Source organism: Rhinoderma darwinii, chromosome 3, assembly GCF_050947455.1.
Source record: "Rhinoderma darwinii isolate aRhiDar2 chromosome 3, aRhiDar2.hap1, whole genome shotgun sequence".
Taxonomy (NCBI): domain Eukaryota; kingdom Metazoa; phylum Chordata; class Amphibia; order Anura; family Rhinodermatidae; genus Rhinoderma; species Rhinoderma darwinii.
The window spans coordinates 384,194,347-384,460,777 of NC_134689.1; the positions used below are offsets into that span (position 1 = coordinate 384,194,347).

General features: G+C 43.4%; 3 protein-coding genes and 1 long non-coding RNA gene across 4 annotated transcripts; 2 read left to right on the top strand and 2 right to left on the bottom strand.

Annotated features, from left to right (window-relative positions):
- Positions 1-67,224: 67,224 nt before the first annotated feature.
- Positions 67,225-79,833, top strand: C3H8orf58 (chromosome 3 C8orf58 homolog). The gene is made up of 7 exons (XM_075855420.1): positions 67,225-67,329; positions 75,042-75,700; positions 76,028-76,174; positions 77,904-78,072; positions 78,176-78,273; positions 79,169-79,281; positions 79,365-79,833. The coding sequence occupies exons 1-7, from the start codon at positions 67,281-67,283 to the stop codon at positions 79,462-79,464; spliced, it is 1,335 nt and encodes a 444-aa protein (XP_075711535.1). The 5' UTR covers positions 67,225-67,280; the 3' UTR covers positions 79,465-79,833.
- A 46,216-nt stretch (positions 79,834-126,049) lies between these two features.
- Positions 126,050-184,363, bottom strand: BIN3 (bridging integrator 3). Its single transcript, XM_075858875.1, has 9 exons — positions 184,247-184,363; positions 149,138-149,183; positions 136,022-136,062; positions 135,774-135,835; positions 135,528-135,664; positions 133,251-133,291; positions 131,800-131,941; positions 130,004-130,138; positions 126,050-129,861 (listed from the first exon to the last, which is right to left on the bottom strand). The coding sequence occupies exons 1-9, from the start codon at positions 184,252-184,254 to the stop codon at positions 129,715-129,717; spliced, it is 759 nt and encodes a 252-aa protein (XP_075714990.1). The 5' UTR covers positions 184,255-184,363; the 3' UTR covers positions 126,050-129,714.
- Positions 184,364-184,461: 98 nt separating this feature from the next.
- Positions 184,462-243,568, top strand: LOC142750096 (uncharacterized). The gene is made up of 3 exons (XR_012882565.1): positions 184,462-184,502; positions 232,222-232,433; positions 243,168-243,568. It is a non-coding gene; the product is annotated as an uncharacterized LOC142750096 (long non-coding RNA).
- Positions 243,569-245,317: 1,749 nt separating this feature from the next.
- On the bottom strand, positions 245,318-252,204 carry EGR3 (early growth response 3). Its single transcript, XM_075858877.1, has 2 exons — positions 251,398-252,204; positions 245,318-246,588 (listed from the first exon to the last, which is right to left on the bottom strand). Exons 1-2 carry the CDS (start codon positions 251,537-251,539, stop codon positions 245,603-245,605), a joined length of 1,128 nt encoding a protein of 375 aa, XP_075714992.1. The 5' UTR covers positions 251,540-252,204; the 3' UTR covers positions 245,318-245,602.
- Between the last annotated feature and the right edge of the window lie 14,227 nt (positions 252,205-266,431).

Here is a 266,431-nt window from a genome sequence, read left to right on the forward strand (position 1 = left end):
AGCAACAAAAAAATAGCGTAATAAATATATAATAAAAAGTGACACATCAGAATTAAACATATAGTGTCAAAGTAAGATGGATAAGCAACAGTTAATGTGCATATAACTCACAATACAGTTAAAGTATCCAATTAAGAGTAGTGTTCACATGTGTGTGAATCATGTGTGAAACATAAAAACAAATTAAAATTGAAAATCACCTCAAAGGACGTGCTATCACGACGCCGCCATAGCGGTAAGCGAAAAAACGCTATTGCGCATGCGTTGGAATATTGCCATGTTCTAAATATTGCGGATATCCGGTATGCATTCGCGCATGCGCAATGAAGCGCAGACGCGATGCGGACATCTTTAAATAGGGAAAAGTCCCATTTGTTTAGGGTTATATCAAAAGGTATGTGTATATATATCTTAAATAACCGAATTATACCATAATGGGGACTATATAGCTCCCAATCTAAGATAAAGCTTTATCAATGGAGAGTGTGAATACATTCAAATGAATGTCCCAACAGGGCATCCAAAGAGGAGAGAGGCATAAGCGCAGCGGTACAGCCCTGTTCACACCAGAGTTTTAAGTATTGTTGTTAGAAATGGAGTTCAAGGTGTGGCCGGTGGCCATTCTATAAATGCCCATCCCCACCTCACTAGTGGGTAAAACAAATGCAATGCAGACATGTCATATGTCCCCTTGCCGTATTGTTTCCCGTAACTCCTATATTTGTTCTTTGAGAAGTCAAAAATAAATACCGCATCTACGTCCAAACCTCTCAATCCTATAGGTTCTATCGATATGTATATAATACACCCTCTAGAGATATAATGGCATACTACATATACTGATATATATTTTTTTATAGATTATTATAATATGATATCCGCAAAAAATAAAAATTGCAAAAATTCCATGAAAAATATAATAATTTTTAATAATATTGGATAATAATTATACACAGAAAAATCCGTGATATTCTTCGTCTGTCGAGGTAATCTTCAAACAGGTTCAAAAGAACGCTCTAAAGAAAAATAGAGAAAAATAAATATCAATATTTCAAACAGGTAATAAAACCAATAAGTATACATGTTAATAATTACTGATAATAACATCAAGTGTATCAACATAATGGGGCATGACGGAAAGAGGAAGGAAAATCTCTCACATTACTCCACTTACCGCATAATCGACATTGAGCCCATTTGGTTTCAGGGTGTTGAGCCTATTGATCCATTGCAACTCCCTAGTTTTTAATAGTCTAGTCCTGTTGCCACCTCGTCTCAGGGGGGGTATGTGATCCAAGATCCAAAATTTTAGTTGCTGTTCTGTATGGCCCATCTCCGAAAAATGTTTCGAAACAGGTAAATCCAAACGCTTTTTTCTAATCGTATACCTATGTTGGTTTAATCTGATTTTTAACTCAAGTGTGGTTTCACCCACATATAGTAGATGACAGGGGCATTGTAGAACATAAACAACAAAATCTGTGTTGCACTTTAGAAAATGTCTAATCTGGAAGATTCTTTGCGTGATGGGGTGTGTAAAAGTGGGGCCTTTTTGTATAAACTTACAATTTATACAATTTAAGCAGGGGAAACAGCCAACCCTGGGTTTAGCCAGATAGGTCTGTCCAGTGGATTTAAGGGACCCAACATCGGTTTTCACCAATCTGTCCCTAAGGCTTTTGGATCTGCGATAAGAGAGCAGCGGATATTTCGAGAATTCAGGAATATGTGTCAAACAATTTTTGCAATTTTTGCAATTTTTATTTTTTGCGGATATCATATTATAATAATCTATAAAAAAAATATATATCAGTATATGTAGTATGCCATTATATCTCTAGAGGGTGTATTATATACATATCGATAGAACCTATAGGATTGAGAGGTTTGGACGTAGATGCGGTATTTATTTTTGACTTCTCAAAGAACAAACATAGGAGTTACGGAAAACAATACGGCAAGGGGACATATGACATGTCTGCATTGCATTTGTTTTACCCACTAGTGAGGTGGGGATGGGCATTTATAGAATGGCCACCGGCCACACCTTGAACTCCATTTCTAACAACAATACTTAAAACTCTGGTGTGAACAGGGCTGTACCGCTGCGCTTATGCCTCTCTCCTCTTTGGATGCCCTGTTGGGACATTCATTTGAATGTATTCACACTCTCCATTGATAAAGCTTTATCTTAGATTGGGAGCTATATAGTCCCCATTATGGTATAATTCGGTTATTTAAGATATATATACACATACCTTTTGATATAACCCTAAACAAATGGGACTTTTCCCTATTTAAAGATGTCCGCATCGCGTCTGCGCTTCATTGCGCATGCGCGAATGCATACCGGATATCCGGAATATTTAGAACATGGCAATATTCCAACGCATGCGCAATAGCGTTTTTTCGCTTACCGCTATGGCGGCGTCGTGATAGCACGTCCTTTGAGGTGATTTTCAATTTTAATTTGGTTTTATGTTTCACACATGATTCACACACATGTGAACACTACTCTTAATTGGATACTTTAACTGTATTGTGAGTTATATGCACATTAACTGTTGCTTATCCATCTTACTTTGACACTATATGTTTAATTCTGATGTGTCACTTTTTATTATATATTTATTACGCTATTTTTTTGTTGCTGTTATACACTTTTTCTTTGATTATGTTTGATTCACACACTTGATTGTCACTATGTTATATACTTGGAATGTATCACATGTTATTTGCTTGAGAAAGGCTCTAGAGGACAGAGCTGAAACGTTGCACAGGGGGCAATAAAAGTACCCTATTTTCACATTTACTGCGGAGTGCTGCCTATTTTTTGAATATTACAGAGGTGGGCTAGATATGGAGCACTATCTATAGGGGGAGATATTTATAGGGCACTATCTACAGGGGTAGGCTATATGTGGGACACTATATACAGGGGTGGGTTACCTGTGGGGCACTATCTACAGGGGGCTATATGTAGGCCACTGTCTACAGGGGTGGGCTATATGTAGGCCACTATCTACAGAGGTGGGCTATGTTGAGCACTATCTATAGGGGAAGCTATATGTAGGGCACCACGGTGGCTCAGTGGTTATCACTATTGCCTTGCAGCTTTGGAGTCCATATGTGGGCACTATCTACAGAGGACTGTATGTGGGGCACTATCTACAGGGGCTTCTATGTAGGGCACTATCTACAGAGGGCACGGTGTGTGTGGGACACAGTGTATGATACTATTATAATCAGAGTCAGAGTGTATGGCGCTATTATAGTTAGTGGTGCAGTGTATGGCGCTTTATTATAGTTAGAGGTGTTGAGAATTTTAACTTCGTTTATAGGTGCAGAAATGTTTTAAAAGTGAGAAGCGGAAGACATCTGAGCGGAAAACTGCAGAAATGGGTGGTGGCCGGGAGAAATCTATCATAGAGGTCTGGACCAGCGGTAGAAGAAAATAACTAGAATATGAGCCGTCACCAGTGAGTCACTTAATATAAATGTTTATTCTGCCTCTAATCAGTACTGTAGCCACTGTATGATCTGCAGCGAGATGATGGGTGGTATGAGTTATTTTATCCTTACTATTGTTCGGGCCATGCTGGGAGCTGTAGTTTTACCCCGTACAAACCTATACGACAGGGGTTGCACTATATTTAGCTGTATTTGTTCTGGTGCTGCATATATGTACTGAGCTTGGTTCTGGGGATGTATATATGCATGTATGCGCTCGGTTCTGGTGCTCTATATATGGACTGAGCTTGGTTCTGGGGATGTATATATGTACTGAGCTTGGTTCTGGTGCTGTATTTATATACTGAGCTTGGTTCTTGGGATGTATATATGTACTGAGCTGGGTTCGGGTGCTGTACTTATGTACTGAGCTTGGTTCTGGGGCTGTATTTATGTACTGATCTTTCTTCTGGTATTGTATATATGTATGAGCTTGGGTCTAGTTCTGTATTTATGTACTGAGGTTGGTTCTGGTGCTGTATATATGTATGAGCTTGGTTCTAATGCTGTATTTATGTACTGAGCTTTGTTCTGGTGCTGTATATATGTACTGAGCTTTGTTCTGGTTCTGTATATATGTCAGAGCTTGGTTCTAGTGCCGTATTTATGTGCGGAGCTTGGTTGTGGTACTGTATGTATGTACTGATCTTGGTTGTGGTACTGTATATATGTATGAGCTTGGTTCTGTAGCTGTAATTATATAGAATATATTTATAATAACAAAATTGCAAGGCAGATGGAATTGTTCTCAATTCATTGTATATTTCATGGGAACCTGTCTGGTAGTTTTAACCCCTTGAACCGCCACCATGCGGTAATACATGACCTGACAATATTTCCAAATGTATTTTTTTTTCAGATCCAGCAAAATCTTTACAATTCAACTTTTAAGACGGCGCACACTATATGCTAATTACTCATTAAAGGATCATGGGGTGGTGCCACTTACCTGAAGAGTCACATAGTCCTGCGTCCAAACCCACCTTTCCTTGTTTATATCCCCCTGGCTGATACAACTTTCTCGGATGCACCATTGCCTTGTGGCACTATATACAGGGGGGGGGGCTGTGTGCCACTATACACAAGGGGGGCTGTGTTGCACTATACACAAGGGGGGCTGCGTTGCACTATACACAGGGGGGGGGGCTGTGTGGCACTATACACAAGGGGGGGCTGTGTGGGAGGAGCTGTGTGGCACTATACACAAGGGGGAGCTGTGTGGCACTATAACACATGGGGGAGCTGTTTGGCATTATTTACAAGGGGGCTGTGGCTCTATCTACAGCGGTCTGTGTGTGGCACAATCTACTAAGGGGGGCTGTGCGGCACTATCTACTAAGGGGGGCTGTGGCACTATAAACAAGAGAGGGTGGCTGTGTGGCACTATATACAGTGGGAGCTGTATAGCGCTGTATGCAAGGGGGCTTTATGGCGATATCTACAGGGGGCTGTATGGCACTATCTACAAGGGGGAGGTGGGGGCGCTATCTACAAGTGGGGTGTGACACGGTCTATAGGGGGCACTATCTAAAAGGGGGGCTGCTTGTGGCACCTGGGGGGGCTCAGTCAAGCGTTTGCTGTGGGGCCCAGTCTTTCCTAGTTATGCGCCTGGTGAGGGGAGCTGTGTGGCAGAGGGCACTAAATTTATGGGGGTACAAACTCAGGGCCTAACTTCTATATGGAGGCGTAAACAGGGCCTAACATCTATATGGGGTCACAGAGTGATGTTTTTTTGCCATTTTACTGCCGCCGTGAGTTGCCCCGCAAAGGGGCCCACTAAGTCTGTGTCGCCCAAGGGCCCACATAAACCTGGAGACGGCCCTGTATCTGTCTATCTATCTATCTATCTATCTATCTATCTATCTATCTATCTATCTATCTATCTATCTATCTGTAAAGGATCTGCCAGACACAGCTTCTATGTCGACGCCCGTGGTTAATCAGTCTGCACCTGCTCCTAAGTCTGATAGAGTGACTCGATCAACTACCACTCGGGCTGGGAGGCTGAGAAGTGGGAGAGCCTATCACAGCCTGGCCAGACGGAGCTAGCTCCCGCCCTCTGTCTATTTATACCTTCATTTCCTGCTCCTCCTTTGCCTGTGATTCTGCCTGTTTCCTGGCTCTGCTGCTGCTGCTTGCACTATTGACCTCTGCTTCATATTGACCCTGGCTTTACTGACTACTCTCCTGCTCTGCGTTTGGTACCTCGTACACTCCTGGTTTGACTCGGCTCGTTCACTACTCTTGTTGCTCACGGTGTTGCCGTGGGCAACTGCCCCATTTCCCTTAGCTTCTGTGTACCCTTGTCTGTTTGTCTGTCGTACACATATTGGGCGTAGGGACCGTCGCCCAGTTGTATGCCGTCGCCTAGGACGGGCCGTGCAAGTAGGCAGGGACTGAGTGGCGGGTAGATTAGGGCTCACCTGTCTGTCTCCCTACCCCGTCATTACACTATCTATCTCAAACTCAGGTTGTGTGAGGTGGTTAGTATCGTAAGGCTTGCAGCCCCTTTTATTTAAGCATGTGCTGCTGGATTCTATCTATCTATCTATCTATCTATCTATCTATCTCATATCTATCTATCCATCCAGGGCCAACGTCAGCACCCGGCGAACCCGGGACCCACTACACTTGGGGGTGGGGGCCCACTTGGCCGCCAGGTGCTGATGCTGCTGTCGTCACGGTATCACTGTCCATATATGGACAGTGATGTAAGGAGGAGAGGAGTCCAAGGCAGAGCGCTAGCGGCTTTGCTCTGGGACTTCGTCTCTGGGGAAGCCCGTGACATCACTGTCCATATATGGACAGTGTTGTCAGGAGCTCAGCAGTGTCCCAAGCAGTGTCGTAACAATATTGGTCGCAACTGCGACCGGGCCCCTATGCCTGGGGGGCTTGGGGCCCGTTGCCACACAGCACCTACCGCGCTGGTCCCGATTCCAACTGAATCTGCGTCCGCAGGATGCACATTCAGTTGGGCTCAATGCTGGAGCCTTGCTCCAGCATTCACTTTGCAGCGAGCGGCTCGGCACAGGAAGGCGCGATGTAGTGAGTCACTCACAGGACAGTGCAGAGGAGGAGAAGGATCCTCCACCCGTCATGGCAATGGGGATAGGTAAGTAATTATGTTATTATTTTTCTATTAGGTCCGTACATATAGGGGCATTATACCGGGTATGGGAGGGGGACTCATATGGTAGCTACTGAGGGGCCATTATACTGTATGGGGGCATTATCTATCTATCTCATATCTATCAGTAACTTTTTACCCCTTTATGACTACTACCTACTTAACTTTCGGAGCCAATCACTTCTTAGGGTATGTTCACACGCAGTAGCAAAATACGTTTGAAATTATGGAGCTGTTTTCGGCCGAAAACAGCTCCTGATTTTCAGACGTTTTTGTAACTACTCGCATTTTTCACTGCGTATTTTATGTTAATTGGAGTCAATGGAGTCAATGAAAAACGGCTCCAAAGTGACATGCACTTCTTTGACGCGGGCGTCTCTTTACGCGCCGTCTTTTGACAGCGACTCGTAAAATGACACCTCGTGGGAACAGAACACCCTAAAACCCATTGAAAGGGCAGATGTTTGTAGGAGTAATGGAGCCGTTTTTTCAGGCATAATTAGATGCGTAAAATGCCCGAATTACGACTGAAAACAGTGCGTGTGAACACACCCTTAGGCCGGATTCACACATCAAAATGCTTTTTTTTTTTTGCAAAATGCATTTTGACTGCGATGTAAAAATTCACCCTTAGGATCCCCTTTTGCTACTTAACTAATTATAATGCCCTTGCGCCACACACCGTCATAATCCGAATAATTGAGAACATATTGTCATAAAGAGGCAGAAAAAGGAATAACTCCAAGAAAACATGACCTGACCAAAAACATTGCAGCATTTCGAATTCAGCTGCAAGTCGGAAAAAAAAGGAAAACAATATGCAAATATCTGCAATTGTCACAGAGCACCTAGTCAAAAATGGAAAAGAAGATAAAAAAGCCTGGTTTAGAAAAATAAATAATGTTCTCTCTCATACATGTGTTCTAGAACAGTTGACATACTAGGGAAGATTTTTCCCTACGAAGTGGGAAAAAAAAAGTGCGGGAATAAGTGGTACGCTACTTATTTCAGACGGAAACGCAGAGGGTTAGCCCCATTGAATGACAACAGCGTTATTACTCATGTGGCTCTGCTGCACACACAACAGGATATCCGCAACAGAGTTTTTTTTAATTTTAAACCGACGTGTGAAAAGAGCCTAATGGGGTTGTTCACGACCGGACAACTGATGACCTATCCACCGGATAGATCATCAATATATGATCGGTGCGGGTCTGGCCACTGAATAGCGGCCGTTCTGCAGAACTGCAGGTCTGCTCCTATTCAATTGCAGCTCGGCCGCTATTCCGTAACCGGAGCCATCTGCTTCTGGCATGGACGTCCAGTGCCCGGGGGCCGCCAGAGCAGCTGATCGGTGCGTGGTCCGGGTGTCGGACCCCCACGATCATATACTGATGACCTAGCCAGTCGTGGACAACCCCCTTTAAGGTTCCAGATTGGAGCCAGTGTAAGAACAAAAGTTCCTGAATATGAAATTATTATAGTAATATCTGTCTTTAGTATACAAATAAACTTGAAATTTAAGGGGTATATGCGCTTTTGTCATGTAAAATTAGCCTTTTTAATTATACATGGTTCTCTGTTGGATGACTTTTTTGTATTGCTGCTTACATTTTCCAGAACCGATTTCTCTGACATGCCTGCTTGCGGAGCTGCAAGTTCAGAACTCAGTGGGCATTCCCTCTCCTACTCTTCTCTCAATGTTATAGCCTTCTGTCCGAAACTCAAAGAAGCCTGTCTGCTTCTGCTATCATTGTCACATTTGCACCAGACTGACTCAATGAAGACTGCAAGGACCCATTATCCACTTTACCTGCCCAGGACCTTAACCATCCTTCTTTGAATTAACACACCAACACCTTCTTTATGCAAATGTGGAAGTGGCCACAGCTTTATTATTATTTACAACCATCGGCATGAAGACATATATATATTTATTTATTTTCTCTCCTCCTGAAATGCCGATGCTCCCTGTCTCCATCAGGCATGTAGGGTGCTACCTCCGTCTTCCTCTGCCGTACTTTCCGCCAGCTGTGACATCTACGAAAAAACCAGAAAAACGCCAGAACAAGAATATAACCGTAGAAAATTTTTAAAACAAAACCAAAACCACCAGGGGAGGGAGGGCGGGTGTTTCTTCCACTGCAGCTTGAAGGTAAGAGGGCTTCCTGCTCCAAACCTCTGCCTTATATCTTCTTAACCACGCCCCTCTTACCCCTTGTTGACCAATCCTGATCCTGGGCATTATTTTAAACCGTTCCATCCTTTCTTAACCCCTTGCAGTCCCTGACACTCTCCCTAGGCGCTTCAGTGTCTACAAGACTGCATGGACCCATTATCCACTTTACCTGCCCAGGACCTTAACCATCCTTCTTTGAATTAACACACCAACACCTTCTTTATGCAAATGTGGAAGTGGCCACAGCTTTATTATTATTTACAACCATCGGCATGAAGACATATATATATTTATTTATTTTCTCTCCTCCTGAAATGCCGATGCTCCCTGTCTCCATCAGGCATGTAGGGTGCTACCTCCGTCTTCCTCTGCCGTACTTTCCGCCAAGAAGGGGGAACTGAGAAACCTACTCAGTCCCCCGACCACCCCCACCAAGCAACGCCAGCCCTCTCTCGGCACCATCCAAGAGATCCAATAAAAAGATATCGAGCCCGATATCATTCAGATGCACTCCATCCGGCGCCAGCAGATCAGCATTATCCCCCTCCAGGGATTGGTGTCGCAACCCGATCCCCCCTATAGAGCGAATGAACCGCGACACCCGCACATTAATTAACCTGCGCACTCTCTCCAAAGCTGCCATATTCCTCGCTCCTCGCCACACCGTGCGCGCCACTATTTCGGACCAAACTATCACGCAACGGGCGAACAGATCCCGAAAACGCGCCAAATCAGTTCGTATTATTGACAATAACTCAGCCATTTTCACTTGGCCGATATCATTTCCACCCGCATGGATGATTAGGACAACAGGTCCGTACGTGTGCCTTGTAACTGCCACTACTTCTGGCAGTAACTGCACCCACCGTAATCCCCGGACACCTCTCCAATGGACGTCGGCCTGTGCGAGGCCCAAATTCGGACCTAATGGCCTTCGACCCGCTCGAACCGCTGCCCAATGCACATACGAATGCCCCAAGATCCACACTTGGGGGCGCCGCAACCCTAACAAAGAAATTAAGCTACATTCCGGTCAAATGAAAATTACAGGCAGGGTTAACATAACACTCCATATAACAGGAAGGAAAGCAGGGGGGGGAGGGGAGGGGGCGACCTTTCTTATGAAAACTTCCAGCTTACACCATCTTTAAGACCAGATCAGGTCGCACATATGACTTATAACTATTAGAGCGCCATCTACCCAGACTCATGATAGCCTCTGAATCCAAGCCCAAGGCATCCGCCTCAGTTGCCGCACCTATCCTAAATGAATGTGTACCAAACTCGCCCGGCGGCAAACCTAGATACTTCAAGCCGGCCTTAAAAATCGCCTCAAATTGAAAACGCGACATCGCGGATCCATCCTGATGGATCAAGAATTGAGTCCCGGGCACTCGGACCAACACGAATTCCTGGACCCATTTTACCGGGCAATACTGCCCCCCAATCCTCCCAATCGACAGCCAAGCCCCCTTTCCTACCACATCAGTCTTTGACCTCCGCACACAGACCCTGAGAGAATCTCCCAACGTTACTACATCCGATCCGAGAAGACCACCGCTCGCACTTACTCTGTGCGGAACCAACTCACTAACCCGTAAAGCGGCAAAGAAAGCCAAAGAAAACGCCGCGCCGAACAAGGACACTTCATATTCATCCCGACACACAAAACATAAAACGGCTAGCAGCCGACCCAAAAGTGAAAAAGATACTGGCCGCCTCGTGTCCCTTGAACACGCCTCTTTTTTCCACCCTTTTAACGACTGCCGAACTACAAATTCTTTTGTAACATCTCTGCATCCCCACAATTTTAACATAAAGGCCACTCCTGCTAAAAACTTGCTCGCCGTGGCCGCACTACCCCCTTCCTGACGTATTTGTACCAAACTTGCTAACGTGACGTCCAGGTGACACCCATCCAGAAGAGGCTGGACGCAGCTGCAGGCTTAAGGGAAGCCGACATGACCGTCCTGGTAGGGAAAGGGTTAATGTTACGAGGTCAGGGAAAGTTGAAGGAGCTGAAGGAGGGACGGGGAGGAGTTAAGGGGGGCGGGGGGGCCGTTACTGCGCTTCCCGCTGTTTCTCGGCATTGAGCCGGAAGCAGCGGGAGGAGTAACACACAGTAAGCAAAGCTCCCCGTTGCCCGGTTTTTTAGTAATGGCAGAGGCCTTGATTTTAGAGCGGCTGCGCGCCGCTGCTGTGCACCACGGTCCCGGATGGCTGGAGGAGACCGTGGCTGCATTAACGCGGATCCCGGACGCCGTTTCGCCACGTCGGGCACGGCGTTCGGGGTCTGTTGTAAGGGACAGGCTCCCCTCCCCCGGCCCCCCTACGAGCATGGCTATGGCGGCGGGGGGGGAGTCGGCAACAACCGCTCCTGCGCTGGGCAGGCAGAGAGCGGTGGCAGGGGTGACGGCGATGCAGGCTGTGTCGACCCGTCCCTCTCGGCGGTCCCGACCTCCAGAGCGCCTTAGTCCGGAGGTAGTCCCGCGGACACGGCGTCGCAGAGGGAGCCCGATCCCGGACGCTGCAGGCCAGGCAGCTGGGAGGACCGCCCCTTCCCAGGCCCTGCGTCCTGGCAGGAATCCCAGGCCGCGACGGGGTCCGGCGGTAAGCAGGGAGTCGCAGGCCGGGCTCCCTGTCACCCCTCCCCCATCAGATGGAAGATGTCGAGAGCAAGGTACGGCCGCCCCGCATGGTGATGTTCCGGCCAGGGGGCAGGCTTCGTCAGGATCGTCTAGACGGACGACTAGATCTGCAGCGACGTCGAGGCAACAGGTCTGGTCGGAAGTCTGGGTCCCGGCGGTCGGGCGGCAGGTTGCCGGCCCATCGGTCAGCGCGTCCTCATCCCCTTTCCGAAGATGTCGTTGGGAGGGACAGTCGTCGGCGAGAGAAGAACTGGAGGAAGGTGAACTGGACGTCTATCGTCGAGGTCAGGATGGTCCGGCTGACGGGAACACAGCGCCTGTGCAGCCCGGTGAGTGTATAACTCCATTATTGTCTTATCCAGCGATTTTTATGTCGGGTGTCGGCGGGGGGGCTGCTAGCATAGCATCGGGGGCAGGTAGTGGCGCGGGCGGACGCGACGGAGCGGGTTTGGCAGATTTAGTGGGTTGCTTACGGGAGCTGGTGGGGCGCCTTGATAGGGCCGCGGCGCCGGTAGTAACGGAAGTGTCCCCTGCGGTAGTTTGGGAAGGCCCCAGGGACGTGGGATCGTTGCAGGCACGTCCTGTGGTGGCGGTTAGAGAGGCGGTCGCGGTGTCGGTGCAGGCTAAACAGGCAGGGGGGCTGAGATCTGGGGAGGTGAGCCTTTTTGCAGATCAGTTGGAGGTATGGTTGCGTAGATCAAAAACTGACCAATTAGGGAAGGGAAAACTGATAGTTTTGTTCGCTCTCCCGGGGTCGGTCATGTGCCCAGTAGAGTGCATGCGGGGTTTTACAAAAAACAGGGGGTCTCCAGATTTGCCTTTGTTACGTCATGTGGACGGGTCGTTCTTGTCCAGGTTTCAGTTTGGAGCTGTTTTTAAAAAATGTTTGACGGCGGTTGGGGTTGCGGCAGGCTCATATTCATCTCATTCCTTCCGGATTGGCGCAGCAACGGAAGCAGGGCGCTGGGGGTTGGATGATGAGGGGGTGAGGCGTATTGGTCGTTGGGAGTCTAAAAGGTTTAAGTCTTATGTCCGCCCCCATATGTTGTAATTTTGTTGTTATGCTTGCAAATGTTATATGGTGGTGCCTAACTGTGTTTTCCGTTTCAGATTCGCCTCCTTGTCTGGTGTGGTTGATGGGTCATTCGTACGTGCACTGGGGGGCTTTGAGGGCGGACGTCCGCCCGGATGGTCGCCAGTTGCGCATTCCGCGACAGGATGCGGTTGTGCATTGGCTGGGGTTTAGAGGTATGTCGTGGAACAGGGTGTTGGCGGAATTCCAGACATATGTGCGGCTCGATAGGGTTCCGGAGGTTTTAGTGTTGCACGTGGGTGGGAATGACTTAGGAGTCCGCCCTTTTCGTGAGTTGGTGCGGGATATCAAACATGATTTGTTGTGTTTGTGGGTATCTTATCCCAAGTTGGTGGTAGTGTGGTCGGACATAGTCCCAAGGAAGCATTGGCGGTTAGCTAGATCGGTGGAGAGAGTCAATAAGGCTCGGATAAAAGTTAACCGGGCGGTGTCCCGTTTTGTGGCGAAGAACGGGGGCATTTGCGTGAGGCATAGGGATTTGGAGTCAGGATTGGGGAATTTCTGGAGGAGTGACGGGGTTCATCTGACCGAGGTTGGCATTGATATTTGGAGCTTGGCTATAGCAGAAGGCATAGAAAGGGCGGTGGTGGTGTGGAGGAACTCACAGGCTTAAGGTGGTCAAGGCCTGTTTCGCGGTGGCGGGGGGAGTCCTTGAGGCCAGTCAGTACAAAATGGTGGGGGGGTCGCATCGGGGGTATGCGTCCCCCAAAAAAGGTACATGGTTGAAGACTTCATCGGGTGTTATCCCTTTGAAGTGGTCTTCTGGTAGAAGGTATGTCACTTGAAGGCTTCATCGGGTGTTATCCCTTTGAAGTGGACTTCTAGTGGTCGGTATATCACTTGAGGGCTTCATCGGGTGTTATCCCCTTGAAGTGGACTTCTAGTGGTTGGAGCCATCTGCAGAGGTGAACGGTGCTTCCGAGCTGGTTTACGGCTGGAGGTAATTAGTGGTTTGCAGATGGCTAATTCGGTGTGTTCTTGAAAGGAACATCTGAAGGGGCTTCAAGGACTTCCTCTGCTCGGGTTAATGTTAACGTTTAATTGTTATTTATGATTCTGACCCATGTTGGGTCATGTGAATTATTAGGAGGAATTCTCTGGTGGATTCCTAACTAGTTATCCGAATGTTTCGGATTTAAATTGTTTTTATAAAACTGTGAAATTAATAAACGGCTGCTGTGGCCATTTCACATCCAACCTCGGTGTCATGTGTCGTTACTAAATGGGGATGGGGGATAGTATGGTTTAAGGTTAACACACGACTCTACCTAGGCAGGTCAAGAAGAGGCTGGACGCAGCTGCAGGCTTAAGGGAAGCCGACATGACCGTCCTGGTAGGGAAAGGGTTAATGTTACGAGGTCAGGGAAAGTTGAAGGAGCTGAAGGAGGGACGGGGAGGAGTTAAGGGGGGCGGGGGGGCCGTTACTGCGCTTCCCGCTGTTTCTCGGCATTGAGCCGGAAGCAGCGGGAGGAGTAACACACAGTAAGCAAAGCTCCCACCCTCCCACCCTTGTTTTGTTACTCCTTAGGTCTTATGTACGTCTGGCTATGAGCGTTGTGTTTTATTTTGTGTGCTTATTTAACATGTTTTTCTTTTTTCCGGAGTAGGTTCTGTTGTCATGGCAGCTGGCGGGGGGAGTCCTTGAGGCCAGTCAGTACAAAATGGTGGGGGGGTCGCATCGGGGGTATGCGTCCCCCAAAAAAGGTACATGGTTGAAGACTTCATCGGGTGTTATCCCTTTGAAGTGGTCTTCTGGTAGAAGGTATGTCACTTGAAGGCTTCATCGGGTGTTATCCCTTTGAAGTGGACTTCTAGTGGTCGGTATATCACTTGAGGGCTTCATCGGGTGTTATCCCCTTGAAGTGGACTTCTAGTGGTTGGAGCCATCTGCAGAGGTGAACGGTGCTTCCGAGCTGGTTTACGGCTGGAGGTAATTAGTGGTTTGCAGATGGCTAATTCGGTGTGTTCTTGAAAGGAACATCTGAAGGGGCTTCAAGGACTTCCTCTGCTCGGGTTAATGTTAACGTTTAATTGTTATTTATGATTCTGACCCATGTTGGGTCATGTGAATTATTAGGAGGAATTCTCTGGTGGATTCCTAACTAGTTATCCGAATGTTTCGGATTTAAATTGTTTTTATAAAACTGTGAAATTAATAAACGGCTGCTGTGGCCATTTCACATCCAACCTCGGTGTCATGTGTCGTTACTAAATGGGGATGGGGGATAGTATGGTTTAAGGTTAACACACGACTCTACCTAGGCAGGTCATGTGATGGGAAGTCATTCCCCGCAATCTCCAACCACCGATCCCACGCTCTGCAATGACTCTTCCAAGTCGCCGGTACCACCGAACCCCTCAACAGTCTCATAAGTTGTCCTCGACCAGGGCCCATAAGTGAAGGGGGGGGGACACCCCTTCTGCCAAAGCTGCCGGGTGCAATTCCCGAAACCGGGACATCTGTGAACGAGACAAAGCATCAGCCATCACATTACTGACACCCGGAACATGTTTTGCACGAAACCACACATTCAAACGCAAACACTTCAAAACCAACCGTCTTAATAAAGCTAATACCGGCAACGAACTAGACGACAACCCGTTCACCGCATGCACCACCGCCATGTTGTCTGTCCAAAATACAATCCTCTTATTCACCATCACGCTACCCCATAACTCTATTGCAACTATAATAGGAAACAATTCCAATAGCGTTAAATTACGTAAGACTCCCAAATTACTCCAATGCAAGGGCCAAGGGGATCTACACCAACTTCGGCCCAAAATTGCTCCAAAACCATCACTTCCGGCTGCATCCGTAAATAATTCCAAATCTACATTAGACAACTCAGCGTCCTGACACACCGACCTCCCGTTAAACGAACTCAAAAAAGAATGCCAGACAAACAAATCCTTCCTCATACAAGAGGTTACCCTGATAAAATGATTTGGCTTCGAGATACCTCTAGTGGCTAAAGACAAACGCCTAGAAAAAACACGACCCATTGGAATTATACGACAAGCAAACACCAGCAATCCCATTAACGACTGTAACTGTTTTAACGTCACTTTTTTCGACCCCATGACCTGGTCAACCTGCGTCACTAGCCTAGCCAATTTATCCTCCGGCAAGCGAAAAATCATCCGCTCGCTATCTATTTCGATACCCAAAAATGACAAAACCGTTACAGGACCTTCCGTCTTATCCTCGGAAATAGGTACCCCGAAACGCGACATCACCTGTCGAAACACTCTCAGCAACGTGCTGCACAACCCCGAGCCCCCCGGGCCCACAAAAAGAAAATCATCCAGATAATGAATGACCGAGTCACAACCAGACTCCAAACGAACTACCCACTCTAAAAATGACGCAAACATCTCAAAGTAACTGCATGATATTGAACAACCCATAGGAAGGCACATATCCACGTAAAACCCTTTGTCTAAACAACAACCCAGCAGGTGAAAACACTCCGGATGAACCGGCAGCAAACGAAAGGCCGCTTCAATATCAGATTTGGCTAACAACGCCCCCTGTCCAGCCGCCTGTACCAACCTTACTGCAACATCAAAAGACGTATACGAAACCGCCGCCTCCGCCCTAGAAATACCGTCATTAACAGAACCACCGCGAGGAAAAGAAAGGTGATGAATCAGCCTAAACTTTCCTCGTTCCTTCTTTGGAACTAAACCAAGGGGGGAAACTCGCAGATTCGTATACGGCGGCTTGCTGAATGGACCTGCCATTCTTCCTAATTCCACTTCTTTAGCTAATTTTAGCCGCGCAATGCCCACATTCTCATTGATCGACTTCAAATTGTCAGCCAATGACAATGTCGCAGAATATTCAAAAGGAATCTCAAAACCAAACGAAAACCCGTTAGTGAGCACCTCTGCTTCCCGCCTCCTGTGGTACCGCTCTAACCATGGGCCCATCTCGAGCACGTTCACCGGCGTTCTCCGCTGCGCCGGAAGGAGGTGCCTTGACCGGCTGCTTACCTCTCCGGAAACACCGGAGCGCCGAATGAGCGCCCCCACAGATGGAGCATTCATGTCGAAATTTGCACGTGGCAAAGAAACGACAGTGGCCCTCATTGTAGAGCCAACAGGCACCTGTGGGCCTAGCGGCCGCAACTCCAGGGGCGGGGCCCGGCGCTGCGGCCGCACTGGGAAAGGGGCGTTGTTGTCTACTCCCTTGCGCTAAAATAAGCTGCAACCACACGTCCGTTGCCTTCGTCGCCCAACTAATCTCAGGCGACAAAGCCAAACGTCGCCGAAATTCTTCATCATATCGCCACCAGGCCGCACCACCGTGCAGCCTGTGGGCGCTGAAAATTGTGTCAAAATAGACAAACAACTCGGCCCCTTTTCCAGGATAGCGTTGGCAAATAACATGAGCCAGTGTAGCGTAACACTGTACCCAGTTGCCAAATGTTTTCGCTACTTTTGCTTTCCTATCCGAACCTCTCTCAAAGCCCCGCTCCTTGTCGACAGTCACCTGCTCCACCGAGACCAAGGACCAAATATCCACAAATTCATTCCTCCAAATCTTGTCCTTGACCTCAGCTGACAAATGAGTCCCGAGAGGAGCGACTCCACAAAACAATGAATCTCTAAACGTCAAACTAGCTAAAGCATTCTCTTTCTCAGACGGGGGCATAGCTCCCTCTGGTGGCACAGAGGGACACGACGTTCCCTCATTCACTTTCAACCCAGCCACCACGGCTTTTAAAACAGACATCAAATCCGCACCCGCTGCATTAGATTTATTAAGCCATGCGTCACCGCAGGCCGACTCACCGCTCCCAGAGGTCCCACCGACTCCAGAGGGTCCTTCAGCCACTTGCCGCGGCACTGGAACCACGGCCTGCACCTCCTCCACCGGCCCGGCGGGAGGTACAACCTGGGACAGCTGCTCCTGATCCACCGACAAGCGCTGCACCTCCCGGCGTCGACTGCGTCTCTGCGGCCGTGAGGATCTCCTCGACGACCTCCTCCGTGATCCGGATGATGCGGACGTCGTCGCCGACGAGGAGGAGAAACCATCGCTGGAAGACGAGGAATAACGTCGACCACGCCTCTTCCCGTCACCTGACCTGCGACGTCCATGATGGCCGTGCCGGCGATGTCCACCAGCCCGGCGTTTCCTCCCTCGCCTGGAACGCTCCCTTCTTGGACCTGGAGGAGAGAAAGATGACAAGGCAGGAGAAGGGCAAATAACATCCAAAACACCCTCACTCCTATCTTTCCTAGCACACTCCCCCCCTGCCCCTGACCCGTGCTGACAGGGGCCCGGGGGGGGACCGGGGTGGAGAAGCGACAGGCACCGCAGAAGCCCCCGCCCCCTGGCTGGGCTGCTTGCTCACCGTCCGCCTCCCCGCACCCGCCGCCATCTTCTTTTTTCGTGCGCCGCCATCTTGTGTCCTGGCTGCACTGCGCCTGCCAGGACGTCCCGCCCCTGTTCCCCCCGCCGCCAATTCTGGCTGCGTAGAGAACAGCACGGGGAAAGATGGCGCCGACCCCGGCTGCACACAGGCCCCAGAAGCAAGTCCCAGCTCCTGTGAACATGCCGCATGGTAAGCGACCATGTCGGACCAGTCGCCTGAGTCCGCCATATTCACCCCACTGTCACGATAGTCGGCCGCTGCCTCCGCGCCCGCATCAGCAGCTCGAGGCGGGTTGTACCGTGCCCGTGCCGGTTTAACAGCCGCCCTCTTACCGCCATGGGGAAGGACGCCAGCGCGACGAGTGGACGGGGGGGAGGGGGGCACTATGTCGACCGACGAAGCACCCGTCGACATAGGCCTAGGGGACCTGCTGGGACCACCGCATGACTGTGCAGCAGTCACAGCACCCCTCATAGCAACAGGGCTAGGGCTTAGTCTAACCGGAGGGCGTGTAACGCGCTGCGGCCTACCTCGGGTAGCCGCTCCCGACTGTTCCGTGCCCCGCTCAGCTCCTCGCCTCTCTCCTTCCTCCAACAGGGATTCCAGCCAGGCAGGCCCCTCTGCCGCTACCCGCTGTGCCACCTTCCGCAACAGTTCTTCTGCCATCTTCTTAACGACCACGCTCTGAATCTCCACAGCAGCAGCAAAGGTGTTTCTTCCACTGCAGCTTGAAGGTAAGAGGGCTTCCTGCTCCAAACCTCTGCCTTATATCTTCTTAACCACGCCCCTCTTACCCCTTGTTGACCAATCCTGATCCTGGGCATTATTTTAAACCGTTCCATCCTTTCTTAACCCCTTGCAGTCCCTGACACTCTCCCTAGGCGCTTCAGTGTCTACAATTACTTGCTAGAAGTAATTTGTAATTTTGGTTCTTCATCATTGGTACTAAATAAACATCTCTGGCTGCCAGGGGGGAGGCGAGGGGTCAGCTTGGTTTACATACACCTAGTCAGGGTCTGTCACTATGTACAGGGGTCTGGCTAATGTGGCTTCCTCCACACCTCATGTGCCTGAGGTCAGGAAGACAGGGACAGCAGTCAGAGATATGTTATTGATGGCTGGGCAGAGTAAACACCCTGCAGGTAGGATAAATGTTGGGCCCTAAAGCCAACCTCAAACTCCCAATAACACCCAAGTCTTCTTCATCCAACATAAACATCAGGACCTACCAGAGGCGTCATGTACACCAGGTCATGAGGTAGGTTACATCCGAACTTGTGACTGATGGAATGAGGAACTGAAAAGCCAGTGTCCATGATTTTATCATGCCATAACATTAAAACCACTGACAGGTGAAGTGAATAACATTGTTTGTATCGTTACAATGGCGCCGGTCAAGGGGTCGGATATATCAGGCAGCAAGTGAACAGTCAGTTCTTAGGGTATGTGCACATGTTAGCAGGCTTTTACGGCTGAAATTACAGACTGTTTTCAGGAGAAAACAGCTGCCTCGTTTCAGCCGTAATTGCTCCTCCTCGCTTTTTGCGAGGCTTCTCTATCAGCCGTAAATTTTGAGATGTGCTTCATTGAGTTCAATGAAGAACGGCTCAAATTACGTCTGAAAGAAGTGTCCTGCACTTCTTTTGACGAGGCTGTATTTTTACGCGTCTTCGTTTGACAGCTGTCAAACGACGACGCGTAAATGACAGGTTGTCTGCACAGTACGTCGGCAAACCCATTCAAATGAATGGGCAGATGTTTGCCAACGTATTGTAGCCCTATTTTCAGACGTAAAACGAGGCATAATACGCCTCGTTTACGTCTGAAAATAGGTCGTGTGAACCCAGCCTTAAAGTTGATGAGTTGGAAGCAGGAAAAATGGACAAGTGTAAGAATCTGTGCGACTTTGATAAGCGCCAAATTGTGATGACTAGACGACTGGGTCAGAGCATCTCCAAAACAGCAGATCTTTGTGGGGTGTTCCCGGTATACAGTGGTTAGTACCTACCAAAAATGGTCCAAGGAAGAACAACGGATGAAATTCATTCAGTCCCAAAATAAATCAGACCCCAGACCAGACACTTAAATTAATTCAGATCCTTGACCCCTAAATTAATTCAGACCCAGATCCCTAAATAAATGAGACACCAGACCAGACCCCTAAATCAAACCCCAAATTTAATCACACAACAGATCGTGCAAAAAAATTAACTCAGGAATTTACTTACGTCTCCTTGATCCCAGTTTCTCTTCACGGCCCAGCACACACACAGGGTCCTGAGGCCAGCCATTGTCAAACAGGACCTCTATGTAATTGTCACTCCACTGCCACATTCCGCTGCTGTCACCCGCTGCATGTTCATAACTTCATAACTTTGAGTAAAGCCCCAGTGGGAATGGGCCCCTGTACTATAATGGGGCCTGTTCCTTGCTCCAAGAGGAATACTGCTGGGACCTTGGTCACATGGTCCTGACATTGGCAGAGAATGCATAATAATTTGTTTCCACACGAGATAAGCCACTGCGAGAGTCACCCGGCAAACAGCTGGGATAGATGTGGCCGCCTGCTCATTTCTTTTTAAATACATAGATAGCTTGAGTCCACCAGAGCAAGAGTCGCTAATTGCTAGCAGTTCTCCACTGTGGCTCATAGAGGGGTCTCTTGAACGTGGGAGCCCCTTCCTCTATGATAACTATATGCCATAATTGGGCATATAGCCAGGTGTTGTCGAGATGGTACAAGCCCTTAAAGGATGTCTATGGTCTCATGCACACGACCGTAATAGTTTTTACTGTCCGCAAATACGGATCCAACGGCTAAGGATACATATCCATAGCCGATTGCGGAAGCGCCCATAGACTTCTATGGGCGAGTCCGTGCAGCAATTTCGGACAAGAATAGGTCATGTTCTATATTTTGCTGATCATTTCTACGGCCCGGACACACATCCGTAAAAATACGGAAAGGTGTCTGTGGCCTATAGAAATGAATGGGTCCGCAATTTCATCTGTAATTACGGATCGTGTGCATGGGGCCTTAGAAAAGAGCAATATTTTTTCTTGCTTTTCAATTTTTCTATTTTCTTTTTTTGCGCAAAGAATTGTTAATTACAAAACGAAATCCAAAGACAATGACAAAATCACACGTGTATATTATATATATATAGATGAAAGAAATGAAAATGCGGCACTCACCCGTTTGCAAATCTTCATAACTTTATTGTGTCACCTTGGCGAGGGTAAAAGCATTACAGGGAGGACAGCTAGTTGTAGGTTACAGCCTGTTTCGCGCTGGAGATCGCGCTTATATATATATATACCCTGGCCTTAACCACCGCCCTCCTCCACCTCCCATTTACCCACATCGGAATGAGATAAGAGAGCAAAGAAAGGAGAACCAAAGTAAGAAAAGAGAAAAGGGCAATGTTACAAGACGAGCTGCTAATTTCATGAACAAATATTTATGTAAATATTTCTCGAGGTCTATGAACTGGAGATATGTGACACAAAGTAGAAATCAGGGGGCATGGATTTTTTTGGGGACTTCTTGTCAGTAATCCCAAAGAAAAACAGAGCACTCAACCTCTCCCCAGCCTGAAATGGTCGATAACAGCGAACAATAGATCTTATTTAACAGGGCAGCGAATGACCATTATACGGACTTTGTATAATTCAGCTCAACAGGCTTAGGGTACGTTCACACGGCTTATTTTCGGCCGTTTTCCGGCCATAAACGGGTGAAAAATCGGAAGCAGAACGCCTTCAAACATCAGCTCATTTATTTAAATGGGAAAAAACAGCTTTCTGTTCCGACGGGCCGTGCATGTCACTTCTTGAGCCGTTTTTGGAGCCATTTTTCATTCTCTATAGAAAAACAGCTACAAAAACGTCCGTAAACAACGCCGCGAAAAACGCGAGTAGCTAAAAATAACGGCTGAAAACTGCGTCTTTTCAGACGTTTTTTGCTAAGCATGTGAACATACCCTTAGGAGGCCCACACCACGTTCCTCCTTCCTATTTTTTGAATGAAACGATCATGACAGTAGGAAACTTTAGTGCCACAAAAGGGTGAAATCCGGGCCGACGCTAATGTTGCCCATTATATAAGGAAGTCAATGTACACGATGCGTATTACGTGCGGTTTTCCCGCGCGTATTTGTGTGCAGCAAAACCGCAGCGTAATACAGTACCAGCATAGACAATAAGAAAATAACTTGCTGCTGGAAATGCGATAAAATAACAAACCAAACATAACTTATTAAATCTCCAGCCAATCCAGCGCTGATGCTCCGGTGGCCCCTGCCGCGATTTGTTGACTTCTCTGCAGTGATCCTCTTGACCACTGCAGCCAATCACTGGCCTCAGGTGTGATGCTAGCAAGAGCGGCATGTCCCTGCTGAGACCAGTGATTGGCTGCAGCGGTCAGACAGCAAATCATCACTACAGGACAAGTCAATAGAGACCAGTGGGGACCAACGGAGCATTGCCGCTGGAGCAGCAGGGGATTTATAGGGAACCGGTCAGGTGGTATATACTGTTCAATCTGTAGGCAGATTGTTATAGAGCAGGAGGTGCTAAGCAGATCGATATATCGTTTAGTGGGTAAAGATTCTGGGTAACCTGTATTTTGTTTATATAGATCCCTACTTATTCTGGGCTTAGGAGTCCAGAGGCCAGTCCTACTTGTGATTGACACTTATTAATGTATGCACTAATACAGAAAAGGCTGTCAATCACTGAGCAGGACCGCCCACTGGACTCTGATGCCCAGAATATGCAAGGAATTATTTTAATAAAATATGTTATCTTGAATTTTTCCCCACAAAGCTTTATATCGATCATCTCAGCTCCTCTTGATCTATAACATGCTGTCTACAGATTGGACAGCATATACCACCAGTTCCTTTTAGTAGGTGAGTTATGTTTGGTTTGTTATTTTACAATTCCTGCAGCCAGCTTGTCTCGGAAAACCCTTTATAGTTCTCCAACTCCAGCGCCACTCTTATCTATGGGCTGTGTCTGGTACTGCACTTCACCCCCATATAACTGAGTATGTACCATACCAGACATTGAATAGACACAAGCGGCACCGCGAAGAATAATTAGACATTTTGTTTTTACTAATCTCATGCAACCCTTTTAAGAAAAAAAAAATTAAAGAAAAATACTACAGATTACACTGTATAATTAACGCTCCTTTTAGTCTGAGTTGGAATTTTTTTGTAATTTACCAGAGAAGGCCAGAAAACATCTCATATTGGATAGTATGTAATTATAGGTTTAGAGGTCACATGGTAACTCTCTAGTAGTCCAGTTCATCACACACGTATACATATCGCTGATAAAACAGGTTTTCTAGTGAAGAGAAGTGACTGATCGCATGGGGCAGATCGAAATGACCAATGATGTCCTGTGGGCCTGTTTACTGAATGACAAGTGTAAAGATTATTACATCGTGTCTTCATGGGGGTCAGGAAATTCAGAATGTGTGGATGTGCACCACCAACCCTCATAGACCGTAAAGGACAATCTATCTATTATCTACAATCTATGGGTTGTGACACCTTCATGTCCAAAAAGGATCAAAGAACATTAAGGAGGATATCCAGTAAAAAATGCATTGATGCCCTATCCTTTGGACAGGCCATCAATGTGTGATCAGTTGGTTCCCAACCGCCAGGGCCCCCATCAACAGAATAAAAGGGTCTGTAGAACTCACTGGAGCACTAAGGCCCCTTCATTTTTAAGTCAGGCACATAAGTTAAGAACGACTTTATTGATCCCTGAAGGGAAATTAATAGTAGTTATACAGTTTGCTCCATAACAACAAAACCAACAACAAGTATACAGGACAGTCTTCACAAAAAGGTTCACAAACATGTGGCTGTGCCTGGCACAGCAGCTGAGTCCCATTAAAGGGGGTTTCCACTTTCTGACAACTGATGACCTATCCAATGGATAGGTCATCAGTATATGATCAGTGCGTGTCCGACACCCGGACCCGGCACCGATCCTTTACTCCGGCTGCCTCCGGGCACCGGACGATATTGCCAGAAGCAGATGGCTCCGGTCAAAGAATAGTAGCCAAGCTGAAGTACTGCAGTTCTGCTCTTATTCATGTACGAGCGCTGCGGCCCCTTCAAAACAGCTGATCGGCGGGGGTCCCGGGAGTCGGACCCCAACCCATCAATTTTTATTGGCTGGAAAACCACTTTAATTTAGTAAACACATTAATGAAGTCTATTGTCAAAGATGGAGAATTTAAGTCACAAAATGCTAGCCTACCCAGCAAAATAGTGATATGTCCTATAACACAATTTGTCACAAAATGATAGTCTATGTTACAAATTGTCATTCTATGTCACAAAATAGTATTTTGTGCTAAAAAAAAAAAGACATTTTGTTAGGCAGGATGGTATGTTGTGTCATTTAGTCATACTGTGTATAATATGGCCTTGTGAATGACTTTAATCTACTAGTTAACCAAATATAAACTTACAAAATCATTAAAGAATGGTGTATTATGGGTGAAGTAAAAAAATATTATATATATATAATATACTATCCTGAAAAGTTTTGATTATTATTTTCAATTACTTTTTCAGCCAAAGTCCACATGAATAACCTATATGATGAATAGCCTACAGGTATGTAGATGCAAATACTTCCAGGGAAGAAGGAACTAGAAATGTAGATTTACATAATTGATGGGATTTATTTTATTATTCTTAAGAGGCATTATAGAATATAATGTGCAGGGGGCACTATGGGACCTTATACTGTATGGAGATGTGCTATGGGGACATTATACTGTGTGTGGGGCATTATGGGGTCAATATACTGTGAGGTCACTATGGTGGTATTATACTGTGTGTGTGCACTATGGGGCAATATACTATATGTGGAAGAACTATGTGGCATTATACTGTGTGGGGGCACAATTGGGCATGATAATGTGTGGGGGCACTACGGGGGCATTATACTGTGTGTGGAGAACTATGGGGCTTTATATTGTGGGTAGAGGAACTATGTGGACATTATACTGTGTGGGGGCACTATTGGGACATGATACTGTTTAGGGGGGCATTATTCTGTGTGAGGGACACTATTGGGGAATTATACTGTGTGGGGAGCACTATGGAGCATAATACTGTGGGTGGGTGGCACTATGATGCATGACATTGTGTGGGAGACACTATGGAGGCACGATCTTGTGTATTGGGGCACGATGAAGGCATGATATTGTATGTGGGGAACTATGGGGCATGATATTGTGTGGGGGCACTATGCAGCATGATATAGTTTGAGGGCACTATGGGGCATTAAGTTGTGTTGGGTGTACTATAGGGACATGGTACTGTGTGCGGGCACTATGGGGCATGATTTTGTGTGGGGGCACTATGAAGGCAGGATACTGTGTGGGGCACTATTGGGGCATAAAACTGTGTGGGAGCAAAAAGGGAACTAGGTGTGTATAGACAGGGATTGGTCGGGGTTAGAGGCGTGGCTTAATGTTAAAAAAATTCAGTGACGCACTTAGTTCGCCACATGAGTTGTCCATCTTTTTGTTTGAATTCCTTTCAGTTTTCAAGATCTGTTTGCTTTCAATAAATGGGAACTTTTCTTATTTATTTCCAGAGGCTGAAAACTTGTCTCAGACATGTGATGATCACACAGGTGCACAACTCAATACAAGACAGGGCCTTGCATGACCAGGACAAATTTTCAGCCTCTGGATGTAAGCAAGAATTTTTCCATTTACGGACTGCAAGCTGAGATCTTAAAAACTATGAAGAATTGATACACAAAGTATATTAGAAAATTTCAGAACTTTACATTAAAAAATAAATAAAAGGAAAAAAGTTTTCCATGTTCTCCCTTTTGTGACAAAATCCCGTTTTAGTAAAAAAAAAAAGTAGGGAACAGAGAAACTGTTGTGACTACGCTCCATTGTGGTGAATCACTTGTTTTCACTTTGTCGCTGTGTTTCATTCACATCATTCAATTCACTTTCAAAATCTTTCATTACCATCCATTCTATTTGACCAATAATTGCCTGTTCTGGCTTTTCTCCAAATTCTCACCCCTATTCATTCCTTGCTGTCACTTTACGGGCGCCAGCCACGCTGTTTGTAAATGTGTGTCCATGCCAGCCATTGTTACATGACTACACTCCCAATGAGGGTACACACAGAGACCACTGTGGATCCCAGGCCTTGTATGTGATACAAGTTCACACTCTGTGTGTGATACCTCTCACATATCCACCAGTCCCTCGCAGAAGATCCAGATAATCTGGTTGCTGCAAACAACAAATACTGAACTCTCAGCGAAGCAGTAAATCATACTAATTCTGCAAAGCAGTCTAATACAACTATGCCATGCATGTCAGACATGTCTTGAAGACAAGGTTTCAGGAAGCAAAAGGACCTGGATAGTGACTTGTCACATACAACCAATGGAGCTGTACTATCTACACAATAGATCAGATGTACCATGGCCTGTGCCTATTAAGCAGATATGATAATGGATACGGGAAGACAATAGAACATGTCCTCAGTGGCGGATTAAGTAGACCATGGGCCCTGGGCTGTTACCCAAACTTGGGCCCCCCTTCCTCACCGCCGCCCTGCCGCGCCGTAACTATTTTTAACACTACCTTTTTGGGCAAGCATTAACAGTGTAAGGCTGGGTTCACACAAGCACATTAACGTCCGTAATAGACGGACGTATTTCGGCCGGAAGTCCCGGACCGAACTCAGTGCAAGGAGCCGGGCTCCTAGCATCATAGTAATGTACGATGCTAGGAGTCCCTGCCTCTCCGTGGAACTACTGCCCCGTACTGAAAACATGATTACAGTACGGGACAGTTGTCCTGCAGAGAGGCAGGGACTCCTAGCATCGTACATTACTATGATGCTAGGAGCCCGGCTCCCTGCACTGAGTTCGGTCCGGGACTTCCGGCCGAAATATGTCCGTCCATTACGGACGTTAATGTGCTCGTGTGAACCCAGCCTTACGATTTCCCTTGTCACAGGGCTGTGTCCATACATACTGAGAGTATCACACTGTGCAGGGACACAACCTCCTGACAAGGGGAATTGTCTATCAGTCCTGGACTGCAGAAAGACTTTTTGTGAAATACAAGGATTCCTATAATAAACATGTCAGGAGAGGTGACAGATTCTCTATAAATCTAGTGACTCACAGGTGACAACGTCTCAGATTCTAGTAGTTTTCTTCCTCTTTTCTTCTCCATCCGGTCCAGCGCTCATGACGACTTCTCCCGGCCATGACTGATTTCTGCAGAATTTGCCACTCAGACGTCTCCTCACTTTTCCAACATTTCCACACCTATAAACGAAAATAAAGTTATCATGGTGCCACATACTGTGCCCCTAAATATAATAGCACCAAACACTGCGCGCCTGAATATAATACCACACACTGTAAAACGCCACATACACACAGCCCCCTGTACATAGTGCCACACACAACCCCTGTAGGTATTACACACCCCCATAGATATCGCCATACACAGCCCCCTCTATATATCACATCCCCCCCGTAGAGAGCGTTACACACAGCCCCATATAGATAGTGCCATACAGCCCCCTGTAGAGAGCGCCACACAGCCCTCCCCCTCTTGTAAATAGCACCAAAAAGCCCCCCCCTATAAAGAGCGCCACACACATACCACTGTGGATAGCACTACACAGCCCCCCCTTGTATATAGTGCCACACAGCGCTCCCCCTTGTATATAGTGCCACACAGCGCCCCCCTTGTATATAGTGCCACAAGGTTATGTACACATTTAAAAACTTTATATCATAATTTTATATATATATATATATATATATATATATATATATATATATATTAGTATGTGTGTGATTGATTGATTTTATTAAAAAATATTTTCACTTTTTGAGATACAGCTGCTTTGTATCCTGTATCCGTCAGGTCAGCAGGACTGACAGGATCAGTGACACGCAGGATCCACCTCAAATCTATCACATCTAAGATTATAATTTAGCGCAGGGCCCATTTCACTGATCCCGTCAGTCCTGCTGACCTGACGGATACAGGATACAAAGCAGCTGTATCTCAAAAAGTGAAAATATTTTTTAATAAAACGTAATTACAAAGTTGCACCAAACACACATTTTTATAAAAAATAAAATAAAACAACGGGATTTTTGCGATGTTTTTTCCGTAGACAATGCAGGTTTCGTTTTTTATCGTTTTTATGCACACCTTTTTTGCTATTTTAGAATTTTTATTCATAAAGTTTGAAAATAATAGTAAAAAAATAAGCTTTTTTACGTTTCAGCTATTTTTTTTGGTAATAACATAGTTTTACCCTAAAATAGACCTTTTATTTGTGATCGTCATTGTCTACCGTAAATTTTTATATATTACATGTCTATATTAGGGTAATTGGGTCAGCGCTAGCGTTACAACAATGATTGGCGGGGGGAAAGTTTTTTTTGGGGTGGGTATTTTATGTGTATTTATTATTTAATTTTTTTTTGCACTTTACTTTATTATTTTTTTATTACTGTGGTCTGATCCTCAAAGGTCAAAAAAGACCTTTGGGGAACTTTATATATACTTTTTCTTTCTTTTACACCATGTTTTTCCACTGTAACTGGAGCTGCACAGCAGCCCCAGTTACAGGGGAAATCAGCCCTCTCATAGTGACGATTGTCGCTAATAGGGCTGTGCTGGGTCTAGTTAGACCCAGCAACGGTCTGCCACTAACGGCACCCGGCGATCATGTGACCAGTCACATGATCACCGGGAGGAATAGAGACAGCGCCGCTGCTGCTGTCTCTATTCCTATACACAGCGTTCATTGAACGCTGTGTAAGACATCGGAGAAGACAGAAGCAGAATAGCTGCTTCTATCTTCTCCTCAGGGTCCCCGGCAGTCACTGACAGCCGGAGACCCGACATTCAGCTGCCCGATCGCGCGGGCAGCAAGTTAAAACCCGAGCCGTAGAAAGTCTATGGCTCGGGTTTTAAGGACCCGTCCCTGACCGCTGGCCGTAAAAATACAGCCAGCGGTCGGGAACCAGTTGGGCAGGAGGATAAGCCAACTAACCTCAGCGCCGGTGACCGCCCGCCCGGCTCTTCTTGCAGCTTTGGAGTAACAGAACAGCCGTCCGTCGCTGTTCTGTTACTCAATGGCGGCGCCCGCACTTGTCAGGGAGGCGTGTCCTACCCCTGGATCCCGGCCAATTCTCTGCTCCTCCCCTCCTCATCTTCGGCTTGTAGCAGCGCTAACGCGCTGAATAGGTTTGTAAAATGATGTGCGGTTCGGGCTGCCATGGGCCCCCTGGGAGCCTCGGGCCCCGGGCGGCCGCCCGAATCGCCCATATGATAATCCGCCACTGCATGTCCTGCACAATGGAAATTAACCGATGGGTCATATTTGACTAAAGTTGGCACATGAGTTAGGCTTCGTTCACATCTGCGTTGGGATCCCGTTCGGACGTTCCGTCGAAGGTTTCCGTCAGAACGGGACCCTGAGCAGACACAAACTGACACCGACGGAGACCAGAGGTTTCCGTCTCCATCACCATTGATTTCAATGGTGACGGATCCGGTGCTCATGGTTCCCGTTTGTGTTTGTTGTGCACCGGACCCCTCGTTTTGCCGGAAGCAATAGCGTAGTCGACTACGCTATTGCTTCTCTATTGCTTCCGACAAAACAACGGGTCCGATGCACAACAGAAACAGATGGAAATCACGGGCGCTGGCACCGTCACTATTGAAATCAATGGTGATGGAATGGAAACCTCTGGTTTCTGTCTGTGTCAGTTAGTGTCTGCTCAGGGTCCTGTTGTGATGGAAACCTCCGATGGAACATCAGAACAGGACCCCAACGGAGATGTGAACGAAGCCTACATCTGCGCTAGGGTCCCGTTCTGTCGAAGCTTTCATTTGGAACGGGACCCTGACTGACACAAACGCAAACCAAAGGTTTCCGTTTCCTTCAGCATTGATTTTAATGGTGACGGATCCGCTGCCAATGGTTTCCGTTTGTCTCAGTTGTGCAAGGGTTCCGTCGTTTTGACAGAATCAATACCGTAGTCGACTGCGCTATTGGTTCCGTCCGAAATTGAGTTAATTGAGTTCAATGATGAGGGAAACGGAAGCTGAGGTTTCCGTTTGCCTTTCCGCTGAGGGGTTAACCTGACGGAAACCTCCGATGGAACTCCTCAGCGGAAAGGAACGCTGATGTGAACAATTTACTTAAAATTTTCAAAGTTAAAAAAACTTCAGACAATCTAAATTGCTTAATGTCTATTCCAGTTGTAGCTAAGATTCTGCTATTCCTGTATCTAAATACTGGCCCAAGGCAGGCTGATTTGTGGGTGCTCCTCCTTGCACCCAGATGAAATGCCCCACAACCCTGTCCTTAGTATGGCCCTGGTTTCTTCCTGGAGAAGCCACATTCAATTTCATACAGTAAATAAATCAAGGCAGCCAACTGGAACCAAACTATGAGCAGTCCAAGCTCTTCCCATTATCGTATAAAGGATTATTGATGTATTGGGACTAGTTTTAAATAATGCTGCCCCATACACGGAAGATGTCTCGCTTATACAGACAATTGTGAAAGATGTTCCTGATCTTGAACCCCTATTGCACCACTGGAACCACAATGTCTGTTCTGTCACAAAAAAAAACCAAAGGATTGCTGCACGGTAAATAGATTTAACAATATATAAATCCCAAGTATCTTCCCAATTCTCAAGTCGTACAAGGTATAGCCACCTTACACCCCCACAGATCAGTCATTTTGGAATCTCAGAAAAGGCTCTCACTAAAGAAGAGTTAAAATCGTTGGTGCATGAAAAAAAAATTCTGAGCCATCGGGTACTTATTGTAAGAATGCTGCAAGAGACACATCTTGAGGAATGCTCACAAAGTGTACAAGTCATTTATTTATAACCACAAGAATCTTTGCAGTTTTTACTCTTTTAGGGGTTAGATGAGAATTCTGCGGAGGTTTGGAAGACGATGTCACCAAGTTCTTAGTACAATGGAGTGACAGGCAATGTCACAGGAATGTATTGAGGGTTAAGCCATTGTCACGAGGAAATAATTTAATGAATGTCCTTTACCCCAAAAACTCCCTCCCCTCTACTCTCCTAGTTTTGTCAGGCTCTAGGTGAATGACCTATAGACCCTTTCCCAACACAAAACATTTTTGGCTTTTTCACAGAGCTCCTTGTTTTTTCATGAAGCTCTACATAACATAAAGGAAATTGTGGCACATAATGCAACAGTATTGGTGCCCTTCTATCATGTAGTCATGTCTTCAGAAGGTAAACATTAGTCAGAAAAGATGTTATTCCAGATACATTTATTAAAAAAATCTCATTAATAAGACACAAAAATCTGAGAATGTGAGGTTTGAAGACTGTTAAGACTCCTTTCCCGGTTTCTGCCCTCAGCTCAGTGCCAATTTGTTCTTAAGTTAAAAACTTGAGTAATAAGAGACAGACTGGCTATTAGGTAAAGATAAAAGTTGTCCGAACCCACTGATTTGGGTAGAATCAATCAATAACCTAATTTGTATGGCGGCTTCCCAACTCTCCCCCGATGGCAGATTCATTCCCCTAGATAAGCTGCTACCAGCCCTGTCACTCCTCTCTCCACAGGAAAAAACATGGGCACTCAGCATATATATGGTGGACCCTGTCGGCTAAAAAGGCGTTTGGCCAAAAGTTATTTCATGCCTTTAGGCAGTGTACCCAAAGCAACCATTCTGTCTCAAGTGACTCAGGTCTTCAGCTCAAGAACAAACTGGCACTGTGTTGGCAACAGAGAAGGGAGCAGCAGTCAAGTTATGCCATTCCCAGTCTAAGTTTGCATTAGTAATCAGATTTTTTTCTTTTTCGAAAGTTTTATATACAACCTGTTTAACACCAGACTTATTATGACCAGTCCCACAAAGATGAAAGGAGCTTCAGCAGAGTTATTGGGTACATACTAACATTCAATAGTATGGTGATATAACATTATTACCTTTTGTACCCAATTTATAACCACATACAAGTTACATAGTTACATAGTTTGTACGGTTGAAAAAAGACACATGTCCATCAAGTTCAACCAAGGGATGGGAAAGGGGAAGTAAAAAATTTCTACACATAGCAGTTAATATTTTTTTGTTCTAGGAAATTATCTAAGCCTTTTTTAAAGCCATCTACTGTCCCTGCTGCGACCAGCTCCTGCGGTAGGCTATTCCATAGATTCACAGTTCTCACAGTAAAGAAACCTTGTCGCCTCTGCAGGTTGAACCTTTTTTTCTCCAGACGGAGGGAGTGCCCCCTTGTTTTTTGAGGGAGTTTTACATGGAACAGGATTTCACCATATTTTTTGTATGCGCCATTCATATATTTATATAAGTTAATCATGTCCCCCCTTAGTCGTCTTTTCTCAAGGCTAAATAGGTTTAGTTCTTTTAATCTTTCCTCATAACTTAGATTCTCCATGCCCCTTATTAGCTTCGTTGCTCTTCTTTGTATTTTTTCCAACTCCAGGGCATCCTTTCTATGAACTGGAGCCCAGAACTGGACTGCATATTCTAGATGAGGCCTCACTAATGCTTTGTAAAGTGGTAATATTACATCCCTGTCCCGCGAGTCCATGCCTCTTTTTATACACGCCAATATTTTGCTGGCCTTTGAAGCAGCTGATTGACACTGCATGCTGAAATTTAGTTTATGATTTACAAGTACACCCAGATCCTTCTCAACAATTGACTCCCCCAGTGTAGCTCCCCCTAGGACATATGATGCTTGCAGGTTTTTCGTACCCAGATGCATAACTTTACATTTATCTACATTAAACTTCATTTGCCAAGTGGACGCCCAAACACTTAGTTTGTTTAAATCTGCCTGCAATTCACAAACATCTTCCATAGTCTGAACTATATTGCATAGCTTGGTGTCATCTGCAAAAATAGAAATAGTGCTATTAATCCCATCCTCTATATCATTAATAAATAAGTTGAATAATAGTGGTCCCAGCACTGAACCCTGGGGTACACCACTTATAACCGGGGACCATTCAGAGTAGGAATCATTGACCACAACTCTCTGGATACGGTCCTTGAGCCAATTCTCAATCCAATTACAAACTATACTTTCTAAACCTATAGTCCTTAATTTACCCATTAGATGTCTATGGGGGACAGTGTCAAATGCCTTTGCAAAGTCTAAAAACACAATATCCACAGCGGCCCCTCTGTCTAGGCTTCTGCTTACCTCTTCATAAAAACAAATCAGGTTGGTTTGACAGCTTCTGTCCTTTGTAAAACCATGCTGGCTGTCACTTATAATACTATTTATTGTCACATAATTCTGTATATAGTCCCTCAATAGCCCCTCAAACATTTTCCCCACAATTGATGTTAAGCTTACTGGTCTATAATTACCCGGCGAAGACCTAGAGCCCTTTTTGAAAATAGGCACCACATTTGCCCTGCGCCAGTACCTTGGCACTATACCACTCATGAGAGACTCTCTAAATATTATGAAGAGGGGGACAGAAATAACTGAACTAAGCTCTTTAAGAACTCTAGGGTGTAACCCATCTGGTCCCGGGGCCTTGTGTACATTTATTTTATTTAATTTAGCTTGGACCATATCTACATTCATCCAATTCAGTATATCAACTGATATATTAACAGCACCGGCAGCGGCTACATCAGCTGCTCCTTCTTCTGTTGTATATACAGAGCGGAAGAACCCATTTAGTAACTCTGCCTTCTCTTGATCCCCTGTGACCAACTCCCCATTACCACTATCTAAGGGTCCTATATGTTCAGACCTGTGCTTTTTTGCATTTATATGCTTGAAGAATTTTTTAGGATTTGTTTTACTATCCTTGGCCACCTGCCTTTCATTTTGTATTTTTGCTTGTTTTTATTACATTTTTACAGATTTTATTAAGCTCTTTATATTTTACAAAGGCTGCAGATGTACCCTCAGATTTGTATTTTTTAAATGCCCTTTTTTTGTCATGTATTGCCCCTTTCACAGAAGGTGTAAGCCATGTGGGGTTTAATTTTAGTCGTTTATACTTGTTACCTGTAGGAATACATTTTGCACTATAATTACCCAAAGTAGATTTGAAAATCTCCCATTTATCATTTGTTCCATTATTTGACATTAGTTCTTCCCAGTCTATATCCTGAATTGCAGCCCTCATCCTGGGGAAATTGGCTTTCTTAAAATTAAATGTTTTTGCCCTCCCAGCCTGCGTTTGTTTTTTACAGTATAGGTAAAATGTAACTATATTATGATCACTGTTACCAAGGTTTTTACGAACATTGACATTCCCAACAAGCTCTGCATTATTAGAAATGACCAGATCCAACAGAGCTTCACCTCTAGTCGGGTCTGCCATAGTAGTACCCACACAGAAGTGCCACTCTCCATGGTACAACAACATAGTGTAAATACAATAATGGTGACATAGCAGAGTAGAACAGTTGTTCCATTTACTTAGTAAAAGTGTCAACCACATAGTTCCATACAGTACAAGTAACTACATAGTGATGCCAGTGATACAGAATCGCCCCTATATAAATGTAGTGTATATTCATAATTGCCAACCACAAAATAATTCCAAAACATTAAAATATTTCCTCTCCTTACTAATAATGCCATGTGAATGTCCACCATTAAAGGGTAACTAAATGTTTAACAAACTTCTGACATGTCATAGTGACACGTCAGAAGTTTTGATTGGTGGGGGGTCTGAGCACTAAGAACCCCACCAATCGCTAAAACAAAGCAGCAGAAGTGCTCGTGTGAGCGCTCAGCCGCTTCGTTTCTGTTTGTTTTTTTCTGGAAATCAATGTATCGGAGTACGGGCTCAATGGAAAGTCTGAGCGCTTACACGAGCACTTCTGCCGCTTTGTTTTAGCGATTGGTGGGGTCTCAGTGCTCGAACCCCCACCAATCAAAACTTCTGACATGTCACAATGACATGTCAGAAGTTTTTTAAACGTTTAGTAACCCTAGAAATAAAAAGAATATATATATTTATCTAAATAAGTTGAATATTCTGTGCTAAATAATTTCTTTATATATCTTTATAGTGGTTGGAATTCTGTTTTTCTGATACAGAGCTCCAATTCCCCTGCATAGCTACAGATTTGAAAAAATAAATTCTGGCAGCCACCACTAGAGGGAGCTTAGGCGTTCACTGCATACTGTTATACATTGAACTCAATAAAAGTCAGCAAGTGAACAGTCAGTTCTTGAAGATGATGTGTTGCAAGCAGAAAAGATGGGCAAGTGTAAAGATCTAAGCGAGTTTGTCAATGGGCGTATTTTGATGGTTAGAATACTGGGTTAGTGCATCTCCAAAAAGGGCAGATCGTATGGGGTGTTCCTGGCTTAAATGCACCTGGTCAGGGTCTGTCACTATGTACAGGGGTCTGGCTGATGCGACTACCTCACGTGCCTGAGGTCAGGAAGACAGGGACAGCAGTCAGAGATATGTTATTGATGGCTGGGCAGAGTAAACACCCTGCAGGTAGGATAAATGTTGGGCCCTAAAGCCAACCTCAAACTCCCAGCAACACCCAAGTCTTCTTCATCCAACATAAACATCAGGACCTACCAGAGGCGTCATGTACACCAGGTCATGAGGTAGGTTACATCCGAACTTGTGACTGATGGAATGAGGAACTGAAATGCCGGTGTTCATGATTTTATCATGCCATAACATTAAACCACTGACAGGTGAAGTGAATAACATTGTTTGTATCGTTACAATGGCGCCGGTCAAGGGGTCGGATATATCAGGCAGCAAGTGAACATTCAGTTCTTGAAGCTGGTGAGTTGGAAGCAGGAAAAATGGACAAGTGTAAGAATCGGAGAATTCTTAGAACCCTATAAAATGATCATACGGACGCCGGGCTTCTGTACATATAAGAAATTGGATTAAGCATTGCACACACTGGTTTTTTTTCAAATGTTTTTATTGTGATTTTCACCATAAACAATTCTTTTACAATGAAACAGAAACATCAAAGCGACAAGGGCATTGTGATAATAACAACGATTGATATTATAGCAGAAGATACAGCTAATCCTGTGCATAAAAATCAGAAATATATGGGTGTCCACCATGTCAGTAGCTAGGTAAGGAACAATGCCCCTATCAGTACAGTAAATCATAAGAAATAAAATAACAGCAAATCAAAAATAAATCAGCACTTTGCTCAAGTGCAAACAAAAGTTCCTATGTGGAACTTAGAACCAGCCATGCTCCCCACATTCCCCAAAACACCGCCACCCAGCAAATATTGTATACCCTATTCCCTTGCGGTAGGCACAGGCATAAATGCCCCAGAGTGTATTAATGGGAAACCTGCGGTCCCGCCTAACAGGTTCCAAAACGTAGGTCCGGGTTTCACATATATTGTTATTATGACATCGGTGGTGATCCCATCAATACCCTTTCCTGGTACCACACAGTGCTCTGAAAATTGGTCTTTATAGCCTCCCTAACTCGTTGTGGAAGAACAGAGATAAAACTTCCCCAAGTGTCAAAAAAAGATTCTATGAGCGCCGTCTTACGTATTGAGGTTTCCGTCCAGTCCATCCTGAACAAAAATGTGAATTTATCCAAAAACAATTGGAACGGCGGCGCTCGTTTTTGCAACCAAGTGTGCAAAATAGATTTTACACCCGCTGCCGCTATCATATGCAATAATTTACCTGCTCCCCATGTATAGTTATAACATCTTTTGTCCAGATATCCAAAAATAGCCCACAAGGCATCATTAGGAACGAAGTTAGTCAGGTGTGTTAAAGTAAAAGTTCTTATTCTATTCCAAAATTGTTGTATCACCGGGCATGTCCACAGGCAGTGATATAGATTTGCCTCAGCCTTGCCACATTTAAAGCAATTAGAGTTAGTATATATACCCATCAGATAACCCCTTGAGGGAGTAAGGTATGCTCTGTGACATATCTTTATTCTCATCTCCAAATACCTGGCAGATGGTAAATATTTATAGGCTTGCTCTAACGCTAACAGTATATTCCCATAAGTTAGAGTGGAGTCATCTAATACCCATTTGGAGAGGGAAACTTCAGTTTCCGCATAATCTATAAGTGTGTGTAGAGCTTGATAGTTTTGAGATATCGCTCCCCTAATACTCAGGAGTTTGTTGAATTTTGCATGTACGGGGGTTCCAATCCCTATCAGTCAGTTTATGTAGCAGAGTGTTAATATAACTTCTCGCCTGAAAATACATGAAGTGAGGGAACGGTACATCCGGATAATTGTGCAGAAGTTCTGTTCTCGTGTACATCCTTTTTTCCGCAGCATGCAACAGACAATGTACTTTCTTGATACCTGCCCTGAACCAGTTACCAAATATCGCATGGGACCCACCATCCTGAAAGCCAGGATTCTGGACTAAGGTCAGATAAGGGGAGATCAGCAGAGAAACTCCCAATATGTGTCTGATTTTATTCCACCCCTTCCATGTAGATAGCAAGAGAGGGTTATCTTTCATTTCTTCCGACAGCATATGATGCTGTAAATGAAGCATGGTGGGTAGTGCACAGTCCGGGAGAAGCTTTTGCTCCAATCCTGTATCTGAAAAGTGTGATGTATTATTTATCCAATCCCTTATTACCCGATCACGCTGGTTAATCTGGTTAGTAGAAGTCTGGAAAACAGTTGTATGTAGGGAGTATTTCAATAAAGAGGTACAAAAGGTATATGTGTGCGGTGAACCTTGTAATGGGGGCACGGGAAAGACAGTTCTCCGGAAAAAGGGCAGAATGTGCTGGACCACAGTAATCCTCACTATGCCTTCATTATTACCCGCTGCATCCCCCTCCTCCTAAAAACTAGTCACTAAAGCTGATTATTCTCCTTGAGAAGCTATTGCTCAATTGTAGGTACCATAGTCTAACAATGATGGAGTCATCACCATCTTCACTAATGGCATCTAATATAAAAAAATAAATCCCTCTACTATACGGCATGATATAAAAGCATAGAATATATATGACATATCACACTGAACTACTGTGATCTCTTTTCATCAGACTATCTCCAGACACTACAAAGAGGATGTAGCTGGGGTGGACATTGCCACATTCACAAGCACGAGAAAAGATTTGGCACAGGGATAACAGCCAAGAGTTGATGCAATGTAGAAACCATAGTGTGGACACAGGGAGCACAAAGCCTTCACATGCAGGTATTCCCAAAAGTGTGAAAAGGGGATTTGTCATTTTGGCTGGGTATTCTCCTTTATAACCAACGGTGTATGTAGATGAGAGGGGCCCTTCTAGGAAATATAAAAAATGGGGCAATTTTCCGATGCTGGTTAACACCATCACACCATCACACCAATAATCACACCGGACAAGAGGTCTTGCGGCAAACATAAGATGGGTCCGCTGCACTCGAGGCCCGATAGCAGTGACATCTGTTGCCTTTATGGTATGTACCTTGCTTATAGCGTATATTCATCTTTGAACACCACATTTAGATATCTAGATATAATCTGAATAAAATGTAGGTGATTGTGCAAATACATTGCTCTACTTATCTTGTTCTCATTCTACATTACTGTAATCCTATACTATACTAAATTCACTATTCTGTAGGTTTGTTGAGCTCACATCTCCCAGCACCCCCTGCTGGCTCCATTGCTGCACAAGGTTTAAGGTCCTCTTACACGGCCTGACGTGGGCCATATAAACGAGTGCCGATCAACGACAGCTCATTGACCGGCGCTCGTTTGCTCCTTTCACAAGGAGCTATGTATGGGGACAAGCGATCGCTCGTCCCCATTCATTTCTATCATGTCCACAGCAAGTATACCTGTTTACACAGGGAGATGTGCTGCTGACAACGATAATATTTTTGGCATTTTAAATGATACAATCAGCTGATGATCGAGCGTTTGCTCGTTCATTGGCTGATCGTTACCTTGTTTACACTGGGAATTATCGGGAACGACAGTTCTGTGAACGTCGGTGTAAAAGGGCCCTTATAGTGATTTGCATGCTATGAAGTGTACAACAGTCACTGCACAGTATATAGCTCGAACGAAATCAGAATTGAGTGCAACAGCTAACATGTTAGGCATACATCTGTCAACAAACTGTTGACTGTTACCAGCAGCAGCAGAAGAATTCTGAAAATTGCTCTAATACAGGTTCTAACTAAGGATCAGTGCAAGGTCAGTAATGTAATGTATTTATGAAGTCAGGTACATAACTAGAAAGCGCTGGGAAGGGCCCCATACCAAACTTTTGAATTCCCCCATTTAACATACACACTATTAGCCACATAGCAGGATGGGGCAGATCAGACTAAAAAAAAATAATATAATAACCCCTAAATTAATTCAGACCCCGGCTTCTCTTTAGGACCTCCCACACAAAGGGTCCTGAGGCCAGACTTAGGGATCTCAGGCTGTCTAAGCATGGGAGCCACTGACTGGATGTCGGGTCTCCTTTAAGTATCCCATAAAGCACACTGAGTGGGTTCCTAATATGAGTGGCCGAGGGGATCACATGGGGGGAGGGTTTAAGCTTATATAATAGAGGTTACTTCCTGTAGTAAGCCTCTTTCCCGCTTTCCAGGCAGAGTTCAGGAACCTCTATAGCACGTGAAGCTTAACAGAGGAGTCGACACTGTAACATGGCGGAGCAAGCGCTGCTAGCGCTATTGAAAGAGAAAATAGAAAAGGAAGGATCAGCCTGGCTTACCCCGCTCCTACGAGGTGGGTCTGAACAAATGGATGGCGCGGTGTCTGAGCCGTTAGCCAGCGGCAGGCGGCCCACAAGGAGGTGCCGTCCGCCTACTCGGCTGAGTCCTTCCCCCACTAGAGCTAGAAAGCGGGGGAGGGCGCCTTCTCGTCACCCGGCCCAGCAGCGTGGCGAGGTGAGCGAGCAACGTAGTGTAGGAGAGACACTGCCGGCTCGCGATGAACGAGTGCTGGCTGGCAGCCAGGCCTCCCTTCCCCCAGGGCATCATAGCAGAGAGGCAGGGGTAGTGAGGCAACGCACACCCCCGCGCGTAGATGGCATGGTGGGGCATAGCAGCGGCAAGGAGCAGGAGGCAGTGCAGCAGCAGGCTGCTCCAAAACCGGCCGTGGATCGGACACATGCTCCGAGTTGGGATCTGAAAGGTCGGGGAGGCTAAAACGGAGAAGGTTTGGCTCCCACAGACGCACGACTTATAGGGATAGAAGGAGTAGGCATAGGCAACAGTCACGCAGTAGGGGATCTAGACATCAATCCCAAGGCGCACGAAGGAGTAGGTCAGCATATCGCACGTCCTCGGCTTCCTCTAAGGAGTCCGTGGATAGACACAGTAGAAGGTCACGCGCGAGCAGACTATGTGGGCGGAGAAGCAGATCGTTCGACCGAAGGAGACATGGGAAGAATGAACCTGTTGAGGCGACAACGGTTGTTTCTCCGCCGCCCACAACGCATGCAGAATTTCAGCCAGCGGTTCAACAGAGTGGTGAGTTATCATGCGAACAAGCATGGAATAAAAATGCTAATAATGGTGATGAGTTATTTGGTATGTTGAGACATGTTTTGGAAAAAATGGGCGGGACAGAGGTCCCGGTTAAGGTACCAGGGGCGGTGGAGCCGCAGCCTGTGCAGGCGGTGGATAACACAGGCATGTTGCTCAGGGACTCGTATTTTTGTGGAGTTGCTCCTCTGGGGACACATATAACCAATGAAGTGAGAGAAAAAATTATAAAATGTGAATACGTGGATATATGGTCTTTAGTGTCCCCAGAGCAGCTGACAGTAGATAAAGAGAGAAAGTTTGATAAAAATGATGATAAAAAGCCCAAAGTGGCAAAAACGTTTGGTAATTGGTTGCAGGCTTTCGCAGTGTTGTCTAGCATAGCGAGTCACAGTAAACCAGAAAAAGCCTTTGAATTATTTACGTATCTGGATACAATTTATTCTGCGCATAAGTTGCACGGTGGAACGGCATGGTGGAGGTACGACGAGGAATTCAGGCGCCGTTTGGCTATTCGGCCAGACATAGGGTGGTCCTCTAAGGCCACGGATGTATGGATACAAATAATGATGACGCAAAGGCCCCAGAATTCCTTTCTTGCCTCCTCCGCCGCCCCCACTCAGGCGGCAGTTGCTGGTCGCAGACCAGGGGCATGTTGGCTCTTCAATGAAGGGCATTGTCGGTTTTTCGCTTCATGTAAATTCAAGCATGAATGCTCCATATGCGGGGGATCCCACTCGGCGTTGCGTTGCTTCAAGAGAGGTAAGAACCCCGCGAGACCAGCTGCTGCAGGTAAGCCAGAGGACGCCGGTGAACGTCCAAAGGATGCGCCCCTGGTTAGACAGGTACCCCAGGAGGCAGGAAGCAGAAATGCTCATTAGGGGTTTTACACAAGGTTTTCATATACCACATGTTTACCAACCGGCTGCTACGTTTGCGTCAAATTTAAAATCCGTTTTAGCTCAACCAGAAATTGCTCAGGAGAAAATAGACAAAGAAGTTAGCATGGGGCGCATGGCGGGCCCTTTCACTGAACCGCCATTAGATAATCTCAGAATTTCCCCTCTGGGGATCGTGCCAAAGAAAGAGCCGGGAAAATTTCATCTCATACACCACTTGTCTTTCCCTCCAGGTGAATCAGTCAATGATGGTATACCTAAGGAAGAGGCGGCTGTGTCGTACATTTCTTTTGACAGAGCTATGCATTTAGTTTCAAAAGCTGGTCCGTTTTCTCTGTTGGCTAAGTCTGACATTGAATCAGCTTTCCGCCTCCTCCCTGTTCATCCTGACTGCTTTCACCTGTTGGGGTGTCAATTGAATGGTCTATATTACGTGGACATGTGTTTGCCGATGGGTTGCTCTATTTCATGCCGCTATTTCGAAATGTTTCGTTCCTTTTTAGAGTGGGTCGTGCGGTCTGAGACAGGCAACACATCGGTAATACACTACTTGGATGATTTTTTGTTCATTGGTCCACGGGACGAATCATTATGTTTATACACTTTGAATTCTTTCAGGTTTTTTATGGCCATGTTTGGCGTCCCTTTAGCGGAGGATAAAACGGAAGGCCCATGTTGGTGCCTCTCCTTCCTGGGGATAAAAATCGATACGAGCAAGATGGTCCTCAGCTTCCCGGAAGACAAGATTACAAAATTGAGACAGGATATTAACAGAAGTATATGCGCAAAAAAGGTCACGTTGCATGACTTACAGTCGTTGTTAGGTCAATTGGCCTTTGCCTGCAGAATATTCCCTATGGGAAGGGTTTTCTCTAGGAGGTTGGCCATGGCAACCGCAGGGGCAAAACAGCCGCATCATTTTATAAGATTACCCAGTTTGTTAAAAGATGATTTAAGGATGTGGCAATCTTTCCTGGAGAATTATGAAGGCATATCGTGTCTCATGGAGGAGGAAATGGGCAATGCGGACCTGCAGTTGTACACAGACGCAGCAGGTGCTCATGGTTATGGGGCGGTTTTTGAGCATAAGTGGTCGGCTGGTGCATGGCCGTCGGATTGGTACGAAAAGGGTTTTAATAAGAATCTGACGTTATTGGAACTGTTCCCCATCGTAGTAGCAGTGGAACTCTGGGGTGCAGAGATGGCGAACAGACGTATTCTTTTTTGGTCCGATAACGAGAGCACAGTAGGGGTTATAAATAAATTAACATCTAGTTCTCTCCCAGTGTTAGCTTTAATCAGACGTTTAGTGTTGAAATGTTTATCGTTTAATGTGGTGTTCAGGGCATGTCATGTACCGGGTGTTGTTAACGACGTTGCTGATGCACTGTCTCGTTTTCAGTGGCTTAGTTTCAGGACATTCCATCCTCGGGCGGATCAGGAGGGGTACGACTGCCCGCCATTTCTTTGGGACCTGCCGGAGAACAGCTGACACCTCTGCTGCAGAATTCTTTGGCAGCAACAACATGGAACTGCCATGGTAAGGCGTGGTCTGAATGGCTGTCACATGCTAACGCGACTGATATAATTTCACCTGAATCATGTTATGAGATCACGTTGCGTTATTTAGGTTCTTTAAGGAAAAAAGGCATGTCGGCAGCGGTGGTGCAAAAGCGCTTATCCGGGGTTGCATTTGCGCTAAAAATGTTGGGTGTGGAGGACGTTACAAAACGTTTTGTTTTTGCGCAAATGTTAAAAGGCTGGAGGAAGGAAAAGAGTACATCGGACGGCCGTCGTCCAGTGTCTTTTATTTTGCTACGGCGATTAGCTGATGCGGCGGCATCAATTTGTCCCTCCGATTTTGAAGCATGCTTATTTTCATGCTCATTTGCGCTAGCCTTTTTCGCGGCACTGCGCGTTAGTGAATTAGTATCTAGCTCTCGGTCACGCCCGTCGGGTTTGTTGGCGGACGACGTGGTAGCGCTGTCGGATTCAATAAAAGTTCGGGTGCGTCGGTCAAAAACGGATGTGATGGGGGAAGGGGTGTGGTTAACCATCTTTGCCTTAGAATCAAAATTTTGCCCGGTAAAGATGGTAAAGAGTTACATGGCTTTGCGCCCACAAGGGGGTAGTTTCTTGTCACATAAGGATGGCTCTCCTTTATCAAAATTTCAATTCTCCTCCATTTTTAAAAAATGCTTGGTCTCAGTTGGTTTGCCTCCTTCTGAGTTCGGTACCCATTCTTTCCGTATCGGGGCCGCTACAATGGCAGATGCGGCGGGTTTGACGGAGTTGGAAATAAAAAATTTGGGCAGATGGAAGTCGGGTTGTTTTAAGAGATACATTCGTCCTCACTTATTAACCTGTTGATTTTACATGTTTTTCTGCAGATGTTCGTAGACCGGTGGTTTGGTTTATCGGTCATTCGTATATTTATTGTGCGGCCCAGAGGGCGTCTTGTCGCCCTGGAGGGCTGGATCTTGGCTTCATACATGCTGATGTGTACTGGAGGGGTATTAGAGGCCTAAAATGGCTACAAGTCCTTCCGGAGGTGGTGGCAGTGAGCAGAATGTCCCAATCACCAACAGTTGTGGTGATACACGCAGGTGGCAATGACCTTTGCTCAACAAGGGTAGCGGAGCTGATTTCTATTATACGTTCGGACTTTGATCGCTTCGCGGCCTTTTTTACGGATCTGGTGGTAGTGTGGTCCGAAATAGTTATGCGGGTTTTATGGAAAGGAGCAAGGAACAACACATCCCTGGAAAGGACCCGGCGGCTCTTGAACGTTAGGGTATCGAGGCATGTTAGGGGACAAGGGGGTGTAGTCATCAGGCATAGGCAGTTGAAGGGTGACAACAGGGGCTTAATGCTGCAAGACGGGGTTCACCTGAACGACATTGGCTTGGATATTTTCCTTTCAGGTTTGCAGGACGTCGTCGATAGTGCCTTGTTTTTGCTTAGGGGGGTGGGACGGAGCGCGGTGTAGTAAATACACCCGTCTCTGCTTGGCGTGTTCGGAGGCTCTTGTTCCGTTCGTTGAAGGGGATGTGTAAGACGGGTCACCTGGCAAAACAACAAAGACATGCCCACCGCGGGGGGCGGTGGCACGGCATGCGAGGTGATAGTGATCCGAAACATCAAGTTAATGAATGTCAATGAACGGACAAGGTTTCCCTTTGTTATATTGTTAATAAAAGCTGTGGCCACCCCCACTTTATTCCACAAAGATGACTATGTGTTTATTTCTATAGTAAGTTTCGTTAAGTAGCACTCAGAAGCACGTAAAAGGTATATACAGTCAGTGTCACACAGGACCTTGTATGCCGGGACCTGAAGGGGGTCCTGTGCGCCCCCTGGGCTATGAAGCCTGATTGCCACTGCGACCCATATAGTTTCACCACTGTGGGAAGTGAACTATTATGCAGATTACATCCAGGGATGTCGCTAGAATTCATAGGTCCCCATAGCAGAGGTGTAAATCAATGCAAGACACAATGCAAAATCTGTAATAGGGCCCGCACCTTCATGTGCCATTTGTAATATTTGTGTCTTCTTATGTGTCAGAGTGGTATTTGAGCTCCCTTAGGCATTAGGGCCCAAGTGCAACTGCTCTCTCTGCAACCCCTAAAACTATGCCTATAGTAGCTGCTATGGCTGTAGTTGTGCCTATGATTTTATATATCTATCTATGATGGTTGAAAGCGTGACTACACTGAAGAATATAATGTGAAAAAGCATAGCCCAGTAACCAAACGCAGTATGTTGCAGATCACAAGTCAGATCTGGCGTTTCATGTCATGAGCTTAGACGTTAAAACGAATATCCCTGAAAAGAACAATAAAGATTAGGCTGCTGTATAATAAAAGACACTGGTAAGAAAGTGGATTTACCCTATCAGCGCTTCAGGCACTAGAAAATTCTAATACAAGTAATTCTACTTGGAGCTGGAAGACTATTGATAAAACTGGTTCGTCCAGGTACAATTCACTGTTTTAAGCAATAAACCACACGAGTGAAGTCCCTTATTTTTTTTTTTTAAGTGAAACAGAAATATAAGGTCCTTATTCACACATTGCAGTTTTGGTGCAGTTTTTTAAGCCACAACCAGGAGTGGATCGTAAAGCGAGGGGAAGTTTATAGGAGAGATTCTACTTCTTTTTTTTTTTAATCCACTCCTGGTTGTGGTTTCAAAAACTGCACCAAAAAACGGCACTGTGTGAATATACCCATACAGAAGCGTTATAATGTGATCATGGAATATATGGCAGATACAACAGATTCTCACATCCTCGTTCTGTGCTGAAGTATGTTAGATATCTCGACAGCATGGGCATAATTACCACGGTAGTAGGCATAGCAAATGCTTAAGGGGACCACCTCCACCCAGAGGTGAGGCGCAGTTAGTGATAAGTCTGGATGAAGAATGGGAAAAATAATGCAGATAACAGAGCGACCAAGGATAGGAGGTGGAGGAGGAAACGACCCAGTGAACGGAGTCAAGACCAAAATAATCATAAGCCTTTCATGTTCTGATGGAGAAGAAGCACATTCCAAGTTTTGTTAGGGTGTCCCAGATAGAGTATAGATTGTATGGATAGTAAACATTTCAACAAAGGTCTCTAAGGTAAAACCTGGTGATTTTGGCAGGATTGGCTGACTATCTAATGTGCATGGGGGCCCTCCAATTTTTCCCCAACGGTAGATGTCGGGGGACAGAAGGATCAGGGAGTTGGATTTCAACATGCTCGATCCTTTTGTTCTCAGGGCAGATAAGCCGCCGCAAGAGGTGTGTAGCAGCGGCTTACAACCTGAGCGTGCATGTGTATGGGAAGAGCCGGAGGAATCGCATGTTTGGCCGACAGCTATCTAATGTGTATAGCAAGTGTAAGACTTCTACAAACCTTCAGGTCCCTTATGCATTGCCGATTAGGTCACACAGATCTGACCGGTACATGTCAAATTCATCAACATTACAAATATATGATATATAGCCTCTATCAGTGTGGACAGGCTCATGGTCTTCCAACCTGTACATGTGAGTGTCCCTTTAAGAAGGGGAAAGAAAAGGACTTTTATTCTGGTTACCTTTTAGACGTTATGTATGTTTATAGAACATGTTATGAACTATTAAATATATTGTGATACTATATAAAACATTATTGTATTCAGCCGCGTAATTTGGAGCTCCTGAGACCCAATGCAAAATCTCTAACAAGGCCCCCCCATACCTATTATGCGCCATTTAGAATACTGGTGGAAGAGGTGGCTTTGGGTTCCCTTAGGCAACAGGGCTAGGGTGTGACTGCTAACTCTGCACCCCCGATAGAGAAGACCCTGGTTGTGTTCGATTATTTATTTTTTTGTACCTTAAAAAAGTAGTCCCACAAAGACAATCTCTTTTCTCCAACCCCTGGCGATCAATGTTCTCACCAGGGAAAGTCATGTCTGGTTATACAAAAAGAAACATGTCGTCCATGTAATGTATGGTCGTACCGGTTCTCCCAGAGCAGAAGCCAATCATAAGACCCTTTTACATGGGCCAATGATCGAGCGAACAAGCACTCGTATGAACACTCAATTCTGAGCATTGCCCTGTGTAAACAGGGCAGCGATCAGCCGATAAACAAGCAAAACCGCGTTAGTTATCTGATTGCATCGCTTATGTGGCCAAAAAATGGTCGAAATGGTTGCAAAAGATGCAAGTCTTTGGGGATGAACGATCATATTAACAATCGTTCGTCCCCATACATTTTGATCATTGCTCGATGTAAATGGAGCTAAGCGAGCGCCAATCGATGTGCTATATCGTTGATCAGCGTTCGTTACCAGCCAGGAACTTTGCCAGTGTAAAACCACCCATACAGAGAGGCTCTCTGTTCTGGCTCATAAAGGAGGGTCCCTTAAGAGAACCCCTGTCTATAATGTCCATATATGCCCTAAAAGGGCAATGAACAGGGGTTGACGTTACATAGTACGGTTAAAAGAAAACATGTGTCGTTTATGTTCAACCAAGGGATGGCAGAAAGGAAGGAATAAGGGTAAATAAAGAACTTTGTTTCACCCCTATTGATCCAGAGGAAGGTAAAAAAGAAATACCCATAAGGCATTAACCAGTGTTCCCTAAAAAGGAAAAATATCCCTCCCGACCCCGAGTGGCGTTTAGACTGGATCAACATTCAAACAAGAATTCTACACATTGACATAGGCGCTGATATTTTTTTGTTGTAAGAAATTATCTTGTCCTGCTGTGACCAGCTCCTGAGGTGACTATTCCACAGATTCACAGTTCTTATGGTAAAGAAAGCATGTCGCCTCTGGAGATTGAAACTTTTTTTTTCTCCTGACTTTTTTTTGTACTGGCCATTTATATACATATACAAGTTCATCATGTCCCCCCTTAGATATTTCTTTTTAAGACTAAATAAATTAAATTCTTTGAATTTTTCCTCATAACTAAGATTCTCCATCCCCCTTATTAGTTTCGTTGCTCTTCTTTGTATTTTTTCCAACTCCAGGGCATCCTTTCTATGAACTGGAGCCCAGAACTGAACTGCATATTCTAGATGAGGCCTCACTAGTGCTTTGTAAAGTGGTAATATTACATCCCTGTCCCGCGAATCCATGCCTCTTTTAATACACAACAATATCTCGCTGGCCTTTGAAGCAGCTGATTGACATTGCATGCTGTCATTTAGTTTATGATCTACAAGAACACCAAGATTCTTCTCAACAAGTGACTCCCCCAGTGTAGCTCCCCCTAGGACATATGATGCCTGCAGGTTGTTGGTACCCAGATGCATAACTTTACATTTATCTATATTAAACTTCATTTGCCAAGTGGACGCCCAAACACTTAGTGTGTTCAAATCAGCTTGTAATTTATGAACATTTTCCAAAGACTGAACAATACTACATAGCTTGGTCTCATCTGCAAAAACAGATTAAAGGGGAGTTCACACAGAGTTTTTTGACGTGGAAAATGCCTCAGAAAACATGCCATAAAGCGGCCAAATATTCATCCCATTGATTTCAATGTGAGGCAGAGTCGTTTTTTCCCACGAGTGGTAAAAAACGCTCGTAGAAAAAGAAGCGACATGCCCTATCTTTGGGCGTTTACTTCTCTGACCTCCCTTTGACATCAATGGGAGGCAGAGAAAGCCTTTTTTCGCTGCGTTTTTTACCCGCGGCGCTTAATGGCTGCTGCGAAAAATGGCGTGCAGGCAGGTCAAAATCTGCCTTAAAGTTCCAGTTAGAATTTTGAGGCAGATTTTTCTGACTGCAAAAAAACTATGTGTGAACAGGGCCTAACAATTAAACAATCCCATCCTCTATTTTACTTACAAATAAGTTGAATAATAGTGGTCCCAGCACTGATCCCTGGGGTACACCACTTGTAACCGGGGACCATTCAGAGTAGGAATCATTGACCACAACTCTCTGAATACGGTCCTTGAGCAAATTCTCAATCCAATTACAAACTATATTTTCTAAACCTAAAGTCCTTAATTTACCCATTAGACGTCTATTAGGGACAGTGTCAAATCCCTATGCAAAGTCCAAAAATACTATATCCACAGCGGCCCCTCTGTCTAGGCTTCTGCTCACCTCTTCATAAAAACAGATCAAGTTAGTTTGACAACTTTTGCCGACATGCTCGATCCTTCTTTCTCAGACATCTGCATTCAGGGGGAAAGTCAGGTGGTCCCCACACAGTTTAGACAGTCATCCAATCCCACCATAATCATTGGGTTCAGCCAAGTTTTGCCAAATGTGTTTGGGCACCTTATGAATGTGGAATATATGCATAGAGAGCTACGACTATGGACAAGACATATGTTAACATATAATCCCCCATTCCTCCATCAAAACTACAGCCATGATCAAAGCTTGGTTATTGAAAAATGAAACTACTAATGCTTTGTTATATGAGCCGACTTTACTAAACGTTGTACTCTATAAGACGTGTTTGTCCTAAATTATTTTAGAATAGAAGTCCGACTACTTTAACCCCCTGCCAAGGGAAGCATCGTCTGGCCAAACATTTCCCCTCCACTGCAAAGGAGGTGTAGCATTACATGGTGGCCATTTAAATAGCTATCCATCCATATAATGCATGGCGGGTTTGGGTCCAGGAGAGAGGGAGCTGCTTGGACCGATGATCTCCCCATTCTGGCTCATAGATAAGGGTCACAAGCGGGAGACCCTCCTCTATGGCGTCCATATGCTCTAATAAGCGCTCTTCTTTCAAGTTTATAAACATTTTGTAATGATATCTGTTCCTGTGATAACTGGGTGACAACCATTATATCTGCCATGATAGCTCCTACAATGGTTGTCACCTTGCTCTCCTGGACTTCTAGAAAGAAATTCTGCCAAGTTACACAGCCATATATCCTCAGCTCCATATTGCTATATAAGGCTGGATTCACACGAGCATGTTCGGTCCGTAAAGGACGGAACGTATTTCGGCCACAAGTCCCGGACCGAACACACTGCAGGGAGCCGGGCTCCTAGCATCATAGTTATGTACGACGCTAAGAGTCCCTGCCTCTCCGTGGAACTACTGTCCCGTACTTTAATCATGTTTTCAGTACGGGACAGTAGTTCCACGGAGAGGCAGGGACTCCTAGCGTCGTACATAACTATGATGCTAGGAGCCCGGCTCCCTGCAGTGTGTTCAGTCCGGGACTTGCGGCTGAAATATGTTCTGTCCTTTACGGACCCAACATGCTCGTGGGAATCCAGCCTAACTAGGCTACATTTCCCCTGTAGCTACCTCCAGAACGGCAACGATCAAATGATCGCTGTGTCGGCTGTTTTTTGGAGAAGGATGTATCCCCATATTCTACACCAGATTGCCTCGGTTTTGATGTAAATTGACTCATTTATCCTGATCGTACCACCTTCAGCTGCTCAATACTGATGTCTGTGGACATTTGTGCTTAGAGTGGGATTAGGATAATGCTATTTAGAGGGTAATCTGAGGATTGTGACTAGCTGCACATCCTCCAGTACAGAGAGCGGTGGGAGGAGCAGACGGGCTCCTGGTCATTGTAGTGGTCCTATCTTATGATAATGGTTCTCTTCCTAACCCCTCCTGGGGGCATCATTAATATTCTATGAGGAAGGGCTTTCAAGACCCCTGGGGTAAGGGGAGAATAAGAGAGCAGGTTTCACTAAATGATATATACCCTCTGTATTGTGCCCCGTACACAATGATACAGAATGTGAACAATATTGGAACACCCTGATTTATAAAGCTGTACATTGGTTTGTGTACAGTGCTGGCTGGAGTACACTATAGTCAGGGCTAGTATGTGTCATAAGGAAACCACAAAGAAATACACAGTGCTGTTTACAGGAAGCTGAACAATAAGGGTATGTTCACACATAGCGGATACGCTGCTTAAGGGCATGGCCCCACGTGGCGTATTTCTTCCGCAACTGTCCGCATCAATGCCGCACAGAATCTGCGTTGCAGATTCTGTGGCGGATCTGCCCAAAATGTGCAGTAAATTGATGCGGACTAGCCGCTGCGTATTGAGGGGAAAGTACTTCCCTTCTCTCTATCAGTGCAGGATAGAGAGAAGGGACAGCACTTTCCCTAGTGAAAGTAAACGAATTTCATACTTACCGGCCGTTGTCTTGGTGACGCGTCCCTCTTTCGGCATCCAGCCCGACCTCCCTGGATGACGCGGCAGTCCATGTGACCGCTGCAGCATGTGATTGGCTGCAGCCATCACTTATACTGAAACGTCATCCTGGGAAGCCGGACTGGAGAAAGAAGCAGGGAGTTCTCGGTAAGTATGAACGTCTATTTTTTTTACAGGTTGATGTATATTGTGATAGGTAGTCACTGTCCAGGGTGCTGAAACAGTTACTGCCGATCGCTTAACTCTTTCAGCACCCTGGACAGTGACTATTTACTGACGTCGCCTAGCAACGCTCCCATAATTACAGGTGCACACATGTAGTCACCCGTAATTATGGGTGCACACACGTAGTCATCCGTAATTATGGGTGCACACACGTAGTCACCCGTAATTACGGGAGCCCCATTGACTTCCTCAGTCTGGCTGTAGACCTAGAAATACATAGGTCCAGCCAGAATTAAGAAATGTCATGTTAAAAAACCAATACGCTCCGCAGCACACATAACATAAACAACCAATATGTACACCAGCAGGAATCGTGTGAACTCCAAAAATTATATATATATCTTTATATGTCTGTAAAGGTCAAAGTAACACACATAACTATGGGAGAACACACATATAACCCAATATGACCTGGTACTCTGACCATAGCATTACTACGAAACCTATAGAGGAAAGAGGTCAAAGTACACACAAGATATTGCAATAGAAAAAATTCTTTATTAACAAATACAAGAGACAGGACAATTTTAAAAAATGAGTCATACAATGTAAGTTGGCATCAGCCCATGTTGTATATATATTAATGGTAACGTAACACAATGTCACAAATGAGTAACAAGACCCAGGATCAGTACTGTTGTGTATCAAACAGTCTTAAAATGCATATGGCTATATGTAACATATCATGAATAGGTGGTGCAGATAGTGCAGATCCTCAGGTTGAAACCACTATTTACCTGTTGTATAAAGATTATAAATATATGTGGCCAGTATACATGGATGAAATCATTCATATATAAGGTATACAGTTTACAATTGTTGAGGAATGTAAGTCATGAGTGTGATTGGTAGCACTAAAACAGATACAGGTGAAAATTGAAGATCTATGTAATGGCAGGAAGGAGGTGAAGGGAAAGTGAGCCCTAATCTACCCACCGCCCTGTCCCTGCCTACTTGCAACGACCCGCCCTAGGCGACGAGGTACAACTGGGCGGCGGTCCCTACGCTGGCTAAGTGCACAGGAAGACAAACAGGGAACACGCAAGGGAAGGGGCAGTAGCCACGGAACGCCACGAGGAAACGGGGCGGCGAACGAACAGTCAGGACCAGGACGAAGTGAGTACACCCGAGCGGGCACGGAGACAGAAGCAAGCCAGGGCAAGCAAAGCAGGTCAAGCAGAACTGCAGCAAGGCAGAAGCACGGCAGAAGCAGGCTGGAGCAAGCAGCAGTGGGGCCAGGAATCCAAAAGAATTACAAGCACTGAGGGAGAGCACAGGGCAGGTAATAAAGGGCAGGGGGCGGAGCTAACTCCGAGAGACCAGGCCGTGATAGGCTCTCCCACTCCTGAGCCTGCCACCCTGGTTGGTGGGAGATGGTGTCAGTCGAACAGGTCTGGCCTCAGGTGTGGATTGATTAATCCCAGGAGTATAGCTAGATGAAGTACCTGGCAGATCCCTAACAGTACTCCCCCTTTTATGAGGGGCCACCGGACCCTTAGTAAGGGGACCCGGTTTAGTGGGGAAGAGGAGGTGGAACCTCCTGATCAATACCCCAGCGTGAACATCACGGGCAGGTACCCAAGTCCTCTCCTCCGGCCCGTATCCTCTCCAATGGACCAGGTACTGGAGGGAGCCCTGGACCATCCTACTGTCCATAATCTTGGCCACCTCGAATTCCACCCCCTCAGGGGTGAGAACGGGAACAGGAGGTATCCTCGAGGGGGACCAGGACGGGGAGCAGCGTTTAAGGAGGGAGGCATGGAAGACGTCATGTATGCGAAAGGATGGGGGGAGCTCCAGACGGAAGGATACAGGGTTGAGGACTTCAATGATCTTATAAGGTCCAATAAATCGGGGAGCAAACTTCCTGGACGGGACCTTAAGGCGCAAGTTCCTGGACGACAACCAGACCAAATCCCCGACGACAAACCGGGGGTTAGCAGAACGTCTACTATCCGCCTGAATCTTTTGTGCGCTCTGGGACGCCTCTAGGTTCTTCTGAACCTGGGCCCAGACAGTGCACAGTTCCCGATGAACCTCCTCTACCTCAGGATTATTGGAACAACCAGGGGAGATGGAGGAGAACCTTGGGTTAAACCCGAAATTACAGAAAAACGGGGAGACCCCTGACGAGTTACTGACCCGGTTATTCAGGGAAAATTCAGCAAGGGAAAGGAATGAGACCCAATCGAATTGACAGTCAGAGATGAAACACCTTAAATATTGTTCCAGGGATTGGTTGGTCCTTTCCGTTTGGCCATTAGTTTCGGGATGGAAGGCGGAGGAGAAGGACAGATCAATCTCCAACTTTTTACAAAAAGCTCTCCAAAATAAGGAAACAAATTGTACCCCTCTGTCAGAAACGATATTGACTGGGGCCCCATGGAGACGCAGGATGTGTTTCACAAACAAAGAAGCTAACGTCTTGGCGTTAGGTAGCTTCTTAAGGGGCACAAAGTGGCACATCTTGCTGAAGCGGTCGACTACCACCCACACCACCGACTTGCCCTGAGATGGAGGCAAATCGGTGATAAAATCCATGGAGATATGGGTCCAAGGTCTCTGGGGAATGGGCAAGGAACGTAGTAGGCCCGCAGGTCGGGACCTAGGGGTTTTGGACCTAGCGCAAACCTCACAAGCGGCGACGTAAGCCCTAACATCTTTAGGCAACCCAGGCCACCAATAGTTTCTGGTAATGAGGTGTTTGGTGCCCAAGATGCCAGGATGACCAGATAGAGCGGAGTCATGGTTTTCCCTGAGTACCCTCAGCCGGTATTGCAGGGGAACAAACAGTTTGTCCCCAGGGACGTTCCCGGGAGCTGCACCCTGATCAGCCGCGATATCAGAAGCTAAATCAGAATCCGTGGCAGAGACGATTATACCAGGGGGTAAAATACAAGCGGGTTCCTTCTCGGAAGGAGGATTGGCCATGAAACTACGTGACAGAGCGTCAGCCTTAATATTCTTGGACCCAGCCCTATAGGTAACCAAGAAATTAAATCTGGTAAAGAATAGTGCCCACCGAGCTTGTCTAGGATTAAGCCTCCGGGCCGATTCTAGGAAAACCAGATTCTTGTGATCCGTAAGGACCGTTACCTGGTGTCTGGCCCCCTCCAGGAAGTGCCGCCACTCCTCAAAAGCCCATTTAATGGCTAGAAGTTCGCGGTTGCCAATATCATAGTTACTCTCCGTGGGCGAAAACTTCCTAGAGAAGTAAGCACAGGGGCGGAGATGGGTGAGGGAGCTGGTACCCTGGGACAAGACGGCCCCCACTCCCACCTCGGAAGCGTCAACCTCCACAATAAATGGCTCCTCTTGGTTGGGCTGAATCAGCACGGGGGCCGAGATAAAGCACTTCTTGAGAGTCTCAAAGGCCTGGACGGCCTCAGGGGGCCAATGGAGGACATCGGCACCCTTGCGGGTAAGATCCGTAAGAGGCTTAGCGACGACCGAGAAGTTGGCAATAAATCTCCTGTAATAGTTGGCGAACCCTAAAAAACACTGTAACGCCTTAAGGGAGGCAGGTTGGACCCATTCCGCCACAGCTTGAACCTTGGCAGGGTCCATGCGGAATTCATGAGGAGTGAGGATTTGCCCTAAAAATGGTATCTCCTGTACCCCAAAGACACATTTTTCAGTCTTAGCAAACAGATTATTCTCCCGAAGGACCTGGAGCACCTTCCTGACATGCTCCACGTGGGAGGACCAGTCCTTGGAAAACACCAGTATGTCATCAAGGTACACAACAAGAAAATTACCCAGGTACTCTCTCAGGATTTCATTAATAAAATTCTGGAAGACAGCAGGGGCATTACACAACCCAAAGGGCATGACCAGGTATTCGAAATGACCCTCGGGTGTGTTGAACGCAGTTTTCCACTCATCCCCCTCTTTGATGCGGATAAGGTTATATGCCCCCCGTAGATCGAACTTGGAAAACCATTGGGCTCCCTGAACCTGATTAAAAAGATCCGGAATCAAAGGAAGTGGGTACTGGTTCCTTACGGTGACCTTATTCAGGTTACGATAATCAATGCACGGCCTAAGACCACCATCCTTCTTCCCCACGAAGAAGAAGCCAGCACCTACAGGAGAAGTCGAGGGGCGAATGAAACCCTTGGCCAGGCATTCTTGGATATACACCCTCATCGCTTCACGTTCAGGACATGAAAGATTAAATATCCTACCCTTAGGAAGCTTGGCACCAGGCACCAAATCGATAGCGCAATCGTAATCTCTATGGGGGGGCAACACCTCGGAGGCCTCCTTAGAAAACACATCGGCGAAGTCCTGAACAAACTCAGGAAGCGTGTTTACCTCCTCCCGGGGAGAAATAGAGTTAACAGAAAGACATGACATAAGACATTCATTACCCCATTTGGTGAGATCCCCAGTATTCCAATCAAATGTGGGATTATGCAACTGCAACCAGGGAAGGCCTAAAACCAGATCAGACGATAATCCCTGCATCACCAGTACAGAGCACTGCTCCAAATGCATGGAGCCAACCAGGAGTTCAAAAACAGGAGTATGCTGAGTAAAATAACCATTAGCAAGGGGGGTTGAGTCGATTCCTACTACAGGGATAGGATAAGGTAAATCAATACAAGGCATCTTTAGAGACATAGCAAATTCCACAGACATGATATTAGCAGATGAGCCAGAATCCACGAAAGCACTGCCCGTGGCAGACCGGCCAGCAAACGAGACCTGAAAGGGAAGCAAAATTTTATTGCGTTTCACATTAACGGGAAATACCTGTGCGCCCAAGTGACCTCCCCGATGATCACTTAGGCGCGGAAGTTTTCCGGCTTCTTATTCTTGCGCCTGGGACAGGTGTTCAGTAGATGCTTGTCGTCCCCACAGTAGAAGCAGAGACCATTCTTCCTGCGAAACTCCCTACGTTGTCGAGGGGACATGGAGGCCCCGAGTTGCATAGGTACCTCCGAGTCCTCCGTGGAGGGGCGAGGAGACGGGACCTCGGGGGGAATCGCAGAAAAGTCAGAGGGGAGCACACTGAAGCGTTCTAGCTGACGTTCCCTGAGACGTCGGTCAAGTCGTACTGCTAGGGCCATAACCTGGTCAAGGGAGTCAGGCGAGGGGTAGCTAACCAGCAGATCCTTCAGGGCGTCAGATAATCCTAACCTAAACTGGCACCTTAGGGCCGGATCGTTCCACTGAGAAGCTACGCACCACTTCCTAAAATCAGAACAGTATTCCTCAACCGGTCTCCTACCCTGACGTAAGGTCACCAGCTGACTCTCGGCTAAAGCAGTCCTGTCAGTCTCGTCGTAAATGAGTCCGAGGGCAGAGAAAAAACGATCAACAGAGGAAAGTTCAGGGGCGTCAGGAGCCAAGGAGAAGGCCCACTCTTGGGGCCCTTCCTGGAGTCGGGATATGATGATACCCACCCGCTGGTTCTCGGAACCTGAGGAGTGGGGCTTTAGGCGGAAATACAGTCTGCAACTCTCCCGGAAGGAGAGAAACGTCTTACGGTCCCCTGAAAACCGGTCAGGTAACTTGAGGTCGGGTTCTAGAGGTGAGGTGAGGGGTACTACTAAAGCAGCGTCACCCTGATTGACCCTTTGGGCCAGGGCCTGGACCTGTAGGGAGAGGCCCTGCATCTGCTGGGTCAGGGTCTCAAGGGGGTCCATGATAGCGTCAGCGTAGGAGAAATGGTAGACTAGGTAAGGGCTTGTAATTATGTAATGGCAGGAAGGAGGTGAAGGGAAAGTGAGCCCTAATCTACCCACCGCCCTGTCCCTGCCTACTTGCAACGACCCGCCCTAGGCGACGAGGTACAACTGGGCGGCGGTCCCTACGCTGGCTAAGTGCACAGGAAGACAAACAGGGAACACGCAAGGGAAGGGGCAGTAGCCACGGAACGCCACGAGGAAACGGGGCGGCGAATGAACAGTCAGGACCAGGACGAAGTGAGTACACCCGAGCGGGCACGGAGACAGAAGCAAGCCAGGGCAAGCAAAGCAGGTCAAGCAGAACTGCAGCAAGGCAGAAGCACGGCAGAAGCAGGCTGGAGCAAGCAGCAGTGGGGCCAGGAATCCAAAAGAATTACAAGCACTGAGGGAGAGCACAGGGCAGGTAATAAAGGGCAGGGGGCGGAGCTAACTCCGAGAGACCAGGCCGCGATAGGCTCTCCCACTCCTGAGCCTGCCACCCTGGTTGGTGGGAGATGGTGTCAGTCGAACAGGTCTGGCCTCAGGTGTGGATTGATTAATCCCAGGAGTATAGCTAGATGAAGTACCTGGCAGATCCCTAACAATCTAAGTCAAAATACCAGCAGATAGCCAGATGCATAGGAAGAGAGTAGTATTACGTACCCGGATTCATATAGCAAACATGGGGGAGACGCCAGTCCCGACGCGCGTTTCGGCTGATGCCTTCGTCCGGGGATCACGTTGTTTCCAATAAAATGGAATAAAAAGTGATCAAAAAGTCGCATGTACCCAAACTTGGTACCAATAAAAACTACAGTGTGTCACGCAAAAAACAAGCCCTCACAAAGCTCCGTCGACATAAAAATAAAAAAGTTATGGCTCTCAGGATATGGTGACACTAAAACATTTTATTTATAAAAAGGGTTTTTATTGTGTAAAAGTAGTAAAACATATAAAAACTATATAAATTTGGTATTGCCATAATCGTATCAAACCGCAGAATAAAGTAAACATGTTGTTTATACTGCACAGAGAACGCCGGTAAAAATTGATTTAAAAAAAACAGCGAGAGAATTTCTGTTTTTTGGTCTCCAAAAAATTGAATAAAAACTGATCACATTATCACATTTACCCCAAAATGATACTAATAAAAACGACAGCTCGTCACATGAAAATCAAGCACTCACAAAGCTCGTCAACGGAAAAATAAAAAGTTATGACTCTTGGAACGCAATAATGCAAAACGACGACCCAAACTAATTTATATGTGCAGCAGTTCTTCACCTAAAACCCCACGTCATCATTTGCAGCCCCCATTTGTAGACCCTGTAAATGCAGCGAAAACTATGACATTTTGGCCTCTGTGCTACATATGGGGCTAGTGAAGTCAAAGATTAGACAATGCTGGAGTGCGGATATTTTGTACAACACCACAGACACCCTTTAGAAGTGCGACTCCTACACCCAAAATATTACATCATCCTATTATGACCTGTTGCACTCAGCACGGCTTACATATACCCTGATGTACTCCACATAGCTTACATATACCCTGATGTACTCCACATAGCTTACATATACCCTGATGTACTCCACATAGCTTACATATACCCTGATGTACTCCGCACAGCTTACATATACCCTGATGTACTCCGCCCAGTTTACATATACCCTGATGTACTCCGCACAGCTTACATATACCCTGATGTACCCCTCACATATTGCATATACCCTGATGTACTCCGCCCAGCTTACATATACCCTGATACACTCCACCCAGCTAACATATACCCTGATGCACTCCGCCCAGTTTACATATACCCTGATGTACTCCGCCCAGCTTACATATACCCTGATGTACTCCGCACAGCTTACATATACCCTGATGTACCCCTCACATATTGCATATACCCTGATGTACTCCGCCCAGCTTACATATACCCTAATGTACTCCTCACATATTACATATACCCTGATGTACTCCGCCCAGCTTACATATACCCTGATACACTCCACCCAGCTAACATATACCCTGATGCACTCCGCCCAGTTTACATATGCCCCCATATTATAAGCTGAAACACCAGTAAAACACTAAACAAAACTACTACCAAGCAAAATCTGCGCTCCAAAAGCCAAATGGAGCTCCTTCTGGGCCTGGCAGTGTGCCCAAACAGCAGTTAATGACCACATATGGGGTATTACTGTACTCTGGAGAACCCCTTAACAATAATTTATGGGGTGTGTGTCTACGGTGGTACAAGCTGGGCACAACACAATGGGCACTGAAATAGCATATATGTGGAAAATGGCAATTTTAAATCTGCAACATCCACTGTGCACTAATTTCTACAAAACCTTTGGGGTTAAAATGCTCACTACACTTCTAGATGAATTCCTTGAGGGGTGTAGTTTCCCAAATGGGGTCACTTTTCGGGGGTTTTCACTGTACTGGTACCTCAGCGCAATGCAACATGGAGTAAAAAAGAAATTTTGTAAAATCTCCACTCCAAAAACGAAATTGCGCTTTTTCCCTTTAGACTCTTGCTGTATGTCCAAATAGCAGTTTACAACCACATATGGGGTACTTCCCTATTCAGGAGAAATTGTGTAACACATTTTGGGGTGTCTTTTCTCCTGTATTGCTTGTGTAAATGAAAAATTATGTGCTAAATCTATAGGTTATTGGAAAAAAAAAATTTTTCATTTTCACGGCCCAATTCTAATAAAATCTATAAAACACCTGAGGGCTCAAAGTGCTCACTACACCTCTAATTTAATTCTTTGATAGGTATAGTCTCCAAAATGGGATCACACCTGGGGAATTTCTACTATACTGGTACTTCAGGGGCTCTGCAAATGCGACATGGCCCCCGGAAACCAATTCAGCAAAATCTGAGCTGCAAAATCCAAATGGTGCTCCGTCCCCTCTGAGCCCTGCCGTGGGTCCAAACAGCAGTTTATTACCACATATGGGGTATTGCCGTAATCAGGAGAAATTGCTTTACAAATGTTGGGGTGCTTTTTCTCCTTTATTCCTTATAAAAATTAGAAAATTCTATGTTTTTTCAGAAAAAAAGTCTATTTTCATCTTCACAGACTAATTCTAATAAATTCAGCAAAAAACCTGTGGGGTCAAAATGCCAACTATACCACTAGAAAAATTCCTTGAGGGGCATAGTTTCCAAAATTGAGTCATTTTTGGGGGGTTTCCCCTGTTTAGGTCCCTCCAGGGCATTGCAAACACGACACTGCACCGAAAAATATTCCAGTAAAATCAGTGCTCCAAAATCCAAATGGCGCTCCTTCCCTTCTGAGCACTGCCGTGGGTCCAAGCAGCAGTTTATTACCACATGTGGGGTATTTCCGTAATCGGGAGAAGTAGCTTTACAAGTTTTGGGGTGCTTTTTCTCCTTTATTCCTTGCAAAAATTCGAAAATTCTAAGTTTTTCCACAATAAAAGTAGATTTTCATTTTCACAGACTAATTCGAATAAATTTAGCAGAAAATCTGTGGGGTCAAAATTCTAACTATACCCCTAGATAAATTCCCTGACGGGTGTAGTTTCAAAAATGGGGTCACTTTTGGGGGTTTCCACTGTTTTGGCACCACAAGACCTCTTCAAACCTGACATGGTGCCTAAAATATATTCTAAAAAATGGAGGCCCCAAAATCCTCTAGGTGCTCCTTTGCTTCTGAGGCCTGTGTTTCAGTCCATTAGCGCACTAGGGCCACATGCGGGACATTTCTAAAAACTGCAGAATCTGGGCAATAAATATTGAGTTGCATTTCTCAGGTAAAACCTTCTGTGTTACAGAAATTTTTTTGTTACAAATGAATTTTGTAAAAAAATATGAAATTTGTACATTTCACCTCTACTTTCCTTCAATTCCTGTGAAACGCCTAAAGGGTTGAAACACTTTCTGAATGCTGTTTTGAATACTTTGAGGGGTGAAGTTTTCAAAATGGGGTGTTTTATGGGGGTTTCTAATATATAATGCCCTCAAAACCACTTCAGAACTGAACACGTCCCTGAAAAAAATAGCCTTTTGAAATGTTCTTAAAAATATGAGAAATTGCTGCTAAAGTTCTAAGTCTTGTAACGTCCTAGAAAAATAAAAGAATGTTCAAAAAATGATGCAAACATAAAGTAGACATATGGGAAATGTTAATTAGTAACTATTTTGTGTGGTATTACTATCTGTTTTACAAGCAGATACATTTAAAATTAGAAAAATCATAATTTCTTCAAATTTTCTCAAAATTTTGGTGTTTTTCAAAAATAAGCAATAAATTTATCGACCAAATTTTTTCACTAACCTAAAGTACAATATGTCACGAGAAAACAATCTCATAATCGCTTGGATAGGTAAAAGCATTCCAGAGTTATTACCACATAAAGTGACACGTCAGATTTGAAAAAATGGGTCTGGTCCTGAAGGCCAAAAATAGCTTGGTCTTGAAGGGGTTAAAGCAGCCAAACAAATGGTCGGTGGTCGGCAACACATCTCCCCGTGTAAACAGGTGATGTGATACTGACATTAAGTAAATTGTATGGGGAACGAACGCTTGTATTAATGATCTTTCGTCGCAATGCAGTTTACATTGGCTGATCGACCTGCAATTATTAGCAACCGCCACTTATGGTACCCGGGCGAAGATAGAGCATGTCCTATTTTTTGACGGCCGGTTTTTCCGGCCGTCCAAAAATCGGTCGTGTGAATAGCCCCATTAGGGGTCTATTATTCCTGATGCAGCCGGGTGCCGGCCGATTTATGAACGGCCGGCACCCGGCCGGGAAACCCTGCCGTGTGAATGAGGCCTCAGAACTTCCAGGACAGAAGGCAGTAAGTACTGTCATATTGAGAGAACTGCTGGAAGTTAATGTGCCGCTTGACCAGCCCCAAATATATTCTTGTAGGCATAAAAAGAATACAAAACCTCCACTGTGTTCTATGTTTGTGTGTATTGAAAATCAATAAAAAATTTGAATATGAAAAAAAAAAAGAATATAAAACCATAAAAAATAAATGAATGCCTCTCTGATCATCGCATCCATATTATGTGGTAAAAACAGTGGGTTTTTAGAGCATGTTATTTCCACCCACAACATGCCTTATCCAATCTGTGATGGTTTTTCTTTTTTTTTTTCCACTGTTGACAGGGGTAAAGGCCCTATTACACCAGCCGATTTTGGCCCGTGCAGCAAGCGCCGATCAACGAGATGGCTCCCTGATCGGCACTGGATTTCTCCTGTCACAAGAAGCAATGCATGTGAACGAACGGTCGTTACTCTGATCACTCGTCCCCAAAAGTTATTATCATGTCGGCATCGCGTCTCCCTGCCGACAACAATAATATTTTTTTCAAAACTATAGGATCACCAAATGAACGAGCGTTTGCTTGTTCATCTGCTGATCGCTGCCCTGTTTTCTCAGGGCCAGTCGCGCAGCTGTAGGGGTTGCGACCGAGCCCCTAAACCTGGGGGGGCCCATAGGGCCCCCATTGCCACACAGTGCTGACCGCACTGGTGCCGCTTCCAATTGTATCAGGACGCATATACAGTTCAATTCAATGCTGGAGCAAGGCTCGGCGCAGGCAGGCGTGATGTAGTTTACGTCATCGCGCCTGTCTGCGCCGAGTCACTCACAGCACAGTGCAGAGGAGGAGAAGGATCTCCTACACCTGTCGTGGAAACGGGGATAGGTATGTAATTATGTTATTATCTATTAGGTACATATGGGGGCATTATACTGGGTATGGGAAGGGGGATAGTATGGTAGCTGCTGAGGGAGCATTATACTGTATGGGGGCATTATACTTTATGGGACAGCTATGGGGGCATTATACTGTATGTGGCAGCTATGCGGGCATTACACTGTATGGGGGCATTATATTGTATGGAGTGCATTAAACTGTATAGAGCAGCTATGGCTGACAATATACTGTGGAGCATATATGGGGGGCATTATACTGTGTGGGGACAGCTATGGGGGCATTATACTGTAGAGGTAGCTATGAGGGGCATTATACTGTGGGGGTATCCATTCGGGCTGTTGGGCAAGGCGACTGGGCATAGGCGTGTGAAGGAGTCTAGTAGTGTTGGGGAGAGGAAGGGGGGCCCAAGCGGAATTCTTGCACCAGGGCCTATGAGCTTTTAGCTACACCCTTGCACAGGGCAATTATCAGCAACAAGCGTTCTATGAACGGTCTTTCGCCCGATAATTGCCCAGTGTAAACCCCCCTTAAAAATGCAAGCTGGGTGATTCACATGAAAAGATCAAGACTGCAGATGTTACATATGGTTCTGGTGTAAAGTTTTCCATATGCATTGCTAAGAAAATTTACTAGCATTGCTTCTTTAAAAAAATAAAATAAAGCCACCAATCATAGTGTTGCCCCTACCACCTCCCACCCAAATGAGCCAAACCCAACATTTCTCTTTGAGCATGTATATTGTGTACAAAAGTAATAATTCAATGATAAAGAGCTATTTCGTAATCTATGCCTAGATAAATAGCCTGTATTACTGAGATTATTTGGGTGAAATTTTATTTTTGGATTTATGGAATTATGGAAGGTTTTTTTTAATCAATGTTTCTTTAATTTTACCAGTAATTTTATAAAGGATTATAAAAATGCTGTAAAATAAAATTATATCTGGCATGAAATGAGTAAAGTAACTAGTGAGAATGTATAACATTTTATCCATCCCCTCCCGGAAACTGACAATACAAGCTGAATGTCTACGGTGACTATTTGTATATGAATGAAAATGTATACATTTTATGATATTTTTGTCTTTATTAATGCTAGGGCTTATGGAAGAGGGGGACAAAATAAGAAAGAATTATTTACAGAGCACTCTAAGGCCTAAACTACCACAGAGATTACGGAGTTCAGAGAATTAGTAATTGATGTTTTACCCTTTTTTTTAATGTTACAGCCATAATTACTTCAAAACACTTTGGAAAATGTCACTGCACAGTACAGAGCCGCATGCACTGAGCCTTTACGGCAGTACAAAGCGGCTGTATGCAGAGAAGTAACAAGTTCGGGCCGGGCCCCATCCCCCCTTCCTGATTGTACATGAAAAAGAAAAAAAAAAAGATTATATTCACCTCTTTTCTTGTCTGCAGGGGTCCTCTTAGACTACCAAATAAACCCACTGTGCATACAAAGTCCTGACGCTGGGCAGTGCCAGGACGTTATTTGTGACGCAGCACACATCTGTGTTGTGTGATGTATCACATAGATGTCCTGATGTTGCCCGGCGTCAGGTTCCTGTATGTGCCATGGCACAGACCTTTGGCGGGGCAGTCTGAGGGGATCCAAGGTGGGACCCTTTTTCCGGTCACGTTTGCACCCTCTGCGACTGATTGTTACACCACTGGCAGTACCTAGTACGAAGCTAAGCGGCCCTCGTGTGGATACAGTTGCCATACAGTTATACTCCCCAATTTTTTTTAGGTGAGAATACCTCCACACATGAAATCTGATGGGGCATGTCACAATATTTTTCCATTAGATTCATACGGAATCTGACAAGAAAAAGCCTGTGTCTGTTTCTGTATGAAACTGGAGGCAAACAGAGGAACAGTAGAGATGTAAACGGAGCCGTAATACAGCAGTGTGCATAAGCCCTAACTCTAGCAATCCACCCATGTGTAGCCATGTTAATATGGTTACTTGTATCGAGAGAGACTCCACTAGTAGACAAGTAGACCACCAAACAAGATGTCGACCTATGCTCTGCACCTTTGTATAGTCCTAATTTTCTAATGAACTGACAGATTGTTTCATCATAAATATTTGATTACAAAACGGCTACCTCAGATAAAGGAGTTGTCGAATTTTGACAATCCCTTTATGTTAGAAGGGTTCCTCGTATATAAGCTGATCACAGGGTCTCCCTCTGCTGGTACCTTCAGCAATCAGATGTAATCTGTGAGAGAACATGGTAGCAAGTGTTCAATTCCCGTGCAGCACCACCACAGGGGAAATTAATTATTACATAGTTCAGACTGAAAATAAATATGTCATCTGTATAGTAAATAGGCCTGCCAGGTCCTCTAAAGGTAGAGACGTTGTTTGTAGCCGCCGTGGCTAAATGATGGAGGTCCGTAATAGGGCACCCCTCTTAAACGCAGAATGCTCTAACAGGATAGTTGAGGATTAATTTTCTAATCCAGAAAACCCCTTTAATGTTCTTACTATACAATCTCAACTCGACTGACACATTAATTGTTTAGTGACGCAGTTTGAACTCTTTGGATTCATCTATATAATTTCATATAGTAAATTATCATGAATGTGTCTAGATTAAACAAGTTTCAAGGAGTACAAGTAATTCAGTGATCACTTACCACCATAAATGCAAGCAAAGCAGGTGCACAAACGCATTGTCCCAAAAATGACCCCCTGAAACCTGTGGACAATGACCTAGTTAAGACCATTAGGAGGTGACATGCACCCTGGGGAGACACACACTGGAATTAGATATACAGGGTAAAGCATATTATAGTGAGACATTGTGAGCGAGGAATTATAAATGGTTGATACTCATATGACTCATAAACATCAAACCACCTGGACAAAATACCAAGGATAAAGGTAGCCATACACATTAGATGAATGTTGAAAAAACACGCCTATTTCGGCATTACCGGCCAACCATCTAATCTGTATGGTGGGGTCCCGACTCTTCCCCGATGGCAGATGTCGGGGAAAAGAAGGATCGGGCTGTTGTATTTCATCATGCACAAAGCTTTTGTTCTCAGGGAGATAAATCGCTGACAGAGATGTACAGCAGCGGTTTATTCCCCTCTCCCTATAGAGAACATATGGCCACCTTAAGGTCTCCTGCACTTTGTACAGGCCATATAATGGCTGCCATAGAGGTACGTGGACCCTTACTGTACCTCTGTCTGCCTCAGACTTCTTACGGAGGCATATAGAGAATTTTTCTGTCAGACTCCATACAAATCCGACAGGAAAAAAAAAAGTGTCATGTCCTATCAAACTCTCGGTATCATTGCCTAGAAGGGAATATCTCTGTATATGGGGTGCCTGATGAAGACTTTGCATTATGCCCTTGCGAATGAGCCCCAACGGGCATTAGGACAGATGCAACAGTAAAGAATGGGGCCGCTTAAGACAGACTTTTTGCTTGGCTCCGAGATGCCGGAAGTGTGGCAGATGCTGTAACACTAAGCATTAAAATATCGGCTCCGCAGAACAGGTCTATGTATGAGATTTGCAGCACGCTATTGTTTATGTGCAAATGTCACATTTACAAGTTGAATCCATGAGAACAGTAGCACATATTGTATCACTCACCCAACACTTCTGATCACTACATACAGATCATGAACAAAAGCTGCCCATACACGTTAGATAAACGTCTGCCAAACCTGCTAGTGTTGACAGGATCGCCCAACAATCGAAGGCGTCATGCACACCACTGTATTATGCGCCAGTCACTTTTCCGAGTTGTACACAACCGTAATATGGCACATACAAATCTATGGGCCCGTACTGTATTCATATGGAAGTCATGAGGAAAAAAAATCGATCGGGTGCCATATTATGGAAGTATTGTAGTTTGTAATATTCATAATATACTCCATTATTCTTGTCCATTTCTCTAGATAACTTTGCCCCTATAAGTGCCCTCTGCATTGCCGCAATCCGCTGCCGATAGTATAACCTAAAAGTAGCAAAAATAACTTTTATACAAATTGTATGAATTTTTAGACCAACAAAAAACATGTCTGCTGTTGAGAACAGATCATTTTCCATAGATTCACCAATTATTGATCTGACTTCTTGTTAAGAATAGCATCAGACGAATCATCGTGTCTATGGCCAACTTTACTGCATGACTATAAGACGGAAAGTCCTGTCCGATCACATAAACAATAAAGTCTAACCTCGGCCTAATCTACTATAAGAATTACTAAAGACAAGATCCAATGTTATGTGTCTGTAGAGTGTCAGCTCTCTGGGTCCAGTCTATGGGAACAGTAGCAGACACTTTAACACCTCCTATAGGTCCAGGCAGTTTTACTCTTTTCTTAAGGGTGTGAAGAAGGACAAAAGACTTTTCTCAAAGAAATAAGACCTCATTAAGTGCTTAACACCCCCCCCCCCCCCGCTTGCCTTCTATGTCCAGCCGGCTGATAGGACGGACTCCTCCTATACACACACAGAGGGGCTTTTATCTGAGTCTCCCACACTCTCTCCCACATTACTGGAATAGTCTCTTGTCACAGACAAGCACACAAGTGGTCTTCAGCTAGACGACTTCTCATTCCCAGCAAGATGCTGGGCCGCTACAAGAAGTTGACCTTTGGGACACCATGCAATGAAGGTAAGAGCACATATAATATATATAGATTGCAAGCTCCTCAGGCAAGATAACATGTTATATGCTTATTCTGTCATGTGGAGTTAATACTGAGTTGGGGGGTCAGGTCGGACCCCTATATGGTACCCTGTAATGCTTTACTTTCCTTACATCAAATCATTTATGGTGCGACTCTCGTGTTGATAACTGAGGGATTCCCAACAGAGAGCCCCCCATAATCAGCTACAGCCGGTGGAACCTGCAAAAAGAATATATTACTTGAATACCCAGTTTCTAGGTAACAGATCTGAATTTGTCAAATGAAACAGAGCAGTTTTCCCTAGTCTGTACTAATTATTATATATCAATATTTCATTATTGGTTTTACATAGGACTGCAGGTAAGCATACTGGATGGCTTAACTGAGCTAAATAACAAATTCAGTTCTGCTACATCTGCTAAAATATCCATCATGCTATGTTCCCTGTGTATAAATCCCTATAATGAACTATAGATAATATGCCGGATAGAGGAATCTAAATTGTATACTACTGTATATACATAGTCAAATTTGGAAAATGCTGAAACCCAGGAGTGTCCGTGGAATGGGTGGCAAATGATTTGGGCACAGAATAGGGATTGTTCCTGACAGATAATGAGATGCAGCAGAATATCATTATATGCTAAACTGACGGGTGGGAGGAAAACGACAGCTAAAGCAAGTCTCATTGAGAGTGACATAGCCGGCATTGTTTAATCATCCCAAAACTGTTGTTTTTTTTTGTGTTTTTTATACTTAAAAAAAAAGTTACATTTAACTACATTAATTCATTGATTTGTCCTCTATGGGAAGTATTTTCATATTTATAGTCTATTCAGTCACTTTCTAATTTCTTTTTATATGTTTTCTGGGAAAAGCTGGGTGACAACCACTATGGCCACCATTATAATTCTGTCATGATATATCCCCTATTCCTGTACCCCCTCATAACTAGTCAGATTTGCCATTCAGGAGCAAGGGCATAGGTACCATAGAAGGGAGCCCATGCAGCTGCTATGGGGCCCGTAAGTAGATTTAGAATTAATTTTAATCCAGATATTTCCACTTAAAATAATTTTCCACTTTAACTGGTTGACGATGCTGGACAAGTATGCTCGTCATTAGTGGCAGGATGTTGCATACTCAACTGCTGACCGCGCGGGCACAGCAAGTGTGCCCATGCAATCAGGAGCGGGGCAACAACTGTAATACACCGCTGCAGCCCCGCTGTAGCGGCGGAAATCAGAGAAATGGCTGATCTCCATCGTTAACCCTTTGAATGCTGCAATCATAGCTGATGATGGTGTTCAAAGGGAGAGAGTGTGGGGGTTGCTCTTTGATCGCATCACAGGGAATCCCTGTAACGTGATCAAGGGACTTACCTTATATGAACAGTCAGCTCAGAGTCCATTAAAGGACCCCAGGGCTGTCTGACCATATTTCCTGTTGTTAGGGTCTACTTAGGTAACAACTGCCTGTCAACTATCAGTACACAGGCTAATGTACTAGCACATAGATGTATATAGATACATTCCAGTACATTATAGTCAAAAACTAAATCTCAAAATGTAAAATTCCGCTATAAAAATCAATATAAATTAAAAGCTAATGTATAAGTACCAAAAAATGGCACCAACATATAGTATAATGCAAAAAAACGAAGTCTCATACAGCTACGGAGAACATGAAATAGGTCTGAGCTGTAATACCACACACAACCAGTGGAATATATAATTCAAAGGCTTGTCAAGATTATAAATATTTTATTTTTTTCTTCCAGAAACAGCGCCACCCTTGTCCATAGGCTCTCTTTGGTATTGCAGCTCAGTCTTATTCACTAAAAGGGGCAGAGGTGTATTACTATAGATAGCCAATGGACAAAAGGAGGCGCTGTTTCTGGGAAAATCTAGCAGACCCCTTTTTTTTTTATCTTAAACAACCCCACTAAAAGGATCCCTTGGCTTTTTTATAAATATGGAGTTCTATGTAAGGGGAGGCGGTCGTAATCTCAGCACTGGGACCACATTTTCAGTTTTACCATATAACAAAAATGTATATCGTTTAGTATATCGTATATCGTTTAGCAAACTAAACCTCTGTCAAAACTGTCTATTGCTAATAGAAACCAATCAGAGCTCAGCTTTCATATTTCCAGAGCAGTTTAAGAAATAAAAGCTGAGATCTGATTGGTTGCTATGAGTAACACAGACAGTTTGGATATATAATGGCCCATAATGTCTTAAAAAAACACATTGATTTTACAATGCTGTTAAACGGTAAGGCCGGGTTCCCACGTAGCGTAAACGCTGCAGAATTTCCCCAACTGAATTCCGTGCAGAAATTCCGCAGCATTTACCGTAGCAGCAAAGTAGATGAGATTTTGAAAATCCCATGCCCACGCTGCGGAAAAAAACCACAGCGAAAACGTTCATAAATTGACCTGTGGTGTGGATTTTAAATCCGCAGCATATCAATTTATACTGCGTTTTCGTTGCTTTTCTGTTGCGGGTCTTCACTATTGAAATCAATGGGGATGCAAAACCCGCAACAGAAAGCCAAGTGTTGCGACTTTTGAGGCGGAATCGCAGCGATTCCGCGCAAAAGTTGCAACTCAGAAAAAATAATAATTCATACTTACCCAGAACTCCCGGCTTCTTCATCCAGTCCGGCCTCCTGGAATGATGTTTCATCCCATGTGACCGCTGCAGCCAATCACAGGCTACAACGGTCACATGGGCTTTAGCTTCATCTAGGGAGCCACGGGGGGGGGGGGGGGGGGGGACGCATCACGATAACAACGGCCTAGGTAAGTATGTGGTCAGGTGATTTTTACTTCCAGAAAGAGCCTCTTTCCTTCTCCTCTTACTGGCATAAAAAGAAATAAAAAATGCGATGTGTCGATGCAGCCTTTTCCCTTTTCTGATGAAAGTTCACGTTTTTGTGTTATTGGAATGGGCATGTTTGAACAGTATACATACGCAGACATGCTGTGATAAAACACATTACCCCTATAGAAGACATCCTCAGCGGCTGACATGATAATGATCAGTTGCCAAGAGAAAATTTTAAGTACGTGTTGTGTTAGCAGAGGATGTAATAATAGAAATATTACTATATATAGATTTATATATAGGTTGAAAGAACTGTGGATTGTGAATTTCTGGGTGATGTAGGGGGTTTAGTCCTTCTGCTGTACTGTAGTACAATTCATGGCGATAAGGGCCAGTCTGAGGGGGTCTTAAGGCCCCTTTACACGGGCCAATGATCGGGCAATGAGCGTTTATACGAACGCACATTCCCAACCATTGCCCTGTGTAAACAGGGCAGCGATCAGCCGATGAACAAGCAAACGCTCGCTCATCGGATGATCGACTCTTTTATGCAGCCAATAAAATGGTCGCTAGTCGGCAGCACATCTCCCTCTATAAACAGAGAGATGTGCTGCCAACATGATGTAGTAATGATACCTTACCGATTATTGCTCCTTGTAAAAGGAGGAAACGAGAACGTGCTGTATCGTCGATCGTGCTCATTTTCTCTGCCCATATTGGGCCGTATAAAAGGACCTTTATACCATAAGGGAATTTACAATTAACCCTTTCACTATCCCAGACCACCAAGGATATTGAGCTAGAAAAACTGTCTAAAGGGCCTTTTACACCTGCCGATATTCGGCCGGTGCAACGAGCGCCGATCAACGAGACAGCTTGTTGATCGGCGCTCATTTGCTTTCTGTCACACGGAGCTATTGATTTTTTAAAACGATACAACCAGCAGATGATCAAGCGTTTGCTCATTCATCTGCTGATCGTTCCCGTGTTTACACAGGGCAATTATCGGCAACGTGCGTTCTATGATCGTCCAATGTAAAACCCTCTTAAGAAGGGCAAGCAGTGAGGTCCTATATCGCATGTTTCTCAGGGCCCCATTTGCTATAAAAATATTGATAGTGATAAAACTGCAGGTCTCCAATGGCTCTTTCCATATTATAACCTTCTCAGAAGTTGCAGGTTGTTGTTTTTTTTTTAACTTTGGGCAATAGTCGTCTATCGAAAGTCTACTCAACAGAAAATAATGAAATCCCATTCAACCGTAACACAACATGCAACTTTTCTTTTCCTTTCTTCTGGTAGAATTAGAGTCACATGCCTAAAAAAAGGGAATAGTCCTAAATTTAATGGAAAGTCAGTCTATCTAGATAGAGCATCTATGCTAAGCTCGTGGGCACAGCCAGCAGTCGGGCTGAGCTTGCATTTTATGGCTGGCAATAGGCTCCCTGTTTTTGGGTTGGCAAGCCCTCAAACCTCCAGGCTTGCATTACAATAAGAGGCAGACATGGTTTTTCTGTAGACGACTGGAGAGACCGCTGCGCCTGCTGGAGACGGGTGTGCTTGAAGGACCAGTATCTGGTTGTTGAAGGGAGTGACAAGAGTGTAGTATATTTAGAAGTAGACCCAGAGATCAGACAAGTGGCATATTTGTCTCCATCAGATTTTGATATATTTAAGACATGATCCTGTAGATTACTGAACGGGTGGAGATACAACTGCACCAGCATTGCTGTCTATATAAACCTACCCTTCCCTAACCCTGCACCAGCATTGCTGTCTATATAACCCTAACCTTCCCTAACCCTGCACCAGCATTGCTGTCTATATAACCCTACCCTAATTATATGTGGCTGTCCTATAGACTAATACCTCAATTTCAAGTCCCATGTCCAGACATCGGTTCTTATCATAGACGTCTCGAAGGCGTCTCAGAATTTGGCATCTTAAAGTGCCTATACACCTAATTGATACTGATACCACCAGAACAGATCTAAAATGATCGACTCCATCTGTAATCACAGAGTGAGAACATGGAATTAAGCATTTACTCAGTTATTGTACAAGCCAATATATTTGCAGCAATCAGAACTAGTTTCCATCATCTGATCCTTGCAGATATTTTGCAATGAATGGTATGGTTCTTTACCAACCATTGGCCCGATATGGGGAAATTGACCCGTGTCTCACCAATACCAATGGTTGTTAGACATACTATAGTGTTGCGGATATGACCATATGGTCTAAAGTGGGATGTTTAACTATTGCTGCCCCGAACAGGAGTTCAGGCTGGGCACTCTGTATGTTTTCTTAGGGCATCTAGGCTAAGTTCAAAAGGTCTATCCTGGTAATCGAAGCAATTCTAGGATATGTGACATCCAGTGGCTATTGCTATGGTGACCATAATCCCCAAATTCAAGGTCAAAACAAGTTTTTGCGAGAATATAAGATCGTAGTCTGACAATTATCTCAACTTTTGCAACTATTTTTTCTTCAGTTCAATGCCCATAGCTCTTCATGGATGTCATAAGTAGACTTTTTTTTTTTTTTCTAAACATGTATTTTAGGTAGCCTGGTTCTTTAAAAGGGACCTCCAATCAATATTTCAGTAACCTTTGTCCCCGGACTATATAGATCTGTCCCCGGGCCGATGCACACAATCCGGCATTCCTCTGTCCTCATTTGAACAAATATCTCGCTCACATCCTTTTACGAGAGTCATGCCTCTGGAATGTGGCGTTTTGTAATCTGATAAATTCCATAAAGAACATCTTGGTAAATGAAGCAGAATGTGTGCTTTATTTATTTTTTTACCTCTAAAGTGTTACTTAAGGGGGTTGTCCATGAACGGACAACTGATGACCTTTCCACAGGATAGGCCATCAGTATATGATTAGTGGGGGTCAGACACCCGGACACCGCACCGATCAGCTGCTGCGGGCGCTGGATGTTATGGAGGGTATTATGCAGTATCAGATGCAGTGGATAGGTCATCAGTTGTCTGTGCGTGGACAACCCCTTTAAGTGTAATTTTTTTTGTCGGTGGAAATGTGGCAATGATACGTGCAAAATACAATTCAGTATCATACTAAATAGGTCTAGGATCCATCACTTTAAGGACTCCTGCACACGGGACAGAAATTCTGCAGCTTATTACAGTAGCAGCAAAGTGGATGAGATTTAAACACAAATTTTGGGAAAAAAATCAGCAAAAAACGAGGAAATTGACCTGCGGTGCAGACTCTCAATCTGCAGCATGACAATTTATCTTGCGTAAACTCTACAGAATTTTCACACGGAAATGTGTCAGAATGTCTAATGTAAATGCATTGAAAAATATGGCGTTCGTGCCAAATGCTTTATTTATGTAGCCCCATATGAATATTTTGAAAAAAGTGTGCGGGGCTTCACGGTCACACCGAACCCGACTCATTCCTGAATAAGGTCCGTCCTGGCAATATTGTAATATACTATAAACGCTAGTATGTCTTTCTCAACAATGTAGGCCAGGTCTGAGAAAAAAAAAAAAATTGATGGCAAGACACTAACACATGTTAGCACATTTTCCAGGAAGCTGTGATATGGGGAGCTGTTTGTTTGCAGGGTCCCTACACTGCTTTAGATGTCCCTGTTTGTAACAGAAACAATGCTAAGTGACATATTAAAAAATATATATATATTCTTTCATTTTGTTAGTGAGTGAATAGAGTTTTTAGATCTAAATGACTACCTAATGAATAATTAGAATGGGAAACTCCGGTCATCATAAATTATAATGCAGCAACAGTTATGTGACAAATTCAGCTCTGCTACATGTGCATTTCAGGGAGGTCAATATTGGTGAATACAGGGATTGTGCAAATGGCCAGAGTACTGTGACTACGGACATCACGACTCTATATAGTTATGTCTATGGACTAATCCTGTGTCTGTAGTCCTAGGTGCATGTTATTCATGTGTATATGTAGCCCAGTATGTGCTCCATTGTGTGTATTTTGAGTCTTTGACCTGCTCCTATCAGATGAAAAGCGGAATGTAGCTGTGCTAGTTATGCTGCATTCCCATATCCCAGCAGCGGCTCTGGATATTGTCAGTGCGTGTGTGATATGGCAGGAATCTGACATGAAATAAGCAGCCATATAAGTCTGAGGAACAGGGAGGAGCGTGCACAGGTGAGACTGGGCAGGTATGACATGGATTGGGCTAGGACGGCTCAGTTTCAGTAGAGCGCATCCAAGGGTGTAGATCGAGGAATGTGTATAATACCTGGATAGACCTGTCTCAAATCTCAGTCTGCACTCATTCACTGCCAGGTACGTGAAGTTGTGTGTGTATGTATGTATGTATGTATGTATGTATGTATGTATGTGTGTATGTGTGTATGTATGTATGTATGTATGTGTGTGTATGTATGTATATATATATATATGTACAGTATATATATCATATTATACAAAGACACGGTTAGGATATCCTTGCGATAGTGTCTTTGTGTTCATTGTGTGAAATGATACTACTTTGTATTTGTCTATATATACACTTGCATGTAGACAAATTTACATTCGGTTTATGATGCTATAATGTTCTAGTATTTTTTTATGGTGCGACTTCTGCTGTCACTTGACAGTTCGTCCCATAGGAATGTATTGCGTCATAACTCAATTGTAAGTGACACTTTCAAGCTATATGTTAGTCAAAGGAACTGCTCACACATCAGAGGCATACCATTTCACTTGGTCAGAAAATACTTGTATCATAGAACTAAAGTACTGTGCACATTGCCATCTAGGAATAACTTAAGAGTAATGTGTGTATATGACTGAATATTTGTACACTAAATTTCACACACATTTTTTGTATCCTTGCAGAGCGTTCAGAGGGCTGTGTACTGCTTGGAAGCACTGCTGTATATCGGCGCCTCATGGATCCTACCTCACATTGTCCTGGTCCTGCAATTTCTCATTATGTTCAACTAGCGGCTAACCATGGAGGAAGTAGAGGATGTATCGTTGTGCGTAAACGGTTTGAGAAATCAGAGTCAGAAGATTCTGGTGTGGAGTTACCACCACCTTCTCCTTTTGGATCAGAAAGTAGCTACAATCCAGATGAGTCAGAGAGCCTGGAAGGCTCCACCCCAGAATACCCTGAAAGCCTGGAGAGTCCCACCCCTGAGGATCCTGAAGGCCCAAAAAGCACTGCTATTGAAAACCAAGGCTCCGTAGCAGAACCTGAGGAACATTCAGCTCTTAAGAATACAGAGAGCTTTAAAATGCTCCCAGACAAGGATACAGACACAATGGAACATTTCTTCACTCAGCAACGGGAAAGAGACACATCGGGGGTGCCTCATAAGCTGGAACAGGCTATACTTAGGAGCCGGAGACAGCGGAGCTCTAGCAGAGAGTCCATTCAGAACAGAACCGCCAGGCATAGCCGCCAGTATGTGGGATCTTTGAAAGACCAACGTAGAGAGAAATTCTTCTCCCACCAAACAAAAAGCCCCACTCCGCAAAGTCAGGAAAATAAGGTATGTGACTTATGCAAACTAGATGATGACGGACTAAATATTTTATTCTTTAATAAAGTAGTGTCAACATAGTCAGTCATGAGAGCTTCTTCTACCTCAAGCCCTGAACCAAAGCAGCTTACAATCCATAAGATACTGTATGCACACTGCTTCTCCCAGGAGATGGCCAATGCCACCAAGGGCTTATTACTCATCAACATGAATGGTAGCAGTTATAGGGATGGAAGAAATCCATGCAAACATGGAAGGAACATGAAAAACGGCATATCGATTGCATCTTAATATACATGGGGGACATTGCTCTTACTCTTACTTTATCTTTGCTAGGACCAGGACCCACTACTTCTCCCAGGAGATGGTCTCCGCTACCTGGAGAGTCTATGTCAGATGTTAGAGCAAATTGCAGAACTGCAACAGAAGAATCAAAGGCTTCAGCAAGAGAAAAGAGAAGCCGAAGGAAAGCTGCACAACAAAGTGAGTAATAGTTTATACAGTGTACTTTATATAAAATGCCAGGTTTTTGTCATGCAAAAAATCAGTCCAAGTTGAATCATTTCAGAACTTTTTCCACCTTTAATGTCACCTATAATCTGTACAATTGTATTGAAAAACAAACTGAAATCTTTTAGTGGAAAAATCAAAATAAAGAACAAAAATTATGTGGTTGCATAAATATGCACACCCTTAAACTAATACTTTGTTGAATTACCCTTTGACTTTATGACGGCATTCAGTCGTTTTGGGTAGAAGTCTATCAGCATGGCACATCTATACTTGGCAATTGTTGCCCATTCTTCCTTGCAAAAGCTCCAAATCGGTCAGATTGCGAGGGCATCTCCTGTGTACAGCCCTCTTCAGGTCACCCCGCAGATTTTCAATGGGATTCAGGTCTGGGCCATTCCAAAACGTTGAACTTCTTCTGGTGAAGCCATTCTTTTGTTGATTTGGAGGTATGCTTTGGGTCGTTGTCGTGCTGAAAGGTGAAATTCCTCTTCACTTTTTGCTTTTTAGCAGAGGCTGCAGGTTTTGTGCCAATATTGATGGATATTTGGAACTGTTCATAATTCCCTCCACCTTGAATAAAGCCCCAGTTCCAGCCGCAGAAAAGCAGCCCCAAAGCATAGTGCTGCCTCCACCGTGCTTCACTGTGGATATGGTGCTCTTTTGGTGATGTGCAGTGTTGGCTTTGCCCAAAATATACCTTTTGGAATTATGGCCAAAAAGTTCAACCTTGGTCTCATCAGACCATAACACGTTTTTCCCACATGCTTTTGTCAGACTTGATGTTGGTCTTTGCAAAACATAACCGGGCTTGGATGTTTTTCTTTGTTAAAAGGCTTCCATCTTGCCACCCTACCCCACAGCCCAGACATGGATTGTGCTCACATGTACTTCACAACCATTACCTGCCAGAAAGTCCTGCAGCTCCTTTAATGTTGCTGTAGGCCTCTTGGTAGCCTCCTGGACTAATTTTCATCTTGTCTTTTCATCAAGTTTTGAGGGACGTCCACTATTGTGTCGAATGTAATCCACTTCTTGATGGCTGTCTTCACTGTGTTCTATGGTATATCTAATGCCTTGGAAATTCTTTGGTACCCTTCTTCTGACTGATGCCTTACAATAATCCCTCTAAATAATGGCATCTGTGTACTGACTACTATTTAACATGAGTTTAAATGTGATTGGCTAATTCTGAACACAACCACATCCCTAATTATAAGAGGCTGTTCACACTTATGCAACCACATTACTGTAGTTTTGTTATTTTTATTTTTCTCCTCTAAATGATTTCAGTTTGCTTTTCAATATAATTGTACAGATTATGGGTCACATTAAAGGTAGAAAGAGTTCTGTAATGATTCATCTTGTACTCATTTTTTAACATAACAAAAACCTGGCATTTTAACAGGGGTGTTATATATATAGATCTATATACACACACATACACACACACACACACACACACACACACACACACCACTTTACTTCCCCAGGTTTTGTCATTGACTCTAAGTACTAGGACAAGTTATGCACTTCTACACACTAAAAATAACTCTCCCCCCAGGTGATATAACAGAGTAGCTGTCATTTAAAGGTTGTTTATGTTCATTTAGTATTGGTAAAAATATGACATCTCACCCTACTCTACCATACTCCAGTTGATTGATAGTGGTGCTCATTTGTGACCTGTTTCCTCCTACAGGTGCTCTTTCTAGATTCCTGTGTATGTGGCGCCTCTCCTGCCTCCAGGGATTCGGATAATGACCAGACAGATAACCCCCATCCTGAAGAGAAGACCCGGGAACCAAAGCATTATAGGAAGAGATCAAGTTCTCATGCTGCGGTGCTTCTCAGCCTAGCCAGACCCACAGGTAAATGTATAGTCCTAATAGCTGTTACAAAGTGGTGGGCCTAATCTGAAGGTCTTTGCCTAGTCAGATGATTGATGTCCTAAAATATTTCTTGCCTTTATAGATAATGGTTTTAGAAAAACAGAGAAAATGAACCCCCAATATGTGAGCGTACCAAACCTGCAAGAAGAGGAGGACAGGAGACCACACCGAAACTGCAAAGTGAGTAGTTCAAGTCAATTTATGTCCCTTGGTCCGATGTGTTAGATATTAAAAGGCAAAGGAATTTACGTAGTGAATGTGCCTTCTGAGATAAAATACACTAAGATAAAACTGATACTAAGAGACACACCGTGATAAATTTATGGGCCTAGCAGCTGGCATCAAAGAGCATTTGTCCCCTGTTGTCCTATGATGGACAGACATTCATTTTAATCCCTTTTGACGTTTTAGAGTAGTGGTTCGCAAACTGTGACTCTCCAGCTGTTTTGAAGCTACAAGTACCAGCATGCTCTGACAACCTGAGATTGTCGGAGCATGCTGGGAGTTGTAGTTTTGCAACAGCTAGAGAGCCACTTATTGGAGACCACTGTTCTAGGACATATGCACTATGACACACAAGATTGTATACCTAAACTTGAGTGTCTTAGCTATAAAAGACTAGGTACCAGCATGAAAGTACATGAAACAATGTTACACAATAAGGGGTGATGATACAGTCATCTGGATCCATACTGCAGGAACTTGCTTTGATGCCCATATATATGATACACCAACTGTGCACTAAAATCAAGTCCTAGCGTTGTCCTAGTTATATCTATTCCAGGGAAATTTGCGTAACAACCAATACAGCTGCAATTACAGTACATCGCTATTGGACTTCCATTAGGAATATCTAGCCGGTCCATGGCCCAAAACCCAAAAAGTTGTGGGCCTGTAGCCGACAAAAAATGATAGTTTGCATTACTTGGTTAGGTGAGGAATAATAAAGACATAGGGAATAGTTATTGTGTGCGTCTCACAATGACTGGTAGGCCTGGTACCATGGCATTCATATTTTCAAATACAGTTATATCACTATATGTATTGTAACAATGGACTTTTTTGTTCTCGACAGGCCGAAGCATCACAGTGGTATAAAGTAAAGGAAATGCTCTCTAGACTCGCACGGAAAGGTGTTGGACCAATTCATGGAACTGCACAGACAGTAGAACCACACAACAACTGCAGGTACGGTAATGGACCTTAGCAATGAAAAAGTGATATATCTGCATAGAAACAGTATTGATATCTAATAGTCCCTTCTTCCACAGGACACAGACATTGCTAGAGGGAAATCCTCAACACCCGAGGAGATTGTTCCTGCCCGGGCTGGTTATCAGACCCCGGAACCATGGTCGACAGTTTCATTGAGTTATTCCTTTTTTCCTGGGAGGAAAGGACTGATGCACTCAAATGCACTGTAGAGGGATTTACTCTTAGTGGCATACTGAGAAGAGTCTGGAAGAAATGCACCAGTATCTGGGAAGATTAACTTGGCACTAAGTGCCGCTGCCTGGGAAAATACCCCGCCCTCCATAGTCATGCTGTGCACTGTACAAGTCAATGATAATGCTCGGCGTCACATACAACGCTTTGCATGGATGGAATTACTGAGGTCATTCCAGAGGACGTATAGACATTATCCTCTGTAGGATTATGCAGAGAAGCGCAGTCAATGTATTTATATGTACATAAGGAAGAATATATGTTTAAATTAAAGATGTGTGATTGAAAATAAAATATTGAGGTTATTTTTATGAACATTGGTGTTATTCTTTTATATAAATAAAACTATGATATTTTACTAGTGTAAATCCCAGTTCTTTGGTGCGGATTGTTGTGCCAATAGCTTGTTATGTGATTCTCTCTCAAGTGCCAATGGTATGACACTGAGGGTATGTTTACACACAGAATTTTCAGGCGTATTTCGGGGTGTAAATGCCTAAAAATCCGCCTGAGAAAACGGTAGCTAAACGCCTACAAACATTTGCCCTTTGAAATCAATGGGAAAAATGGCTTTATGTTCAGACGGGGCCATTTTTTACGCCGCTGTTTTAAGAGATGGTGCATAAATAAACGCCCCGTAAAAAGAAGGATCATGTCACTTCTTTATCTGTTTCTGGAGCGGTTTTTCATAGTGCCAATAGAAAAACTGTTCCAAAAACATCTAGAAAAAACGGCTCAAAAAAACGTTTTTAGCTTAAAAAACGGCTGTAAATCAGAGGCTGTTTTCACTGAAAACAGCTCTGTAATATTTAACAGTTTTTACTTGTGCATGTGAACATACCCTTACATAGTATACCGGTGTCCATTGCCGATCATCTAGGTTTTAGCCTGGTGCCTGCTGCCGGTTATATAGCTCCATCACTAGTGTCAGTACAACACAGCTATGACATCCCTAGAACTAGTGTTACACAATTATATCTGCCAGCAGCTAGAGGGCTAGAGACCAGGGGCTGTAGCTGGGGCTGTAGCTGGGGGTGAGGCTGGTGCCAGCTGGGGCATCAACAAGCTACTTTGACTGCATTTGGATACCGGACTAAGGCAGCTATCTGTATCTATGTCCTAGATGGAGGAAAGCCTAACTACAACTCTGCTATTGAGCCAGATGTGATACCCAAGCCCTAAGCCCGGGGCATACAGCTCAAAACAATAGCCGTAAGAGCTGAAACTGAGAGGCTGTCATGTACTACTACATTGCTGGAAATAATCAACTTTGCATTACATGGTGAGGACCTGTCATAATTCTGACTATCCTGCCTGTAGACTACGAAGTCCCACGGATGTATATTACAGTAAATATGCAGCCGATCCTGCAGCGAATACTTCTGCTTGGCCTCCCAAATGCCAGTTACCAGCCCTCCATTAACCAAACTTTCCAACAACTTTAAAGGCTATATAAACCTTTGATGGCGTTTTGTGATCCTTAACATTTTTCTAATATTCATTTTAACAGTAGCTGTATAGTAGGATACATAAATGCTGCCGTGCAAAAACGAAATAAAACATTTAATAAATGTATATAAGAGAAACGTTAAGGATAACATAATACATACATAACATAAAAAAACGGTATCAAAGGTATACAGAGCCTTTAAATACTTTTCATACACATACAACTCATCACTCACATTTATGGGGTTGGCATTTCTGATCACTCTCCCATCCTTGTGGAAACTAAAGATAATAGAAAGCAAAGTATTGAACCTTTTAAGATCAACGCTCAATGGATTACATTTTGAAGGGGATAGATAAACTAGAACTAGAAATGCGCTTTTTTTTTTTTTTTTAAAGAAAATAATTATCCTCCAGGGATTTGGTCTGGGATTCAGTGAAGGCTTTTCTCCAGGGTCTTTTTATTAGAAATATAGCCAACCATAACTCCATGAAAAAAAGCAGAGAACAGCAAATGAAATGATCCATTAATAAGTTGGAAAATGAACTGACTAATAATAAAAGTCAAGTATTAGAGCAAAAGTGGAGAGATGCGCAAAATCAATATGATGAGTGTTAGGGATCTGCCAGGTACTTCATCTAGGTATACTCCTGGGATTAATCAATCCACACCTGAGGCCAGACCTGTTCGACTGACACCATCTCCCACCAACCAGGGTGGCAGGCTCAGGAGTGGGAGAGCCTATCGCGGCCTGGTCTGTCGGAGTTAGCTCCGCCCCCTGTCCTTTATTACCTGCCCTGTTCTCTCCCTCAGTGCTTGTAATTCTTTTGGATTCCTGGCCCCACTGCTGCTTGCTCCAGCCTGCTTCTGCCGTGCTTCTGCCTTGCTGCAGTTCTGCTTGACCTGCCTTGCTTTGCCCCTGGCTTGCTTCTGTCTCCTTGCCCGCTTGGGTGTACTCACTTCGTCCTGGTCCTGACTGTCCGTTCGCCGCTCCGTTTCCTCGTGGCATTCCGTGGCTACTGCCCCTTCCCTTGCATGTTCCCTGTTTGTTTTCCTGTGCACTTAGACAGCGTAGGGACCGCCGCCCAGTTGTACCTCGTCGCCTAGGGCGGGTCGTTGCAAGTAGGCAGGGACAGGGCGGTGGGTAGATTAGGGCTCACTTTCCCTTCACCTCCTTCCGGCCATTACAATGAGTTTTTATATCAAAACGCTCAGGAATATGATTTTTTGTATCGGGCAAAACTTTGTACAGAATCTGGTAAACCGGGCGCTTTAGTTTCTAAAATTATTAGGGACCAAAATCCATTATCATATGCTGTGTCATTATATTCATTAGAGAAAGGAATAATCTCTGACCCAGAATTTATATTATTGGCATTTAAAGAGGCTCTGTCACAAGTTTATAACTGCCCTATCTTCTACCTAATCGAATAGGCGCTTTAAAGTAGATAAGTAATGTGTTATTTTTTAAAAAAAAATAATATTTTTTAAAAAGTTATGAGCATTTTAAGTGTTATGCAAATTTGTTCTTAATGCCCAAGTGGGAGTTTTTTTTACTTTTGACTAAGTGGACTTAGTAAAGACAAGTGTATGACGCTGACCAATCAGCGTCATACACTTCTCTTCATTCATGGCCAGGTTAATGCACAGCACAGCGGGATCTCGCGAGATCACGCTGTGCTGTCACTTACTTCCGTAGTTCCTTCACACAAGCGACGGGAGAATGACCGGACATCGCTTCCCGACAGAATTGCCTTAATAAAAATAGTTTTACTTCTGCAAATTTTATGTCTTGTCCAACTCACCAATCTGGCTAAATATTAGTTTTTTTAACGCAATAGATACAATGTTCAATGATTTAATCTGGCAGTGTAAAAGAGTGCGGGTTAAATTTAAACCTTATCAGCTTTCTCTGCAGCAACAGCGTCCATTATCCCCAATGTACCATCGATTGACCGGAATTACCTCCAGCCAAAATCCCACTACGACCAGGTGTCCCACGGGTGCTATCGGTGGCACAGATGGACCTCTCAACACTTTCCCTTTTTTAGGGCCACCGAATTCTCGGTGGAACCTGAGTCAATAACATCACGAGTGATCCCCTCTAATTCGGTTAGAAGTGGCGAAATGCAGGTTTATAATATATCGTCTGTCAATCTAAGTAGCTCCCAGCTGACACTATTACGTAGGGGTCTATCTTTCACTCCAACCCCTTTATTTGACGAATTTGTCTGGATGAAGGATGTAAATCTGTTCGCCAGAAAGGTTGCCTTACATAAATATTTTAAAAATAATATGCTCGGGATAGATGACCTTGCTAGAACTGAAGCCAACACAATAAGAGACCTTGAGGCCCTCCTGTATGAGAGTGAAGTCGGGCCCATCGATGCTATTGGTCCCTTCTCTTCATTGCGCCCTAAATCTAAACTTACTCCACCATTCTCGCAGTATGCTCATATTGACATTTTCATCAAGATGGTATGTGCGGATCTGAAAAAAATCAAACTAGACAGAACTAGGGCACTTGCCAATCTAGACGAAACAGAGAGACTGGCACTAGATGAACTTTGTCACAATGACCAAATTACCATCAAGCCCTCTGATAAAGGGAGCAACATCGTCGTCATGAACACTGATGACTATGTTGCTATGGCCCATAGACTACTGGACGATGCCACGACATATATTACTATCGAAAAAAAATCCCACTGATCTATTCTTAAAGGATCTGTGCCAACTGCTCAATGAAGCGAGAACACAGAATCTGATTACCAGTGATGAATTGAAACAGATGTACAACCCTTGCCCTACCCTGGCGACATTCTATGCCCTACCAAAAATTCACAAGGCTTCTCGCCCAATTCCAGGCAGGCCTATTGTGTCAGGCAATCACAGCCTTACCCAGGGTATAAGTACATACATCAATGAGATCCTCTCCCCTTTTGTCACTTCATTGCCATCATTTCTTAAAGACACCAAGGACACCATCAACAGGATCCTGGAGATTCACGTCACTCCATCCACATTTATCGCCAGTATCCATGTTGAATCATTGTATACTAATATTCAGCATGAATTTGGTCTCACTGCAGTTGCACATTTCCTTATCACCAAGGGTATTCAATTTCACGCACATAATACATTTCTATTGTCATTACTTCGTTTTCTACTGACACATAATTATTTTCTGTTTGATCATAAATTCTATCAACAAATAAAGGGCACAGCAATGGGCACAATCTGTGCACCGACCTATGCAAATTTATTCTTGGGGTGGTGGGAGGATACTGTAGTATTCACCGAGGAATTGTCCCCTTACACTTGTCACATCCTATTCTGGGGGAGATTTATCGATGATATTCTCTCCTCTGGGATGGTGACTTGACTCTATTTGACAAATTTATGGTCACACTTAATAATAACAAGGTGGGTATGAAGTTCACTCATGTTATTCACAAAAAGGAGATTATCTTCCTGGACCTTAAAATCTCTCTGGATCCTGCTGGTGGTGTACATACAAACATCTCACGGAAACTAACATCAACTAACAGTCTATTACACTGGGAAAGCCACCATCCTATGGCCCTCAAGAAGGTCATTCCCATCGGGCAATATCTTCGAGCCAAAAGGAACTGCTCCGATGAGCGGTACTTTGAACTGGAATGCGATGGACTTTTTTCCAAGTTCCGTGCACGGGGATACCCTAAGAAGTGGCTGCACAAAGTGTATGCTAGGGCAAGAGCGACTGATAGGAAGGAACTCTTATATGAATGGAAATCAGCTGATACTCGACAACTTCAAACTACCTTTAAACCTACGGTACCGACCAACATCAGATGTATTGGCACCTTCGATGCGGGCTCTCGCCAAGTACGGGAAATCCTGCAGCGACATTGGCCAATCCTCTTGGCTCATCCTGACCTTCGAGATGTAGTCTCCCATACCCCCAGCATTACCTATCGCAGAGGCAAGAACCTGCGTGACTATTTGGTACATAGCCATCACTCTGTACCGATGTTGGCATCTAAATGCTGGCTTAAGTCGTCAATTGCAGGGTTCCATCCCTGTGGCCGCTGTTCGTTTTGTCACCTGATGCCTACAGTCAAACAATTTTCTAACCCACTTGATGGTAGATTATACCAAATAAGACAGTTTATTAACTGCCAAAGTAAGGGTGTAGTCTATGTTGCCAAGTGTCCATGTCCTAAGTTCTACGTAGGAAAAACAGTTCAAGAATTGAGGAGAAGCGTTTCCAAACACTTGAGCACAATCAACCAGAAGGAGAACACACCATTGTCCAGACATAATCGGTCTATGCATGGGGGTGATATTCGCTCTCTACAATTCTGGGGTATTACCCAGATCAAATTGGGCCCCAGAGCTGGCAATTTAGATCGCAGGTTGCTGCAGGAGGAGGCCCGTTGGATCCATCGACTGGGCACCCTCAGTCCAGGTGGTTTAAATGAGGGGTTTACTTTTGCGGCGTTTCTTTGACCCTTGGACAATTAGGTCTCTGTACCCATTATAGCTCTGCTATTATTATTTTAAACACGACATTGATCGAGTATCATTACCCATTGGTAGTTGGTCATGACAGATGTGTTCTGCCTTTTTGGAGATCTTTGATATTGCTGTAAAACTGCTACAGAGGTAGCTATTGGTATTGATTTGCCTCTTCCCATCATTCCTACTTCCCTACTGTATGATTCTTTGTTTACTGACAAGTGCACTACATTTCTTTTGACAACAGCGCCGCGCTCTCATTTTATTTTACAGTGTGTCATTCGACATAAACATGGCAAATTTAGCATAAATATGACATGTAATGCGATCTCGATATACAGTTTACAGATTGCATCTAGATACAAAGCAACACTAAAATGGACTGTCACACTTGCCTACAACATAGCCCTTGGAGTTCGCTCTGTCTCCTTCAGTACTTATATGTTTATCCCCACGCATGCGCTCCAGCGGGATTCCCATCCTGACTATGTGATTCTATCTCTTCAAAGTGAACCATTGCGCACGCGCTGCTGTGCTTTTGACTATGAGACTCTGTCTCCCCGCAGTGGTCAATTGCGCATGCGCCACTACGCTACGTCCTATTGGTCCTTGTATGTCGAGTTCGCTATTTGTCCCGTCGCTTGTCCATCACTGTTGTGGAGGCTCGACCCTCCATGTCAGCTTCTATTGGCCACTATATAAGGCAATCCTTCCTGCATATAACTCTGAGAATTCCGCGGCGCGTTGTTATTAGCCCCGATACCCCTGAAGACGCTGCATCTGCAGTGAAACATGTCGGGGGGCTTCTTTGAAATTTTAACTTGTTACTGCTGATCCCTGATACTGACTTTGACTCTGGTCAGAGTGCAGCGTGCTGCAGCCGCTGACACTTTACATCTTGTTACTGGCACACATTGCACTATGCTGGTTACTATCAGCAGTGAACATCAACTTTTAATTTCTATGTAGTGTGTCCTTTGCTCTAATAGCCTAATAAAAATGTGTTATTTTACCTTGCTTATAGTTGTTAAAAAGGGCCTTTTGCCGGCAGGCAATTATTTCTATTGATCGTTAACTAGCCCACCAACTATTTTGGTCTTGTTTCCATTATTTTTGGTTACATTTAAACAACTTCAGTTACACATAGATAGGGGAGGATTTGGAATCCCAAATCCAAAAATTTATTTCTTGGCCTCTCAATTAAAATATATTATGGATTGGGATGACTTGGCAGTTAATGACCATATGACAAAGAGGTGTATAGATACTCAACCATGGAGCATCTTTCAAAGATTAGACGTGGGTCAATTCCGGGGTTTGGTTTACAGTAAATATTGTTTGTGTTTGTTAATGGACAAAGTATGGCATGAAGTTAAAAAGGGATTACAGCAGTCTGAATTATTTTTGAAATTATCACCCCACTGGTCAAATAATTTTTTTCTGGATTTATGGGATGTTGATCTAGCTAAATTCTGGCAGAAAAGTGGTGTCTTTAATATCTCAGATGTATACAGAGGGGGTAAAATGGTGAAGTAATCACTTGGAACACTAAATTTAGATATACATAATTATCTCATGCACTTAACCACATTATAAGAGGGAAAAAACAAATAATTAGTAATTTTGTGGCTTACGAAATCTTAGTGGCTCGGCCAAAAAAGGGCTTCATTTCTAAGCTATATGATCATTTGATGGTCAATAAATCAAAAGGGGTATATATTAATTCACGTTCCAAATGGATAGAAGATTTGGGGACTGTCTCAGATGAGGAATGGACACAAATTTATAAAATTTCACACAAGGTTATTCTAAATGGGGCACATAAAATTACTCAATATTTGATCAGATATCGCCTTTACTACGCAAAATATTTTTTACACAGTATAGGTTATTCTGATTCCCTAAATTGCCCAAAATGTTATTCCCCTGATTCGTAATGGATACATTTAATATGGAGATGTCCCAAGTTGGTCAGATATTGGATAGATGTAAAAAATGAAATTAATAGGATTTATAATATAAATAATTGTATGAATTGAAAAATGTGTACATTATGTGACCCGGATCAGCTTGGGCCTATTACTCCAACAACTTTGGGGATAGTAAGACTTATGTTTATCGCTAGAAAACGAATTGCCAGATTTTGGATGAGTAAGAAAGTCCCAACTATGAAATTATGGAAATCGGAAACCTCTAAGCTGATGTCATATGAGTACTATACCTATAAATTGCTGAATTTTTTTGCTATTTGGGACAAATGGATTGATACTGTTAAACCTTCTGGGATGTCTTTTTTGTTTTCTTTAAAACTATAACGTGAGAAATTCCTGAATATTGAAATTTTTGTTTTCTGTTTATTTTTCCTTCTCCCTGCGGTATGGAGGGAAGAGGGAGGGGTGTATAATACATAATTTGTGATTTATATGTGTTATAATACTTTTCTAAAAATAAAGTTGCTGAGGGGTTAACCGCTGCAGCCGATCACTGGCCGCGGCGGTGACCTCAATGGTTTCGTCACTCTATGAGACCGGCGGGGGGCTAGGGAGGCATCGGCACGGGAGCGGCATGGGATTGGTAAGGCGAGTATAACTCCTTTTGTTATTTTATAGCCATGTACGCTGATTGAAAAAAAAATAATGGTTTTGGACAACCCCTTTAATCCAAATAGCAATTCTGTGCCGATTAATTTCAACATATACTGTATATTAATATCTGTCTTTATAATGGCTGTAGCTCTATTTAGCTATTTAACAGCTCCAAATCCCCTGTTTCCCTTCACACAGCTGAAGAGTTAAGAGGTAGTCTTACTAAAACAATCCTGTTCATATGCTCGATTAGGACATATAAATGTCATAGATAGGAGTCCATTGTTCTGGTCCAGTTTCTATGAGAGGCTTTCACCCTGGCGGACCCAGTCCATCCTTGTATTACATAGATGCATAATTATTTGAATAGCCTCCATGTAATCCTACATTTCCAATGCAACGGGCATTTCAGGGTAAATAAGCAGCCAAAAGCAACTTTCCTGGGTGATAACCGTTGATTGCTGGGGGTATCAGAAGACGGACCCACTTAATGATGAACCGGCTTTATTGCCATAAGGAATTGCCATGGTGAGACAACCCCTTTAAATTATACATTTCTTGCTGTCTGCAGATACCACTAGGGGGAGCTCACTATATATGGATTTATACACCTCCCAGCTGCAGAGAGAGACACAGAGACTCTCTGCTGCTTCTAGTAAATGTTTTATTTATTTACTAGAAGCAGCATGGAGGACATTATATAGCAGTCAGGAGAAGTATATCTGTGAATCAAGGATGAGATAAAACCCTTACCAGAAGCTGCAGTATCTGTCTTAGACTAATCTCTCCTGTCTCCCTGCAGCAGCTCTCCCCTCCTGCTCCCCCACGAATCTCCATAAACTTGTATGGGCAGCGTGTCTGTGTCTCTTTTCCTGCTCCCCCGCCCCTCTCCATAGACTTGTATGGGCAGCGTGTCTGTAGCTCTGCACCTTCCTCCTGCTCCCCTCCCCTCTTCATAGACTTCTATGGACAGTTATAACCTAATCATTCAGTGCGCGGTCTTCATCTCTGTCTCACTGAATAGGGATTTTAGCAGTGAATTGAGAGTGAATGACCAGTGCAGGAGGCGAGGTGTCAGATAAGTGGAGAAAGAGGCATTGTTCTTTAATAAGAGATATTAGAGTTTCTTATACCCAGTCGAGTCACATTATTATGACCACCTCCTACTTTATACATCAGCAGTGCATAGCCCATGAAGGAAGTGATGCGTCGTGGGCTGGCTTGGTGGGTATATAAGGTGTGCGATAGGCTGTCTGAACACATCACTCGTTGTTGCCTTGGGTAAAAGCAGCGATTTATCAGAGTGGCAAAAAGAGACGAATATTGGCTTTCCGGCCAAGGGTGGCAGTAGATCTCAAGCAGCGCAGTTTGTGAACTGTTCGCGTGCTGCTGTGGTGAAAGTGTATAGTGAGTGGACAAATGACACCATTGGGAATAACCGACGTGGAAACTGCAGAGCGCCACCTGCCATTGATGCGAGAGGTGAATGTCGGCAACGACGGTGCGCGAAGGCCGAACGACACGCTACAGTGGAGCAGCTCAACATGAAAATCAACCAGGGAGCTACCAGACGTGTGTTTAAAACAAGAGTTCAGCGAAACCTACTGCGTATGGGGCTCCGAGGCAAACAGATGGTCACTGCTCCTATGCTAACAAAGGTGCATCGGGGGAAAAAAGGCTTCAATTTGCACGGCAGTATCGGAATTGGACTACCGATGATTTGCAAAGGGTTGCCTTCTCCGATGAAACACATTTTCTGCTTCATCGAACGGATGGACGTTGGCGTGTCAGATGAGAAACATCAGAGAACAAACACCCTTCAACGATTGCTGGAAGGACACAAGCTGGTGGCGGCGGCGGTATTATCGTCTGGAGAATTTTTCATGCCATTCTCTGGGCCCACTTATCCATGTGGAAGGCACTCTGAACAGATTTGGGTATGAATCCATCGTTACAGATCACGTCCACCCATACATGCTGCTTGTCTTCCCTGGGGCAGATGGAATCTTCCAGCAAGACAATGCAACATGTCACACGGCTAGAAATGTCCGGCAGTGGTTGGAAGAGCCCGACCAAGACTTCCAAGGACTTCCCTGGCCCCCTAATTCACCAGACTTAAACCCAACTGAGTATCTGTGGGACCACCTCGATTCTCTTGTTCGCTTTATGGATCCTCCCCCCACGCAGCAAATGTCGGATGCACTGCAGTCAGCAGATACCGGAGACAACCTACCAGCATCTTATTGAGTCACCCCCCAGCCCGTCTAGCTGTAGTCTGTGCTCCACTCACCGGTTACTCTGGATATTAGCTGGTCGTCATAATAACATAACTCGACTAGGTATATATACGCTTTTACTATTGATTTCTGGTAAAAAAAAAATATAAAAATTATGTTTACAGTTTAAAGGAATCAAGTATACATCCAAACTTTTATATAGTTTGCAGCACGGGTTGTTGTGTCCACTCTGTCCTATTTTCAATGTAAGGACAGAAAAAATTTGGCGCAAGAAACAGTGTTGTCCTGGATGTAACTTCGTCTACTGGGAGCATATTTCTGTTACACCGGATATCCAGAGTGTGTTATGTATTGACAAGGAAATTGATCTTCTGTAAGACGAAGACTGTCCAAACCGAGGGAGCGACCACCGAGATGCAAACATTTCCTTTTCAATGGCTGTTGAGCCGCGACCCTACCCATAATCTTAGGGAGTGGCCATTTGGGGAATTCCCTTATTATAGAAGTTTCTTGAATAAGGAATACATACTGGAGCCATCATTCAAATAGCAGAATAGGTGGAAGCATCTGCAGCAATTACTAAATACAAGAACATCCCCATAGACCGAAAATACAATGGGAAAAATCTTTGACACCTGGGACAGTCCCTAGAAATTATGGAAATTACAGGGTAGGGATCATTATGATGACACATGAATCACAGAGATCTCTGCCTTATAGCGAGTAGGTTGTATTCTTATGAATGCTGTACTCTCACAATGTGCCTCATGCCTCAGTCACATCACTGCTGCCCAATGAATGGAGAAGTGCATTCTTATAGGCCCGCTCATAGAATAGCAGAGTGCAATGGGTTGTGGGTGCGATGAGTGAATGAATACTCTACAGCGCTGAATAGAGAAGGTGCTTTCTTGTCCTTATCCACACTGGTTCTTCCTCAAGTAAACCATAGGGCTCTGTTCATACCACATTTGGGCCATTCAGTTGAGGTATATGGTTTCATATTGAAAGCAAAAGTCCTTTAATCTGGCATCTGATAATACCGGCACTTGTTTTCAGCACGGAAATATACTGTGGAATTTGACATGCAGAACACCGGGCAGCAGTGATTCAATGATAACAGTTACAGTAGCAGGTTTTGTTAACATTTTATTTTCGGTTTTCTACCTTTACTAGTGAGTTTTATATAGGTTTCTATGACTGCAATAGTCCAGATTGTCTAATAATCCAGCACCTATCCAATGCCGGATTAAAGGAATTTTACTGTATAATGTAAAAAGGGATGTAATGCTTTTATATATGTACATTTATACTTTTACAACAGATGTATAAGCCAAACGTGATGTTAACGGAGTCTGAAGGTTTTTAGTACAGGTGCAGGTGGAGAGAAGGACCGCTAAGGGTCAGTTCACACAGCGTTTTTTGGCACTGATTTTGCAGCGGCAAGTGTATCGGAATAAGCGAAGAAAAACACCCCAAATTTTCCCCCATTTATTTTAATGAGAGGCAAAGATGTTTTTTTTTCCCCCAATGTATGGAAGCCTCTGTATGAACTGACCCTAAGGCCTCATGCACACGACCGTAGAGGTGTGCACGGTCCATGATTATGGCACGGAGGGGCGGTGGTGTGTCATCTGCTGGCTGTGCGCAATCACGGACCGTGCACACACGATGTGCATTGATTGCAATGCGCGGACCGTGGAAACCACGTATACCAGTATACGGCCACAAATGCATGGTCCTGTGCATGAAGCCGAAGGGTTGTCCCATTAGGACTCATGTCCATATACCCGATTACCCCCACATATGAGCCGGAGTGAAGAACTGCCAACAGGTAGCGACCCTCGTTTTGACAGACTTGGGCCATCCATATATTAAATAGACGGTCATTCATCCGAATAGCTGCCATGTAATATTATATTTCCCCTTTCAAGGTAAATGTCTGGCTAAATCAGTTTTTTGCAGGGGGCTCCCATATTAAAGGGGTTATCTGTGATGAGGCAAACCTCATTTGACACTTGAAATTTCAGGTGTGACTCAGAAGCGGAGACACAGGGAGATATTTGGAGGGAGCTGCTTTAGTTGTCTTGGTGTTTGTGACATGCAGTCACCAGTGATTTTCTAAGGGTATATTCACACATGTAGCAATTGAGGTGCAGTTAGATACTGCATCAAAAATGCATCTGAAAACCACATGCATTTTTACTGCGCTTTGGTGCGGTTGGATCGAAAAACGCGCCACATCAGCGGTACAATCACATGCCGTTTTTCAGATGTGTTTTTTTAAGTGGTTTTCAACTGCACTTCAACTGCTACGTATGAATATACCCTTACCCTGGGAGATGGGATATTGGGGATCGCTAGTCAGGGCCGCCATCAGGAATTTCTGGGCCCCATACAGCCAATGAGTCTGGGCCCCCCTCCCTCCATTACCGAGGATTGGGCAACGGAAAGTAGTGCGCTCACGTTTGTACTTTATGCGCGTTAACTGATTTTCGTACTGATGTCAACTACAGTGAACGAAATCATGGGTCAGGCACATGACCGGTTAGTGCCCTGGATTTTGTTCAATTCAGCCTAAACGTATCCCACTGTATGGCATACTGTGGGATACGTCACCCAGAGAATGGCCCTGGGGAAACTCCTGAAGTGACTGTCCATAAATGGAGAGTGACATTAGTAGCATTCCCAGGGCAGGAGTCCCCAGGTGGAGCTTCTACTAGTGCTCCGCCCAGGGACTCCGATGCTGTTTGTGATGTCCATATATGGACAGTGATGTCAGGAGCTTCCCCAGGGAAAAAGACAAAGGGCAGAGCGATTGCGATGCTCTGCCTGGGGACTCAGGCATTAGGAAACTCCTGACTTTACTGTCCATATAGCGATGTCAGGAGCGGTATACTTTTTTTTTTGTTGGATCACTCAGGATGGAATAGCAGAGTCTCCTACACTATTCCATCCTTCAAAAAAAGGTAAACTCCATTTGCATGAGTTATATTGTAATTTGTAGTCAATTTTCAGTGCCCAATTCACACCGAAAATAGGAGCGTTTTAGCCATGTGCCAATTTAAAAGCAAATTTTTCTTGTTACTCTTCCAACCTACATGTATTTGGTCTTGTTTTTTTTTTTATTTTCCCGTTATCTATCTATCTAATTTATATTGATATATAGTATAGTTTTAGGCTGGGGCTACACGGCGAGATTACTATGTTCCGTAGCCTACATGGCAAGTAATGACAGCCAATTTGGTCGCAGTCATTTTGCTTGCGATGTAGGCTACTGGACAAAGTGATGTTTGGCCATGGGACCTGTGTCGTGGCCAAAGTCATCATGTAGCCCAAACTTAGAACTAACTATATATCAATATACAGTGAAGGAAATAAGTATTTGATCCCTTGCTGATTTTGTAAGTTTGCCCACAGTCAACGACATGAACAGTCTAGAATTTTTAGGCTAGGTTAATTTTACCAGTGAGAGATAGATTATATAAAAAAAATAACAGAAAATCACATTGTCAAAATTATATATATTTATTTGCATTGTGCACAGAGAAATAAGTATTTGATCCCTTTGGCAAACAAGACTTAATACTTGGTGGCAAAACCCTTGTTGGCAAGCAAAGCAGTCAGACGTTTTTTGTAGTTGATGATGAGGTTTGCACACATGTTAGATGGAATTTTGGCCCACTCCTCTTTGCAGATCATCTGTAAATCATTAAGATTTCGAGGCTGTCGCTTGGCAACTCGGATCTTCAGCTCCCTCCATAAGTTTTCGATGGGATTAAGGTCCGGAAACTGGCTAGGCCACTCCATGACCTTAATGTGCTTCTTTTTGAGCCACTCCTTTGTTGCCTTGGCTGTATGTTTCGGGTCATTGTCGTGTTGGAAGACCCAGCCACGAGCCATTTTTAATGTCCTGGTGGAGGGAAGGAGGTTGTCACTCAGGATTTGACGGTACGTGGCTCCATCCATTCTCCCATTGATGCGGTGAAGTAGTCCTGTGCCCTTAGCAGAGAAACACCCCCAAAACATAATGTTTCCACCTCCATGCTTGACAGTGGGGACGGTGTTCTTTGGGTCATAGGCAGCATTTCTCTTCCTCCAAACACGGCGAGTAGAGTTAATGCCAAAGAGCTCAATTTTAGTCTCATCTGACCACAGCACCTTCTCCGAATCACTCTCAGAATCATCCAGATGTTCATTTGCAAACTTCAGACGGGCCTGTACATGTGCCTTCTTGAGCAGGGGGACCTTGCAGGCACTGCAGGATTTAAATCCATTACGGCGTAATGTGTTACCAATGGTTTTCTTGGTGACTGTGGTCCCAGCTGCCTTGAGATCATTAACAAATTCCCCCCGTGTAGTTTTCGGCTGAGCTCTCACCTTTCCTCAGGATCAAGGATACCCCACGAGGTGAGATTTTGCATGGAACCCCAGATCGATGTCGATTGACAGTCATTTTGTATGTCTTCCATTTTCTTACTATTGCACCAACAGTTGTCTCCTTCTCACCCAGCGTCTTACTTATGGTTTTGTAGCCCATTCCAGCCTTGTGCAGGTCTATAATCTTGTCCCTGACATCCTTAGAAAGCTCTTTGGTCTTGCCCATGTTGTAGAGGTTAGAGTCAGACTGATTAATGGAGTCTGTGGACAGGAGTCTTTTATACAGGTGACCTTGTAAGACAGCTGTCTTTAATGCAGGCACCAAGTTGATTTGGAGCGTGTAACTGGTCTGGAGGAGGCTGAACTCTTAATGGTTGGTAGGGGATCAAATACTTATTTCTCTGTGCAAAATGCAAATAAATATATATAATTTTGACTATGTCATTTTCTTTTTTTTTTTTATATAATCTATCTCTCACTGGTAAAATTAACCTAGCCTAAAAATTCTAGACTGTTCATGTCTTTGACAGTGGGCAAACTTACAAAATCAGCAAGGGATCAAATACTTATTTCCTTCACTGTATATATGAGATAGTAATGAGACAGACAGATTAAAAAAAAAAGTGTTTTATTATTATTACTGTTCTCCCTATCCTGCCAGGAGAGGGAGAAGTTACAGCAGGCCAAGTGGGGATGGGACGGATGTAGGTGATTATACAGATGTATTCATGGCCGGCCTTAGGGATGTGCGACCTGTGCCTTCACACAGGGAGCATCACTCCAGCAGGGGAAGGGGGTGCTGCGCATGCTCCTTTCCCCTGCTTGTTTCAGAAGCACCCGGGCCAGGCGACTCAGCAGTCGCCTTTCCGCCCGGGCGCTTCCTCCCTTAGTGGCCGTCGCTACTGCTGTAGCAGCCATAGCGGCTGGTACAGCGGTAGCGACGGCACTTTAGCAGAGCAGGGAAGTGTCTCCCTGCTCTGCTATCTACTAGCGCCACTGTAGCTCCCTGAAGGAGCGGAATCCCCGTGCGCTCCTTGATTTCTCTGTCCAATGATGTCACTGTCCATAAATGGACACAGACGACAGGAGCTTCTCATGGAGTGGAATCCCTGGTCACAGTGTCGGCAACGCTGTGGACGGGGATTTTGCTTCAGGAGTTTCCCCTGATGTCACTGTCCATATATGGACAGAGACATCAAGGAGCGTGTGGCCGGGGATTCCACTCTTTCAGGGAGCTACAGTGGCGCTATGTACAGGAAGGTGTGGGGGGTGGGGGTTATATCTACAAGTGGTTGTGTGATGTGTGGCACTACCTACAAGGGGGCTGTCTGGCGCTACCAACCAGGGGGCTGTCTGGCGCTCTCTACCATGGGGGCTGCGTGGCGCTCCCTACCATGGGGGCTGCGTGGCGCTCCCGACCATGGGGGCTGCGTGGCGCTCCCGACCATGGGGGCTGCGTGGCGCTCCCGACCATGGGGGCTGCGTGGCGCTATCTGCAAGAGGGCTGTGTGGCGCTCGTACGAGGGGATGTGTGGTGCTACCTACGAGGGGAATCTGTGAGTGGTGGGCTGATGGTCATTTTACTGTGAGGGTATGTTCACACGCTAGCTGGCTTTTACGGCTGAAATGACAGCCTGTTTTCAGAAGAAAACAGCTGCGTCTTTTCAGCCGTAAATGCTCCTCCTCGTAATATACGAGGCGTCTGTGACGCTCGTATATCTTGAGCTGCTCTTCATTGAGTTCAATGAAGAACGGCTCAAATTACGTTGCAAAGAAGTGCCCTGCACTTCTTTGCCGAGGCAGTCAATTTACGCGTCGTCATGTTTGCCGATGTATTGTAGCCCTATTTTCAGACGTAAAACGAGGCATAATACGCCTCGTTTACGTCTGAAAATAGGTCGTGTGAACCCAGCCTCAGTGGTGGGCTGATGGTCATTTTACTGTGAGTGGGGGCTGCTGGTCATTTTACTGTGAGTCATCTATAGACCAGAAGAAAAAAGCAAAAAACACCCGGCGCACATCGTGCATCATCTCTCGTTTATAGTGACAAAAGGTTGGGGTAAGCGGTTGTGCTTACCTTGTGGTGTTGTGCTAGGAGCACAACACCCAGAAGTGCCTTGCCTGTATGGTCTCGATGGACTGCAGCTGGTAAATCTGTGCAGGGGCTGTCAGGGCTCCCTCAGGGGATCGAGATAAATGGAGAAAAAAGTGGATAAAATTCTCCAGCGCTGTGCAAGTGTTGTGGAATTGAAGGATTGAATCCAAGGAAAGAAGTTTAAATAAGATATATGTTTAATGGATAAGAATGCTACGCGTTACGAGATCGGACCGATCTCTTCATCAGGCAAAGAAACATACATCTATATGTTTCTTTGCCTGATGAGATCGGTCCGATCTCGTAACGCGTAGCATTCTTATCCATAAGGCCTCATTTACACGAACGTAATATACGCGCGTGCGACGCGCGTGGTTTGCACGCATGTCGTACGCACCTATATTAGTCAATGGGGCAGTTTAGACGATGCGTGAATTGCGCTCAGCGCGTGTGCGCAGAAAAAAACTCACGACATGTTCTATAATCGTGCGTTTTTCGCGCACTCACGCACCCATTGAAGTCAATGGGTGCGTGAAAACCACGCATGCCGCACGGAAGCACTTCCGTGCGAACTGCGTGATTCGCGCAAGAGCTGTCAAACTCCTGAATGTAAACAGAAAAGCACCACGTGCTTTTCTGTTTACAAACATCCAAACGGAGTGTCAAATTCGAGATGAGCGCACCGAACTTCACCGGGTTCGGCCAAACTCGTTTTGACCGAAACCGGTAAAAAATGTTCGGGTACGCGACGTCAGGAGACAGTCACTGTCCACGGTGCTGAAAGCGTTAAACTGGTTCTGCACCATGGACAGTGACTTCCGCTCCGAAAATCCATGAACCTGTAAAAAAAAAAAGACGTTCTGACTTACCGATAACTCCGGTCCGACCTCCCGGGATGACAGTTTAGTCCAAGTGACAGCTGCAGCCAATCACAGGCCAAGCACAGGCTGCAGCCAATCACAGGCTGCAGCGGTCTCATGGACTGCGGCGTCATCCTGGGAGGTGGGGCCGGATGACAAGAGAGGGACGCGTCACCAAGGCAACGGCCGGGAGCCCGGACTGGGGGAAGCAGGAAGTTCTTGGTAAGTATGAAAGTCTTTTTTTATTCACAGGTTGGTGTATATTGTGTTCGGCATTCACTGTCGAGGGTGCTGAAAGAGTTACTGCCGATCAGTTAGCTCTTTCAGCACCTTGGACAGTGACGGGCGTCGACTAGCCTCATCTCTATGATGGCGGCTGCGTGAAAATCACGCAGCCGCGCATCATACACGGATGACACACGGAGCTGCCAAGTGCCTTTTGCGCGCGCAAAACGCACACGCTCGTGTAAATGAGGCCTTAAACATATATTTTATTTAAACTTCTTTCCTTGGATTCAATCCTTCAATTCCACAACACTTGGACAGTGCTGGAGAATTTTATCCACATTTTTCTCCATTTATCTCGATTTTACTGTGAGTGGTTGGGCTGATGGTCATTTTACTGTGAGTGGGGGGCTGATGGTCATTTTACTGTGAGTGGGGGGCTGATGGTCTTCAAGTGATTTCCGCCTCTGACCTCCAATTGAAAATAATAGGAGGCAGAAAATACCTGCGACGCTCGTTTGGAGCGTTTTTTTCCTGCGTCTTTTGCATTCGCTTCAATGGCTTAAGAAAAAACACAAAAAAAAGGTCAAACAACCCTGTCTGTTCCTGAAGGATTTTTGAGGCAGATTTTTTTTTGCCTTACAAAAACATGTGTAAACATACCCTACGAGTGTAGTGCTTTTATTTTATTTTTTTTAGCCGTTTTCGGTCTTTCTCGAAACAATTTTTGGTAGGGATGCTCTGAGGAAATTTTGTTTTTCCAGTGCTGCCTCGAGTCCGAAAAGGTTGGGAAACTCTGTACTAGGCTACAGGATCCTGTTGTGGAGCAGCTTAGTTCGTCGTGGGAACGGGGCCTAGGTGAGTGCAATTTTTGTTTTTATTTGGGGGAACTGTCTACAAGGGTGAGGTGGGGGGCTGTATGGCACGATCTACAGGGGGGCACTATAACGTGTGTGGGCCACTAGCGGACTTTATACTGTGTAGGGGTACTACAGGGGGCATAATACTATGGGCACAATTAGAGGACAAAATACTGTGTCCTTGAAGGAGTTGTAATATATTCTATTAAATAATATTATACTGTATGGGGGCACCAAAGGGGCATTACAATTTTTTTTTATGGGATATTTTTTTTAATGATGGGGTGGGGCGCACAAAGATCATTTTGCACGGGCGCCATCTATTCTAAGGCCGGCCCTGGATGTATTCCTTATGTTGCTATGCCCCCAATCTGAGCCCTCCTTGTGAATTTGTCCCATCCTGTCCTTCCGAGACTGATATAGATGTGCCCTCCTGTATCCATTGTACTTAACACCTTCCAATTGACATATATATAATAGTATATTGAGAAGGAGAATCACACAAGACTCCTGCTGATGTTTGACAAGAAGAGCTATGTGGACAGAATGTGAGTGGATTTTGGAAGAGGAACAAACAGCAGATTCCATTAGGATGTGTGGACAGGTGATCGAAAGGAGGAATCGGATTGGTTTCCGCTATGAATGGCGTTTACCTGCCGCAGAGAACACAGGTCTGTGCTGTGTAACAAACGTACAGTGAGCTCTATTGTATGTTAATGGTATAATGGCCGCCGTATGCCCCACAGTAGGATAAGCCGCTCATTAGCCCTTTAGTTTTTGTTTGCATTCACAATTGGTGTAAATTTCTCACTTCCCCTGCAGAGAAAGAGAACAAGGCATTGTCTTCAAAAATACTCTGTAAACTACTGTGTTAGGCCTTGTTCACACAGTGCAGATTTGATACAGATTTTGCATGCATTTTTTAAGCCCAAACCAGAATGGAATGATCCAGGAGGGTCTTTCTTTATATATTTCTTCTGTTTAGGTTGTGTTCCTAGTTTGGGCTTTAAAAATACTGGCAGAATCTGCAATGTGTAAACAAGGCCTTAGGCTGGGTTCCCATGTAGTGTAAGGGTATGTTCACACGACCTATATTCAGACGTAATTCAGGCGTTTTACGCCTCGAATTACGCCTGAAAAAACTGCTCTAATACGTCTGCAAACATCTGCCCATTAATTTCAATGTTTTTTTTTTACGATGTTCTGTTCAGACGAGGTGTAATTTTACGCGCCGCGTCAAAGAAGTGCAGGACACTTCTTGGGCCGTTTTAGGAGCCGTTTTTTATTGACACTAATGAAGAACAGCTCCAATTACGTCCATAAAAGACTCCGCAAAAAACGCGAGTATATGCAAAAACGTCTGAAATTCAGGAGCTGTTTTCGCCTGAAAATAGCTCCGTAATTTCAGACGTATTTTGCGTTGTTGTGTGAACATACCCTAAACATTGCAGCATTTACAGCAGCAACAACAACAAAGCGGATCTGATTTGAACAAATCTCATGCACACGCTGCAGAAAAAAAGCTGCAGTGAAAACATTCATAGGGCATGCCCCCACGTGGCGGATTTCCTCCGCAACTGTCCGCATCAATGCCGCACAGAATCTGCGTTGCAGATTCTGCTGCAGATCTGCACAAAATGTGCAGTAAATTGATGCGGACTAGCTGCTGCGGACTGCGGTAAAAGTACTTCCCTTCTCCCTATCAGTGCAGGATAGAGAGAAGGGACAGCACTTTCCCTTGTGAAAGTCAAAGAATTTCATACTTACCGGCCGTTGTCTTGGTGACGCGTCCCTCCTTCGGCATCCAGCCCGACCTCCCTGGATGACGCGGCAGTCCATGTGACCGCTGCAGCCTGTTATTGGCCTGTGATTGGCTGCAGCCGTCACTTAGACTGAAACGTCATCCTGGGAGGCCGGACTGGAGACAGAAGCAGGGAGTTCTCGGTAAGTATGAACTTCAATTTTTTTACAGGTAGCTGTATATTGGGATCGGTAGTCACTGTCCCGGGTGCAGAAACAGTTACTGCCGATCGCTTAACTCTTTCAGCACCCTGGACAGTGACTATTTACTGACGTCTCCTAGCAACGCTCCCGTCATTACGGGAGCCCCATTGACTTCCTCAGTCTGGCTGTAGACCTAGAAATACATGGGTCCAGCCAGAATGAAGAAATGTCAAGTTAAAAAAGCAAAACGCATCCGCAGCACACATAACATGTGCATGACAGCTGCGGACTTCATTGCGGAAATTAGAATCTCCATTGAAGTCAATGGAGAAATTCCGCCATGAGTCCGCAACCAGTCCGCCACTGCTCCGCAACAGACAGAGCATGCTGCGGACACCAAATTCCGCTCCGCAGCCTATGCTCCGCAGCGGAATTTTACGCATCGTCTAAACGAACACTGCTAAATTAAAGTGGAAGTCAATGGAGAAACGGCTCCGCTGCGGATTAACGCTGCGGAGTGTCCGCAGCGGAATTTAAGTGAAATTCCGCCACGTGTGAACCCAGCCTAAATTGACCTGTGGTGCGGTTTTTAAATCTGCCGCACGTCAATTTACGCTATAGAAATGTTGCTTTTTTTTGTTGCGGGTTCTCCCCATTTAATTCAATGGAGACATAAAACCCGCAACTAATAGCATATGTTGCGATTTCCAAGGGTATGCGCACACACACTAATTACGTCCGTAATTGACGGACGTATTTCGGCCGCAAGTCCCGGACCGAACACAGTGCAGGGAGCCGGGCTCCTAGCATCATAGTTATGTACGATGCTAGGAGTCCCTGCCTCGCTGCAGGACAACTGTCCCGTACTGTAATCATGAAAACATGATTACAGTACGGGACAGTTGTCCTGCAGCGAGGCAGGGACTCCTAGCATCGTACATAACTATGATGCTAGGAGCCCGGCTCCCTGCACTGTGTTCGGTCCGGGACTTGCGGCCGAAATACGTCCGTCAATTACGGACGTAATTAGTGTGTGTGCACATACCCTGAGGCAGAAACACTGCCATTCAGCTGCACAACACAAACATCTGAAAAAAATAAACCTTTTTATTTTTTAATTAAAATTAATAAAAAAGCCAATACTTCCCCGGCCAGTCATAGCAACGTGTTCCCCTGTTCTCCGTGCAGCCCGGCCTCCTGGGATGACATTTTATCCCGTGTAACTGCTGCAGCGGTCACATGGACTACAGCGTTATCCAAAGAGGTCAGGCTGGGTGGAGAACAGAGGGACACGTCAATATGACAACGCCCAGAGGTAAGTATTGGCTTTTATTTCGGCTGGAACTCCCTGCGGGTTTTAGGTCGGTTACGCTGCATACTTTTACGCAGCGTATCCAAGCCATGGGAACATACCCTTAAGGCTAGTTCACACGTCGAATTTTGCGTGGTGGGTCCCTCCAACGACGACAGGAAGATTCCTCCCTCCCATTGACATCAATGGGCGACTCGTGCGGAATCCGCCCTAAAGATCGAGCAGGACGAAATAATCAGCAAGTGGGAAAAAGAAGCATCCGACTCTACATTGAAATGAATGGGAGTCAGATTTTTCCAACGGAATCCGCCGCAAAATTCCTCAGTGTGAACATACCCTTAGAGTGCTGATCACTTTAACCAATACCTTTATTACAATGTTCAGCAACGTAATCCAGTAACGTAATCCAGTAATGCAGCCACGGAGACCCGCAGCAAATAGTGTGTTTTTGCTGCACATTTTGCTGCACATATTGCCAGGGAAACGTTTTTAACAACAAATTTACCTGCAGATTTAGTATCAAGCATTGATTACAGCAAACTTTATGTGCACCTGTGGATTTGCAGCGGTTTTTACTGCGTTTCCGCTGTACAAAATGCAACAAAACCCAACTTGCGTATTTTAGTTCTGAATTAATGCTCCCCATTGAAGTCTATGGGCCAAACACGCAGCATCTCTGCACAGAATACGCAGCATGCAGATTTGAAAGTCGCACTGGATGACACTTTCCACATGACTTCTGTGTGGTTTTTTTTTTTACTGCGTGTGGCTAAGATTTGAAAAATCGTATTCACTTTTCTGCTACTGTAAATGCTGTATTCACCCTAAATGTACTCACTGCAAGCAGCTCCTTCTGCTGATTCTTTGTAGAACTGCACAAAACTGAACTTCAGAAAATCTGATTAATAATGCAAGCCAAGGAATGGCATCGCATCACTGTTGCTCAGTAGTGGATCCCCATAGGTCTGTTATAGGCGGCCGCCCGGGGCCCGAAGCTCCCAGGGGACCCATGGCAACCCAAAGAGCAAATCACAGTTTTTGTCCAATGGACATGGATACAATTGACATCGCCGGCAAGACAAGGGAACCGTCAGTTCCCTTCCCCTCCAGTTTTTTTTTAAAATAAAGTTATGCAGGTGACGCAATGACGTCATCGCGCTCCTTGCATCATCCCACTGGATGCAGCCTGGTCAGAAGAGACCAGGGCTGAATCATCAGAGAAGGGGACGGCGCTGGAACGGGGTCAGGTGTAATTTCTACAGGGGGCCTGTGTGGCGCAATCTACAGGGGGTCTGTGTGGTGCTATCTACTGGGGGGCTGTGTGTGGCACGATCTACATGTGGGTATGTGATGCTATCTACAGGGGACACGGTGTATGAGGTGCTTTACTTTACCGTATTTGACACAGAGGCACAGTGATTGATACGATTTTATTCAGGGACGCAGTGTATGGCACAACAAAAAAATTATCTTCTTTTATAGGTGTGGAAATGTTAGAAAAGTGAGGAGCCGAACACATCGGAGTGGCAAATTCTGCAGAAATGGGTCATGGCCAGTAGAAGTCGTCATGAAGTCTGGACCGAATGGAGAAGAGGAAAAAAAAAATACTAGACTCTCAGAAGACATCACCTGTGAGTCACTGGATTTATAGAGAATCTCTCACCTCTCCTGATAGGTTTATTATTGGGAATCCTTGTATTTTACAAAAAGCCTTTGTGCAGTCCAGGACTGACAGACAAATGGGTGTTACCATTCATCCTGTCAGGAGGATGTGTCCCTGCACAGTGTATTCAAAGGTAAAGAGTATGGGCAGCACAGCAGAACAAGATAAGCCTCAAGGGCCCAAATGGGTGCCAGACTCCAGAGAACAGACTTGTAGATCCCACAACATCCAAAGGAAAAGTAAAATAGAGAGGCGGCACTCCAAGCAGATGTCAGAAAAAAGGTAGATTTATTCTCCAATCAGTGCAAAAAACCAGTGCAACGTTTCAGATGCTCAATGCAGCCTTTGTCAAGCATCTGCTTGGAGTGCCACGTCTTTTTTACTTTGTCACCTGCACAGTGTGATACGGTCAGCGATGGTTGGAGACTGTCAGTATGTAGGGACACAGCACTTTGACAAGGGGAATTGTGACACCCATTTGTTAATGCTTGCACAAGAAGGTAACGTTAACAATAGTTACGGCGCGGCAGTGGGGAAGGGGGGCCCAAGTTTGCCTAACAGCCCAGGGCCTATGGTCTACTTAATGCACCACTGCTGCTGCTAGATTGCTTTTTGCCTTCTTTGCTGTCAGTACTAGTCTAGCTTTGCACTGAAAAGCAAGTTCAAGACAGACTGGTTGCTAGTGAAACATAACAGCTACAGCCTCAAATATGACTTGTCAGACAGCGTCTCTAGCAACCGGGCTTTTTCTAGTTACTCTAGTTATAGTCGTATTGGCATTAAAATGTGTGTGTGAGGTTTGACCATACTCAAAACATACTTTTCTCTGTCTCTTACTGCCATACTAACGGTGGCATACTCACCATAGGTGGAAAACTTCCGCTGCCATAAATCTCTAATAGATGCGGGTCCCACCTCTGAGATCCGCACCTAGCTCCAGAATGGGGCCCTTGCCCACCCCTTCTACTGCTGTCAACGGTCCAAGGCCACGTCTAAAAGCGTAGCTCGCTGTGCTATACCCCTTTCCGTAACTCCCATTCAGTTCTATGAGGGCTCCGGAAACCGCGTAGCAAAACGCGCTCGGCTGTGTTGAAGTTATTTCTATTCGTAACTACACTGAACAGGCAGCTTTTCTAAAGAGATCGTCTCAGGTTGTTGTGATAAACTGCACCTAGTAACTAGATAATGCCTCTCTTTCACAATAACTGCATGTGACTTTCTATGGGAGGGAAAAAGAAAAGAGAAATAGAAGAAAAAACAAACAGAAATGGTGTTACACTTGTTAGTTGCATCATACAACATGCAGCCCTTGGCAGACTTGGCTGTTTATCTTAAGAGTTATGCAATATTAGGCGGCCATATACTTGGGCGGGTGAATAAGATGAATTTCAAGTGTGCCACTCCTTAACCGGGTCTGAGGAGGACCACGTTCTCAGAATTATAGGAGCTACTGGGGGTCATCTTCCACCCTGATCGACCTAAATGACAGTCAGGGAGAGTTATCATTACCGAGATGTCATACGGCAGTCTTAAGGCCCTTTTACACGGGCTAATTATCGGGCAAATGAGCTTTCACAGAACGCTCGTTTCCGATTACCCTGTGTAAACAGGGCAATGATCAGCCGATGAACAAGCAAACGCTCGATCACTGGCTGACTGCATCGTTTTAAATGCCGAAAATATTATAGTCGCCGACAGAACATCTCCCTGTGCCGCCAACATGATCGAAGAGTATGGTGACGAGCAATCCTAGTAATGGTCGCTCATCCCCAAACATAGCTCCTTGTGATAGGAGCAAACGAGCGCCGATCGGCGCTCTTTTACACGGCCGTGTAAGAGGACCCTTATGCTGGTTTCCCAGTTAAGAGACGCATGCCAGCTGTCCGCACATAACTGACTGAAATCACGGCAACCAGGAGCTGGCGTAGATTTCTGTTGTAACTTACGATAGCCCTTCTTGCTGAAAATTGGCGAGAGCAGTGGAGACTGCCCAAAAGTTGCAATTTTTGCTACTTTTAGGATATTTGTGACTTTTCTACGCCAGAAAACGGATTGTTTCATTAATAGAGACTCTGTCACCACATTATAAGTGCCCTGTCTCCTACATAAGGAGATCGGCGCTGTAATGTAGGTGACAGTAATGCTTTTTATTTAAAAAAAACGATCTTTTTTCACAACGTTAGGAGCGATTTTGGTTTATGCTAATGAGTTTCTTAATGCCCAAGTGGGCGTACCTTTACTTTCGACCAAGTGGGCGTTGTACAGAGGAGTGCATGACGCTGACCAATCGGCATCATGCACTCCTCTCCATTCATTTACACTGCACTAGCGATATAGATATAGCATTATGTGCAGCCTCATACACAAGCCCTAACATTACTACAGTGTCCTGATAATGAATACACATGAAATCCAGCCTGGACCTCATGTGTACTCAGAATCCTGACACTTCTAACTCTTTTTTGTGAGATTCAAGCAACGGATACGAAATCTCGCGAGATCTCGGAGCTAAACGAGATTTGGTTTCACTTGCCGGAATCTCATAAAAAAAGAGTCAGAAGTGTCAGGATTCTGAGTACACATGACGTCCAGGCTGGATTTCATGTGTATTCATTATCAGGACACTGTAGTAATGTTAGGGCTTGTGTATGAGGCTGCACATAGCGATATATCTATATCGCTAGTGCAGTGTAAATGAATGGAGAGGAGTGCATGATGCTGATTGGTCAGCGTCATGCACTCCTCTGTACAACGCCCACTTGGTCGAAAGTAAAAGTACGCCCACTTGGGCGTTAAGAAACTCATTAGCATAAACCAAAATCGCTCCTAACTTTGTGAAAAAAGCTCTTTTTTTTAAATAAAAAGCATTACTGTCACCTACATTACAGCGCCCATCTCCTTATATAGGAGATAGGGCACTTATAATGTGGTGACAGAGTCTCTTTAAGCTATGTCCTTAGGGAACTATGTATGTTTCCAGCCTATATATACACACACAAGTGTATGAACATTGCCACTCCTGCAGTCGCATTTCCCAAGATCAGCAGTGAGGGGTTGAACGTTAACATGAAATATATTAGGAACTTAGAACACTAGGTGCCATGTTATTTAAAGGAACACTCCAGGCAATACGGATACGCAGTGTTATGCGGTTAAAGCGTGATGCATGACATAAGGAGTCTCTTCTTGATGTTCTTTGAATCTCTGCCCCCTCCGCTTCTTAGGCTCTGCGATAGGTAAAACACAGTGTTACGTGGAGAGTTTCTTTAAAGAGGCCACTTATAATGTGGTGACAGAGCCTATCTCCTACATAATGTGATCGACGCTGTAATGTGGATAACAGCAGTGTTTTTTATTTAGAAAAACCATAATTTTTTTACGTAGTTATGACCTATTTTAGCTTTATGCTAATGAGTTTCATAATGGACAACTGGGTGTGTTTTACTTTTAGGCCAAGTGGACGTTGTACAGAGGAGTGTATGACGCTGACCAATCAGTGACCAAATCGGCGTCATACACTTCTCTCCATTCATTTACACAGGACATAGCGATATAACTATGTGCAGCCACATATACACACACACACACTAACATTACTGCAGTGTCCTGATAATGAATATACATTACCTCCAGCCAGGACGTGATGTTTATTCAGAATCCTGACACTTCTGAATCTTTTCTGTGAGATTCCAGCATGGCAAACGTAATCTCGTTTTAAATGACAGTTTACATCACAGAGATGCTACAGAGTGTCAGGATTCTGAATAGACATCACGTCCTGGCTGGAGGTAATGTATATTCACGGTCAGGACACTGCCGGTACGTTAGTGTGTGTGTGTGTGTATATGTGGCTGCACATAGTGATCTAGTAAGAACACTATGTGCTGTGTAAATGAATGGAGAGAAGTGTATGACGCTGATAGGTCAGCGTCATAAACTTCTCTCCACAACGCCCACTTGGCCAAAAAGTAAAACACGCCCAGTTGTCCATTGAGAAACTCATTAGCATAAAGCTAAAATACTTCATAACTCCGTCAAAAATGATCGTTTTTCTAAATAAAAAACACTGCTGTAATCTACATTACAGCGCCGATCACATCATGTACAATATAGGCCACTTATAATGTGGTGACAGAGCCTCTTTAAAGAGGCTCTGTCACCAGATTTTGCAACCCCTATCTGCTATTGCAGCAGATAGGCGCTGCAATGTAGATTACAGTAAAGTTTTTATTTTTAAAAAACGAGCATTTTTGGCCAAGTTATGACCATTTTTGTAGTTATGCAAATGAGGCTTGCAAAAGTCCAAGTGGGTGTGTTTAAAAGTAAAAGTCCAAGTGGGTGTGTATTATGTGCGTACATCGGGGCGTTTTTAATACTTTCACTAGCTGGGCGCTCTGAAGAGAAGTAACATCCTCTTCTCTTCAGAACGCCCAGCTTCTGACAGTGCAGATCTGTGACGTCACTCACAGGTCCTGCATCGTGACGGCCACATCGGCACCAGAGGCTACAGTTGATTCTGCAGCAGCATCAGCGTTTGCAGGTAAGATCGACTTACCTGCAAACGCTGATGCTGCTGCAGAATCAACTGTAGCCTCTGGTGCCGATGTGGCCGTCACGATGCAGGACCTGTGAGTGACGTCACAGATCTGCACTGTCAGAAGCTGGGCATTCTGAAGAGAAGAGGATGTTACTTCTCTTCAGAGCGCCCAGCTAGTGAAAGTATTAAAAACGCCCCGATGTACGCACATAATACACACCCACTTGGACTTTTACTTTTAAACACACCCACTTGGACTTTTGCAAGCCTCATTTGCATAACTACAAAAATGGTCATAACTTGGCCAAAAATGCTCGTTTTTTAAAAATAAAAACGTTACTGTAATCTACATTGCAGCGCCTATCTGCTGCAATAGCAGATAGGGGTTGCAAAATCTGGTGACAGAGCCTCTTTAAGACAAGAGATCTCCTATAATATTAGTATAAAGTTTGACAGTTTTTAATTTCAGTTCAAGTTTCTTGAACCTGCTAGTAACTGTTTCCTACACCTTCACTATTCTGATATACACTATTTGGACATAAGTATTGGGACACACCTCTTAATCAATGAATTCAGGCGTTTCATTCAGTCTCATTGCCACAGATGTATAAAGTCCAGCACCTCACCATGAGGTCGCCTTTACAAACATTTCTGAAATAATGGGTCGTTCTAAAGAGCTCACTGAATTCCAGTATGGTCATGTTATAGGACGCTACTGTTGTAACAAGTCAGTTTGCGAAATTTGTTCCATCCTGGATATTCCACGATGAACTGTAATATTATTGTAAAGTGGAATTGTTAAGGAACCACTACAACTCAGCCACGAAGTGGAGACCACGTAAAGTTAGAGTGGGGTCGCCGAGTGGTGAGGCATAGTGCATAAAAGTCGCCAACGCTCTGCTGACTCAACTAAAGCTCCAAACCTTCTCTGGCATTAACATCCGCACAAATACTGTGTGCTGGAAGCTTCATGGCATGGGTTTCCATTGCCGAGCAGCTGCATGCCAGCCTTATATCACCACGCACAATGCCAAGTGTTGGATGGAGCGGTGTAAAGCAGCAGTCACTGGACTCTGGAGCAGAGGAAACGTGTTCTGTGGAGTGATGAATCACGCTTCTCTATCTCGTGGTCTGATGGACGAGTCTGGGTTTGGCGAATGCCAGAACGTTACCTGCCTGACTGCATTGTGCCAAATGTAAAGTTTGGTGGAGGAGGGATGATGCTATGGGGTTGTTTTTCAGGGGTTGGCCTTGGCGCCTTAGTTTCCATGAAGGGAAATCTTAATGCTTCAGGATACCAAAGACATTTTGGAGAATTGTAGCTTCCAACTTTGTGGGAACAGTTTGGGGTTTGGCCCTTTTCTGTTCCAGCATGACTGTGCCCCAGTGCACAAAGAGAGGTCCATAAAGACATGGTTGGGTGAGTTTGGAGTGGAAGAACTTGACTGGCCCGTACAGAGTCATAATCTCAACCCCATCCAACACCTTTGGGATGAACTAGAACGGAGAATGGGAACCAGTCCACCCCTCTAACATCAGTGTCTGACCTCACAAATGTTCTTCTGGATGAATAGGCAAAAATTCCCACAGGCATCCCAAAATCTTGTGGAAAGCCTTCAGAACAGTGGAAACTGTTTTAGCTGCAAAATGGGAACCAACTCCATATTAAGGTCTATGGATTTAGAATGGGATGTCAGAAAAGCTCTTGTTGGTGCAATGTGTAGGTGTCCCACTACTTTTGTCCATTTAGAGTATATCCCATAGGAGGGTCTTCATTAATCACCAATCATAAGGGGTCATAAAAAGACCACAAAACCAGTAACAGATCTCAGATGAAGTATAAAGCAAGCTTCCATTCCTGGTTCCCTTCCCCAAAAACAAAAAAATAACTGCAAAACCTGGAATATTCACACACTACACATTGGTTGCAGAAATGTAAACTAAAAATCCATTCTATGCATCTGAATGCGGTTATTTCTATTGTAGGTGTATGGATTTCTGTAAGCCCCACTAAGATGTATGGAAGAGTCACAGAAAATTCTGCAACAAATCTATGTGAGAACACACCCTAGGATTGGGTTTACACCAAGCAGTGAAATTACGTCTTTCTATGCGTACCACAAGCTCACTGCAAACAAACAAATTTTTACTGCGACGTCTGAGCCTAAATGTTCTAGAGGTTAAAGCTTGGGGGCGTGGCTTGGCTGTTGATCCTAATGGCTGCGTGAACACCGAGCTCCGGCACCATCTCCACTTTATAAGCGTCGTAAGCCTCAGAAATAGACCCGCCACTTACCGACTTCTGCAGCACGGGTCACTATACCACCCAGGATGCCGAGGAGGAAAAGACCGGTGACGAGACCAGCTCGGCTCACCGACTTCTACCCCTCCCGCCTTGCGGAGGAAAAACAAGATGGCGGAGAGACACGCTCTCAGAGAGGATCTCTTACCTCAGAGCCTGCAGCTCTGTCCCCCACAAAACCTTCTCTGGAGGAACGTGAACACAGGAGAAGTGCCTCGGTACCGGGATTGAGCCCATCATCTATAAGATCACAGGAGGAGACCGCGGCAAGCAGCAGAAGATTTACAGCAGAGACACGTGGTAATCTGCAGACAAATACAGCCCCAGGCACTGCATCCTCCTCGCAGACATCGTTAGGCTCAAGGAGCCCAGAACGGCAGAAACAACGCAGGTCCTCCAGAGATGAAACCAGCGACCAGGTAGGGGTCATAGACCAACATGAACCCCCTGTTGTGGAATTGGGAATAGAACTGGGTAACCTGCCCTCCTCAGACACCCCTGTCACTGAAATAGCTATGAAAGCAATGCTACAAGCCCTGAATACCTCTCTACAGGTCGGGTTTGCTAAAATGCTTCACCCCGTATCTGTAGCAGTGCAAGATGTGGAACAGAGAGTTCATCACACGGAGACTAAGTTAAGCGAGTTTGTTACCTCACACAACGAACTAATTGATGCACACTATGAGCTAGAAGATGAAGTATTGCAGATGAAAGCGAAAATGGCAGACCTAGAGGACAGATCCCGTAGAAACAACATAAAATTAAGAGGGGTCCCAGAAGATGTTGGCTCTAAGGATCTATGCGTGTATGTTCAAGATTTTATTAAAGCCATGTTACCAAAGTGCTCGCCAAGAGATGTGATCATAGACCGGGTGCACAGACTTCCGAAGCCTGGCAATTTGACGGATGACTCTCCGCGTGATGTGATAGCACGCATCCACTTCTATCACATAAAGGAGCAGTGGATGGTGTCTCTCAAAAATAAAGATATGATACCATCCTTATACAATAAGATAGCCGTCTTTGCAGATCTATCAGCGACCACACTGCAGCTCAGAAGACAACTGGCTCCAATAACAAGCGCTCTGCGAGACAAGCAGATTTTATACCGATGGGGCTTTCCGGTTCGACTGTTGATTCATCGTAATGGATCCCTCCACATAATACGTAATCTACATGAAGGGGTGGCCATATTGAAAACATGGAACATTCAGGTTACTTTTCAAGACCAACCTCCTAATCGCCCTCCTGCAAGAATGAAAGATGACTGGCGGCAAGCTACGCATCGCAAGCAAAAGAAACGTTGAAGGGTCACTTCTTCATTTTACGCCTTTTATATTTATCCACGTTGGATATGATAGAAAGAAGTTCGTTGACTGACTTATATGGAGGCCTAACTACATAGGTGCTGATTGCGGCCACTGGGATTTGACTTCAAGCTGACTGAATTTTTCTTCCCCCCCAAAGAGCGGAACAGCGAGAACTGTTCCGGCGTTCTACAGTTTCTTTTGTCTACTGTGTATGTTCTGTTTTTATATTATTTTTGTTGCAGCAGCAAGTACGACAAGACTACAAAACAGCAACCAGGCTTGTATAATAGTATTTACTATACTGAGGAGATAAGTAGAGAAATAGAGGAGTTTGAAGTGGAAAAACTGTCATCTGATATTTTATATATTACAAAATGGCTTTAAAGTTAGCTTCTATGAATGTTAATGGCCTGAATAGCCCCCATAAAAGGGCCCATATGTGGAGAGAATCTCAATCGCTAGCTTGTGATGTATTCTGTATACAGGAGACACACCTTTTAGCTAAGGATGCATCTAGAATACACCATCAAGCTTTTCCACATATATTTCAGTCACACTTTGATAGCAAATCCAGAGGGGTATTGATTGCAGTGAAGAACACGGTGTCGTTCCAAATGATCCACAACCACATTGATACACAAGGAAGATTTGTTATACTGGTTTGCATAATTAATAATGTTAAGTACACCCTGGTAAATGTATATGCCCCTAATAGACATCAAAGTCGCTTCTTCCATAAAATATTTAGGCTCATAAACAAATTCAGGCAGGGGAAAATAATTATGTGCGGAGACTTTAACTCTATAATAGACTCTTCCTTAGACACTTCGAACCCAATAAGACAGTCAAAATCACAGTTAGGAGACCTACTTTGGCAACATGAATTGTATGATGTATGGAGGGCACAACACAGCACAGAAAGAGACTACTCTTATTATTCCTCAGTTCACAATAGTTACTCCCGCATTGATCTATTTGTAATAGAGAAAGAATTGCTCTTTAATACAAAGAGCACAAGTATTGAGGACATAAAATGGTCAGATCATGCAGCAATCACTTTGACATTGGCAGATAAAAACACGAGTTCTCCAACATATATTTGGAGATGTAACCCGTTTCTATTATCCCATGCAGATCATAAGCAAGTAGTAACAAAAGAACTCAGAGAGTACTTTCATAACAATGATACCCCTCAAATCAATAGCTTCACACTATGGAATGCCCACAAAGCATTCATTAGAGGCACTCTAATACGACTAGGCCATAAAGTTAAAAAACAAAGGATGGAAGCCATTTCCTCTATCACTTCCGAAATCCATAAATTGGAGTTACTGAACAAAACCAAACCGACTCCACAACAAGCGAAAAGCCTTATTACCCTAAGACAGCAACTTAGATATAACTTACTCTCTGAATATGAAAAGAACCTACAAAAAACAAAAGCTAGGTACTACTCACAGAACAATAAAGCAGGTAAACTGTTAGCATCTAGGCTTAAATCACAATACCAGAAGTCCAGGATTCCATTCCTAATAGACCCTCAGACAAAAGCGAAACGTATACACCCCAAGGATATAGCAAACCAATTCAAAGAATACTATTCGTCCCTATACAATTTGAAAAATGATCCTTTTTCACCTCACCCGTCCGAAGAAGATATCCAATCTTTTCTTCGTAATATACACCTACCACAGCTTTCTGAGAGTCAGATGCAATCCCTAAACTCCCCAATAGAAGATGAGGAAATATTAACAGCAATACAATCAATGCCAATGGGAAAGTCCCCGGGCCCAGATGGCCTCACTAATATGTACTTCAAAACAATGAAGGAAATATTACTTCCTTATATGAGCAGATTCTTCCAATCAGCTATGGATTCAGGATCTTTTCCTGAAGAAAATCAAACGGCATTAATCGTCACCATCCCAAAGCCTGGAAAATCCATGGATACTCCCCAAAACTTCCGCCCTATTTCTCTACTGAATGTAGATATTAAAATATATGCCAAGATTCTGGCTCTGAGGCTTTCCCCCATATTGTCATTACTCATAGGTGAGGACCAGGTTGGGTTCATAAAGGGAAGACAGGGATCAGATAACACTCGTAGAGTCTTGGGATTGTTACATGTTATTGAACAAAACCACACACCTGCAGTCATGCTAGCACTTGATGCGGAGAAGGCATTCGACCGCATCCATTGGAAATATGCCTTTGCCACATTAGAGAAAATGGGGTTTAAAGAAGGAATCCTTGCAGCTATTAGAGCACTATATTCAAACCCCTCGGCAAAGGTATTCACTAATGGAATCCTTTCGGACAGCTTTCACATATCAAACGGCACCAGACAGGGTTGTCCTCTTTCCCCCCTGGTCTTTATTTTATCAATGGAACCTCTAGCACAACTACTTAGAACACATCCTGATATTCATGGAATACGGGTAGGAAATAGAACCCACACGATTTCTCTCTACGCGGATGACGTTATCCTTTCGTTATCCTCCCCGGAAGATTCTTTGGAGACAGTCATGGAATGCATTCGTAAATTTGGTCAGGTCTCCCTATATAAACTTAACACACAGAAGTCCCAGATTCTTCCACTGAACATCCCAACCTCAACAATACATTTCCTCCAAACGAAGCACCCGTTTGACTGGCAGGAGCGTTGTATTAAATACCTAGGTATCTCTTTGACACCATCCCACAAATCCCTATACCAAGCCAATTACGAACCCCTTCTACAAAGTTTACAAGTAGAAATGACCAGATTACACAAAGTAGAAGTCTCATGGATAGGTAGAATCGCAGCTTTTAAAATGCTACTATTACCCAAACTTTTATACCTGTTCAGGACGGTTCCAATTAGAATCCCAAAGAGTTTTTTCAAAGATATTCAGAAAGCCATGTTAGACTATATATGGGCGTATAACAAACCTCGCATATCATCACATACTCTAATCAGAGATAGAGGCATAGGAGGTCTGGGGATTCCGGACATTTATAACTACTACGCATCCACACTGATAGCTCTTCTGAGCCCAAGTTGGAAGGAAGACCTCAGGACTCATTGGGTGCAGATAGAGATGACATACGTTTACCCCTCCAATCTAAAGGCGCTTTTATTTCTGGAGTTTTGGAATATGAATATACCCTCTAATATTTCTCCTCTAACTGAAGCGGCTTTGGATTGTTGGTCTTATATTCATAAAAACGCGGGTGACTGCTGTCCTCTCCCAAAGGTACATATCCCGATTGATATTCTAGAGCTAGCTATCCCAGACCTAAATTTGATAAATTGGAAGGCAGGAGGATTATCTAGTGTTTCGCAGCTGTTTGGCAGACTGGGCCTTGAGTCCTTTGAATATTTGAAAAAGACTTTTAGTCTCCCTCAATCTGACTTCTTTAAATATCTTCAGATTAGACATTTTCTAGCTACAATTCGGAAGATACATCCAATGTGCAACCCTACACTGTTTGTTGTGATGAACAAATCTGCTAAATTGCTTAAAGGGGTACTGAACACAATGAGAGTGAATACAGAATTTTGCAAAACTCGTAACATGAGAATATGGGAAAGATCTCTAGATATAACCTTTAGCGAATTAGAATGGAAAAAAGCGTATAAATTAATCCATAGTTCCTTACAGTGTAGCTCACAGGTGGAAGCCACTATTAAGACTAACTTGCAGTGGTATTACACTCCTGACAAGTTACACATAATGTTCCCGAATGTACCAGATAAATGCTGGAGAGGATGTGATAATAAAGGTACACTTCTACACATACTATGGGATTGCCCTAGAATAACAAACTATTGGCAAGGAGTATTTAACCTGTTGGAATCATTGACTGATAGTAGGATTCCACAACTCCCTCACCTAGCTCTATTATTTCTCCGAATGGATATTGTGCCCGCAGAATATAGAGGGCTGATTTGCAAAATCCTAGCCATGGCTAAACTGGTAATAACCAGACATTGGAAAAACGCAGATTCACCTAGTCTAGAAGAATTGATAACTTTAATAAACACCTCTTATACATTTGAAAAGATCATAGCATATGGGAATTTTTCATATACTAAGTTCACTGAAGTCTGGAAATGCTGGTCGGAAAATTCCTCTTGTATTAAAGTATAATTCCAATGAATAAAAAGAAAATACACATTTTATCTTTGGCAATAAATATATTTAATGGTAAAGCAAGTCTGTGATAAAAGAATTAAGCTGTTGTACTGCTGTATTCTTGTTCTGTAATGTTTCTTTTGTAATGTTCTTGTCAAGTTGTATTGATGATACAAATTCTGGTATTTTTGTTTTCATTTACTTCTGAAAAACAATAAAAATGATTAAACCGTAGAGGTTAAAGCTTACCGGTCATCTCAGGTGAATTTTCAAGCTGTGCTTAAAACGATTTCGGACCACAATGTCACCTGTAAGATGATTTTTTTTTTTTTTACCAGTTTTCCCCCTGAAAGCTGAACTCCAGAAAGGATGGGTTCCGGTGCACTGCACCCTGTCCGTCAGTCCACAATTCTGTGCCTGCTCCTAATAAACTAGCAGACGGTCTTGATCAATTTCCTGGGTGAACTTCCCATGATCTACTAGCCTCAGTACTCTGATCAAAGCACAAAACAGGAAAACTTAGAGACGGTCTAAAAGTTAATCAATAAATTAAATGTACCCCAAGATGGTGCCAATAGGAACTACAGCTTATACCGCAAATGACAAGCCCTTATACAGCTTTGAAAGAAGTAAGGGAGGAAACCTCCAGCTCACCGGTTTGTGCGTCTCCAGACACCTTGCTCAGATCCTTGCGACGGCCCGCGGTAGGTAATGCAAAAAGGAAGGAGAGATGATCCAACGCTGTGTAGAGTTTAAAAGGGTAATATCCAGATATTTTCTGCCATGACTAAGAGCACTGCACGTGCTCGAAACGCGTAGGCTCGGGTAACCACCCGTTACCACTCTTCACCTTGGGACTGCGTCTCCTTTTCACTTTTAATCAATTTTGCTAATAAAAGTGGGAATAGCATTTCTCTTTTAAACTCTACACAGCGCCGCCCCCGACTGGCATCTATTTGTACCCCTTTTCCTCCCCCTCTTTACCTTTTAAAGGATCTTTTAGCTTTACTGTCCTCATCTTAGGCAACGGTAGCTGGTGGATATCACACTTGTACGATAAATTTTGCTTGGGTATTCTTTGTGGTTATTTACTAATGTTCTTGGGAAGAGGGTAACTGGTCATTGTACATAGGGCCCTGCTTGCAGAGCCAGGGTCTATAAAGTGTCGTTGCCTCCCTTACTCATCTCTTGGTGGGTACCGGACGAGTTTGAATTTCTTATGTTATTGTGCTGCTTGCTGCATGGGGCTCCCCCCCCCCCCTCCGTTCCTTTGGTTCTCCCTATCCCCGCTCTGTTACTAACTTTTTCTCCAAAGGTTTCAACACCGCTAAGGAGCCGGCCTTTGGGTCCCTTTTCTGTCTATTCCTCCTCCCTTCCCTTGGTCTTTAGCTTTTACCTTCTTTGCCCTCTCTCCCCTCCCCCTCCCCTCTCCCCGCCGGGGACATGGCACGTCAATCCCAGACAGAACTGCGGATAGGTTCTCTGAATGTCAAGGGTCTGCATGGACCTGGGAAATGATCCATTCTGTTTAACTTGTTGAAGGCCAGACACTTGCATGTAGCTTTTCTTCAGGAAACGCACCTGAGTGAGCAGAAACCCTTCAAGATGTCTAATCTATGGTTTCCTCACGCTTATCATAGTTTTTCTCCTGACCCGAAATCCAGGGGGACGAGTATCCTTCTTTCCCGCTCTCTTCCGTGGGAATTCCTGGATTCTCGCAGTGATGTGATGGGGCGAATGCTCTTAGTTAAGGGGAACATAGACTCCCAGATTTTCACCTTTGCGTCCTTCTACATGCCCAATGTGGGACAGGGTTCTGCTCTGATTGGCTTTTTGGATGTGCTGGAGGAGTTTGGAGAGGGTACCCTCGTTCTGGGGGGTGATTTCAATGTTGCATTAGAGCCTACCATGGATGTTTCAACGGGGTCTTCGTCAATTCCACACTCCCAGCTGCGCCGTATTAAACGCGCGCTTCACGAACATAACTTTGTGGATACGTGGCGCTTACTACACCCAGCAGACAAAGACTTCTCCTTTTACTCACCTGTCCATGATGTCTACTCCAGATTGGACTTGTTCTTTGTCAAACACCGGTCTCTTCCAACCATACAAGCGGCCGACATTGACTCAATCTCTTTCTCTGATCATGCCCCTGTCACACTGTCTTGGTCTTTGCAAACTCCTATACTGCATCAATCCCAATGGAAACGTAATCCCTCGCTTCTCCAGGATTCCCTGGTCTCTTCTGATGTGTCACGCACGCTTGACGACTACTTCGACACTAATAACTACTTAGATACGAATCCACGGGTACTATGGGAGGCCCACAAATGTGTTGTACGGGGTACCTTCATTAAGCATGGAGCGCGGTGGCCATTACCCGGCTCCTTACGGAAATTAAGGCACTGGAGTTCACGCATAAACGCTCCCACGAACTGGAATGCAAAGTTGCGCTAATTCAAAAACGGGAGGAGCTACGTACCTTACTCCTATCCAAGGCTAAAGCCACTCTCGCCAAATGCAAACGGCATTTTTATGAGTACGGAAACAAATGTAGCAAGTCTCTTGCCAGAGCATTGCGCCTCCAACAAGCGCGCACTTATGTACCTTTTATTACAACCTCTTCTACCACTCGAGTTAATCTGCCTTTGGACATAGCATCACAATTCCGCGACTTTTATGCTTCACTCTATGACACCGACTCCACCAATCCGGCCACGCTCTCGAGAGATTTCCGTGCAAATATTAAGTCCTATATTGCAGAGTCGGGCCTCCCCTCCCTGTCTGAGGAGGTTCTCAATGCTCTAGAGGTCCCAATTACCACGCCAGAACTATCCGACGCTCTCAAAAACTCCACCTCTGGTAAGGCCCCTGGACCTGATGGGTTTACGCTTCCCTATTATGAAAAATTCCTCGCTGTCCTTAGTCCGCATTTCTTAGCGTCCTTGAATTCTTTCTCCTCCGCTCGCATCCCTCCTGACGCGCTCAGGGCACATATTGCAGTGATCCCCAAGCCGGGGAAAGATCCCTCTCAATGCGCAAGTTACAGGCCAATTTCCCTTCTTAATGCAGACGTCAAACTCTTTGCAAAGATTTTGGCAGTGCGTTTGGCCCCATTACTCAGTGGTGTCATATATCTTGATCAGGCAGGGTTCATGTTGGGCAGAGAGGCCCGTGATAATACCACGAAGGCAATCAATCTCATTCCTAAGGCTAAACTATCTCGAGTTCTGCTTATGCTCTTGTCAACAGATGCTGAAAAAGCCTTTGACAGAGTCAATTGGACGTATATGGAGGAAACTCTTCTCTGACTTGGCCTTGGTCCACAAATGATGGGATGGATAATGTCTTTATACTCTTGCCCGTCTGCGAGGGTACGCGTGAATGGGATCCTTTCGGAAGAATTCAACATTCACAACGGGACCCGCCAGGGTTGCCCCTTATCCCCCTTGATTTTTATCCTGACTTTGGAACCATTCCTACGGCATATCAGAGCGAACCCTGACATTAAGGGCCTAGAAGTGGGAGCTCGGGTCGACAAGGTTGCAGCGTACGCAGATGACTTGTTGTTTTTCCTGACCAACCCGACTATCTCCCTCCCGAACCTGATGCAGGAATTTCGTCGCTTTTCCAGTTTATCCAATTTTAAAATAAACTTTTCCAAATCCGAGGCCATGAATGTCTCCATCCCCTCCTTCCTTCTACGCACATTGGAACAATCCTTTAGCTTTAAATGGAACTCGAAGGCACTCAAGTACTTGGGAGTGCGCATCCCGGCGGATCTTAAGGAGCTTTTTAACTTGAACTTCCCAGTGTTTCTTACCGAAGTGAAAACGGATTTTGCCAGATGGATGGGGGGCACATTCACGTGGATGGGTCGCTGCACTATTTTTAAAATGAATATTCTTCCCCGACTACTTTACTTATTCCAAGCTCTGCCTATAGCAATTCCACCCTCATTCTTCAAAGCAGTCAACTCTTTACAAATTTCCTTTGTCTGGAATGGTAAGCCTCCACGCCTTAGTCGAGCGCTCTTGTGACGGTCACGGGAGACTGGCACTTCCTGACATCCGATCATACTACATAGCAACTCACCTAGCGCGCGTAGTGGATTGGTGTAGACACGCCCCCTCCAAGTCATGGGTGGGTCTTGAGCAAAGCTTCACGGAGGCCCCTCTTGAGGTGGTTCCGTGGTTGCAACGCGGACTTCTTAAATCCCTTCACCAACATCCCACTATCAGCCCCACATTGCGATGTTGTTCTCTTCATAAGGTCCGATCAAGCCTATTGCCCATCTGCTCCCCCATGTTTCCGATTCTGGGGAATCCTGCTTTCCCATCAGGGTTGACAGATTCTGTCTTCCGGGCCTGGTTCGCGTCTGGTATATTTAGGGCAGCACACTTCCTTAAGAACGCGGAATGGCTCTCCCTTTCGGAGCTGTCGCAACTGCCTGAACCCCAAGCTCTGGGCCATTGGCGCATATTTCAGCTCCGCCATTTCTTCTCTTCATTATCGTCTCTGGCTTTATTCCAAGAGTCTAGATCCCCGTTGGAAGAGATGTGTGTTGGCTCCGAGCCAGCTCGTCACACACTGTCCACGATCTACCATCTCCTTCTAAATCCGACGGATCTTCCCCCGCCAGGTTACATCTCTGAGTGGGAAGCAGACTTGGGCATCACCCTTACCGCAAGTCAACGTTCTCGCATCCTTACTTTAGCTCATAAAACCTCGATCAGCTCGCGTTACCAAGAAGCCAGTTTTAAATTGCTCTCGCAATGGTACAGGACCCCGGTCCGTCTACATCGTATTTTCCCGACCGTTTCACCTCTCTGTTGGAGATGCGGGCGGGACGATGGTACCCTCCTCCACACCTTTTGGTCTTGTCCGTTACTCGCAGAATTCTGGGAAGGAGTGAAGAGAGTGATCTCCGAGGTAACAGATACCAGTTCTCGTTTGGACGCGGCCTTCTTCCTCCTCCATCATTGTGACATCCCAACAAATATCTACAAACGCTCTCTGCTTCACTTTTTAGTGATGGCCGCTAGACATTGCATTCCACTGAGATGGAAAAACGTCTCCCCACCTACTCTGTCCCTCTGGGTCTCGAAGGTCAACGATCTAATGCACATGGAGGATCTGACCTCAAGCATTCATGATACCCACGCTAGGTTTTGCCTCACGTGGTCCCCTTGGATAGTGTTCCAGGACACTGACACCTATAAAGACATTCTTGGTGGGTTGGAAGTTGGTTGATAACCCGCACCGGTTTTTCTTGGGTGTTGCAGGATCTCCTCGGTGGGGAGTGTTGCCCCTTCCTCCTCCCTTTACCCTTCTCATTTATCTTTCTTTATCTCGCTTAGTCTCTCTTGCTCCTTTCTCTCATAGGGGAATGTCAATCAGATCACGTGGGAGATGTCATATGTGGTTATACCTCCCGTGAGGTTTTCAGTATGTGGCTCAATGTTATGCATCTTCATTATTGGTTATGTTTCATTTTCCTATCTGTATTTGCTGTATTCTTGTTTTTAATTATGTAAAAATATGGTTGTCGGCCATGAAAATAAAGAATTTAAAAAAAATTAAAAAAAACTCTACACAGCGCTGGATCATCTCTCCTTCCTTTTCTCATACAGCTTTGTCAATGGGGAAAAAAAAAGTTAGAAATCTTAGGGCTTGTCCACACAACGGAATTTCTGCAGCAATTCCGTTGAAAATAGCAGGATTTCCGCAACGGCAAAAACGCACCATTTCCTGCGTTTTTGACTGCAGAAAATGGTGCAGATTTTGCAGCGTTTTTCAGAATGCTAGGAGATGGGGACATCTCCTCTTAAAAACGCAGCAATTCAGTCCACTTTCCGCAGCAGGAATGGACTTGCTGCGGTCCGAAAAATACGCACCGCAGGTCAATTTCTGCTCGGAATATTTATGCAGCATGTGGGTGACATTTGTAAAATCTCATCTACTTTGCTGCTACAGTATTCTGCGGAGTATTTTCCCTCTGCAATTCCGTACGGAAAATACGCAGCATTTCCGCTACATCTAGACGAGCCATTAGAATGAGTTAATGAAAAAAAAATTGCTCTGTCCAGAAGGCCCAAAATAGGCGGGTTCTTAAGTAGTTGATTTATAATAGGTGCCCTTTTCCTTGGAGTCCATTAATATGGGAGTGTCATCCATTGGCAGCCTAGCCTGATGCTTGCAGGAATAATACAATAGGGAGTTTAAAGGTTAATTATTATCACAACCCTTCATAAAACGATAATAGCTGAATATGCGATTATAGTGGTAGCCATGGCAACCGATGTCACCGTTTCCTTAGACTACTGCTTCGCTGTATGGGCTATAGGGAGAGAAGCATTAGTCCAGGTCACCATGAGGGACTGTACTGATGCCTACACAGTCTGCTGAATGCAAGGAAAGGGCAGAGGCATGGGACGCCAGTCTCGGGCGACTTCTCACCCACTTCAGACTTTATTTTCTTCGTTTATAGCTTTGTTTTGCACGTTAAAGAGGAACTGGATTTTACTAGAACATCCCTTTAACTTCACTAATAAAATGAACCGAGCAACAACAAAAATTAAAATAAGCTATACAGCTATAGGCCATCACGTTGGCATACCTTTGACCAATATAAATCTATGAAAATATTACGGTATACGTTTGTATACAACACATGTATGACCTAAACGTGATATGAACACAGCAGTGGGATTACAGCTATAGATTCAAGTGTGGTAATAACATATGTGCACAACTGCGCCATCTAGTGGCTGAGTGCATCATTTTCCATACACAGCAGAACCGTACACATGGAGGGAGATTATCAATGGTGTAGGATGCGGGCGGGTGAAAAAAAAATGCAAATTGCAGCAAATTAATCAAAATGACGCACATGGAACAATATATCTGATGTAGCTCAGTAGACTTGTTACTTACTTTTCTTACCACACCTCATGGGTAAAGTACAAATACATCAATAATTTGCCCCAAAAATAGAGAATGTCTTTTATAAACTTGCGCTATTTTAGGATTCCTCTTACGACTCCATTTTTGTATGAGCGATTTGTTGCACGAGATTGTATTTTGATTGATCTTTACGGTCATACACTTATTCCACTATATATGACCCCACTCCTAGGTCGCTCTCTAGGGCCACCTAGCCACAAAAACCTAAGTAATCACAGATCAGAAGGTAGCATATTACTTGTAATAATAGGACTAATTTGAATTGCAGTAATTCCCAATCTTTACACTACACATGTTCTCCTTCCGGAGAAGCCCTATAACTATCTGGTCCCTATTATAAAAGCGACAATTGATGCAGTCTTCTGGGGAACTCCTAAGAAGGCTCCGTAGATCTTGGTTGTGAAACCCTGTTCTATAGGGAGAACATGCGCCCAATAAAGATACAAATAGAACATACTGGGAGGGGAATTTATTGACTTTTCTACGCCAGTATTTTTGCGGTAAAAATTGTTACTTTCAAAAAAGTAGTCGGAGCTTAGCAGAAAGGGCGGGACCACCGCGGCCCAACAAATTTATCATACGATCAGAAACTGGCGGAAATTATGGTGCAAATCAATACTGGTTTATGGCGCCAGAGATGCGTCTAATTTAGTAATTCGACGCATTTTACTTATTAAGACTGGCACATGAAACGCCAGCCTTTGTAAAATCTTCCCATTTATATGGACCTAAAAAATATGGCTGCTTTTATTTACTAACTCCATATTTAAGATATTTACAGCAAACACGATGAAGCAGTTTGGAAAAATTAGGAATTCTCTTCCCATCCTGCACCTACAATTTGAGAGCATCACACACAAAATTCTCAAGCTAATAATATATCGTTGACTTGGTGCCATGGGTGACATCATTATGGTAAACATCAAGAACAACCTGTCCAGCAACAAGGCGCGTCTTCAGGTTTCAAGAGGTCTACAAGTATGCACAAAATGTAGGTATCTGGACTCTACTCTGCTCTATTCACCAGACAGGTATGGGTCATTCCACACAACATTGTCCAAAAAATGCATCTCACCTTCTTTGTTATGTAATATGAAGACATCTTCCCAGACGTGTCATAAACGGGTGGAGCGTAGGTTTACAGGAAATCCGCTTTATCCCCATTTATGCACTTCTATAGGGATAGAAACAACATTTGTGTTTTGGGAAGATGCAAATTAGAGTATCAGACATCTAAGAGACGAGTGCCAGCCCAGTGGGTGAAGACCCCCATTTCTGCATAGTGTATGTAGTACATGACATCAAGAATCTATTCCACTTTGACCTCTGCAGGGTTAAGAAATAAGGGATTTTCTTACATAGGATAAGAAAATCACAGGGTATGACAAGTGTAATAATATGTTTTTCCTGCTTTACACACAGATCGGTGCCAATAAACCTAGATTTGTGTGCAAGTCCAGACACCAATAGACATTTTATAAGGTTCACAATTCCAGTACTCGGTTGGACCCTCAGTTGCCCTACAGCCTGGATTATTTGCGGAATGGATTCAATGAGGTGCTGTGCCCATCCCTTAGAGACGCTGGTCCATGTTACACCATAGCGGCACTTGGTTGCTGCAGATTTATAGACTTCTTATTCATGCTGCAAATATCTTGTCCCACCACATACTCAATGTGCTCTGCTGGACTGAGATCTGGTGACTGTGCCGGCCAATGTGAGGAGCCATGTGTGGCAAGAAAACCATCCCCATACCCAGCCTGAGCCTGAGCTTTAACACAAGGAATGAGCCATGTGGTTTACACCCAATTCTGACCCATCTGCATGGTGAAGCAGAAATCAAGAACTACAGATAAAATGTTCTCATTTTCAAATGCCCAGTTTTGGTAAGTTTGTGCCCACCACAGCCTCAGGAATGGAACCGAATGCGGACTTCTGCGGCTATCACCTTCCCAAACAGGTCTGTTTTAGTATATACTGTACTAGTATTCCCCATAAAATAACAATTTAAGCAATCTTCTAAGGACTCTGGATTTTGCAGAGTCCTCTGTTATTGCTCCTGGAAATGTATGAATAAATTAACAACGTGGGATTAGTATTGCCCTTGTCAATAGGGTTTATCCCAGTTCTACATTCAGCACTGACGGGATAGTGTCAGAGTATATAGATAGGGACAGTTATCAATTATTCATTCATTTCCAGGAGGAATAACAGAGGAACAGCACAAAACAGATGCCCAGATTTACCAAGACTGGAATTTTATAAATTAGTCTTAGACTGAAGCGCACAGCGGTTAAAAAAAAATTGTCGCACCTAGGGCTGTCTGTGCGCCACAAAGTGAAATCAACGAGCTGGCGTAGATTTCCGTTACAAAGTATGCCAATTTCTGGCGTAAATTATAGTAAACTTGTCGGGCGGCAAGTGGCCCTGCCACACACTTTCTTAGAAATATCAGGAAAGAGGAGAGGCCCTATTTAACCCAAGGTTCAACCTTCTGTGCATTCAGAGGTCCTCTTTTGTAGACCACGGTTGACTTCCTGTCAATATCAAGAGGTTTATCAGCAAGCTTCCATAGACTCCTGAACGGCACGTCTGCCTGGTTATGAAGCAATATAGAAGCGAGGGATGTAGCAATACATACCGGAATTAAGTTGGTTTACCATTCGGCAGACATCACGATTGCACATTGGGAACTATGGATTTCCTCAGAGTTTCCCTTTAAGTGAATGGGGCTGAACTGTGCCGATTAGTGGGTGACCACGGAAATTAAAGCAACCCCTCCGAGCCCGGGACGACATTTTAAATGATGGTGTATATGGAGTAATATTACCTGGCACCAGTTGTGCCCCTCTGCCGTGGATCCGCTGTTTTAGGGTCCCCTCTGTACTGCCCCAAAATGGCTGCAGCGCTTCTTATACTCCCACTGTTCTCGGATTGGCCAGAGCTGGAGTTCTCTCCAAGTAAGCAGCTTAGTCCAATCCGTGAACAGCGGGAGCGTCAGACTCTGTCATTTTGAGACAGCACAGAGGGGACCCTAAAACGGCAGATCCAAGGCAGAGGGGCACATCTGGGGGGATACCAGCTATTATTACTCTATATACACCACCATATTTATAATTTCGTCCTGAGACAGGAGGGTCGCTTCAAATAAATAAACAGCACAAGACATATTTGATATTTTTATTAAAATTGAGAGCGATGAACCACAGGTCCATAGTGTTAAAAGACAATATCTCTGTATACAGGTTAGGATAAAGTAACTATGCAGACATTAGTGAGAGTATGCGCTAAGCCCGCATCACAAGGATTGCCAGCACTGGAACTTTGTGGCGGGAGTACGAGGCAAATGTCATGGGCACAGAGCTTAGTCCATAATAAAGACAGGTCACAGTGTAATGAAGTGTGGTCACAGCCATGTCCGCACCACAAGACTCGGCCTGTTAGCAGCATCTGAGCTCTGTGCCCATGAAAAGGTTTGCCCCAAATTACAGATGGGTAGAGGGAAGCTGTTTAAATTCAAGGTGGAAGTATGGTAAATATATATATATTTTTTCTTTCCATGGGCTGTGTTTGGTATTGCAGCTTCATTCACTTCAATGGAACTCAGCTGCAATACCAGGCATAGCTCATAGACAGGAGTGGCGCTGTTCTGCAGACCGTCTTTTTTCTAATCTCATACATCCCTTTTACAAAGCATTTTCCTCTACAATGGAACGAAAACTCAGAAATCATAGTCCTTGAATTTTCCTCTGCTGTTAAGTTTTATTCAGCCCTTATTAATAGGAGTCGGTCAGCAGATTCCACCCCTTTAAAGTCTTAAATAGCTAAATAGATCTTGGGCAAAGCAGTTCAAATATTACCAAGTTTTTATGATAATCTAAGCAATACCTGAGTAAATAATGTTTTATTAAGTTATACACCATATGCTAATGAAGCCTTAAGGTGTACCTAACCTTTCAGGTGCCCATCAGAATAAGCGGTCATGTGTGTGTACATGATGAGTAACACTATATCTGGACATAACTTGCATGTGACATTTATTTTTTAGCAGTTTTCCCCTCTACCGACTCTAATTCTCAGTTTACTTTGACCTAGTGGGCAGAGCCCAACTGCTATCATGTCTTCTATACACTGCCCACAGAGAAGAGGACATCCTGCTCTCCTCGCTCTTTGTAGCACACACACAGAAGCAGTAGAAGCAACATGGAGATTATACAGCAGTAGAGCTGTGAATACAGCACTGAGGTAAGAACACTTACCAGAAGCCGCGTATTTGGGCAACTCTCTGCCCCTATCTCCCACCAGCAGCTCCCCCTCCCTTTTCCATAGACTTCTATGGGCATCATATATCCTGATCGCTCAGAGATGATAATCCGTCTTGTATCTCAAGACAAAATTAGCAGTGAATTGGGAGCGAATGACCTGTGCAAGAGGCAGGGAAGAGCGAGAGAAGTGCCTGATCAGTAGGGAAAGAGGCATTTTTCTTTAAGAAGATATATAAAGTTTCTTATATCTGTTTGTACTATTGATTTATGCAAGGTTTGTCAAAAGGTTAGTGACCATTTAAGTGTCCGATGGGCATTTATCCTTTAGTGAAGAGCCCTGGGTTATCAGAAGCAAATCTTTCCCAAACCCTGTCCCCTCTACTCTAGATTGACACTTCGCAGAAAAGGACATCAGACGATGCTTTCCCTAAAACTTATCAAGCGGTTTTAAGAATTATGGTGGTGGAATCTGCCGATAGACTTCCTATAAATAAGTTGTCTCGTGAAGACAATCGTAGTTTATATGGCCTATTAAGGACATATAGATGTCAAAGCTGAATGTTCCCCACTTGGGACCCCCCTCTATAAACTAGAATGGAGAGCCGCTCTGGCGGACTGGAGCCATTCATGTATTACATGGACAGCCATTCCTCTGACTGGCCGCCATGTAATCCTACATTACCACCGAAGCGGTCACTTCAGGGATATCTGTGCAGAGAAGGCTTTCTCCAGCAAATAATCGGTTTGCCGGTGGAAAGACTGGAGGTGTTGGTACCCCCCCCCCCCCCCTTTTAGAATATCTGGGAAAGTCGGGTGACATTCAATATGGCTGAGACTGCAGCTCTCATAACATTTATGGTCAAGTTGGTCTAAATATGCAGCAATATTAGTGCAAAAATATGTGTCGCTACATAATGAAGAAGATTTGACATTCTGGTTGGCAGAAAAGCTGAGTGACGACCTCTTGAAGGTGTAATGGGATGAATACAGTATGCGGTCATACATCTAAGAGAGACAGCAGAGCGGAGCTTTTAACATCACAAAAGGGGTCGCCTCAAGGAATGTACAGATGTAGCAGAGCTAAACTTGTAACTTAACTGCTTTTTTGTGCAATGTCCACAGGAGGGCAACACAGGATCATAAACCCTGTCCAATTCTGTGTAGTGCGAATGGACGGATAGTGACAAATGACATATATATATATCTTTGGTAAATGGGCGAGAAGGTGAGGTAGCATATATGGATCATACTTATACTGTACACTCACAGAGCATATCAGAACCTTATAACGCTAATGATGTGGGGCATGGGCTGAATTTCCTAGAAGTACATGTGAAATAAAGCAAAAAAGGATTAAACATTTCTACTTCCTTATATCTCTGTGAAGTCCACTTAAAAAAAGGAAGCAACATACAAATACCTTCCAGAAGGAACATTAGGATTGATGTTGGAATCTAAAAAGAAGAATTTATTTGAAGATTGAGAGAACGGATGGAATATAACCTTAGCTCACCCTTATATAAACTATGTATATGTCACACGGGAGGCTATTAGGGGGCAGTATAGCGAATATTGATGTGTTTACTGCCCCCCCCCCAAGGCATTCCATCCCCTTTAGTGGAAAGTTGGAGGCAAATACCAAGCCTAATGGATCGGCACCGTGAATAGCGAATAGCAGAGTTCAACTGCGCAGTGATAGACTTTCTTGACCAGTAAGTGTATGGTCCGACGCGGCGGATTTGCTAAAGTGTAACTAAACTTTTAAAAAGTCAGTGACATGTCAGAAGTTTCGATTGGTGGGTGTCCGATGACCGAGACCCCCGCCGATCGCTAAAACAGAGCTTTCCTGGGAGCGGCGTACGGGCTCAATGGAAAGTCTATGAGTCTGTTCACTGCTCGCTCAGCTTTTCGGGGAAAACCAATCAAGTGGCACAGTGATCATCTGAGCGTTTCTGTTGCTTTGTTTTTTTAGCAATCAGTAGGGGTCTCATTGCTCGGACCCCCACTGATCAAAAGTTCTGACATGTCAAAAGTTGTTTTTTTTAAATTTAGTTACCCTTTAAGGATTGAGCAAGCAATAAACAAGTACAAGTAATTTACATAGAAAATATATAAAACTAAGATAAAATAAAGTTGCAGCCTACCAGTTATGCAGCAGGAGGGACCGACTATTTTATGTGCTGCAAGAAGAAAACAACCCAAAACAATAGACACAGACGTTGTCTGACGGATTAGAAATACATAAACTTCATATTAAAAATATATTCAAATATGAGAAAAATATGGAGCATTTTCCATTTTGACAAAGGCACTTTAAGAGCTGGTTAGGCTCCTAGCCACAACCATTCTGCCCCGGTTCTCCCTTTTTGGCTTTTCTCAAGTATTTCGTAGGTCCATGCGGGAAGCCATTGAGGGAAATGTTAACAGTAGTGTATTACTCTCCTGTATCCGTAGTGGGTCTCCAGTCTGGATTATAACGTTCGCACAGACATGGATATATTCCGTTTTGTAGACATCACCTGATGCTACAACACTGCATATAACCCATATCACTGGTCGTTCGCGGTCAGTCATCCGCTACGATGGACAAGGCACGCAGCTCTGATAGTTTGGACTCATTTTCCCGCTCTCTCTCAGCATCTGTCAGCTGCACTTCATCCACCTGCTGAGCTAGCTCCCCAAACACTCGGGACATCTCAGTGTAGTACACCACCTAGTGGAGAGGAGGGGACATTAGCAGGACTAGAATAAGACGTGATATTTGAATGTGAATGGTAATGACAAAGTATAAGGAAAGACTATAAAAGAAAAAAAAAAAGGAGGTATGAAAATTAAGAAAAGAGCCCTCATTATACCTGTGCTCTGATCAATGACTGGAAGCTGGGCTTGAAGAAATCTATACGACTGTTGTAAAACTTCGGCATCTCATCCAACAGCTGGCGGTTCTTCACGTCAAAGTCTTCCCGGATGGGGCGCAGTTCTTCCCTGGCCTGTGGATCAGGACACGTAAAACATAACTGCATTATACACGGTGAATCTTGAGACTTCAGGAAGTTCAGTGTAATAACACTAGATGGCAGTAGTGTGCATTCTACAAGATCGCAAAGCTGCAGTGGAGAACTGATCTTTTGGATATGAGGTGGCGCGGACACACCAGTTTAACACACATTCTGTACGCTCCTTCCTAAAAGATTACCTTGCACCTGAACACCTGGTCATCCATACTGTGGGCTTTCAACTACTAACAAATTGGCGGAGTAACCATATAAGACAAGGGGCACCTCATGCCTCAGCAATGTTGCTAGATCTACATGACACACTGTGTACGGTAAGATCTCACTTCTTTGGGTAAAGACATAGGGATAGATTTATCAAAACTGGTGCAAAGTAAAAATGAAGTGGTTGTCTATGTCATCCAATCAAATCACTGCATTCATTTTCCAAAAAGGGCCTCTAAAAAATAAAAAGTGGAATCTGATTGGTTGCTATGGACACCTACACCCCTTTTCCTTTACACCAGTTTTTATAAATCTCCCCAATAAATCTTTGGATGGAGTAGAGATAGAGGTTTTTCCAGAATAGTAAATCATCATCTATCCACAGGATAGGTGATAATTTTCTAAATCGCCGGGGGCCCCACCGCTGCGACTACGCCCGATCATGAGAACAGGCGAGTGAGGGGGGGGGGTGCGCCCAAACCCACAGATCCACCTCACTGCACTGTAGTTCAGCTCCCATTCATACAACTTTGTATTATACTCTGTTTCAATTCCCCACCTATGCGGTCAGTGGATGGAATCATTCTTGCTTACATTTAGCAGCAGAAACCCCATAATGACTGTTCACACAGCTGAGGATGTGTTACAGTGTATCAGTGAGGGCAATTTTCTATAAGCTAAAAAAGAAAAACCTGTCTCCTACCCAGGACTTTAGCCTACACTGACATATTGCAATAAACCCTCAGCTGTATGATCAGGACTAGGTCAGAAATAGTTTATAACCAAGAATGCTTTCATTCACAACAGGAATTTAAACAAAAAAGTATATTAGAAATCTACAGCAGTTTTAATTTTACAATGTTTAAAAGGCTATTGCAGGACTCTAGTTAAGGTCCTACTGCACAGCCCGATATGGGCCGAACGCCGATCGCCGAGATAGCTGGTTGATCGTCACTCGTTTGCTCCATTCACAAGGAGCAATGATCGGTTATGTATGGGGACGAGAGCTCATTACTACGATCGTTCTTCCCCATACATTTCCATCATGTCGGCCGCACATCTCCCTTTTTACAAGGGACACGTGCTGCCGACAACGATAATATTTCTTACAGCATGGACGATGCAATCTGCCGATGAACAAGCGTTTGATCGTTCAGTGGCTGATCGTTGCCAGTGTAAAAGGGCCTTTAAACTTGGAAACCAGAAGATGATAGACAATCCCTTTAAACCAATCAAATGCCCTGATATAGGATAGGAAGTGGCAGAAACAGAAACTGTAACTACAAGTTCTGATGACAAATAGTAAGAGATGACCGTGGCACTAGATAACATTACATCTACTGTAGTACAACATATTTATACAAGACAGGCAGGACCGTAGAAACCTTCATTAATGGGGAGGAGCAGCCATAACTTCACCCTCACACCCCCACCTGGTGTAACTTGGCAATCACTGCCCCCGTTCTCTCCTTTTCTTCATATTTCTCGACCTTTGACTGGAGCCTCTTGTATTCCTGTAGTGCCTGCTCCCTGCGCTTCACTGCCATGTTTAGTGAAGGAAACACACTGCTATACCTATATGAAGTATATACAATAAATTAGTATGTAAAGGAATATAATCACACAGACTGCTACCTTTGAGATCATGCCGGATATATACAGCATATAAGCATACACAAATAAATACCGAAGCTCCAAAACTACATTTACAATCTCACATACAATGAATCTAACATGAAAGATGAAGTAATTTAGCAAAAAAGTCTTGATTAAAAAGAATCTCCTCCAGTACATTCCTTTTTGTCACTATGGTAACAGACTACAAACAAATTCTTTGTAGTTAGACCCTGCAGTCATATATATGCCCTTTCATTTGTCTACTACTTCTTGTTCACCTATGAAAAGAGTATGGCTGCAGGGTTAGACTACTGTGTTTGTTTGCAGTCTGTTACCATGGAGATGCATAGCTCTGCATAGGAGCTGTAAACACTAAATAGTATTAGACTTTCACTAAAGACTATTTACAAAATTGCTTTTTTATATTGATGCAATAGAGAAATAAAAAAAATGGTTGCAAAGGTGAACCTTTCACCTCCCCAAACATGTGCAGAATGTTATAGGAAAGGCTTCACAAACAATGTCTCACCTAAAATTATTTTGCTAACTCCCTCCGTTATTTACATATCGGTGCCATTATATTTGGCACCTGATATGTAAATAAGCCCCTGAACAGTCAATGGGGCGTTTCAAACTAACTAAAAGGCAAGGGGGTGTGATGTCTTCGCTCTGACACTGTCCAATCAGCTACGGACAGTGTCAGGGCGGCTTGCGCTGTGTTCCCTCCCGCGAGAACACACACAGACTTGGTGTTTGTGCTGCAGATAAAGTGCGCGCCCCCTCACGCATGCGCGCACAGCCGTTCGCTCGCACATCGGTGTCACCACTTCCACCACGGAACGAGAAGCAGAGACGAGGAGGAGAAGACGAGAAGAGGCGATATACTTACATCCGTCAATGTGCGTGTGAACAGCCATGCGCTCACGCTATCTGCAGCACCACCACAAAGTTCTCGCGGGAGAGAACACAGCGCTAGCCGCCCTGACACTGTCCGCAGCTGATTGGACAGTGTCAGAGCAGAGACATCACGCCCCCTTGCCTTTTAGTTAGTTAGAAACACCCCATTGACTGTTCAGGGGCTTATTTACATATCGGGCGCCAAATATAACGGCACAAATATTTAAAAAACGGAGGGAATTAGAAAAATAATTTTACTTGAGACGGGGTTAGTGAACTCTTTCCTATAACATGCTGCACATGTTTGGGAAGGTGAAAGGTTCTCTTTAAGCAAACACACTTGTACATATGAAGCATACGTTTTGTATACCTCTTCAATGGATCCATCAAGGTTTTCTGAATTTGGTTCACCTAAAAACAGGAAAAGTAATACAAAAATTAAAATCAATAAAAGTACCTTTGTATTATGAGAGATACTCAGAAAATGCTTCCAGCACGAGTACATCCAAACATTTACAGTAAATCCTATTATCAGTATTAGTAAAGATATACAAAGGAAAAGATTTACTTAAGGCTGGCGTTCACATCTGCGTCAAGGTCCCGTTCTGACGGAGCTGCCCATCAGAACGGGACCCTGACAAACAAACGGAAACCATAGGTTTCCGTTTGCATCACCATTGATTTCAATGGTGACGGATCCGGTGCCAATGGTTTTTCGTTTGTCTCAGTTGCGCAAGGGTTCCGTCGTCTTGATGGAATGAACAGCGTCGTCGACTACACTATTCAGTCTATCAAAACGACGGAATGGCATGGGAATGACTGCAATAGTCTCATACATCAGAATGGGGGGGGGGGGGGGGGATTGAACAAATCCATGCACATTGTAAATCCTGACTGTGTAAACATGGCCTTATAAGAGTTCAGAGATGATCATAAACAGGACAGGCCTTTCAATGCTCATCTGAGATTTTTGTAACTTGATCAAGCGATGTGCCATAGAGAAGAAGTCTACAATAGGGGCAAAAGAGGGAACATTACCAGGCTCTGAGGGCCAAGGCATTAGTGAGTGCTCAGCACAGACTCTCACTAATATTGAAAGTCAACAGGTCAGAACATTTTTACAGTGAAAATGTCCTGCACAATTGTGTTATGGAAAACCTTCATAGGGAATCACCCAACATCTACATCGTGCAGAAAAATTATGTCCGGAAATCAGCAATACTTCCCACCAGCACTTCTACAGTATAGTGGGTGACTACGCTCTTCTCAGCAGGAGAATGGACAACATGGACCAGGGAAGTCCGTTTTTTACCGCAGCTACTCTTTAACCGGATCAGGACTGGGCTATTTAAACCTTCAGGACCAGACACCCTCTAGCCATTTTTAGCACGCGTTAAACGGCTGTAACTTTTTATGGGATAGTGACATGATTTAGGTGATGCGGTTTCATGAACAATGGCGGTTTCTTTTCTTATTTTTATACTCAGAATTTTTGCTTTTCCAGAATATATTATCATATAGTCTGCAAAAAAAAAAAAAAGGAAGATGTTTATTTACTTTTTAAGTGATTTCAAGTAATAATATAGTGTCACCTAAAATAGACTATTTGTGATCGTCACGGTCTCGTGTCAATTTTGATATATTACATGTTTATTTTAAGGTAATTGGGTCCACATTAGAGCATTTTGGTTGGGTGGTTGTATTTTATGTGATTTTTAATTTTTATTTTATTTTTTACTTTTTTATTATTATGGACTGTCCCTCAAAGCTCAGAAAATACTTGTATGGGACTTTATTATTTAATTTTATTTTTTTTCCGCTTTACTTTTTCACTGTAACGGGCGCTGTACAGCAGGGAAATCAGCCCGGTTATAGGGACTGTTGTCACTGTTAGGGCTGTGCTGGGCTTGGATAGACCCAGAAGCAGCCACCCAGTAACAGTATCCTGGCAATCATTTGACCAGTCACATAAACCAAAACCAATAGAGGCGCTGCTGCTGCCCCTATTCTATACATGGCGCTCATTGTACATGAGAACAGAGAAGACCGGAATGGTGAAAACTGCTCTCCAAGGTCCCCGGCAGTCTCCAGCTAAAGTCTGCACCATAGATAAACTACGGAGCAGGCTATAAGGACTAGGACGGTCCACTGTAAATATATAGTGAGCGCTGATGAACCGGTAAAAGGGGTTCCCCACCTAGGTTTCCTTTACAATAATATGATCACAAAGTGTCCCCCTGCTGGAACCCCCAGAGATCAGTGAATGTGTGGGGAAACTGGTCAGTAAGCGTTCAATTTCCCTGCAGCGCCACCACAGGGGAAAACAAACATTACACAGTCTCCATTCATATCAATGGGTTGTCTGTGCAATGCAGGACAGGACAGGCCGCCCAGAGCGAGAGTCTTTGTAACTGCTCTCCACTCTGGCCAAGAGATGATGATTTATTGAAGTCAATAGACTGCGTTATACATAGATGTGCGGTGTCCTCCAGACAGAGGTTATTTGTAGATTTTCTCTGCTCCATCTTATGGATAGTGGTCAGGAATGAGACTTCCCACTATAAACTCTGGAGTTCCCTAAAAGGATATTTGTATTTTTTTTTTCTTCCAATAAAGTTACATTACTAGTAAATGACACTTCAGGTACCTTTTCTTGATTGAAGGCGTCCATACGTTTCATTGCCGTGTCCAGCGCAGTCACCATGACTAAGAAGTCTGGGTCTGGCTCACACAGTGGATTCCCTAAAAGATCTGATGTGATCCTGACAGCAGATTTAGACATGGCTGAAGAAAGACATAGAAACACAAATTGTTAGCTTTCTCAAGAGTAGAATAAACACTTAACCTCTTAAATACAAAAGAAAAGGGAACAAAAAAAAAAAAAACCTGATACCTAGGTCTGCCTCTATACTTTTCTTCATGTCTTTTTGCAGTTTTTTCGTTTGGTCTTCCAGCCTGTGGATAGATGGAGAGATATTAAGACATAAGGTGGATATAATGATAGAAACATCACGTGTCATAGCATCAATCAGAAATGCTGTAAAGTAATGAACAACACAGACCAAGCTGAATGACAAATGAACCAAGTGATAGTGTCTAGATTTAAGGGGGGGGGGGGGGTCATTTGGCTAGATTACTTACTGCTGGAGCTTGCCATATTCCCGCTCAAAGTCCCTTTCTACCTGGAGAAAAAAAAAGAAAAGAAAAAGAGATAGGACTCATGAGCGCCTCATTGTGGACAAAGAAAAAACAAAAACAGGAATAGGATTATTCTACAGAAATGACGAATTTTAAACACCGTTGACATGTGTAGCGCTTTTACTGGTGGGATACCGGGCAGTAAGTTGGCATATTGCAAGCAGTATGTGGCCTCCATCCTGATATATTGACTGGATACTCTATAAATGCAGAGAGCTCGTCTATTATAAGGTTACAGAGCAAACAAAATCACGTATTACTATTTTTTTTAAATAGCACCAACATGTTTTGCAGCAATGTACACAATGTCATTACTTACATCAGTTCCGACCACAGCAGGGTCTCAAAACCAAATCTCCAGTCTCACGTACTAGGAGCAGTTTTTACCAACTGATCTATCGCACCACTATGGCCCATTTTTCAGTATACGGAGTATATGCATTCTCACCTTGAATAGATGCATATACAGATACTCCTTTACACAGAGCAGTGTCCGCCAACCTGCGGCTCTCCTGCTCCCATGAGGCCCTGACAACCGCAGGCAAAGAATAATCGTTTTTGTTTGTGTCACGAGGCATCATTTTTTAATTTTTCCATCGATGTAGCGGAATGAACGCTTGTTTATTGCGGGACGACCTGTATCTTTTTCGTTTCAATAGTTTTTATTGGGATTTTTCACATAAAGCATGAGACAAACATATTATGCATAAAGTATATAAAGTTCAGTTACATATCTCTCAGTAAAGCAAAGGATCTCGATATCAATGTGAACTTATTGAAAATATCAGCATAGAACAAATAAACAGGAAATAACAAAAAACACACAAACAGTGCAGCAATACTTGGTATTACAGACAGTATCTATATATATATATTCATACATATGCATTTAGGATCATACCGCAGGTAAAGTCAAAGACAGCGTAACCCTGTTCATTTTCAGGTCAGAGTACTAACTCATTGGTTTTTATGGAACGTACTGGTAAAGCAGGGGTTCCACAATAGGCTAAATTTGGAGAATGAAGAATTACCCAAGGCTATTATTCTCTCATATGCATATGTCGTGTTGAGTAAGGATATGAGTTCATCTATTGAAGGAGCATCTATCTCTTTCCAATGTCGTGTGATTACTAGCTTAGCCAGTACAAGGATTTTTTACAAATCAAGCATCTCGTGTTAAAGGGGAAAATGTCTAGATCAAGAGATAGTAATGCTAGTTGAGGAGAACACGGGATTGAGCATTGAAATACTTGTGCCAAAAGCTCAAATACTTGGGTCCAAAATCCGTCTAGTTTGGGACATCGCCACAGGATATGAAAAAGGGTGCCTGTGTTACCACAACCCCTCCAACATACAGGCGGTGATTCAGGATACATGTGATGCCAACGGTCAGGAGTAAAGTACCATCTCAAAGAAGTTTTAATTGCGGTTTCTACATGTTGAATACATGGAAGAGCTACATGTATGAGTTTAAAGGAGGCCAACCATGCAGCATCATCAAATGTCATCTCTAAGTCTCTTTCCCACGACTCAAGCAGGTGAAATTTAGTAAACGAATAATGAGAGTTAATCGTGCTGTATATGGGCTTTAACCCCTTCCCTCTTTAGCCACTTTTGACCTTCCTGACCGAGCCTCATTTTTCAAATCTGACATGTGTCACTTTATGTGGTAATAACTCCGGAATGCTTTCACCTATCCAAGTGATTCTGAGATTGTTTTCTCGTGACACATTGGACTTTATGTTACTGGCAAAATTTGCCCAATACATTCAGTATTTAATTGTGAAAAACACCAAAATTTAGCGAAAAATTGCAAAAATTAGCATTTTTCTCAATTTAAATGTATCTGCTTGTAAGACAGGCAGTTATACCACACAAAATTGTTGCTAATTAACATCCCCCATATGTCTACTTTAGATTGGCATCGTTTTTTGAACATCCTTTTATTTTTCTATGACCTCACAAGGCTTAGAACTTTAGCAGCAATTTCTCACATTTTCAAGAAAATTTCAAAAGGCTATTTTTACAGGGGCCAGTTCAGTTGTGAAGTGGCTTTGAGGGCCTTATATATTAGAAACCCCCAAAAAGTCACCCCATTTTAAAAACTTCACCCCTCAAAGTATTCAAAACAGCATTTAGAAAATGTCTTAACCCTTTACACATGTCACAGGAATGAAAGCAAAGTAGAGGTGAAATTTACAAATTTCATATTTTTTTGCAGAAATAAAATTTTTAGTACAATTTTTTTTATAACACAGAAGGTTTTACCAGAGAAATGCAACTCAATATTTGTTGCCCAGTTTCTGCAGTTTTAGGAAATATCCCACATGTGGCCGTAGCGTGCTACTGGACTGAAGCACCGGCCTCAGAAGCAAAGGAGCACCTGGTGGATTTTGGGGCCTTATTTTTGTTAGAATAAATTTTAGGCACCATGTCAGGTTTGAAGGGCTCTTGCGGTGCCATAACAGTGAAAATCCCCCAAAAGTGACCCCATCTGGGAAACTACACACCTCAAGGAAATTATCTAGGGGTGTAGTGAGCATTTTGACCGCACAGCTTTTTTACAGAAATTATTAGAAGTAGGCCGTGAAAATTAAAATCAACATTTCTTCAAAGAAAATGTAGGTTTAGCGATTTTTTTTCTCATTTTTACAAGGACTAAAGGAGAAAAAGCACCGTAAAATTTGTAAAGCAATTTCTCCCGAGTAAAACAATACCCCACATGTGGTAATAAACGGTTGTTTGGAGACACGGCGAGGCTGAGAAGGGAAAGAGCGCTATTTGGCTTTTGTAGCTCAAGTTTAGCAGGAATGGTTTGCGGAGGCCATGTCACATTTACAAAGCCCCTGAGGGGACAAAACAGTGGAAACCCCCCACAAGTGACCCCATTTTGGAAACTACGCCCATTGAGGAAATTATCTAGGGGTATAGTGAGCGTTTTGACCCAACAGGTTTTTTGCATAAATTATTGGAAATAGGCCCTGAAAATGACAATCTAAATTTTTTCAAAGAAAATGTAGGTTTAGCTAATTTTTTCTCATTTCCACAAGGACTGAAGGAGAAAAAGCACCGTAAAATTTGTAAACCAATCTCTCCCGAGTAAAACAATGCCCCACATGTGGTAATAAACGGTTGTTTGGAGACACGGCGAGGCTGAGAAGGGAAAGAGCGCTATTTGGCTTTTGGAGCTCAAGTTTAGCAGGAATGGTTTGCGGAGGCCATGTCACATTTACGAAGTCCCTGAGGAGACAAAACAGTGGAAACCCCCCACAAGTGACCCCATTTTGGAGACTACACCCATTGAGGAAATTATCTAGGGGTATAGTGAGCTCTTTGACCCCACAGGTTTTTTGCAGAAATTATTGGAAGTAGGCCCTGAAAATAAAAATCAACATTTTTTCAAAGAAAATGTAGGTTTAGCTTATTTTTACTCATTTCCACAAGGACTGAAGGAGAAAAAGCACCACAAAATTTGTAAAGCAATTTCTCCCGAGTAAAACAATGCCCCACATGTGGTAATAAACGGCTGTTTGGAGACACGGCGTGGCTTAGAAGGGAAAGAGCGCTATTTGGCTTTTGGAGATCACATTGAGCAGGAATGGTTTGCGGCGGCCATGTCACATTTGCAAAGCCCCTGAGGGGAAAAAAACAATGAAAACGCCCAAAAAGTGACACCATTTAGGAAACTACACCTCTTGAGGAATTCATCTAGGGGTGTAGTGAGCATTTTGACCCCACAGATGTTTCATAGAATTTATTAGAATTGGGCAGTGAAAATAAAAACAATCTTTTCTTCAATAAGAAGTAGCTTTAGCGCAAATTTTTTCATTTTCGCAACAAATAAAGGAAAAAAAGAACCCAACATTTGTAAAGCAATTTCTACCGAGTACGGCAATACCCCATATGTGGTCATAAACTGCTGTTTGGGCAAACGGCAGGGCTCAGAAGGGAAGGACCGCCATTTGGAGTGCAGATGTTTCTGGATTGGTTTCTGGGCGCCTGTGGGCCCAAAACAGTGGAAACCCCCCAGAAGTGACCCCATTTTGGAAACTACACCCCTCAATGCATTTACCTACGGGTGTAGTGAGCATGTTAACCCTGCAGGTGTTTTGTAGAAATTAGTGTGAACTCGATGTTGCAGAGTGAAAATTGGATTTTTTCCACAGATATGTGGACAATATGTGGTGCCCGGCTTGTGCCACCATAACGAGACAGCTCTCTAATTATTATGCTGGGTTTCCTGGTTTTAGAAACACCCTACATGTGGCCCTAATCTCTTGCCTGGACAGTCGACCAGGCTCAGGAGTGAAAGCGTACCATGTAAAATTGAGGCCTAATTTGGCGATTTACAAAGTATTGGTTCACAACTGCAGAGGCTCAGATGTGAAATAATAAAAATAAACCCCTGGGAAGTGACCCCACTATGGAAACTGCACCCCTCAAGGCATTTATTAAGGGGTGTAGTGAGCATTTTCACCCCAGAGGTCTTTTCCATAAATGAATGCGCTGTGGATGGTGCAAATTAAAAATTTATATTTTTCCCTAGATATGCCATTCAGTGGCAAATATGTCGTGCCCAGCTTATGCCACTGGAGACACACACCCCAAAAATTGCTAAAAGGGTTCTCCCGGGTATGACGATGCCATATATGTGGAAGGAAACTGATGTTTGGGCACGCTGTAGGGTTCAGAGCGGAGGAAATGCCATTTGGCTTTTGGAGCGTGGATTTTGCTTGGTAGTAGTTTTGTTTGGAGTCTTACTGGTGTTTCCGTTTATAATGTAGGGCATATGTAAGCCGGGCGGAGTATATAAGGGGCATAGTCAGGTGGTATAATAACGGGGTAAAAAAAAAACAATAAAATAATCCATAGATGTGTGTTACGCTGTGAAGCAATCCTTTCCGCACAGGCCGGTGTCGCACTGATAAATGGCGTCCTTTCTTATCCCCCTTTTGGTCCACACTCCGCGCCTTTGTAGTTTGGGGAATTTTGCTAGGAAGTGTTGTCCTGGTATAATACGGGCACCGTCGCTTCCAGCGGATATGTTTGGGCCCTCCCTTTCCTGGTTCCCTAATTTTAGGTCCTTGAAAAATCGCCTCTTCAAACAGAAGAAATGTTCCCCTCGGGCACAACTGCATATTTTTTTATTTCCTGACTTATTGGAGCCATAACTAATTTTATTTTTCATAGACGTAGCGGTATGAGGGCTGGTTTGTTGCGGGACGAGCTGTAGTTATTATTGGTACCATTTTGGGGTACATGCGACTTTATGATCACCTTTTATCCTATTTTTTGGGATGCCAGTTAAACAAAAAAACGCAATTCTGGCACAGCTTTTTTCGTTTTTTTTTTATACAGCGTTCACCATGCGTTATAAATTACATGTTAACTTTATTCTGCGGGTCAGTACGATTCCGGCGATACCTAATTTATAGCACTTTTTCATGTTTTACAACTTTTTGCACAATAAAATTACTTTTGTAAAAAGAATGTATTTTTTCTGTCGCCAAGTTGTGAGAACCATAACATTTTAATTTTTTTGTCGACGCAGCTGTATGAGGGCTTGTTTTTTGCGGGACGAGCTATAGTTTTTATAGGTACCATTTTTGGATACGTGCGACTTTTTGATCACTTTTTATTCTAATATTTGTAGGGCAAAGTGACCAAAAAACAGAAACTCTGGTAACGTTTTTTACGTTTTTTTTTACGCTGTTCACCGCGTGCAATAAATAATATAATATTTAGATACCTCAGGTCGTTACGGTCGTGGCGATACCAAATACGTATGGTTTATTATTATTTTTCAATAATAAAGGACTTGATAAGAGTAAAAGGGGGATTGTGTTTTATTTGATTACTTGAAACTTTTACTGTTTTCAAACTTTTATTTTGTGCACTTTTTTTTACACTTTTTTATACTTTTTTTACACTTTTTCTCAAGTCCCACTAGGGGACTTGAAGGTCCAACGGTCAGATTTTTTTTTTTCTAATACATTGCACTACCTATGTAGTGCAATGTATTAGATCTGTCAGTCATTCACTGACAGCAAGCCGATTAGGCTTCGCCTCCCGGCGGGGCCTAAATCGGCTTCCGTAATGGCAGAGCAGGAGACCATTGTGTCTCCTGTTGACATAACAGCAGTCGCCAGTCCCGATTGCCTGTCAGGGCTGGCGATCTGCTAGTAACCGCTACGATGCAGCAATCGCTTTCGATTGCTGCATCGAAAGGGTTAATGGCAGGGATCGGAGCTAGCTCCGGTTCCTGCCGTTACAGGTGGATGTCAGCTGTACAGTACAGCTGACCTCCACCGCTGATGACGCCGGATCAGCTCCTGACCCGGCGCCATCTTGCCGGCAGCTACGGAAGCCGATCAGGCTCCGCCGCCGGGCGGATCTTGACCGGCTTCGGTGCTAGGCAGACCGGGAGGCCAGTATTAGGCCTCCGGTTGCCATTGCAGCCACCGGAACCCCGGCAATTTCATTACTGGGGTTCCGATGAGCTGCAAACACCTTAAGTGCAGCGATCGCGTTTGAGCGCTGCACTTAAGGGGTTAATGGCGGGGATCGAAGCTAATTTCGGTCCCCGCCGTTACAGCCGGATGTCAGCTGTAAGATACAGCTGAGATCCGGTGATGATGGCACCGGCTCAGCTTCTGAGCCGGTCCCAAACATTTGGCGTACATGTACGGCAAGATGCGGGAAGTCAGTACTTTCCATGACGTACATGTATGGCAAATGTCGGGAAGGGGTTAAACCCTTAACTCGTCTGGAGAAATGGCCAAATAGTTTAAAGTTGCATAAAGCATCCAAATGGTTGTTGTTCATAATGCAGTGTTTTATTTGTAAATACTTGAAAAAGTCTGAGGCCCCATGCACACGACAGCAAAAAACCTCCGTAATTGCGGTCCGCAAAAACAGAGCCATTCACTTTCATTGAACACTGACACCTTTCCGTAGCACTACGGAAGGGTGTCCGTGCCGTGGAAATGTTCCGGGAATTATGGAACATGTCCGTTCTTTCGCATTTTGCGGGCCGTGCTCCCATACTTTGTATGGGAGCACGGCCCGAAAATGCGGCTGTCAGTCAGCGGCCGGCCGTGCCCGCAATCGCGGGCCGTGATTGCGGGCACGGTCGTGTGCATGGGGCCTCAGTCGGATAGAGAAAATTCAGACTTGAGATGATCAAAACTCACCAATTGACTGTGCTCAAACAATGAGGCAACATCTTTGATACCATTTGCAATCCATGATAAAGAAAGGTTAGGAATTATCAGCGTAAAAAATTCTAAGGGAATATAGCTTTTAAGTAAAGGAACGCGGTGGGGTGTATTACGCTGAATATAAGACCAACATTCCAAAGTAGGCTTTGTCAATGGAGATAGTGGACAGGGATATGGTAACTCCCAAAACTGCAAGAATAGTGTAGATTTTAAGGGCAGGGGCGAAGTATAGGAGGCTTCTATTTGTACCCATTGTTTGTCCCCATCCATGGCCCCCCAGCTAGATATTTGTGCCACTTGAGTAGCAATATAGTAGCTGTGAATGTCTGGTAAGCCCAAACCACCTGTCTTTAGTAAGCAAATGCATAGAAATTCTAGGTTGGTGTCTTGACCAAACAAATTGGGAGAGGGTTTTTTGCGCTATCTGAAAGAATCTCTTGGGGAGAGCGATAGGCAAGGTTCTAAATAGGTATAAAAAAGTTTGGGTAGTAGAAGCATTTTGTATGCTGCAATCCTGCCAAGCCATGAGGTTTCAAATTTCAATAGTCGTTCCGTGTCGGTTTGAATGGTCTTCAAAGACCTGTATTTTTTTAATGGCACAATTTTGAGTTACAAATAATGTATCGAAAACACTATGTATCAACCTGATGAAGGGGCTGTACAACCTGGAAATACATAGTGTGAGCACCAGAATAAAAAAAATTTTTTTTACATTTCAAAATTTTGCAAGCAGCATTGGCGACAATCAAGATTTTGTACTTTTTTTTTATCTCCCCTCCGTACATGGCAGAACCTGGGGAGGTGCGGTCCTTGGCTTTACCTCTGCAACGCGCATGCACCTGATAGCGATTCTTCTCCCGGAATTCTTTTACTACCCAATACTGAAACTGACGATTTTTGACGTGGGCAGGTTTGGAAAACTAAACCCCAGTTTCAAAATAAAATACGGGTGGTTTAGTGGCCCCAAACCTAGCGATTTAAGGGGTTAAAGGCAGGAATCGGTGCTGGTTGGATCCGGCTGATGGATCCTACATCTGACACTTGCTGCTTATGGGGCAGGCTCAGCTCTTGTGGTGTACATGTACGGGAGATTGCACCAATCCCTTGGCGGCAGCGCCGTATACACATATGGCGGAAGTAGCCAAGAGCTTAACAGCTTGGAACGTACAGATGAATTTCTTATGGAATTGCTGCATCCCAAAAGAAAAAAAAACCTCCTTCAGTGGATGATCGCTGCCCTGTTTACACAGGGCAATGATCGGGAACAAGCGTTCGTTTGCCCGATATATGGTCCATGTAAAAGGGCCTTCAAAGAACTTTGCGACTGGTCACTTATCACCTATCCCATAGATAGATGATAAATGTAGATTCTGTGAATACCCTATTAAAGGAGTTGTCTCACGAAGACAACCTATATCCATATTCCCGAATACGGCATGTGGACATCATAGAAGGGGGGGGGGGGGTGTCCCGCTGAGGACCCACTCTATATACCAGATCAGTGATCCGCTCTGGCGAACTCAAGCCGTCTATATATTCTGAACGCCCGCAATGTAAGGCGCCGAAAAACTCATGCTTTAAGCGTCTTAGTAACATCAATGGAAAAACGTATTGCAGTGCATACGACGGGTTTAAAAAACGCATAGTGTAAAAAAATCATCATCAGGTCAATTCCTGGCGCGTAAAAGGCGCCTAATTCGCATACTTAGTTGAAGTCCTAATTACACGCCAAAAAACGCGCCAAAAACGCCTGTACTTTAAAAACGCTGTGCAAAAACGCTACCTTTTTTTTGACGTGTTTGCACATTGGTTTTTTTTTAGCGCCGTGTGAACAAGGCCTCATACTACATTTCCCATGCAACGGCTGCGCCTTCCTGCTGGGAGATTTTGAATGGGGCTGCCGTCGATGAGCCAATCCCTTTAAAGAAAAAAACAGCAAGAGTTGCCCTTTAGCCAAAACAGAATGATATTAATTTACCGTGGCTGGTATTTATGGTGTAGGACATAAGAAACGCTCTATATCCTACATCCGCTCATAGTTACATTTAGGAATGCTGAGAGACACAATAACACAGATTATTTCACAATCAGCGATCTCCACTGTGTAGTATCTGGCCGATTAAGTAAATATCTATGTTCCATGACTGTCTTCTTCCTCCGGCTAAAAAGCAGAACTCCGTAGTGATTGTCAGTAATGGGAATCTCTGTTTCCGTGATGTCACAGCTGTGCCTGCCCGCTCTCCAGTGACAGAAAAGGTGGAATTTATGCAGATGATGTGGGTGCAAAGGTACACAGTAACGCACAATGGAGGCTTTGTGGAACACGGAAGCAAAAATCCCAAAACACAGAGACCTCGTCACCATCATCTACCCACACTACGTGGCAGAAGTGCAAGACTTTCTGCTCGTCATAGGCAAACTACATGTAACGAGCGCAACGTTAATACCTATGGAAACGTCTTGGAGGCGAATCAGACCTGATGTGATGAAAAACCATTTCCGGTACAGGGTAGATACATATGGAATACCCGCAGAATATGCCATAAGTGTCTGGGACCTTTATCTATCTTGAGAACAGGGGTCCACATGCTGAGAAGGCCATGGCATCCAGGTGGAGAATAAATGGGGAGGCTGCGTCTGTTACTCCCAGAACTCGCTGGGAGAGGTTTACAGAAGTCCCATAGCTGTCAATAAGCGGCCGCCCCTCCATCCATACAATGCATAGGTACAGTGTTAGGGGACCCCTGTTCTAGTACCCTCGCCTATTACAGAGGTGGGACCCATGCTTTAGACATTTCCGGCAGATCCTGAGCTATGCCACAATGGTCTATAGTGGGAATACCCCTTTAATATCGTACGGACGCAGGGTTTAGGTGGTAATACACTTGAACTGAGATGTTTGACAATCGATAGGGATCTGCTGTGGTCTGTTCCATTATCATAAAGTTACTGGCGAGTTGGAAAAACTATTGATTGCAATTACAGCTCCGATGCCAGCCTGTAATGTGTCCATGACAACACTTCCTGAGCTTTCCTGTGTTAGCATATGAACATTGTGTGGATTACAAATCACTTTGCACATCAACGTCAACACCCCAAGTGGCTCCATCTATGAGATAGAGGATTTTGGACCTTCATGAGAGAATTTTTTCCCGTTCTTTGATCGTCACATTTCAAAAGCCATAATTTTTATATTTTTCTGTAGACATAGCAATGAGTGGGCTTGTTTTCTGCGGGCCAAGTTTTTTTTTTTTTTTGTAATGACACAATTTTCGGGTACATATAATTTATTGATGAAGTTTCATTAACTTTTTTTGGAGGGGTAATGGAGAATGTAAAAACAAAAATTCTGCCATTCTTTTTTTGCATCTTAAATGGACGCCGCATACAGTGTGGTATAAAGATCATAACTTTATTCTGTGGGTCGTAACAATTACGGCGATACGAAATATATATAGTTTTCTTTTTATGTTTTATTACTTTTGCACAATAACAAAAAAGAGAAAAGAAAAAAAAAAAAGTATTTGTTATTGTGTTGCCATATTCTAAAGAGCCGTGATTTTTTAATTTTCCGCCGACGTAGCTGTGCTCGAGGACTTATTTTTTGCAGAACGACTTGTAGTTTTTATTGGTAGTATTTTGGGGTACATACGATGTTTCATTTGTTTTTTGTTGTATTTTTTGTAAGGCAGGATAAACGGAAAACAGCAGTTAGGCCCCATGCACACGAACGTAAAAACCACCGAAATCACGGGCCGTAATTACGGGTCCATAGACTTCTAATGGCCACGGGTACCTCCCCGTATGCTTACGGGAAGGTGCCCGTGCAGTTGAAAAATATAGAACATGTCCTATTTCAGGCCGTAATTACGGCACGGGCAGGCCAATAGAAGTCTATGGGGCTTCCGTAATTACGGGAGCGTTGCTAGGCGACGTAAGGGGATAGTCACTGTCCAGGGTGCTGAAAGAGTTAAACGATCGGCAGTAACTATCAGCACCCGTGACAGTGACTACCGATCACAATATAGATCAACCTGTAAAAAAAAAAAAAAAAAAAAAGAAGGACATGCATACTTACCCAGAACTCCCTACTTCTTCCTCCAGTCCGGCCTCCTGAGATGACGTTACAGCCCAGGCTGCAGCCAATCACAGGCAGCAGCGGTCACATGGACTGCCGCGTCATCCAGGGAGGTCGGGCTGGATGTCAAGAGAGGGACGCGTCACCAAGACAACGGCCGGGTAAGTATGAATTTCTTTTACTTTTATTACGGAAAGGGCTGCCCCTTCTCTCTATCCTGCACTGATAGAGAGAAGGGGCTGCCGATTAGTGCAGTGCAATTTTGTAGCAAAAACGTGCCAGTAAATGCGGGTGACATCGGACCCGTAATTACGGGGAGGGGTACGTAAATACTGGTGGAATACGGGTCGAATACGTGTGACACCGGACCCGTATTTACGCCAGTATTTACGGGAGGACAAAAATACATTCGTGTGCATGAGGCCTTAGAGGCATAGTTTGTTTTTTTAACCCAGCAGGTTAAATAACATAACAGTTTTATAGTTCTGGTCGTTAGGAGCGCAGGGATACCAATTATGTGTAGCTTTTTTCATTTAATTTATTTCTTTTTTTCATAATAAAGAATTTTGTAGGGCTTAAGGCCCCATGCACATGGTTGTGCCCATAATCACGGTCCGCTATTATGGGCACGGCCGGCAACAGTCACCCGCATTTTCGGCCCGTTCGCTCATGCAAAGTATGGGAGCACGGACTGTAAAAAGGAAAAGATGCGACCCGTCTTATCTTTTGTGGAGGCTTTCTAGGGCCTGGACACCTTCCGGAAATATACCGGAAGGTGTCCGTGGTCAAAAGAAAATGAATGGGTCCGTTATTGTGGACCGCAATTACGGACGAAATCTATGGTCGTGTGCATGGGGCCTAAAAGTGGGTTTTTCATTTTTACTTGGGATTTTTCATTTCTTTAATATTTTTTGCTTTTTTTGTCCCTCTAGAAAACTTTACTATGTGATCATTTGATCGCTTTGATAATACACTGCAATATCTCTCCATAGCAGTGTATTATGCGGTCAGCGTAAAACTGACAGGCAATACCTATTAGCCCTCCCTCTGGCAGAGCCTAATCGGCATACACTAATGGCAGACCTGGGGGCCTTTGTTGGGCTGCAAACTGCCATGGAAAACATTGCCGCCCCGCTATAGTGTTGCAAGAGGATGGGGTGAGAGAGCTCCTTCCCTCTGAAACGATTTAGATGCCGTGGTCACTAAGGATCACAGCATCTACGGGGTTAAACGGCTGGGATCGGAGTTAATTCAGACCCTGGCCATTAGAGCATAAGCCGGCTGTCTTAAGACAAAATGACACACGCTCTAGCCAACATAGGACACCGGTGCCAGGCTCATGACACAGCGCTGTAAAAAGGCGGCACTGTGCCATATGTACCTATAATGATTACCGTGAAAAGGTAAAAAGGCGTATGGGTGGACATTAATGGGTTAAATGGTTAAACTAGTGGGTGCTAAGCACTCCCACTATGCCGCTCCAAGAACCCGAATTTTTTAAGGGCTATCTAGTGTGCCTGGCATCCAGCTGAAAGAGACATTTGGGAGGAGCTTTGTTAGGAGAGTCCCGCCTCTCTGCTGCACTCAACCTATTAGCATTGGCAGGAAAAGATTGTGTGCCATTTAGCTTAATTTGTAAGAGGCCGTGAGAGAATCTCATGATGATTTAATATAAAGACATCGGTCTGGTGACCGTTTCTCTTTAGCAGCGCTAAAAATAAAATCAATACTTTACCATTGTCTATTTATTCATTTACTCACTGTTTTTGGAACAATCTGCTTTTTCGGCCCAGCTTTGAAGGGGTTCCTAGAAGACAAAAAAATATATATATATGTTCAATAAAAAGTTTTCTTTAAAAAAATAAATAGATAAATAAATAAATAAGAGGCCTCTCAGCAAAAATGTTTTACATAAAAAAAAAAAAAAAAAAATACAAAATTATTTAAAAGCAGTCATCCATTAACTCCTTAATGACCACCCACCATCTTTTGACGGCAGGCAGTGCAGGTCCCCAGCCCGCTCATCCTCTAAGCACGAGCTGTAACTAACAGCTCCTGATCCTAGAGCAGTCTCCTGAACACAGCTGGGGTCAGAAAACACTCGGACCCCAGCTGTTTAACCCTTTGATTACCGCGGTCCGTGACCGCGGCTTGATCAAAGGGAATTCACCTCTTTGATCGCATCACCGGGATTCCGGTGATGTGATCAAACACCGGGGAATCCCTCTGCAGTCAGCCCTGGGACTTACAAAGGACCCCAGGGCTGTCTGTTCCGTTTGCCTGCTGTTCGTGCACACTACGTGCTGCCCGATCAGCAGCCTGTGTCATAGTGACACAGTGTAATGTATTAGCATCCAGGAGTATGCTAATACATTAGTAAAAAAAATAAAAAAAAGTTATCCCTTAATGGGTTAAAAAAAAAAAAAAAAAAGTAACAAAAAAAAATAATTATTTTGCATAAAATATATTTTATTGCCCCTACATTAAATAAAAACAAAAAACCTACACATATTAGGTATCTACACGACCGTAATAACCTGAAGAATTCATCTAATGGGTTATTTAGCGTGAAACGTGAACGGGATCAAAAATAAACAAGAAAAACAATGCCAAGAATCGCTTTTTCCTAGATTCACGCCGTAAAAATAAAAAAAAAATGTTTACCCCCAAACTGTGGGGAAAAAAAATACTATTTCTCTCACATAAAACAAGGCCTCATACAGCCACGTTAATGAAAAAATAAAAAAAAAAACTTATGGCTGCTGTAAGTCAGAGATGCAAAACCAGAAAAATTTAGCTGGTCATTAAGGTCTTTTCAGGCCCGGTCATTAAGGGGTTAAGAAAATAAATAAATATTTGTTACTGCCGCAATTGTAATAATCAGAAGAACAAATATAAAACTTATAATGCATGGCGCAAAAAAATAAAAATGATACATTAATATATACAGCTGATAGCAAGTTTAATTAAAGCGGTCTAAATCTGTATGCAGTGAGCTCCCCCTAGTGGTAGCCACAGGCAGCAAGAATTTTATCATTTAAATATATGGTCGCGTGAAGAGGAGAAGGGGGATATGTAGAAAGACGTCTGACCTTTATAAAATGTTATTACATTATTCTGCACAGATTTTTGCTTCTATTCAGAATAAAATTAACCAATAGGTATAATATAGTACCATTACCCCTTCACCATCCTAAACCACCAAGACCATTAGGAGTTTACCTCTAAGCCACCCTAGACCTCCAAGAGTATTAAGTATTACCCCTAAGCACCGGAGGGTACCACAGATTTTACCGTTAACCCTTTAAACCACTCGGGATATTATCAGGAATACTATCACTATTTTACGATGTAAAAACATGCAATGTAAAACCCCATATAGAAATTTAAAAGGGATTATGTGGGGACGGAAGAGTATTAGCACTGTACTCACTTCAGTATGTGAGTGCACCCACTAATATACATTCTGGTCCCGCGATCGTGCCGATTATGAGATTTTAATAGATTTTTATAGTGCTGGTGGGGGACCGGAAGGCTAGTTGCACAGTCTTTCTTCATGACGACCCACCCCGCGCCTGCCCTTTCTTGCACATCATGTTGATACTTTCCATTAGCCAAGGGCAGGCAATAACGAGGTGAGACCTGTGTCCTTTTGTAGCACTGCCTCCCGTAGGATTTTGGCCGTGATTGACAGCTGCGCGCATCGGGGCGGCACAGGATTCTCCTGTTCAGGCGCACCCGGCAGCCATTCACGCTCGAGGACTGACGTCACAGGTTGATTCCTGTGACACAGGAAAACGTAGAGTTTTCTCATTGGCCAACAGAGTGGGCGCTGCCAGTCATCCGCCACAGCTGTGCTTTGATTCTGGGCACTTGAGGGGATATTTACAGCCCTCAAAACTGCCATGATTTTAGGTTAGAGGAAGCGCCCTAGAGTGCCAAACCGTCTGTTGCCTTGGTTTCCCTGTTCGTCCTCCCGCCATGATGCACATTTTGTTGCCGAAATAAAGGACTTTTAACAACATCTGGGTGAGTGCCGCTCATTTTCTTTTATACTTCAGTGTTCGATGACCGACTCCGTATCGGATTGCTGAGCACTACCCGAAGATGTTCAAGGAATAACTGATGCCACAGTGTTACGCAATGAATGTCTAACTCCAGGTCAGTAGTGCCCACTCCTTTTCCTGATTTTAGACTTAGGGCAGTTATAAACTGGTGACAGAGTCTCTATATCCTACCTAAATGTACTGGTTGTTGTTTTTTTGTTTTTTTTTAAAAACTTTTATTTTTGACAAAGTTATGAAGATTTATGCACATTTTTTCTTAAAGTCCAAGTGGGCGTTTTTTTTTTTTAACTTTTGACCAAGTGGACGTTGTGAAGAACAGTGTATGACGCTGACCAATCAGTGACCAATCAGCGTCATACACTTCTCTTCATTCATGTCCAGATGTACTCACAGCCAAGCATGATCTCGCAAGATCACGCTGTGCTGTCACTTCCTCCCACAGTAACTTCACCGGAGTGTCGGGAGAATGACGAGACATCGCCTCCAGCCAGGAGACATATTATAAAGTGCAGTAGCCTTTGAATAAAAGATCAATTAAATCTTTCATTACTACAATGAAATTGTAGCAATCAATTACAACTTTATCAATTAAAATATTATATAAATGGATGCAACTCCTCTAGGGCCTCGTTCACATCTGCGTTGGGGTCCCGTTCTGACGTTCCTTCGGAGCTTTCCGCCAGAATGGGACCATGAACAGACACAAATGGAAACCAGAGGTTTCCGTTTCCATCACCATTGATCCGGTGCACATTGTTTCAGTTTGTCTCTGTTGTGCACCGGACCCGTCGGTTTGCCGGAAGCAGTAGCAAAGCAATAGAGTAGTCGACTACTCTATTGCTTCCGGCAAAACGACTGGTCTGGTGCACAACAGAGACAGACGGAAACCATGGGCACCGGATCTGTCCCCATTGAAATCAATGGTGATGGAAACGGAAACCTCTGGTTTCCATCGGTGTCAGTTTGTGACTGTTCAGGGTCCCGTTCTGACGGAAAACTCAGACGGAACGTCAGAACGGGACCCCAACGCAGATGTGAAGGAGGCCTAACATAATTGCAGTGATCTTCCTCAATAACCTTTTATTCAATACCTCATCAAATAACAGCACACCGACAAATGATTGATTCACCTTATTGAACTTATACTTTTCAGCTTCTCGATTTCCTCCACAACCTTAGAATATAACGCCCGCCACCACAGAGTTATAAAACATTACCATGATTTTATTACACATTAAACAAGCGCAAATTACGTAAAAAATACATCAGGCTCATTGCCTTTTTGTACACTTTTTCTGGGTTTTCAATCCAATCTAAATTCTGATCCAAATATATATATATATACCCAAATATTTATACGTCACTCTCTCCACTTCCTGATTAAAAATAGACACCGGCACCACTTCCTCTTTTTTTCTGCTTAAGTCGATAATCATTTCTTTAGTTTCCCTATATTTAATTGTAACCCATTTTCCACACTGCATTTAACAAATTCAGATATCCCATCCCTGTATTCTTTATCACAGCCCCCCTTTCCCACCCCCACAATTACAGTATCATCTCAACTTCTGCAGATGACAACTTCCTGATTTGTACCTAAAATCTGCCGTATAGAACGCAAATAAAAACAGCGATAACACAGTCCCCTGAGGTGCTCCAATATCACGGATTTCAATCCTCGAAGTGCATTCTCCACTACGCACACACGGGGGCGTCCCCGGAAGTAGTCAAAAATCCAGTTTAACACTCCAGAATTAATTAGCATTCCTTCCATTTTACTTTTCATTCAGTCCGGCCTTATTAAATTAAAAGCACTAGAAAAATCCAAAACCGTTACTCTGAGTATCACCCCATTCATCTAAAAAAAAAAAAAGACGCCCTATGTAAAAAAATAAAATTAAACTGCATCCCCCACCCCAATTCTAGGTTGATAAGCAAACTGTAGAGGATCCTCGTACTTTATCACAGCTCATTTAAGGTACCCGAACATCAGCCTTTCAAACAAATTTTGGTACACATGATCATACATTGACAATATTTTAAATGGCACCTGTTTAAAAAAAGGCTATTGTCCTCATGCCCTTTCAAAAGGGACTGTTACCTTTACCTGTTACCTTTAGACACCCGTACAACTGAAAGCGGAATAAAACGAGAAATTCTGTGTAAACAATCCATAGAAAACACAGATATTACTGGGGGCCCTGTAACATTCTACAGCAGAACAAACTAGCATGTACAATGTGGTCACCAGTCAATTTAAGCTGAATGAGGGCCATTCTTGCAACGATACCCCCATCAACACGGCCACGGTAATTAGCAGCAGTAGTTGGGCCCAAACATTAACGGTAGGAACACACACAGCGTGTTCAGGTCAGATACACCATCAAGCTTCACAGTGTATCCGCCCTGAACACTGCAGGAAATTCCGTCTGAAAAACTGCACCACGACGTGTTGCGTTTTTTTCAGGCGGAATTTTCACTGCAGAAAGCAGCGCCGCAAAAAAAACCCCAAAAAAACAAACGCTCATACTTACCCCCTTCCCTGTTTTCTGTGTGTAGTCCGGCTTCCTGGGATAACATTGCAGGTAATGTGACCTCTGCATCCTGTGATTGGCTGAAGCGGTCACAAGGGATGAAACGTCATCTCAGAAGGCAGTGAAGAAGCGGTGAACTCTGGGTAAGTATAACATTTTTTTTTCCCTTACTTGAGGTATTTGCGACAGAATCGCTGTGATTCCGCTGCAAATGTCGCAAAACACACACCACTTTATTGTGGGTTTTAGCATCCCATTGAGTTCAATCGGTAAAACCTGCAACACAAGATCACCGATTCTGCAGAATTGACATGCTGTAGCTGATAAAACCACACCGCAGGTCAATTTATGGGCTTTTTTCCGCTGCTTGGGGAGAAGATTTCTTGAAATCCCACCCACACTGCTGCTACTGTAATACGCTGCAAAATTTTCCGCAATTAAATCTGTTGCGGAAGACCTGCAGTGTTTACGCCTAGTGTCTTCCTACCCTAAAAGCCCTTTAAAAAGGGTTGTAAATGCGCAAGTGAAGAAAAAAAAAAAAAAAGGGGGAAAGCTGGTGCTCCTCTGAGGCCATGTGGTCTTGTGTACGGTTTGTACAACTTGGAAATAGTCCTTTCCCAAAAGACGCAGCAGAAAGACCTTTCTCTGGTAGTGGGCACAGACGTGAGTCTCTGTGGTATTGGTGTATGCCGGCAGCCCCCAACTGCGATCACTGGAAGGATGAATCCTTGTCGTGGGGATAATATTGGAAGCAAGAGGAAAAAGTTCATGCAGTATCTTGGTAATAGCGCCAGGCTAGTAAGTACGATGAATGATGTATAAAATGAAATAGTTTCTTTATTCATACAGACAATGCGTTTCAGGATCACACCGGTCCCTTCGTCAGGTATAATCTATTATATCCTCTTTGGACAATCTCTACATGTTAGAAGGGTCCCTTGTCAATAAACTGACCACAAAGTGTCCCCCTGCTGGGACCGCCCCCACGCCATTGATCAGCAGTAATCTGTGGGGAAGCCTGGGAGTATGTGTTCAATTTCCCTGCAGCACCACCAGAGGGAAAATTAAGCATTACACAGTGCCCATTCATATCAATGGGTTGTCTGTGTAATGTAGGACAGGTCGTCCAGAGTCAGAGATGATCTTTGTAAATGCTCTCCACACTGGCCAAGATATGAGGATCCTGAACAGAGGACCTCCAAATATTACCTCAGAATTCCATAATATGGTATATGGAAATGGGTTTTCAAAACTAGACAACCCCTTTAAGGGGCATATCTGCGATAGATAGAATTAATTTTTTCACATTTTGTTAAGCCAGAATTAAAAAATTCAATTTGGTAGTGTAGAAGTAGGGAAATGTGGCACAGGAGAGAATCACTGATGTCTATGCCAAGCAACATATTCTGAACACATGGACAATATAAAGTAAAACTGCTTTAATCTGGAGACAGATGGTCCGGAAATATTGCTATACTGCTAATCAAGAACTGTACAGAAAAAATAATAATAATCCATGTACAAGAGTATAGCCGGAAAGAAACCATTAAGCTGCCCTTAGTGACGCTTCTGGCAGTGGCTTATCTCCTGCCATACAAAGGATTCGGACATGTTAAAAACCAACATCCCGTTCCTTCTTTCCCTTGAAATCTGCAGTTGGGGACGAGTCGGGACACCCCGGGTTCGACAAACTTTCATTCTAAAAGTGTATGGGCACCTCCATGGATAAATACAATTGGCTGCCGTGATTCCACAACATGTCGACAGTACAGATAAGAAATCAGCGCGCATACAAGTAGATGGAGGACCATCAGGCAGATTCGGAGAGTGGCAGCATGGAAACGGGAGGAAATCATTACAGTAAATATAATTAAAAGTTATACAAACAGGAAAAATACCCCTATAATTGTTAAAGTGCTCATATTATCACAAACACCGCCATTAGTTGGGAGCCATGTCGCAGAGGAAATTTATTGGGGTTATCCAGTCGCTAAATATTGACGGCCTATCCTCAGGATAGGCCATCAATAGCTGATGGGTCGGGGTCCAACTGCCGGGACCGCCGCCTATCAGCTGTTTTGAAGAGGCCGCAGGGCTCATACGAGAGCTGCTTCCCCTTCATTTCTACTTGCTCACTGTGAATCTTCGACACTGATGTAGCGGCGATTAACAGGTATTGCAGCCTTTTCTTCCATTCACATTCAATTCAGACTCTCCCCGGACAGCAGATGTTGGGAGAAAGAAGTATCGGACATGTAGAAATCCATCAACATGCCCGATCCTTATCTCCCGCAGGATATAAAGCTGCTGCCAGAGGTGTCTGGCAGCAGCTTATTACCAGTCCTACCCACTGAAAACACAAGCTCGCTCGAACGAGCGTTCGGCCAACAGGTATCTGAAGTGTATGGCCACCTTTACACTAGGCCGTTCAAATGATGTTATAGCCTTAAAGGTTTTTCCAGGATAAGAATTTCATGGCTGCTTTCTTCTGTCCACAGGTTGTGTGTGGAATCACAGTCCAACCCCTTTCACATCAATGGAGTTAAGCTGCAATACCGGACACAACCTATAGTCAGGTGTGGCACGGTTTTTGGGACAAAAGCACCATGTTTTTCTAATCCTGAACCCCCTTAAACAGTGGGGATGGAATTCATGCCATTCAGAAAATATGAACCAAATGACTTCCTGGACAAGTGTGTGACTTAAACTTCTTATTACAAGCACTTTCTTAATCATGTGTAGACCGAGAACACCAGCACAATGTCCACATGGCCTGGACGGACTACATTCCTTAATATGAGACATCCATTACAATGTTCACCTGCTGGACACAGCGACCCAGAAAACTGCCTACAAGATTATACAGTCTGGTTTGTAGCTGCAGAAGTAATAGCAAGGCTCCCACTCCCTAAGCACTTGCCGTATATCATCTCCCCCTCCAAGTAGTCCAAATGACTACCAGGAGGGGTTGCCACTAACAGCAGGCCGACACTTTAAAGAGCCCTGCTGCTGGGACCCCAGTGACCAGCTGTAATCGGTGATCAAACCTTTTAGCAAGTGTTGAAATATTCCTGCAGCGCCACCACAGGGGGACTGAAGCATTACATCGTGCCCATTGAAATTAATGGATAGCTTGTTTAATGCGTAGATGTGTTGGGTCCTCCAGAAAGACCACTTTGTAGCTACTCTCTGCTCCGATTTATTGATGAGGCACTGAATGAGGGACTTTCTACTATTAAACTTGTTGTCTAGAATTAGAAAAACATGGCTGCTTTCTTCCAAGAACAGTGTCCCACCTGTCCACGGGTTGTGTCTGCTATTGCAGTTTGGCTCCCTTGAAATGAAAGGGGCGTAGCTGTAATACCACACACAACCTATGGACAGGTGTGGCACTGTTCTTGGAACAAAGCAGCCATGTATTTTTAAACCAGACAACCCCATTTTACATTTTGTCCATCCTGGTCCTTGAAAATACACCAAGAACAACCGTGTCGGCTGACCTTTACACAGGAAGTGCAGTAAAAGACGGAGGAGAGCCTAATTTATAAGCCATTCAGGGTCTGTGGAAAGCTTGGTGACAACCCCTATTGGCACTGGAATGGGAGCCTGTATTGGAGGTCACTCGGCATAATCCCATGGCTAACAACCTATGTAAGATAATATCAGAATACATTTCTGACAAGACGACAACTCATTTTTCAAGGTCCAGCTCTTTAACATGCTATAGAGGCCACATGCCGGGCTTTCCACCGTACGTGGTTAAAAAAAACCAAAAATGTAGCATCCAATCCTGTCCATCATAGCGAGCTGGTTCTTTTATTCTACAAGGGCAAGTGTTTGGGCACAGATGCCAATATTTCAGGTAAAAACTGAAGCAGAAAGTGTGATGAGATGCCTCCCTCAGATTTTACCAAAAGTATTTTATTACTCACTATATATTAAGTAGGCCATACAGTAAGAAGCTTCTTAAAAAACAGGGACCAAAGCGGATACAGTGATGTCTATACACCCACAGGAAGATGAGACTATCTTACCATGCAGTCAGTGCACCACATACACCCACCACGAGCCGTCTAAACACTCATGCGCGGGCGGGGGGCATCAAAGTCCCCCATTAATCATGCTTTATCTGATCAATAGACATCAGCATAAGAGCAAATGGTGAAAAGGGAAACACGGGAGCGGTGCCAACGTGACTTCAGTCAAGTGGTTCGTGAAAAGAGCGTGGCGCAGCATGGAAATGAAGGTGGTCACCACTTGTCAATTTAGCCTAAATTTAGGAGTAGCGGAGAAACGTTCTCTCACTTCTGACAACAATCTGGGTTTGGCAAATACCTGGAGAACACTTCTTGCCCCAATGGGTAATGCGAACTTTAAAGTTTGGTGAAGAAATAAAAGATCTGGGTCTGGATTTCATGGTTTGGATACCAAATGCTAGAGCATATATTGATATTCTAGAGAATGGTGTTCATCTAACTTTGCGGCAGCAGTTTAATCCCAGGGCTACACCTAGACTTACTGTGGTGCTACTGATTGATTTTAATGATGCACTCACAGGGTGAGGCTTTGCAATTCGCATGCGCTTATGTTGTGTTGCAAAATCGCTCCAAAACCGCAATGTAAATACACTCTAAGGGTAAGTTCACACAGGGCGGATACGCTGCTTAAAAAGGTACAAAGCATATCCGCCCCAGTGGCGCAGGGTATTCCAGGCAAAAAAATTCACCAATTTGCCCAGATTGTCCGCACCAATTTGCCCAGAATGTCCGCTGCAGAAAACTGCAGTATTAGCGTTTCACCCCAGGAGACTGCTGCAGCCGGTGATTGGCTGCAGCGGCGGTCACATGGGATGAAACGTCATCCCAGGAGGACAACCTGCAGAACTTCCGGGGTAAGTATAAGGTGTTTTTTGTGGCGTAATCGCTGCGTTTCCACCAAATAAGTTGCAACACTTGACTGTTAGTTGCAGGTTTTAGATCCCTATTGAATTCAATGGGTAAAACCTGCAACAAACTACCAGCGATTCCACAACCAGAGTTTACATGCTGGGGCTTAACAAAATGCGCATCTACGCATATCACGTACGCAGCGTGTGGATCAGATTTCTTGAAACCTCATCCACTTCTCCGCTACTGTATTATGCTGCTGATTTTCTACAATGAAATACATTGCGGAAAATCCACAGTATTTACTCCACGTGTGGACTAGTCCTAAGGCTACACACATACGTTGCAGAATGTGGTGCAGAAAATCGGCATCAAAAACACAGGTAATTCCGAAGGTAAAATCCGCACCTACACAGTGCATTTTGAATGCGTTTTTAAAATTTTGTTGCGAATCTTGGCGCGTCTTTATTTGTTAATTTTAATTTTTTTCTTATAACCAGTCATAACATTTTCAAGCGGAAACGCAAGATAAATTGACATGCTGCAGATTTTAAAACACGCACCGCAGGTCAATTTATGTGCAGAAAAAAATAATCTGCAACATGTAGATGAGATTTCCTGAAATCCCATTTACTTTGCTGGTACTATATTAAGCTGCGGATTTGCCACACAGAAACAGGCGCGGCAAATTCTGCACATAAGAAAAAAAAGTGTCATACTTCACCGTAGCTATGGCAACGCGTCCCTCTGCCGCCCTGCAGCCCGGCCTCCTGGGATGACGTTTCATCCTATGTGACTGCTGCAGCCAATCACGAGCTGCAGCGGTCACATGGGCTGAAACGTCACCCCGAGGCCGGCCTGGATGAAGAAGTGCAGAATTCTGGGTTAGTATAAGATGGGTTTTTTTTTCAGAGTTCCGATTTTTGCGGCGGAATCACAGCTTTTCCGCCCCAAAAAATCGGAACATCTGCTATTTGTTGCGGGTATCACCTCCTCATAGTATTCAATAGGGAAAACCTGCAACAACAAAAAAAAAAAGCAGCGATTACGCAAATACAATCGACATGCTGCGGATTAAAAACAAACAACTGAAGTTCAGTTTGAGCGGGTTTTTTCCCGCTTATCATTTACGCAGTGTGTGGATGAGATTTGTCAGAATCTCATCCATTCTGCTGCTACTGTATTAGGATGCAGATTTTCAGAAATGAAAACCGTTACGGAAAATCTGCAGTATTTACGCTACGTGTGAACCCGGCCTAACTCTTGAGTGACAGCTGCAGTCCACAGGATTGCGTGCAACTCAATGTAATCACTTGGACTGCAGGCGTAGCTCAATAATTAAAATCAATCAGTAGCGCTACAAAAAGTCTAGGTGAAGTCCTGGCCTAAAATAGGTCCTTTGTGCAGCAAATGACTGTGGGTTTCAAAACTCCTCACCACAAGTCAATTTTTGCACGGAAATTTTTATCAGTACATGGATGAGATTTTTAATATCTCATCTACTTTGCTGCTACTGTAATATGCTGCGCAATTCTGTCCGCAAATCTGGATGGAAGATCCGAAAACAATTAGACTACGTGTGCAGGGGGCCTTCCAGTTCCAGCAGGACAATGACTCCATGCACAAAGTGAGGTTCACAACAAAATACTTGGCGAAGAAGAGCTATGACTAAGAACTCTTCAGTTTGATAGCGTAAACATCTATCCGAAGATTGGTTCTTGACTTGTTTTTAACTAGACGAAAAAAAGTTTTTAATTGGATTTTGGACGAGTGCCGGATATTATCTTTTTTTCACTCACCAATAGAAAAACAAACAGTCTGCATAGAGGCCTGACCTCAACCCAACTGAACCACCCCATGTGTGATCTAGGCCTCATCACCAGACATGCTCTTTTATAAATCCCTACAACCACATTCCAAAAATCAAGTAAAAAAAAAAAAAAAAAAAAAAAAAAAAAAAAAAAAAAAAAAAAATCGAGCAAAAAGCCTTCCTAGAACTGTGAGGGTATGTTCACACGAGGTCATTAGGTCCGTAGTTGACGGACGTATTTCGGCCGCAAGTCTCGGACCAAACACAGTGCAGGGAGCCGGGCTCCTAGCATCATAGTTATGTACGACGCTAGGAGTCCCTGCCTCACAACTTTCCCGTACTGAAAACATGTTTTCAGTACGGGACAGTAGTTCCACGGAGAGGCAGGGACTCCTAGCGTCGTACATAAGTATGATGCTAGGAGCCCGGCTCCCTGCACTGTGTTCGGTCCGGGACATGTGGCCGAAATACGTCCGTCAATTACGGACGTAATGGCCTCGTGTGAACATACCCTGAGGGTTGCTTAGGCTTCAATTTTGAGATGAAAAGCTCACCAAGCTAACATAGATGTAATGTTCAGGGGTGCTCACATACTTATGGCCATGACATAGATTTAGTTAAGGCCCCATGAACACGACTGTAATTTTCATCCGTAATTACGGATGAAATAGCGGACCCATTCATATCTATAGGCCACGGACACCTTACCGTATATTTATGAATGTGTTTCCCCACCGTAGAAATGATCTGCAAATATAATTGCGGGTGGCTACGGATTGGTATCCGTAGCCGTCTGATCCGTATTTGTGGACAATAAAAAACTATTACGGTCGTGTGAAGGAGGCCTTAGGGATCATGCACACGACCGTAGTGGTGTGCACGGCCCGTGATTTACGGCTCGTATGGCCGCACAGTGTCACCCGCGGGCAAATCGCGGGCCGCGCACATGGCCATATGAATTCATTTCAATGAGCCTGGACCGCAAAATACGGCCGTAATAAGACATGTCCTACCTACCGTGGAAACCATTGTCGTGTGCATGGGCCCATAGAAATGAATGGGACCGCAATTCACCTGCAGATTTGCGGCCGCAAAAACACGTTTGTGTGCATAGGGCCTTAGACGCAGAACTAATAGCTTAGATGTGATCACAAAATACACTGTCTTCTGCTGCACTGCTCCTAGAAGATATAAATTAGACTTCTGTCCAGTGACTGGTCAAAACACTACATTTCCCAGAATGCATACCTGATAATCAGGCTCTGGACTACACACAGAAAGAGTACAAATACAATTATTGACTAAAACAGACATGTCAGAAGAGGCGACAGGTCCTCTTTAAGGGGAGCTCTAGTATAACTACCGGGAGGGGGGGGGGGGGGGGGGGGGGACAACAAAATATTAAGCGACGTGCAATGCCAGACTCCCACATAGTCAGTGGCAATGTGGTCTACACCGTGCAGGCCCCCAACTTTTTGAGCTGGCTATGCCAGGTCAACCTTCTTCATCTCATGGTATGAATGGATGTGTAGTTCTACAGCACGCTCTATTGCTGGGTTAAGCCCTCTAGTCAGCCTGCTATGTAGTAGAATACGCTCCAGGCAGGCCAAAGACTTCCGATCACTTATTCTTGGCTTAGTCTCCCCCTCCTTCCGTCTGTGCCCACAAGCCATGCAATTATGGGCAGGTAATCACTGGCTGTGGCCTGGACTCCTTCCTGTTTATTGTTACAGCACAGGAGGACACAGACCACGTCACTCATGGGAAATTCTAAATAAAAGGTCACTTACAGAAAAATATACCACTTCTTTGGTCCGAGGATTATCCCCAGTTCCTCACACCCCTTCACTCCCAAAATATAAGGAACACCATTCAGGAGAGAGTCATGTCATTACTATCTCGCCTGACAGAAACCCAAAAAACATTACTCCACCATACTGTTTAATATGATAAAATGTTCAATGGGGACACACTGCATCATGGGAAAAACAGCATGACTACAATGGTCAGACTCGGAAATTACATACATCTAGAAGCATGTTCACACGTGTTCCTCGTGAGTGTGCAATGACTCATTACTCAATCTGACAGAAGCACGGTCCAAGCAGGTATACACGCTACGTGATCACTTACAACTAGACTGACTGAAGCCTTACAACATACCTAACTTTTCAGAAGAAGCGGTCATGTGTGTGTACATGAGGAATAACACTATTTCTGGCCATTACACGACTTGTATGTGCCATTATTTAGCAGTTTGCCCTACTGCAGGGTCTCTAATTCTCAGTCGTCCCAAAGCTAGTGGGTGGAGCCTAACTGCTATCATGTCTTCTATACACTGCACACAAAGAGGAGGAGAATCCTGCTCGCCTATCTCGATCTATCGCACAAGCTGCAGCAGCATGTAGGAGATTATAAAGCAGTAGTGAGCAGTGTAGCTGATAACCCAGCACTGGTGCGACATAGAAAATTTACAATCACGTTTGTGTTTCTCTCTTCTCCCGCTTCCTCCTCCTCCATAGTCTTACATGCAGCTTGTATTGCTGAGTCACACTCTCTCTCTCTGCTCCCACCTCCCCTCTCCTTAGAAAGCTATAGCCAGGCAGTGACGTGACACACCCCCACCTTCTGCAGTGGTCTCCACTGCTCTGTAACCTGGATGGACAACGGGGTGGACAGCAGATTACAGGAAAGAAGATGCCTAGTAGCAGTAACTTCACATAGAATTTGCATGGATAAAACAACTACATTTTACCAGTAGGTAAATTACAAAATTGTTTTTATCAGGTACAGGATTAGATCAGCAAAAGTTGTTTAAATGGGCACTAACTTTTCAAAGACAAAAACACCTTATAGGGGGATTCTCATCTCAGAGATACATCGGAGACAATTATGGCATATCCACAAAATATGCCATAGATGTCTGATAGGTGCGGGTCCCATTCACTTCTATGGGAGTTACGAAAACAGCATCTGTTAATAGGCTTGGGGGTCGTATCCATCAGACATTTATGGGATATCCTGTGTATATACAATAAAAGTCTAAGATGGGAAAATCCCTTTATTCTTGTCTAGAACAGGCACAAAAAAACTTTAAATGGAACAACTTAGGCCCTGTTCTCACTGAGTTTTTTTGGAGGCGGAAAAAAAATTCCTTCAGGAATTTTGAGGCAGATTTTGACCTGTTGTCAGAACACTTGCTGCGTTTTTTGCCAGAAAAAACTGCCTTCGCATCCCATTGAAATCAAAAACGGTGTCAAAACAAAAAAACTCAGTGTGAACTAGGCCTTAGAGATATACTGTGTTCTATTTTGAAAGGTAACCAATAGTGGAGTTAACCATTACCTGTCCATACAAAATGATCTGGACAGTGGTGAAGAATGCAGGCAAGACAATAGGAATCATCATAAAATCATCTTGCTTCTCCATGGGAAAGTCACAGAGAACCTGAATGAATAAATTGTGCTCATAGCCAATGTTACTATTCAATTGATGGTTATCTGTAACAATCTGCGTATGTCCTATCCAGGATCTCCATAATGGCCCCGAACTAACAATACACGTCTCACTGTCACCTGGAAATAGATTTCTAGAAACATCAGCTCACCTTAGATAACAAGTGTACAGATATAGCAGACAGGAAAGGGAATGAGAAGATCGAGGAGGAGAACAGGAAGAAGCGCGGGTGTCAGGAACAGACTGAGGTCTAACCACTAATGAACACTTCTATCCCACAGCCAGCCCGACACACACATACTATACCAGGTCTATCAGAGAGAAAAACGGCATCAGTGTAGAGAGATACCGCTCATCATTATACATGTATATTATCAGTATATAGAGATACAGCACATCATTATACATGTATATTATCAGTATATAGAGATACAGCTCATCATTATACATGTATATTATCAGTATATAGAGATACCGCTCATCATTATACATGTATATTATCAGTATATAGAGATACAGCTCATCATTATACATGTATATTATCAGTATATAGAGACACCGCTCATCATTATACATGTATATTATCAGTATATAGAGATACAGCTCATCATTATACATGTATATTATCAGTATATAGAGATACAGCTCATCATTATACATGTATATTATCAGTATATAGAGACACAGCTCATCATTATACATGTATATTATCAGTATATAGAGACACAGCTCATCATTATACATGTATATTATCAGTATATAGAGATACAGCTCATCATTATACATGTATATTATCAGTATATAGAGATACAGCTCATCATTATACATGTATATTATCAGTATATAGAGATACCGCTCATCATTATACATGTATATTATCAGTATATAGAGACACCGCTCATCATTATACATGTATATTATCAGTATATAGAGATACCGCTCATCATTATACATGTATATTATCAGTATATAGAGATACCGCTCATCATTATACATGTATATTATCAGTATATAGAGATACCGCTCATCATTATACATGTATATTATCAGTATATAGAGAGACAGCTCATCATTATACATGTATATTATCAGTAGAGATACCGCTCATCATTATACATGTATATTATCAGTATATATAGACACCGCTCATCATTATACATGTATATTATCAGTATATAGAGATACCGCTCATCATTATACATGTATATTATCAGTATATAGAGATACAGCTCATCATTATACATGTATATTATCAGTATATAGAGATACAGCTCATCATTATACATGTATATTATCAGTATATAGAGACACAGCTCATCATTATACATGTATATTATCAGTATATAGAGATACCGCTCATCATTATACATGTATATTATCAGTATATAGAGATACAGCTCATCATTATACATGTATACTATCAGTATATAGAGATACCGCTCATCATTATACATGTATATTATCAGTATATAGCGATACCGCTCATCATTATACATGTATATTATCAGTATATAGAGATACAGCTCATCATTATACATGTATATTATCAGTATATAGAGATACAGCTCATCATTATACATGTATATTATCAGTATATAGAGATACAGCTCATCATTATACATGTATATTATCAGTATATAGAGATACCGCTCATCATTATACATGTATATTATCAGTATATAGAGATACCGCTCATCATTATACATGTATATTATCAGTATATAGAGACACCGCTCATCATTATACATGTATATTATCAGTATATAGAGATACCGCTCATCATTATACATGTATATTATCAGTATATAGAGACACCGCTCATCATTATACATGTATATTATTAGTATATAGAGATACCGCTCATCATTATACATGTATATTATCAGTATATAGAGATACCGCTCATCATTATACATGTATATTATCAGTATATAGAGATACCGCTCATCATTATACATGTATATTATCAGTATATAGAGATACCGCTCATCATTATACATGTATATTATCAGTATATAGAGATACCGCTCATCATTATACATGTATATTATCAGTATATAGAGATACAGCTCATCATTATACATGTATATTATCAGTATATAGAGATACCGCTCATCATTATACATGTATATTATCAGTATATAGAGATACCGCTCATCATTATACATGTATATTATCAGTATATAGAGATACCGCTCATCATTATACATGTATATTATCAGTATATAGAGATACCGCTCATCATTATACATGTATATTATCAGTATATAGAGATACAGCTCATCATTATACATGTATATTATCAGTATATAGAGATACAGCTCATCATTATACATGTATATTATCAGTATATAGAGATACAGCTCATCATTATACATGTATATTATCAGTATATAGATACCGCTCATCATTATACATGTATATTATCAGTATATAGAGACACCGCTCATCATTATACATGTATATTATCAGTATATAGACACCGCTCATCATTATACATGTATATTATCAGTATATAGAGACACCGCTCATCATTATACATGTATATTATCAGTATATAGACAACAGCTCATCATTATACATGTATATTATCAGTATATAGAGACACCGCTCATCATTATACATGTATATTATCAGTATATAGAGACACCGCTCATCATTATACATGTATATTATCAGTATATAGAGACACCGCTCATCATTATACATGTATATTATCAGTATATAGAGATACAGCTCATCATTATACATGTATATTATCAGTATATAGAGACACCGCTCATCATTATACATGTATATTATCAGTATATAGAGACACCGCTCATCATTATACATGTATATTACCAGTATATAGAGATACCGCTCATCATTATACATGTATATTATCAGTATATAGAGATACCGCTCATCATTATACATGTATATTATCAGTATATAGAGATACCGCTCATCATTATACATGTATATTATCAGTATATAGAGATACCGCTCATCATTATACATGTATATTATCAGTATATAGAGATACCGCTCATCATTATACATGTATATTATCAGTATATAGAGATACAGCTCATCATTATACATGTATATTATCAGTATATAGAGATACCGCCCATCATTATACGTGTATATTATCAGTATATAGAGACACAGCTCATCATTATACATGTATATTATCAGTATATAGAGATACAGCTCATCATTATACATGTATATTATCAGTATATAGAGATACCGCCCATCATTATACGTGTATATTATCAGTATATAGAGATACCGCTCATCATTATACATGTATATTATCAGTATATAGAGATACAGCTCATCATTATACATGTATATTATCAGTATATAGAGATACCGCTCATCATTATACATGTATATTATCAGTGTATAGAGATACAGCTCATCATTATACATGTATATTATCAGTATATAGAGACACCGCTCATCATTATACATGTATATTATCAGTATATAGAGATACAGCTCATCATTATACATGTATATTATCAGTATATAGAGATACAGCTCATCATTATACATGTATATTATCAGTATATAGAGATACCGCTCATCATTATACATGTATATTATCAGTATATAGAGATACCGCTCATCATTATACATGTATATTATCAGTATATAGAGACACCGCTCATCATTATACATGTATATTATTAGTATATAGAGATACCGCTCATCATTATACATGTATATTATCAGTATATAGAGATACCGCTCATCATTATACATGTATATTATCAGTATATAGAGATACCGCTCATCATTATACATGTATATTATCAGTATATAGAGATACCGCTCATCATTATACATGTATATTATCAGTATATAGAGATACCGCTCATCATTATACATGTATATTATCAGTATATAGAGATACAGCTCATCATTATACATGTATATTATCAGTATATAGAGATACCGCTCATCATTATACATGTATATTATCAGTATATAGAGATACCGCTCATCATTATACATGTATATTATCAGTATATAGAGATACCGCTCATCATTATACATGTATATTATCAGTATATAGAGATACCGCTCATCATTATACATGTATATTATCAGTATATAGAGATACAGCTCATCATTATACATGTATATTATCAGTATATAGAGACACCGCTCATCATTATACATGTATATTATCAGTATATAGAGACACCGCTCATCATTATACATGTATATTATCAGTATATAGAGACACCGCTCATCATTATACATGTATATTACCAGTATATAGAGATACCGCTCATCATTATACATGTATATTATCAGTATATAGAGATACCGCTCATCATTATACATGTATATTATCAGTATATAGAGATACCGCTCATCATTATACATGTATATTATCAGTATATAGAGATACCGCTCATCATTATACATGTATATTATCAGTATATAGAGATACCGCTCATCATTATACATGTATATTATCAGTATATAGAGATACAGCTCATCATTATACATGTATATTATCAGTATATAGAGATACCGCCCATCATTATACGTGTATATTATCAGTATATAGAGACACAGCTCATCATTATACATGTATATTATCAGTATATAGAGATACAGCTCATCATTATACATGTATATTATCAGTATATAGAGATACCGCCCATCATTATACGTGTATATTATCAGTATATAGAGATACCGCTCATCATTATACATGTATATTATCAGTATATAGAGATACAGCTCATCATTATACATGTATATTATCAGTATATAGAGATACCGCTCATCATTATACATGTATATTATCAGTGTATAGAGATACAGCTCATCATTATACATGTATATTATCAGTATATAGAGACACCGCTCATCATTATACATGTATATTATCAGTATATAGAGACACAGCTCATCATTATACATGTATATTATCAGTATATAGAGATACAGCTCATCATTATACATGTATATTATCAGTATATAGAGATACCGCTCATCATTATACATGTATATTATCAGTATATAGAGACACCGCTCATCATTATACATGTATATTATCAGTATATAGAGACACAGCTCATCATTATACATGTATATTATCAGTATATAGAGATACAGCTCATCATTATACATGTATATTATCAGTATATAGAGACACCACTCATCATTATACATGTATATTATCAGTATATAGAGATACCGCTCATCATTATACATGTATATTATCAGTATATAGAGACACAGCTCATCATTATACATGTATATTATCAGTATATAGAGATACAGCTCATCATTATACATGTATATTATCAGTAGAGATACCGCTCATCATTATACATGTATATTATCAGTATATATAGACACCGCTCATCATTATACATGTATATTATCAGTATATAGAGATACCGCTCATCATTATACATGTATATTATCAGTATATAGAGACACCGCTCATCATTATACATGTGTATTATCAGTATATAGAGACACCGCTCATCATTATACATGTATATTATCAGTATATAGAGATACAGCTCATCATTATACATGTATATTATCAGTATATAGAGACACCGCTCATCATCATACATGTATATTATCAGTATATAGAGATACCGCTCATCATTATACATGTATATTATCAGTATATAGAGACACCGCTCATCATTATACATGTATATTATCAGTATATAGAGATACCGCTCATCATTATACATGTATATTATCAGTATATAGAGATACAGCTCATCATTATACATGTATATTATCAGTATATAGCGATACCGCTCATCATTATACATGTATATTATCAGTATATAGAGATACAGCTCATCATTATACATGTATATTATCAGTATATAGAGATACCGCTCATCATTATACATGTATATTATCAGTATATAGAGACACAGCTCATCATTATACATGTATATTATCAGTATATAGAGATACCGCTCATCATTATACATGTATATTATCAGTATATAGAGACACCGCTCATCATTATACATGTATATTATCAGTATATAGAGATACCGCTCATCATTATACATGTATATTATCAGTATATAGAGACACCGCTCATCATTATACATGTATATTATCAGTATATAGAGATACAGCTCATCATTATACATGTATATTATCAGTAGAGATACCGCTCATCATTATACATGTATATTATCAGTATATAGAGATACAGCTCATCATTATACATGTATATTATCAGTATATAGAGACACCGCTCATCATTATACATGTATATTATCAGTATATAGAGATACAGCTCATCATTATACATGTATATTATCAGTAGAGATACCGCTCATCATTATACATGTATATTATCAGTATATATAGACACCGCTCATCATTATACATGTATATTATCAGTATATAGAGATACCGCTCATCATTATACATGTATATTATCAGTATATAGAGATACAGCTCATCATTATACATGTATATTATCAGTATATAGAGATACCGCTCATCATTATACATGTATATTATCAGTATATAGAGACACCGCTCATCATTATACATGTATATTATCAGTATATAGAGACACCGCTCATCATTATACATGTATATTATCAGTATATAGAGATACCGCTCATCATTATACATGTATATTATCAGTATATAGAGATACCGATCATCATTATACATGTATATTATCAGTATATAGAGATACAGCTCATCATTATACATGTATATTATCAGTATATAGAGATACCGCTCATCATTATACATGTATATTATCAGTATATAGAGACACCGCTCATCATTATACATGTATATTATCAGTATATAGAGACACCGCTCATCATTATACATGTATATTATCAGTATATAGAGATACAGCTCACCATTATACATGTATATTATCAGTATATAGAGACACCGCTCATCATTATACATGTATATTATCAGTATATAGAGATACCGCTCATCATTATACATGTATATTATCAGTATATAGAGACACCGCTCATCATTATACATGTATATTATCAGTATATAGAGATACAGCTCATCATTATACATGTATATTATCAGTATATAGATACCGCTCATCATTATACATGTATATTATCAGTATATAGAGATACCGCTCATCATTATACATGTATATTATCAGTATATAGAGATACAGCTCATCATTATACATGTATATTATCAGCATATAGAGATACCGCTCATCATTATACATGTATATTATCAGTATATAGAGATACCGCTCATCATTATACATGTATATTATCAGTATATAGAGACACCGCTCATCATTATACATGTATATTATCAGTATATAGATACCGCTCATCATTATACATGTATATTATCAGTATATAGAGATACAGCTCATCATTATACATGTATATTATCAGTATATAGAGATACAGCTCATCATTATACATGTATATTATCAGTATATAGAGATACCGCTCATCATTATACATGTATATTATCAGTATATAGAGATACCTCTCATCATTATACATGTATATTATCAGTATATAGAGATACAGCTCATCATTATACATGTATATTATCAGTATATAGAGACACCGCTCATCATTATACATGTATATTATCAGTATATAGAGATACCGCTCATCATTATACATGTATATTATCAGTATATAGAGATACAGCTCATCATTATACATGTATATTATCAGTATATAGAGATACAGCTCATCATTATACATGTATATTATCAGTATATAGAGATACAGCTCATCGTTATACATGTATATTATCAGTATATAGAGATACAGCACTGAGTATTGGGATTTATCTAATGAGACTGTATGACAGTAAAGAAGATTCAGGAATGTGTTGGTGACAGGGCGATGTCTTACAATGGTGCATTAGATCTCTAATAATGTGTCTTTTGCAGTAGAAGACTAGCTTTAACTATTTGCTAACCAACCCACAAAAAGCATGGGTCGCGCCAGACAATCACATCACGCTTCTCGTTCACAAGTTTCGTCCTCATTCTGCCTCCCCAAACTTTTCTTCCCCACTATCAGGATGTGCCAGAGTCCTGGCACCGGGGGTTCTCTGGCAGCAGAGGATAATTAAAAAGAAAAAATTCTAAAAAAAACAAAACAAAAAAAAAAACACTAGATATGCACATGGCAACCATCTCCCTGTCAGCCAATGGGATGACAGCAGTGGCTGGACGGCTTTTTGGAGGCTGCCTATGCATTGGTATATTTAGAAGGCCTGACTCACAGCTTGTTTACAGTACAGATCTCCAGATGGACTCGTGGAAAGCACAATCCACTGCAGGGAAAATATACAGATATATTACTGCTTTTTAACATCTCAAGAGGAAGGCTCATTTAACCCTTCCTATGCTCTCTCAGTGCCTCATGCATTCACATGCTGCTGCTATGCCATGGCTACACAATAAACTGGGCACTAAATGTTAAATGCTTAGCGGCGTTCCACAGACCCAGCTTGCAGCTGAACATGGGTAGCCAAGAATGTGGCATACGTGGCGGAGGTGACAAGTGTCACTGCCAGGCTCCGCAGGCCAGTCATCTACACAAGGATGAAAGATGACGACCCGATACCAGTCCGCTAATAAACATCCAAGAGCTCAGAGAGAAGCCTGAAAATAGCGGATTAAACAGTGAAATAATAGAAATGGACCCGTGAAGCTTCTCCATGGAAATTCTTGGCATTGTGGAATGGTGCAATCTGTTCCCTGCGTGGAGAAGAATATAGCAGCTTGTGAAATCTGTATTAATGTATGGAGAATCGCAGCATCTCACCGCAAAGAACCCAAGCGCTCATTAAAATTCCAATAATCTGGCATGCTTGGTATCAAAAGTGCAAAACCACAAAAAGTTACCCTCGGCAGCTTCGCAGTAGAAAGTGCCAGGCCTCAGGCCAGAGTAGAGAGGACCTACCCACCCAGGACCTGTGTGTTCTGTCTGCAGGGCCGGAGCTTGAGGTCCAATGCTTCCATCTTCTAGACGGATGATAAAAAAATTGCAACGCAGACCGTAGAAAGGGCAGTGTGGGAAAGAGGTCAGCTGTCCAAACGTTCCCACTGGCCCAGAGTTGGCAATCTGACTTTTTTTTGTCTTTATTCATTTATACAGCGCCAATATATTCCACACCGGTCCCTGTCCCCATGGGGCTCACAATCCAAATACAAAATTTACCTTTCAGTAGTTTCGGAGAAAACCAACCCACTCATGAGAACATAAAAACTCCCTGCAGATATCGTCCTTGGTCAGATTCAAACCCAGAGCTGCAAAGTAACAGCGCAAACTACTGAACCACCGTGCTCAGTGATAGTGACATATCAGAAGTTTTAATTGGTGGGGGTCCAAGCACTGAGACCCCCAAGAATCGCTAAAACTAAGTGGCAGAAGTGCTCGTGTGAGCGCTCAGCCGCTTCGTTTCTTTTCGGCTTTTTCCAGAAAGACGATGTATTGGAGAACGGGCTCATAGACTTTCTATTGAGTCCGTACACCGCTACATTGATTTCCAGAAAAATCCAAACAGAAACTAAGCGGTTGAGCGCTTTAGCGATTGGTGGGGGTTTCAGTGTTCAGACCCCCACAAATCAAAACTTCTGACATTTCACTATAACATGTCAGAACTTTTAGTTACACTTTAAAAATCCTCAGGGCTCATGCACTCAAGATCCATGCATGAACCGTCCCCATTTAGTATATGAGCTATACACAGCCAGCTCTAATGGAAGCTGTATGCAAGGAGTCTTATTGTGATTTTTGCTGTATACAGTAGGATCGTGGGTGTCCTGGTATGGTGCGGCAGTCGGGTATTAGGGAGCTCAGTTGAGTGATTGATATGCTCTTGTGCTTTAGCTCGCAATCCAGTTCATAATGTAATATACCCCCAAAATCAGCTTGTGTGAACGTGCTACAAAGTGCCTAGTTCACATAACGCTTTGGCCCTACGTTTAGAGTGTCTTTTCAGTCAAGCCGCAGTGCACCAACGGATGCATGAAATGTTGCCGGAAAAAACAGCACCAGTATGGAGCAAGTGCTGCGGCAGGCACTGGGGTCTGGGGTGGTCACGATACCAGAATTTGGACTTCGATACCGATACTTCATGTAGTATTGCAATTCTCGATACCAAAACAATACTTGACAGAATCATTTTTAGATTTTTTTTTTTCCTTTTTGCATCAGAACTTTATTTTATGCTCGACGTAGCTGTAAGACCTTTTGCGGGACGAGTTGTACTTTATAAAAGGTGCCATTTTTTGGTAAATTGACATTATCGTTTAACTGATGTAAAGTTTTATTTTGGCAAAAATGCAGAGAAAAAAGTTTCTTTTTTTTTTTTACACGGCTTTTTTAATTTAACATTACTTTTTTTTAATTATTTTTAAACGTTAATGTACTGGCATATATCTATATGCCAGTACATTACCCTGTGTACTGAGAGTACACAGGCAGTTGTTGGGGCATACCTAAGTATGCACTAGCAGGAAATATGGTCAGACAGCCCTGGGGTCCTTCCATATATGGTGATCGCATCACAGGAATTCCCGGTGATGTAATCAGAGGGGGGTCCCCCTCATTTTCTCCTTAAATGCTGTGGTCAGCTTTGATTGCGGCATAGTAGTGGAGACGATAGGTTTCTCTGTCTTCAGGCACTGAAGACAGAGAAAATGGGGGCACTTTTACCATGTTCTCGGTCTTCAGTGCCAGCCGTATCACATCATGCTTGTTACGAATTTCATGTATTACAAGACTAAGCTGTGCGGCCGCAAATTAATGGTACTGAAATGTTTGAGGGTGCACAGCATCTAAATAGTATTGGTATTTCAAAGCTTCATGCAACATTACCGGGGACATCATGAATAGTAATGCAGGATTTGTGGCTAGAACTTTTATGGGTGAAGTAAAGGGGTTGTCTAAGGTTGTTTCTAGGCATCCTATGGGGGTCCCCCACTCAGATCTCCCCATATTAGCCAGATCGGAGAGCCTCTAACAAATTTGTACGTCAGACCACCTTGACCTTTTGAATGACATTTTAAGAGGCGCTATATGAAGTAAATAAATAAAGTGCTGGATAAGATGACGATCCAGGGAGCCTTTCGGATCTTTTTGAAAGGGGTCTATAATAATCCCCAAGCGCGCGTCTACTCCTCAGGGTTTTTGTCGGCTCCCTTCCAATTGCATAAAGGAACCCGGCAAGGATGCCCACTGTCGCCACTTTTATTTAATCTAGCACTGGAACCTATGGCTAGGTTTCTGGAAGAGTCCGCAGTATTTAAAGGTATCCAGGTGGGGTCTCGGGAAGTCAAGTTAGCCTTGTTTGCTGACGATGTTATACTGTTTATGTCAAATCCCCAAGAACACTTAATGCCGGTCTTTCATTTTTTGCAGGACTTTGGGCAATGCTCGGGATACAAAATCAATATGGCTAAAAGTGAACTGCTGGTGTTGGGCAAACCGTTACCCGGGGCATTTTGGCAGTCCTTGGGATGCGGAATATCCCCGGTGAAACAATGCATAACTTATCTAGGCATTAACATAGGGAAGGGGCCTGAAACTCTATATTATCCACCACTGTTCAAAACAATACAGGCGGAACTCGCCAGATGGTGCCAGTTACCTCTATCCCTGCTGGGGAGGTGCCACCTAATCAAGATGGTTAGTTTCCCCAGACTGTTATATCCCTTTCAAACGCTCCCGCTCTTGCTGAAACATGGGGATGTCTCCAAACTGAACTCCGCATTCACAAAATTTGTATGGGCAGGAAAGAGGCCTCGTATTGAACTTACTAAACTCATGATGGGCAAGCAGGAGGGGGGGACTGAAGTTTCCCAACATTAGGGGATACAATGTGGTATGTCTTTTTCGTCATGCAGTGGATTGGCTTCATGAAACTTAGAGCTGGAAGGGGAGTACGCCTCACCCTGGAACTTAAAAGCATTATTGCATTGTAGAGTGGCCTCCCTTCCGTGCCGTCTCAAAACCTCCATTGTCCTGAGAGACACAGTCCTGGCCTGGAAAGCGGTTCGTAAATGTTTTGGCTTGCCTCACCTGCTCTCCAAGCACATGCCGCTGTGGGGACACCCGGAGTTCCTGCCGGGAGTAGACAGTAGGAGTAGATTTGCCTCTTGGGGGGAAGCAGGTATTAGTAACGCAGGGGATCTTATGCATAAAGAGGAAAGGAGATGGTTAACAGGGTCGGAAATCAGAGCTAAACTCAATCCATTAGAGGGCAATGTTAATGTTAATGCTGATTTTATACAAGTTTTCCAGGTGCGGTCGTTCTGTACCTCTAGGCTCAGAGATTTGAATAAGGAAGCCACCACTCATACTCTGGATGAGGTCATAGGCCCAAGGGTTCTTCGGGCGACTATCTCGAGGTTGTATAGTGCACTCGGGGATTATTTTGTCCGCCCACGCCCACGGGCTATGTTCAAAATATGGGAACGATGGACGCAAGATCCGGCAATAGGAGAGACCATATTGGAGGGTTGGGAGACGGTACGGAAGGTAATAGTGAACGAGAGCTGGAGGGAAACCTATTTTAAACTAATACATTCGGCCATATATGGCTTTAATATTTTACCCTCGCAGTCCTTCCCCGATCGCATTACGAGCTGTCCCAAATGCAACACACCCCTGACAAATTTGTGGCACGGAGTATGGAGCTGTGTTCAGACTGAACGATACTGGGAGATGGTGCGCAGATATATTGTGGATCATTGGAAGGTGAAACTTCCGATGACACCTCAAGCGCTGCTGTTCCATCAGGCGCGACCACCAGAGGAAGAGGGGGCTCGAGGAATGAGATCTCCACTCCCCTTGGTGCACACAATTTTGCTGGTGGCCTTGAGGTGCCTTCTGTGTGAATGGCTGGAAGCGGATATACCGGGTCTTGACATGATCGTGACTAGCTTGAAACAATTACTAGCTCTCGAACGGGTGGAGGTAGAAAGAAGGAAAGAAACGGGAACCAAGAAGTTATTTGCTAAATGGCAAATATTTATAGAAACGCAATGCACAGCGACTGAGGTGGTGGAAATTGTTACGCCCTTTAGACACACAGCATGGTATCACACGCAATTTCTGGCAGGCACATTAGGAGGCTTACAAATGGAACCTAGATAATAGAAGGGGAATGGATGGGACTGAGATATTATCTGACTGCCTTGGTCGTGTTCGGGGATAGGGGAAGTCAGGTTGATAGCGTTTTTAGTCGCTGGACAGATGCAAAGAGATATGCCATGAGTAGATGTTATGTTATTTTGTTGTGTTATATTCGCAAGTATGCGAGATTCAAATTGTAACGCAATTTTTCTGTGAAATGTCTGTAAAAAAGTGAAAAAATGTTAATTAAAAATATGTTTTAAAAAAAAAAAAAAAAAAAATGGTATTATCGTTTTGTTTTTTTTCTACCACCACCTAACCCTGTGGATAAGTAACCTGTGCCGAGGTCATGCTGCCGGAACAGGATGATGATCTGTTAGTGGTGAATGTAGAACAAGGTGAGTCAGGGCTCAGAGAAGAGAACTTCACAATGATTCCGTTTGCGGAGCATATTTGGCTGCATTAGATATTTTTCTGTAGGAGCTGGAGTGTGGCCAGAAATACCCAAGAATGGTCTGTGCAGAGAGTTCTGCGCTGTCAAAGCTGTGTGACTCTAGTGCTGCCAGGAAACGCACATTTCCAGGCACGTGTATAGAGGACCCTGATCCGAACTGATCCATCATTACCATTAGTGTTCAGATACCCTCTCTATAGCACCCCATTTACTACCAGGCACACAATCTAAAATATTACATACCCGTACGCAATGATCTTAGGGAAAAATACCTGCGGAATACTGGTTAAATCCCATATTACACAGGTATTCTACCCTAAAAGCATCCATATAAAATAGAAGGCACACCAGCGTACAGTATAAGCCCATAGCAGTTTATGGGCATCGTATTACAGATGCGCAAAACACAGATTGGTAATACAGCAGTGTTCAAAAGTCTTTAAAAAGGGATGTCTCAGAGTAGAAACAGGGAATCTGGCTTTTCTGCGCAGAAACAGAACTACTCTATCTGGTATTGAAAATATTCATATGAATGCTGATAAGCTGCAATACCAGACATAGCCCATGGACAAGAGTGGCGCTGATCCTGGAGAAAAAGCTGAACCTTTTTAATAATCCCAGACATTCCCTCTAAAGTGGGCAGAATTACTTTCATTTAAAAAGAAAAACACTGTATTATAACATACACAGGCCAGCCAGAACATTAAAACCACCCGCCTAAGGCCTGATTTACACGAGCGTGTGCGTTTTGCGCACACAAAAAACGCGGCGTTTTGCGTGCGCAAAATGCACTTAACAGCTGTGTGTCATCAGTGTATGATGCGTGGCTGCGTGATTTTCGCGCAGCCGCCATCATTATGACACTCCGTTTGGATGTTTGTAAACAGAAAAGCACGTGGTGCTTTTCTGTTTACATTCATCCTTTTGACAGCTGTTGCGCGAATCACGCAGTTCACACGGAAGTGTTTCCGTGCGACCTGCGTGGTTTTCACGCACCCATTGATTTCAATGTGTGCGTGCTGTGCGAAAAGCGGGGAAATATAGAATATGTCGTGAGTTTTACGCAGCGGACTCACGCTGAGCAAAACTCACGGACTGTCTGCACTGCCCCATAGCCTAATATAGGTGCGTACGAAAAGCGTGCGCATATATTACGCTCGTGTAAATGATGCCTAATATTGTAAAGGTCTCCCACATGTCACCAAAACAGCTCCGACCGGTCAAGACATGGACTCCACAAGACTTCTGAACACCCAACAAGACTGTGCGTTTTGGAGATGCCCTGACCCTGTCACCTAGTCATCACAATTTGTCCCTTGACAAAGTCGCTCAGATGCGAGGGCCATGGCTGCACCTAGACTTTTTGTAGTGCTACTGATTGATTTTATGATCCAGCTCACAGAGTTTTTGGGCGCGGATCTTGACTCGGAAACTGCATCAGAATCAGCGCAGAAAAACATCCGAAGATCACCATTGATTTCAATGGCAGGCAGAGGTGTTTCTTTTTCCCAGGCAGCTTTTAGCCACTCGTGGGGAAAAAAGCGCCATGTGCCTTCTCGCCAGTTACGCCACGGACCTCCCATTGAAATCAATGGCCTCAAAGGCCACGGGCAAAAACCGTGGCAAAAAAGCGCCAGGCAGGTCAAAATCCGTTTGTTTTTCTGCATGCAAAAAAATAAATAACTCTGTGTGAACTAGGCCTAACTATTGAGCCACAGCTGAAGTCCAAATGAATACATTGAGCTTCATTCAATCTTGGACTGCAGCTGTCACTCAACAGTTAAAAACAATCAGTAGCACTACAAAAAGTCTAGGCGTAGCCCCAGCCCCAGCCCCAGCCCCACTCCTGCCTATTTTTCCTACTTCCAACACATCAACTTCAAAAACTGACTGATCACTTGCTGCCAAAGGGTATGTTCACACGAGGGCGTCCGTTACGGCTGAAATTACGGGGATGTTTCAGCCTGAAAACATCCCCGTAATTTCAGCCGTACCGGCATGTGCAGGCGCTTGAACGCCGCGTCCATTACGGGCGTAATTAGCGCTGCTATTCATTGGAGTCAATGAATAACGGCTCTAATTACGGCCAAAGAAGTGACAGGTCACTTCTTTGACGCGGGCGTCTATTTACGCGCCGTCTTTTGACAGCGGCGCGTAAATATACGCCTCGTGTGAACAGACAAACGTCTGCCCATTGCTTTCAATGGGCAGATGTTTGTCAGCGCTATTGAGGCGCTATTTTCAGACGTAATTCGGGGCAAAAACGCCCGAATTACGTCCGTAAATACGCCGTGTGAACATACCCTTAGGCTGGGTTCGCATGACCTATTTTCAGACGTAAACGAGGCGTATTATGCCTCGTTTTACGTCTGAAAATACGGCTCCAATACGTCGGCAAACATCTGCCCATACATTTGAATGGGTTTGCCGACGTACTGTGCCGACGACCTGTCATTTACGCGTCGTCGTTTGACAGCTGTCAAATGACGACGCGTAAAATGACTGCCTCGTCAAAGAAGTGCAAGGCACTTATATACATTATATGCAGGACACTTCTTTGGACGTTTTTGGAGCAGTTTTCTCATAGACTCCAATGAAAACAGCTCCAAAAACGGACGTAAAAAACGCTGCGAAAAACGCGAGTTGCTCAAAAAACGTCTGAAAATCAGGGGCTGTTTTCCCTTGAAAACAGCTCCGTATTTTCAGACGTTTTTGGTCACTACGTGTGCACATACCCTTATATATTCCACCCCTAGACAGGCGCCATTGTCACAACATAGTCAATGTTATTCACCTGATCTGTCAGTAGATTTTAATGTTATGGCCGAACGGTGTAGGTGATATGAGGGGCTGGTTTGGGTGAGTTTTAAAAAAAGATTATGGGGCGGATTTATTATTACTGTCTAATATTTAGATAGCTTAAAACTAGACCAAGCATGCAGAAGCAGCGTCAGATTTATCTCATTGGTGCATGTTGCGAGACAGGTTAGATACTTTTCTGTATGCAACCGCTTGGCTAAATTACTTTAATGAAGTGTTTTGCGCCAAAATCGTGGAAACCGCCATTAATAAACCTTCTGCATTTCAGGACATCACTTAGCCATGCTCCCTTGTCTAGACGCTTTTAAAACAGTATAAGGCTGGGTTCACACGACCTATTTTCAGACGTAAACGAGGCGTATTATGCCTCGTTTTACGTCTGAAAATACGTCTCCAGTACGTCGGCAAACATCTGCCCATTCATTTGAATGGGTTTGCAGACGTACTGTGCAGACGACCTGTCATTTACGCATCGTCGTTTGACAGCTGTCAAAACGACGACGCGTAAATGGACTGCCTCGGCAAAGTGCAGGACACTTCTTTGCCACGTAATTTGAGCTGTTCTTCATTGAACTCAATGAAGCACAGCTCAAGATTTACGAGCGTCTCAGACGCCTCGCAAAATGCGAGGAGCATTTACGTGTGAAACGAGGCAGCTGTTTTCTCCTGAAAACAGTCTGTCTTTTCACACGTAAATGACAGCTAGCGTGTGAACATACCCTAATGAGGTTAAAAAAAAATCATAATACAGTGCAATTTTTTTGCACACTATTTGAGCCAAAATTCAGGTGCATTTGGCTTAGTAAATCTGAGCTATTATCTCTACAAATTGATACAGGTTCCATTAGCAGGGTGAGGGTATGTTCACACGCAAACAAAACAGCTCCTGATTTTCAGAAGTTTTTTGAGCCACTCGCGATTTTCGCGACATTTTTACAGCCTTTTTTGGAGATGTTTTTCTATAGAGTATGAAAAATGGAACCAAAAACGACTGAAGAAGTGACGTGCACCAATGGCCCATCAGAACAGAACGCCGTTTTTCCCATTGAAATCAATGGGCAGATGTTTGGAGGCGTTCCGCTTCCGATTTTTCGTCTGTTTACATCATAGATAACTATGATGCTAGGAGCCCGGCTCCCTGCAGTGTGTTCGGTCCAGGAAATGCGGCCGACATACGGACCGTATATCACGGACAGAACACGCTTGTGTGAATTCTGCCTAACAAAAAAAACATAGATTCAGGCAGCACATTCAAAAGAATAGGAACTTTTTATTTACCACTGCTGGGTATCTTTTGGATGTGCTGCCTCAAGCTCTGTTTTTTGTTTCATCCCATGTGACCGCTGCAGCAGTCACATGGGATGAAACGTCATCCCAGGAAGCCATCCCAGATGAAGAAGCACAAAATTCTGGGCGAGTATAAGGCTGGGTTCACACGAGCACATTAACGTCCGTAATGGACGCACGTATTTCGGCCGCAAGTCCCGGACCGAACACAGTGCAGGGAGCCGGGCTCCTAGCATCATAGTGATGTACGACGCTAGGAGTCCCTGCCTCTCCGTGGAACTACTGTCCCGTACTGAAAACATGATTACAGTACGGGACAGTAGTCCTGCAGAGAGGCAGGGACTCCTAGCATCGTACATAACTATGATGCTAGGAGCCAGGCTCCCTGCACTGTGTTCGGTCCGGGACTTCCGGCCGAAATACGTCCGTCCATTAGGGACATTAATGTGCTCGTGTGAACCCAGCCTTAAGGGTATGTTCACACGCAAAGTCAAAAAAGGCTGAAAATTACAGAGCTGTTTCCAGAGAAAACAGCCTCTGATTTTCAGCTGTTTTTGAAGCTGAAAACGCTTTTTGGAGCTGTTTTTCCATTGACACAATGAAAAACAGCTCTAAAAACGTCTCAAGAAGTGACAATCTCCTGATTTATGTGGTGCGGTTTTTACACGCCATTTTTAAAAACAGCGGCGTAAAAAAAACGCCCCAACTGAATGAAACGCCGTTGTTTCCATTTAATTCAATGGGCAGATGTTCGTAGACATTTAGCTAGCTTTTTTTTCAGGCGTATTTCGAGGCGTTTACGCTCCAAAATATGCCTAAAAACACAGCGTGTGAACATACCTTAAGATTTATTTATTTTTCTGACTTACGATATTTGTTGCGGGTTTTACCTTCCCATTAAATTCAATGGCGGAAAACCTGCAACAAAAAAGCAGCAACTACGCAAATACAATTGACATGCTGCGGATTTTAAAAAAAAACATGCGGCAGGTCAATTTCTGAGCAGTTTTTACGCTATGTGCGAACCTGCCTGAAAACGATTTAGAAGCGTTTTATTCCTACTTCAAAAAAGCTTGTAAGGCCATGTTCACACGGCATATGTTCAGGATGAAAAATACAAGGCTGATTTCAAGAGAAAACAGCCACTAAATCCAGGTGTTTTTTGGGCTGATTTTTTTTTAAAAGTGTTGATGAAGCGTATTTTCGGAGCCGGGAAAAAAAATTAACGCTTCAAAAGGTGATATCACTTTTTTAAAAAGTATATTTTTAAAGCATTTTTTAATTCAGCAGCATTAAAATATAAATCGTACGAACTATGCAGCGTATTTCTAATTAAAATCAATTGCAAGCTGGTCGCAGGCGTATTTCAAGTTTATTTCGGAGCGTAATACGAGCGTTTTATGGTCCGAAACGGCTGGATTTCAGAGACTGAAAAGATCAGCAGAAAAACCAGCAGAGACACAAGAGGAACATCCCCCAATATTGGGTGGTGAACGAAGGAAATTAGTCCCCGGTCCAAAGTAAAAGAGAACAGAAGCAGCAAAGTTTTTTTATATTTATTCACCAAGCATAAAAACTTGCAACGTTTTCAACCCGATGCGTGATAAAGACCTTATTCGGGTTGAAACGTTGCAAATTTTTATGCTTGGTGAATAGATAGAAAAAAAAAAAAAACATTTTCACTACGGGAGCGCTGCTGTTGTTCTCTTTTATTTTGGATTTCGGGAGCGGTTTTCTCTTGAAATACACCTCGTATCGTTACGTACAATTTGGAAAAAAGTCCCAGGCAAACAGAACCAAAAGTACTGCACGAGGGCCTGAATATACGTTACTAGTGCGCCATTTTAATGCGAGTGACAACGTTGGACCACCGGTAAGAGCGTGGAGATCGGCTGTTGTCATCTGCAGGCTGCGTCCTTTGTTGATAAAAGGTCCCGAAACACTTAAGACAGCCAAACAAGCTATTCCTCCAACTCCGCTATTAAAGGGGAACTTCCTTCTTATAAAGTGATAGCATATGGGGAGAGCGCCCCCTCTCGGCAGCGATTGATGGGGCACTATGTATCCATAGACACAGCAACTAGCCGTCAATCACTGTGAAGAGGGAGGAGGGGGGGATCACTCTCCTAATTAACTGGAGTCTGCTCCATTTTTTTTGAATCCCCCCCTTAGTCTAGTGCCACAATATATTTGTGTCTTGGAAAGCTGTAATATTGAGCTGTCCCAGAAACATACACCGCCTTGCCAATATACAATACCACTACTAAATATGTGAAATACGATGTAGGACTACAAGTCCCTGCGCACCTGACAGGCATAGCCGCTATATATTGGCTGGATAAGGAGCCACGCGTTGATAAGGGAATGAGTGTCAGGCGAGGATACGTTACATGTAAGTAAAGCAGAGACCTGTATGAGGTCTCGGCACTCACCAGCTCATCTTCCCCCGGGACTTACAGACGTTCCCGTTCTCTTTCACACCTTCTCGGTATTTTCCTTCTATGACTTCCGGGTTTCTGTCGGTCTCTAGGAAGTTGACATTCCCAGTATCGCCCAAAGCGGATATGACGTCACGATAGGGGGCGTGGTTTACGCATCTCGATGCTGCCGGCAAGCGTTTCCATAGTGACTCATTTGCGTTATTGCTGCGCATGCGTGGCGCTGAAGGCGGGAATTGTCGCGGGGAATGTAAGACTCTGTTATTAATGGCGTCGTGTTTCTATTGTTATCTTTTACCTGATTACATTTCATTGGTGTATGGTCGTTTTTACTTAACCCCTTCCCCCTGCTTGCATTCTGGGCCCTAATGTCCAAGCCATTTTTTTAATTTTTCCATTGTCACATTCGAAGAGCTGTAACTTTTTTATTTTTGCGTCGGCATAGCTGTATAAGGTCTTGTTTTTTGCGGGACGACTTGCAGTTTTTATTGGTACCATTTGAGAGTAGATGCAACTTTTTGATCACTTTTTATCACATTTTTTTTAAGTCAGGATTAACAGAAAACAGCAATTTTTCCATTGTTTTTTATTTTATTTTTTACGGCGTTCACAGTGCGGGTTAAATAACGTAACAGCTTTATAGTCGGGGTCGTTACGGACGCGGCGATACCAAATATGTGTAACTTTTTTGCTTTATTGTAGTTTTTTTTAATAGTAAAGCATTTTGTAAGGGGAAAAGTGGGTTTTTCATTTTTTTTTTTTCACTTTTTTTTTAAATTAACTTTATTAAACTTTTTTTACTTTTATACTAGTCCCACTAGGGGACTTCCCTATCCTCCGATCGCTATTGTAATACACTGCAATACTTTTGTATTGCAGTGTATTACTGCCTGTCCGTTTAAAACGGACAGGCATGTGCTAGGTCATGCCTGCGGCATGATCTAGCAGGCATTCGCTCCAGGCAGACCTGGGGGCCTTTATTAGACCCCCGGCTGCCATAGAAGACACAGACACTCGGCGATTTTATCGCCGGGTGTCGGTGGGCGAGAGGGAGCTCCCTCCCTCTCTCCAAAACCACTCAGATGCGGTGCTCGCTATTGTGCACCACATCTGAAGGGTTAAACGGGTGAGATCGATACTAATATCGATCTCACCCGGCAGAGCAGGGACGCCCCCAGCTGCCTCTAGCAGCTGAGAGCAGGGAGATTTGACGGCTCCCTGCTCTGTTTACTTTATACTACAGCAGCGCCGTAGAATGGCGGCGCTGTAGAATAAAGCCCATTAATGACCGCCGTGAAAAGGCTTATCGGCGGTCATTAAGGGGTTAATTACCTGCACACTGACCAACATTTCAAAATAGAAAATATGTGGCCCCAAATTTTTTTTAACTAAGAAAAACTTCCATAACAAATTGTGCTAATGTATCCTGCCTACTTACCTGCCTTATACAAGGTGCTTCAGCTACAGGTGTGCCCACACAGGTTTCCCACCTTGGGCTTTTATGGCATACCACAGTATATGACACAAATGGCATATCCCGCACCTATCTCTAGAATTGGACCCGTTGTCCCCCTGCTCTTCCGCGACTTCCTGACGAGGTAGTCGGTAGTAAGCAAATAGCCGAGCTCGCTGTCTCCGTAACTCGTATTCACTTCTATCGGAGTAACGGAACAGCGAGCTCGGCTGTTTTCATGCTTCCGACCACCCCGCCAGACGGAGGCCGGGGAGGAGTGGAACAGGGAAGGACATTGATCAGGGGGCCTGTTCTAGAGATAGGTGCAGGTCCAAGAAGTGAGAACCGCTTCTTTTGGGCATTTATGGTATATTGTGTGGAAATGCCATAAATGGCCAAGATGGGAAAACCCCTTTAAAGGCTTCAGCGAAAGTAGTACCCCCTTAAGAGCCCCAGCCACCGGTGTGTTCTCCTAAGTTCCTCAGACACAGGTGTGTACCTCTTTAAAGGGAATGTGTCGCTAGAATTTTTTTTATTTTTTTTTAGTTAAACATTTAGTGTATAAATGATTAAACATTGTTCTAATTTTTTTCATTTTTTCACGAGTCAGGAAATATTATAAATTAGATTCTAATTTATAACATTTCCCAGTGATGGTCACTAGATGGAGCAATTCCCAAAATTGCAGCATTGGCATGTGGTAAAGCAACCTCATTGCTTTATGCTGCAAAATTTGAGAAGACACACTCGCTCTAGCGTCCTCAAACAATCCCCCCTCCTTTATCCTGGCTAGTGCCGGGAGAAACGAGGGGATTGAATGGTCAAACCTCCTACACTGTGTGTCGCCATTTTTTGAGCGAATACACAGTGTAGTAGGTTAACATACAGTGGTAATCACACACTAAAACACGAACAAACACAGACGTTATGTAATGGCAGAGGGTAGGGAGACGGACAAGTGAGCCCTAATCTACCCGCCACTCTGTCCCTGCCTACTTGCACCGACCCGCCCTAGGCGACGGGGTACAACTGGGCGGCGGTCCCTGCGCTCAGTAAGTGCACGACAAACATACAAGGAACACAAGCAAGGAAAAGGGGCCGTTGCCCACGGCAACACCGTGAGCAACCAGAGTGGTGAACGAGCCGAGTCAAGCCAGGAGTGTGCGGGGTACAAAACGAAAAGCAGAAGAGTAGTCGGTAAGCCAGGGTCTGTATGGAGCAGGATCAAAAATAGCAGGAGCTGTAGCTGGGCCAGGAAACCACAAGGAGGGAAACACAAGCAATAACAAGCACCGAGGGACAGGAAGTGCAGGCTTAAATAGACTGAGGGCGGGAGCTAGCTGAGTCTGGCCAGGTTACGATAGGCTCTCCCACTCCTAAGCCTGCCAGCCTGAATGGTGGAAGCAGGAGTCAGTCTCAGGGATGTATTCTCAGGTGCTGACTGATTAGTTCTGGGAGTTAACCCCGCTGTGCCTGGCAGATCCTTTACACGTAACTTACCTGCTCCTGCTGCCGCCGCTCCCTCTGGTCCGTCCGCTCCGTCTGCTCCCTCCGCTCCTAGTGCTTGCATTAGAACACATGTCCGGAAGCCGCGACCGGAAGTAGTAATTTTACTGTCCGGCCGCGGCTTCCGGTCCACAAGAAAATGGCGCCGGACGTCGCTCGGCCGAAGACCTTCCATTTGGACTGTGTGGGAGCGGCGCATGCGCCGTTCCCACACAGACGGCGTACACCATAGTGAATACGAACGGCTCCCGTTCGCATTCCCTATGGGGATGTATGTGCCGTATTCCATCTCTGTATGTGTCGTAAATCGACATATACAGAAATGAAATAAAAAATGGAAGCCCCCATAGAGAGGAAAAAGTTCAAAAATAAAAAAAAGTAAAACACAAACACACAAATAAATAAAACATTTTTTAATAAAACACAAAAAGCAAATCGATATAAAAAATTTTTTTTTCGCGACACCCGTCCTTTAACCACTTCATTTTTTGCTTTTTCGTTTTTCACTCCCCGCCTTCCAAGATAACTTTTTTTATTTTTCTGCCAATAGAGTGCTGTGAGGGCTTTTTTTTGGGAGGCCTTGTAGTTTCCATTGACAACATTTAAAGTACCGTATAATGTACTGGGAAACTGCGGACCGAAATTGGAAAAACTGATTCCTGCATTGTTTTTTGGGTTTCGTTTTTACGGCTTTCAGCGTACGGTAAAAACGACAACTTTATTCTGCGGCTCAATTCGCTTACGTAGATACCAAATATATTGTTTTTTTAATATATTTTACTATTTTTACAAAGAAAAAACTATTTGTTAAAAAAATTAATTGTTTTGTTTCACCACATTATGAGAGCCATAACTTTTTTATTTTTTCGTCGATTGAGCGGTGTGAGGCCCTATATTTTGCAGGACGAGTTGTAGTTTAACATAAAATTTTTATTGGTTTTATAAAATTTAGTGATGCAAAGGATTAACAGCCAAGTATACACGGTAACAAGATATTGCATGCAATGTTTACAAAGTAAACAATTGATTAAGAAAGAAGTATACAAGGCATGACATATGAAGAATACAAGTCAAGTAGAACAAAACAAGCAAAACTTGTAGCCTACATATAAAACCTAATCAGAAAAAGATGAAGTATTCGCATACAGCGAGCAACTTAATTCACATTGGTCAGGAACCAATGTATCTCACAGAGCAATTCCAGTAAGGGTATGTTCACACGGCCAAATTTCAGACGTATACGAGGCGTATTATGCCTCGTTTTACGTCTGAAAATATGGCTACAATACGTCGGCAAACATCTGCCCATTCATTTGAATGGGTTTGCCGACGTACTGTGCAGACGACCTGTTATTTACGAGTCGTCGTTTGACAGCTGTCAAACGACGACCCGTAAATTTACTGCCTCGGCAAAGAAGTGCAGGGCACTTCTTTGCCACGTAATTTGAGCCGTTCTTCATTGAAATCAATGAAGCACGGCTCAAGGTTTACGAGCGTCTCAGACGCCTCGTAAATTACGAGGAGGAGCTTTTACGTGTGAAACGAGGCAGCTGTTAACAGTCTGTCTTTTCACACGTAACTGCCTCTCAGCGTGTGAACATACCCTTAGAGTTATCCAGGTCCACATCATGGAGTCCTCCAATAATTGGTGGTAAATTGGATCCAATCCTCCCAATCAGAGACAAATTTAGACGTCTTGCCTATCTTTATTTCTATTTGCTTTTCCATATTAAAGCTACACTGTACTTTATTAAATATTTCTGAAACAGTCAAAATTACTCTACTCTTCCAGTTACGCGCCACTGCTGATCTAGTTACAGTGAGCAGATGGGAGATGACCATTAGGTCAGCCCTAGGTAAATCCTCCAAAGTTAAGGATAGAAGAGCTACTTCTGGACCCCAAGGGAAAGTGGTTCGCGATATACTGCCTAATAACATCTTAATTTGTTCCCAAAAATCCCGAATCCCAACACATTCCCACCAAACATGCAATAGGGAGCCAATTTCTGCATGGCATCTCCAACACATATTAGAAGATCCTGGGTAAACCCTGGACAATCTGTATGGCGTATAATACCAACGATAAAACAGTTTCCTGGCAACCGACAAGTGATTGATAGACCTTGAGGTTTTTTTTAGCGATGGAGAAGACAAGCTGCCACTGCTCAGAGGAGAATGTACTTTTGAGATCTTTTTCCCACCCCAGGATAAAGGGTAATGGGTCGGTCGACCGGAGGACAATCATAGCTTGATATGCCTTAGAGATGCCCTTGGTCATATTATGTGAGTCCGAATAGAACTTCTCGGGCGATTCGGGATCAAAACTTAAGGATTGCACTAAGTGACGTAATTGAAGGTCTTTATAGAATTCACTGTTCGGTACCTCAAATAAACGGTGAATATGTTCAAAGGGGAACATAACAGTCCCACAATTTATATCCCCCAGAGTATGTATCCCCAGTGAAACCCAGGATTGAAAGTCAGTGTTCGGGATCAATATTTGCAATGCCAAAATGGGAATCTTGGTGAATTTCAAGGGAAATACTGGCGAGTGGGAATCCGTCTTCGCAATAAGGAAACACTGGAGGAGATTGGACCACCTATATCAACAGGTGTCGTAGATGACAGAGCCTGGCATCATAAAAAGTTACACAGAAATGGTTGTGCTAGCGAAGACGCTTCCATCCCCACCCATTTTCTAGAGGTATCACTTAGCCACTAGTTTTTTGCTGGTCTAGAAGGGCTGCTCTGTAGTAGGTAAGAATGCAGGGACAACCAGACCCTCAAGGTGAGGAGGCAGATATAAATTGTTCGCTGCTATCCTAGCTCTCTGGTGATTCCAAATAAATGACATAAGTAAGCTTTGAAGCTTGATATAGGAGAGTGGGACCGAGACAGGGAGGTTGCGGAAGTAGTAAGGAATTTTAGACAGTATCAGCATCTTGACAGTAGATATTCTATCTATCCATGAAACTGGGAATTTGGAGTACAGTTTTATATTATTCTGAATTTGTGAGAATAGTACATTGTCGTTGGAAGCAAGTAAGCGCGTAGGTAAGATGTATACCCAGGTACGGAATATTCTCATCCGCCCATTTAAAGGGGAATTCAGATTAGAGAAGTGTCTTAACCGTAGACTAAATCCCTAAATCCAAAATAAGGCACTTAGTAGAGTTAATTTTATAGTAACTAATCGCACTTAAGGTTTATATCAGACTCACAACTTCAGCAAGAGAGTGTTCCGGGGACGATAGGCAAATGATAACATCATCGGCGTATAAGCCGGTGCGGTGATCAGTGTTTCCTATCCCTTAATATCAGAACAATTACGAATACTCTGAGCGAAGGGTTCCATGACCAGTGCAAATATAATGGGGGATAGAGGGCACCCCTGTCGAGTGCCGTTGGTGATCTGGAAGGATTCAGAGGAGGATCCAGAGGTAAAGACCCTGGCAGAAGGTCGGGTATATGGTGCCGTAACCATAGTGATCAAGTTGTCTGGAAAACCAAAGACTGTAAGCACCTCCTTGAGGCACCCCCAATGAACCCTATCGAATGCCTTCTCCGCATCCAGGGAAAGGAGCAGAGAAGGCAATTGACAAATTTGACTGTACACAAAATATTGAAAAAAGCGCCATGTTCCGTCAACGGTCTGACGTCCTTTGACAAACCCTACCTGGTCATTGTGAATCATTGTGGGCACAATATCATCTACGTGATTTGCCAGTATTTTAGAGTATACCTTGAGATTTGTGTTCAGAAGTGAAATGGGTCTGAAATTTGCCGGACTATCCGGTGATTTACCCGGTTTGGGAAGCATGACTACCAGAGTCCCCAGCATTTCAATCAGAAAGGTCCCTGTCTTAGCCACGGTATTAAAAATACGGGCCAGAGATGGTGACAGTTGTGATTTATAGATTTGATAAAACTCATTAGTAAGTCCATCCGGACCCTTGCGATTTGTTTGGTTTCAATGATTTAAGAACTGCTTCCACCTCTTGTGTCATAAACTCACGTGTCAACTGCAATAAGCTGTCCTGCGACACCTTGGCAAATTCAGATTGGAGAGATACAAACAGATATCTGGTAGGTCGGGCTGAGGAGTCAATGGGTCAGTCTTCGAATTATACAGAAGGTGATAATAGTCTGCAAAACAATCTGCTATACCTTGTGGATCGACAATTTTTGACCCATCCGGTCTGGACATGAAAGGGATTCTAGTTTTGGCCATATGTGACTTAAAGAGGCTCTGTCACCAGATTATCAAACCCCTATCTCCTATTGCATGTGATCGGCGCTGCAATGTAGATAACAGCAAAGTTTTGTTTTTTTGAAAAACGATCATTTTTGCCCAAGTTATGAGCAATTTTATATTTATGCAAATGAGCTTTTCAATGGACAACCGTGTAAATGCACACGCTCGTATAAATTCGCCTCTAGGGTAAGTATAGCTGGTTTGAGTTGCTTACTGGGCCGATATGCTCAGGAACTGTGCTAGAGCATGACTTCCTCCATGCGCCACTGGCCATGCCCCCACGAGTTGTAGTTTTTATTGGTACTATTTTTTGGTACATTCAACTTTTTGATCGCTTTTTTAGAGCTTAAAGTGTAGCTAAACGTTCGACAAACTTCTGACATGTCATAGTGAGCACGGAGACCCCCCCACCAATCGCTAGAACGAAGCAGCTGAAGCACTCGTGTGAGCGCTCAGCTGCTTCGTGTCTGTTCGGCTTTTTCCGGAAATAAATGTATCGGTGTATGGACTCAATAGAAAGTCTATGAGCCCGTACTCCGATACATCGGCTTTCCAGAAAAAGCGAAACAGAAATGAAGCAGCTGAGTGCTGACACGAGTGCTTCAGCTGATTCGTTCTATCGATTGGTGGGGGTCTCCGTGCTCGGACCCCCACCAATCCAAATTTCTTACATGTCAGAAGTTTGTCGAACGTTTAGCTACACTTTACGTAGCCCAAAAAACAGCGATTTTAGCAGTTTACATTCTTTATTTTTTACAGCGTTCAACGTGCAAATTAAATAGTTGTATATTGTAATAGTTCTGACTTACGGATGCAGCAATACCAATTTTGTTTATTTTTTTTATTTTTTACATTAGCGGAAAAATGGGAAAATGGCCTGACATGTCTGTTTTAGTAAATACTTGCATTCCTCATGAAATAATGCTGGAGCCTCTTTTCTGTTCTCTATTCTGCTGTTCCTCTGTTATTCCTCCTGGAAATGTATGAATAAATGGTCAACTGGGCATTACCATTTCTTTTGTCAACAATTGACAGTTTCAGAGTGTAAAGGGACATTTCCTATAGTCAAGGAGAATGATAAGACCCAGTTGTCAATTTTATTCATACATTTCCAGAAAGAATAACAGAGGAACATCACAACACAGAATTCTAAGAAAAGATGCTCCATAATTGTTATTTTATAGGGGATGCAAGTATTTGTTAATACAGACATGTCAGAGCTAAAAGATCTACTTTATAAGGATTTTTTCAACCTACACTTTTATCCATAGGATATGCAATAACTGGTTGCAAGGTGGGAAACACCTCTGGCACCCCCACCTGCTGGTTCCGCCAGGTGAGGGGGCCTGAGGGCCTCCATATCCCGGCACAGAATGGATAGAAAGCAAGCTTGCTCAGTTATTTATATAAGTCTTATAGACTTGAAGGGTGAGTTCACACCTAGCAGTCAAGGTTGTCCGCAAAAAGCGCAAATATGTGGTTTTACTGCAAATTGGCACATTTTTTAAATTGCAGATTTACTTGCAGAATTGCGTGGCTATTAAAGGGGTTTTCCCATGAAGGACGTTTATGACATATCCACAGGATATGTCATAAATGTTAGATAGATGCGGGTCCCACCTCTGGGACCCGCACCTATCTCTAGAATGGGGCCCCCTAATCCCTGTTCTAGCTTTTGTGCCCACGCTGACTCCCGGCCCCTTCCTGATTACATGGTTGGCAGATGGTCAGGAGTTACAGCGTAACACGCTCAGCTACACTTTTTCCGTAACTCCCATAGTAGTGAATGGCAGTTATGGAAGCAGCGTTGCATGCTGTTTCCATTACTCCCGACCATGTAATCAGTAAGTGGCCGGGAGGCAGCGTGAGCAAATAAAAACTAGAACGGGTTTTAAGGGGCCCCGTTCTAGGGATAGGTGCGGGTCCCAGAGGTGGGACTCGCATCTATTTGACATTAATGACATATCCTGTGGATATGTCATAAATATCCTTCATAGGAAAACCCCTTTAACAATCAATTTGAAAACCAAGCCGATTTGCAAAAAAAAACTCATGACCACACGGTTTTATTTTTTTGCCATGATGTTGCCACTACACTCGCTAGGATAGCTGCACTGGGATTTTTTTAATTTTTATTAAATGTCATGTATTCACACAACAGATAACCACTAAAGGGGTTTTCTCATCATGACAACTATATCTCTAAAAACAGCCGTCCCAGTGATCAGCTGTAATACCAGGAAGTTTCATCTAGCCATACATTTCTCCTTCAATGACTGCTACACAGATTGTGTGCTCCTTTTACAAAGTTTCTCTTAGCATTCGTCAATCGTTTCAATTACCCCTTAACCCCTTTAGGACACAGCCTGTTTTGGCCTTGTGGACACAGATAATTTTTTCAAATCTGACATGTGTTACTTTATGTGGTAATAACTCCGGAATGTTTTTACCTATCCAAGCGATTCTGAGATTGTTTTCTCGTGACATATTGTACTTTATGTTAGTGTAAAAATTTGGTCGATAAATTCAATATTTATTTGTGAAAAACTTCAAATTTTAGCAAAAATTAGCATTTTTCTAAATTTACATGTATTTGCTTGTAAAACAGATAGTAAGTAATACCACCCAAAATAGTTACTAGTTAACATCCCCCATATGTCTACTTTATGTTTGCATCATTTTTTTTCACGTACTTTTATTTTTCTAGGACGTTACAAGGCTTAGAACTTTAGCAGCAATTTCTCATATTTTCAAGAAAATTTCAATAGGCCATTTTTTCAGGGACCAGTTCAGTTCTGAAGTGGCTTTGAGGGCCTTCTATATTAGAAAGTCCCCATAAATCACCCCATTTTGAAAACTGCACCCCTCAAGGTATTCAAAACCACATTCAGAAAGTATTTTAACCCTTTAGGCGTTTCACAGGAATTAAGGCAAAGTAGAGGTGAAATTTTAAAATTTTATTTTTTTTGCCGAAATAAATTTGTAATAAAAAAAAATCTGTAACACAGAGGGTTTTACCAGAGAAACGCAACTCAATATTTATTGCCCAGATTCTGCAGATTTTAGAAATATCCAGCATGTGGCCCTAGTGCCCTAATGGACTGAAACGCCGGCCTCAGAAGCAAAGGATCACCTAGTGTATTTTGGGGCCTCCTTTTTTAGGAATATATTTTAGGCACCATGTCAGGTTTGAAGTGGTCTTGTGGTACCTAAACAGTCGAAACCCCCAAAAAGTGACCCCATTTTGTAAACTACACCCCTCAAGGCATTTTCCTAGGGGTATAGTTAGCATTTTGACCCCACAGTTTTTTTGCAGAATTTAGTGGAATTAGTCTGTGAAGATGAAAATCACCTATTTTTCTGTGGAAACATAGAATTTTTTCATTTTTACAAGGAATAAAGGAGAAAAAGCACCACAAAATTTGTAAAGCAATTTCTTCCGATTATGGCAATACCCAATATGTGGTGATAAACTGATGTTTGGACCCCCAGCAGGGCTCAGGAGGGAAGGAGCGCCTTTTGGATTTTGGAGCGCGGATTTTGCTGGATTGGTTTTCAGTGTCATGTCGGGTTTGTAACGCCCCAGAGGGACCAAAACAGTGAAAGCCCCCCAAAAGTTACCCTATTTTGGAATCTACACCCCTCAAGGAATTTTTCTAGGGGTATAGTGAGCATTTTGACCCCACAGAATCTTTTTTAGAGCTAAGGTTACCAAAAAACAGCAATTTTGGCGCTTTAAATTCTTTATTTCTTACAGCGTTCACCGTGCGCAATAAATTACGTTTTACTTTATTCTGCCGGTCGGTACGATTACGCCGATACAATATGTGTATAGTTTTTTTTTACGTTTTGCATCGTTTGCACAATAAAATTAAGTTTCTATAAAATAATTTATTTTCTGAGACACGCTATTCTGAGCCGTAACTTTTTTATTTTTTCATCAAAAAAGCTGTGGGAGGTCTTGTTTTTTGCGGGCCGGGTTGTAGTTTTTATTGGTACCATTTTGGGGTAAATGCGACTTTTTGATCACTTTTTATTCTATATCTTGGGAGGGGTGGTGACCAAAAAATAGCGATGCTCACAGTTTTCCATTTATTTTGCTTGCGGCGTTCACCGTGCGGAAAAATGAACATTATAGTTTCATAGTTTGGGTCGTTACGAACACGGTGATACCAAATATGTGCACTTTTTTTTAACGTTTTCATTTTTTCCCTATAATAAATGACTTATTATAGGAAAACAAAACCTTTTATTTTTACACTTATTTAAAACATTTTTATTAACACTTTTTTACTTTTTACACTTTATTTTTTTGTTTATTAACTTTTTTATTTACTTTTTACACTTTATTTTTTTGACCTGCAGCTCTGATCGCGGCTAGAATACATTACACTACCTAGGTAGTGTAATGTATTCCAACTGTCAGTGTGACGTCACAGTCACTGACAGTTGGTCTACGAGGATCAGCAGAGGCTGATCCTCATAGGCTTCCATACATGGCATTCCCGGAGGCCGTTGCCTGGCCTCCGGGTGCCATCACAAGCATCAGCAGCCCCCACAATTGCATGGGGGCTGCTGATGTGCTACAAACCCCCTACATGCGGAGATCGCAATAGAGCTCCGCATGTAACAAGTTAATTGCCGAAATCAGCGGCGATGAGCCACTGATCGGCAACACTGGAGTGTCAGCTGTCAGGGACAGCTGATCTCCAAGTTCCCGATGCACACCTTGTCGCCAACAGTGTTCATCGGGAACGACACAGTGACTTCCTGTCACTCTGACAGGAAGCCTATCAGTACCAGCCGAAGGTTGGTCCTGATGGGCTTCCGTCTATGGCAGACACGGAAGCCATTGATACTAACTATCGGCAAACCCCGCGATTTCGGACCGGGGTCTGCCGATATGTTAGAAACCCCCAAAATTCGGCAATTGCAACCGATCGCCGAATTTAAGGGGTTAATTCGCCGAAATCAGTGGCAAAGGACCGCTGACCTCCCGGTTCCCGGTGCACAATGTCGCCGACAGTGTGCACCGGGAAAAACTCAGTAACTGTACGTCGTCGTGCGGGAAGTAACCTCCCGCGACGATGTACAGTTACTTCCTCGTGCGGGTAGGGGTTAAAGCCAAGGAAAAGTTTGATGGTTAAGTGTTCTAACCAATCACACTGTAGCTTTCTTTTATTAACCCCTTCAGCACACATCCTGTTATGGCCTCGTGGACACAGATGACATGTGTCACTTTATGTGGTAATAACTTTGGAATGCTTTTACCTATCCAAGCGATTCTCAGATAGTTTTCTTGTGACATATTGTACTTTATGTTAGTTAAAAAATGTAGTCGATATATTGAATATTTATTTGTGAAAAACTTCACATTTTAGCGAAAATTTGCAAAAATTAGCATTTTTCTAAATTTAAATGTATCTACTTGTAAAACAGATAGTAATACCACACAAAATAGTTACTAGTTAACATCCCCATATGTCTACTTTATGTTTGCATCATTTTTTTCACATGCTTTTCTTTTTCTAGGACGTTACAAGGCTTAGAACTTTAGCAGCAATTTCTCACATTTTCAAGAAAGTTTCAAAAGGCAATTTTTTCAGGGACCAGTTCAGTTCTGAATTGGCTTTGAGGGCCTTATATATTAGAAAGTCCCCATAAATCACCCCATTTTGAAAACTGTACCCCTCAAAGTATTCAAAACTGCATTCAGAAAGTATTTTAACCCTTTAGGCGTTTCACAGGAATTAAGGCAAAATAGAGGTGACATTTACAAATTAAATTCTTTTTTGCTGAAATTCATTTGTAATAAAAAAAAATTCTGTAACACAGAAGATTTTACCAGAGAAACGCAAATCAATATTTATTGCCCAGATTCTGCAGTTTTTAGAAATATTCAACATGTGGCCCTAGTGTCCTAACGGACTGAAGCACCAGCCTAAGAAGCAAAGGAGACCCTAGTGGATTTTGGGGCCTCCTTTTTGGGAATATATTTTAGGCACCATGTCAGGCTTGAAGAGGTCTTGTGGTACCTAAACAGTCAAAACTCCCCAAAAGTGACCTCATTTTGTAAACTACACCCCTCAAGGCATTTTTCTAGGGGTATAGTTAGCATTTTGACCCCACAGTTTTTTTGCAGAATTTTGTGGAATTAGTCTGTGAAGATAACCTTTTTTTCTGCAGAAACATAATTTTTTTTCATTTTTACAAGGAATAAAGGCGAAAAAGCACCACAATATTTGTAAAGCAATTTCTACCGATTACGGCAATACCCCATGTGTGGTCATAAACTGATGTTTGGACTCACAACAGTGCTCAGAAGGGAAGGAGCGCCTTTTGGATTTTGGAGCGCAGATTTTGCTGGATTGGTTTTCAGTGCCATGTCGGGTTTGCAATGCCCTGCGGGGACCAAAACAGTGGAAAACCCCCAAAAGTGACCCCATTTTGGAAATGACACCCCTCAAGGAATTTTTTTAGGGGTATAGTGAGCATTTTAACCCCATAGGTTTTTTGTATAATTTAGTGGAATTAGGCCGTGAAAATTAATATCAACATTTTTATCCACTAAAATGTTGAATTTTTTAATTTACACAAGTGATAAAAGAGGAAAAGCACCCCAATATTTCTAAAGCAATTTCTCCCGAGTACGGCTATACCCCACATGTGGTCATAAATGTTTTTTTATTAGAAATTAATTAACCCTTTCAGGACTGATCCTTTTTTGTTTTTTCATTTTAGTTTTTCGCTCCCCGCCTTCCAAGAGCCATACCTTTTTTATTTTCAGGCAATAGAGTGGTGTGAGGGCTTATTTTTTGCGGGAAGAGTTGTAGTTTCTATTAAAACCATTTAAAGTATCATAAAATGTATTGGGAAACTGCAAAAAAATAATTTGCGGGCTGAAATTGGAAAAAACTGTGATTCCTCCATTGTTTTTGGGGTTTTGCTTTTACGTTTTTCACCGTGCGGTTAAAACGACAACTTTCGTTTTATTCTGCGTCTTAATACAATTACGGTGATAATAATTTATATAGGTTTTTTTTATATTTTTCTACTTTTACAAAGAAAAGACTATTTGTTAAAAAAATTAATTGTTTTGTATCATCACATTCTGACAACCAGAACTTTTTAATTTTTTGGTCGATTCAGCGGTGTGGGGACTTATTTTTGGCGGGACGAGCTGTAGCTTTTATTAGTACCATTTTATGGTTCATACATCTTCCTGATCACTTTTTATTACATCTTTTTTAGAGCTAAAGAGGCTCTGTCACCAGATTTTGCAACCCCTATCTGCTATTGCAGCAGATCGGTGCTGCAATGTAGATTACAGTAACGTTTTTATTTTTAAAAAACGAGCATTTTTGGCCAAGTTATGACCATTTTTGTATTTATGCAAATGAGGCTTGCAAAAGTACAACTGGGCGTGTTGAAAAGTAAAAGTACAACTGGGCGTGTTGAAAAGTAAAAGTACAACTGGGCGTGTATTATGTGCGTACATCGGGGCGTTTTTACTACTTTTACTAGCTGGGCGTTCTGACGAGAAGTATCATCCACTTCTCTTCAGAACGCCCAGCTTCTGGCAGTGCAGACACAGCCGTGTTCTCGAGAGATCACGCTGTGACGTCACTTCCCCAGGTCCTGCATCGTGTCAGACGAGCGAGGACACATCGGCACCAGAGGCTACAGTTGATTCTGCAGCAGCATCAGCGTTTGCAGGTAAGTCGATGTAGCTACTTACCTGCAAACGCTGATGCTGCTGCAGAATCAACTGTAGCCTCTGGTGCCGATGTGGCCGACACGATGCAGGACCTGTGAGTGACATCACAGATCTGCACTGCCAGAAGCTGGGCGTTCTGAAGAGAAGTGGATGATACTTCTCGTCAGAACGCCCAGCTAGTAAAAGTAGTAAAAACGCCCCGATGTACGCACATAATACACGCCCAGTTTTACTTTTACTTTTCAACAAGCCCAGTTGTACTTTTGCAAGCCTCATTTGCATAAATACAAAAATGGTCATAACTTGGCCAAAAATGCTCGTTTTTTAAAAATAAAAACGTTACTGTAATCTACATTGCAGCGCCTATCTGCTGCAATAGCAGATAGGGGTTGCAAAATCTGGTGACAGAGCCTCTTAAGGTGACCAAAAAACAGCGATTTTGTCGTTTTAAAGAGGCTCTGTCACCAGATTTTGCAACCCCTATCTCCTATTGCAGCAGATCGGCGCTGCAATGTAGATTACAGTAACGTTTTTTGTTTTTTTTTAAACGAGCATTTTTGGCCAAGTTATGACCATTTTTATATTTATGCAAATGAGGCTTTCTAAAGTAAAAATGGGCGTGTTTAAAGTTAAAGTACAACTGGGCGTGTATTGTGTATATCTGGGCGTTTTTACTTCTTTTACTAGCTGGGCGTTGTGAATAGAAGTGAATGATGCTGGCGAATCAGCTTCATCCATTTCTCTTCACAACGCCCAGTTTCTGGCAGTGCACAGACACACAGCGTGTTCTCGAGAGATCACGCTGTGACGTCACTTCCTGCCCCAGGTCCTGCATCGTGTCGGACGAGCGAGGACACATCGGCACCAGAGGCTACATTTGATTCTGCAGCAGCATCGGCGTTTGCAGGTAAGTCGATGTAGCTACTTACCTGCAAACGCTGATGCTGCTGCAGAATCAACTGTAGCCTCTGGTGCCGATGTGTCCTCGCTCGTCCGACACGATGCAGGACCTGGGGCAGGAAGTGAGTGACGTCACAGCGTGATCTCTCGAGAACACGCTGTGTGTCTGTGCACTGCCAGAAGCTGGGCGTTGTGAAGAGAAGTGGATGATGCTGATTCTTCAGCATCATACACTCCCATTCACAACGCCCAGCTAGTAAAAGAAGTAAAAACGCCCAGATGTACGCACATAATACACGCCCAGTTGTACTTTAACTTTAAACACGCCCAGTTGTACTTTAGAAAGCCTCATTTACATAAATATAAAAATGGTCATAACTTGGCCAAAAATGCTCGTTTTAAAAAAAAAAAAAACGTTACTCTTATCTACATTGCAACGCCGATCTGCTGCAATAGGAGATAGGGGTTGCAAAATCTGGTGACAGAGCCTCTTTAAATTCTTTATTTCTTACAGCGTTCATCGTGCATAATAAATTAAGTTTTACTTTATTCTGCGGGTCAGTACGATTACGGCGATACCATATGTATATAGTTTTTTTAATGTTTTGCAGCGTTTGCACAATAAAATTACGTTTCTATAAAATAATTTATTTTCTGAGACACCATACTGTGGGAGGTCTTGTTTTTTGCGGGACAAGTTCTAGTTTTTATTGGTACTATTTTGGGATAAATGCGACTTTTTGATCACTTTTTATTCTATATATTGACAGGGGTGGTGACCAAAAAAGAGAGATGCTGACATTGTTTTTCGTTTATTTAGTTTGCGGCGTTCTCCATGCAGGAAAAATAACATTATAGTTTCATAGATTGGGTCGTTACGAACGCGGTGATACCAAATATGTGTACTTTTTTTTAAAAGTTTTCATTTTTTTCCTATAGTAAATGACTTATTATAGGAAAAAAAATAACTCTTATTTTTACACTTTTATAAAACATTTTTATTAACTTTATTTTTTACTTTTTACACTTTATTTTTTTTTACCTGCAGCTCTGATCGCTGCTAGAATACATTACACTAAGTAGTATTGTAATGTATTCCAACTGTCAGTGTGACGTCATAGTCACTCTGACAGTAAGGCTATGTGCACACGATGAGAGGCTTTTACGTCTGAAAAGACAGACTGTTGTCAGGAGAAAACAGCTGCCTCGTTTCAGCCGTAAAAGCTCCTCGTATTATACGAGGCGTCTGTGACGCTCGTAAATCTTGAGCTGTTCTTCATTGAGTTCAATGAAGAACGGCTCAAATTACGTTGCAAAGAAGTGCCCTGCACTTCTTTGCCGAGGCAGTGAATTTACGCGTCGTCGTTTGACAGCTGTCAAACGACGACGCGTAAATTACAGGTCGTCTGCACAATACGTCGGCAAACCCATTCAAATGAATGGGCAGATGTTTGCCGACGTATTGTAGCCCTATTTTCAGGCGTAAATGGAGGCATAATACGCCTCGTTTACGCCTGAAAATAGGTCGTGTGAACCCAGCCTAAGTCTACGAGGACCAGCCAGAAGCTGGTCCTCATAGGCTTCCGTACATGGCAGACCCGGAGGCCGTTGTCTGGCCTCCGGATGCCATCACAAGCATCAGCCCCCCCCCCCACAATTGCATGGGTGTAATGTCCGTGGCTGCGGGCCGTCAGCTCCAATCCCCTCCTGACAGTCGAAGCCACGAGTCGGCAAGCGCTGGCCCCAGCCTCCTCCTCAGGAGACACCAGTGCTCGCTTCCATTCACCTCAGCCGGATCCCGTAGGGTGCGCGCACACGCTCATGCCCGCTCTTAAAGGGGCAGTGCGCATACCGGACTTTTGGTGAACTTTGACCCGTGAGTACCCTGGACTATAAGAGGGGTCCAGCCCCCTGCTTCTATGCCTGAGCGTTGTTGATGTTTCCTAAGTTTGTCTATGTGATGGCCTCCTAGTGGGTTCCTGTTCCTAGCATTCCATACTATTTTGGTTGAGCACTGAGCTGTGCCAAAGTCTAGTCGTGCTGTATCCCACGTCTGACCTGCTTCAGCACGCCTGAGTCTACCTGCTGCCAAGTCCAAGCCGAGCCTGCCGTGCTGCTGTCCGAGCTGCCACAGGTACCTATACGAACTATAGACATTCACCTGCGCCCTGTTGGCGAGCTTCGATACCGCCAAGGCTGTACGGCCCAGTGGGTCCACAGACCCTTCGTGACAATGGGGGCTTCTGATGTGCTACAAACCCCCTAAATGCGGCGATCGCAATCAAGCACCGCATTTAACGGGTTAATTGCCGAAATCAGCGGCGATGAGCCACTGATCGGCAACACTGGAGTGTCAGCTGTCGGGGACAGCTGACTTCCCGGTTCCCGATGCACACCTTGTCGCTGACAGTATGCATTGGGAACGAGACAGTAACTTCCTGTCACTCTGACAGGAAGCCTATCAGGACCAGCCGGAGGTTGGTCCTGATGGGCTTCCGTCCATGGCAGACGCGGAGGCCATTGTTTCGCTTCCGTTTGCCATGCTAACTATTGGCAAACCCTGCGATTTCGAACTGGGGTCTGCCGATATGCTTGAACCCCCTAAAATGTGGCGATCGCACCGACCGCTGGCCGGCAAGAGTGGAGTGTCAGCTGTCGGCGACAGCTGACCTCCCGATTCCCGGTACACACTGTCGCCAACAGTGTACGACGGAAACAACTCAGTAACTATACGTCCTCGTGCGGGAAGTAACCTCCCGCGACGACGTATAGTTACTGACTCGTGCGGGTAGGGGTTAAACTGCTGTGCAAAAATTAAAGCTGCACTGTGTTTGGTTGTTATTGACAACAAGGGAAGTCTTGCTATTGGACAGTTTTAATTGAGGTCCAAAGTAAAGACATGCATTGAGCAACTGGTTCTGCTGGACAGCTCCTATGCTGAATCTATTGTCTAGCTTCTCTTGATGCTTGCCTCTTGAGATTCCTTTTATTTAATTACCTGATTAGTGTCACCCTTTTGGCTCCCTATATAAGCCTGGCCCTTGCCCTTCCTCCTTGCCACTCTTTTGCGCTTCCTACCTCTAGTTTAGTTCATTGCTGCCTTATGTTAATGTTCTCCAATATAGAGTCCGCTAAAATAAGTCCTTTGAAAACTATGAGGCAACAAATTTCGGAACTACAAGAATTTGGTTCCACCTATCAATAAAAATGTTCTCAGTTGCGAAATTTTGGTCAAGCAAGATTATTAAATTGCAAAGAAATCTTTTGGATGTGCATGGTGAAGTGATAGATTAAAGTTCACGCATGGCACTACCATCAAAGTTCAGTGGTGATTGTCGCCATTAACCCCATAGTGACCAGCCTATTTTAGGCACTAATGATCAAGCAATTTTTTTTTTTCTATAGTCGCATTGAAAGAGCAATAACTTTGTTTTATTTTTCCGTCGCTGTATGAGGATTAGTTCTTTGCGAAATTAGTTGCACTTTTTAATGGCATATAATTTTTTTATTAACATTCATTAACTTTTTTGGGGGGGAATAGAAAAAAACCCTGAAATTCCACCATTGTTTTATGCGTTTTAAATTTACGACGTTCACTGTGCAGTGTAAATAACATGTTACCTTTATTCTATGGGTCGGTACAATTACGACGATACCACATATGTATAGTTTTATTATGTTTTACGACTTTTGCTGAATAAAATATCTTTTGAACGAAAATTATTTGTTTTTGCATCGTCACTTTCCAAGAGCCATCATTTTTTTATTTTTCCGTCAATGTAGTGATATGAGGGCTTTTTTTCGTCTTTGCGGGACATGACGTAGTTTTTAAATCAATAGATTTTTTATTTAAAATTTTTACAATTTTTACAACAGTATAAACCATCCTTGGTCCTAGAACATGGACCTATATAGAAGTAATACATACATGTGGAATGTCAAAAAAAAAAAAAAAAAAGGATATACATAAACAAGAAACAACAGACAACTTTGCTATGTCATATTCAATCCAATGTTAATACAAATTATGTAATGGTACCGGATAAATCTCTACATTTAGTTATAATATTTCGAATTTACCCAAAGCTCCCAATAACGTGCATTCTTAGTATAACCAGAAGGAGACTGTAACAGCATGGATTCATGGTGACATGCTACATTTACTCTGCCTATCACTTCCGACAGGGAAGGGGAAATGGGAGAATTCCAAGACTTTGCAATTGCCATTCTAGCAGCAATGAAGACATGGTGCACTAGTACCCGATGCTCTGCCAATATGTCCTCTAAACCAATGTCTAGGATAGCCAATTCCGGGCAAAAAGGAAGAGATCTTCCTGTGATTTCTAATAATAGGCGAAAGACCTCCTTCCACATTTTTCCCACCCTGGGGCAGGTCCACCAGATATGCAAGGTGGATCCCAAGGAACCACACCCCCTCCAGCAGCCAATGGAACTGCTTTGAAATATATGTGCACATCTGGATGGTGTTAGGTACCATCTCAAGTGAATTTTCCGGGTGAGTTCAATATGGTTAACACATTTGGAATGACGAGTAATCCAACTAGAGGCCTTCAACCATTGTGCCATAGAAAACGTAGAACCCATCTCCCATTCCCATCGTAGTATATGTTCTGACTTCCCCGAGGTCTGTTTTTTCAAAGGGAGATCATAGCTACAAGGACATGACGTAGTTTTGATTGGTACTGTTTTGGGGTACATGGGACTTATTGATTAACTTTTATTATGACTTATTTGGGGGGCAATGGAAAAAAATAGCAATTTTGCCACTGTTTTTAGCGTGTTCACCTTGCAGTTTAACCCCTTAACGACCGCCCACCGTCTTTTGACGGCAGGCGGTGCATGTACTCAGTCTACAGCGACGCCTTTTGTACTGCGTACAGAGCCGCCGGGAGTGTCTAAATGACAGCTCCTGCTCTAAGAACGAGCTGTTGCTAGCAGCTCTGTTCTTAGAGCAGTGATCAGGAGCCAATAGTATTGGTTCCTGATCTTTTGTGATCACTATGAGATCCAATCATATTGATCACTACTGTAAAATAAAAGTAAAAACATGTATCTGTTTCTCCTCACTGTTCTAGCTGTGGAGAGAAACAGATACAAGTGTGTCAGTGTCCCCACACAAAATCACTTGTCCCTTACACAGTTTATTAAAAAAACAAAAAATTTTTTTCAGTATTTTATAGTATATAGTATATACATATATATATAAATATATTTACTGTATATACTAAGAATCGTACTATAAACTACTTTCTTTTTAGGGTACGCTGTTAGACGGCGTGTACGCTGTTAGGCCTCATGCACACGACCGTAGCCGTGTGCACGGCCGTGATTTTCGGGTCGGCCGGCTGCGGACTGTCAGCCACAGGCCGCCCGCAAATCGCGGGACATGCACATGGCCGCCACCATTGTTTTCAATGAGCCCGGACCGCAGAACAGGGCCGTAATAAGACATGCCTGTTCTTTCTGCGGTCCGGGCTCCACAAAAACTACGGTCGTGTGCATGGCCCCATAGAAAAGAATGGGGCCGCAATTCTCCCGTGGATTTTCGGGGGAATTGCGGCCGCAAAAACACGTTCATGTGCATGGGGCCTTAGACGGCGTAGGGTGCTGTTCTGGGCTTGGGTTTACGGTTTGTGTTAGGCGTAGGGTTTAGGTTTAGGTTTGAAAAAAAAAAACAATAAAAAAAAAGTTTAATTCTTTTAGTGTTCTTAGTTGATTAGGCTTCATGCACACGACCGTGCTCGTAATTGCGACTCGTAATTACGAGCACGGCCGGCCGCGGGCAGCCGGCCGCTTTTGCGACCGTGCTGTCATTATAAAGTATAGCAGCACGGCCCGTAAAATAGAAAAATAGAACATGTTCTATTTTTTTAACGGCACGGGCACCTTCCTGTGAGAAAACGGGAAGGTACCCGTGGGTAACAGAAGTCTATGAGCCCGTTATTGCAGGTCGTAATTACGACCCGCAATAACGGGTGTTTTTACGGTCGTGTGCATGAGGCCTTAGTTGATAAAAAAATAAATTTAAACCGCTAGTTCCATTTATTATTTGCGGTTTAGACTGTATTATCATTATGGCTGCCAGAAGATACAGCGTTGAGGAAGCCTATCAGATGCTATGCTCAGATACGGATTCTGCATCTGAAGTTGAGCTTTTAGGGTATGTGCACATGTAGTGACCAAAAACGTCTGAAAATACGGAGCTGTTTTCAAGGGAAAACAGACCCTGATTTTCAGACGTTTTTTGAGCAACTCACGGTTTTCGCTGCGTTTTCGCTGTGTTTTTTACGTCCGTTTTTGGAGCTGTTTTCATTGGAGTCTATGAGAAAACGGCTCCAAAAACGTCCAAAGAAGTGTCCTGCACTTCTTTTGACGAGGCTTTATTTTTACGCGTCGTCGTTTGACAGCTGTCAAACGACGACGCGTAAATGACAGGTTGTCTGCACAGTACGTCGGCAAACCCATTCAGATGAATGGGCAGATGTTTGCCGACGTATTGTAGCCCTATTTTCAGACGTAAAACGAGGCATAATACGCCTCGTTTACGTCTGAAAATAGGTCGTGTGAACCCAGCCTTACTTGAAAGCGACAGCGAAAGTGTCGCTTCAAGGGATTCTATGGATATGAGACTCAGCACCAGTGATATGGGAGACGGTGCAGTTGCCACAACGTCCGTTCAAAGTGCAGCCCCTGAAATTGCACAACCCCACCAAACCGATTTAGTGTGGGAACCCACGAGTTTATTTTCTCCCACCATAAATGACTTTATTGCTACTCCTGGCATACAAATTTGTATGCCAGGCAGTACATTGCCAATAAGCCTTCGTCACCTAATGCCAGGTTGTGGAATCCCACAAATTTCAAAGGGCCGTCTCTCATTCCGTCAATTCATACCCTCAAAAAGTGCAAAATACGGGGTAAAGATCTACACGTTATGTGAAAGCACTACTGGCTACACATGTGCATTTAAGATATACGAGGGTAAAGACAGTGAATTTAATCCACCAGGGTGCCCTCCAAATATTGGTACCACTGGTAAGATTGTGTGGGATTTAATTGGCCCTTTCCTACACAAGGGGTATCATGTATACACGGATAGTTTTTATACCAGTGTGCCATTGTTTAGTGCCCTTCATTGTGCCAACACCGGAGCCTGTGGCACAATACGCAGGAATCGCAAAGGTTTTCCACGTCAACTTATGGATAAAAAACTACGAAAGGGGGAGTCATGCGCTTTTCAAATTGAGAAGATGCTGGCTTTAAAATTTCGTGACCGCAAGGACGTCTACATGATCAGCACTGTCCATTCAAGTGCAACAGCAACTATTAGAGAACGTGGGGCCTCTGCAGATAGACAAAAGCCTGTGTGTGTCATCGGCTATAACAAATTCAAGTTGCGATGCAGAACGCATTTGTCCTGTACAAAAAATCAGCGGGCAGGGCGACATTCTTTTAATTTCAGGAGAAAGTGATTGAAGATCTCCTATTTCAATCTGCAGACCAGAGAGTAGTCCATGATTCAGAGGATGTACACCGACTTGTTGAAAAACATTTTTTACACCCCATCCCTTCAACATCTAACCAAAAATACCCCAAAAAACGGTGTCGGGTCTGCAGCAAACGAGGACAGCGAAGTGAGTCACGATATTATTGTTCCGCTTGTCCTTCCAACCCTGGTCTATGCATAAGTCCCTGTTTTGTCCTTATCAATACACTATGGGCTTTATTACAGTTTTGTTCGGGTTTTTGGTGGACCTCTTACACCCGACAATACTTCTAGAAATAGCGACATTAATTTGGGGAGTAGTGGTCCTTTACTGTATCTATACATACGGTGTGGGACACTGCCCCTTTATATATTCTACAGGTGATTGGTTGTTTTGTGCACATGGCGGTTCCTACCTTGCCGGGCAGGGGCTTGTTATGGTGTACCGCGTCACTTGGCACATTCGTCCCTTATATAGGGATTGATGGAGCTAAAGAGACGTTGTATGACCGGTCACTTTAAATAATAAAGTCATTACAGCCCTACAAATTTTCTTTCATCCTGTGAACATGCTCTAGTTTTCCACATAGCTGGATACATTCTTCCTCCTTTTTTTTGGATATATTGCCTTTTTCCGCCAACAGTTTAATACATTTTCCCACTCTAACTTACTATATATCAGAGCGGGTTGATATACATAATGTCTATGGACTGACATGATTTCAGGACAGCTGCTTTCTTAGCACGACATAGTCATAGGGTGTAGAAACTGTTAGGGACATCTATTTCTCAATCTAGAAAAGTAGAATCCTCCCATTTTCAAAGCAAAATGTGTGTCCTGAAAGCCTCTGGGTGCTCCCTTCCTTTTGGGTCCTGCCGTGTGTCCAGGAAACACATTAGGGCCACAATGGGGATATTTTTGAACACAGGAGAAACAGGGTGATACATTTTCTGGTGCATTTCCTTATTCTCATGTCCTCTGTACAAGAAATCTGACCTTAAAATGACACATTTGTGAAAAAAAGTGAAATAAAATTTTCTTTCCACCTGCTTTGCATTCATTCCTGCGAAAACTGTGGGGTCAAAATACTTAGTACACACCTAGATGAATACCTTAAGCGGTCTAGTTTTCAAAATGGGGTCATTTATGGGGAGTTTCTATCTTTTTGGCAGCTCAGTGCCTCTAGAAATGTGTAATGGGACCTGAAACATTTTCAAGCAAAATGTGTGTCCTGAAAGTCTTCAGGCGCTACCTCCCTTTCGGGCCCTGCCGTGTGTCCAGGCAACGCATTAGGGTCACAATGGGGGCATTTTTGAAAACGGGAGAAACAGGGTGATAGATTTTGGGTGGTGTTTCTTCATTTTCATGGTTGCTTTACAAAGAAATCGGTCTTCAAAGTGATACTTTTATATAAAAAGTGTTTGTTTTTTTTATTTCACCTGCTATGCATTCAATTTAGCAAAAAACTGTGGGGTCAAAATACTCACTACAGCCCTAGATAAATACCTTAAGGGGTCTAGTTTTCTAAATGGGGTCGTTTATGGGGAGTTTCTATCGTTCTGGTAGTTCAAAACCTCTCCAAATGTACAATGGGGCCTAAAACATTTTCAAGCAAAAATGAGACCTGAATGCCTCCGGTTGCTCCCTTCCTTTCAGGCCCTGCCGTGTGTCCAGGCAACGCATTAGGGTCACAATGTGGGCATTTTTGAGAACAGGAGAAACAGGGTGATAGATTTTGGGGTGTTTTTCTTCATTCTGATGGTCGCTCTACAAAGAAATCGGTCTTCAAAGTGATACTTTTATATAAAAAGTGTTTTGTTTTTTTATTTCACCTGCTATACATTAAATTTAGCAAAAAACTGTGGGGTCAAAATACTCACTACACCCCTAGATAAATACCTTAAGGTGTCTAGTTTTCTAAATGGGGTCGTTTATGGGGAGTTTCTATCGTTCTGGTAGTTCAAAACCTCTCCAAATGTACAGTGGGGCCTAAAACATTTTCAAGCAAAAATGAGACCTGAATGCCTCCGGTTGCTCCCTTCCTTTTGGGCCCTGCCGTGTGTCCAGGCAACGCATTAGGGTCACAATGTGGGCATTTTTGAAAACAGGAGAAACAGGGTGATAGATTTTGGGGTGTTTTTCTTCATTCTCATGGTCGCTTTACAAAGAAATCGGTCTTCAAAGTGATACTTTTATATAAAAAGTGTTTTGTTTTTTTATTTCACCTGCTATACATTAAATTTAGCAAAAAACTGTGGGGTCAAAATACTTACTACACCCCTAGATAAATACCTTAAAGGGAATGTGTTGCCAGAAAAACATGTTTTTTTTTTAAAAATTAAACATTTAGTGTGTGGGTGATTAAACATGGTTCAAATTTTTTTTATTTTTTTCACGAGTCAGGAAATAGTCAGGAAATATTATAAATTAATTCTAATTTATAATACTACCCATTTTTGGTCACTAGATGGAGCTAGTTCCCAAAATTGCAGCATTGCAACATTGGGTTAAAAGCCCTCGCTCTAGTGAGCTCTCAGCATCCCCCCCTCCTTTATCCTGGCTAGTGCCGGGATAAACGAGGGGTTTGAAAGGTTTAACCTCCTACACTGTGTGTCGCCATTTTTTGAGGTAACCCACAGTGTAGTAGGTTTACATACAGTAGTAAACACACACAAACACTAACATACATTGAAATCTCTTACCTGCTCCTGCCGCCGCGGCTCCCTCCGGCCCGTCCGCTCCCTTTGCTGCCGCTGTTCCATGTGCACAAGTCCGGAAGCCGCGACCGGAAGTAGTAATATTACTGTCCGGCCGCGACTTCCGGTCCACAGGAAAATGGCGCCGGACGCCGCCAATTTCGAATAGGACTGTGTGGGAGCGGCGCATGCGCAGTTCCCACACAGACGCCGTACACGGCAGTCAATGGGACGGGAGCCGTTCGCAGTCCCTATGGGACTGTGGCTGCCGTACTCCATGTCTGTGTGTGTCGTTAATCGACACACACAGAAATGGAACAAAAAATGGCAGCCCCCATAGGGAAGAAAAAAGTGTAAAAATAAGAAACAGTAAAACACAAACACACAAATGAAAATAAACGTTTTTATTAAAGCACTAACATCTTTAACATATAAAAAAATTATTTGTGATGACACTGTTCCTTTAAGGTGTCTAGTTTTCTAAATGGGGTCGTTTATGGGGAGTTTCTATCGTTCTGGTAGTTCAAAACCTCTCCAAATGTACAGTGGGGCCTAAAACATTTTCAAGCAAAAATGAGACCTGAATGCCTCCGGTTGCTCCCTTCCTTTTGGGCCCTGCCGTGTGTCCAGGCAACGCATTAGGGTCACAATGTGGGCATTTTTGAAAACAGGAGAAACAGGGTGATAGATTTTGGGGTGCATTTCTTCATTCTCATGGTCGCTTTACAAAGAAATCGGTCTTCAAAGTGATAATTTTATGAAAAAAGTGAAATTATATGTTTTTACGCCTGCTTTTCATGAATTCTTACAAAAAAACTGTGGGGTCAAAATACTTACAACACCCCTAAATAAATACCTTAAGGGGTGTAGTTTTCAAAATGGTGTCACTTGTGGGGGTTTCCACCATTCTGACACCTATGAGCCTCTGAAAACCTGGCTTGGTGCAGGAAAACAAAATGTACTTCAAAATGTATAAAATCATTACTAAACTTGTAAGTCTTCTAAATTTCTCAAAAAAAATTTTTTTTTTTTTCAAAAGTGCTGCCAAAATAGAGTAAAGCGATGGAAATATATATTTAATAAAAAAAATTGTACAGTATGTATGTACATATGTGACATATTGCAGTTAAAAATAGGGAAAAATGATAATTTTTACAAAATTTCTTCAATTTTTCTATTTTTTCATTAATTTCCGCAAATCGTATCAGTCTACTTTTACCACTAAAATAAAGTACAACATGTGACGAAAAAACGATGTCAGAATTACTTGGATATTCAAAACTTTCGCACAGTTATTCTCTGATAAAGTCAGACATACCAGATTTAACCAATCTGACTTGGTCATTAAGGTCTTTTCAGGCCCGGTCATTAAGGGGTTAAATTACATATTAAAGAAGCTCTGTCACCAGATTTTGCAACCCCTATCTGCTATTGCAGCAGATAGGCGCTGCAATGTAGATTACAGTAACGTTTTTATTTTTAAAAAACGAGCATTTTTGGCCAAGTTATGACCATTTTTGTAGTTATGCAAATGAGGCTTGCAAAAGTCCAAGTGGGTGTGTTTAAAAGTAACATCGGGGCGTTTTTAATAGTGGATGATACTTCTCGTCAGAGCGCCCAGCTAGTAAAAGTATTAAACACGCCCCGATGTACGCACATAATACACGCCCACTTGGACTTTTACTTTTAAACACACCCACTTGGACTTTTGCAAGCCTCATTTGCATAACTACAATAATGGTCATAACTTGTCCAAAAATGCTCGTTTTTTAAAAATAAAACCGTTACTGTAATCTACATTGCAGCGCCTATCTGCTGCAATAGCAGGTAGGGGTTGCAAAATCTGGTGACAGAGCCTCTTTAACTTTGTTTGGATCATTACGGCCGCGGCAATACAATATATGTGTACTTTTTTACACTTTTACTAAATAAAACCACTTTTTATGGAAAAAAATGTTTTGTTTTGTTTTTTTCTGTAACTTTTATTAACATCTTTTATTTCACATTTATTACTTAGTTTTTTTTAGTCCCACTGGGGTACTTTACTATGCGATTTTTAGATCGCAGATATAATGCTTTGATACACTTAATATACCAAAGCATTATTGCCTGTCCGTGTAAAACTGACAGGCAATCTATTAGGATGTGCCTCTGGCACGTCCTAGTAGGCACATGTCCAGGGCAGACTTGGGGGCTTTTATGAGGCCACCGGCTGCCATGGCACCGCATCGGGGGCCCGCGATTGTATTTGGAGGCCACCGATGGGTGAGAGAGGGAGCTCCCTCCCTCTGTAAACAAGTTAAATGCTGCGGTCGCTATTGACGGGTTAAACGGCATTTAACGGGTTAAATGGTCATGATCGATGTAAACTTTGATCACGGCCATTGGAGCAGGAGCCCGACTGTCATCAGGCAGCCTAGCCCTGGCTCCAGCCTGCACGGGACACCCGTGCAGGACTTAGACTGGGCCGCCATTAAAAGGTGACAGCCTAACATAAGGCTCCTTAACCCGTTAGTGACCGCCAATACGCCATTTAACGGCGGCCACTAACGGGCTTTATTCTGATGCATACGCCTTTTTACGGCGCTGCATCAGGATGAGTAAACAGAGCAGGGAGCCATCAAATCTCCCTGCTCTCAGCTGCCAGAGGCAGCTGAGGGCTGGGAGCGTCCCTGCTCTGCCGTGTGAGATCGATATAAGTATCGATCTCACATGTTTAACCCCTCAGATGCGGTGCGCAATAGCCGAGTGTCTGTGTCTTCTATGGCAGCCGGGGGCCTAATAAAGGCCCCCAGGTCTGCCTGTCATGAATGCCTGCTAGATCATGCCTCTGGCATGACCTAGCAGATGCCTGTCCGTTTTAAACGGACAGGCAGTAATACACTGCAATACAGAAGTATTGCAGTGTATTACAATAGCGATCGGACCATCGCATATTAAAGTCCCCTAATGGGACGAGTAAAAAAGTAAAAAAAAAGTTTAATAAAGTTAATTTTAAAAAAAATGTGAAAAAAAATTAAAAACCCAGCTTTTCCCCTTACAAACTCCTTTACTATTAAAAAAACAAAATAAATTAAAAAAGTTACGCATATTTGGTATCGCCGCGTCCGTAACGACCCCGACTATAAATCTATTACATTATTTAACCCGCACGGTGAACGCCGTAAAAAATGTAATAAAAAACTATGGAAAAATTGCTGTTTTCTGTGAATCCTGACTTTAAAAAAATGTTATAAAAAGTGATCAAAAAGTCACATCTACTCCAAAATGGTACCGATAAAAACTACAAGTTGCCCCGCAAAAAAAAAGCCCTCATACCACTGTATCGACGGAACAATAAAAACGTTACGGCTCTTCAAACATGGAGACACAAAAACAAATCATTTTGAAAAAAAAGCGTTTTTACTGTGTAAAAGTAGTAAAACATACAAAAACTATACAAATTTGGTATTGTTGCAATCGTAACAACCCGCTGAATAAAGTTATTGTGTTATTTATATCACACGGTAAATGGCGCAGATTTAAGACGCGAAAAAGCGTGGCGAAATTTCAGGTTTTTTTCTATTCCCCCCCAAAAAAAAGTTAATAAAAGTTAATCAACAAATAATATGTCCCCCAAAATGGTGCTATTAAAAAATACAACTTGTACCGCAAAAAACAAGACCTTATACAGCTATGTCGACGCAAAAGTAAAAACGTTATAGCTCTTGGAATGCGACGATGGAAAAACGTAAAAAATGGCTTGGTCATTAAGGTCTAAAATAGGCTGGTCATTAAGGGTTTAATGACCGCCGTGAAAAGGCGTATTGGTTGTCACTAAGGGGTTAAATGCAACCTCTATTTACCAGTTAAAGAAAAAAGGTATTTTTTATAATGAATCTTCTGACAGATGAGACTCTAGCGTGGGCCTCTCCTTATGCAGAAAAGAATAGTAATCTTCTGAATTATTTGGATGAATTTATCACTGCTATGAATCAAGTTTTTGATTATCCTAATCGTTGTGCCAAAGCTGAAGCTAAATTGCATCTGTGGCAAGTAAATACACAGCAGAATTTTGCCGCTGCATAGCTAATACCACGTAGAATCTAGTGGCCCAGAAAAGCCAATTTTGGCAAGGGCTTTCAAAGCAAGAGAAGGATGAACTTTCCAGAGTGAAACTTCAGGTAAGTTGAGGACTTAATTCAATAGTGCAATCAAATTGTTTAGAGACTTACTGAAAGGCTGGGTTCACACGAGCAGGTTACGTCCGTAAGGGACGGAACGTATTTCGGCCTCAAGTCCCGGACCGAACACACTGTAGGGAACCGGGCTCCTAGCATCATAGTTATGTACGACGCTAGGAGTCCCTGCCTCGCTGCAGGACAACTGTCCCGTACTGTAATCATGTTTTCAGTACGGGACAGTAGTTCCACGGAGAGGCAGGGTCTCCTAGCATCCTACATAACTATGATTCTAGGAGCCCGGCTCCCTGCAGTGTGCTCGGTCCGGGACCTAAGACCGAAATACGTTCCGTCCTTTACGGACATAACATGCTCGTGTGAACCCAGCCTAACAGAAGAATTAAAGTTTTTAGTAGAAGAATTAAAGAAGAATTAAAGAAGAATTGTGTAGAAGAATTAAAGTTTTTAGTAGTGAGAATTTTTTTTTTTAAAGTTAAAAAAAAAAAACCTTTTCCCATATTTTTTTTAAAGTAATGTAAAGAAAAAACAAAATTGCCATCGCTAAGTCCGTAAAAGGCCGAACTATTACAATATAGCATTATTTAACTCGCACGGTGAGCACCATAAAAAACATAAATAACTTAAACCGCCAAATTCACAGTTTTTTTTGTCACCTTAGCTCTAAAAAAAAATGTAATACAACTTTTTGATCACTTTTTACGTACCACAAAATTGTACCAATAAAAACTACAGCTCGTCCCGCAAAAAATAAGACCTCCTACAGCTCAATCAACCGAAAAATGAAAAAGTTACGGCTCTCAGAAAGTGGTGAAACAAAACTATTTTTAATTTAACAATTAGATTTTTCTTTGTAAAAGTAGTATAATATAAAAAAAAACTATATAAATTTGGTATCGCCGTAATTGTATTGAGCCGCAGAATAAAGTAAAGTTTTAGTTTTTACCGCACGGCGAAAGCTGTAAAAACGAAAACCCCAAAAATTGGAATCAGATTTTTTTCCAATTTCAGCCCGCAAATAATTTTTTTTCAGTTTCCCAGTACTGTTTATGCCACCTTAAATGGTGTCAATAGAAACTACAACTCCTCCCGCAAGAAATAAGCCCTCACAACACTCTACTGACGGAAAAAGAAAAAAGTTATGGCTCTTGGAAGGCGGAGAGTGAAAAACAAAAATAAGAAATCAAAAAATGGATCAGTCCTGAAAGGGTTGACCACATGTGGGGTATTTCCGTACTCAAGAAAAATTGCTTTACAAAAATTGGTTGTTTTTTTTCTCCCTTATCCCTTGTGAAAATCAGATAATTCAACATTTTAGTGGAAAAAATTGTGATATTCATTTTCGCGGCCGGATTCTAATAAATTATGCAAAAAACCTGTGTGGTCAAAATGCTAACTAAACCCCTAGATAAATTCCTTGAGAGGTGTAGTTTCCCAAATGGGGTCACTTTTGGGGGGTTTCCACTGTTTTGGTCCCTCTAGGGCGTTGCAAATGCGACATGGCACAGAAAACCATTCCAGCAAAATCTGTGCTCCAAAATCCAAATGGCGCTCCTTCCCTTCTGAGCCCTGCTGTGGGTCCAATCAGCAGTTTATTACCACATGTGGGATATTGCCATAATCGGGAGACATTGCTTTACAAATTTTGGGGTGCATTTTCTTCGTTATTCCTTGTAAATATTAAAAATTTCTATGTTTTTTCAGAAAAAAAGTATATTTTCATTTTTACAGACTATTTCCAATATATTTAGTGAAAAACCTGTGTGGTCAAAGTGCTAACTATACCCTTAGATAAATTCCTTGAGAGGTGTAGTTTCCAAAATGGGTAACTTTTGGGGTGTTTCCACTGTTTTGGCACCACAAAACCTCTTCAAACCTGACAAGGTGCCTAAAATATATTCTAAAAAAAGGAGACCCAAAATTCACTAGGTGCTTCTTTGCTTCTGAGGCCGGTGTTTCAGTCCATTAGCGCACTAGGACCACATGTGGGATATTTCTAAAAACTGCAGAATCTTAGCAATAAAATATTGAGTTGCATTTCTCTGTTAAAACCTTCTGTGTTACCAAAAAAAAAAAATGTATTAGAAATGAATTTCGGCAAAAAAAATAAAATTTGTAAATTTCACCTCTACTTTGCTTTAATTCCTGTGAAACGCCTAAAGGGTTAAAACACTTTGTGAATGCTGAGCCGAATACCTTGAGGGGTGCAGTTTTCAAAATGGGGTGATTTATGGGGATTTTCTAATATATAAGACCCTCAAAGCCACTTCAGAACTGAACTAGGCCCTGAAAAAATGGCCTTTTGAAATTTTCTTTAAAATATGAGAAATTGCTGTTAAAGTTTTAAGCCTTGTAACGTCCTAGAAAAATAAAAGTACGTTCAAAAAACGATGCAAACATAAAGTAGACATATGGGAAATGTTAATTCGTAAGTATTTTGTGTGATATTACTATCATCTGTTTTACAAGCAGATACGTTTAAATTTAGAAAAATTCAAATTTTTGCAAATTTTGGTGTTTTTTAGAAATAAATACCAAATTTATCGACAACATTTTTTCACTAACATAAAGTACAACATGTCACGAGAAAACAATCTCAGTATCGCTTGGATAGGTAAAAGCATTCCAAAGTTATTACCACATAAAGTAACACATGTCAGATTTGAAAAAATCGACTGTGTCCTGAAGGCCAAAACAGGCTGGGTCCTGAACGGGTTAAGGACGGATATTAAAATGATTCAATGCTCAGTCATCCTCCAAGGAATTTCTTCAAAGATGGATTCTGGATGCAACTTCATTGTTTGTATGTATTAGACTGTTTCACAAAGATGGCCCATTTTATTACAATACCCTCTGCGGAACAAACTGCTGAGCAGATGATTCAGGAAGAATCATGAAATTTAGATACTGTGGTCTTTGATCAAAGGGTACGGTTCACTTCAATATTCTAGAAAAGTTTTTGCTCTGCTCTTGGGATAAGAGTAATGTAGCGTCCATGGCCACGGGCCGTCGGGTTTACCCACCTCCCGACGCCCGCAGCCATGGATCCGTGAGCGCTGGCCCCATCTCCTTCCTAGGCAATGCTAGCGCTCACTTCTGCTCCAGTCTGCTGTGTGTCACGTTGGGTTAGTGGACCCACTGGGCAGTACCATCTTGCATCTGGCCAACAGGACGCAGGTCAAAGTCTATAGTTCGTATAGGGTACCTGTGGCAGCTTGGACAGTAGCTAGGCAGGAACTTGGCAGCAGGTGGACGTCAGGCGTGGAGAAACAGGACAGGCGTGGATTACAGCACAGCACGGCCACAGCTCAGCACGGCACTAGATCAGGATACAAGTATAGGATACAGGAACACTGGGAGCAGGAAACACTAGTGGGCCATATGCAAGACAGACTAGGAATACACAACAAAGCATAGAACTAGGGGGCTGGACCCCTCATAGTCCAGAGTACTCTCGGGTCAAGGTTCATGAACGAGATCCGGTGCGCGCGCTGCCCCTTTAAGAGCGCACACCCTACGGGATCTGGCTGTGGTGAGTAGACGCGAGCGCTGGCTTCTCCTGAGGAGGAGGCTGGGGCCAGCGCTTGCTGACTCGTGGCTGCGGCTGTCAGGGGGAGAACAGAGCTGACAGCCCGCAGCCACGGAAATTACAATATCCCCCCTCTTACGCCCCCTCTTCTTGGGACCTGAGCGAGAGAGAAACTTTTTCAGAAGAGCAGGAGCATTGAGGTTCTCCTCTGGCTCCCAAGACCTCTCTTCAGGACCAAATCCCCTCCAATCCACCAAATAAAAGATCTTTCCTCTCACTCTTTTGGAGTCTAGGATCTCTTGAACCTCAAAGGTGTCTGAAGGGCCGCTGGCGACAACCACAGGGCTAGGAGTCTTGGTGTAGCGGTTCAGGACCACTGGCTTCAGGAGGGATACATGGAAGTAGTTGGGGATCTTGAGGGTAGGAGGCAGCCGCAGCTTATAGGCGACAGGGTTGATCTGTTGTAGGATCTCGAATGGTCCGAGGAACCTGGGAGCAAACTTGCATGACGGCACCCTTAGTCGAATATTCCTGGAGGACAGCCAGACCTTTGTGCCAGGAAGAAACTGAGGCGGTTCTTTTCTGCTTGTGTCCACCCTCCGTTTCATAAGATCAACTGCCAGCAGGATGGAGGATCGAGTCTGCCGCCAAATCTGTAGAAAGTCCCTAAAGGTCGCGTCAGCAGCTGGTACGTAACTTGGATGAATCAGGAACCGGGAGAGGTATTCGTGGGTGTTAGCCAAGGACTATGAAGAACGGAGTGTTCCTTGTGGACTCGCTGGTATGATTGCTGTAGGAGAATTCAGCCCACGGAAGCAACTGCACCCAGTCATCATGCTGCCTAGAGACGAAGTGACGCAGGTAGTTCTCCAAGATTTGATTGATCCTCTCGACCTGTCCATTGGACTGAGGATGGTAGGCCAAGGAAAACTCCAACTTCACACCTAGAAGTCCGCAGAGGGCTCTCCAGAACCTTGAGGTGAACTGAACCCCCCGATCAGACACAATATGCTGCGGTAAGCTGTGCAGGCGGAAGATGTGTTGAATAAACAGCTTGGCCAGTTGAGGAGCAGACGGAAGGCCGGTCAGAGGAACGAAGTGGGTTACCTTCGAAAATCGATCCACAGATAGTACTGCATTCGGCAGAGAGAGGCAGGTCAGTAACAAAGTCCATAGCTATATGCTGCCAGGGAGCATCGGGCACAGGCAATGGCTGGAGCAGACCAGTGGGTCTGGAGTGAGTGACCTTGTTAGCTGCTCACACAGAGCAGGAGGAAACAAAGTCCATAACATCTTTGGGGAGTGTGGGCCACCATAAATGACGGGCAATCAAATCCCGGGTCTTACGGATCCCCGTGTGACCTGCCAGTCTAGAGGCGTGTCCCCAGCGAAGGACTCTCCTTCGGTCAGCCATGCGCACAAAAGTCCTCCCCGGAGGGATGTCCCCAACTTGCAGTGGATTGAGACAATACAGGACGGGTCAATAATGTTCTAGGGCATCTTCATGGTGTCTTCTGTCTCAAAAGACCTGGACAAGGCATCGGCCCTCACATTCTTGTCAGCCAGGCGATAATGGAGCTCAAACTGGAACCTGGCAAAGAACAGTAACCACCTAGCCTGAAGTGGATTCAGCCGTTGGGCGATCTGGAGGTAGGTGAGGTTCTTGTGGTCCGTAAAAATCAGGATGGGGTGAGCTGCGCCCTCAAGTAGATGTCTCCACTCCTCCAGGGCCAATTTGATGGTCAGTAACTCCCAATCCCCAATCGAGTAGTTGCGCTCTGTGGAAGAGAAAAGCTTAGAGAAATATCCACATACCCTAGACTTGTCCTTGGAACCTCTTTGGAACAGGAGTGCACCAGCACGACAGAGGAGGCGTCCACCTCCAACTAGAACTGTATGGAAACGTCTGGATGATGGAGGATAGAGGCTGACGCGAAGGCACTCTTCAGGGTATTGAATGCGGACTCTGCCTCAGGAGTCCACACCTTGGCGTTCATGCCCCTCTTGGTGAGGTTAGAGATGGGAGATGTCAGTGAAGAGAAGTTTGGGATGAACTGTCTGTAAAAATTAGCGAATCCCAGAACGTGGCCATTCCAGGACGGACTTTACCTTTTCAGGATGCATCTTGAGACCTCTATTCGAGATGATGTAGCCCAGGAAGGGTAGCGCATTTCTCTCAAACACGCACTTCTCCAATTTGGCGTACTGATGATTCTCCCTTAACCACAGCAAGACTTGATGGACATTTTTCTGATGAGTCATAGGATCTGGAGAAAAAATCAAGATGTCATCAAGATAGACTACTACACAAACATAGAGGAGGTCACGGAAAATGTAATTAATAAACTCCTGGAAGACCACGGGGGCATTACACAAGCCGAAGGGCATTACTAGATATTCATAGTGTCCGTCCCGGGTGTTAAATGCCGTCTTCCATTCATCACCCTGGTGAATCCGGATTAGTTTGTAAGCCCCCCGCAGGTCTAACTTGGAAAAAATCTTGGCACCACGTATACGGTCAAATAATTCTGAGATCAATGGCAATGGATACTTATTTTGCACCGTGATCTGGTTGAGACATCGGTAGTCTATACAGGGACAAAGAGAACCATCCTTCTTTTTAACGAAGAACCCGGCCCCTGCCGGGGAGGAAGACTTGCGTATGAAGCCCCGCTCCAAGTTCTCTCTAACATAGGTGGACATAGACAGAGTCTCTGGCAGAGAGAGAGGATATACCCTACCACGGGGAAGGGAAGCACCAGGAACCAGCTCGATAGGACAGTCATACGCCCGATGTGGGGGCAGTGTCTCCGCCTCTTTCTTGCTGAAGACGTCCGCAAATGAAGCAAAATGACTAGGCAATCCTGCCAGTGACTAAGGCAGAGGAGGCTGAGCCGACCTAATCTGTCCCAGGCAACGATTGTGACACTCGGGGCCCCACTGGAGGAACGGCAGCTCGTGCCTCCTGCTGACGTACGAGAATGTTCAAAGCTTCGTGGAGTTCGTCCTGTTGAGACTGGATGTCCAGCAAATCCGCCTGCATCTCCTGTGACGTCGTCATGGTCTTGGATCGACCAGCGGGGTCCATGGCCTGAGCTTACTGTCACGTTGGGTTCGTGGACCCACTGGGCCGTACCGTCTTGGCGGTAAGGCAGCTGGCCAACAGGACGCAGCTCAAAGTCTATAGTTCGTATAGGGTACCTGTGGCAGCTCGGACAGTAGCAAGGCAGGCTATGCAGGAACTTGGCAGCAGGTGGACGTCAGGCGTGGAGAAACAGGACAGGCGTGGAATAGAATACAGGAACACTGGGAGCAGGAAACACTAGGGGGCCATATGCAAGACAGACTAGGAATACACAACAAAGCTCAGGCATAGAACTAGGGGGCTGGACCCTTCTTATAGTCCTTTCTATGGAAAGGATTTGAAGCTGTGTGTCACAAAGGGTCTGTGGACCAACTGGGCTGTACCGCCTACGGGATCCGGCTGTGGTGAGTAGACGCGAGCGCTGGCTTCTCCTGAGGAGGAGGCTGGGGCCAGCGCTTGCCGACTCGTTGCTGCGGCTGTCAGGGGGAGAACGGAGCTGACAGCCCGCAGCCTCGGACATTACACTGTGTCCCGTAGGGTGCGCTCGTGTCCGGCCTTAAAGGGCCAGCGCACAAGAGGAAATCATCATCAACTGCCCATGATTTCCTGGTCTATAAGAAGGCCCCAGCCCTTCTGATCCTTGCCTGAGCGTTGTTAGTTATCCCAAGTCTGTCTTGCAAATGGTCCCTTAGTGTTTCCCGTTCCAGTTGTTACCCGTGCCGTTACCTGTTCCTGTATCCCGTGCTGTTCTTGTTCCTGTGCCTACTAGTGTCGGAGTCGTGTCACGTCTTGTGTCATCTGCCACGTCCAGAGAAATTGGCCACGTCTGGCGCAATCTGCGGCATCTGTGTCATCCGCCACGTCCTGTGTCATCTGCAACGTCCAGAGAAATTCACCACGTCTGGCGCAACCTGCGGCACCTGTTTCATCCGCCACGTTTGGCGTTACTTGCTGCACCCATCTCCATCAGTGCCAGAGCTGCGGCCACTGTCTGGACTATCCAGGTACCCTTGTGCGGGACATTGTATTGCTGGGGTTCCCTGTTGTTTGGCTAGCTGCTTCCCCGCTACGGCGGTACGGGCTAGTGGGTCCACAAACCCGCAGCGTGACAAGTAAATTTGTCTGCTGCCTTTCACCCCCAATTAAAATAGACAAACTGAAAGACCTAATCAGACTCTTGAACATTACCTTCAATGCTTTGTTATACATCTTCAGGATGACTGGTTGGATTACTTACCCACAGTTGAGTGTGCAAGTAACAACTCCGAGCATAGTTCAACATCACAAAGTCCTTTATGCTAACACAGACCTTTACCAAATCTTTCTTCCTGATTTACCAATATCTATCTCTCTTCCAAGGCTTCGTTCACATCTGCGTTGAGACTCATGGGTTCCATCTGAGCTTTCTGTCAGGGAAACCCATGAAAGAAATCCAAACTTAAACAAACGGAAACCATAGGTTTCCGTTTGCACCACCATTGATTTCAATAATGACGTATACGGTGTAAATGGTTTCCGTTTATCACCGTCGCGTAAGGGCTCCGTTGTTTTGACAGAATGAATAGCGCAGTTGACTACAGTATTGATTGTGTCAAAACGACGGAACCCTTACACAACCGTAAACCGTTTGCAAATCAATGGCGATGCAAATGGAAACCTATGGTTTCTGTTTGTTTTAGTTTGGATTCTATTCATGTTTCAGTTTGGATTGCATTCATGTTTCAGTTTGGATTCCGTTCATGGTTTCCCCTGACGGAAAGCTCAGACGGAACCCATGAACGGAGTCCCGATGCAGATGTGAACGAAGCCTAACAGTGACTGAATGCTTTGCAGACCCTACAAAAGGTTCAGGAAAATATTGTTGACAATTTGCATGATGCTCAAAACAATTGAAACAGGCTGCTGATAAACATCGGTGAAACAACTACTTCTTGTAGAGGGCAAAGTATGGCTATCCACTAAAAAATGAAAATCTGCAAGTACCTTCTCCAAAACTGTGCCAACAATATATTAGGTAATTTTAAATATCTGCTCAAATTAATGAAGTCACTTTTCATTTAAAACTTTCAGAGACTATGAAGGTGCATTCTGTTTTTAATTGCTATTTCATGAAAATCCTTTTCCGGGCCACAATTTGCCTTCTTCACCACCAGTAAATGTGCAAGGTGAAGATGAATTTAGTGTTGAAAAGAGCTTGGAATCCAGAATCTATCGCTGCAGTATTTTATCCAATGGAAGGGGTATGGCTCTGAGGAGAAATCTTGGGAACCAGAAGAAAATGTTCATTCTCCTAGGCTTACAAAAGGATTTAATCAGAAATATCCTAACAAGTCAGCCCCTAGGAATTCTAAATGACATCCTGGAAGAAGTAAGATACTGTCAGGATTCCAACCCAGAAACTCCTGTGTCCCAGGCAGTTGCTCTTCTTCTTCTTCCCGCCACAGCCCTTTTTCAGATTTTCATTTTCGTTTTTTCCTCCCCACCTTCCAGAAGCCATAACTTTTTATTTTTCCATCGATATAGTACTATGAGGGCTTGTATTTTTGCGGGACTAGTTGTAGTTTTTTGTAGCAGCATTTATTGTGCCATATAATGTACTAGGAAACGGGAAAAAAATTATTTGTGGGGTAGAAACTGAAAACAACAGCGATTCCTCCATGGTTTTTTGCACGCCGTTTTTACGGAATTCACTGTGCAATTAAAACAACATGTTAACTTTATTCTGTGGGTCAATACGATTACGGTGATACAAAATATATATAGTTTTTTCTATATTTTACTACTTTTACAAGTAAAAACCTAAGTGTAAAAAATAAAATGTATTTTGTGTCGCCAAATTCCGAGAGCCACAACCTTTTTATTTTTCCGTCGATTAACCCCTTAAGGACGCAGCCTAGTTTTGGCCTTAAGGCTCAGAGCCCATTTTTCAAATCTGACATATTTCACTTTATGTGGTAATAACGTCGGAATGCTTAAACCTACCCAAGCGATTCTGAGACTGTTTTCTCGTGACACATTGGGCTTCATGTTCGTGGTAAAATTTGGTCGATATATTCAGTGTTTATTGGTGAAAAATTGCAAAATTTTGAGTAAATTTTGAAAAAATTGCATTTTTCAGAATTTAAATGCATCTGCTTGTAAAACAGACGGTTATACCACCCAAAATAGTTACTAGTTCACATTTCCCATATGTCTACTTTAGATTGGCATCGTTTTTTGAACATTCTTTTATTTTTCTTGGACGTTACAAGGCTTAGAACATAAACAGCAATTTCTCATATTTTTAAGAAAATTTCAAAAGCCTTTTTTTTAAGGTACCTCTTGAGTTCTGAAGTGGCTTTGTGGGGCCTATGTATTAGAAACCCTGATAAAACACCCCATTTTAAAAACTAGACCCCTCAAAGTATTCAAAACAGCAGTTATAAAGTTTTTTAACCCTTCAGGCATTTCACAGGAATTAAAGCAAAGTGGAGGTGAAATTTGCAAATTTCATTTTTCTTGCTGAATTTCAATTTTATTCATTTTTTTTTCTGTAAAACAGAAGGTTTTACCAGAGAAACACTACTAAATATGTATTTTCCAGATTCTGCAGTTTTTAGAAATGTCCCACATGTGGCCCTACTGCGCTCGTGGACTAAAAGACAAGCCCTAGAAGCAAAGAAGCACCTAGTGCATTTTGAGTCCTCTTTTTTATTAGAATATATTTTAGGCAGCATGCCAGGTTTGAAGAGGTGTTGAGGTGTCAAAACAGTAGGAATCCCCCAATAGTGACCCCATTTTGTAAACTACACCCCTGAAGGAATTCATTTAGGGTTGTTGTTACCATTTTGACCGCACATTTTTTTCACAGCACGTATTTGAATTGGGCTCTGAAATGAAAAAAATGTCATTTTTTCCAATAAAATGTCATTTGTGATCAAAATTTCTTATTTTCACAGGGAACAAAATACCCCATTTTGTTGCCCAATTTGTCCTTAGTGTGGCAGTACCCCATTTGTGGTGATAAACTGCCGTTTGGGCCCATGGGAGGGCTCAGAAGGAAAGGAGCGCTATATGTTTGTTGGAGTCCAGATTTTGTTGGATTGGTTTTCGGGTGCCATGTCGCATTTGCAGAGCCTCAGAGGTATCAAAGCAATGGAAACCCACCAAAAGTGACCCCATTTTGGAAACTACACCCCTCAAGGAATTCATTTATGGTTGTTGTTAGCATTTTGACCGCACAGTTTTTTCACAGCACCTATTTCAATTGGGCTGTGACATTAAAAAAATGTCATTTTTTCCAATAAGATGTAATTTTTTACCAAAATTTCTTATTTTCACAGGGAACAAAATACTCAATTTTGTTGCCCAATTTCTCCTGAGTGCATCAATACCCCATTTGTGGCAATAAACTGCCGTTTGGGCCCATGGGAGGCCTCAGAAGGGAAGGAGCGCTGTGTGTTCTTTGGAGTACAGATTTTGCTGGTTTGGTTTTCGTGTGCCATGTCGCATTTGCAGAGCCCCAGAGGTGTCAAAGCAATGGAAACCCACCAGAAGTGACCCCATTTTGGAAACTACACCCCTCAAGGAATTCATTTATGGGTAATGTGACCATTTAGACCCCATAGTTTCTTCACAGAACTTATTTGAATTGGGCTGGGAATTTAAAAAAAAATATATTTTTTCCAATAATATGTCATTTTAGCTCAAAAATTCTTATTTTCACAAGAAATAATTTTCAATTTTGTTGCCCAATTTGTCCTGAGTGCGGCAATACCCCATTTGTGGTGATAAACTGCCGTTTGGGCCCATGGGAAGCCTCAGAAGGGAAGGAGCGCTGTGTGTTCTTTGGAGTACAGATTTTGTTGGATTGGTTTTCGGGTGCCATGTCACATTTGCAGAGCCCCAGAGGTATCAAAGCAATGGAAACCCACCAGAAGTGACCCCATTTTGGAAACTACACCCCTCAAGGAATTCATTTATGGGTAATGTGACCATTTAGACCCCATAGTTTCTTCACAGAACTTATTTGAATTGGGCTGGGAATGAAAACAAAATTATTTTGGTCAAATAATATGTAGTTTTGGCTGAAAATTTCTTATTTTCACAAGAAACAAAATACCCCATTCTGTTACGCAATTTGTTCTGAGTGCCGCAATACCCCATTTGTTGTGATAAACTGCCGTTTGGGCCCATGGGAGGGCTCAGAAGGAAAGGACCACCATTTGGCCTACTCGGGATTTTCTAGTGCGAAGTCATGTATGCAGAAGCCCCTGAGGTACCAGTACAGTTGAAACACGCAAGAAGTGACCCCGTTTTAAAAACTACACCCTTAAGGCATTCATCTAGAGGTGTAGTGACCATTTTGACCGGAGACCTACACCCCATAAACTGTAATGTGGGTTCTCCCGGGTATGGCAATACCCTACATGTGGCTGTTATCAGCTGCCTGGGCACACAGCAGGGCCCAGAGGGGAAAGACGAGGGGGGATAAGCTGTGCGGAGTGCATCAGGGTAAGTAAAATTGGGGTAAATTATAAACCAAGGGATGTATGATAAATTTTAAAACACTTTCATACAGAGCTCTGGTTATTCGGGACACGTGTCACATTGATATATTGTGTCCTCCCTTATCCCCCTCTTATAGCCGACTTTGCACCTCTTTTGACTTTTTCCCTTCTTGCCAGTTTGGGGAACTTCCCCTGGAAAGTGTTGCCCTGGTACGATGCGTGTGGGCTCGCTTCCAGAAGTACTGGGTGCCCCCCCTTCTTGGTCCCTAAAGATTAGGTTCTTGATAATCACCTCTTGAAATTCCAGGAAAGTTCCCGTCTGGCCTGCACATCGACGTAGCACGTACGCATTGTACAAAGCCATCTATATGATGTTCCCGGCCAGCTTCTTATACCACACCGCATGGCGCTGTAGGGCTTCAGGGCTTGATCTTACAAGTCCATCACTCCCATGTACCTATTGTAGTCCAGGATGCAGTCTGGTTTGGGGGTGGCCTTTCCTTCATATATCCTAAACCTGTAGGTATACCCTGATGCACTCTCACAGCTTATACATCTTCACGCCATACCTTGCCCTCTTACCCGGCAGTAACTCGCGGAATTGAACCCTCCCTTTAAAATGTACCAGGGACTCATCAATAGAAATACACTTCTCGGGGGTGTATGCTTGGGAAAACCGGGCACTGGAACGGTCTAATAGGGGTCTCCGTTTAGACAAACGGTCAAAACTGGGGTCATCTCGGGGTGGGCACGGCTCATTATCAGTATAATGTAAGAAGCGAAGTATTGCCTCATTTATTTATTTTTTTAGGTTCCAGTTCAGTTCTGAAGTTGCTTTGAGGGGCCCATATATTAGAAACCCCTATCAAATACCCCATTTTAGAAACTAGACCCCTCAAAGTATTCACAACAGCATGTAGAAAGTTTATGAACCCTTTAGGTGTTTCACAAAAATTTAGAGCAAAGTAGAGGTGAAATTTAAATTTTTTTTGTTGTCAGAAAATCCTTTATACCATTTTTTTTTTATAACACAAAAGGATTTATCACAGAAACGCAACTTAATACGTATTGCCCAGATTCTGCAGTTTAGAGAAATATCCCACATGTGGCCCTTGGGCGGTAATGGACTGAAGCACCGGCCTCCGAAGCAAAGGAGCACCCAGTGGATTTTGAGGCCTCTTTTTTATTAGGCACCATGTCCGGTTTGAAGAGGTCTTGTGGTGCCAAAACATTGGGAACCCCCCAAAAGTGACCCCAATTTGGAAACTAGACCCCTTGAGGAATCCATTGTAGTTTTCTTGGGGTGCATGCGGCTTTTTGATCAGTTTTTATTCTATTTTTAGGTGGCGTGGTGACTAAAAAACAGCAATTCTACTATTGTTTTTTTTTCATTTTTTTTTACAGCGTTCACCGTGCGCTATAAATGACATATTCACTTTATTCTGCGGGGCGATACGATTACGGCGATACCAGATGTTTATAGTTTTTTTTTATGTCTTATGGCGTTTGCACAATAAAATACGTTTTGTAAACAATCATTCACTTTTTGTGTTACCTTATTCTAAGAGCCATAACGTTTTTATTTTTCAATCAATAAAGCCGTGCGAGGACTTATTTTTTGCGTAACGAACTGTAGTTTCGATCAGTACCATTTTTCGGTACATGCGACTTTTTGATCTCTTTTTATTCCATTTTTTGGGAGGTGAAGTGACCAAAGAATTGTGATTGTGGTTCGGTTTATTATTATTTTATTTTACGGCGTTCACCGTGCGGGATAAATAATGAAATAATTTTGTAGTTCAGGCCGTTACGGACGCGGCGATACCAATTATGTATAGTTTATTTGTTTGTTTATATATTTTTATTAATAATAAAGGACTGATAAGGGAAAAGGTGGGATTTTTACTTTTATTACTTTTAAATCTTTTATTTTCTTATTTTTACACATCTTTTTTTAACTTTTTTTTCACTTTATTACTTTGTCCCACTAGGGGACATGAGGGCAGGAGGCTCTGATCGCTATTCTAATACACTGCACTACTTGCGTAGTGCAGTGTATTAGAACTGTCAGCTACTCACTGACAGCAAGCATAGTGGGTCCTGACGTTGTCAGGACCCACTAGGCTTCCGTCTATGGCATAGCCGGACGCCATTGTTTGGTGTCCGGTTGCCATAGTCACCATCGCCGGCCGCTATCGTGTAGCAGGCCGGCGATGGCAGCTTAACCCCTAAAAAGCCGCGATCTCTATAGAACGCGGCTTTTAAGGGGTTAATCAGCGGGGACACAGCGATCGGTCCCCGCTGTAGGAGCTGTGACAGCTGCTGAACAAGACAGCAGCGTCACAGCTCCTGTATGTGTCGGGAGGACGGCCGAAACGGCCGTTACTCCCGAGACGTACTATTACGGCATGGAGCGCGAACGATACAGCTGCCATGACGTAATAGTACGTCAAGGAGCGGGAAGGGGTTAAGTGGTATGAGGGCTTATTTTTTGCGGGATAAGCTGTAGTTTTTAATGATACACAGTTTGCGGGTACATGTGACGTTTTGATCACTTTTTAGTTCATTTTTTGAGGGAGATTAGGTGACCAAAAAATAGAGATTCTGGCGTTTACAATTTTTTTTTTACGGCGTTCACCGTGCGGGTTAAATAATTATATATTGTAATAGTTCAGACTTTTACGGACGCGGTGATACCAATTATGTTTATTTTATAATTCAATAAACTCCTGATGCAAAGTAGTAGTGGGCTAGGTAATGTCCCTAGGGAACAACCTCCCTCTTATGATGCAAAGGCAACGCCATAATAGATATATATACACAAAAGAAACAGAGTACACAGCCAAGTATATATTAACTTCTTAACGCCGAAGGACGGATATATCCGTCCTCAGCAGCTGCTAGTTCGCGCAGGAGGACGGATATATCCGTCCTGTGATGGCGCGGATACTGCCACTGTACCCACGCGATCAGCGGCAGGAGCACGGCTGTTATACACAGCCTGGCTCCTGCTGCAACTGCCGGAATCGAAGCGCGCTCCGATTCCGGCAGTTTAACCCATTAAATACCGCTGTCAATAGTGACAGCGGCATCTAATGTGTTTGACAGAAGGAGGGAGCTCCCTCTGTCACCCGATCGGCGCCCCCGCAAACAAATCGCAGGTCGCCGTCGGGTTTCCATGACAGCCGGGGGTCTAACAAAGACCCCCAGGTCTGTCTTCAGCATCTGCCTGTTAGGCGATGCCGGAGGCATGACCTAATAGATTGCCTGTCAGTTTTAGGGCAGATTCACACGAACGTTGCGTTTTTGCGCGCGCAAAAACCATTTGACAGCTGCGTGTGTCATGCGTGTCTGATGCGCGGCTGCGTGATTTTCGCGCAGCCGGCATCATAGAGATGAGGCTTGTCGACGCCCGTCACTGTCCAAGGTGCTGAAAGAGCTAAATCTTTCAGCACCCTCAACAGTGAATGCCGAACACAACAGCGAAAAACCTGTAAAAAAAAAAGATAAAGTTCCTACTTACCGAGAACTTCCCGGCCGTTGCCTTGGTGACGCGTCCTTGGTGACGCGTCCTTGGTGACGCGCCTCTCTTGACATCGGGCCCCACCTCCCTGGATGACGCGGCAGTCCAAGTGACCGCTGCAGCCTGTGATTGGCTGCAGCCTGTGCTTGGCCTATGATTGGCTGGAGCTGTCACTTGAACTGAAGTGTCATCCCGGGAGGTCGGACTGCAGGAAGGAGACAGGAGTAATCGGTAAGTTAGAACTTCGTTTTTTTTTACAGGTTCATGTATTTTGGGATTGCAAGTCACTGTCCATGGTGCTGAAACAGTTTAACTCTTTCAGCACCATGCACAGTGAATGTCTCCCGACGTCGCGGACCGGAAATTTTTTTGCCGGGTTCGGCCAAAACGAGTTTGGCCGAACCCGGTGAAGTTAGCTTCGGTTGTCGGGGTTCGCTCCTCGCAAAGACACTCCGTTTCGATGCTTGGAAACAGAAAAGCACGTGGTGCTTTTCTGTTTCCATTCATCCTTTTGACAGCTCGTGCGCTGTTTCAGTCGGTTCGCACGGAAGAGCTTCCGTGCGACCTGCCTGGTTTTCACGCACCCATTGACTTCAATGGGTGCGTGATGCGTGAAATACGCAGAGTTATTTAACCTGTCGCGTATTTTGCGCAGCGAACAAACGCTGCGCAAAATACACGGACTGTGTGTACTGCCCCATAGACTTCTATAGGGCATTGCGTGCCGCGTGAAAACCACGCGGCCTACACGCTGCCAAATCACACTCGTGTGAATCCCCCCTTACACTGACAGGCAATAATGCTTCGGTATACTAAGTATACCAAAGCATTATATATGCGATCAACAGATCGCATAGTGAAGTCCCCTGGTGGGACGTCAAAAAAAAATGTCAATCAGTTAAATAAAGTTTCTGAAAAAAATAAAAATAAATTTACAGTCAAAGTCAAATAAAACTTTTATTTAGTAAAAGTGTCAAAACAAATCACACATACACATATATGGTATCCCAGCGATCGTAACAACTTGACCAATAAAATGAACAATAAACCGCCGGATGAACGGCGTCCAAAGAAAACGCAAAAAACAACGGCAAAATTCTCTCTTTTCTCCCATTCCCCCCATAAAAAATAAAATAAAAGTTCATCTATAAGTCCTATGTACCCCAAAATAGTACTAATGAAAACTACACATTGTCCCGCAAAAATCAAGCCCACATTGACGGAAAAATAAAAAAATTACGTCTCTTGGAATGCGGCAATGCAAAAACAAGTAATTTTTTTCTAAAAGGGTTTTTATTGTGCAAACGTAGAAAAAACATATAAAACCTTTACATATTTGGTATCCCCGTAATCGTGCCGACCTATAGAATAAAGTTAACATGTTATTTACGCTGCATAGTAAACGGCGTAAATTTATAACGTGAAAATGAATGCTGGAATAGCTGCTTATTTTCAATTCTCTCCTAAAATAAAGTTAATCAATATATTGTAAGCATCTAAAAATGGTACAATTACAATATACAACTCGTCCCGCAAAAAACAAGCCCTTATACGGCGATGTCGACGGAATAAAAAAAAAAGTTACGACTCTTGGAATGCGACCGTGAAAAAACAAAAAATAATCCTTGGTCATTAACGTGCAAAATGGCCCGGTCATGAAGGGGTTAAAGATAACAAATTTTTATTAAATACACATAAAAAACAAACATATTAAAAAGGTACATGAATGGAGAGACTCTATAAAATGTAAACACAAGTATGTACGTTATCCAACTGTGTATAGTAATAAATATTATGTTGTACTCCTTGTATTAAGGATATATGAAATGGGAGGTATATTGTCTTATATGCAGTTAGTTCCTTATGTACAGACCATTAAACTGTGGACATAATAGTCCAGGGGGTGATTTTATCTACAGCAGGAAAACTATAATGTCATAGGTAATTAAGACAAACCTTACCCATATCAGTAGTCTTGGAGACCTGGATACCTTGTGTTGAACCCTGACGTGCCTTTTGCGGTGTCCGCTTCCTCAAGGGGTGTGTGGTGTCTTGCTATAGTCAGGCCCTAAATAGTCAGTTGCCCAGGTGATTTTCTATTGATTTTAATTGCTTTCCCCACGTCCGTAGGTTCTCGGCGCATGTCCACCGACTCGACCGGGAAGTGTGGCATGCCCCACATCCGGCCTCCAGTGCCGCGGCGCACATCTGGGTTCCTGACGCGTAACAGGAATTCCAGACATTCGCACCACACTATAGGAGACAAGGACGGGGGCAGCAACACACCCGATCACGTGCATATGGAGTGCGCACACCATAGGACGATTGGGACCAAGAAAAATGTAAGTGCCATAATACTGTGTCGTACGTGGCGGGTCAGAGGCCCGCCCATTTCATGTATCCCTAAAGATAAAACCCAAGAAGATGGCAATAATGTGCCAATGGTGTTGAGTGTGCATAAGTGAAAAAATAAATAATAACATTTAAAGAAAACGAGGGGGAAGAACAAACAATAATGATCCCCCAAATTATGCTGATTACAACTAAATAAATGTTGAAGAGGAGAAAAAGAAATTATGAAATTATATCTGTTGATAAGTGCAACATATAATATAATGTCAATTGTATGGGACCTCATGAAACGCAATATATTACAATATTTGAGGTCATGATGTGGAGTTTAGAATTATAAAAGAGTATAGGTGTCGACGTGATTCCGCCTCACACGTAAACCCAACATCACAACAAATTACATATGTGTGCAAAAAGAGGAAAGCAAACAATTAAGGTCATCTGTAAAGGACAGACGACAAATAGTGACACACAAAAACATATTAATAAAATAAAAAATAATCAAAAATTATTTAAGGAGAGCGAACTTAAAGAGGCTCTGTCACCAGATTTTGCAGCCCCTATCTGCTATTGCAGCAGATCGGCGCTGCAATGTAGATTACAGTAACGTTTTTATTTTTAAAAAACGAGCATTTTTGGCCAAGTTATGACCATTTTCGTATTTATGCAAATGAGGCTTGCAAAAGTACAACTGGGCGTGTTGAAAAGTAAAAGTACAACTGGGCGTGTATTATGTGCGTACATCGGGGCGTGTTTACTACTTTTAATAGCTGGGCGTTCTGAAGAGAAGTATCATCCACTTCTCTTCACAACGCCCAGCTTCTGGCAGTGCAGATCTGTGTCGTCACTCACAGGTCCTGCATCGTGTCGGCACCAGAGGCTACAGATGATTCTGCAGCAGCATCGGCGTTTGCAGGTAAGTCGATGTAGCTACTTACCTGCAAACGCTGATGCTGCTGCAGAATCAACTGTAGCCTCTGGTGCCGATGTGGCCGTCACGATGCAGGACCTGTGAGTGACGTCACAGATCTGCACTGCCAGAAGCTGGGCGTTGTGAAGAGAAGTGGATGATACTTCTCTTCAGAACGCCCAGCTATTAAAAGTAGTAAACACGCCCCGATGTACGCACATAATACACGCCCAGTTGTACTTTTACTTTTAAACACGCCCAGTTGTACTTTTGCAAGCCTCATTTGCATAAATACGAAAATGGTCATAACTTGGCCAAAAATGCTCGTTTTTTAAAAATAAAAACGTTACTCTTATCTACATTGCAGCGCCGATCTGCTGCAATAGCAGATAGGGGTTGCAAAATCTGGTGACAGAGCCTCTTTAAGCAAATAAAGGGGAAGAAATGACAAGGATTTAGTACGCCAAGTCACAGTACATCAGGTTTGTAAAAAACCTTTTATCTTGGTCCGCAGTGTAGGGTCGTCTGGGTTTGAAATATGCTAACAAGCCAGCCCCTAGGACATCTAAATGACATCCTGGAAGAAGTAAGATACTGTCAGGATTCCAACCCAGAAACTCCTGTGTCCCAGGCAGTTGCTCTTCTTCTTAACCCCTTCCCGCTACAGCCCTTTTTCAGATTTTCATTTTCGTTTTTTCCTCCCCACCTTCCAAAAGCCATAACTTTTTTATTTTTCCGTCGATATAGTACTATGAGGGCTTGATTTTTGCGGGACGAGTTGTAGTTTTTCGTAGCACCATTTATTGTGCCATATAATGTACTAGGAAACGGGAAAAAAATTATTTGTGGGGTAGAAAATGAAAAAAACAGCGATTCCTCCTTTGTTTTTTGCGCATCGTTTTTACGGAATTCACTGTGCAATTAAAACAACATGTTAACTTTATTCTGTGGGTCAATACGATTACGGTGATACAAAATATATATCTATTTTTCTATATTTTACTACTTTTACAAGTAAAAACCTAAGTGTAAAAAATAAAATGTATTTTGTGTCGCCAAATTCCGAGAGCCACAACTTTTTTATTTTTCTGTCGATGAAGTGGTATGAGGGCTTTTTTTTTGCGGGATAAGCTGTCGTTTTTAATGATACACATTTTGGGGTACATGTGACGTTTTGATCACTTTTTATTTCATTTTTTGTGGGAGATGAGGTGACCAAAAAATAGAGATTCTGGCGTTTACAATTTTTCTTTACGGCGTTCACCGTGCGGGTTAAATAATGATATATTGTAATAGTTCAGACTTTTACGGACGCGGCGATACCAATTATGTTTATTTATTTATTTTTTTTACTATGCTCTAGGGGGAAAATGGGAACAGTTTGTTTTTTTTACTTTTACTTTTTTATTTATTTTTAACAAAAAACAACAACTTTATTTTGCTCATTTTTACTTTTTTATTAATCCCCCTAGGAGACTTCAACCAGCGATCGTTAGATCGCTTGCACGATATACTGCAATACTAATGTATTGCAGTATATCGTGATTCTGACAGCCTTCTATTAAGCCCTGCTGGAGGACAGAGCACAAAAATGGCGGACCTGGGGGCCTTCATTAGGCCTCCAGGCAGCCATAGCAACCATCGGCCCCCCCAAGCGATTGCATTGCGATGGGGGGCATGATGATCTGTTAGAGGGGGTCGCCCCCCCCCCTCTTTCTAAGGATTTAAATGCTGCGGTCGCTATTGACCGCGACATTTAACAAGGTCACTTTTCCTGGTCCCTTATGATCAGAATACCCTGATCCTGCTGCTAGGAATCTGTATTCAGTATATAGTGAGTATGTAGCAGAATTAAGATGCCCATACACATTAGATAAACGTCGTCTGAACCCACCCAACGTGCATGTGTATACAGTCGAACAAGTTTTTGGCTGACAGCTAGATAAGGTGTATGGCCACCATTAGTTCTGCCTTTTCAAGGTGAAGGGGGAGGTGCACTTTAATTGACCTCTGACGACAAATTTATTTTCCATTTTATTTGCATTTATGACACTATTAGGGATCTCTCTATTTTTATAGTGTTCAGGGTTTCTTTTGATAACCTGTGGTTCCTTTTTTGTGCATATATATCTTTTTGCAGCCATCCATAGCTATGCACCTGCTTACATTCCCATGCACTAAAACACACATACACATATTCCTTCCTTATACACATTCTAGACATAAATGTTAATTATTTGAGCTTTCTTCTTGTGCAGTTTGCTTCTGTTGCTATGGTAACTATGATCTGTTTACTTCACTTTCGCTGCATGAGGCCAGCCAATCACAAACCTGGGATCTGCGTCTGGTTCTCCGATCATGTAAATCATTTACCAAACACTGGCAATCTGCGGAAATTTATGTTTTGTTATAGATGAGAACGTATTGTGGATTTTATGACCAGCCTTAGTAAAACCACGGCAATCAGGAATCAAAGACAACTAGGTTATTGTGACCATTTATCCAATCTGTCTATAATGGCAAATACTAATAAAATGAAGATTAGGCTAATTCTACATTTTGATGGCTTATTGTGCACTGTCCCCTGTAGAGGTCACAATATATACAGAACCTCTCATATCTTCATATCATACAAATCTATCTGATTACATATGATTTTATAATTAATACTTATGATCCTTATTATATAAAATACAATTGTAACCGGAAGATTAAAGGAAAGAAAGTGATATGGTTGCAAGAGCCGTAAATATTATATATAGGAGCCTAGTCAGAAAAAGTGAACATTTGCAAGATCAAAATGGGGCCCCATACTGGCTGCTCTTCTGATCTTGCTATTAAGGCTGGCAAAAGGGTTGGGCCAGTGCCTCAAATGGCCATCAGCATTTGGGAAGTAATGGTTCAGGGCCAAGCCTTCCCTTCATAAGACCTATAACCTCCCTGTATAGCATCTATAATACTAGAATACATATATATAAATTGTAAAGAGAGTAAAATAGGGTGAATGTTAAATGGATGCCCATTCAAAAGGTGCTTGTGACACAGGCAACATCAATACTCTAGATCAGGGGTGCACAACCTGCGGCCCGCAATGCTGTTCTGTGTGGACCCTGACCATCAGGGCACAGACATGCCCAATCATTCCCAATAGTTCAAAAAGACACTTCTAAAGCAGAGAACAGATTGCAGTTATTAGTCGGCAGCTCAATTCTCTCTTCCCTGTACTAATCATAGATATCAGTTTAGGTCTAATAAAATAAATGTGAGCGCCCTTTGCTGGTTGCTGGTAGAGAGAAGAGGAGCGGAAAGCAGCAAAGACTTCATCTTTTCCATCTTGGCCTGTAAGGAGAACTCCTAAAGAATTTGCTAAATATCAGAATGTCAAGGCAGATTTAAATGCACTTTAAAATAAATTTACATCGTTGAGCAACATTTTTTTATCCCCAGGGGATCTCTGGGGTTGGAACGCGACCAATCCAATAAATAAACCCATTATTCTGTGCTGATTAATGTCAAATATGTTTAGAACGGTTTTTCTGATGCAGGGCTCCAAATTCCCTCATAGTAAACTAATAATATTCTGTCTGCCTGCAGTTTCCACTGGGGGGAGTCTAGGAGCTTATGGCATACTGTTTATATATTGAACTAAATAATAAAGCAGTATGCAGTACTCTCTACCTAGCAGCAACTGCAGAGAGCAAGAATTTTATAGTTTAACTTTATGTCTATATAAGGGATTTGAGGCTCTGTATTGGAAAAATAAATCTCAGACGGATATAAATATATATTATAAAATTAATCAGCACAGAACTTTGCGCAAAGGTAGTGTAACGTCCGTGGTCGCTGACCGCAGACTCCTCTCGTCCTGCTGACGCCTTCCTTCCCAGAGATGCCAGCACATGCAACCGTCCTGGCCTGCAGTGACCACTAGGGTGTGCGTGCGAGCTCAGTCCCAGTCTTAAAGGGCCAGCGCACACATGTTTAGAATTGCCTAATCACCCATGATCACCATGGACTATTAGAAGGGCCCTGCCCCTTCACTCATTACCTGAGCGTTGTTGTGTTTACCCGTGTTCCTCCTACTACACCTCCTGGCAGTACTGACCCCCCGGACTACACCTCCTGGCAGTGCTGCCCCCCGATTTTCTCTGCCACTACCTCATCGCTATGATGGAGACACGAAGACTTGCAGGGTATTTCTGAACCAGTGCTAGATCCACTTCAGCCTGTATTCCAGAGCATTCTCTACTGACGGCGCAGGGGTCACTTTCATTGTCTCTCTCCTTACTGGCAAAACCCTAGCATGGGAAAATCCCACCTGGGAGTGTCAGGGACCATAGACCCGTGACTTCCAGGGATTCCTACAGACATTTCGCTAACAAGGTTGCTCACTCCAAGCCTGCTGGGCTGCTCCAGCCGGTGCCCAATGCCCCCTGGCAACATATAGCAATGGACTTTGTTACGGATCTGCCTCCCTCTGCTGGATGCAGTACGGTCTGGGTGGTGGTGGACGAATTCTCGAAAATGGCTCATTGTGTTCCGCTGACCGGCCTACCTACTGCTTCTCGACTGGCTCTTCATCCAACACATCTTCCGCCTGCACGGCTTACCTCTGCATATCGTGTCTGATCGGGGGGGGGGTTCAGTTCACCTCAAAGTGCTCGAGAGCCCTCTGTAACCTCCTCGATGTAATGTTGGACTTTTCCTCAGCCTACCCCCCCCCCCTCCAATCCAATGGTCAGGTCGAGAGAATCAATCAGATCATGGAGAACTATCTACGACACCTTATCTCCAGGTAGCATGATGACTGGGTGCAGCTTCTTCCTTGGCCCGAGTTCTCTTATAACAAACATACAAGCGAATCCACGGCTGGCACACCGTTCTTCATCGTTTACGGCCAACACCCACGAATTCCTCTCCCGGTGGCAGTTACGTCTCAGGTGCACCCAGCTCACTCTGCATTCAGGGACTTCCTGCAGATGTGGCAGCAAACCCGATCCTCTATTCTGCTGGCGGTCGACCACATGAAACGAAAGGCAGAAACAAGGAGAAGAGAGCCTCCTCAGTTTCTTCCGGGTACCAAGGTCTGGCTGTCCTATAGGAATGTCTGGCTGAGGGCGCCGTCATACAAGTTTGCTCTCAGGTTCCTCGGACCCTTCGAGATCCTACAGCAGATCAACCCTGTCCTACAAGCTTCGACTGCCACTGCCTCCCACCCTCAAGATCCCCAACTCCTTTCATGTCTCCCTCCTGAAGCCTGTGGTTCTGAACTGCTACTCCTAGTCCTGCAGTTGCCCCCAGCGGTTCATCAGATTCATTTGAGGTTAAGGAGATCTTGGACACCAAAAAAGTGGGAGGAAGAACTTTTTATTTGGTGGATTGGAAGTGGTTTGGTCTAGAGGAGAGGTCCTGGGAGCCAGAGGAGAACCTCAATGCTTCTACCCTCATTAAGAAGTTCCTCACTCGCTCTGGTCCCAAGAAGAGGGGGTGTAAGAGGGGGGATACTGTAACGTCTGCGGTCGCTGACCGCAGACTCCTCTCATCCTGCCGATTCCCTTCCTTCCCGGAGATGCCAGCGCGCACACATGTTTAGAATTGCCTAACCACCCATGATAACCCTGGACTATAAGAAAGGCCCTGCCCCTTCACTCATTGCCTGAGCGTTGTATTTACCTGTGTTAGTCTTGCAAATGGTCCCTTAGTGTTTTCCAGTTCCCAGTGTTCCTGCTACCTGTATCCCGTGCTACCTTGTTCCTGTGCCTTAGAGAGTTGGAGTCGTGTTGCGCCACCGATCACGTCTGCTGTGTTACACCACGCCTGGTGTCTGCTGCCAAGGTCCCATCCGAGCCTATCCATCGCTACTGTCTGACTACCACAGGTACCCTTACTCGGACTATAGACTTTACTTGGTACACTGTGTGGCCAGCTGCTATCCTGCTCCGGCGGTACGGCCCATTTTTTGTGGGGCTTTTGTCGCCTGCAATGTTAAATGTATGGTGTTGTTGGACAAGCACTTCTAATCATACAATAGTTTGCACATTTTTTGTATATCAGTTTGTACGTTTATGAAAGGGTAGTGCATGTGTGTCCCCACCTATAATTGATAAAGAAAAATTTAATAATTTTGCTCAACACATTACATTGTATTAGAGCAGGTTGCAGTGGGAGCTGCATATGTAGCTGTCACTTATGCCCATGTGAAGAGGAGGAGTAGGGGACAAGCTGGCAGTGTGCAGGGAGAGGAGAGAAACTGTCATCCTCCTCCTGTCCCTGTATGGCTGTAGATTACCCAAGGGGGAGGGGTAACATGAACTGTTGTTCATGTTATCACCACCCTTATCGATCAGAGAGCATGCTTGCTCTCTGATTGTCACATATCCTTTCTTTTTTAGAAAAGGAGTAAGAAGATGAGAAGTAGCTTATCTTATAACCCTCTCTGTCCACAGGAGGAGGAACAGGGGATCTCTGGGGTTGGAACCCAACCAATCTAATAATTATCCCCCATACTGTGGGTTCTGATATGTATACTACTTGGATGCTAATTTCTTAAAGAGGTTGTCGTATGAAACTTCTCTAAGTCATGAAGCTTCTCCTGCTTCTCTAAGTTCGTGTTCACATCACGCTGGGGAACTACTACACTTTCGGCCTGACGGGGCTTTTTCCACCGCATATCACATCATGTGAACAGGGCCTAACCCCTGGTGATCAGCTGTTATAGCTGGGAGAATCCACGTTGGCCAGACATTTGTGATGCAGGGGAAATTTAGTATTACATGGCAGCAAAACAAATTAATGTCCATTCATGTAATAGATAGCCAGAATGCGTCCACCAGAGAGAGAGCTGCGGCTTGTTCGCAGCTCCCCTATCTGGCTCGCAGAGGGAGGTCCTTAGGGTGGGATCCCCTCTATGACAAGATGAAACACATGCTGACAGCTATATCTAATGCTCTTGAGCCTCTAGTAGAAGAAGCTAGCTACTTTGCTCACTGCCAGTAATATACACTTTTTAGCATTCTTTGTTCTGCAGCTTGTTGAAATTTATTTTTTTCTAAAAAACAAACAAAGATAAGCTAATGTGTTTTTATGCATTTAAAGTGATTATTCACTTATTTTTGGATTTTCACCCATGATATCTAATATTTCTGCCCTCATTCAGCCATCAAGCATCAGTCAACCATCAAGCATCACATTAAATAAAGACAACGGGACAAATATATAGAGATGAAAATTTTACCAGTCTTCAATTGAAATGTTTTTTATATATCAGCCTGACACGTCCACGTTACAGAGGGAGCAAAAAACGTGGGATCTGGCAGACTTACTGGCAGCATAGTATCTCTCTCCCAGGCAGAAGGTATGCATTGCAGAGCCCTCTGCCTAAGATTAAGGAAAGCCACTGGTTCCTGGAAATATAGCTTTATATATATATATATATTCACCTTATTATAAGGTACATAAAAATCTCTCTGGGAATATAAACAGCCACAAAATATATAGGACATCTGCTTTCACTTTTATACAATTTTGTACAAAAAAAAGCATGTATTAAAACAGCCGCCATTTTGGAAAATATCCCCACAAAAGCAGCAATTCCCCCTCCCATGATTATGAACATTTAGTGCGCACATAAAAGCAGTGGCAAGTATGATCTGTACCATGTAGTCATGTGGGGAGTGTAGAGGTACTCAGTGTCATTATACAATGCAGTGTATTCATTATCAGTGTATAGAGATAGCCGGTATCATTATACAATGCAGCATGTTCATTATCTATATACATAGATACTTGACACCACTATAAAGTGCATCACATCCGTTATCAGCCATGTAACAGCACCAGCATCATCAAAAATGCTCAGTGTCATGATATATAAGGGCAGTAATGGAAGTGGAAATGCTGCCCCCTTAAGATACCATACTGTTTTACCCCTATCTGTAGATTGTTAAATGCATATATATATTGCCATTAACCCCTTCACTGCTAACGCACGTTATCGCCAAACATACTCCTGACATAGCAATGTGTACTTAAATAATACATTTACATATACATTCATCCTGGTGCGTGTAGAAGTGTTTTGCTGATATGTACAGTAGTATAGATATCTGTGCGCAAGCATGGCTTAAAGCAGATCTACAGGCATCGCTCTAAAACTTCATGCGGAGATGACACTGTGTCAAAAACACATTCATTTTGTGTCATCTTATCTACATTAAATTTTTATTAAGCATTTCACTCCCAGGCTGCATTTAATTTATAGAAGAGAGCAGGGACTATGCATTTCTTTGAAGCCTAGGTGACTCTATAACTAAGTGACAGCTTCATAGCTGCCAAAAATGGGTGCTGTAACTTTTTTTCTGGACCCAGCTGAAAGGAGAAGAAGATGTTAGAAGCGTAATTGGGTGACAGAAAGAAAACACAGCACACAGTGATAGAATAAGAGTGCTCAGCACAGGTAAGCTTTGATGTTTGACCATAGATCTGCTTTAAGAAGGTACCACATTCATAGATACGAAGAGCAATGTACACAGGGAATAAAGTGCCTCTGTATGAATAACAGTTCCGTAATGTGTTCTTATTTTTGGAATTTCTTCGATAATAATGGTAAAGTACAAGTCAAATTCCTCTTGACATTCAAGTCAGCAAAAAGTGTTTCATGTCAGCCTGCTCCATTGAACTAGCAGCCATTTACAGTATTCTACTAACGAATTAATTCCCTATAGCCCTAGAAGGTTTTTATCGGATCTCCCATGTTCGATAAAGGAGTGTAAAATGGTAAGAATATATTGGGTACTGTTCACACTATTGCCATTCTCTGTTCCATCAGGTTCCGTGTTTCGTTCTCCGTTCTGTCAATGCGTCTGTTTGAAAATGGATCTGTCACACCGTGGCTACTTTAGGAACGTTCTATTTGTGCAATTTCGTACTTAAACCTAAAGTTTCAAGATAACAGGACTACTCAGTAAGGTTACAATAGTAGGAAACTCTGGAATATTGTTACAGGTCAGAGTGTACCTGACATTACCTCTATTAAACATACTGAAAATATTATTTTGACAGGACATATGGGGTAATTTATTAACTGAAAAATGGAACAGCATGCCAGAAAAGATTTTTGCACCTCTCTTTCCTTCATCTGTGCAGCAATATGGCATGTTTTGAAGGACTTACATATATGATCTCAGCATATATGAGCTTTTGCTATAGCAGGACAGAGAAAGGCCCAGGATGGGAATAGTGAGGTCATTTAATTGACTGGCTGAGTGCCAAAAGCTGTCAATGGATCAGAAAGTGGTCCTACACAGTGAGGTCCAAAGCTGGGCCACATGGACTGCAGGGATGAATGGGAGGGCCCAGTGCCCAATTGCTTGTTCGGTCAGTCTTTTCAGATTGAATTCAAAATTCATACAGTATTATCTGACTGACAAGGTGAAAATAGGATAAGAGAAAGGTCGTCACTTCCGTAGCCCCACATGGCAATGAGTGAGAACATAACTCTTAAAGCATGGTTGGCATTTCAAAAACTCAAATGAGCCCTTTAAATGAGCCTATTTGCCCTGTAAAGCTATTAATCTCAGATTGAATATATACTGTTAATAAATTACTTTAAAATATAGCACCTTATACTGTACTTGTGTGCTTTACCATGCAGGAAATATTTTATATCTTGGCACTGGCAGCAAAGAGGTGAAGGTTTTTTTCGTTTGCTTGTTTTGTTGTTTGAATTTTCTTTACAATAGTATTTTACCATAGCAGCAAAAAGATCGTTAGAAAAAAAAAACAATATTTCATTCTTTTTTTTTTTTTTTTTTAGAACAGACTGTCATGCAGAGACATGCAAGAGAGAAGTGGGATGGCTCACCCCCAAACCCTGCCCCCACCGACTTTTCAAAGTGACAAACACATGTCATTTTATAAAAGGAGAGGGCTGAAGCACAGGCAGGATTATCTGGGAAGGAGGAAGAATGACAGTGAGCGGAGAAAGCGCGAGTGACAAGGAGAATATAAGGAGAGAAAAGAAATTAGGAGAGTGAATTAGAGATGAGTAGGTGACACAGACTGAAAGTAATCGAGGAGGAGAATAGAGAAAACTGGTAGAAATACCTGTAACCTTATGGGAATTAAGAAAACAGTCAACGACACAGGAACAGGTATTCCTTCACAGAATCCATAGTCGTTAGCCACTATTAGGGTATGTGCACACACACTAATTACGTCCGTAATTGACGGACGTATTTCGGCCGCAAGTAGTGGACCGAACTCAGTGCAGGGAGCCGGGCTCCTAGCATCATACTTATGTACGATGCTAGGAGTCCCTGCCTCTCCGTGGAACTACTGTCCCGTACTGAAAACATGATTACAGTACGGGACAGTTGTCCTGCAGCGAGGCAGGGACTCCTAGCATCGTACATAAGTATGATGCTAGGAGCCCGGCTCAATGCACTGTGTTCGGTCCGGGACTTGCGGCCGAAATACGTCCGTCAATTACGGACGTAATTAGTGTGTGTGCACATACCCTCATATAGCAAGCAAGTACACACCATCACAGCTGCTATGTGCCTTGTGGAGAGTGGGTGCCACAGCATAGATTAACCATACATATCTTCCCAATTAACAATAAGAACTAGCACAGGGCTTCCCTGCCAATGCTAGCCAACAAGGAGGAGGAAACCAGCCCAAGTGTTACATCTTTCTTCTCTCCCACAAAGGCCAAGAGCGGACAAACTCTAGTTTTTCCTGTGGAGATGTAGAGGGTGCAGTGGTCTGAACCAGATGGGGAACTTTTTGATTTTTCCTCTATTCTATTGTGTGTTCTTACCCTTTTGTGTTCAGGTCCTTTCATGTCTTAAATAGGTGATCTTACAATATTAGCTCCTGTCCATATCATCATCGAGTGGGCACCATAGGTGAGATAAAACCTATAGGAGGCCTATACATGAACTTTTTACAAATATGGTTAATCTAGTTTACACACGTGAAAATTACACCTAAAAAAGTTTTTTCCTTACTGGAGATCCATTTCCAGGTGTGTGTAGTTTAGTGTGGCCTGTATAGTCCCACCGTTAAAGAGATGGATGCCTTGGCAGCCCTTCCAGTGATGATCTGGATGATCCTCATGGCTCAGGACCTATTCATATCAATTTAGAGCATGTGTAGTAAAGTGACTTCTTATTTCAACACCACTACAAGCTTTTCACAACTATTTGGTAAGCAAAATGATCACAATCAGACCAATAGATAGAATCATAACCCAACTGCAGTAAGACACCAAACTGGGTAGCTCTTTGGTAAAACAAAAAATCAACGTGCTCCTCCTATTCTTGTATCTCTCTGCAGCTGAGGACAATAAAACTTGGACTTCTAATAAAAAATTATATGTTATCATGCACACACGCATTCGCACTCACTGACTCAAGCTGTAGTTGTTTTTTTCCCCCCTAATAAAATTGTGTGACAGACGTTGAAAATAAATGGTGGTGGTGGTGGTGGGGTGGGGGAGTTATATTACGAGAGAGAGAGAGAGGGAAACAGAGCAGAGGGGGATGGAGAGCAAAGAGAATGAGAAGAAAAAAATCTTCAAGGAGGAGATGTGAAATCTGTCAGATACGATACCATAAGGATGATGCTTGCAGGATGAGTATGGAAAGAAGGACAGACAAATAGAAAAGAAAGGAAGAGACATGACAAATACACTAGGCACATGAGGATTTAACATTTGGACGTAGCAGCAGAATTTGTTTTGCTATAGCAGCAAATAAGCGACCCTGCCTCAAACTAAGGATTTAGTTTCTCCAAATCCTGTTTACCCTGAGACCCTTGTGCCGCCAGATTCTCATCATTCCCGAATGTAAACTAGAGTGAGGCTGTACAAGTTGAAGAGGATTGCAGTTTGGGTATAGGGGAGCAGTTATGCACAAGAGATAGAGTAGGGCTCTACAGTTAGAGCAGACTTACAAAGGAAAGTCATTCTCTGCATATTTATCAAGGTAGGGTAAAAAGGTCTTCAGGAGTGCGATGGTTTAATGCTCCGATAAGGAAACTTGAAGGAGTAGCAATGCAAAGTTCAGTGATGCTCCGATGATCACTTGAAGTGTACTATTTCCCTTAGACCTTACGACAGCTCAACAGTTGTAATAACCAGTACTGTATATAGAACAATAGTCTGCTGAGCATTTGATGACCATGACGGGGACGCTGAACCAAGCATTCTTCTTTTGTTCCTTCAGGAAAAGTCAATTGGGTGGGAAATCAAGCGCATGTGGTTACAGCTGGTGCCACAGAGGGTGAGCAGACGGCTTTATCCCCTCCTTTCTTGTCCTTCTGTTTGAGGTGAATCTTGGCATGTCTCTTTCTCTCGTCACTGCGTGCAAACTTGCGTCCACAGAAGTCACAAGCGAAGGGTTTCTCCCCTGTATGTGTGCGGATATGTGTTGTCAGGTGGTCAGAACGGCTGAAACTTCTCATGCAAATACGACATTGAAAGGGCTTGTGACCTGTATGGATCCGAAGATGGCGGGTCAGCTCATCAGAGCGTGAAAAGCGCCTATCACATCCTTCAGCAGGACAAGCATGAGGTCTCTCATGTAATGGGGTCTTGCTAGGGCGGTTGGGGTATTTTCTTGGCCGGATAGGTTTGAGGGTAAGTGGAGGTTGGTGGTTCATACCCCCAAAGCTTGGCAAGACTTGTTTTTCCTTAAAAGCTTTGATGGTTTCCAGTGGAGTGATGGGTGGTGGATTGACCCGCATGGCTTCCATGTTTTGGAAAGGTTTTTGGTCCACTGTGGGTATCTCTGTGTTGTGGTGAAACAAGTTGTAGTCAGGTATCATCGGGAAAACACTAGAGTCTAAACTTTGTTTGTTTGATGAGTACTCCTGCGAGGAGTATGAACCCATACCACCTCCTTGAAAGCCCACTTGATCGTGGTACAGGTCCCCACAACTAGAATAAGGTGGAAGACTGTGGAACATCGACTCCACATCACTTTGTGTCTGACCCATAATGCCTCCATTGCTCCCATTGTTTCCTCCACCTCCAGTGGGGGCTTGAGAAGTTGGTACACCAAGAATACCTGCACTCATTAAACTGATAATGTTTTCTTGGCACCAATTGGAAGGGGAATCAAAAGAGAACTTTCCCAGATATGTGACAGTCTTGTTGCCTGGCTGGAATGTACTTGTATAAGAAAGATCCTGGGACGTCTTGTCATTGGTCAAACCTAAATCCATTACATTATCTGGAGAGAGAAAGAAAGAGCATAAGGGTCTCATACGTATACATGATCAATGTAGTTCCACAAGCATGGTAACATAATTCTGTTAGATGGTAACATTGGAAATTCCAGTTCAGGTTGGACCCATTCAACCTTCTCCATGGGCATTGTGAACCTGTGTTTGGTTCTTCCTCGCCATCAGAAGGGAATCAAACTATCCTCTCCCAACAACGTGTAGGCTACAATGGAGTGTTGTGCCCTCCTTTTGTGTGAACCCCTCTTATTTGTGTGAGTCCCCTATTATTAATATATCGCTTTGAATGGCTCAACAAAGGCTCTAAGTCATTTCTTTACTCTTTTATTGTATGTATGACTTTACTATTTTGTCTCTTTTTTTTAGTACATTGTGACACTTAAATATCACCCTAGGGCACAAGGTAATAATTACAGTTCTATTGGATGTTTTTTTGCATCAAATACTAGACTCTGAACATGCCCCCAGCAGTGAGAGAGTTACTGAGCTTTAATATATCTCCATAGCACCAGAAGTCAGAGAAAAACTGTGGGTAATTCATGATAACGCACAGGCAGCTTTACCAGTAAATTGTTACAGTACGGTTCACTACTTATCTAGCCGTGTGCTAAGTATATCCAGGTGGGGGAATCTGTATGGATGAAGTAAGCCGAATGATTATTTCAAGAAAACATGACAAGATGGCATAATTTCCTATTCCTGAAAATACACTACATATGAGTATATAAAGTATGTAATATATATAATATATGGAGAAAAGTGGCTGTGATGTACAACAATGTAACACAGTTGCCTAGTGGAGTATTAAATAGTGGGTCACGGTGTACATTTCATTGCATTGAGCCCCTAGTTGTACATTTTACGGACCTGCAGAGACTCCATGAGGCATCGGATCTCTTATAGGGGAGAATAACTCCATAGTACGGCGAGCGATGGAACATGCCACCATTTTTCTCTCGTGGATTCTCATGGAATACGTAAGAAAACAACCTCAGCTTCCCTCCTTGTAAAATCGGAGTTACAGTGAGGGCCCATGGAAGTCCATAGTTGCTATATTACAGTCCTATACCACATAAATCAGTAAGGCCTCATGCACACGAACGTGTTTTTGCGACCGCATTTCACCTGCAAATCTGCGGGTGAATTGCAAACCCATTCATTTCTACGGGCCCATGCACACGATCGTGGTTTCCACGGTCCGTGCATTGGCTGGGAGCCCGGACTGCAAAAAGATAGGACATGTCATTATACGGGCCGCATTTGCGGTCCTGGCTCATTGAAATCAATGTGTGCATGGTTCGTGATTTGCAGGCGGCCCGTGGATGACACTCCGCGGCCACCAATGCCACAATCACAGGCTGTGCACACAGCTACGGTCGTGTGCATGAGGCCTAATATGGCCACGTGCATGAGGCCTAAGGGAAAAATTATTTGTTTTAGGGATGACGGCAATGATCTTATATTAACCATATGGCTGGAATGGACCGCTCCAACATAAGAAGAGGTGTCTGGGAACCGCTTACCCCTTACATTCCCTGTAGGGAGTCATGTGCATGTTCAGTGCAACTGAATAGGGAGGGGGTGGTGTAAAAGAAGGTTTAATTGCAGACTGAAACATATTTTCATCTAAAACATTTCCACCAAACACATCTTGAGCCTGAATATTTTAGTCCTAAAAGATCATCTGTGTGGTACAAACCAAGGATGTGGTTTGTACAGTAAGTAAAATATGAGGATGGGATCACATATTGTATTTTATACATGGTTTTTACTTCATTTGCTTCAAAAGTGGGAACGGATCCATGAGAGGGAGAAGAATAAAGCTGCAGTTCCTTCTCCCTGCTTTAGGATCCATTCCAACTTTTCCTAAAAACAAAAAGAATGCAAAAGTAAGTGTAAACCCAACCTTAAAGGGGATGTCCACTTTGGATAGACCCCATCCAGTGACTATTTGCAGGCGCCTGCTACTGGAAAAATTACATTACACAGCACTAACTAATGTCATACATGAGTGTAAGACATAAATGAGGGCTGTAAGCAAGACCCCGTCTATTATATCCATATACCTTAATACATGTGGATGGTTGTCCAAGGTTGGATGACCCTAATACATTACAATCCAATTACCAGAGCGACCCACACTCCTGAAGTATTTTCTTAGGCCTCATGCACAGGTTTGTGCTTTTGCGGCCACAATTTATCCACATTTTTGCGTACTGGCCCCATGCACACGACCGTGGTTTACACGGATCGGTGCGAGGGCCGTTAATCCGGACTGGAAAATCTCAGGACATGTCATCTTATGTTCCAGTTTTGCGGATTCACCAATACTGGTGAATTGTTGTGGATCCGTGAGTCCTAGTAACACACGAATGCACAACACATTTTTTTTGCGGTTTGGTAGACCGCAACGGACCCGTGGTTTTGAGGACTGCAAAACCGATGCGGTCGTGTGCATGAGGTCTTACAATTTAGTTGTTTTATTTTGTCCACACGCCTCGTCACTGGGTGACGGATATGTTCATGGACCTCGTCCATGGACATGTTATAAAGGAACAAGCATGTTATTCCCATCTACTTACAGGTTTGGTCCCTGAATCTGGGGACCTTATTATAAGAAGCACTATGTTAAGAGATGCTGAGCACTTTGTTACTTGAGCTTTATGTCCTCCCAGAGATCTTATATATAGATATAGAAATGTTACTATACATATTACATTGTGATTGACTTTGTGTCTTCTTTTTGGTATCTTTAATGTTTTAGGTTGCGTAACACATAACATTCAGACTGAAGTCCTAATATTCCCAAATTCATTATAAGGACGACTGTCCAGAGAGATATTTGGCCACAATGGGAACAGTTTTGCAAAGTCAGTCCCATCTAAGTCCTGCTATTCCCTATAATGGGAGCCTCTCTAACCGACAAACGTCCCATTGGTGGAATAAGACTGTTCACATCACGTTCAGGGTCTCCATTAGAGGATTTTCCGACATATATAGGCATACAGTGGAATAGGTCGTCCATAGGACCCCATAGTAGAAAAATGTGTACATGCGGCATACGTTTTTTTTTTTTACTGTACGCCTCTGCATGGAAAAGCAAAGTATACTACGCTTTACCATATAGCAAAAACCAAGGTATGTCGATGCATACCAGCCTGGCATATGCCAAAATGACACACTTTTGGCGTTTGCCAGGTAAATGGGGACCGATGGATATATTCGGCGTATGTACTGGGAGATTTCCAAGCACATACGCCGAATGTTGGCCTCTGACATGATGTGAACACAGCTTAAATCACTACTGTCATTATAATCATACTGCCGTGTGAACGTGACCTAAGGCTGGGGTTACCCATATTGACGGACATCCTCTGATTTATAAGATTTATTATCAGGGCACCTCTGAGCTCCACATTTACATACAGTGGTATTATCACAGCACAACACATTACATTTCCTATAAATGAGGTTTTTCCAATCTGGTCGCCCTTTACATGCTATGATCATAGCGATCACTATGATGAGATCAGGAACATTTTAATGCAGTTCAGATAATGATGGGATCTGTCAGATTTCTCTTTATACATTGCAATTATTCTTGAAGTATATGGTGATATATATGGTTTCAGTGGGTGGGGTAACTTCAGATTACCAAATGCCACATGTTGAGCTTGCCCCTGAAACTTTGTGACCATGACAATGTACCTTCTGTATATAATACCAATGCCAGGTATCACCTGTATTTATGTTGTTGACCATGCAGAGTTTACTTTATCTTTGTTGTATATAGGGCATTTCTATACAAGCGTTTCTCGCTGTTTTAAAGACAAGTACCCCCTACTCAAACTACATCAAAGTACCCCCAATTCTATCATTATACTGTAAAGCACAGCATAGGGATATTAGAAGTACCCCCTAGAGACATGGTGTGTGTACCCCCTTGTATCCATGTACCACAGGGTGAGCACCTAGGTTCTATAATATAGGTCTGCTTTTCTACACTTATTCCCTCTAGATCATGATTTTTCTCCAGATTGACCCGTTGTGCACAATAAAGTTTTGAAGGTCATCTACATCTTAAGGAGTTAAACCTGGAAATCCCCCGCCCCCCACACTACACCTACTCACCCCCTATCTGTGAGCTGTCACCAGCTGCCCCCACGTGTCACCTCCCAACTCAGTCGCCTGCCACCCCCACACACCGGGCTGGGAGCTCCCCCACCTCCGCAACCATATTTAAAGACTTCCTGCCCCCACAATGTGACGTTCTATGTGTCTGAGGGGGGGGGGGGGGGGAGCGGAGCAGCTGGCACTGGATATGGGGGCACTCTGGAGATGGGTAACCCTCTGATCACAGGGTATTCAGCCAGCCTGAATATATACAACACTGAGAAATCCCACCTATATTGTACTAAGGTGTCCCAGCGATGTACTAAGAGCTGGGACCCCGCGATGATGATGGGTATACAGCCGGTGCCAAGTAGGACTGCCATGCTTAGGCTGTATACTGATGTGGTAACTATTGTTTTTGATGCTCCGATTGTCTATGAGCGGAATGTATCGCATGCGATAGCGACATAATGTGTCCACTGTCACATTCCTACAGATACATCAGAGGACGCAGCTAAACTTGTCACAGCATTAGATACATGACTATCGCTAAGATACCTAACTCTCTTCTGGTTCCTCACTTAGATACATTATAAATCGTGCTTAGATACATTATCACCCACCTTTAGATACATGACTAAATACATCACTACCTCCCCCGTGCCCATGTGTGACCCCTCACTCACCTGCAGACATGGAGTAATGCTGCTCGCTGCCCCCACCGGGGTAGATGGCACAAGTCAGATCCTGCCCATCCTCGGAGTACAGAGTGTCCGGTAGAAGGGACGTCATATTAACGGGGAGTTTATCCAGCAGCTTCCCAGTCATAGCACCGGCCAGTGCTGAGGAGTGAAGTGATGCCCACCTTGTAGGCAGGAGAAATCCCAGAATCTGATGTGATCTGAGCGCAGGGATGCTGGATTATTAGCAGCCACTCAATATGCCCCCCGATAGGAATAAGAGGGGGGGACTAACTGTGTTCCATGGTGGAGATGGGGGTCTCACATATGCCCCATGCATAAAGCTGCGTTGATCCTGCACCGAGACCCTGGCAGAAGCATATAAATGAGGGAGGGAAGGTGGCTGGTGAGATGGGTGAGGGTGTAGAATGAGTTAATGGAATGGATGAAAGGAGGATATGAGATGCTACCCCATAAGATGGTGGAATAGGTTTCACCAGAAAGATGCGCTAACAAGGGGCAGGTAAGAGCTGCACATAGGTGTATTGCATCTGGAGGATGTGAGGATGATGCATGAGATGGGTAACAGGTGTCCTGAATGGATGATGTGTGCACCTACCCTGGAAAGTGGGCAGCTGGATGTATTATTCTGGCATTTATAGGCTGTGGTTATATGAGATGCCCCCCCTTAGATGCGGGATAGAAATGGTAGCTAAGGGGTTAAAAGATCTCTCTCCCCGGGAGATGCTCTGCGAATTCTCTCTCCTGTCCTCTCTGAATCTCGATGCTCTGTCCGGGGACTCCGGCTGCTTTTTATCTCCGCCCGGGGAAGCTCCAGTGACGTATCTGTCCATATATGGACACACAGTGGCGTGACGTCACAATGAAACCTCCTCATAATGGAACCTTGAGAAAATGCAGGAAGCGGCTGCTCAGTGGAAGCACGTTCTATTACTTCTAGCCACACTGCATGTACATATGTGATCGCTGCACATACACGAAGGGGGTCATATGGGCGTTATAGGCAGGATTACACACTGACAGGTAAATATTGTACAGAGACCATATAGGCAGGCGGACACTGACATGTAGGTAATGTACCGACAATATGTAGGCAGGCGGACAGCAGTATTACACTGACAGGTAAGCGTTATACAGAACTATACAGGCAGGAATAGACTGACATGTAGTTGTAGGCAGGCGGACACTCACAGGTAGGTATTATAAAGAGACTATATAGGCTGAGTGACAGCAGTATTACACTGACAGGTGGGTGTTATACAGAGACTATATAGGCAGGGTGACGGGTATTACACTCACAGGTAGGTATTGTACAGAGACTATATAGGCAGGGTGACAGCGGTATTACACGGACAGGTAGGTATTATAAAGAGACTATATAGGCAGGGTGACAGTAGTACTACACTGACAGGTGGGTGTTATACAGAGACTATATAGGAAGGGTGACAGGAGTACTACACTGACAGGTAGGTATTATACAGAGACGATATAGGCAGGGTGACAGTAGTACTACACTGACAGGTAGGTATTGTACAGAGACTATATAGGCAGGGTGACAGCGGTATTACACGGACAGGTAGGTATTATAAAGAGACTATATAGGCAGGGTGACAGTAGTACTACACTGACAGGTGGGTGTTATACAGAGACTATATAGGCAGGATGACAGCAGTATTACACTGACAGGTAGGTATTGTACAGAGACTATATAGGAAGGGTGACAGGAGTACTACACTGACAGGTAGGTATTATACAGAGACTATATAGGCAGGGTGACAGGAGTACTACACTGACAGGTAGGTATTATACAGAGACTATATAGGCAGGGTGACAGTAGTACTACACTGACAGGTGGGTGTTATACAGAGACTATATAGGCAGGGTGACAGCAGTATTACACTGACAGGTAGGTATTATAAAGAGACTCTATAGGCAGGGTGACAGCAGTACTACACTGACAGGTAGGTATTGTACAGAGACTATATAGGAAGGGTGACAGGAGTACTACACTGACAGGTAGGTATTATACAGAGACTATATAGGCAGGGTGACAGTAGTACTACACTGACAGGTAGGTATTGTACAGAGACTATATAGGAAGGGTAACAGGAGTACTACACTGACAGGTAGGTATTATACAGAGACTATATAGGCAGGGTGACAGTAGTACTACACTGACAGGTAGGTATTGTACAGAGACTATATAGGAAGGGTGACAGGAGTACTACACTGACAGGTAGGTATTATACAGAGACTATATAGGCAGGGTGACAGGAGTACTACACTGACAGGTAGGTATTATACAGAGACTATATAGGCAGGGTGACAGTAGTACTACACTGACAGGTGGGTGTTATACAGAGACTATATAGGCAGGGTGACAGCGGTATTACACTGACAGGTGGGTGTTATACAGAGACTATATAGGCAGGGTGACATGAGTATTACACTGACAGGTAGGTATTGTACAGAGACTATATAGGCAGGGTGACAGGAGTACTACACTGACAGGTAGGTATTATACAGAGACTATATAGGTAGGGTGACAGGAGTACTACACTGACAGGTGGGTGTTATACAGAGACTATATAGGCAGGGTGACAGGAGTATTACACTGACAGGTAGGTATTGTACAGAGACTATATAGGCAGGGTGACAGGAGTACTACACTGACAGGTAGGTATTATACAGAGACTATATAGGTAGGGTGACAGGAGTACTACACTGACAGGTAGGTATTATACAGAGACTATATAGGAAGGGTGACAGGAGTACTACACTGACAGGTAGGTATTATACAGAGACTATATAGGCAGGGTGACAGCAGTACTACACTGACAGGTAGGTATTATAAAGAGACTATATAGGCAGAGTGACAGGAGTATTACACTGACAGGTGGGTATTATAAAGAGACTATATAGGCAGGGTGACAGAAGGATTACACTGACAGGTGGGTGTTATACAGAGACTATATAGGCAGAGTGACAGAAGTATTACACTGACAGGGGAATATTGCACAGAGACTATATAGGTAGGGTGACAGGAGTACTACACTGACAGGTGGGTATTATAAAGAGACTATATAGGCAGGGTGACAGCAGTATTACACTGACAGGTAGGTATTATACAGAGACTATATAGGCAGGATGACAGCAGTATTACACTGACAGGTAGGTATTATACAGAGACTATATAGGCAGGGTGACAGGAGTATTACACTGACAGGTAGGTATTATACAGAGACAATATAGGCAGGGTGACAGGAATATTAGACTGACAGGTAGGTGTTGTACAGAGACTATATGGGCAGGGTGACAGCAGTATTACACTGACAGGTAGGTATTATACAGAGACTATATAGGTAGGGTGACATGAGTACTACACTGACAGGTAGGTATTATACAGAGACTATATAGGCAGGGTGACAGTAGTACTACACTGACAGGTAGGTATTGTACAGAGACTATATAGGCAGGGTGACAGGAGTACTACACTGACAGGTAGGTATTATACAGAGACTATATAGGTAGGGTGACATGAGTACTACACTGACAGGTAGGTATTGTACAGAGACTATATAGGAAGGGTGACAGGAGTACTACACTGACAGGTAGGTATTATACAGAGACTATATAGGCAGGGTGACAGTAGTACTACACTGACAGGTAGGTATTGTACAGAGACTATATAGGCAGGGTGACAGGAGTACTACACTGACAGGTAGGTATTGTACAGAGACGATATAGGCAGGGTGACAGGAGTACTACACTGACAGGTAGGTATTATACAGAGACTATATAGGTAGGGTGACAGGAGTACTACACTGACAGGTAGGTATTATACAGAGACTATATAGGTAGGGTGACAGGAGTACTACACTGACAGGTGGGTATTATAAAGAGACTATATAGGCAGGGTGACAGCAGTATTACACTGACAGGTAGGTATTATACAGAGACTATATAGGCAAGATGACAGCAGTATTACACTGACAGGTAGGTATTATACAGAGACTATATAGGCAGGGTGACAGAAGTATTACACTGACAGGGGAATATTGCACAGAGACTATATAGGTAGGGTGACAGGAGTACTACACTGACAGGTGGGTATTATAAAGAGACTATATAGGCAGGGTGACAGCAGTATTACACTGACAGGTAGGTATTATACAGAGACTATATAGGCAGGATGACAGCAGTATTACACTGACAGGTAGGTATTATACAGAGACTATATAGGCAGGGTGACAGGAGTATTACACTGACAGGTAGGTATTATACAGAGACAATATAGGCAGGGTGACAGGAATATTAGACTGACAGGTAGGTGTTGTACAGAGACTATATGGGCAGGGTGACAGCAGTATTACACTGACAGGTAGGTATTATACAGAGACTATATAGGTAGGGTGACATGAGTACTACACTGACAGGTAGGTATTATACAGAGACTATATAGGCAGGGTGACAGTAGTACTACACTGACAGGTAGGTATTGTACAGAGACTATATAGGCAGGGTGACAGGAGTACTACACTGACAGGTAGGTATTATACAGAGACAATATAGGCAGGGTGACAGGAATATTAGACTGACAGGTAGGTGTTGTACAGAGACTATATGGGCAGGGTGACAGCAGTATTACACTGACAGGTAGGTATTATACAGAGACTATATAGGTAGGGTGACATGAGTACTACACTGACAGGTAGGTATTATACAGAGACTATATAGGCAGGGTGACAGTAGTACTACACTGACAGGTAGGTATTGTACAGAGACTATATAGGCAGGGTGACAGGAGTACTACACTGACAGGTAGGTATTATACAGAGACTATATAGGTAGGGTGACATGAGTACTACACTGACAGGTAGGTATTGTACAGAGACTATATAGGAAGGGTGACAGGAGTACTACACTGACAGGTAGGTATTATACAGAGACTATATAGGCAGGGTGACAGTAGTACTACACTGACAGGTAGGTATTGTACAGAGACTATATAGGCAGGGTGACAGGAGTACTACACTGACAGGTAGGTATTGTACAGAGACGATATAGGCAGGGTGACAGGAGTACTACACTGACAGGTAGGTATTATACAGAGACTATATAGGTAGGGTGACAGGAGTACTACACTGACAGGTAGGTATTATACAGAGACTATATAGGTAGGGTGACAGGAGTACTACACTGACAGGTGGGTATTATAAAGAGACTATATAGGCAGGGTGACAGCAGTATTACACTGACAGGTAGGTATTATACAGAGACTATATAGGCAAGATGACAGCAGTATTACACTGACAGGTAGGTATTATACAGAGACTATATAGGCAGGGTGACAGGGGTATTACACTGACAGGTAGGTATTATAAAGAGACTATATAGGCAGGGTGACAGGAGTATTACACTGACAGGTAGGTATTATACAGAGACTATATAGGCAGGGTGACAGCAGTATTACACTGACAGGTAGGTATTATACAGAGACTATATAGACAGGGTGACAGGAGTATTACACTGATAGGTAGGTATTATACAGAGACTATATAGGCAGGGTGACAGGAGTACTACACTGACAGGTAGGTATTATACAGAGACTATATAGACAGGGTGACAGGAGTATTACACTGACAGGTAGGTATTATACATATACTATACAGGCAGGGTGACAGGAGTATTACACTGACAGGTAGGTATTATACTGACACTATATAGGCAGGGTGACAGGAGTATTACACTGACAGGTAGGTATTGTACAGAGACTATATAGGTAGGGTGACTGGAGTATTACACTGACAGGTAGGTATTATACAGAGACTATATAGGCAGGGTGACAGGAGTATTACACTGACAGGTAGGTATTATAAAGAGACTATATAGGCAGGGTGACAGAAGTATTACACTGACAGGTAGGTATTATACAGAGACTATATAGGCAGGGTGACTGGAGTATTACACTGACAGGTAGGTATTATACAGAGACTATATAGGCAGGGTGACTGGAGTATTACACTGACAGGTAGGTATTATACAGAGACTATATAGGCAGGGTGACCGGAGTACTGCACTGACAGGTAGGTATTATACAGAGACAATATAGGTAGGGTGACATGAGTACTACACTGACAGGTAGGTATTATACAGAGACTATATAGGCAGGGTGACTGGAGTATTACACTGACAGGTAGGTATTATACAGAGACTATATAGGCAGGGTGACTGGAGTATTACACTGACAGGTAGGTATTATACAGAGACTATATAGGCAGGGTGACAGGAGTACTACACTGACAGGTAGGTATTATACATATACTATACAGGCAGGGTGACAGCGGTATTACACGGACAGGTAGGTATTATACAGAGACTATATAGGCAGGGTGACAGGAGTACTACACTGACAGGTAGGTATTATACAGAGACTATATAGGCAGGGTGACCGGAGTACTGCACTGACAGGTAGGTATTATACAGAGACAATATAGGTAGGGTGACATGAGTACTACACTGACAGGTAGGTATTATACAGAGACTATATAGGCAGGGTGACAGGAGTACTACACTGACAGGTAGGTATTATACAGAGACTATATAGGCAGGGTGACAGGAGTACTGCACTGACAGGTAGGTATTATACAGAGACAATATAGGTAGGGTGACATGAGTACTACACTGACAGGTAGGTATTATACAGAGACTATATAGGCAGGGTGACAGGAGTACTACACTGACAGGTAGGTATTGTACAGAGACTATATAGGCAGAGTGACAGGAGTATTACACTGACAGGTAGGTATTATAAAGAGACTATATAGGCAGGGTGACAGGAGTATTACACTGACAGGTAGGTATTATAAAGAGACTATATAGGCAGGGTGACAGGAGTACTACACTGACAGGTAGGTATTGTACAGAGACTATATAGGCAGGGTGACAGGAGTACTACACTGACAGGTAGGTATTATACAGAGACTATATAGGCAGGGTGACAGTAGTACTACACTGACAGGTAGGTATTGTACAGAGACTATATAGGCAGGGTGACAGGAGTACTACACTGACAGGTAGGTATTGTACAGAGACGATATAGGCAGGGTGACAGGAGTACTACACTGACAGGTAGGTATTATACAGAGACTATATAGGTAGGGTGACAGGAGTACTACACTGACAGGTAGGTATTATACAGAGACTATATAGGTAGGGTGACAGGAGTACTACACTGACAGGTGGGTATTATAAAGAGACTATATAGGCAGGGTGACAGCAGTATTACACTGACAGGTAGGTATTATACAGAGACTATATAGGCAAGATGACAGCAGTATTACACTGACAGGTAGGTATTATACAGAGACTATATAGGCAGGGTGACAGGGGTATTACACTGACAGGTAGGTATTATAAAGAGACTATATAGGCAGGGTGACAGGAGTATTACACTGACAGGTAGGTATTATACAGAGACTATATAGGCAGGGTGACAGCAGTATTACACTGACAGGTAGGTATTATACAGAGACTATATAGACAGGGTGACAGGAGTATTACACTGATAGGTAGGTATTATACAGAGACTATATAGGCAGGGTGACAGGAGTACTACACTGACAGGTAGGTATTATACAGAGACTATATAGACAGGGTGACAGGAGTATTACACTGACAGGTAGGTATTATACATATACTATACAGGCAGGGTGACAGGAGTATTACACTGACAGGTAGGTATTATACTGACACTATATAGGCAGGGTGACAGGAGTATTACACTGACAGGTAGGTATTGTACAGAGACTATATAGGTAGGGTGACTGGAGTATTACACTGACAGGTAGGTATTATACAGAGACTATATAGGCAGGGTGACAGGAGTATTACACTGACAGGTAGGTATTATAAAGAGACTATATAGGCAGGGTGACAGAAGTATTACACTGACAGGTAGGTATTATACAGAGACTATATAGGCAGGGTGACTGGAGTATTACACTGACAGGTAGGTATTATACAGAGACTATATAGGCAGGGTGACTGGAGTATTACACTGACAGGTAGGTATTATACAGAGACTATATAGGCAGGGTGACCGGAGTACTGCACTGACAGGTAGGTATTATACAGAGACAATATAGGTAGGGTGACATGAGTACTACTCTGACAGGTAGGTATTATACAGAGACTATATAGGCAGGGTGACTGGAGTATTACACTGACAGGTAGGTATTATACAGAGACTATATAGGCAGGGTGACTGGAGTATTACACTGACAGGTAGGTATTATACAGAGACTATATAGGCAGGGTGACAGGAGTACTACACTGACAGGTAGGTATTATACAGAGACTATATAGGCAGGGTGACCGGAGTACTGCACTGACAGGTAGGTATTATACAGAGACAATATAGGTAGGGTGACATGAGTACTACACTGACAGGTAGGTATTATACAGAGACTATATAGGCAGGGTGACAGGAGTACTACACTGACAGGTAGGTATTATACAGAGACTATATAGGCAGGGTGACAGGAGTACTGCACTGACAGGTAGGTATTATACAGAGACAATATAGGTAGGGTGACATGAGTACTACACTGACAGGTAGGTATTATACAGAGACTATATAGGCAGGGTGACAGGAGTACTACACTGACAGGTAGGTATTGTACAGAGACTATATAGGCAGAGTGACAGGAGTATTACACTGACAGGTAGGTATTATAAAGAGACTATATAGGCAGGGTGACAGGAGTATTACACTGACAGGTAGGTATTATAAAGAGACTATATAGGCAGGGTGACAGGAGTACTACACTGACAGGTAGGTATTGTACAGAGACTATATAGGCAGGGTGACAGGAGTATTACACTGACAGGTAGGTATTATAAAGAGACTATATAGGCAGGGTGACAGGAGTATTACACTGACAGGTAGGTATTATAAAGAGACTATATAGGCAGGGTGACAGGAGTATTACACTGACAGGTAGGTATTATACAGAGACTATATAGGCAGGGTGACAGTAGTACTACACTGACAGGTAGGTATTGTACAGAGACTATATAGGCAGGGTGACAGGAGTACTACACTGACAGGTAGGTATTATACAGAGACAATATAGGCAGGGTGACAGGAATATTAGACTGACAGGTAGGTGTTGTACAGAGACTATATGGGCAGGGTGACAGCAGTATTACACTGACAGGTAGGTATTATACAGAGACTATATAGGTAGGGTGACATGAGTACTACACTGACAGGTAGGTATTATACAGAGACTATATAGGCAGGGTGACAGTAGTACTACACTGACAGGTAGGTATTGTACAGAGACTATATAGGCAGGGTGACAGGAGTACTACACTGACAGGTAGGTATTATACAGAGACTATATAGGTAGGGTGACATGAGTACTACACTGACAGGTAGGTATTGTACAGAGACTATATAGGAAGGGTGACAGGAGTACTACACTGACAGGTAGGTATTATACAGAGACTATATAGGCAGGGTGACAGTAGTACTACACTGACAGGTAGGTATTGTACAGAGACTATATAGGCAGGGTGACAGGAGTACTACACTGACAGGTAGGTATTGTACAGAGACGATATAGGCAGGGTGACAGGAGTACTACACTGACAGGTAGGTATTATACAGAGACTATATAGGTAGGGTGACAGGAGTACTACACTGACAGGTAGGTATTATACAGAGACTATATAGGTAGGGTGACAGGAGTACTACACTGACAGGTGGGTATTATAAAGAGACTATATAGGCAGGGTGACAGCAGTATTACACTGACAGGTAGGTATTATACAGAGACTATATAGGCAAGATGACAGCAGTATTACACTGACAGGTAGGTATTATACAGAGACTATATAGGCAGGGTGACAGGGGTATTACACTGACAGGTAGGTATTATAAAGAGACTATATAGGCAGGGTGACAGGAGTATTACACTGACAGGTAGGTATTATACAGAGACTATATAGGCAGGGTGACAGCAGTATTACACTGACAGGTAGGTATTATACAGAGACTATATAGACAGGGTGACAGGAGTATTACACTGATAGGTAGGTATTATACAGAGACTATATAGGCAGGGTGACAGGAGTACTACACTGACAGGTAGGTATTATACAGAGACTATATAGACAGGGTGACAGGAGTATTACACTGACAGGTAGGTATTATACATATACTATACAGGCAGGGTGACAGGAGTATTACACTGACAGGTAGGTATTATACTGACACTATATAGGCAGGGTGACAGGAGTATTACACTGACAGGTAGGTATTGTACAGAGACTATATAGGTAGGGTGACTGGAGTATTACACTGACAGGTAGGTATTATACAGAGACTATATAGGCAGGGTGACAGGAGTATTACACTGACAGGTAGGTATTATAAAGAGACTATATAGGCAGGGTGACAGGAGTACTACACTGACAGGTAGGTATTGTACAGAGACTATATAGGCAGAGTGACAGGAGTATTACACTGACAGGTAGGTATTATAAAGAGACTATATAGGCAGGGTGACAGGAGTATTACACTGACAGGTAGGTATTATAAAGAGACTATATAGGCAGGGTGACAGGAGTACTACACTGACAGGTAGGTATTGTACAGAGACTATATAGGCAGGGTGACAGGAGTATTACACTGACAGGTAGGTATTATAAAGAGACTATATAGGCAGGGTGACAGGAGTATTACACTGACAGGTAGGTATTATACAGAGACTATATAGGTAGGGTGACATGAGTACTACACTGACAGGTAGGTATTGTACAGAGACTATATAGGAAGGGTGACAGGAGTACTACACTGACAGGTAGGTATTATACAGAGACTATATAGGCAGGGTGACAGTAGTACTACACTGACAGGTAGGTATTGTAAAAAGACTATATAGGCAGGGTGACAGGAGTACTACACTGACAGGTAGGTATTGTACAGAGACCATATAGGCAGGGTGACAGGAGTACTACACTGACAGGTAGGTATTATACAGAGACTATATAGGTAGGGTGACAGGAGTACTACACTGACAGGTAGGTATTATACACAGACTATATAGGTAGGGTGACAGGAGTACTACACTGACAGGTGGGTATTATAAAGAGACTATATAGGCAGGGTGACAGCAGTATTACACTGACAGGTAGGTATTATACAGAGACTATATAGGCAAGATGACAGCAGTATTACACTGACAGGTAGGTATTATACAGAGACTATATAGGCAGGGTGACAGGGGCATTACACTGACAGGTAGGTATTATAAAGAGACTATATAGGCAGGGTGACAGGAGTATTACACTGACAGGTAGGTATTATACAGAGACTATATAGGCAGGGTGACAGCAGTATTACACTGACAGGTAGGTATTATACAGAGACTATATAGACAGGGTGACAGGAGTATTACACTGATAGGTAGGTATTATACAGTGACTATATAGGCAGGGTGACAGGAGTACTACACTGACAGGTAGGTATTATACAGAGACTATATAGACAGGGTGACAGGAGTATTACACTGACAGGTAGGTATTATACATATACTATACAGGCAGGGTGACAGGAGTATTACACTGACAGGTAGGTATTATACAGAGACTATATAGGCAGGGTGACATGAGTATTACACTGACAGGTGGATATTGTACAAAGACTATATAGGCAGGGTGACAGGAGTACTACACTGACAGGTAGGTATTGTACAGAGACCATATAGGCAGGGTGACAGGAGTACTACACTGACAGGTAGGTATTATACAGAGACTATATAGGTAGGGTGACAGGAGTACTACACTGACAGGTAGGTATTATACACAGACTATATAGGTAGGGTGACAGGAGTACTACACTGACAGGTGGGTATTATAAAGAGACTATATAGGCAGGGTGACAGCAGTATTACACTGACAGGTAGGTATTATACAGAGACTATATAGGCAAGATGACAGCAGTATTACACTGACAGGTAGGTATTATACAGAGACTATATAGGCAGGGTGACAGGGGTATTACACTGACAGGTAGGTATTATAAAGAGACTATATAGGCAGGGTGACAGGAGTATTACACTGACAGGTAGGTATTATACAGAGACTATATAGGCAGGGTGACAGCAGTATTACACTGACAGGTAGGTATTATACAGAGACTATATAGACAGGGTGACAGGAGTATTACACTGATAGGTAGGTATTATACAGAGACTATATAGGCAGGGTGACAGGAGTACTACACTGACAGGTAGGTATTATACAGAGACTATATAGACAGGGTGACAGGAGTATTACACTGACAGGTAGGTATTATACATATACTATACAGGCAGGGTGACAGGAGTATTACACTGACAGGTAGGTATTATACAGAGACTATATAGGCAGGGTGACAGGAGTATTACACTGACAGGTAGGTATTGTACAGAGACTATATAGGTAGGGTGACTGGAGTATTACACTGACAGGTAGGTATTATACAGAGACTATATAGGCAGGGTGACAGGAGTATTACACTGACAGGTAGGTATTATAAAGAGACTATATAGGCAGGGTGACAGAAGTATTACACTGACAGGTAGGTATTATACAGAGACTATATAGGCAGGGTGACAGGAGTACTACACTGACAGGTAGGTATTATACAGAGACTATATAGGCAGGGTGACCGGAGTACTGCACTGACAGGTAGGTATTATACAGAGACAATATAGGTAGGGTGACATGAGTACTACACTGACAGGTAGGTATTATACAGAGACTATATAGGCAGGGTGACAGGAGTACTACACTGACAGGTAGGTATTATACAGAGACTATATAGGCAGGGTGACAGGAGTACTGCACTGACAGATAGGTATTATACAGAGACAATATAGGTAGGGTGACATGAGTACTACACTGACAGGTAGGTATTATACAGAGACTATATAGGCAGGGTGACAGGAGTACTACACTGACAGGTAGGTATTGTACAGAGACTATATAGGCAGGGTGACAGGAGTATTACACTGACAGGTAGGTATTATAAAGAGACTATATAGGCAGGGTGACAGGAGTATTACACTGACAGGTAGGTATTATAAAGAGACTATATAGGCAGGGTGACAGGAGTACTACACTGACAGGTAGGTATTATAAAGAGACTATATAGGCAGGGTGACAGGAGTACTACACTGACAGGTAGGTATTGTACAGAGACTATATAGGCAGGGTGACAGGAGTATTACACTGACAGGTAGGTATTATAAAGAGACTATATAGGCAGGGTGACAGGAGTATTACACTGACAGGTAGGTATTATACAGAGACTATATAGGCAGGGTGACAGGAGTAATACACTGACAGTCCGTGATACACTCGTGAAAATCACGCTGGTCAGGCGGACCTATGTAACTCAATGGGGCCGTTCAGACAGTCCGTGATTTTCACGCAGCGTGTGTCCGCTGCGTAATACTCACGACATGTCCTATACTTGCCCGTTTTTCACGCATCACGCACCCATTGAAGTCAATGGGTGCATGAAAACCGCGCACGGCACACGGACGCACTTCCGTGTGCTGCGCGTGATTCGCGCTACAGTTGTTAAAGTAATTAAGTTAAAAAAAAAAAGCACCACATTCTTTCAGATTCTAACCATCAAAACCGCGTGTCATAAGGATGGCATATGCGTGAAAATACGCAGCCACGCACCATTCACTGATGACAAACGGAACTGCAACGCGCGCAAAAGCCTGGGTTTTTGTGCGCGCAAAATGCACATGTTCGTGTGAATCCGGCGTTACACTGACAGGTAGGTATTGTACAGAGGATATTCGGGCAGGTTGGCAGGATTATTACACAGACAGGTAGGTATTGCACATATACTATATAGGAAAGCTGGCTGTAATGGCAGGAAGGAGGTGAAGGGAAAGTGAGCCCTAATCTACCCACCGCCCTGTCCCTGCCTACTTGCAACGACTCGCCCTAGGCGACGAGGTACAACTGGGCGGCGGTCCCTACGCTGGCTAAGTGCACAGGAAGACAAACAGGGGACACGCAAGGGAAGGGGCAGTAGCCACGGAACGCCACGAGGAAACGGGGCGGCGAACGAACAGTCAGGACCAGGACGAAGTGAGTACACCCGAGCGGGCACGGAGACAGAAGCAAGCCAGGGGCAAAGCAAAGCAGGTCAAGCAGAACTGCAGCAAGGCAGAAGCACGGCAGAAGCAGGCTGGAGCAAGCAGCAGTGGGGCCAGGAATCCAAAAGAATTACAAGCACTGAGGGAGAGCACAGGGCAGGTAATAAAGGGCAGGGGGCGGAGCTAACTCCGACAGACCAGGCCGCGATAGGCTCTCCCACTCCTGAGCCTGCCACCCTGGTTGGTGGGAGATGGTGTCAGTCGAACAGGTCTGGCCTCAGGTGTGGATTGATTAATCCCAGGAGAATAGCTAGATGAAGTACCTGGCAGATCCCTAACAGTACTCCCCCTTTTATGAGGGGCCACCGGACCCTTACTAAGGGGACCCGGTTTAGTGGGGAAGAGGAGGTGGAACCTCCTGATCAATACCCCAGCGTGAACATCACGGGCAGGTACCCAAGTCCTCTCCTCCGGCCCGTATCCTCTCCAATGGACCAGGTACTGGAGGGAGCCCTGGACCATCCTACTGTCCATAATCTTGGCCACCTCGAATTCCACCCCCTCAGGGGTGAGAACGGGAACAGGAGGTTTCCTCGAGGGGGACCAGGACGGGGAGCAGCGTTTAAGGAGGGAGGCATGGAAGACGTCATGTATGCGAAAGGATGGGGGGAGCTCCAGACGGAAGGATACAGGGTTGAGGACTTCAATGATCTTATAAGGTCCAATAAATCGGGGAGCAAACTTCCTGGACGGGACCTTAAGGCGCAAGTTCCTGGACGACAACCAGACCAAATCCCCGACGACAAACCGGGGGTTAGCAGAACGTCTACTATCCGCCTGAATCT

Coding starts and splice junctions, on each gene's coding strand:
- C3H8orf58 (XM_075855420.1), top strand. CDS start 67,281: ATGCTGGGCCGCTACAAGAAGTTGACCTTTGGGACACCATGCAATGAA. Junction 67,330..75,041: donor TGGGACACCATGCAATGAAG/GTAAGAGCACAT, acceptor GTATCCTTGCAG/AGCGTTCAGAGGGCTGTGTA. Junction 78,073..78,175: donor CAGCCTAGCCAGACCCACAG/GTAAATGTATAG, acceptor TTGCCTTTATAG/ATAATGGTTTTAGAAAAACA.
- BIN3 (XM_075858875.1), bottom strand. Junction 136,063..149,137: donor AGCAGATTGTTCCAAAAACA/GTGAGTAAATGA, acceptor TTTTTTCTCCAG/GTAGAAAGGGACTTTGAGCG. Junction 135,665..135,773: donor AAGTATAGAGGCAGACCTAG/GTATCAGGTTTT, acceptor GTCTTTCTTCAG/CCATGTCTAAATCTGCTGTC.
- EGR3 (XM_075858877.1), bottom strand. CDS start 251,539: ATGACTGGGAAGCTGCTGGATAAACTCCCCGTTAATATGACGTCCCTT. Junction 246,589..251,397: donor GCATTACTCCATGTCTGCAG/GTGAGTGAGGGG, acceptor TTCTCTCTCCAG/ATAATGTAATGGATTTAGGT.